Raw genomic sequence first — 237,173 nt, 5'->3', positions numbered from 1 at the left:
CTTCTGTATGTTTGTGCAAGCCGAGTTGTATTACTGCCTTTGAAACAACAACAGAAGAACGATGACTCGGCTCACGTATTTAACGTCCGACCTTTATTGCGTATACCTCATTTATGTAATCGCTATATTCAGGGCCGCTTGAAATTGTAAATACATGTACCACTTAAATTTCAGTATTGAAACAAATGTAATTAATCTGCGCCGTACAAATAAAGATCTTTAAGTCGTCTTTGTCTGCGGGTTGCCTTCCATTTCTTGAACAATAAACGCATTCCTGCAGAGGTAGCTGGTAGGAACGTTGGGTTGCTCGGTCAATGGCCAGGGTCAACGGCGGCGTGGTGTATTCCGCAAATATACCCGACTGTGAGGGCGGGCACAAGCTGGCGTGAGTAGCTTAAACGTTAGAGTTTTATAAGGGCACCACGGGGTGACCAGCCCCTCCCCACCCAGCCCCACCCCTCCCACCCCCCACTCAGCCCCATCCTCCCCACCCAGCCCCTCCCCACCCTCCCCTCCCTGCACAACGGACGGACACAATAATCCCCTGTGGGCTGGTGTAACCAGGAGGTTCCTACCAGTATTATTGGCTCCTGGATTCGAGAGAGAAGATTCAATCCCCCACCACCACCACCACCCCCTCCCGTGCGGCAGATTCACGTCGTGAAAATTGGCGATGGCCGCCCGCTGCGCTCATCCAGCAGTGAAACCGAGACATCGATGTCATGTTTGTCGCGCGACTCGGGGGACTGCCTTTAAGCGCGGACGGCAGTCACGGCTTGAATTCGATGCGCGGTTTTGCTTCACCGATATTTTGAACAAAAGTGCAGAGGCGCAGTGTCGTGTTTGTTGAGGAAAGTTTCGATCTGCGTGCTTTTTTCTTAACCCTGCTCATCGGACGGACCGGACGCACGGACGCGGGCGAAGGAAGCCGAGAGAGCGCAAATATCCATGCTCGAGTTGCAATGAAAAACAGAAGAACACGTGGCTCGCGATTGCCAAATTAGACGAATCATTGAACGTTAAAGGAAGTAAGTGGCACGTTGTTGAGTTGTTAACTACCTCGTCTGGTACACAAGAGGGTCGTGGGTTCGATCCCGTCCCTGACGTCTGCCGTATATATTTGGAGTTTGCATGTCTCTCTCCCCCTCCTCGTGTTCGCGTGGATTTTTCTCCAGGTCCTCTGGATTTTTTCCCATCCACATTTAGAATCAACGACACGCGCTCAGAGTATTTGGGTGCTATAAATTCCCACGTGATAATACAGCCACTTCGTTGAGCTATCATTAGTGGCCAGGTCGCCTCTGAGCATTACCTGGTAAAATATAAGTGGGGGCTTGGGAAAGCCAGATCCCGAGAGGGGTGGCTGGCCAATAATGGACGACGCTGAGACTGCTGACTGAATGACAAAGGATCGCACGTGACCACCGCAGGGACTGGGCACATTCGAGTTCGGCTCGCGTCAGAGTGTGGGGATGGATTGTGGCATCGCAGGGACCGTGAGAATGGTGGCGACGGCGTGGCGGAGACCTTGATCGGACGTTGGGGAGGGGGTCACAGGGTGAGGAGTCCTTCAGCAGTGGATAGACCATGGGCTCATCGTGAAGGTGGTCATGGTGGAACGTTGGGGCTGGGTTAATTCAATGGAAATTGCTTTTTTACAGGTAGGAACAACAGTTCCACAATGCCCACCAGGGATTATTTGTTTGTCTGTCTGTCGTGCATAGCCACGCCCTCGATTTGTATTTCATACAGAGCGCTTCGGGCGGGCTCAGCACCACGTGACACGCCGCCCCACGCGGCTTGCGCCGCGTGACACGGATCGCACGAATGCGCCGTCCAACCAAGTTCCTACCTGCCCACTCCGAAGGAACGTGTTTCACCAAAACCAAATTCTCGACACAAATCAGAGCCCCGCCCCCATGCAATGCCCAACTTCCTGAACACAGGAGCGGTTGGGGGTACGCGTGGGCAGCCGGGCAGCCGAGGGGTGCAGTGTCGGGGTAGGCGGCGTGCTTCCTGCGCGAGTCCACGTCGTCACTTGAGTCCACCGAAGAGCACGAGCTGGAGCAGCGGTACCACCTTGACGGTGGACAGATCGGCGAGCACGGCCTGCGGACGCGCGACGGGAGAGACCCCCGGCCACGTAAACAACTCCTGCCGTGGTCACGTTGCGAAACCCGCAACGGCATGGCCGACCGTTAACACGGGCGCAGGGCGGCACCGAATGACTCGAAAGAATTTTGAACAAGGTCGGGGTTGTGACTCGATTCGGGGGCGAGTTGTCTCGCCTGCGTGCAGTCCTCAATTGTGTCGGCGGTCAAGCATGTTACTGTCTCGCTGCTTTTGTTTCGTTGAGCCCATTACCCTGAACGCAATTTTTCTCCTAATTCCTGAAAAGATGGTCCGCAGACGAATTCACAGCGTGTATCATGAGCGTAGGAGTCTGTCGGAATTAAATCGTAACGTGTCCACTTCGTGACAAGATCCAAGAGCCATTTTTGTGTTCACGGTTGAGTCTTTCCTTCAAGGCTCCAGTCTACGACACACCCACTGCGGTCGATCGCCCGCCCCACAAACCACAAAGACCCACCCCCCACGTGTAGCCGTTTACAGGCTGTTGGGATGAGTGCTGTCAGAGAAGCACCTATGAAGGCTGTAATGGCGCACGAGAGGGTGGGTGTGGCCAGAAGCCACGCCTGCCCACCTTTGTCTCCCCATTGCTGATGTTTACACACCACACCAGGTACTTCTGTAAGGCTGAATCGACCTCAGGGAGGCCCAGGACCGGTTACAATATTCGCCACTGTTACTGGTCGTGAACGGGAATTGAACTTGGGTTGGCAGGGTTCATCGCGCGGGGGGCTGACCAGCAGCCAAGCACGCACCTCGGCGGACGCGAGAGAAGCAGCCTCCATGAGATTCTCCGCTCTGAGCACAAAGATGGCGACCGCCAGCACTGGGGGAGACACGCACAGCGCGAGCGGCGTGCGTCACAGCGCCGCAACGTCACAGAGACAGCTCATCGATCGGATTCCTCCTCTAAAAATAAATATTCTGAACGTCTTGATTTGAAGCTTTCGTGACTTGCAGGGATCCATACTCTTTGGTTCTTTCGGTAAAGTCATGTGGGTAGAAATATCAAATAAATCACGACGTTTCGGGCGCAACACAAGCATCCGTCGTCATCAGGTGGGAGAGCCTGCTGCTGAGGCAGACTGAGTCCCTTTTGGACCACCGCAGTTGATTCTCCTTTGCGGCGCATCACCACCACCACTGCAGTGGGCCCCACACAGCACGGCAACTCTACCCCCCCCCCCCCACCCCCTATCCGAGCGGAGCCGGCACGTACGCACACACGCAGGTCACGGACACGCAGGTCACGGACACGCAGGTCACGGACACGCAGGTCATGGACACGCAGGTGACGGACACGCCGCACGCTACACCACCACACGGAGGGGGGTGGGGGTCCCACCTGCCAGCAGCTCGAGCGAGTTGAAGCCGAGCAAGCGGTCCCAGAGCAGCAGCAGCTGGTCCGTGGCCAGGTAGCCGGAGAAGGCCCTCACGAGCCACTTGAAGGCGATGCGCAGCCTGCGCACAAACAACAGCGCGGGGCGCGGGTTGGCGGAAATGTCAAAATGGCGTCTCACGGGGCGTCCCGCTTGGATCCCGCGCACGGGAGCGGTCAGGGGAGCAGCTCGCGGAAGCGGGTATCACAGAGCTACCTCGGAGATCGCTTGAAGCGACCCCGTTTGCACGGTTGAGGGCGGTGCCGTTCCCACTCACCCCGGCCGCGGGCAGTCAAGCTGACGTTTTGAATTTAGGGTTTGGGATTCAGCCAAATGAAAACCAAAATGTACGGTTTGAGGACGCGGTTTAACAAAACGGGCGGCCGTCCGGATTTCAACTCGGCAGCGTCGGCGCAGCGCTCCCGGCATTTTGAGTCACCCGACCGCCTCGGGGAGGATTCTTTGAGGCAGGCGGTGAGGGATGGGAGATGGACGTGGCGCGCGGTGGGAGACCCTCAACGCAGTGCGTCATTCAAAAGGCGGAGAGAGACCGGCAGGGCCGGGAGTCTGGACCGTTATCAGGGTGAGTTGGCAATGCGGGTGGCCAGGGGGAAGGGAGTTCCAGACCAGGGTCAGAGGGCACGGTTCACAGCCATGTGACTCGGCAGGCCGACGCATTGCGAGTTGCGAACTCGACCGAAATGAGTTCGCCGAGATCCGGCGTAAGGCCACGTGGGTTTGGGCCGCACCCGTTTGTACCTGTCGTGTTGTTGTATTGGTTGTTGTTGTTGTAACGTTCAGACCACGTGATCTTACTTGGACATATGTGCAAAAAGAGCTTCATTGCTCATCGGATGCCTCCTGCAGTAGAAATTCAATATTCTGATTCTCATTCTGAACCTGATTCTCAAGTGCAGCGAGTTCATTGTCTCAGCCCAGGCACCAGTGAAAAACAAAAACATTATCATTAAATGTGGTTTATTACATAGTTCGGCGTATTTCAGCGCTGATGATTCAAAATATTGATTTCATGGCCAGGTGATGGACAATTGTTTCTCGAGGCGTATAAAGAACGCGGTCCCTTGTGTGCACGAAGCGGCCCACTCATGACATCGTCTTTCAGGGATGTTCACGTACCACGAGGAATCAGAGAATTGTTGTCCTTCCCCCGCACCTCCGATTCGCGCGGTTGGCTACGTATGGTGCAAAAGAAGTTCAACACACATACACACTATACACTACACTATACACACTATGCTATACACTACACTACTATACACTACTATAAAATACACTACTATACAATACACTACTATACACTCCACTACTATACACTGCACTATACACACTACGCTATACACTACACTACTATACAAAAATTGAAACTAATTTCCATTTAGAACTGCGTTTAGTGTTTCCTTTGTTGTCCTTCCCCCGCACCTCCGATTAGTGCAGTTGCCTACGTATGGTGCGAAAGAAGTTCGCTTCTGGTAACGGTGGTTGTGCTGAGACTGATTCTGGTAACGGTGGTTGTGGAAAGACTGACTCTGCTAACGGTGGTCGTGCAGCGACTTACGGTTGCGCGCCGATGTCCCGGAGATGGTGGAAGAGACGCGGCTGGAGCCTCTGCAGAGTCGTCTCAAAGAGCAGGCACAGCGCCACGATGCCCTGCACACAGAGCGCCAGTGAGCGAGGGGTCACGGCAACGACCTCAGCCTCACTTCTCCTGAATGCAAGGAAGCGTGGTTGCTGCATCACGCCAGGAGAGCATTCTCGGCTGTGATCTTAAAAGTCTCATTGTATTGTCAGAAGACGATCAGAATCAGAATATTGTATTCATGTTGGAGAAATACAACGAGCTGTGAAGCTCTTTTTTACAGATGTCCAGGAGGGGCACGGGGTATAAAGAGCGTCACAACAATAAACACAGAAACACGATAGCAGTGCGAAGTACAAGAAAGGCAACACAAATCACCCAAACAACTACAAACAAAACTAAACCATCCCCCATCCCATCAGTTTTGTTTAAATTAAATGCTGCTTCCGGGGCACCTGGCAATGCCCACGAGCATTATGTTGACGAATTCATTACCTCCGAGGACAAGCAGCTTCCTCGAAAGCACCACAGAATCCGTGCACGTGCACGGTCTTCCGTCCTTGTTCGCGACGTTGCGCAACGCGGAAAGGTCGAGCGAGCGAGCGAGCGGTCCGGTGCGAGCAACAACGAGCGGTGAGCAACTAGCGACGACGCTCACCGACGGGTGGGAGGAGACCGAGTGAAGCCGGAAGAAGTGGCGCACGTACATCTGGCGGAAGGCGTAGTAGAGGGTGTGCGGCTCGTGGTAGAGGAAGCACAGCGGAGCCACTGCCGAGGGGGAAAACACAAACCTCGCTCTCGCTCGCTCGCAAGGGCACGCGCTAGCCTCAGCGTCGCGCAACGCAGGCTGCGCCGCTGGCAAGTGCCGGTGCCGGCCGGCAATGTTTACGAGGTGGCGGCGGTCATCGCTTACCATACATCGTGAAGCCGTGGAAGGGAATTACACCTGCAAGGCAGCAGACACGCGTTAATGCCACTCCAGAGACCCCGAGTTCACTTGACTGAACTTGAATTGTGGCTGACTCCCCCCCTCCCATCCCCTCTTTCACCCCTTCCTTCCCCGAAGAACAGGAACCTGACGCACAACGCTACGGACCTACACGTTGGTTGTCTGTCCATGCCGCCTATCCCCGCTATGCACCGTTCACCTGGCCGCACATCATCTGAACGGAGAACACTCACTCGTGCCCAATCATATATCTCCGAATGCGGTAAATCGTTTACGTGGTTACACCTCGCAATGTTGGCTCACCGCTGGGCGGGTAGACGGTCGCAAACTCTTCCACGCCCATTTTCCCTGAAGCGCACGGCACACACAGACAATCGACATGAATACTCGGCAGGACATATTGATACATCCATTGGGGCCCAACACGTTGGGCCAGTGGTGCTGTGGACGGCACCGTACGCTAGAGGCCGACCGAAATTCGGTTTTGGCGCCGAAAGTTGGCAAATGGCCTCTTCCGGCAGAGTTTCGGTTTCGGCCGAAAGTCAATTTTGAACTTTCGGTTTGGTTTCGTTTTCAGCCGAAACCAGAAATTCAGTTTTGGTCGGCCTCTACAATACGCATCTTTTGTCTCTCTAGAGCTATGGATCTCAGGCTTCGTCAACTGGGGGGAGACCCCCGGAGAGGCTGACACACAACTTCGCACTGATGGTATATCCATGGCTGAGAAGTGAACCCATGTTCAGCTAGTATGTGGCGCAGCACATGGACAGTTGTGTTCATGCTATCCGCAAGAGGCTGACACACAACTTGGCACTGATGGTATATCCATGGCTGGTAACTGAACCCGTGTTCAGCGAGTATGTGGCGCATGCCTTGAGTTCCAGGCCATTGTTTTTTTCTCTAACGTGGGCTATGGCATTGACGATGACGTCACACTTGTGGAGTAATCCCCGCGTGCGACAGTCGTCCGCTCGATGTTGATAGCCAGTCAACAGCTGTGCGAGATGCGGAGTCGAAATGGGGGGGAGGTGTTTCCAGCGAGTGAGTGACCGTGGGCGCCGTTGTGAACTCGTGGGTCCCGTTGTTAGGTGAGAGGCATCGTCAGAGTTAAAAATGGCTGTGCACGTGCATCTATATATATTAAAAAGGGAAATTTGTGAATATGTGTGTCTGTTCGAAATGTTTAGCGTACTTCCCGAGATGCAACAAACTGGAAATTTGCCATGTGTGTACTTTCCAGACTGTACACCATGCAAATGTGGAAGTGTAACGCATTGTATGTGCGATGTTTATACATCGCACCAGGTACTCATTTGAGGCTGAGTCGACCTAGGGGAGGCCCAGGACTGGTTCAGATAATCATCACCGGTGTTGGCCGTGAGCGGGAATCGAACCCGGGTCGCCGGGTTTGTAGCACAACACGCTAACCACTACACTACCGCTCCCCAGTGAACAACAACAACCGCCATTCGCCACTAAGTGGCGGTGACGTCACTACGACTCTTGTGCCAGGCTATGTGCACCTTGAGGCCTCGTGAAGTGTTGAACGCCCGCTGGCAGGAGGTCACGGGGCAGACCCAGATGCCACAGGTCGACTGACTGAGACGACTGGCTGATGCACCACCTGTGCCCCCTACTGTGCCAACTTGCTGTGCTTTAGCCACCCGACGCTCCGCTCGTTGCTGTGAGCGTCGCTCCTCCACCCTCCGTTGTTGTTGGAGGGCGACTGCCTCCAACTGCCCAGCAGCGTCCTTCACGAGCCTCCTCCACAGAGGCCGATCTTGACACCGCTGGTACTGCTCATCGGCAAGTCCGCTAAGTTCCACGTCCTCCTGTACCACATTACTCCATCTCTTCTCTAGCCCGTGCCGCGCCCGCTTAGCCCCCTCGATCCGGCCAAACAAAAGCTGTTTAGGCATGCGGTGGCTGGGCATGCGGGCTACATGACCCAGCCAACGCAGCCTTGCCTGCCAGAGGAGCTCACCGATGAGACTTTGTCCACATCTTTCAAGGATTTGTGAGCTCCTCACACAATCCAGCCTGGTTAAACCCAGGATGGATCATAGGCAGGCCAGGCTAAATGTTTCTAACCGGCGAAGATGTTCCATTAGGGGAGTCCACGTTTCGCAAGCGTAGAGAAGGGATGGAATGACTGTGGCCGAGAAGACCTGAAGCTTCGTACAGAGAGATAGACCAGGTAGCTTCCACACAGCGTTACGCAACCGATGAAAAGATAATGCCGCTCGACTGATTCGGAGTGAGACCTCTGCTGTTAAACCGGAGCCAGTCATGAGCACACTGCCAAGGTATGGGAAACTCTCCACTCTCTCCATAACTGCCCTATCACCAATTGGGAGTTGTGGGGGTGGAGTGTCCGATGGTACAAAATACCTAGGCAGGTGCTTAGTTTTGGTGGGGCTGATTGTAAGGCCCCACCTCCTGGTGGCAAGCTCCAGGTTCAGCAGCAGCGCCTCCAACTCCTCCTCTGAGTGAGCAGCAATTACCAGGCCGTCGGCATACATAACGTGGTTGAGCAATAGGGAGCAATCCCTTGACCGCACCCGGGCATCGATCAGCCTCCCATTGTATCTGTACCAAATGAAAATGTATCTCTCATACCCGCACACATGCACACGCACACACATGTGCACACACACACGCACGCACCTGGGGAATACGTCTTGGGCGGAGTGGCGCTGTTGTGTTCAAAGTGGCTCAGCACTTTTGTGTCTCGAGAGAAACACAACAGCACCTAAGACGAGGCACGCGCAGGTTTCAGCAACGCGCATACAAATCGCCCGATTCCAACCTGATGGCTCTTTACCGAAAGCCGTGCCAGAGCTGCCTGCAGTGAAATCAAGGTAATGCCGTCGTTAAAAAATGCAAGGCTCTCGTTAACGCACACGCTTACCATGAAAGATCGCACGGTATTAATTGACATTGCTTGTAACTGCACGGTAATGTTGCATTTTATCATTGAAAATACATTTTACATCTCGGTGGTAAAATCGGAGGGTATATTACTCAAAGACCAAAAACATTATCTGGAGCGTTGATTACATCTTTAATTACCAGTTTCTGAGCTAGCTTCTCATCTCCAAGAGAGGATTAGCATTCACTTTGCAGAAGTGAGATGAAAATAAAAGTTTAATCTTATTCTGCTGGACGGCTGCTTATGCCACCCCTCACACTCAAATGAACATTTTAATCACACGTATGTATTATGTATGTTGAACTTCTTTCGCACCGTACATAGCCAGGGGAAGGACTACAAACTAAACACAACAAGCAGTTCTGAAGAAATTAGTTTTCAATTTAGACCTAAAAGTGCACAGCTCCAGTGGGCTTTCTAACGTCGGAAGGGAAGAGCATTCCAGACGGCCACAAAAGCGCATCTGAAAGCACCGCGCGATGATGTGGTGACCACCGTCCCTGTCCGACGGTTAGCCTAAAGCCGCTGTTCCGAGGATGACCGGAGTTCGCGTGATGACGATTGAAGCTTCTTGACGAGAACAGCTAAGGTATCGCGATTCATTTGCGGCAAACGCTTTGTGCGTATAACGAGCGCGACCTTCTGACGTATATTCGTTCGGCAACCACACACACACACACACCACACACACACACACCACACACACACACCACATACACACACCACACACACACACCACACACACACACACCACACACACAACACACACACGCACACGCAGAGGTGAGTAAACTCGCGTTACCTGGTAAAGGAAGTCTTCAAACACGAAGTAGTAGTCATCATTGCTGGCCGTCAGCTTCACATCCTGAAACAAGCAGATCGACAACAATGCCACCGACGCACAAAATGTCAAAATGCTGGCCCACACCAGGGAGCGTGGCGGTGCTCATCTCCATTGCTGATGGCAATTCCACATTCCAATGACGGGTGCCAGTCCATCCACAGGATAATCCACTTGTTGGCTTCCCAACCAATTGCTACTCAATTTATCGAGAACCCCCCCTCCCCGACCCCACCCCCCCCCCGAAGGGATGGGGGGTGCTAAGTGGACGGCCAAGGGCAACCACAATGCAGCAGCAGCAGCTCAGGTGATGATTCATGTGGTCTGCTTCTCCCGACAAGCACACTGGTCTCGGTTGCGTCGCAGCCGCCAACCTCCTCACCCCGAGTAAGCAGAGGGAAAGTGCTTAAAGGCAGCCGCGATGAAGAGACTGGCAGTTGAAGTTGGTTCGTCGTGGACTTTTCAAACCCAGCGGAATCTGGAAAGTGGAAGGAAGCGATAGCGGGCTGCGTGCTGGTCATCAACGGCATTTTTCCCGCGATGACCTATTAGGCCTTGACCTCTGGATTTGTCCGATCCTTTTCCCGAGCTGAAAGTGCTGAAGTCTCTGCGTGAACTCTATAAACTGAACTATTTTTTTTACCCGGTAAGTCCCACTCAGCGATATACAGTAATATTGCGAGTAACTTGGTCTGCGAGTGTTTTGTAAGACGAGCAAAATTTTTAAATAAATATTAATTTGATAAACGAGCGAGGTCTTGCAATACGAGTAGTACGTACAGTATACGCTTTGTCTGCCGAGCGTCACGTGATCACAACTGAACCAATGGTTCTTCTCTCTCTCTCTCGCTACGGGATTCTGGGTAATCGTCTCCCATGCTCGGCCTCAGTCGGTGTGCCTCACTCGTATAGTCAACATCCGTGCGAGCGTAAACTGTTTACTCTAGTGTTGTGACCACAAGTGTGTGCGTAAAGCATTTTTTTATTTTGTGTCCAAGTGTAGTGACTGTTCTTTAGTAACTACTGCAAGTGAAAGTCGTCCTACACAACAACCCTCCTCTCCTCTCTCTCGTTTCCCTCACACCAGCCACGATTAAATTTAATTAATAAATTTGATTACTTTATATTAAATTTAAATAATAAAAATATAAAAAGGTATTTTGTATTATGAATATTTCCAGAACGAATTATGCTCGCAATCCAAGGTTTTACTGTAGTTATTTTTCAGAAACGGCTTGGCGACAAACAGTAGCTCAACGAAGTGGCTTATCATCATCACGTGGAGATGTACGGCAGCCAAATACTCTAAAACGCGTAAATGTGGAGGGAAAAACCGGAGGATGCCGAGAAAAATACACGCGACCACGGGCAGAGAGACACAGACTCTAAATATACAGCAGCAGGCATCGTCAGGGTTGGGCTTGAACCCACGACCTCCTGTATACCAGGCGAGGTAGTTAACATCTCCTAGCCACCGTGATGATGATGAGAGAGAGAGAAACACGCAGACTCCAAAGATACAGCAGCAGGCATCGTCAGGGTCTGGATTGAACCCACGGCCTCCTGTATACCAGGCGAGGTAGTTAACATCTCCTAGCCACCGTGATAACGATGATGAGAGAGAGAAAGAGACACGCAGACTCCAAATACACAGCAGGCGCCAGAGCTGTGATCAAACCCACGACCTCCTGTATACCAGGCGAGGTAGTTAACATCTGGCCACCGTGACGCAGTTGGGCCCACCTTGTAGATGAGGTTGTCCACAAGCAGATCCTGCTGGACCACTGCGGACTTGAGCTGCTCATACTTTTGTATCTCCTGCGGCAACCAAGACAAAGAAGCGGGCTCAAGCTGGCAAAGCCAACACGTTTAGCAGGCCTGGGCAAAAACTTTTCATTCATACAGGGTGGACATTTTCCTGGAATGGAACACTAAACGAGTGTGTGTTGACACTCTTTATTTGTAAAAAGAAAAGAGGCAAAAATCCGACATTCCTATGACCGGGGCATGTATATTCATAATACAGCCACTGCTGCATTCCCACAGCGTGCTTCTAATTTTATTGAAACTAGAGGGATGAGAAGTTGAGTTGACCTTTGACTGGAATTCGAACTTGACCTTTGAGCCACCTGGTCACCTCATCACAAACCGAGTGAATGCCAATGTCAGCTTTTGTGCAATATGGTCTGTCCTCGTTATTCACGAACTCGCTATCCGCGATCTTGGCTCTCCGTGAATCGCATCTGGGACTTTACACGACTGCACTGAGAAAGAGAGAAAGAAAGTAACGGGAGATAAAGTGATGAGAGATAATGTGATGAGAGATAAAGTCGTGAGAAAGTCGTGAGAGAGAAAGTCGTGATAGATAAAGTGATGATAGATAAAGTGATGAGAGAGAAAGTCGTGAGAGATAAAGTGATGAGAGATAAAGTGATGAGAGATAAAGTGACGAGAGATAATGTGTTGAGAGATAATGTGATGAAAGATAAAGTCGTGAGAGAGGAAGTCGTGCGAGAGAAAGTGAGATGGAAAGAACTTCTATAAGTTTAAGAAACATCTGCAGCCGTTTTGCACGTACGATATTCGTAGGCCAATATCATTATCCGCTAAATCTGCTGTTCACGGGCATCTCCGGAACGTGTCCTTTTGCAAATAACGAGGGAATACCGTGCATATGTACTATTCCTTTGAAGGCACTGGTGTTATTGACGAAAGTGTCGAGTTTGTGCGCAATGATTTGGTGACCCCCGCTCATACCACAGTTGAGAGTCCGGATTAACCACGTGGCGCCTGAAGCCTGGAAAGGAAACGCTGGACCTCAGGCGGTGTCGTTGCGAGTGCTCCGACCCGCCACGATCCCCTTATACGTCCCTCGGCCATTCCGTGAGCACCTCCGAATCGGGGCCCCCACTCCCTCCTCCCGCTCCGAGCCAAACGCACGCGGCACCACGTTCACCTCGGCGCCCATGGAGACGTTGAGGATGAGGAGCCACAGGGCGGCGCGCTGGGCGTTGGGGCAGCCCTTCCGGGCAAAGTGCTGGGCCAGCAGACTCTCATCTGTCTCCAGCACTGGGGAAACATGGCCACCAATCGGTCAACAATTATCAATCATCCCCCAGTGAAGTCCCAATGAATGTCCCCCCACGCCAACCTTCCCCCCGGCTGCCCTTAGAGATCGTCATCATCGTTGCTGTGGTTGTGGTTGGTGCTGGGACCCATCGCTTCATCCTGGCCTTTGCTGTGGCCTTGCTCTATCTCGTGTTGCCCTGCCTTGACCCACTCCCGCCCACCAAACCTCCTTGTACCCAAATGTATTTTTATTATACGCTTTTATTGAACTCACTCCGTCTATTGTGGTATCCTTAAAAAATCTTGTAACTCTATTTTTACCCACTTCTCAATGTGCTATCGACTGCAAACTCGGTATACTTATGTCATACTGATGACAAGACTATATTCTATCATAAAAAATTAAGAAGATATATTTTTAAACATTTTACACGCTTTTATTTAACTCTGTCTGTTGTCGTATCCTCAAATCTTATAACTCAATTTCAACCGTCTTCCCAATGTCGTATCGACTGCAAACTTGGTATAGGAATATCATACTGATGACAATACTATATTCTATCATTAAAAATTAAAAATATATTTTTAAACAATCTTTTTTACGGGTCTAATTGTCCACGCTCAACTCACGTTGGCTGTAAATCACCAGTCCCTTACGTTGTGGCAAGCTTCGGGGCCACTTCCTAGAGTCGTGGAGTTCTGCCATTACGAGTACGGTACATTTCATTAAAGCGTGTTTTTAAAAAAGAAATATTTTTAAATATTTGTATTATTCTCCTTTTCATTTATTTGAAGCATCTTGCATTGAGAAAGTGCTTAGATACCATAATAATAGGGGTTTTCCCCTTTTTTCTGGCAACAAAACTGAAACCTTTTTACAAGTATTCATGTCTGCATTAACCACAATACCTGCAGTCAAAAGCAAACAAAAACACACTATGATAATATATGCATATATTATCATAGTGTGTTATATGCATATATTATCAGTGTGTTTTTAGTTTGTATTTGACTGCAGGTATTGTGGTTAATGCAGACATGAATCCTTGCAAAAAGGTGTCAGTTTTGTTGCCAGAAAAAAGGGGAAAAACCCTATTATTATATTTTAGTACTGGCAAAAGAGGTCCAATGATGCTTAGATACCATTTCAATTATTTGTGTTGTTGTTGTTGTTGTGACCACAGGTATGCAGGCAGTTAAAGTACTGTGTACATAAAACCCAGCCGAGCAAAATTACTGACAATAGTTTAAAACGCAGGGACGTGACCCACCTTTCTTTGCCAGCTTCTCTCTCTGCACTTCGAATGATTCTAAAAGGCAATTAAAACCACGCTAAATGTTACTCCACGCTGCTTGCATACAGAATCCACAGCGGTCATCGTTTTCCCGAAATACAAACAAAACACAGCCTCGCCATCCCTCAATAACCCAATTCTCCTTCACCCTCGTCAAATAAAAAAATGTTTAGCGCTCAAATTAGGCGAATTAAGAGATCGTTTGTTTTGCGCAGGCAATGGTGTCCAGGTTGAAATCGTCAACGCATTTGCCTTGAGAAGCCAGTTTAATGACAGGCAATTTAAACCTGAATTTAGGATCTCAGTAGTAATATTATACAACGGAATTTCGATTTTCAGTAGACTTTCGATTATCCGCGCTAATGACGGGGAGGACGGCCGTGGATAATTCAAAATCGCGGATAATCCAAAAATAGAACCATTTTCCGCGGATCTCTATGCCAATTACCACGAATATCAGGGTATGAATTAAAACCCACTAAATAAATGATCGGCTAAACCACTCAAAATGAAGCACATCTGACGATTTGGATTGTTACTCTTAGAACGAACATTAACGATCGTCCGATCGATGATGCGCGTGCTTCGTGATGACACTTTCCTGCTCACGTCCAGCAAAAGACTCGGCCCCACTAAGTGGATGACAGCAGCAGAGTAACAGCCTATCAACATCAATCAAACTCCACCCCAACTGTTGTAAAGATTTCGATTTAAAGCTTTCGTGACTGCAGGGATTCATCTTCTTGGTTCTTTCAGTAAAGTCACAAGCAGCTGCTTGCGTTGTGGCCGAAACGTCGTGAGAATTATTTTATTATGTTTTATTTTTATTATTTTATTACTTCCCTTCTACGTGACTTTACCGAAAGAACCAAGAAGATGTTGTAAAGATATTGCAACTACTGTACTGTAGAGGCGATCACGTGGATTTCGGATTAACCGGAGCAACAAACTTGTTTGTGTATCTTGGAATAAACATTTTCAAGAACAACAAATGTACAACTCTTTTTAGATTATGAATTTGGGCTTCAGGGAAAATCCACATGTTATTCATTTTCATGTTAAAATCTCAGGTTGTGCGGTTCATCTGCAAGTTGGATAAACCGCACGTGGATAATCGAGAGCCGATTGTACGAGTCGACCGATTTGGAAATATCATCCCAATGGAGCATTGAGCGGTCATGCAAATAAATCCGTACCACTTATTGTTATTACCCCTCAAACAGATCGGTGTGTCTGGGCTGCAGTAGGATTCTTCGACCGTATTTTCCGGTGGACATTAAAGGAATGTACTGGCACGACGCGTGACATCGTATGGGATGGCGTTACACGGTGCCGCGATGTCACGACGCCGCCCGTGCACGTGACCACCAATTTGCACGTCTCTCCTTCAGTTATCTCGCCAATCTCCACTTCGTAGCGTGCAGCTCTTTCAACTCCTTCGTCTCTCGCTGGTCTCCCGTTTCACCTCGCTAACATGCCTCTCCGCCAGCCCTACCTCTACGTAGGCCACAAATCTCAGTGGGGCCCACTTCAAGGGAACGTTTGCGGGCCAAGTGCGGCTGACGAACTGTGGATGAGCGCGGTGGCCAGGATTACTCGCCGGAGGTTAGTGGAGTGACGTCTTCCAAGCCAGTCTGCTGCTCGTGCAGGGCAAGCTCCTTAAAGTGCTGAGACTGAAAAGAAATTGCAGTTGATCGTCGATTATCTGCCACCGCGCGATTATCCGGCTTCCCAAACATTATCCGGCGGTCCCGGGCCGATCCGGCGAAACCATAAAAACCGTTCAAGAGGCTGTGACCCGGTCCGGCGATCGGCACCGTGTGCGTGACAAAAAAAAGTGTCTACGCTTGATTTCAGTATTAAATATTCTCTACGGTACACGATACACTACACACAACAACTTAAACAATGACAATACTGCACGTGTATACATCTTTCATGACTAATAAGTACGTTGATAAAAACAGAAAATATACACAGTGAGATGTGGAGAAAAGTGCGTTGTGTTGTTCGGCATTCACCGGAGAACCGGTCTAAAGGCTGCATCAGTCCGGCGATCGTCAAACTCATGGTTGTGTTGAAACAAGAGCGTAGTGCCGCTACAGTGGTAAATACGGTGCAGTAAATAGTAACTTTTTACATTTTTTGTTGTATATTTTTTATGTTAACCCATGCCAAATTAGAATAGTAAAACACATTAAAAACACCAAAAACTAACAACACAACACATAAAAACATGTCATATAAGAATGTGCAAAAATAAGCCATTAAAAAAAATTACGTCGTGATTATCCGGCGTTTTTGAAAATCCGGCCCCCACCCCCCAGAAGCCGCCGGATAATCTACGATCTCCCGTACTCAGATATCTCACTTGTTGTTAGCGTTGGACAGATGCTGTTACACTTTGGGGCCTGTTAGGATGAAGACGCTGCTAGCAACAAATCTGGGCGGTGTTGAGCATTTAGAACGACGCTGGCGCGAAAGTTCAGATTCTAAGTATCAACAGAAATGTCAAGAGTTTTCAGGCATCAGTGATTAACCAAGTGCAACGACTTAAGGTCAATCCCATTGCTTGAGGCGAGGCTTATTGTATAGGGTTTAGCGTAAGACCTGGGACAACTGCTGGCATTATGATTGAAGCGATCGGGGCTGCGAAGGATTTAAGGAAAAGGATTTGCTTTGATAGGGTGCTTAAACGCCTCGGCAACTTCAAAGCGCCTGACATCATTACCTCATCTCAACTATTCCAATGCCCTGCGGCACTCCGAGCCAAGAGGACCTCATCGCCAACAAACCTTGCGCAGCGCCACGGTGGCTAGATGTTGACTACCTCGCCTGGTATACAGGAGGTCGTGGATTCGATCTCGACCCTGACGATGGCTGCTGTATATTTGGAGTTTGCGTATCTCTCTCTCATCATCATCACGGTGTCTAGGAGATGTTAACTACCTCGCCTGGTATACAGGAGGTCGTGGGTTCGATCTCGACCCTGACGATGGCTGCTGCTGTATATTTGGAGTCTGTGTGCGTGTCTCTCTCTCTCATCATCACGGTGGCTAGGAGATGTTAACTACCTCGCCTGGTATACAGGAGGTCGTGGGTTTGATCTCGACCCTGGCGATGCCTGCTGCTGTATATTTGGAGTCTGCGTGTCTCTCTCATCATCATCACGGTGGCTAGAAGATCTTCACTGCCTCGCCTGGTATAAAGGAGGTCGTGGGTTCGATCTCGACCCTGACGATGCCTGCTGCTGTATCTTTGGAGTTTGCGTGTTCTCTCTCTCCCCGTGGTCACGTGGATTTTTATCCAAGTCCTCCGGTTTTTCCCTCCACATTCAGAATCAACGTCACACGTTTAGATTACTTGGCTGTTATAAATGTCCACGTGACAATAAGCCACTTCGTTGGGCTATCATATGTGATAGCCAGGTCACTTCTGAAAAATAGCTACATAGCTCAGTGGTCCTTGCCTGGTAAAATACAAATTACAAATTTTATACTCTTTGGTTCTTTCGGTAAAGTCATGTAGAGTATAAAATAAATCACGTTTCAGGCGCCACACAAGCATCCGTCATGAGGTGGGAAAGTGTGATCTGCTGCTGAGGCAGACTGTTTTAGCAGCAGGTCACGCTTTCCCACCTGATGGCGGTGTTGTGCCCGAAACGTCGTGATTTATTTTATTCTCTACCGACGTGACTTTACCGAAAGAACCAAAGAGTATGGATTCCTGCAGTCACGAAAGCTACAAATATCTATATTTTTGTTATCTATAGGGTGAACACAGCACCGACCTGCTAATGGGTACAGTCTGATCGTCCGGGGCGATCATCATTGCTCGATAGAGACCAGGTGATGTCGCCTGCTGCTTCAGGGCCATGCTACTCTACTGCTGGCTGCCCCACAAGGCGACGCCTGCCAACTCGAAGACGCACCGATACAAGTGATTCTGTCCCAGTGTCGTGCGTGTGCGTCATCGGAACAGGATGGGAATTAACTTGATTTGGAGTTTTCGTGACTACAGGAATTACTCTTTTGGTTCTTTCGGTAAAGTCACATAGAAAGAGAAAATAATAAATTAAATAATAGCATTCGACGTTTACGTCTCTCCGTGTGTGTGTTTTGTCTCTCACAAATTACCAATCTTTGGAAGAACGTAATCAACCAGGTAGGGTGTTGACTGTAATGTTAGCCGACTCTCTGTGTTGTATTGCATTCTATTTCTAAGTTTACTAGGTTTGTTTTCTCTTTCATTTGTACCTGATGATGATTACTTGTGTTGCAATCAAAACGTCGTATGCTATTATTTAATTCATCATTTTCTCTTTCTACGTGACATTACCGAAAGAACCAAAGAGGATGGGAATGATGACACGCGGCAGGAGTTTATCTCCGTCGTTACACTGGTCAACACACTTTTTCTGGCATTAGGTATTCCCACGGTTTTAAGGTAATTTTGGGGTGCTGATTCCAAATCAGGCATCAGTTTTTGTCTATCACATCAGGTTTTTGAGATATCAAATATTGCATTTTCAATAAAAACTGCAGAAGAAAAATATTAAATAAATGTGGATATCTACATAAAATTATATTATAAACACACTATCCTAAAAATACAGCACCATATTTTAACACTAAAGCAGTCACTGACTCGCAACAACTTGCAATCATAAGTGACAGAGTTAATTTCGGGTAAAATCAATTAAAATTAAAATGGGGTATGCCGATAGCATAAAAATGAGATGTGATAGAGCAAATCTGAGATCAGATTTGGAATCAGCACCCTGAAATTAGTCTAAAACAGCTGCAAAAGTCCAGGCCAGAAAAAAAAGGTTTTTTTTTGTTGACCAGTGTTATTGAGTCACCATCACGCCCTCCTACAAACCCTTCAACATTCTACTCAGAGAGGTCATCTTAGCCAACTGGGCAGGACCACGATCCACCTTGCACGTGCGGGCCTGCTGTGCGGGCCTGCTGTGAGGGTGGCCCGTGAGTGTGTGGCTCACCCCGGACCTCTGGCCGCTCGTGGGCGAGACATCCTTCCCGCCGGAGGACAACTTCTCCCGGCCGGGCTTCAAGACGGTGCTCACGCAAATCGCCAAGTAGGGCCTCTGTACTTTAGGGTTTTTTCGGTAAGGTCACGTAGGTAAAAAATAAATTTAAATTTATAAAAGTAATAATAGAAATAAAATAATATTTTATTATTTTAATAAAAGTAAATTAATAAAAGTAATAATAGAAATAAAATAAAATATTATACAATTTTACTATATTATTTTATTTATAATAAAATTATTTTATTTTATTTCCATTATTACTTTTATTAATTTTAATTTTTACCTACGTGACTTTACCGAAAAAACCTAAGAGTATGAATCCTTGCAGTCACGAAAGCTTCAAATCTAGGGCCTCTGTACTTTAACAACCACGGATTTGACTACTGCGGCCAGGAACCTAAACTCCACGTTTTGGCGTGGGATTGCTGTACCGTGAAGATGGTGTAAGGTGCTTTTTTTTGGAAGACTTTGCAGTTCTTACCTGGATTTTTCTGTTTGCGCATAGTCACTTTAAGATGTTTTCTTGTTCATGTTTCTGTTTTTTGTTTGTTGCGGTTGCACCCGATTCAAGAGCCGAATGGCTCACAGGGCTATACCAAATAAATGAAACTGAAAACTGAATCTGAGCCGTACACCCACGGGGAAAGAGGTTTGAGGCCAAGTGATATCCCCTCACGCAGAGCCACCTGATAGGTGCCGGCCCGGACGGACGCCTTGTGAGGCGGGCGTCGAGAAAGAGCGGCAAAACCCCCTCAAGAGATCGGTGGCAAGTTCCGGAGGCGCGGAGGGTAGTGTATAGTGTAGTGTATAGTGTAGTGTATAGTGTAGTGTATAGTGTTGTGTATAGTGTACTGTATAGTGTAGTGTATAGTGTAGTGTATAGTGTATAGTAGTGTAGAGTATAGTAGTGTATAGTGTAGTGTATAGTAGTGTATAGTGTAGTATACTAGTACAGCACCACACCGGTGTGTTGGAGAGCAAAGCCACAACATTTACAATCTGAATAACGACGTTTCGCCAGTAATTACAACTCAGCTTCATTAGGCGACAGCCAGATTTGTGGAGAAATCATGTGATGACGTCACTATGTGTGCCCTTCTTGTGTGAAGTGGGGGAGGGATTAATGAATGCATATATAAATGACTATGAGTATCCATTGCCATTCGGGTGATTTATACAGTAATCAACGTACATTATGCATGCGATCTAACCCAAAAAAACACGCATTACGGATATTGATCGCGAAAGCCGACGTGTTAAAACAAAAAAACACATATATGCATCAACTATGGCGTGCACGCCATCGGTACGGGAAAGGGTTTAAATCACCAGCTGCTCGGAGGTGCTGATCCCGAGAGGCACCTGCACCAGCCCCCATGGCCGACACGGGTGTCCCGGGTCAAAGTTCAACACTTCGGGGTCCTGAAGATGCACAAGCACCTAGGCAGCCAGGACAAGGCAGCGGTGACAGCAGCAACGATATTGGCATCAAGAAACAAACTGAAACTCGCGACGGAACTACGGGCAATCTATCGGGGTGGCGAGGTGGAAAGTTCAAAGTGGACATGCTGGCGTACAGTTCGTTCGCCTACAACGCGGCGGTGGTAGCTGCGTTCCGCAAGAACCCCGGGTTATGGAAAAGTGGCGTTATTATAAATATAATGTAACATCGGGGTATAAAGCACGGTCTGCGATAGCGCGTGAGACGCGTCACGCAGGCCGAACAAGGCCGGAGGCGCGTGGGTAGCGTCTAGAAGCATCCAGCAGCATCCCAGTTCCTTGTCGTGCGATGCTACACTGAGGCAGCCGTTACGACCGCTTATTCCAACTCGCGCTGCGACGTGGTTTCCGATCGCATCGTAATCAATTCGTATCCCGATGTGATGAGAAAATGTGTTCCCTGACAAATTCATCGTCGCGCTGTATCCTACCCGCGCTATGAGGCCCTGTCGGTAAATCTGGCCTCTCAAAAGGTAGTTTTATAACGACTGCGAAAAAACATTCCCATGCGATGCTTTTACATTAGGATTAACGGTTGGGGCGAGGATTCAAGTTTAGGGTTTATTTTGTTGATTCAGGCGAAAGCACAGGAGTTCAGCATGAGTCTCTTCAACACGTAGCAGGAGGCTTTCACGACCAATATTATCCACGAGGTGTTTTCTTTGGGGTTAGGCCTCGTAAATATTTACGGCTGTCGCCAAGACGACGCCGGTTGTTGCAATTGCTGGCGAAACGTCACGGTTACTAGAATAGTGAACGTTGCGATGGGTTTACTCTCCAACACACGAACCGGTGTGCGGCTGAACTAGTAACGAATTGCCACGTTTTGTTCACGTCACACAACCTTGCTAAATGGCTCTGTCATAGGGTGGTGGCGGCTTTAACGACACGTTGATAGTAATAGGTTTTTACCCTTTTATCTGGCAACAAAACTGACACCTTTTTACAAGGGATCGTGTTTGCATTAACCACAACACTTGCGGTCAAAATGCAAACGAAAGCTAAGATGTATAAATATCGTGGATAATTTTTATTTCGACGATAAAACATATTATATATTTTTTATTAAATGGCCTTGGCTAGCAGGACCTTCCACAGTGAGTCTCGGCGCAGAGTGGAGATTTTATGCACGGGTATATATAATTATTATTTTAATATCAGTCAACTCAATGCGGTTATTTCAGGCATGAGGCCAGGCTTCGATGTGGTGCCGACTTAGCAATCTGACGCACCCATCTGGACAAGTTTTTCAAGGCACCTCCCTGTTAACTGCGGTCACCAGTGATAAGCCAGCCAATCGGTCTGCACTGTCTCCGCTCCGAAGAAGGGCCACTCACGTAAACTTTCGCCTGCTCCGTAAATAAAAAAATATCCTGTCAAAAGGGTCGGTGTTCACGGTGAGTTGACACTGCCAATATGGCCTGTTGATTACGTGAATTTTCACCTTGCGTGCAACTGGGCGCGTGACCAAATCGCCAGAGATGCACTCGAAAGTGGCACACCTCGAAAGCTGAGCAGTGTGTGAGCCCGAGTCGTGCTCGGATGTGCGACCACCACCGTGCACAAACAGGTTGTCACAGGTCGGTGAACTTGGACAGATCGAGGGCCGTGCCGCAAAATCCACTCTTGTACTGTACACATGCGTGTATATACAGGGACTACCTCTGCTTACGAACGAGTTAGGGTCCAGAGGTCTTGTCGTAAGTCCAACTTTACTCCTGTCGATTCCAAACACGTTGTACAGCGTGTACACTGAACACGGGCGAATGGATTTCAAAGTTGTGTAATCTCCTGTAGACGTAGATGCCACTGGTTCTTCACGTTCTGCATATATAGGTGCCACTGGTTTCTTCACATTCTGCAAATGTAGGTGCCACTGGTTTCTTCAAATTCTGTAGATGTAGATGTCACTGGTTTCTTCACGTTCTGCAGATGTAGATGCCACTGGTTTCTTCACGTTCTGCAGATGTAGATGCCACTGGTTCTTCACGTTCTGCAGATATAGGTGCCACTGGTTTCTTCACGTTCTGCAGATATAGGTGCCACTGGTTTCTTCACATTCTGCAAATGGAGGTGCCACTGGTTTCTTAAAATTCTGTAGATGTAGATGCCACTGGTTTCTTCACGTTCTGCAGATGTAGATGCCACTGGTTTCTTCACGTTCTGCAGATGTAGATGCCACTGGTTCTTCACGTTCTGCAGGTGTAGATGCCACTGGTTCTTCACGTGCTGCAGATGTAGATGCCACTGGTTCTTCACGTTCTGCAGATATAGGTGCCACTGGTTTCTTCACATTCTGCAAATGTAGGTGCCACTGGTTTCTTAAAATTCTGTAGATGTAGATGCCACTGGTTTCTTCACGTTCTGTCGATTAGGTGCCACTGGTTTCTTCACGTTCTGCAGATGTAGATGCCACTGGTTCTTCATGTTCTGCAGGTGTAGATGCAACTGGTTCTTCATGTTCTGCAGATGTAGATGCCACTGGTTCTTCACGTTCTGCATATGCAGATGCCACTGGTTCTTCACGTTCGGTAGATGCCACTGGTTCTTCACGTTCTGTAGATGAAGATGCCACTGGTTCTTCACGTTCTGTAGATGAAGATGCCACTGGTTCTTCACGTTCTGTAGATGTAGATGCCACTGGTTCTTCACGTTCTGCAGATGTAGATGCCACTGGTTCTTAACGTGCTGTAAATGCAGATGCCACTGGTTCTTCACGTTCTGTAAATGTAGATGCCACCACCGCCATCTATTGCACGGCGGTTGAACTTACGACTCTTGAACGGGCAACTGAACACATGGACAGGTTTGTTCGTATCTCTGCAAATTCGTAAGTCGAATGTCCGTAAGCAGAGGAGTCCCTGCACTTCCACGCATATGCTATCCCCCTTCACCGGCCCGCACTGACCAGCGCGGTGACGCACAATTAAACAACCGTCTGACGACACAACCCGGAGAGACACGAGGTGAGGTGGGAGGGAGACCCCTCACCCAGCAGCAGATTGATAAAAGGTGGCCGCGCATGCCACACGAGCTACTGGGTAACAATTGAAACGTGCGTTTCCGTCAACTCTGATCTTACCTCGAGGAAGTCCTTGGGCGCGTAGACAGGCCGGAACCGACTCAGATCTACGAGAGAGAGACGCGTACACACACGCCCGTGAGGTCGTACAAAATTCACGGGCAGAGTAAATCCGTCGCTGAATTGTTGAGCTGCAGCGAGGGTGTCGCTTCTCGTCTCAGGTCGCTCTCCTTCCTACCTGGTTCGTCAGACCCCATCTCACTCCATTTGCTCAGTAGCCCTTTCTGCTCTTCGGGCGAACGCTGAAGGTCGCGTGGGAGTGGAAAGGGGGGGGGGCGCAAGCAAGCACAACGCGAATCAGTGCGCCAACAAAACACATGCAGTTGTTAAAAGTAGATGAACAATAAGGTACTGCCCTCTATCAATCCGCAGCTGGGTGAAGGCCGCCCCTCCCCCCGTCCCATGTCACGTCAAAGGTGCCCAAGTGTTGTTCAGTATGTGTGGCTTCTTGTCATGTCGTACCTTCGTAGAAATCCGAGACGTTTTTTTTTTTTTGGACCATCCCAAAGTGCATATCCAGGCGTGAATTTCGGATTTTTGGGATGAATTAGAAAATCATGCACTGACCCATGAAAAATTAAGGTGATGTTGATACCGCTGCGCTCAGTTTCCGGCTGTACCTACCCTTTAAAGGGCACCGCGGTGGCTAGGAGTATATTTGGAGTGTGCATGTTTCTCTCTCACAGTAGCGAGATGTTAACTACCTCGCCTGGTATAAAGGAGGTCGTGGGTTGGATCCTGACCTTGATGCTTGCTGGATATTTGCAGTTTGTGGTGTCTCTCCCCATGGTCACGTGGATTTTTCTCCGGGTCCTCCAGTTTTTCCCTCCGCATTTCGAATCAACGTCACGAGTTTAAAGTATTTGGCTGCTATACATTTCCACGTGAGGATTATAAGTCACTCCGTTGAGCTTTCATTTTTGACAGCCAGCTCGCTTATGAAAAAAAAAACGAGCGATATAGCCCAAGAGAGCCTTACTTGGTAAAATAAAAAAAGTAGTTCAGCTTAAGTTTTCCACCACGCCTCAACCTTGAGCTCGATCCCAACCCCCCCAAATACCTTCTGATAGAGAGTGACTCCGAGCTCCGTGCACATGCTGTTCAAACTTTTCATCACCCGCTTCTCCCACTGCGCCTGCCGATGGGGGAACAAACGGAGGAGCTGAAACCAACGACCATCGCGGCGGCCCAGTGGTGGGCACGCTCGCCGCGCCGTGCGTGCGTGCGTCGAACTTGTTTCGCACCGCCGTACGTAGCCGACCGTGCGAGGTGCGGGAAGAACGAACGATGGCAACGCAAAAAAGCAGCTTTAGAAAAACGAGTTCGTCGATCCAGGCGATGATTTTAAAGTGCGCAGCTCCCAGCGACGCGTGGCTGCGAGTGGTCGACGGGAACCACCTGTGCTCGCCGCATGTACGCCAGGGGCTCCTTCCTCAGCTCGGGCGACAGCGCAGCGCTCGGCAGCCTGGGCAGGATGGGGCGGCCCGCGCGACGTAGGTTTAGCGTGAACGAAGGGAACGTAAACAGAAACGAATCGCGCACGCGCATTGATTCTACAACGCTTTCCGGCAAGCGGTCGGAAGTTATTAATTCGTGAAAATAATGGCAGTGGCATGGCCATGTCCCCTGGAAGCAACATTTTATTTAAACTATAAACTATATATTTTAAACTATTACATCCCAATGATATTAAACAATTGTTTTTTTTCTACCACGTGAGGGCCACTGAGCTTTTTTTGCAGAAGCAACCTGGGCCACAAATGATAGCTCAATGAAGTGGCTTATCGGGTGGAAAATGTACAGCAGCCAAATAATCGAAACGCACGTTTCTATGTGGAGGGAAACACCGGAGGACCTTGAGAATAATCCACGCGACCACGGGGAAAGAGACACGCAAACTCCAAATATACAGCAGCAGGCGTCAGTGTCGGGATCGAACCCACGACCTCCTGCATACCAGGCGAGGGAGTTAACATCTCCTAGCCACCACGAGATGAGAAGAATCTTTGGTAAGAATGGAACAGCAACACAACTTAATTACCAACTTCTCGCACTCCGCTACTCCCGATGCAATCATCTGCACACAGCGTTGTAATACGTTTTTTTTCTGGAAGATTTGCTGGAATTGTAATGTAAAAACGAGATTGCAAAAATGAAGCCATCACTCACACGCTCATCTCTCTGTAAACAGCATTCTGGAGTTTCGCTTTCCAACCTGCAAACAGAATGCACACACAAACCGACCTCGCTCCACCGTCAAATAACGCGCACGGCCGACGCGCACTTAATACGCAGACGACAGAAATCCCCTGTGCAACCGCTGTGCGCAGGTACACGCACACGTGGAACCCTTGTGTCGATGCACTGCTGGACGAGGGGCCTTCGCGCACCGTGTGGGTCACGGGGGTTCAAGCCGGGGATCGCACGCGGCGGGAACGTGGCAATGGGGGGGGGGGGGGGAGGTATGGGGGTCGTCACACGCTTGCCGGTCACCACCACGACGGGGACCACGAGTTGTTCCAACACTTCAAATGTGGGACCAGAGTTGGGAGGGCAGGTGTGGTGAGGGCAGGTGTTGGGAGGGCAGGTGTGGTGAGGGCAGGTGTTGAGGGAGCAGGTGTTGGGAGGGCAGGTGTTGGGAGGGCAGGTGTGGTAAGGGCAGGTGTTGAGGGAGCAGGTGTTGGGAGGGCAGGTGTGGTGAGGGCAGGTGTTGAGGGAGCAGGTGTGGTGAGGGCAGGTGTGGTGAGGGCAGGTGTTGAGGGAGCAGGTGTGGTGAGGGCAGGTGTGGTGAGGGCAGGTGTTGAGGGAGCAGGTGTGGTGAGGGCAGGTGTGGTGAGGGCAGGTGTGGTGAGGGCAGGTGTTGAGGGAGCAGGTGTGGTGAGGGCAGGTGTGGTGAGGGCATGTGTTGGGAGGGCAGGTGTGGTGAGGGCAGGTGTGGTGAGGGCAGGTGTTGGGAGGGCAGGTGTAGTGAGGGCAGGTGTTGGGAGGGCAGGTGTTGGGAGGGCAGGTGTGGTGAGGGCAGGTGTTGGGAGGGCAGGTGTTGGGAGGGCAGGTGTTGAGAGGGCAGGTGTTGAGAGGGCAGGTGTTGGGAGGGCAGGTGTTGGGAGGGCAGGTGTTGGGAGGGCAGGTGTTGGGAGGGCAGGTGCTGGGAGGGCAGGGGTTGAGAGGGCAGGCGTTGAGAGGGCAGGTGTTGAGAGGGCAGGTGTTGAGAGGGCAGGTGTTGAGAGGGCAGGTGTTGAGAGGGCAGGTGTTGGGAGGGCAGGGGTTGAGAGGGCAGGTGTAGAGAGGGCAGGTGTTGAGAGGGCAGGTGTTGGGAGGGCAGGTGTTGGGAGGGCAGGTGTTGGGAGGGCAGGTGTTGAGAGGGCAGGTGTTGAGAGGGCAGGTGTTGAGAGGGCAGGTGTGGTGAAGGCAGGTGTGGTGAGGGCAGGTGTGGTGAGGGCAGGTGTTGAGAGGGCAGGTGTGGTGAGGGCAGGTGTTGGGAAGGCAGGTGTTGAGAGGGCAGGTGTGGTGAGGGCAGGTGTTGAGAGGGCAGGTGTTGAGAGGGCAGGTGTGGTGAGGGCAGGTGTTGAGAGGGCAGGTGTTGGGAGGGCAGGTGTTGGGAGGGCAGGTGTTGAGAGGGCAGGTGTGGTGAGGGCAGGTGTTGAGAGGGCAGGTGTGGTGAGGGCAAGTGTTGGGAGGGCAGGTGTTGGGAGGGCAGGTGTTGAGAGGGCAGGTGTGGTGAGGGCAGGTGTTGAGAGGGCAGGTGTTGAGAGGGCAGGTGTGGTGAGGGCAGGTGTGGTGAGGGCAGGTGTGGTGAGGGCAGGTGTTGGGAGGGCAGGTGTTGAGAGGGCAGGTGTGGTGAGGGCAGGTGTTGAGAGGGCAGGTGTGGTGAGGGCAGGTGTTGAGAGGGCAGGTGTTGGGAGGGCAGGTGTTGAGAGGGCAGGTGTGGTGAGGGCAGGTGTTGAGAGGGCAGGTGTTGAGAGGGCAGGTGTGGTGAGGGCAGGTGTGGTGAGGGCAGGTGTGGTGAGGGCAGGTGTTAGGAGGGCAGGTGTTGAGAGGGCAGGTGTGGTGAGGGCAGGTGTTGAGAGGGCAGGTGTTGGGAGGGCAGGTGTTGAGAGGGCAGGTGTGGTGAGGGCAGGTGTTGAGAGGGCAGGTGTTGAGAGGGCAGGTGTGGTGAGGGCAGGTGTTGAGAGGGCAGGTGTGTTGAGGACAGGTGTTGGGAGGGCAGGTGTTGAGAGGGCAGGTGTTGGGAGGGCAGGTGTTGAGAGGGCAGGTGTGGTGAGGGCAGGTGTTGAGAGGGCAGGTGTTGAGAGGGCAGGTGTGGTGAGGGCAGGTGTGGTGAGGGCAGGTTTTGAGAGGGCAGGTGTTGGGAGGGCAGGTGTTGAGAGGGCAGGTGTGGTGAGGGCAGGTGTTGGGAGGGCAGGTGTTGGGAGGGCAGGTGTGGTGAGGGCAAGTGTGGTGAGGGCAGGTGTTGGGAGGGCAGGTGTTGGGAGGGCAGGTGTTGAGAGGGCAGGTGTTGGGAGGGCAGGTGTTGAGAGGGCAGGTGTTGGGAGGGCAGGTGTTGAGAGGGCAGGTGTTGGGAGGGCAGGTGTTGGGAGGGCAGGTGTTGAGAGGGCAGGTGTTGGGAGGGCAGGTGTTGGGAGGGCAGGTGTTGGGAGGGCAGGTGTTGGGAGGGCAGGTGTTGAGAGGGCAGGTGTTGAGAGGGCAGGTGTGGTGAGGGCAGGTGTGGTGAGGGCAGGTGTTGGGAGGGCAGATGTTGGGAGGGCAGGTGTTGAGAGGGCAGGTGTGGTGAGGGCAGGTGTGGTGAGGGCAGGTGGAGAGAGGGCAGGTGTTGAGAGGGCAGGTGTGGTGAGGGCAGGTGTTGAGAGGGCAGGTGTTGAGAGGGCAGGTGTGGTGAGGGCAGGTGTGGTGAGGGCAGGTGTTGAGAGGGCAGGTGTTGGGAGGGCAGGTGTTGAGAGGGCAGGTGTGGTGAGGGCAGGTGTTGGGAGGGCAGGTGTTGGGAGGGCAGGTGTTGGGAGGGCAGGTGTGGTGAGGGCAAGTGTGGTGAGGGCAGGTGTTGGGAGGGCAGGTGTTGAGAGGGCAGGTGTTGAGAGGGCAGGTGTTGGGAGGGCAGGTGTTGAGAGGGCAGGTGTTGGGAGGGCAGGTGTTGGGAGGGCAGGTGTTGAGAGGGCAGGTGTTGGGAGGGCAGGTGTTGGGAGGGCAGGTGTTGGGAGGGCAGGTGTTGGGAGGGCAGGTGTTGAGAGGGCAGGTGTGGTGAGGGCAGGTGTGGTGAGGGCAGGTGTTGGGAGGGCAGGTGTTGGGAGGGCAGGTGTTGAAAGGGCAGGTGTGGTGAGGGCAGGTGTGGTGAGGGCAGGTGGAGAGAGGGCAGGTGTTGAGAGGGCAGGTGTGGTGAGGGCAGGTGTGGTGAGGGCAGGTGTTGGGAGGGCAGGTGTTGAGAGGGCAGGTGTTGGGAGGGCAGGTGTTGGGAGGGCAGGTGTTGAGAGGGCAGGTGTTGGGAGGGCAGGTGTTGGGAGGGCAGGTGTTGGGAGGGCAGGTGTTGGGAGGGCAGGTGTTGAGAGGGCAGGTGTTGAGAGGGCAGGTGTGGTGAGGGCAGGTGTGGTGAGGGCAGGTGTGGTGAGGGCAGGTGTTGGGAGGGCAGGTGATGGGAGGGCAGGTGTTGAGAGGGCAGGTGTGGTGAGGGCAGGTGTGGTGAGGGCAGGTGGAGAGAGGGCAGGTGTTGAGAGGGCAGGTGTGGTGAGGGCAGGTGTGGTGAGGGCAGGTGTTGGGAGGGCAGGTGTTGAGAGGGCAGGTGTTGAGAGGGCAGGTGTTGGGAGGGCAGGGGTGGTGAGGGCAGGTGTTGAGAGGGCAGGTGTTGGGAGGGCAGGTGTTGGGAGGGCAGGGGTGGTGAGGGCAGGTGTGAGGAGGGCAGGTGTTGAGAGGGCAGGTGTTGAGAGGGCAGGTGTTGGGAGGGCAGGTGTTGAGAGGGCAGGTGTGGTGAGGGCAGGTGTTGGGAGGGCAGGTGTTGAGAGGGCAGGTGTTGGGAGGGCAGGTGTGGTGAGGGCAGGTGTGGTGAGGGCAGGTGTTGGGAGGGCAGGTGTTGAGAGGGCAGATGTGGTGAGGGCAGGTGTTGGGAGGGCAGGTGTTGAGAGGGCAGGTGTGGTGAGGGCAGGTGTTGGGAGGGCAGGTGTGGAGAGGGCAGGTGTTGGGAGGGCAGGTATGGTGAGGGCAGGTGTGGTGAGGGCAGGTGTTGGGAGGGCAGGTGTTGGGAGGGCAGGTGTTGAGAGGGCAGGTGTTGAGGGGGCAGGTGTTGGGAGGGCAGGTGTTGGGAGGGCAGGTGTGGTGAGGGCAGGTGTTGGGAGGGCAGGTGTTGGGAGGGCAGGTGTTGGGAGGGCAGGTGTGGTGAGGGCAGGTGTTGGGAGGGCAGGTGTTGGGAGGGCAGGTGTGGTGAGGGCAGGTGTTGGGAGGGCAGGTGTTGGGAGGGCAGGTGTTGGGAGGGCAGGTGTGGTGAGGGCAGGTGTTGGGAGGGCAGGTGTTGAGGGGGCAGGTGTTGGGAGGGCAGGTGTGGTGAGGGCAGGTGTTGAGGGGGCAGGTGTTGGGAGGGCAAGTGTGGTGAGGGCAGGTGTGGTGAGGGCAGGTGTTGAGAGAGCAGGTTTTCCCTCGCTTCATTGTGGGTTCGGTTTGTGCGATTTTGCGTAGAAGCGACTAAACTATTTCGACTAAAAATTCGCGGTTCGGCAAGTCCTCGTTTAAACTAAAACTATTCAAACTAAACTTGTTATTTATTTTAATAGGTAAAGCCCACTGAACTGTGTAGCTCTTTTTCAGACGCAACCTGGCTATCACAAATGATAGCCCCACAAAGTGGCTTATCACGTGGAAATGTATCTTCTTGGTTCTTTCAGTAAAGTCATGTACAAGGGAAAAAAAACATAATAGAATACAATTCTCACGACGTTTCGGCCACAACACAAGCAGCCGTCCTCAGGTGAAGAACAGGTCTGTCGGAAAGACAGCGTCTGAATGAACACCACCAAGTTTGGCAGCGTATATTTAAGCTGGGTTAGGGGAGGAAGGGCGCCTTGACAAAGGAATTTGCATATCAACAGAGGAATCTAGCATATTTATGGAAAATGCAGATATGGGATTAGTCACTACTTGTGGAATGCGTAGGAGGTGGGAGGGGTCCCAAAGTCAAAAAATGTGGAAATTTATAGCAGCGAAATACTCTAAACGCATGATGTTGATGCTAAATGTGGAGCGAAAAACCGGAGGACCCGGAGATAAATCCACGCGATAACGGGGAGAGAGACACGCAAACTCAAAATATACAGCAAGCGTCAGGGTCGGGATGGAACCCACGACCTCCTGCATACCAGGCGAGGTAATTAACATCCCGTCACCGCGGTAGATGTGTTCATCACCATTTACAGATATGATCCCTCCCTCCTATGAGACACTATATAAATATGTGAATTATACAGCAATTGCAAATCATTGCAAGCCCACAGCGCAGAGAAACCTACTGACAATTCATGCACAGCCGGTATGCAAAGCTACGCCCCACGCAGGCGTGCATGTCACCTGACTTCTTCAAGGCGTTCCTGAGGTCTTCACTCAGAGTGGAGAGTCGGACTTCGTCACTCTGAACCTCTTTCTGAAATCAAGCAGAGACAAGATGCACCTCGTTCGTTTCTGGCCAACAACGCCGGCGACAATGCAGCACAAATAAACGCAGAGCTGTCAACCCACACGGTTTACCACGTATTCTTGTACAAGGAAATTGAGTTTCCATGTGAACATGGCGTACAGTCGTTGCAATACGGGCTCTGTAGGATGAACGTTGAGATTTATAAGGGGTACGGGGTGACCAATGAGGTCTGAATTGGTCTTCAATAAGGTAGGGCACTGATGAGGGGTTGACTGGTATGTCAACGTCTTCGGGAATACAGCAGAATTAAAGCAACTGCAGCAGCATGAGATGTACTGAATGCACGGGAGTCTGACTGCTGATCTCGTCAAGGAGCAGGAACCATCATCACGCCAACTCCGGTAATGCTCGCACCAGCGGGTTTTGGCTCGGCCATCGCTCGTACGACGACGGTGTCCACTGCATCGCGTGGCCCTTTCCAACGCGTTTCTGTGGCCGTCCGATACGAGGAAGCCACTCGAGCTTTGCACTTTTAAATCATCGTCGTCGAGATTGAAAACTCATTTATTTCAAACGTATTCATCTTCTTGGTTCTTTCGGTAAAGTCACGTAGAAGGGAGATAATAAAATAATAAAAATAAAGCATAATAAAATAATACAATTCTCACGACGTTTCGGCCACAACGCAAGCAGCCGTCCTCAGGTGAAGAACAGGTCTGTCGGAAAGACAGCGTCCGAATTCCGACAGCCCTGTTCTTCACCTGAGGACGGCTGCTTGCGTTGTGGCCGAAACGTCGTGAGAATTGTATTATTTTTTTATGTTTTATTTTTATTATTTTATTATCTCCCTTCTACGTGACTTTACCGAAAGAACCAAGAAGATGAATCCCTGCAGTCACGAAAGCTTTAAATCGAAATTTAAAACGCATTGTTTCGCTCAGTTCACCGTCCTTTGCCCGGCCCTTCGATTAGCACGGTTGGTCCAACGTGCGTGCACACACACGAGACATTGCAACTAGTACAGCGGTGTGAACTTCCCCACAAAGACGAAATGCCGAATTGCGAAATGCTAATCCCACGTGGCATGTCTGCAGACAGGCAGCCCGAATTAAGAGCTTGAGGCTAACCGTGCCAGGCTATGGCACTGAGATAAGACATCACGACGATTGCCAACCAAGTGGCATTAATGAGTGGACACTGTGGAGGTGTGGGACACGGTATTTTGCGACAACTATGTTCGAATCCAGCCTCGGCTAACATCAGTGGCAAATGCCACATGAGCCAGTCTTGCCCATCCTCCTCCTCTGCTCCCTCCCCCCCGCCTCACCAACCCACATTGACCAGGGTGGTGAAGTATGGTCAAACAAACGGCAACCACAACAAACGTCCATTTAGATATGGGGTTGGGGAACCTTTTTCTGCCAAGGGCCATTTGGGTATTTAGAACATCATTCGCGGGCCATACAAAATTATCAACTTAAAAATTAGCCTGTTATATTTGGTCAAACATTTAATTATCTCACCCCTAATGCTATGGCTGGAACTGCTTCTCTTTGGCGAGGCGTGTGGTGTTAGCTGGTATTGATGATGTTGCTGCTACTCGCAGCTGCTTTTCCAGGTTTGCTCCGAGATTTATTGAATTTCGAGTCCCGCCTGCGGTTGCCTTGGCAGGGACATACCAAATGATTTTGCGGACCTTGTATGGCCCGCGGGCCAAACGTTCCCCATCCCTCGTTTAATTATATTGGTAAGAACCTCCTGGTTTCACCAGCCCACAGGGGATTATTGTGTCCATCTGTAGTGCATCCAAAAATGGGAGGGGTGGGGCTGGGTGGAGAGGGGAGGGTGGGGAGGGGCTGGGTGGGGAGGGGAGGGTGGGGAGGGGCTGGGTGGGGAGGGAGGGGCTGGGTGGGGAGGGTGGGGCTGGGTGGGAAAGGGGAGGGGCTGGGTGCAGAGGGTGGGGCTGGGTGGGAAAGGGGAGGGGCTGGGTGGGGGGTGGGAGGGGTGGGGCTGGGTGGGGAGGGGCTGGTCACCCCGTGGTGCCCTTATAAAACTCAACGTTTAACCTACTCACGCCGGCTTGTGCCCGCCGTCACAGTCGGCCATATTTGCGGAATACACCACGCTGCCGTTGACCCTGGCCATTGACCGAGCAACCCAACGTTCCTACCAGCTCCCTCCGCAGGAATGTGTTTCCTCCAGCTGTGGATTGAATGTGGACGATGATGATGATGCTTCTCAATCTCCCTCTACACCCACAACATCCGTGACCCAACCCAACAATTAGAAGATTAACACAATGTTCATTAACGGCATGCCACGTACATTATGCATGTTGATTAACTGTGAATGACCCAACTAATAATAGATATCCATTGTCACTTACATGGCTACATTAACCACCACTCTGGTCTTCGCACCCTATTGGGGGCCGTCCATAAATGACGTCACGCACTCTGTGTGTCTCTGTCTCTGTGTCTCTGTGTGTGTCTCTCTCTGTGTATCTCTGTGTCTTGTCTCTCTCTGTGTCTCTGTGTTGTCTCTCTCTCTGTGTGTCTCTCTGTCTCTGTGTGTATCTGCGGTGTCTCCCTCTGCTTGTGTCTCTCTGACAGACACACACACAGAGAGGAGAGGGGGGAGAAGGCGACACAAGACGCGGGCCACCCTCTCTACTCTCACCGTGACGGCGCCGTGCAACCTCGAGTAGAAGTTGGAGTCGGCCAACTTGCAGACGATCTGAGCCGTGAGGAGCGCCGTTGCCTCCACGTCCATTTCTGTGATTTTTTAACAAGTTCAAGTTCATTTATTAGGTATAGCCCTGTGAGCCATTCGGCTCTTGAATCGGGTGCAACCGCAACAAACAAAAAGAACAAAAACATGAACAAAAAACATCTTAAAGTGAATATGTGACTAAGTGCAAACAGAAAATCCAAGAAAAGACAGCAAAATATTGCAGAAAAAACACCGTACACCAACGCTGTGTGCAAAAATCCCAGTGGGATGCAAGTCAAACAACAACAACCGTAAGACAACTTAGATTAAGGCCATCAGTCTAACTCTGTACTACAACATGGCTAGACCAATACACTTTTCGAAATCACCAAAATAAAGCCATGAAAGCAATGAAAAGGCAATCATAGGAACTGTGACGGAATTTTCACAATAAATGGCATAAACATGTACTACCAAAACCCTGCAGCCATAGCTGGCTGCATGAGTCACTCCACAACAGCAGGAGCATCAATCGGAGTATTTAATTTTTCAATGCACACCACCACCACCCACCGCGTCCTTTCTTCACACGAGAGATTGACAATCGTTGATGATTATATATATTCGCACGGGCAGCGCGTGTTTGTTTAAGTGGGTGAACGCGAGGTGGTAGCTGGCGATACAAACGAGGGCGAAATCGCGAGTGGCAACGTCGACACAAATTTTTTTTTGTCGATTTCGAGGCCGCGTCGCCACGGCAACGCCGTCGCCGCGGCCGCCATGTTGGTAAGGGAGGCTCGACGCCGATTGGCGCGTGGGCAGCGGCGGGTGACGTCACAAGGGGCAGGCAATGGAAGAATTGGGATTTTTCGATTTAAAGGTTTCGTGACTGAAGGGATTCATATTCTTGGTTCTTTCGGTGAAATCACGTAGAAGGGAAATAATTAAATAATACAAATTCTACAATTAAAGTCTCACGACGTTTCGATTGCAACACAAACAATCATCATCAGGTGTGAAAATCACAGCAAGAAATTTTTTAAAAAAAAACGACACTTTTAGATATTATTGTAAAAAAAAAAGTCCATCCTATGTGCTAGTGAATTTAGTTTTCAAATTGAGATTTTTTTTTTCTGGGGGGGGTACCCCCAGACCCCCTGGACGATTTGGTCCCCCCCAATGTTGACTCCGTGGCTACGGCCTTGACACAAATGTATTCAAGAATCCATTGCTGGGCCATTTGACCCATCTCTCACAGCCCGAACCATTACAGCACCCGGCATTCCCAAGGTGATTTCCCACCTACCTACGAGCCAAACTCAAACAATCCTGCCGAAACCCTCTTGGTCCATGCCAAGGGATAGGCAACCCGCGGCTCTTGAGCCACATACGGTGGGGCTCGTTAAGGGGCAGCATTGCGGCTCTTGAAATGTTGAGGGTTGGTTTTTGTGTTTTTTTGTTTTACTACAGAATAAAAAAATGGCACTCTTTGTTATTTTGGTTGCGGACCCCTCAACATAGGCATCAAGTTTACAAGGGAAATCCAGTTTACCATAGAAGTAAATTTTACCATGGGAGTCCAGTTTAGCATGGAAATATAGTTTAGCATGGAAATCCAGTTTACCATAGAAATCCAGTTATCCATGGGAGTCCAGTTTACCATAGAAGCAAATTTTACCATGGGAGTCCAGTTTACCATGGAAGTGCAGTTTACCATGGAAGTGCAGTTTACCATGGAAATATACTTTACCATGGAAGTCCAGTTTACCATGGGAGTCCAGTTTATCATGGATATCCAGCCGGCGATCTGCAGCTCAGACCGCTGGTCTAAGGGTGGTCCAGATGTCTTGTGACACCCCCCCCCCGCCCCATTTAATTCTATGAAACGAAGTATATATTTAAAGGTTTATTTAAAACAGAAATTAACATGCAAAGGGAGAAAAAAAAAACTTTGGGCGAATTAATTGGGGGGGGGGGTGTCACAAGACATCTGGACCACGCTGTACAGTGGTAGAGCATGAACAGACCTGAGTTCTGTGCGTGTCTCCACGTGTAAACAAAGCAATGTTAAATGTTACACTTTCTTTCCAGAGGCCAATATCACCAAGCAGCAATACTGCATGCGTTGGTTGCAGCCGCCAGACCAGAGACCGCTTTGGACTTTCTGATTTATTGGGTCCCACGGCCGTCTGAGACGGGAGGGAGTGCCTCTTGCCGGTAAGTAACACGTGGCAATTCGGCACGACCCTTACTGTGTGTGTTTGTTTAGCGAGCCCTGTTGCTGAGAGCCATAAAGTCAGAAGAGAGTTGGACTTTAGACATCCTGAAAGTGAGGCACACATATGTGTTGTGTGTGTGTGTTGTGTATTTGTTCCCACGTGTGCAGACACGCAGAAGGAATTGGCACGGTATATGGGAAGGCTTTGGGCAAATTGGAACGTGCAGTTTAAAATTAAGTTGCCGTCAATTACATTTTACGGTTTATATTGTGGTGAAAAAGCTAGCACTGTGTGTACGTATAAAGACAATCCCCCAAAAACTAGGATTTCATCTTATTGGTTCTTTCGGTAAAGTAACGTAAAAGGGAAATAATAAAAAAATGAAAATACAATTATAAAATCATAAAACATAATAAAAAATAATAAAGTAAAATGTTATGGTTTTATTTTTATTATTTTAATATTTCCCTTCTACGTGGCTTTACCGAAAGAACCAAGAAGATGAATCCCTGCAGTCACGAAAGCTTTAAATCGAAAAACTAGGAATTGTTAAAGCTTTCCACCTTGACAGGTTAAAAAAAAGCATTAACGTTTGAAGTTTATCTCCCTATGGTGAGAGCTGGCCAAAGTCGAACAATGAAACCGCTACGGTATTCTAATCGACTATTTAGTTTTTTTGCGTGTGGTTGTTTACCGGGGCCACTTTTATATAAAACAAACAGGGTGCTTCTACATTTTTTTTAACACTCATATGGGTCTATCGTTTTTAACGGAAAAAGAACGGACAATACACCGTAACGTGATAACAAATACTCTACTTTACTATCAGCTCTCTCGCTGGATCAGCAGTTCCACTGCTGGATGTTTTTTTTTCCACCTGAGGACGACCGCTTGTGTTGCGATCGAAACGTCGAGATTTATTTATTTATTTCTACCTACGTGAACCAAGGAGTCCGGAATCGTAGGTCCTTGTGCAACTTCTTATTCGGCACTTAATGATGTATTCATGCACCGATATCGTCCCTTTTTTATTTCACGCTTTCTATTAACTCACTCTGTCTGTTGTTGTATCCTCAAATCTTGTAACTCAATTTTAACCCACTTCCCAATGTGGTATCGACTGCAAACGTGGTATACTTATGTCTTACTGATGACAATACTATATTCTATCATACAAAATTTATCTTTTTAAACATTATTTTTATATGTTATGTTTCGGCTTGGGTCTAATTGTCCACGCTCAACTGACGTTGGCTGTAATTGGCCACGGTCCCTTAAGTTATGGCAAGCTTCGGGGCCACTTCCTGGAGTCGTGGAGTTCTGCCATTACTAGGGGCCGTCCATAAATGACGTCACGCGATTTTGGACGATTTTTGACCCCCCCCCCCCCCTCCTAGTCCCATCGCATCACAAAAAGTCAGACCCCCCCTAAAATATGACATCACAAAGCTCTCCCCCCCCAAAAAAAATGTAAAATGCTTCAAATCGCTTTAAACTATTGTCATTGTAGTGCGTATTTAATGTGGAGCTGCACTCTGATGTTGTAGAAAACATTTATTAAAAAGTCTATTTAATTAAGTATAACGTGTTGTCTATATTCATTAAAAGTTGCGCATTTTGATGTGACGTCACATTTCTCAAATCCCCCCCCCCCCCCCTTCGTCACACATCGTCACAAATGTTTGACCCCCCCCGTCCCCTAGGTGCGTGACGTCATTTATGGACAGCCCCTAGTACATTTAATAAAAGCATGTTTCTTTAAAGTTTATTTTATTTTTACTAATTCTCGTTTCGTTCGTTCGTCGTCGCTGTGCCGTTGCTGGCCACCTCCTCGTGCGGTCGACATATTGCTGATGCGATGACGTCACAAAGGCCCGGGCCCACGACGAACATCTCCGGTTCGGCGGCTCACGCGAGCACAGCTTTTTGCGAGACCTTTACTCAACAACAACAACAACAAAAACGACGTTCTTGCCCGATAAGTCGAGTTACTGAACCGATAATCGATAGGAGTTATCGATTACGTAATCGATACTCGGATATTTCAGCACTCATTAAAAAAAATTGCAATAAAACCCGCAGTAAAAACAATCCCTTATTTTGCTCACTAAATAAATGTTAACTAATCGCAATGTTAACTTACGTTTATTTAAACGCTTCAAAAGACCCGAGGCCTCATACAAAAGTCAAAGACCCCCCGTATAGCCTCAACAGACCGATGGGGCAAGTGCTGTAAACGAGTCGCACCTATAAAGTCCTGCACGGCACACGAGAGAGAGCGGGTGGATGGCCAGCACCGCCTTTGTCTCCCCTCGTGACGACGTTACCACGCCAGGTACAGTACTTCTAGAATTTGAAGCTTTCGTGACTGCAAGGATTCATACTCTTAGGTTTTTTCGGTAAAGTCACGTAGGTAAAAATTAATAATAAATAAAATAGTAGAAATAAAATAATAAATCACGACGTTTCGTTTCATTTATATTATTTATCTTTTAGTATTTATTTTTACCTACTTGACTTTACCGAAAAAACCTAAAAGTACAGTACTTTCGTCTCACCACTGTACATACAGTCCGCGTACAGTCAACGGCCTCGCTCCCTCACCCAACATGGCCGCCGTCCGAGAGATTAGAGAGCTGTGACGTCACTTCCGTCCACGTGACCTCGCTGTCGCCCCTCCCCCCTCCTCCCCTCGCCTCACAGTGAAGACGATGGCGGCCTCCGAGATACTCCAGGATCTGTTGACGAGCCCCCTGAACCTGGCCCTGCTCGCCCTGTGCGCCTACCTCCTCGTCAAGATCGTCAGAGGAAGCGGCGGCGGCGGTGGCGGCGGAGACGGAGCGGGAGGAGACGGCGGAGGGGAAGAGCCGCTGGCCCGACTCAAGAGGCGCGACTTCAACGTGGAGCAGCTCCGCGAGTTCGACGGCGTGCGGAGTCCGCGCATCCTCATGGCGGTCAACGGGAAGGTGTTCGACGTGACGGAGGGGAGGCGCTTCTACGGGCCAGGTGAGGAGGCGGTGAGGGGCGAGCGCGCCGGCGTCGATGTTGCACGGGTGTGGTGTGTGTGGGTGGTGTGGTGTGTGTGGGGGGGTTGTGTGTGTGGGGGTTGTGTGTCTGGGTTGTGTGTGTGGGGTGGGGTGTGTGTGGTGTGGGGGTTGTGTGTGTGTGTGGGGTGTGTGTGGGTTGTGTGGGGGGGTTGTGTGTGTGTGGGTTGTGTGTGTGTGTGGGTTGTGTGTGGGGGGGTTGTGTGTGGGGGGGTTGTGTGTGTGTGGGGTGTGTGTGTCGTGTGTGTGTGGGGAGTGTAGGGGTTGTGTGTGTGGTGGGTGTGTGTGTGGTGGGTGTGTGTGTGGGGATTGTGTGTGTGGGGGTTGTGTGTGTGGGGGTTGTGTGTGTGGGGGTTGTGTGTGTGGGGGTTGTGTGTGTGGGGGTTGTGTGTGTGGGGGTTGTGTGTGTGGGGGTTGTGTGTGTGGTGTGGGGGTTGTGTGTGTGGTGTGGGGGTTGTGTGTGTGGTGTGGGGGTTGTGTGTGTGGTGTGGGGGTTGTGTGTGTCTGGGTTGTGTGTGTCTGGGGTGTGTGTGTGTCTGGGGTGTGTGTGTGTGGGGGTTGTGTGTGTGTGTGGGGGTTGTGTGTGTGTGTGGGGGTTGTGTGTGTGTGTGGGGGTTGTGTGTGTGTGTGGGGGTTGTGTGTGTGTGTGTGAGTGTGGGGGTTGTGTGTGTGTGTGGGGGTTGTGTGTGTGTGTGAGTGTGGGGGTTGTGTGTGTGAGTGTGGGGGTTGTGTGTGGGGGTTGTGTGTGTGTGTGGGGGGGTTGTGTGTGTTGGGGTTGTGTGTGTGGGGGTTGTGTGTGTGGGGGTTGTGTGTGTGGGGGTTGTGTGTGGGGTGTTCCAACAGGTTGCAACAGACAAGCAGTGATACTGTGTCTGTTCGACTACAGCTGCACCGTCACACAACACCCTATATACTGCAAAACATATTGCATAGTATACACCACACACCACATAACCACACCACACTACCACACCGCACACTACACCACCACACACTACACTACACACCACATACCACAACCACACACCACACTACCACACTACACACCACACCGCACTACACACCACACTGCACACTACACACCACACACTACACTACACACCACATACCACAACCACACCACACACCACACTACCACACTACACACCACACCGCACTACACACCACACTGCACACTACACACCACACACTACACACCGCACTACACACTACACACCACACTACCACACTGCACACTACACACACACTACCACACCGCACACTGCACACACACTACACACCACACTACCACGCCGCACACTGCACACACACTACACACCACACTACCACACCGCACACTGCACACACACTACACACCACACTACCACACCACACACTGCACATTGCACACCACACACAGCCACACAGCACACCGTGAACACGGTGTTAAACTGTGACTTTGTGGACACTTGGTGTGGGCTGTTGCCTCCTTCCGCACCGGGCCACAAGACGCGTGCGTCCCTCCCACACCCCCATGCCACGGCACCAGCGTCACACAGCTGTGCTGGCAATCTATCAGTGGACCAGGCAAAGGCCTGTGTGCCCATCATCATCATCGTCCACGGCCATGCTCACTCCACTGCTGGACGAAGGCTCTTCCAAGCCGCCGCCATCTCCCGCGGCGGTGTAACAGTTCAGCCCGTCACCTCCCCCTCTGTTTCAGTTTTCAGTTTCACTCATTAGGTATAGCCATGTGAGCCATTCGGCTCTTGAATCGGGTTCCACCACAACAAACAACAAAAACATGAACAAGAAAACATCTTAAAGTGACTATGTGACTATGTGCAAACAGAAAATTCAAGCTAAGACGGCAAAATATTGCAGAAAAAAGCACCGTACACCAACGCTGTGTGCAAAAATCCCAGCGGGATGCAAGTCAAACAACAATAACCGCAAGACAACTTAGATTAAAGCCATCAGTCTAACTCCGTACTACAACAACACAAACATGGCCAAACCAAAAAACGTTTCGAAATCACCAAAATAATACGTGAGCCGGCCTGATTGGTCGGGGGGGGAGCGTTCCATTCCTCGGCCACTTACTCCCGTCACGATCCTCGGCCGCCGTCCCATCGTAACCCCGTCGTGTTCCGTGCACAAAAACAAAAACAGCAGCAGCCGCCGATCGGCACGCAATGGCGGGGACGTCACCAGAGGCGCCTGTGCCAGCCTAGGTGCACTTTGAGGCTGTCACGTGAAGTGTCGAATGGCTGACTGCTGGCAGGAGGTCACAGGACAGACCCAACAGGCGCCATGGGTTGACTGCTGCGCAAGGCTAGGTGCAGGAGGTCACAGGGCAGACCCAGCAGGCGCCATGGGTTGACTGCTGTGCCAGGCTAGGTGCAGGAGGTCACAGGACAGACCCAGCAGGCGCCATGGGTTGACTGCTGTGCCAGGCTAGGTGCAGGAGGTCACAGGACAGACCCAGCAGGCGCCATGGGTTGACTGCTGCGCAAGGCTAGGTGCAGGAGGTCACAGGACAGACCCAACAGGCGCCATGGGTTGACTGCTGTGCCAGGCTAGGTGCAGGAGGTCACAGGACAGACCCAACAGGCGCCATGGGTTGACTGCTGTGCCAGGCTAGGTGCAGGAGGTCACACAGGACAGACCCAGCAGGCGCCATGGGTTGACTGCTGTGCCAGGCTAGGTGCAGGAGGTCACAGGACAGACCCAACAGGCGCCATGGGTTGACTGCTGCGCCAGGCTAGGTGCAGGAGGTCACGGGACAGACCCAACAGGCGCCGTGGGTTGACTGCTGCGCAAGGCGAGGTGCAGTAGGTCACGGGACAAACCCAACAGGTGCCGTGGGTTGACTGCTGCGCCAGGCTAGGTGCAGGAGGTCACGGGACAGACCCAGCAGGTGCCTTGGGTTGACTGCTGCGTCAGGCTAGGTGCAGGAGGTCACGGGACAGACCCAGCAGGTGCCATGGGTTGTACTGCTGCACCAGGCTAGGTGCAGGAGGTCACGGGACAGACTCAGGTGCCATGGGTTGTACTGCGGCGCCAGGCTAGGTGCAGGAGGTCACGGGACAGACCCAGCAGGTGCCATGGGTTGTACTGCTGCGCCAGGCTAGGTGCAGGAGGTCACGGGACAGACCCAGGCACCATAGGTTGACTGCTGCGCCAGGCTAGGTGCAGGAGGTCACGGGACGGACCCAACAGGTGCCGTGGGTTGACTGACTCGGGTGACTGGCACCAGCTGTGCACACGCTCCTGTGCCCGCTCTCACTTTGTGTCGGTCGCCTGCGTGTGTTCTCGAATCCGCGTTGTCCTGTCTCTCCCTCGGTGTGTAATTGAAACCGAGCATCTCGCTCTCTGACCCCTCCGTTTTTTTCTTCTTGTTATTGACCCAAACCAGGCCACACATGGCAGAGGCAGCAGGCACTGATCACGCACTGATCACGTACACGCACGTGCGCGTGCATGTACGGTGAACTTCGTTTGCGCCGCACATAGACGACAAGCACTTCTCAATAAACGAGTTTTTCAATGGAAACGATTTTAAGAAGTGCAATTGCCCCAGTGGCTGCCTAATGTCGGAAGGAGGAGCGTTCCAGACGGCCGTCGTAGTACTTTGGACACTGCGCGTGTCCTGGTGTGCTTGGGGGGGGAGCGGTAGTGTAGCGGTTAGCGCGCTGCGCTATGAACCCGGCGACACGGGTTCAATTCCCGCTCATGGCCAACACCGGTGACGGTTATCTGAACCGGTCCCGAGCCTCCCCTAGGTCGACTCAGCCTCCAATGATTACCTGGTGCGGTGTGCAAACATCGCCACTGGGGAGACAAAGGTGGTCGGGCGTGGAGCTGGCCACCCGTTCCGGCCTTCATAGCTGCTTGCTAACATCACTTGCCCCTACAGTCTGTTAAGGCTATACGTGGGATCTTTGTCTTTTGTATTAATCCTCCTCCCCTCAACTCACGTGCAGCTAGGTCATCAATCCACTGCCGAATGAAGGGCTTCCCATGCCGTGTGGATCATGGGGGGGGAGTAGGGCAGTGTTTTTATTACTTCACGCTGGTAGTGCGGGTTTGTAAGGGGCCATCCGTTTAGTAGGTACGCAAAAATCTGTCAACTTGACCCCCCCCCCTCCCTGTACGCACGCGGACTTTTTACACCCCCCCCCCCCCACCTGCGTACGAACGCCTGACGCACCCCCCCCACCCCCCCCTGAATCCTATAGAACGGCCGATATTGAATCCACGCAGAAACGATTAAGGAATCATAACATTAACGTGTTTAAGCAAACAGATAGGCCACCACCGGACTATCCCATTTGAAGGCCAATGTCGATAAATTATTGTCGAGGCTTCACCCCCCCACCATAAGCAAGCGTACGCATTTGGGTTAACTTTCCCCCCTCCATGCGTACGTACTAAAGGGCGGGGAGTATAGATGGAGTGTACCACCCCACCACACCCACAGCCCTATGGCAACCTGTTAGTGTGCGTTGATTGCCCTTGCAAGAAATATCCAGGCTCAAGTCCCGCTTAGCTTGTGAGGTGTGCCGAGATTTGGGCGCATTCCGGATGATGTTGTGCCCATAGGGCTGCGTGTACAATTAATGTCACGCGTTGACTGCGCGTGTGAGCGTGCGTGTGCGCGTGTGTGTGTGCGCGCGCGTGTGCGTGTGTGCGTGTGTTTGCCCTCTGACCAACGACTAGTCATCTGTAAGATGCGCCTGCCATTCTTCCACTCCGGTGGTGGGTGTACACCCAGGACCCCATTCCGACCTAAGGTCTCAGTTAGCTGATGAAAGTTGCAAGCGAGAATTTCATTATCGCTTGCGGCTGGGGTTGGCATCATCCCCCACTCCTCCTGATGTCGAGGGTAAATGGGCGAGGTTTAGGACTGTGACTCATGCAGCTGCAATGGCTGTTTTGGGTATGCGGTCCAGACATCCCCAGAGACCCTGGCTGACAGAGGAGGTGTTCAGGTTAGTTGAGAAAAAGCGACAGGCCCACTCTCATCGGCTACAGCATCCCACGTCAGAGAATGAGGAGGCTTACCGCAGCCTTCGCTCGGAGGTTCGGAGAGCCGTGAGGCGCTGCAAGGATGGGTGGTGGTCGTGGGTTGCTGAGGAGATGGAGTCTGCCTCAGTGGCCCACGATCAGAAATCCCTATTTTACTCCATCAAAAAAGTAACCTGCAGTGCCACACATTACAATCAGGGGAAAAAACAGTGATCCAATCTCCGACCCCCAGGAACAGGTTTGCAGATTTGCTGAGCATTTCTGTGAGGTCCTGGGGGAGGGAAATCCCTCAGCCAGGAAAACATCATGGCATAAAGTGGGGGTGACCCTGCCGAGGCTGCGGTGCCTCAAATATTGGAAGAAATCACCCCTGTGAGTAGCTGGCTGAGGTGCCATCTGTTGAGGAAGTACTGAGGGCGATCCAGAGTCAGACCAGGAAAGGCACCGGGCAGAGATGATCTCCCAAGCGAAATGCTGAGGGAGGGTGGCGTTTGTGCACAGACTGCCCTATATGATATCATAACAACAGTCTGGACCACTGGATGGGTTCCGCAGGATTGGAAGGATGCCCTGGTGGTCCCCCTCTTTAAGAAGAGGGACCGCACAGACTATAACAACTACAGGGGCATCTCACTCCTCAGTGTGCCGGGAAAGGTCCTGACAAGGATTATTCAACATCGCCTTGCCAGGCACGCTGAGGAGAGGCTTGCGGAGCCCCAATGCAGTTTCAGGAAAGGGCGGTCTTGCACAGATTCCATATTTTCTGTCCGTCTGCTACAGCAGAGGTGAAGGGAGTTCCAACAAGACCTACATCTCTGCTTTATTGACCTCGTCAAGGCCTATGATACCATCAGTCGGCCTGGGCTGTTCTTCGTGCTTTCGGAGTCCCTGACCCTCTGCTCACGATCATTAAGGACCTTCATGATGGTGAGTGGGCCCAGGTAAAATTACGTGGCTGGGAGTCAGAGCAATTCCCTGTACACCTTGGGGTGCTATAGGGATGTCCTCTGGCTTCCACATTATTCGACATCTATTTTGATCATGTAGTTCATGAAGCCTTCAATAGGTGTACCGGGGGAATTTCCATTTGGTACAGATATAATGGGAGGCTGATCGATGCCCGGGTGCGGTCAAGGGATGGCTCCCTATTGGTCAACCACGTTATGTATGCCGATGATTTGGTAATTGCTGCTCATTCAGAGGAGGAGTTAGAGACGCTTCTGCTGAAACTGGAGTGTGCCACCATCGGGCCCACCAAAACTAAGCACCTGCCTGGGTATTTTCTACCATTGGACACTCCACCCCCACAACTCCCAATCGGTGAAGGGGCAGTTGTGGAGAGTGGAGAGTTTCCCATACCTGGGCATTGTGCTCATGACCGGCTCCGGTTTGGCAGCGGAGGTCTCACTCCGAATCAGTCGAGCGGCAATATCTTTTCATCGGTTGCGTAACGCTGTGTGGAAGCTGCCTGGTCTGTCGCTCCGCACGAAGCTTCAGGTCTTCTCGACCAAAGTCATTCCCTCCCTTCTCTACGCTTACGAACATGGACCCCCCCTAATGGAGCATCTTCACCGGTTAGAAACATTTAGGCTGGCCTGCCTACGATCCGTCCTGGGTTTAACCAGGCTGGATTGTGTGAGGAGCGCACAAATCCTTGAAAGTTCTGGGCAAAGTCCCATCGGTGAGCTCCTCCGGCAGGAAAGGCTGCGTTGGCTGGGTCATGTAGCCCGCATGCCCAGCCACCGTATGCCTAAACAGCTTTTGTTCAGCTGGATCGAGGGGGCTAAACGGGCGCAGCACGGGCTAGCGAAGAGATGGAGTGATGTGGTACAGGAGGACGTGGAGCTAGTGGACTTGCCGATGACTGGTACCAGCGGTGTCAAAATCGGCCTCAGTGGAGGAGGCTCGTGAAGGACACTACTGGGCAGTTGGAGGCAGTTGCCCTCCAACAACAACGGAGGGCGGAGGAGCGACGCTCACAACAACGAGCGGAGCGCCGTGTGGCTAAAGCACAGCAAGTTGGCACAGTAGGGGGCACAGGTGGTGCATCAGCCAGTCATCTCAGTCAGTCGACCCGTGGCCCCTGGGTCTGCTTGTGACCTCTTGCCAGCGGACGTTTGACACTTCACGTGGCCTCAAGGTGCACATAGCCTGGCACAAGCGTCGTGGTGACATCACCGCCACTTAGTGGCGGATGGTGGTTGTTGTTGTTGTGTGTGTGTGTGCGTGCATTGTGTGAATGTGGGGAGCGGTAGTGTAGTAGCGGTTTGTGCGCTGCGATACGAACCTGGAGATCTGGGTTCGATTCCCGCTCACTGCCGACACCGGTGGCGATTATCTGAACCGGTCCTGGGCCTCCCCTAGGTCGACTCGGCCTCAAATGTGTACCTGGTGCGGTGTCTAAAAACATCGCCACTGGGGAGACAAAGGCGGCCGGGCGTGGTGCTGGCCACCCACCCCCTCGTGTGCTGTGCCGGCCTTCTTATGTGCTCCCTAACAGCGCTTACCCCAACAGTCTGTTAAAGCTATACCGGGGATCTTTGTCTTTTTTTGTGAAGATTTAGCGATGGGTACCTTTATATTTAAAGGAATTCCATCTACTTTGCTGACACATTATTAGGGGGTCACGTGGACACCCAGGTTTACTAACCCCCCCCCCCCATGAGTGAGGAGCGTGGTTAGTTGAGGTTGGTTAGTTGAGGTTGGTCAGTTGAGTGTTGGTCAGTTGAGTGACCCGTACACACGTGCTCATTCCACCTTGTACTCACGCACCTGCACCACCACCACCTCCGCTCACTTTCTGAACACCCACTGGTTGATCCGGACATCCGCCGTGTAGCCGACACAGAGATTCTCCGGGGACCCCCCCCCCCCCCCCCCGTGTAGCCTACACAGAGATTATCCGGGAAAGTGCCATGTCGCCTTGCGTGCGCGCACACGTGCCCAGCAAGGCAAGGCCGGTGCCTTGAAGAGGGGACGATGACCTTCTACGCACGCAGGTGGCTGCGGGTGCCGACTTGGCCTACCAAGTGGTGTGACGCACTTGGGCTGGCCCATTGCTTGCGCGGCGCGTCCAGCCTGGCCGCCTCGCTACTGGACCCCACGGGCTCACGCTGCCACCACCGTTTCAGATGTTCGCCACTCCTGGCTCGCCAGTCCCGACACGCAGATAATACTCATTGCTGACCGACTCACCACCATACCAACTCCCCACACCATACCAACCCCCCCACACCATACCAACCCCCCACACCACACCAACTCCCCCACACCAACTCCCCCACACCAACTCCCCCACACCATACCAACCCCCCACACCACACCAACTCCCCCACACCAACTCCCCCACACCATACCAACTCCCCCCCCCGCACCATTACCAACTCCCCACCATACCAGAGATTAACGAGGTTTGTACTGTGGACACACCAGAGCCAATCGTGTGTTCTACTTTCGTGATCTCCGCCTGTTTCAGGGGAGGTGGTTAGGAGAGCAAACAAAAGTTTGGGGGTGGAGACTCTGAACCTTCAGCCGTTGAGGTCAAGGGTTCAAATTCCAGCCACTGCTTGAGATTAACAAGATTTGTTTTGGAGGTCACTGCCTGTTGGCCGATGGGCGCACAGCGGCTCTGCATAGCCCACCGTGTTCACCCGCTCGGTTCGTGCCAATCGAGCGCATGTGGCAGACGAGCAGTGAGCCTGTGCTTGCCGTTGGTTACGACGATGATGCACGGCCATTTTTATTTAGTTTTTTACCTACGTGACTTTACCATAAAAAACTAAAAGTATGGATCACGGGCATGTTACTGATGGCAGTGGTTAGTGGGGTTGATAGCCCAGCAGGGTTAGCGGCGGTGTAGTGGTTAGCGGCGGTGTAGCGGTGTAGTGATTAGTAGCGGTTAGCCCAGCAGGTTTAGCGGTGGTGTAGCGGTTAGCCGCTGTATAGTGGTTAGCGGCGGTGTAGCGGTTAGTAGCGGTGTAGTGGTTAGTGGCGGTGTAGTGGTTAGCAGCGGTGGTGTAGCGGTTAGTGGTGGTGTAGTGGTGGTGTAGTGGTGGTGTAGCGGTTAGCGCACTGCGCGACCCAACCCGGCAACCCGCGTCCGATTCCCACTCGCAACCAACATCGGTGACGAATATCTAAACCCTTCCCGGGCCTCCCCTACGTCGACTCGGCCTCAAATGACGACCTGCTGCGGCCTGTAAACATCAGGCAAAGTCAGCCAGGCGTGGCGCTGGTCACCCGCCTTAGCAAGTGCTTGCTAAAAGCAAGGGGCTGTTGACGGCTATGTGTGGGGGGGATCTTTGTGGAGGGTTGCTTGATGATAATGGTCGTGTTATCCACTCGGTTGTCTGTTCAGAAGGAAGAGTGTGTCTCGGTCCGTACCTCCACAAGTAGTGAGGACGGCGGAGCGTTTCGCGATGCCGGTGGACGGCTTTGGGATTCATGGCGGCGCCACTCGCAGGCCGCCGAATCTTCGACGCGCCGTTTGTGGCATCGGGCGGCCGCGATTCGGTTGATGGTCGACCGTCGGTGGCGTGGAAAGTTAAAACCGGTAGAGGTTCAACGGTGGGGGACGCTCCCGCACGAGAGACGTTTAGTTTTGTAAATGTTGTGGCTTGGCTCTCCAACACACCGTTGTGCTGTACTAGTATACTACACTATACACTACACTATACACTACACTATACACTACACTACTATACACTATACTATACACTACACTACTATACACCACACTACTATACACTACACTACTATACACTACACTACTATACACTACACTACTATACACTACACTATACACTACACACTAGTGATGTAATAGTGACGAATTGGCCACGTTCTGTTGACGTGACAACCCTTACTAGTTGGCCGTGTCGGGTGGTGGCGGGTTTAACGACACATTTATATATTTACGCGATCCAACCCAAAGAAACCTCGACTATGGACGTTTAGCTTTGTCGTGGGCCGCCGTCGAAACTCTCACGGTGGCGGCGACGGGGTCGTGTGTGCGTGCGGATTGCAGAGGGCCCCTATGGGGTGTTTGCGGGGCGCGACGCCTCGCGCGGCCTCGCCACGTTCTGCCTGGACCGCGACGCGCTCAAGGACGCCTACGACGACCTCTCAGACATGTCGCCCACCGAGATGGAGAGCGTCCACGAGTGGGAGATGCAGTTCACGGGTCAGTCTGGCGCCCCCCCCTCACACCCCCTCACCCCCACCGCACCCCCCCGTAACCCCCCTCCACACCCCCCCACCCCCACCGCACCCCCCCCACCCCACCTGTGGTTATCATTAACGTGACGTTATCGTTAACGCCGCTATCCGACTAGGGTCGCCTCAGCCCCCCTCATGCGCTCACGTCGCTGACGACATCGACGTCGTCATTGTCATCGTCGTCATCGTCGTCGTGTTCCATCCTTTCTCGTTACCCGTCGCCTCTCCGCCTTCGCCACCACCACTACTACTACCCTACGAATCACCTCGATTGACGTGAATTCGATATTCGTCGTCACACCCTTCAGACCCTTCAGGGACGCATCCCTCCCGCCCCTCCCCCGCCGATGTGAGCTTGCAGCGAGGGGGGTACACAACACAACAGGCACGGGGCTGGGGCACCACCGCCCTACGGACGCGGGGAGGCTCCCTCAATGGGGCCTGGCTTGTCGGCTTGCCGCGTGGCGTTGTGTCGTTGTAGTCGTGTGGTGGTGTTGTTGTCTTGTGTAGTGTCGTGGTATTGTGTCGTGGTGTTGTTGTATCGTGATGTTCCGCGCGCTCTGCTGCTGCTGCCGCCGCCTTACAGAGAAGTACCACCACGTGGGCCGGCTTCTCAAGCCTGGTGAGGAGCCCAACGAGTACTCGGACACGGAGTCTTCGAGCGAGCGCACAAAGGACGACTAGAGACAGAGAGAGAGAGGAGACGGAGAGAGACGCGACGCAGCCTCGCTCCACCCCGACTCGGCAAACCACGTACCCCCCGCCCCCCCCCCCCCACGGCGATTCAATACTCGGTTAAACGATTCGGCGTGCCGCGAATTGTTCCTTATTTTTTTGTTGTTTAAATGTCGTTCCTGCCCCGGGGCCGCCTTGGTCAGTCCGCCGCCGGGGTAGAGGCCTTCCCCCGCGCGGCGCGTTGGCTACGGGATGCGCGCTGCCTTCGCCGGAGCTCGCCGCCACGCCGGTCGCTGCGGGTCGGTCGCGTGGATCTATCAAACGATCCGTTATCGCGTGCCGGCGGGGGAGCCGATGTTGACGGGTTAACCGGTGCAACGTTCGACGCCCCCCCCCCCCCTTCCCTCTGCGGTAAAGGCGAGAGTCAACAGATTCGAGCGTCGACGGTGTCGACGTAGTCCTCGGTCAAATCATGCGTAGGTGATGGATGGACTCGCTCGCCGGTTCGTTTGACGCCTGCGGCCACTGGGCGCCCACTCTGTGCGCTACCGCAGCTCCCCGATTAGCACGGTCGGCCCACGTACGGGTGCTAAACAAGTTGGACACGCCGCGCGCATCGCTAGCAACTCAAGAGAAAAAAAATCGTCCATAGTTATTCAACCGAATCATGGCAATTAATCGAGCGATGGTGGATGGGGAGGCGATTTGACACGAAGCCTTCGGTTCCACAATGCCTCGGGCCTATCCCTCCACCCCAGACTGCCGCAATCGATCCGACCCAACCATGCCCGACCCAACCATAGCCCAGCATCTTCCTCTCCACCGCAGTCCCCCACCCCCCTCCCCCTACAACCCCCACACCACCAGGTCCTGCCTTCGAACCCTGCCCTTGTCACGCTGCGTCAACTGCATCACGCGCTCCCGGCCGTCACGGCCGCCCGGCTATCCCACATCACGCGCTCCCGACGCGGCCGACGCGGCCGCTACCCTTTTCCCCCGGGGACTCTGATCGCACTGGCGAGCGAGCAGCAGTTCCCTGGCTCGGAGCAGGGCACAAGCAGTTTGCTGCTGGCGCACCAATGTTGAGCCTTCTCTCCCTGGTGTGCATCGTTCGGCTTGTTGTTGGGGGGAAGGGGGGGGGTGTAATTGAAAGTGTCCGGAGAAAGCCACGCTCGCGTACGAGGGAAATACATCCAAGCTCACGGGATGCCACGGTAGCGAGATGTCAACTACCGCGCCTGGTGTACAGGAGGGCGTGGGTTCGATCCGGACCCTGACGACGCCTGCTGCGTATTTGGCGTTTGCGTGTCTCTCTCTCTCCCCGTGGTCGCGTGGATTTTTCTCCGTGTCCTCCGGTTTTTTGCCTCCGCGATTAGACTCGACATCGCTATGCGCTTAGAGTTAGTTGGCTGCTTGAAATTTCCATGCGACGATGAGAAGCTGCGTCGTTGACCTGTCATTTGCGTGGGGCCTTATCCGGTAAAATAAAAATAGTCTAGTTTAAACTCGGCTATACAGATCCATCAGAAACCCACTTGGTGTCCTGTCTCCCACGAGCACTCTGACGTTGGTGTCTCGCACACAGTGACAGTGACTTGCGCTTGCGCGATCCACCCGCTGGATTCCAGGCCGTAGTCGTAGTAACACGGGTCTGACGTGGCTTAATGGAACGGAGACTTTCCTGCTCTGGGAGGTCACCAAGGCGTTCCATTGTGTACTTATCGCCAGCCGACAGCGGACTTGAGGAGGAAGTGCTTTAAAATGACAACATCGGGGGGGGGCTCGTAACGGTTGTCGGGGCATTGTACCGGCATCGTAAGTTGCGAGTCCTGGGATTGAGTCTTCGGGATTAAGGTGTCCACGGTCAAAGCCGGTTCCAAAGCGCATGGGAGAGGGTTCTCAGCCGAGGTCACTCTTGTGAAAGACCCCAACGCAGAAGATCCCCCTGGCGTGTCGACCTTCCACGAAGCTGCTCGTGGTCACCACCCTCGGCCCGCATCCACCCCACAAACCACGGCAGCGGCAGATGCGGATGGAAAATTAACAACTCTCCGGTAGTGGTGGTGTGCGACTGTGGTCATACATACATCCAGAACAGACCGTACAATGACTCAATGCCCCCCGATCCACAAATACGACGTAGGAGACATCATCGCGGCGACAGTACCCTCCACCGCTCCTGCTCCTCCTGACGCGGTGATCTGTGCTTGACCACCTGTGCATGTTGTTGTCTCTGCATCGCCATCATTGGCCGCACGAAAGCAGAAGCCTGGTGACCGTGTAACGAAGCCACCCTGGCTGCTGCTACTGCGGCTGCTGCATCTTGCACTTCCCACCGCTTTGGCCGTGCCCCCAGTTGCCCCCAGTTGCCCCCAGTTGCCCCGACTGGCTCGCAACGGCCGTCGACCGCATGCCCCCGACGTGCAGCGAAACCGCTTTTGACAACGCGCGACAATAGATCGTCGGGCGACTGATCCGCGCAGGGGGGGGGGGGGTGCTTGGATCCTTTTTGATTTGATCAATTTGTGTCACGCAATGGGTTCGCGTCTAATCCCCGCAGCCCTCTGGGAGGTGCTGGGTGCTGCACCTGGATCCCAACAGCGGCGACGAATGTCCCTGAAATGTTCTCACCCCCCTACCCCCCCGTGCCCATTACTGGACTTCTGTGAGGCTGTGAGGGAGAGCTTCATCGGATTCCTCCTCCAGTCTGAAATAAACATTCTCATTTGCATTTTGGCCTCTTATGCCACCTGCTCATTGCCCAATAGAGAGTGGCTGTGGTTTCCCACCCCCCCAATACACGATTGCTATTGTGGCAATTTAAACAATTTTTATATTGGATACACCAGTTTTATATGGACACTGTATATATATACGATGATCGAATCGCTTTTCTGGGCGTCCCAAAGTCGCTTCTCTCGTGTCGGTCACTCGGCGCTCCTTGTGTGCTTGGCGAAGGTGCAGCCCCTGCAATGATTGCCCATGCCACTGCCGGCTGAATGTTCATGCCTGCTACCCCCCCCCACCGCCGCCAAAGGGAGACGTGGAGATCACTGACAGATAATCACGACAAACTCAACATGCCCGTCATTAACGCTGTGGCCTTAAAAGGTTACGGGGCGACTCTTCTACTTGTGAACGTTCGAATTAGAAACTTTCTGAGATACGAACAAACCTGTCCGTGTATCCAGTTGCCCGTTCGGATCGAGAGCCGTAAGTTCAACCGCCGCGCAATAGATGGCGGCGGTGGCATCTACATCTGCAGAACGTGAAGAACCGGTGGCATCTACGTCTACAGGAGATTATTCAACTTTTAAAGCAATCCCCCGTGTTTAGTCTTCATGCCGTAACAAAGTGTTTGGAATCGACGGGAGTAAAGTTGGACTTGCGAACAGACCTCTGGAATCTAGCTAATTCGTAAGTAAGGGGAGTCCCTGTACGTGTGTATGATGTAATATGCGACGTTTCAGGCGATGGGCCTTCTTCACAGCCCACGTGCGTCACAACGCGCAGAATAAAAACGTGCAACAGAGCATGACGTTGTGGGAGGCGGGCCTTGTTCATGGCGCTGTGAAGAACGTCAGCCACGATGTATTATTCCTCTCGAGGCCCCCCACCGTGTTATCTTACGAAGCGTTGAGTTTTTTTTTTATTATCCTCGTGTAGGGTACTTGGCCTACTCTTCCACGGTGGCCAGACGTCGTATAGGAGCTGCGACATTGCGAATATAAAAGTTCTACATTCGTATAAACGCGCATGACAATTATTTACTGCAACCCATTTAAAGAAACAAAAGCCGCCACCGTACAGCAGCGACGACAGCAGCAGAAGCGCAGCGTGGTGAGAGCAGTGGGGCCTTGAGGGCGGGGCATCGTGGAACATGACCACATCACGGAAGGGGTCACGGAAGGGGTTCCATGCCGCGTCACCGCTCTGCTCCACTGGTGCCCCGAGCCGTGCGTCCCTGCGGCCCCCCTTCCCTTCTGGGCGCTCCGACACCAAACGTGGCTCTGTTGTTTCGTTGTCTGCATGACGATAACGACGACGACCTCGGTTACGCTGGTCTGCTTTGTAATACGATGAGACCCGCACGGCGCGACGGGGAGTTCGAAAAACCTGTGCGCGTGCAACGTTTGCCGTATCAAGCGGCTTCGAAAACAAAAGAGACCGAAATATTTTGCCCGGTTTCAGATGAAGCCGAGTCGGTGGGTCGTGCGTTGACCCCCTGAGTAAGTCGATGAAGTGAGCGACGCACCACGGCGTATTTAACAGGCGTCGTAGCCCGCCGTTGACCAACGTCACCGTCAATGATAATATGTTTTTGGGTCGGATTGGCACGTGAGTGAATTACCAATGGTGGCTTGTACCACCACCACCCTCCTCCATCCAAAACAGCCGAGTAAAGTCGCGCGAAGAGAGACGTGCCAACGGCATTCGCCATCTATCGCTTCGACGCCACCGCTGTTTCCGCAGAGCGAGATCCATAACATTGTAGCAATCGGGTCCCTACGCGCCGTCAGCGCCGGGCGCTGGCGAACCGCGCCATCGGGGGCGATGGCCAGACTTGTGGCAGCCTTTGTTGTCTTGTGTGTCGCGTGGACTCGGGGCTGTACGACACGCGCATCGGCAATTGTGCTTGCGTGACGGGACCCCAGATTTCTGTTTAAAAACATCGAATGACGGATGCGATCCTGGTGCGTTGATGGTTTACGAATCGCCCCGGCAACGGCTGTGACATTTGCACCTTGTTGGGAGCAGCCTACGCGTCTGGATGCCGTATCCCATGAAGCGTCGATGCATACAAGTGCTGCGCCAGATGACATGCATTTATATAATCTCGCATTTTCTTTTGTCTTTTTTTTCCTTTCTTCCTGTGCTCCGTGATACAACTTTTGATGATTTTTGTAATCTTTGACTGTTGGAAATGTAACAGCAAAATAAAAATACATAAACGTATTAGAGGTAATTTGAATATGAAATGTGAAATAAATAAATAAACATTCTCGCTACGAACGTCAGTCGTGCCCTGAATTCTTCTTTTGGGAGATATCGACTGAGTGCTGGGCACAGCGTCGCTCCACAGCGCCGCCCCACCCTGGTCGATCCACTGCTGGATGAAGGCTCTCCGCAGGCCGACCCCACCGCCCACGACTCCGTGACGCAACTATCCGCCCCAGCACCTGCACACGAGTGGAGTTCACTGCTCCATTTCCGCGGTTGGAAGTTCCTAATTCGCGAGTGCGGAGCATTAATCCGGGCAAGTTGTGGTGTACGCACTTTGAACATCTTTCGCGCCCCGTACGTAGCCAACCGTGCGAATCGGAGGTGCGATGGATGAAAGCGATTCTGGTCTCGTTTCAGCTGACCTCGTGTGTGCCATATGTTGTCTTGTTCTGCGATTGTCTCTTCCCTTGACCAATTTCACACATCGTAAATAATCGGTTGTTCCAAGAGGAACGATTCGAAGTAGCGTAAAAGAATCGATTTGGAGCGGTGAGAGGCTGAAGAAATGAACTTGCAGGAGGAATTTTTCGATTTAAAGCTTTCGTGACTGCAGGGATTTATCTTGGTTCTTTCGGTAAAGTCACATAGAAGGCAAATAATAAAATAAAAAAACGTAATAAAATACAATTCTCACTAAGAATTTTATTTTATTATGTTTTATTATCACTGAGAATTGTATTTTATTATGTTTTATTATTTAATAAAATACAATTCACACTGAGAATGTTTATTGTGTCATGTTTTATTTATTTTATTATTTACCTTCTACATGACTTTACCAAAAGAACCAAGAAGTTGCAGGAGGAAGCCTACAGTCAGCAGAGCCTCGGATCATTAATTGTGGAGTGACTCCATCAGGCCTCCCTTGCCCAACGCTGGACGGAAATCTGTAAAACCGGGTCCCCCCACACCCACACCTGAGCCATTGGTTGCACGCAACCGAATCGCTTCCGTTTTGGACGTCTTCTGCAACCAGTTGCTCGCGGTAGAGACGGCCTCGGACTCGACTGCCGCGCATCGATCCGCTCGGAGATTTTGTCGGGCGGCCGCATTCCGTCGCGCGCGCACGGACTACGATCGGTCGCGACGGATCCTGAACGCGAGCCGATGGAATAAATCTCCCCTTTCGCCGCAACGGCTTCCTCGCGTGGAAGGACAAATCGACAATCGCCGGTGCGACGATTTATGCCGCGAGGTGTCGGGTGTGGGGGGGAGGAAGGGGCGGGGGGCGTGTGGGAGCGATCGCTCACAAGAAGCCGGAGTTCAAGCGCTTTGCCCAACGACTGCCAGGGTTGGCCTCGTCCCAGTTGCCACCGTTTCTCCTCGTTGGTGGGGGGGTGGAGGGGGGGGTCAATGACCGCACCAGCGGATGGAACGAGACTTTGTGGCTGGGAGCCGCGGTGTGAGAGATTGGTTGAACTCGGTAGAAGTTTGCTTTCACCACCGATATTATTCATGTAATTTGGGGGGGTTTTGATTGCTGGAGGGGGGGTAGGGGTGGGGGGCACTGAGCTTGTGGTGCGGGGTCTGTTGGGCGTATTGCTTCACCAGCCGTTACAAACCTTGCCAATTAGCCGTGTCGGGTGGTTGGTGGGTTAACGGCGCATTTATTTTTCCGCGATCTCTTACGCGAAAAAAGCCCCTTTATTATAGATGCGGGAGACGAAGTAAAAAAACATTTTCGCAGAGATCGATTTCACACGCTGTCCCGTCCGTGTAAGCGTGCACATGTGTGGGCACCAGAGGGCAGCGCAGCAAAACGCCATTGTTGTACAGTACTCCCGGCATATATGTTTCCCTCCGATTAGCATGGTTTGCTACATACGGTGCGAATTAAGTTCGACGTTTAAACATTCACCAAATCGCAATCACCAACCTGGTGAAGCATGGGTCAGACAGCCCGCATGGCATGCGTATGTCCCTCATGCAGCAGCAGAATGGCAGCAGGGCCGTCACGTGTACGCGGGCACACGTGCGCTGTATTATTGGTGTGGAGACGTTGGCGGAGTTGCTTAGCGCACCGCACTGTGAGCCCCAGAGACCCGAGTTTAACTCCTGGCGAAAGAAGAGCCCATCAAAGGAGCGAGCCATGGCTGAATCCCGGCCCTCGGTGGGCCTCCCTTCAAGTAACCTGCATTGGCCATCGTGGTGAAGAGTCTGTGGTTTCTTCGGTAAAGTCGCGTAGGTAAAAAATTTAATAAATGAAAACAACTAAATTAAATCACGACGTTTCGGGCGCAACACAAGCGTCCTTCAGGTGGTGACAACGTGGCGAAAGCACAACCGCTTAAGTGTGTCTAAGAGATGTCTGTCTTAGACACCGTGTCTTCAGCGGTTGTGCTTTCGCTACGGTGTCCCCACCTGAAGGACGCTTGTGTTGCGCCCGAAACGTGATTTAATTTAGTTGTTTTCATTTATTATTATTTTTACCTACGTGACTTTACCGAAAAACCAAAGAGTATGAAAGCTTCAAATCTAAATCTTGACATCGTGGTGAAGTATGGTCAAACAAACCTTACAACTGACAATGGGGTCTGGAGGACTTTATTCAAAAGTGGTTGTACATTAGTGAATTGTCTTCTTGGTTCTTTCGGTAAAGTCACGTAGAATGGAAATAATAAAATAATAAAAATGAAACAATAGTGAATTGTGTTTTCATTAAGAGCATGAAAGTGAATTGTGTTTTCATTGAGAGCATGAAAACGGTTGCGAGGTGTTTGCGACCTCTCGCCCGGTATTCAGAAGGTCGTGGGTTCGATCCCAACTCTGACGCCTCGATATCCGTTTTTTCCCCAGCACATTTGAGTCAACATACATTTAGAGTATTTGACTGCTTTACATTTGCACGTGATGAGCCATTTAATTGGGCTCTCATTTGTTGATCGCCAGGTGGCTTCTGACCAGGAGCTACAATAGTTTAGTGGGCCTTGCCTGGTAAAATGTAAAATAGTTAAAAGTTATAGTAGTAGGGTTTTACCCTTTTAAACTGGTACAAAACTGACACCTTTATTCAACTTCTTGGTTCTTTCGGTAAAGTCACGTAGAAGGGAAGTAATAAAATAATAAAAAATAAAACAGTCATCTGGCCACATGGCCGGCCTGCTCTGGACCAATTTCTCGACCACATCAATTCCATACACCCAGCCATCAGATTCACCATGGAAGTCGAAAAAGATGGCAAGCTACCCTTTTTGGATGTCCTAATTAAAAGGAGACCTGATGGTTCAATGAGCTACTCTGTCTACAGGAAAGCCACCCATACGGATGCTTACCTAAAACCGGATTCCCACCACCATCCATCCCAGAAGAATTACCTCATCAAGACTCTATACCATAGAGCCCAATGCATTTCCGACCAGGAACACATTGCCAGTGAACTCAAACACGTACGCCAAGCTCTTAAGGCTAATGGTTACTCCGACTACACAATCAGCAAAGCCATCACTCCAACCATCAATAAGGATCCTGTTGAGCCTCTCAAGACCATCACCTTACCCTACATTGCTGGGGTCACAAAAAAGATCTCCAAAATCCTGATTAAACACAAGATTAAGGTCCGATTCAACACAGTACATAAAATCCGTGATCTGGTCCCGTCTGTAAAAGACGTGGTTCCAGACATACAGTACCCTGGCGTCTACAAACTAAGTTGCCTCTGTGGTAGCAGTTACATTGGAGAAACCAAACGACATGTCTCGGACCGCATCCGTGAACATGAAGCAGACTTGAAACACGGTAGGACAAACACCTCAGCCGTGGCAGATCACTGTTACAATTCAGTGGGCTCACATGATATTGACTTCTCCAAGACAGAGGTTCTCTGCAAGCCATCTGGCTACCATGAGAGATTCGTTCATGAGGCGATCCACATATACAAACACAGAGACAATTTCAACCGAGAAGATGGATTCCGGCTTAGCAATCATTGGAACGACGTAATAAACCATTTCGGATCTTAACTGATTGTGTTCACGTTTACGGTGACTTTCAGACCGCGTTCCACTCACCGGCATTGTATTCTCCGCAGGGAATGGATTCTTTGCTCCGCTGCAAGTTTCCTCCCACTACTCTTCCTCTTAGTATCTTTCACACGACGGTCAATGGTATAGTGTATAATAACAAATAGTATAACATTTATATGCTTAATACAATGTACAAAGTAATATATAGTATCGTAATTGTATAGTGAATATACAGCAGTGTGATATACATTAAGGTGGGTAGAATAATACATAGTGTAATATTACAATGTATAGCAATACGGTATATAATTTAATGTTGGGTTTGTCTATGGCAGTATATAGTACGGTGTAGACTCGTGTGATGTAAGAGAATAAAGTTTAGATGGAAGCATATTATATAATTTTTACGACGTAGAATTGTAATGTATTACTTACTGTTAGTAACTCAGCTTATTGTAGAGTATATTTAGTATACTGATGATAATATGTAGTTGATACTTTAGTTGTTTACGTGGTGGTTTTAGTTACTGCAGCTACATACTATTAACACTCCTTCCCTTCATGAATGCTACCCCTATCCCCTCCCTTTGATGCTGCTAATCCTGCATAATGCCTTGGCATAAATATTACTATTCACATACCTGCATTTCCCATATCACATACCTGCATTTCCCTTATCCCCCCTCCCTTTGATGCTGCTAATCCTGCATAATGCACGGGCATATGCAGTACTAATCACATACCTGCATTTCCCATAAATATGCTAAATTCCTCTTGATATGCATATTCTTTTTTCAAGGCTCCCCCTTTCTTCCCCCCTTCCAACCCAGCTTATATACATGCTCCAATCGCGTGTGCTGTTTCATTCAGACGCTGTCGCCTCGACAGACCTGGTTTTCACCTGAGGACGGCTGCTTGCGTTGTGGCCGAAACGTCGTGAGAATAATTTTATTATGTTTTATTTTTATTATTTTATTACTTCCCTTCTACGTGACTTTACCGAAAGAACCAAGAAGATGAATCCCTGCAGTCACGAATGCTTTAAATCGACTTTTATTCAAGGCATCATGTTTGCAATAACCACAACACAAGTAGTCAAAAAAGCAAACAAAAAGAAGAAACTCTGATAATGATAATAATATGCACTGTCCTTGAAGTTGATTGGTCCACACCCGAGACGGCTTTCTTTAGAGCCTAGTCCCCATTGGTGTTGGACCAGATGACACCAGAAGGCGTACAACTCAAACACAGTGCAATATCAGAGTTGCTTCTTTTTGTTTGCTTTTTTGACTACTTGTGTTGTGGTTATTGCAAACATGATGCCTTGAATAAAGGTGTCAGTTTTGTACCAGTTTAAAAGGGTAAAAACCTACTACTATATTTTGCCACTGGTAAAATAGACCTCATAGTGTAGTTAAAAGTTTTTATAGTTGACGGTAAAACGAACGAGCGGTTCTTTCTTAGTGGAGAGTGGGTTGTGGATTAAACGTCGAGACACGGTGGTGATGTGCTCTTGCGAGTGGGCTTTTAATATTGCAACTGCGGTTTGATGGTACATGGAGTTCGAACGGGAGCCGGAACCCACGCGTCGGCAGAAAGTCTCCGTCCACCGATGTTTGGTGTGAAGCGGCTCGCTCAGCATGTAAAGCGGCTCACTGGTGGTACTAACCACAGCAAACCAGCCAGTGGTGCCACTCACAACAGACCCAGCCACCAGGCACACCCACAACAGACCCAGCCCGTGGTGCCACTCACAACAGACTCAGCCAATGGTGCCACTCACAACAGACCCAGCCACCAGGCACACCCACAGCAAACCAGCCACTGGTAGCACTCACTCACAACCTTGATACAGTAAATTCAGCTGTGACGGTCCCACCTGATGACGGAGACTTGTGTTGCCTCCGAAACGTCGTGATTTATTATTTTATTTCTATTTGTTTTTATTTTTTACCTACGTGACTTTACCGAAAAACCTAAGAGTATGAATCCTTGCAGTCACGAAAGCTTCAAATCTAGAACACACAACAGACCCAGCCAGTGGTGCCACTCACAACAGACCCAGCAGCCACCAGGCGCACCCACAGTAAACCATCCAGCAGCACCACACCCTCAGGTGGAAATTCGATTGTGGTACGAACTTTTATTCAAACGGCCAAGTCAATTCTGACATCGCGCCAAAACGGCCGCAGTACAATTCCGCCCTTCCCGTCCATTTCAAACGAATCAAATTGCCGCGTGTGGCTCCCAGACCGTGCGATGCCGGAGTATGCCAGCTCAGAGGCGATTGTCTGCGTGTCGTGGTCCCGATCTAGGCTCTTGACACGTGGGCCAGGCGACAACGGGAGGAGGCGCTTTTCTGCAAGCCCCGATGAGTCAAACAAACCCCAGGGGGGTGGGGGGGGGAGCTGAAAATTTTCGCAAGAGCGGAGCGGCCAGGAAAATCGGGCTGCGAGCGCGATCCGTCGGATCATTATTTGAAGTAGCTTATTTTTTTTTTTACATTTCGTGGATAACGTCATGTTAAAAGGTGTTGTGTTTGTTTTAGCGTTGTATATTCTGTGTACTCTATGAAATTGGCGTAATAAAACCACACGGAAAAATAATATCCTGTTAAAAGTGCCTATTTACTGTACCGTACTTACTACTCCGATCTCGAAGATTCTGCATCATGGGGTGATGTCCGTAGCACCACCATGCTCTTGTTTCAACACAACCACCACTCGTGTTTGATGATTGCCGCACTGATACAGCCTTTAGACCAGTGCTCTCTGAATTACACGCAACTTTTCGCCGGATTGCACGGTGAATATTTAATGTATCTATAGCCGTAGTTATTAGTCATGAAAGATGTGCACACACACGTACGTAGTGTATAATGTACCACATATATTTGACACTAAAATCAAGCATTAGCTACTTTTCTTGGCCACACGCCTGGTGCCGATCGCCGGACTGGGTCTGCAGCCTTAGGAGCGGTTTTTGGCGATTTCGCCGGATGGGCCCGGGACCACTGGAAAATCTCGATTTGAAGTTTTCGTGACTGCAGGGATCCATACTCTTTGGTTCTTTCGGTAAAGTCACGTAGGTAGAGAATTAAACAAATTAAATCACGACGTTTCGGGCGCAACACAAGCGTCCGTCATCAGGTATAGAGGCTATATATGGCCTCTTGTCACAGCAGCCCTTTTGCCCACTTCAGCAATTGTTTCTTGCTGTGGTTGTCCCACCTGATGACGGACGCTTGTGTTGCGCCCGAAACGTCGTGGTTTATTTTAATTTATACCCACGTGACTTTACCGAAAGAAGCAAAGCGTGTCCCTGGATAACATTGGAGGCAGCCAGACAGCCGCGCGCGCCGGATAATCGATGATTGACTGTATTCACCCAGGCGGGTGAAGGGTAATCGATGTTGGGGGGGGGGGTGGAGGCGTTGGCTTCCGTAGAATCGACTTGTTTGTGTGTGGCCCCCTCTCTGCAACAGAAGCCGACCGGAGCGTAATGAACGCTCCCAACGCGGGTCAGTTTAAGACGCAGGAGGCTCAAGAACCAATGTCATTCATAATAGGGGCTTTTTTTTTGGTTGGAACGCGTAAATATGTGTCGTTAAACCCGTCACCATCCGACACAGCCAATTAGTAAAGGTTTGTCACGTAAACAGAACGTGGCCAATTCGTTACTAGTACAGCACACCGGTGTGTTGGAGAGTATTTTACAATCAGAGTACGACGTTTCGCCGGTAATTACAACCGGCATCCTCAGGCGGCAGCCAGCCACACATCTGGCTGCAAGCGGCCAGATATGCGAGCAAAACAACATTTCGGCCAAAAATTTGACCTCGGCTGGGTTTCATCCCACGCGCGGAGTCAAACCCTCGCGCGTTGGAACTGTCCAAGCGATTTCCTAACAAGCGGCGTCCTCTTGAAGGGGGCAGCAAGCCAGCGAGTACGAACTTCGCGGGGAGGATGAAGGAGGGGGGTGGTGGTGGTGGTCTGCCTAATGTCTCCACGACAATCTCCAACTGTGCACGCCCGATGCGATAGCAAAGTGCAGTTCGTCAGATGCGACGGTGCATTGCTCCAAGTTCTCACGTAGGCAGGCAAATCGAAGGTAGCCACCTTAATCGCCACAGGAACGCGTCTTCTGTTGTACTGACCGTGAAAAAATAACGTGATTATTGAAACCGCTGCGCTCAGGTGTCAGTTCTACCTACCCATTAAAGGGCACCACCACGGTGGCGAGATTGTTTTTTGGGTTGGATCGCGTAAATGTGTCGTTAAACCCGGCACCACCCGACACAGCCAATTAGTGAGGTTTGTTTTCACGTACACAGAACGTGCTAATTCGTTACTAGTTCAGCACGCCCGTGTGCTTGGAGTAAATCCACGTTACAATCCGAGTACGTTTACAGTAAGTCTGTGTAGGGTGGTGGTGGGTTTAACGACACTTTAGGGGCCGTCCATAAATGACGTCACGCGATTTGACGATTTTTGACCCCCCCCCCTCGTCACACGGTGTCACAAAAAGTCAGACCCCCCCCCCTCAAATGACGTCACAAAGATTTGCGCCCCCCCCCAAAAAAATATATAAAAAATGCTTCAAATCGCTTCAAACTATTGTCATTGTAGTGCGTATTTAATGTGGAGATGCATTCTGATGTTGTAGAAAACATTTATTAAAAAGTCAATTTAATTAAGTAGAACGTGTTTATATTTATTTAAAGTTTCGCATTTTGACGTGACGTCACATTTCTCAACCCCCCCCCCCAGGTGCGTGACGTCATTTATGGACGGCCCCTTACATTTACGCGATCTAACCAAACAAAGACCTACATTATGGATATTGTCGCGAAAGCCTACGTGTTAAACTGTCCAGGAGATGTTAACTACCTCGCCTGGTATACAAGAGGTCGTGGGCTCAATCCCGATCCTGAGGCCTGCTGCTGTATATTTGGAGTTTGCGTGTCTCTCTCTCACCGTGTTCGCGTGGATTTTAAGTCCGGGTCCTCCGGTTTTTCCCCTCCACATTTAGAATCAACATCATGCATCTAAGAGTGTTTGGCTGCGATACATGTCCACGTTATGATGATGAGCCCACTTCGTTGAGCTCATAACTTGTGATGGCCAAGGTCGTTTCTGGAAAAAAAAAGCTTTACAGCTCAGTGGGGCATTACCTGCTAAAATAAAACAAAATTCGTTTGTAGTTTAGTTTTAAAGGCCCGAGGCGTGCAAACTCAAACCACAAACTGGCAGCAATAAACTTTCACCATTTTCAAAAGTGTTTATATATTTTTAGTTGTTTTTCTTCTCATAACTTTCAGGCAGTACGACGCAAATCTTGCTCAATGGAACCAACACACGTCCATCTGCACAATTCGGGAGGGGGGGGGGGCTTGCAGTCTGAAGCGCGTACACATCACTACCACCGCCGACTCCCATCCTGCCGCGATCCGCCTACCCCCCCACCACCACCCCCACCGTCACCCCCTTTTGGAGGCCCAAAAGCAGCGCCCCATTTTGAACAAACATCCCATTCGCGGGACAACAAACGCGACAAATTGAAAGTGGCGGCAGTGGCAGCGTTGGGCAGCAAGGCCGAGCCAGGAGCAGGGCCAGGACGTGACCAAGCATCAGAAGGCCCCCCCCTCCCCTCTGGCTGCGCCGTAAAGAGTCGGCCACAGGGGAGCGGATGAGCCCCCCCCCCCCCCCGACACTCTCGTGGTGAAACGCCAAGGGCCGGTGGAGGCCCTAGACGGTCCAACGCCACCGTTCACGATGGGGCGCATCAACAGCACCGCCGCAACAGGGATCCTGAGTTTAGAACTTTAGATGAACGTCGTGGGTCTCTTCTCGTGCCCACGGGACCGTCATGGCGAGTGCCCGCTCGTCGACAGGGCCAGGCCCTTGTCAAGGTTGATGTCGCACTTTTCGGTGGACTCGGCCATCGTAGTAATAATAATCCTCCTCCCGAGGTCGGATAAATACGAGCAGAAGACGAGCAGACCACTTTGTGGTTGGAGGCAAGGGAGTGGCCTCCGCCACAGGCAATTTGCGAGTTAAATCTAGAATTAATTTGCGAGTTGCCACCACCGGCTCCGAGGCCGCGCCGATGGCGCCGTGACCGGTCAGCCCGCGTGCGAGCACTGCCCCCCATCCGGCACTGCCCCCCATCCGGCACTGCCAAGCGCGGAAGACTTCAAAGGGCGCGGAGGACACCACCCACGCGGGGGTTGTATTTTTTGCGCACAGCTGAAGTCGCCAAGGTTTGTTTTTTCCTCGGTGGGGGGTGGTGGTGGGGGGCCCTAATCGGCTGGATCCTTGGAAGGACGTTGGAGGAGCGCCCGCCGGTCGCTTCCGTGCAATCCGACCGTGTGGGGGAGAGGCGATGGAGACGCGGTGGGTGGGGGTCCATACGACGAATGGGCGCTGGATGAACGCAGATCCTGAACGCGTTGGTGGGCGTTGTTTTTTTCTTCTTCCAAACCCTTCGTTCCATCCACCCCCCCCCCCCAAACAAAAATACGACCACAACGGCGGTACGCGATTGGTAGGCGAGAAAATCGAATATATGTGTGTGTGTGAAGTTAAAATCGTTCAAAATAAATAACCCGACCGTCCGATCACATCAGCACTGCGGCTCAGGTGGGCAACAGTGATCGTAAATGGGCTGCCACAAAAATAATAGATATACTGTTCTAAGGCAGGAATAATGTACACACAGGCGACACAGATCACCTGTATAGCCTTCAGACTTTTGGGGGCAAGTGCTGTTTAGCGAGCACAACGACCGCCACCACGACGCTTGTGCCAGGCTAGGTGCACGTTGAGTCCACGTGAAGTGTCGAACGTCCGCTGGCAGGTCACTGGGCAGACCCAGATGCCACAGGTCGACTGACAAAGATTACTGGCTGATGCACCACCTGTGCCCCCTACGGTGCCAACTTGCTGTGCTTTAGCCACCCGCGCTCCGCTCGTTGTTGTGAGCGTCGCTCCTCTGCCCTCCGTTGTTGTTGGAGGGCGACTGCCTCAAACTGCCCAGCAGCGTCCTTCACAAGCCTCCTCCACAGAGGCCGATCTTGACACCGCTGGTACCAGTCATCGGCAAGTCCACTCAGCTCCACGTCCTCCTGTACCACATCATTCCATCTCTTCTCTAGCCCGTGCCGCGCTCGTTTAGCCCCCTCGATCCGGCCAAACAAAAGCTGTTTCGGCATGCGGTAGCTGGGCATGCGGGCTACATGACCCAGCCAACGCAGCCTTGCCTGCCAGAGGAGCTCACCAACGGGACTTTGCCCAGATCTTTCAAGTATTTGTGAGCTCCTCACACAATGCAGCCTGGTTAAACCCAGGATGGATCGTAGGCAGGCCAGCCTAAATGTTTCTAACCGGCGAAGATGTTCCATTAGGGGGGTCTACGTTTCGCAAGCGTAGAGAAGGGAGGGAATGACTGTGGCTGAGAAGACCTGAAGCTTCGTGCGGAGCGACAGACCAGGAAGCTTCCACACAGCGTCACGCAACCGATGAAAAGATCATGCCACTCGACTGATTCGGAGTGAGACCTCTGCTGTTAAACCGGAGCCGATGATGAGCACACTGCCAAGGTATAGGAAACGCTCCACAACTGCCCTCCAAAATTTAATGGCGACACACACACAGTCACACGCACGTCAGTCACACGCTCGCACTAAACTACCGTGTCCTCTTTGTAAACAAGCCACAATGTACTGGGGCTTCACCAAGGCGCTGCGGTGAACAACCAAAAAACGAACGCATCCCAAGCGAAAGAGGAGCGACGAACCGACCGGTGGGCCCCCAATGGGCCCCGTGGCTCTCTCCTCCGTTCCTGGGGCAAAGCCAAAGCCGGGCTTGGGTAGTTCCCAGGACGAAGCGACCGCCACCGCGCGGGGCAGCAGATTGGCACTCCCCGAGGCTGCAAGGGTTACCGTGGGCGGCACCGACGCTGTCCGCTGTTGTGCTGTATTTCTACGGTCCCCCCCCCCTCTCGACGCGTGACCGACGTGGAGGGAAAAAAAACACGTGGTCGCGTAAAACCCTACGACCCGCACCGCGTCGATTTTCGGAAGGGGCCGTCGCGCGTAATATCCAAACGGAGGTCTGGAGGGGGTGTGAAGTCTCAAGAACATTTAAAGAAAGAAAAAAAATCACCTAACTGCTCGTACAAAAAAACTATTTTTGAGAGATGCGAGGTTTTTTTTTGTCAAGGAAGGATGCAACCTCAGAACAATTCTCTTATTTTCTAGAAGATGCATGCGTAGGGGTGACCCAGCATCGTCCATTGCCTGCCTTGCCGAGAGCTTCGTTCATTAGAGAAAGGTAATTTGAAGTCCCCCCCCCCCCCCCCAGGATTGCCGGACATGACCTGTCCCCAGTGACACCACTGTGGTTATGAATGTACTGTACATATTAAACATGTTAAACTATACTGTGACACAAGGTGCATTGCGGGAGACGGCACTTAAGCCGCGTCACGACACAAGGTGCATAGTGGGGACACGCCGGGGAATTTTAAAACATGAACAGCCGCGCTTGGTCCAGGAAACGCTTCTTATAACGACTTCAGAGGAAAATCGCTGCAAATTATAGATTTTTTTGTACAGAAGCCAGTTTCAAAACTGCCGCACTCGCCACGGAAAAATGTAAGCGGCGCTTGGGCACGACAACATCGCTCAGCAGGGACGGCGGGCAGTGGCCGAGACGAAGGAAAGGAGCGGGAGACGGCCACAGGTGCACGCGGCAGCAGGCAGCCAACCGGTCGCGTCGCACCGCAGGGCCCAGACAGAGCTGGCGACCGACTGAAGAGGCCCATCCTCAAAAGATGAGCGCTCACAAAGATGATGCAAATAAAATATCACAGATGTGCCCGAGCGAGTGCGTGCAGTTGCATCTTCCTGTCACCGCACTCGCCATCGGTGACCCGAGGGGGGGGGGGGGGGTTGAGAGCCGGTGGCCCACTTCTAGCGGTGGCCTCCACCCGTCGCGATCGCCAGAAACGCAAACTCTCGTGCCGCCAGCGAGCGGTAGAAACGAGTGTCGTCGGTGAGACGAACCCAGGTGCGATGGGTGGAGCTAAATGCCGACAAAAAAGGGGCCCTTTTTGTAACGGCCACGTGCAGATGGGGGGACGAGGTCTTCGAGTGGATCGCCTCAATGTCGCTGGCGCTCGCTCAACGGAGGAGGAATAGCAAAACGACACCAACTCTCTCTCATGAAGTCCTCTTGTCGCGGCCGGTGGCAGCAGACCTCGACAGTGGCATGGCGCTGATGAGCACACTGCTGCCGCTGCCGTCACGCGCAAGGGGATAGAACTGTTACACTTTTTTTTTATTTTACCAGGTCAGGCCCACTGAGCAATGTAGCGCTCTTTTTCCCAGACCAGACCTGGCCATCACAAATGATAGCTCAGCCAAGTGGCTTCACGTCGTGTGGACATTTATGGCAGCAGCCAGATACTCCAAACGCGTGACGTCGATTCTAAATGTGGAGGGGAAAAAAATCCACGCGACCACGGGGAGAGACACGCAAACTGCAAATATACAGCGGGCGTCAGGGTCGGGATCGAACTCACGAACCCCTGCATACCAGGCGGGGGAGTGAACATCTCCTAGCCACCGTGGCGATAATGTCAAACGGGGATAGATCGTATCGATCGTGTCAGATGATCGCCGGCGGAAGCAAGAGCACACGAGTTTACGTCCGTGCGTGGTTGGCTTGGTATCCACTCCCGGCTACTCTCGTAGAAAAGTCTCCTGCGGTCCCTCCCCTTTAGCCGTGGCTCAAAATTGTCGGCTTCGCTGAACCCCAGCAATCTGAGCCCTTTGGAGGCCCAGGTGGTTCTGCGACAACCACGTTGCGTTCGACAATCGCCAGTTTCCATTTGTCGTCGAACGTCAACATGTATTTCAAAAGAGGGTTTTCAGTCGTTATCTCTCCAAGAGGAAAACAGCGATATCATTACGATGCACAGATTAGGCAGAACAGAAGCACCCCCGGTATTGCTGTCTTACGGGTCGGCCGCAATGGCAGCGATGCAAACACCTTGTTGAGCAACGAGACGTAGATCAACGTGACGCACACGACGAGGGCGAGCGACCACCTGCCCGAGAAACTAAAAGTTCCGTTCCGTGTGTGCGTGTGTGTATGTGTGTGTGCGCGCGGTGGTCAGTCTAACGCGCGGGGTAAAATGACCACGTGGATCGAGGGAGACTGAGAGACAGGCTCGCACCACGGGCCGCGTGGCACCGCGGCATCGCAACCCTCACACACACAGCCCATCACAAGTCTCTCGGCGGTGGTCGAGTACGAAAAAAAAAATGATGAAGGGCTGCTGATGGATCTGTGGGAGGTCTCCGGGCGCTTGTATCGTGCGTGGCAGCACAGGGGGCAACTCTCCCCGCCATCGGAATGTGGACATTTTGCTCACTTAGGTGGGGACAGCTACCAGCGGGGGGTAAACACGCAGCTACGGCAGAGTGTTTAGGCGGTGGACACCGCACCAGGGTCCACGTGATGGGGGGCCCCAGGAGCTGGGCCGCAAAGAGAAGGCGGGGGGGGGGGGGGGGGGCGGGCGGCCGCCGCCAGTCCAACCAATGCCACGGTGGTCGCGTCCCCACATTGGGTCAGAGTTCCGTCCCTGCGTCCATCCGTGCATGCGTCCATCCATCCGTCCGTTCCGCGCCGTCGCCAGCAAAAAAAACAAGCGACAGAACGCGGGGGGGCGGTAAACGCGGGCGGGGGGGGGCGGGAAGGGATAATCGTCGTCGATGGGAAGCTGCAGCTTGGCGAGGTTCCCTTGGGAAACGCCGCGTCGACGTCTCTGCCGCCGCACCTTGGCGGAGGGGGCTCTCTGCTCGCAGGGAGGCGTCGAGCGGAGGCGCTATCGCGATGTCTCGAGTGCCCCTTAAACCGGCCTCACAACAACGCCGGCGGTGGCGGGGGAGGGCTGCTGCGTGTGTGGAAGCGTGTGCCCAGATTTATTTTTATTTTTCTTGCCAAAAAGAAACACACTGGGGGTGGGTTTTCAAATTCAGCCGTCTTTGTCGGGGCAGCGGCGGCAGCGGTGTCCCTCGTCATGTGGCCGCTCGTGGTCACGGTGGACCACGTTCTTCGGAGGCTGCGCCGTCTTGCCGTCGGCCAAGAGCGCTCCCGTGAGCAGCGCCAATTCGGCACCCCCCGCCGCCTCCTCCTCACCAGCCCGCGCAGCTCCCCCTCCCCCGCGTCTCGGGTCGGCCACGTGAACGTCACCCCCGCTCCGCTCCCACATCCCCGCGCTCCTGCGTGCGTGCGACGAACCTTCTTTCGCGCCGTACGTAGCCAACGGCGTGCGCTCTCGCTCGCGCGGCAGGGGAAGCTTGCTTCCGGCAGCAAAGCACGGCCCGATGTGCCGAGGCCTCGAGCGACCTCTGGAATCCGCGGTAAACGCGATGTCCAAATCGCCCGAGCCCTGGAAGCGATGCCCTTCACCTTGGTGGGGGGGGGTCCTTATCAGCCGCGGCCTTGGCATCGTCCCGACATCTGAACGGAATTATTGTTTTTACGTCTCGCTAAAAAAGCAAGCCTAACCTCGCAAATGTGTTTTTGTTTATCCTTGCCAGGGTTGGCATTGAAGTGAAGAGTGAACATTCCTTACAACCTTGGCTTATAAAAAAAATGCTTCATATAATCATCTCGACGTACATAGTCATTTGAAGATAATTTAAACGCATTTGCAGCAGTCGGGGAAGACTTGGATATATTAGTTAAGGTTTTTTTTAGAGTTTTCCCATCTCTATTTTGTTTTTAGGTAATATATTACTCCGCTTTTTAAACTTCTCTGCGCCCGAGGCATTTTCGTCGTCACCGGCAAGACTCCACCCCGAGTTAGCCGATGTCACCTGACATCAAGCGCACCACCCGCCACCGTGAGCACGGCGCCACCGGGTTTGCGCCACCCTCAACCGCAAGGCACGGAACGGTGCGTTTGCTCCACCGCCGAAAAGGAATCCCGGGCACGTGGATCTGTCGAGCGACGTTGAAACAAAACACGAAGCACTCGAGCGGGTCGCAAGCCAAATTTTCCTCGTCCCTCTGCGCGACGTTCCGACGTGACGCGGAACGAAGGGCCGCCCCCGTCGCCCGCCCGCCGTGGCCACTCCGTCGTGCGCCGGTCGAGCCGCTCGTCGTTGTAAAGCGGCGAGGGCGGGAAGGGCGCGAGGGGAGGACGGAATCCGGCGCTGACGTGCAGTCGGGGGGCGGCCGTTTGGCCCGCTCGCGTCGAAAACGAGCCGGGTGCCAAGCAAACGACTTCCTACAACGGAGGGGGAGGAGAAGCTCTTCTTGCCAGAATTGTTCCCTTTTTTTGTTGGTTGTCCCGTGTCTGTTTTTGTCCCCATTTCTTGAATTTAACAGCCGCATGCTTTCAGCTTCACAGTACGTCCGCTGGCGGGGGTGTTCCCCCCCGACGCTTGCAAGCGCGTCATCGCCATCGCGGTCGTCGCGGGACGCCGAGGGGCAGGACGCGTCCCCGACTTCTCCCGCTCCCGAGTCTCCCTTCCGCGCAGCGCAGCTACAGGGGGGTGCCAGCTGCGGCGTCGGCGGTGGCCGCGATGGCTCCAAGTGCATTCTGGGATCGCGGCTGCGCATCCCGTCCCGGGGCCCGGACGGTGACATCGGCGGCGGCGGCAGCGGAACTTTGTCGGGCGGCGGCGGCGGTGGCGGCGGTGGTGTCGGCGGAGGGACGATCGGCCGCTCGCTGCGACACCGCCGTCGTTCCCACCGAGCGGGGAGCGCGAGCGGCCCCGGCGCGGGCGCCGCCGCCGCCCCCACCAGGGCCCGGCCTGGCGCCAGACGCCGACGCCGATGACGCCCGCCTGGCGGGTGCCTCCTCCGCCGCCGCTCCGCTCGGCGCCGGCGGTCCAGGTGGTTTCCTTCGGCCGCCCTCCTCTCCGATGGGGGGCTGGCGGACGAAGAGATAAAAAGGTTTCCTTCGTTAGTTCGCTCGTTTGTTCGAAGACGCGGCCCAAAACACGATAACGGCTCGTGGGTTGTCGATTGCGCACCGCACGCCATTTTCTTACGGAACAAAAAGGTAATCGAAAGTTCTGGCCCCGCGCCCTGCAGAGACATCAATGCGTACAACTGCTGCACTTTCCGTACGCTCTAAAATAAACACCTATAACGTTCACAAGCAGATGAGAACCCCAACGAGACAAAGTAGACCGTGGTCAATCCGCTGTTGGATGAATCCATCCCAATGCTGTGTGCATCACACGGCGTTGCCTGAATGTGATATTACACCTCACCGGTCAGTGCGTGCCTGGTGATGGGAGGGGAAGGGTGATGGAAGGGAGGGGGTGATGGGAGGGGGGGGGAGAAAGGAGTGGAGGTGGAAGGGTTGCTCAGGACTGGTTCAAATGTCACGCTCATCGTTGATTCGAGCCGTGGCTGGGAATCCAACTTAGCAAAACTGACACGCGTGCAAAGGCCCCAACGTGTCCCAAACAAGACTGGGCCACAGAGCTTGGCCCGATGGTTGTTGTTGCCGCCGCTTCTCGCCGCCGTCCCGAATCTCAGCGAGGAGTGCATGCGCCATAAGGCCGGCGTGCTCCTTTTGACTCAGACGCTCCCGCCGGCGTGTCAGGGGGGAGGCTCTTACCACCACCCGGAAGTCCTCCAGCCTCTTGAAGCTGCGCAGGTACCCCTGCAGCCGCGCGTCCGTGTCCACGTGCTTGGCCTGGGAGTACTTGAGGTAGGCCCAGAACTTTTCCAGTCCGTACAGCTGGCCTGTACGCACGCGGGGTGTGTGTGTGCGTGTATTCGAACACACGCACGATACTTAATAAAGGTGTTCGGGGTTAGATCGCTGTGAGTATAAATGTGTCGTAACCCTCCGCCACCCAATACAACCGGTAAGGTTTGTCACCTAAACAACGCGTCAATCAGCTTAAATAGACGCTCCAAGCCTGGGGTGTGTCATTCAGACTCTGTCTTCTCGACAGACCTGTTCTCCACCTGAGGACGGCTGCTTGCGTTGTGGCCGAAACGTCGTGAGAATTATTTAACAATGTTGTATTTGTATTATTTTATTATTTTCATTCTACGTGACTTTACCGAAAGAACCAAGAAGATAGTGTATAGTAGTGTAGTATATAGTGGTGTAGTGTATAATATATAGTCGTGTAGTGTATAGTGTATCGTAGTGTAGTGTATAGTAATGCAGTGTATAGTGTATAGTAGTGTAGTGTATATTGTATAGTAGTATAGTGTATAGTGTAGTGTATAGTAGTGTAGTGCATAGTAGTGTAGTGTATAGTAGATAGTAGTGTATAGTAGTGTAACTACTTCAGCCCACCGGTGTGTTGGAGAATAAATCATCGAGCAAACCAGCATCATGGAGCAATTTGTGGATTTACTCCCCAACACGCCGGTGGGCTGAAGCAGTTATACTAAAATATACACTATACACTACTATACACTATACACTACACTACTATACACACTACACTATACACTACTATACACACTACACTATACACTACTATACACACTACACTATACACTACTATACACACTACACTATACACTACTATACACACTACACTATACACTACTATACACACTACACTATACACTACTATACACACTACACTATACACTACTATACACACTACTATACACTACACACTACTATACACTACACACTACTATACACTACACACTACTATACACTACACACTACTATACACTACACACTACTATACACTACACTACCAGTACCAATTCAGACAATCACTGGTGTTGTTGGCCATAAGCGGGAATCAAACTCGGGTCGCCGGGTTCGTAGTGCAGCGTGCTAACCGCTACACCACCGCACACACATACAAAGATCTCCCCTTCAGTCATACATACTGCTGGGGCAAGTGCTGTTAGCGAGCACCTATTAAGGCCGGCATGGTGCACTAGGGAGTGGTGTGGTAAGGACCACGCCCGGCCGCATTTGTCTCTCCGACACACTGCACCACGTACTCGTATACGGCCGAGTTGAACCATCGGCGGCCCAGCACCGGTTCATGTATTCCCCAATGATCTTACCCGCCGACCAGGAATCGAACACAGGTCACTGGGTTGATAGCGCAGTGTGCTAACCACGAAACTACCTCTCCAGCACACTGCCTGTCTTCACACACGTGCGCACATGCAGTCACCCCGTGCAAGCACGCACAATTATCTGGCCAACTCCTTGTGAGTGCCGTGAGCAGGCACTGGAGGAGCTGGGCGGTGGTGGGGAGAGGTAGCAGTTAGTGCGCTGCGCTACGAACCCGGCGACCCGAGTTTGAGTCCCGCTTACGGCCAACACCACCAGTGACGATTATCTGAATTGGTTCTGGGCTTCTCCTAATGGGAGCGGTAGTGTAACCGCTAGCGTGCCGAGCTATGAACCCGGCAACTGGAATTTGATTCCCATTCACGGCCAACACCGATGACAATTATCTGAATCGGTTCCCGGGCTTCCCCTAGGCCGACTGAAATGAGTACCAGGTGCGATGTGTAAACGTCGCCACTGGGGAGACAAAGGCGGCCGGGCATGGTGCTGGCCACCCACCCCCTCGTGTGCCGTGCCGGCCTTCACAGGCGGTGCTGCTCGCTAACAGCCCTTGCCGTTACAGTCTGTGAAGGCTACGCGGGGGATCTTTGTCCTTGGCGGCTACGCTGCCGCACGTGGCTGCACCATGGAGCCATGTGAGTCGACGGGTCGACAGATCGTCGACTCGATCCGTGGGCTGGACATGAGAGTAGACCTGGAGCAACAACCCCCACGCGCGCAAGAGGCGGCGGCGACGACGACACGCCGGGGAAACGTTTTCCCGCTCCCAAGGCGGAAACCACACACGGGTGCACACCTCTCGTCACGCCGCCCTCTCCATGCCAGGCCACATGCCTCTCAACCCCGCCGGCCATGCCCGGTGACCCGCGACCCGGTGACCCGCGACCCACAACCCGCGACCCGTGACCCACGACCCGCGACCCGCGACCCGCGACCCCGCCCCAGCAGCGCACCTGCTTCGTAGTCGCGAACCGTCTCCGCCTGGAAGTCTTGGAATATTTCCACCCGGAATTTCTTCTCCAGCCCGTAGCTGTAGAACCTGAAGAGGCACTCCAAGCCGTACCTGCGCAAGGAGCCACGGAGCGGGTGTGGGCGGCACACGGGGGACGGGGGTACGAGACAAGGCTTTGAATCGCGTAAATATTTACACGATCTCACCCAAAAAAACAGTATTATGGATATTTTTTTTAAGAGATCTAGCCCAAAAAAACCTGTATTATGGATATTTTTTAAACCATCTAACCCAAAAAACCTGTATTATGGATATTTTTTAAACCATCTAACCCAAAAAACCTTTATTAGGGATTGGTTTTAAGAGATCTAACCCAAAAAACCTGTATTATGGAACATTTTTTAAACCATCTAACCCAAAAAACCTTTATTATGGATATTTTTAAACCATCTAACCCCAAAAACCTGTATTTTGGAAAAAAAAAAATAAACCATTTAACCCAAAAAACCTTTATTATGGATATTGGTCGCGAAAGCCTCCTACGTGTTAACATTTTTTTAAAGAGTACCTGTATCCCTCCCTCGCCTCCTCCAGCGCCAGCTGCCGGAACTCCTCGTACATGCGGCGGTTGAAGTGGTCGCGCAGGAAGAACGACCAGAAGCGGAAGAGCGTGTTCATCTCCTGAGACTGGCCCACGCCCAGCCGCTTGCGCTCTGCAACCCACACACGGCCACCCCGTTTCTTTTCGACCTCTCCCCATCAAACTACGCACGGATGATGTAGATAGTTTTAGCCCCCGGTTCCGTGCACCGCTTCCCACGACAAAGTTGTCCACGTGCCACAAGCCAGGAACCACCGCTCGACGCTATCGGAATCGCCGGCACCGCCGCCGCCGTGCCCGGCATCATGTGCGTACGTACGCACAACTTCTTTCGCACCGTACGTAGTCAACCGCGCTCATCGGAGGTGCGGGGGAAGGACAACAAACTAAACACAACAACAACAAGCAGCAGTTCTAAAGCAATGAGCTTATCAATCTAGATAATTATTTAAAAGTGCGTAGCTCCAGTGGGCTTCCTAATATCGCAAGGAAGAGAGCGTTCCAGACGGCCGAAGAATTGCATCTGTTCGATGGGCAGCCAAAAGCTGCCGCGCCGTCGCCGCTGTGAGGATGGGAAGCCGCCAGCGTGCGGCTGCCCTGCTGCCCTGCTGCCCGGCTGCCATAGCAGGGTTGGGATCCGCCGGCGGTGCTCACCGTTGAGGCACTTGCGGTGGTACTTGTGGTAGACCTGCTGCGTGAAGCCGCTGTCTTTGAGCAGCTCGTGAGACGGGTGTTGGAACTTGGGCAGCGACTGCGGCGTGCCGCTCTGGCTGCTCGTGGCCGGCGTCCCGGCGCCGTCCGCGGGGCTGGCGCTCGCGCTGCGACAAAGACAATGATCCCCCGTGTAGGCTTAACGGACCGTCGGGGCAAGCGCTGTTAAGCGAGTAGCACCTATGAAGGCCGGCACGGCACACGAGGGGGATGGTGGCCAAAGCCACGCTCGGCCGCCTTTGTCTCCCCAGTGGCGATGTTTACAACACACCGCACCCGGTACTCATTTGAGGCTGAGGCGACCAAGGGGAGGCCCGGGATCGGTTCAGTTAATCCTCACCGCTGTCGTCAATGACCGGGAATCGAACTCGGGTCGCCAGGTTTGTAGTGCAACGCGCAACTCGAGCGGCACAGCCCTGGGCAATGACGTGACCTTGTGTCTATGGCCCTGCGACCCCGCTGCGACCCCGCTGCGACCCCGCAGTGATCCCGCTGTGACCCCACAGTGACCCCACAGTGACCCCGCTGTGACCCCACAGTGACCCCACAGTGACCCCACAGTGACCCCAGAGTGACCCCAGAGTGACCCCACTGCGACCTGGCTGTGACCCGGCAGTGACCCCAGTGACCCCCCTGGACGTACCCGGCGGCCGAGCCTCGTGGCAGGTGCTCGCGCGCGTCCATCACCCAGCCCACGTGGCTCTCCAGCGGTGGGTTCGTGCTGTGCCGCGTCTTCTTCTTGCGAGGGGTCTGCGGCGGGGAGGGAGGGAGTTTATTGTGAATGTCACCGTAGAGAGACGGCGACAGGCTGGGGGAAAGAGGGGGGAGGAGGCCTTCATCCGTCAGCGGATTGTCAAATGACGGCCGATGATGAAAGCTTGTCGTGCGCCTTCCTGCACCGCAGCCTCAAAACAATTGCAGCCTCACGGATATTTTGGGGAGCCACACACCGCTGGACGAAGGCATCCTCACGCCTCGCCGGTCGCGGGGAGGAACGCGGCCAGCGGAGCGTGCCGGCACGTCCGCACGTCGACACGGACAAAGCTCCCCCGTGGAGTCTTAACGGGCTGTCGGGGGCGATCGAGAATCTACGAAGGCCGGCACGGCACGCGAGGAGGGTGGGTGGCCAGCACCACGCACGTCCGCCTTCGTCTCCCCCAGTGGCGATGATCACTACATACCGCTCCAGGTACTCGTTTGAGACCGAGTAGAAATAGGGTGAGGCCCGAGACAGGTCCAGATATTCGTCACCGATGTTGGCCACGAGCGGGAATTGAACTCGGGTCGCCGGCCTCGGAGCGCAGCGCCAACAGCAGCGCCGCCGCTCCCCACCACGTCCGCGACGCGCTGGGCGCCGCTGCCCCACCTGGTTGTCGATGGCGCGGCCCTCCTTCACCACGGGGTAGAAGCGCGGCGTCTTGCTGGGGTCCATGAGGCGGGGGGTGCGCGGGGTGCGCGGTGTGCGCGGGGGCCTCCTGGCCGGCGACTCGGGCACGGCCGTGGGGAGGGAGCGAGCCAGGCCGGGAGATGGGGGCCCGGCGGCGCCGAACAGACGCGTCGCCAGCTCGTCTGTGGGCGCTGCGGACGCCAGCACACGTAATACTTTAGTATAAATACATGTTAATTTCGATTCATACTTTGTTTTTTCTGACTTTATGTGAAGGCAAAAACACAATTTTTTTCCGTTTTCTCATTGAAAATAGGTAAATTTCTAATTATCACTGCCCTGGTCAAAGTTTGTGGGGAATAATAGCCATTTTCTGTACTTTTGAAGCAGACGCAATTAGGAATAACACTTACTACCCAGGAACAAATAAAAAAGTGTTACAGTGTTATCAACATCACTGCCACCACGGCCTCCACTGTTATCACCGCTGCCACCACCACTACCACAAATAATCACCGACACGACCGCAATGCTACCACAGACGCCACAGACAGGCACGCATCAATTAACGCTCACGGTTTATCGTGATTGGGAGTTGCGTTTGCCTTTGTTTCTCTTTACCACCCCGTTTGTAGTCTTTCCTGCTTCTGAGGTCTCCTTTGTGCAGTTTTAATTCACTCCATTAGCTTAAATGCAGCGCAGAATTTTAAACGATTCCGCCTTCTCGCACGATTCGATACACGCACCGCTCACGTAAGTGTCGACTGCAATGGACGAACAAATGTCGCCACGTGTCTAATCACAACCGTCACCACCACCGCTAATACTGCAACTGGTACCATCAGCACCAGTGGCCACCATCGCCGTCACTCACCAGCACCACCATGACTACCATTACAACGGCCGCCATTCGCCACCGAGTGGCGGTGACATCACCACAGCGCTCGTGCCAGGCTACGTGCACTTTAAGGCCACGTGAAGTGTCGAACGCCCGTCGGCAGGATGTCACGATACAGACCCAGCAAGTGCCACGGGTTGACCGACTGAACAGACTGGCCGATGCACCACTTGTGCCCCCTACTGTGCGTTTTAGCCGTCCGGCACTCCGCTCGTTTTTGTGAGCGTCGCTCCTCTGCCTTCCGTTGTTGCTGGAGGGCGACTGCCCCCAATTGCCCAGTAGCAGCATCCTTCACGAGCCTCCTCCACAGCGAACGACCTTGACACCGCTGGTACCAGTCATCGGCAAACGACTACCATTGCCACCATTATCACTGCATCACCGCTGTCGCCATTAACACGACCATCTTTTTCGTCCTTTTTCAACCATTCTATCCTGGTTGTTGCAACCAGCGTGACGTCATGGGTTCATCCGCGGGGAAAAAAAAGAGGCTCAAACTCATTGTATTTCTGTGGTCTAAACCAAGAATCCGATTGTGAAGAATCCGTTTGGATCGCTCGCAGAGCAGAGCAGGGCAACCCCCTTGCTGTTGAAGAAGCGGACATCACAGAGCTACTACTTGCACCCAACAAAGTGCTGCCCCCCCCCTGCTGCGTGGAGGGTGACATTTCATCGCAGGAATCAAACCAATAAATGGTGGTACCCCGGAGATCGAACTTAATTTGTTCCAGAAGGCCATTCGAACACCGAATTAATTTTCCCCATAAGAATTAATGTTAATGACATTAATTGGTTCCACACACAAGAAATCTCTCATTATAAAGCATTTTTACACGAAGTTTACAGTAATTACATGCATACAAGCATAAAAAAAACAAGAAACACAATAAATAAATGGAATAAATATATGGGATAAATTAAATAAATGAACATTTAACTTCACTACCACTAACCTTCTTAGGAGACATTGTGTATAGATAAACACCAAAAAACACTAAAATAAAGGAAATTCACGAAAAAGTTCAGGAACGGTGTTTTGTGGGTAACTGCACTGGGTGAGAGCTACGTGTTAACCGAGCCTCTCATACGGTAAAACCTTTGCCTGTTCAAGCGTCGCGATTGCCCCTTCGACCTCTGAATTTCGTTCGGTTTCCGGGGAAAAAAATGTTCGGAAGTATCGTTCGAACACCGATGTGTTCGAGTTCTGGTGCGCTCGATCTCCTAGGTTCTACTGTGTACAGAGCAGACTCTCGAATATCCGCGCCAATGACGGGGAGGACGGCCGTGGGTAATCAAGAGTCGACTGCATCTTCTTCTTGAACTTAGCAAAATTAAGATGAGAACCGACATTAACGCAATGGGGGGTTGTTTTTGGTGCCCATCATTGGTGACCGTGCCGAGTCCGTGGGGGCTGCTCCCTGCGCTTGAGAACCCACCGGGTGGTGGCCTGCCTGGACTCGAACCTGGAATATCTCAGCTAGGGCCCTGCATCGGTTCAGGTAGCCACGGGTACCCAGGGGTGCCCGCACAGCGGGTCCGAACCGAGCGTGGTTTTTCAGGCTTGCTCTTCGTCAAGGAGCATAAACCAACATCACGGAAAATCCGGCAGCGGCTTCTGGCTGTCCAGAAAATAAAGACGGCGGTCACAGCATCATCGCGCGGCGCTTTCAGATGCGCTTCTGCGGCCGTCTGGAACGCTCTTCCCTTCCGATATTAGGAAGCCACTGGAGCTGTGCACTTTTAGATCATCATCTAAAATGACAAACTCATTTCTTACGACTGCTTTGTGTGTGCGGTTGGCTACGTACGGTGCGAAACAAGTTCAACAGGGCAGGCCGTGAAGCGAACACGACGGCACTCAAGCGGCGAGCGGGAAGAGCCGATGCCGTGACTCTCGACCTCGGCGGCGGCGGCGCCACCCCCCCACCACCCACCGCCGTTCCCCCACCTCCACTGTCACCACCACCATCACCACCGTTACACCACCGTCGCTACCGTCGCCACCTAACGCTGTCACCGCCACCACCGCCACTGTCACCACCGTGACCACTATCGCTGCCGTCGCTACCGCCACCACCGTCACCAACGTCTCCACCGCGCCTGCTCGCAATTCAACGGCCAGGATCGGCGCGAGCTCGCGACGGCGAGTCGCTGGCAATCGCCAGGAGCTATTCTCAATCCGCTGCTGGACGATGCCGGTACCTGGCTGCTGCTTTGGGGGCCCCGGGGGCACCTCCTGGTAAGGGTCCACGGGAGGCTCGGGAGCCAGGGTCTCGAACTCCTCCTGGCTGATCATCGTGAGCTTGCGGAAGTTTTCAATCTCTTGCTAGAACGGCAAAGATGAAGATGGCCCGTGTAAGCCCGCAACAGACTACAGGAGCACCGACGCCCTCCACTCACTCGCTCACTAGCGCATACGATCCACAACACGCACCCTTAAAACAACACTTGCCACACGCGACGCACTCGCTCACATTCCTCCACCAGCTAAATGTCACGGTGCTCAAATTGTAAATGTCGTGGGTGGTTTACTCCTCCAACACACGGCCGGTGTGTGTGTGTGCTGAACTAGCAACTCATCGGCATGTTCTGTTTTGCGTGACACAACCTTTGCTAAATTGGCCGTGTCGGGTGGTGGCGGGTTTAACGACGCGTTTACAGCACCGCTCGCCATCCTCACCACCACCAACCACCACTCACAACATCAACATCACGACAATCACCCAGCGCCACCCGTCCACACCTCGCTGGATATCGCCGAAAAATAGTTTCATAGCTCATCGGATTCCTCGCGTATAAAACAAATACAGTCGATTATCCGGCACGCGATTATCCGGCTCTCTTCAACGTTATCCGGCGGTCTGGGGGCGATCCGGTGAAACCGGAAAAACCGGTTCAAAGGCGGTAACCAATCTAGATTGATTTTAATTTATACCTACGTGACTTTACCGAAAGAACCAAGGAGTATAGGCGGTAACCAGTCCGGCAATCGGCACGCTTGATTTGAGTGTCAAATATTAGAACGGTACATGATACACTACATACACCTTGAACAATGACAATACTGCACGTGTCTACATCTTTCATGACTTATAACGACGGCGATAAAATCAATACAGACGGTGAGATCCGGCGAAAAGTGCGCCGTGTAATTCGGCATTCGCCGGGAGCATTGCTCTCAAGGCTGCATCAGTCCAGCGGTCGTCAAACACAAGTGGTTGTGTTGAAACAAGAGCGTAGCGGCGCTACAAGTGGTTGTGTTGAAACAAGAGCGTAGCGACGCTACGGACATCACACTGCATGATGTGGAGTCTTCGAGATCGGAGTGGTAAGCACGGTACGGTAAATAGTCACTTTTCACAAGAGGATATTTATTTTTGTCTATTTGTAAGTTGCTTTATGCCAATTTAATCGAGTAAAACACATTTAAAACAATTAAAAACAAAACATAACACTTAAAAACAATATTATAGAAGAATGTTAAAAAATAAGCTATTTTATTTCATGGAGCAGTAATCGTCCCGAGTCTCTGAAATTCTGGCGCTCACTCCCCCCCCAAAGCTGCCGGATAATAGGCAACACTGGTCACACTTTTTCTGGCATAAGGTATTCGAACGGTTGTAATGTAATTTTGGGGTGCTGATTCCAAATCTGGCATCAGTTTTTGGGTTTTTGAGATATCAAATATTGCATTTTCAATAAAAACTGCAGAAGAAAAATATTAAATAAATGTGGATATCTACATAAAATGATATTATAAACACACTATCCTAAAAATACAGCACCATATTTTAACACTAAAGCAGCCACTGACTCGCAACAACTTGCAATCATAAGTGACAGAGTTAATTTCGGGTAAAATCAATGAAAATAGGGTATGCCGATAGCATAAAAATGAGATGTGATAGAGCAAATCTGATTTGGAATCAGCACCCTGAAATTAGTCTAAAACAGCTGCAAAAGTCCAGGCCAGAAATTTTTTTTTTTTGACCAGTGCAATCCACCGGATTCCACCACCAACACCACCACCAAATCATCCACCAACTCCTCCACCAACTCCTCCACCACCACCATCGCCACCACCTCCACCACCACCACCACCACCTGCACCGCCGCCATCGCCACCACCAGAAGCCGCCGGATAATAGACAATCCATCATATTCCAATAACGATGCTCGCATCGCCACCGCCACCATCGCCACCTCCTCCACCACCATCGCTACCACCACCTCCGTCGCCACCTCCACCTCCGTCGCCACCTCCACCTCCGTCGCCACCTCCACCACCATCGCCACCACCACCTTCACCATCGCCAACATCTCCACCACCACCTCAACCGCCGCCACCACCTCCACCACCACCACCACCGCCGCCCCCCTCTCTGACCTTCATCTGCGCGTACTCGGGCTCCATCTCCTCCTTCCACATCTCCTGCTCGTAGTAGTAGAGGCCGTCGTTGATGGCCTTGGCGAGCTCCGACGAGATCTTGGCGCGCGACACGTGGTTGCCCGTGCGGTCGCCGCCGGGGTGGCGCCGCAGGTGGGGCGGCGTCTGCGTCACGATGAGGATCTTGTTGACGTCGCTGTCGTCGATCTCGTAGTCCGAGTCCCAGTCCGAGTCCGGGTCCGTGAAGTGGTTCCGCCGGCCGTCCATCGGCTGCTGCTCCAGGAGCTCCTCGTCGAAGAGGAAGTCGAGCTCCTCCTTGTCGTCGGGACGCTCGCCGTCGCGGTGCGAGCGTGCCTGGCTGGGCGTCTGGCTACGACTCTGATGATGATGGTCGTTCTGCTGCTGCTGCTTTCTGCTGTGCGAGCTCTGGTGTTCACGCGATCGGGGAGACGTCCCCTCCGGTGACGTTCGGGAGCCACTGCCGCCATCGCCATTCTGCAGGCAGAGAGAGAGAGAGAGTTGACGGCAGTGATTCATTGGCATTGAAGAGCCCCGGGGATTATCGCCACCCGTCGCCCGCAAGGGAAGGTTAGGGGGTTCGGGCAACAAGGGAGAGACCCAGAAAGCGTGGCCGGCCGATTCACTGAAACTATTTGTAACTATTTTTTATTCTACCAGGTTTTAAGACCCACTGGGCTACTGTGTATCTCTTTTTCAGACGTGACCTGGCAAGTGGTGTGGGTGGGGAGGGCGGCGTGGGAGGGGGGAGTGGAGTGGGTGGGGAGGGTGGAGTGGGTGGGGAGGGTGGGGGGAGCAGAGTGGGTGGGGTGGGTGGGGGGAGCAGAGTGGGTGGGGTGGGTGGGGGGAGCAGAGTGGGTGGGGGGAGTGGAGTGGGTGGGGAGGGCGGCGAGAGGGTGGAGTGGGTGGGGAGGGTGGAGTGAGTGGGGAGGGTGGAGTGGAGTGGGTGTGGAGGGTGGGGAGGGTGGGGGGAGTGGAGTGGGTGGGGAGGGTGGTGGGGGTGGCGCGCGTCTCACCGCCCGCTCGCGAGCTGGCGAGGGTCGGTGCTTCTTCTTGACCTCGATCCAGGGCTCCGAGTCGAGGTCTGGCAGGCTGGTGGAGAGGCCGCGGGAGAGGGGGCACAGCGGGCCCCCCACGTCGCCAGCGCCCGACGGGCCGCCGCGGACCGGGCTGGCGCGCGGGGAGCTGGGGGCCGACTCTGCGCACCACCACGTCACCGCCAGTGTCACCACCGTCATCGTCGTCGTCATCATCATCATCATCACCCACGTCATCGCCCAAGTCACCACCAGCGTCACCGTAACAACCATCATCATCATCGCCCACGTCATCATCATCATCACCATCAGGGTCACCATTATCACCCACATCACCACCATCATCATTAAAGACAAACGTCCCCCTCATAGCCTGTAACAGACTGTCGGGGCAAGTGCTGTTAGCGGCCACCTATGAAGGCTGGCACGGCACACAAAGGGGTGGGTGGCCAGCACCACGCCCGGTCGCCTTTGTCTCCCCGGTGGCGATGTTTACACATCACACCAGATACTCATTTGAGGCTGAGTCGGCCTAGGGGAAGCCCGGGACCAATTCAGATAATTGTCACCGGTGTTGGCTGTGAGTGGGAATCAAACTCATGTTGCCGGGTTCATAGCTCAGCACACTAACCACTACACTACCGCTCCCCATTTCACCACCACCACCATCATCATACCCATCAGCAGCAGCATCGGCAGCAGCAAATTTGTCCTCTCAATGTTGGCGCCCTCCTTCACGGCCCTACGATGCCACGTGGACCGAGCTTTTTTAAATGTATTTCACGTGTGCTTTTGGATATTCCCATAAAGTCATATTTTCTCCACAGGGGTCTCCAAGTTTTGGACAACCCTTCGACCACTTTGCCTGGATTGCTACAGGGCGAGTCCCGAATAGAGTGCACTTTTACATCTTCATTGAAAAGTCACGTCTTTAGAACTGCTTTTTGTGTTTAGTTTGTTGTCCATCCCCCGCACCTTCGCTACGTATAGTGCGACAGAAGTTCAACCACACATACATATGTAGAGGTGTAATTGTGTATGGGAGCGGATGGCCAACAAACACAAGGGGCGTGGTTAGGGCCGTACACATAGGAGGTGCTCGCACCGACGTCCGCACCTGCATCCCCCACGGGCCCCTCCCGGGGGGGCCGAGTACTATAAAAGGTGGTGAGCCGGAGGGCTCGAGGTCGAAGTATCAGCTTTAACCAGCGAAGACGGAAGACCAGCTAGAATAGGCCCCGGAGCTTCCCTGGCTCGCTGTCCTTGTAAGGGCTGACCAGGGCAAGCCGGTGGCGTGGGCCCGAGAGCCCAGACTGACGAGCAGGTCTGGGGACTCAGGGTGCCGAATCCCAGCTTGACCAGGGCTGGGACAGGTAGCCTCCCTTAGCTCCCTAGTGGAGGACTTGGGCTTAGGTTAGCGGGGCTTAGATGTTGTGTCTCCCTGTTAGCCGAGTAAGGGGACGTTACCCCTTAGGTCCTGTGTATACTCGCTAACTGTATACAAGTTGTGTTAATAAATAAGTGTGCCTCCGATCCCATCGTCAAGCCTCCTGAGTACTTACTACAGCTGGTGTCAGAAGTAAAACGTCCAAAGATCGACACACGAGAGACGACACGTACCAGGGAGTCGGAGAGGGAGGACACCGCGGCCGAATCACCACCAGAGATGGCCGAGGTCGGATCGGAGCAGCCGGGGCCGAGTACACCCGCGCCGCTACGACAGGAGGGGGGGGATGCGTCGGCCGAGGGACTTCGGCTGGCTCACTCCCGCCTGGCGGAGCTGCTCTACGCCGCGGCCGCCGTGTTGGAGGAGATCACGCGGCTGGGAGCTGGAGGGGCTGCGCGGGAAGACGACAGCAGCCGACGCACGCCGGCATTTCCCGCCACCCCGACGCGGCTCGCGGTTAAATTTCCCGCCATCACTACAGTGCGAGCAGAGGGCGGGGCCGGCCTGCGTCAGGTGACTGCTGAGGGCCAAGCACGAGCCGTGACATCATCAACGCCGGCCAGCGCGTCAACAACAGAGCGACCGGCGATGCCATGCTCACAGCCCGCCCACACTGTAACGTCGGCTGGGAACGAGGGAGCGAGATCCGCAGCCACGGACGTCGCCTTACAACAGCGACTGCCGCCTCTCAAGGAATTCGTGGGAGCGGATGGAGATTGGGGCGGCTTCAAAAGGCGGTTCATCGCTCATCAAGAGATGGCGAACTGGACGGACGCCGAGGCACTATGCACGCTGCCGGCGATGCTGGACAACGACGCCCTGGCTACCCTCACCTCGGCGCCTAAGGAAAAGCGCGCCACGCTGCACCTGGCGCTGCAGCTGCTGTCAGCCGTCTATGGGCCGCCTTCGGACTGCAGGCAGCTGTTCCACGATCGGCATCGGAGCGCCAACGAATCGCCCCTGGCCTTCCGGACGGCTCTCCTGGCCCTGGCAAAGGCAGCTTTTCCGCGGATGGACGAGGAGGGAGTGGACGCCATGGTGGCTGAAAAGCTGCTGCTACTCGCCGATGAGCTGGACATCGCCGTCTTGGCTCAAGACGACGGAGAGATGTCGTCCCTGCTGGTCGCGCGCCACATCCACGGGGGCTTGCGGTCCCTGCGTCGCAAGGCTGCCAAGGGGGTGGCCGGCCATGCCATGGCGGCCACCGCCCTCCCATCAGAGGAGGTCTGCGGGGTGGAGCGGCGGGGGGAATGGAGATCGGCGGCACCACAGGCTCGGAATGGACCGAGCCGCCAGGAGCAGCCCAGGCCATCTGGGGCGCTCACACGCTGCTACAACTGTGGCCTGCAAGGCCACGTTGCGTCAGGATGCCGGGCTCCCCGTCAGCGCGGGGCGACACCTCGTCAGGACGCCACGCCGTCTCCACCCAAGCTCCAGCAGAGAAATACGGCGAGTCGTGGCACCTCACACGTTTGGCCCATGCACACATCCGACACACACTCACGCGCTCAACTGAACAGGGCTCGAAAATCGCCGCCCATTGCGCGCGATTGTTCTGAAATGCGGCGAGCGCTCCAACCGGGTCAGTGGTCGGAGCTCGCCCATCGTGTCGTTGCTGCGTCGGCGGGATCATCGGTTGTGGTCGGTCATATTGATGGGGTAGAGGTGCGGATTTTAATTGACACAGGGGCATCGGCGACCATTATATCTGATTTGATTTATAACATCCTTCCCGTTCAAAGTCGTCCCTTGCTCCCTGTTGACGTGCCATGCTATGCTGCTAACGGGAGCTCGCTGGGCATTATTGGGCAAATCCGCGCCAAAATTTGCATTGGGGACATTCAATTATCCGGGCCTGTTTTGGTTTCCTCCTCACTCGCGGTTCCGTGCCTGTTGGGGACGAATTTCTTGGCCAAAATGCCCATCCGTATCTTGATTGACCAGGGGTGCATCGAGCTCCCATCGGGCCGACGTGTTACATTTTTGTCTTCCCCCACCACGGAGCGTCGGGTGTTTGCCACCGTGCAGGCGCTCGTGACAAAAACTGTGCGCGTACCCCCGGGAGCTCAGATGCTCGTCCCTCTTAGGTTGCGTCGGCCGTTTGCTGAAGGGGTTGCTGATCGGGGGGTCTTGTTGGGACCATCTCGAGCCGGGGTCAATGGACCCGATTTGATAGCGGCTCAGACCATGGTGAAAGGGGATGGGGACCCCTTCATTGCAGTCCTTAATGTAGGATCGCGAACGGCCGTGGTTCCTCAAGGGACCGTGCTTGCACACGCAACGCCGGTACCCTATGAGGAACCACTCGTGGGTCAGGTAACCACCGATCCTCCGTCGCGACCGCATTCGGACTGTGATGACGGATGGCTGGATGCGCTTTGCGCGGGATCAGTGGACCTGTCTGACTCGCAGCGTGCGCAGCTGCGAGTTCTCCTGAACGAATTTGCTGACGTTTTTAGTCAACACAAATTTGATATTGGTTGTACTAAATTGCTGCGACACCATATTGACACGGGTGACAGCGCGCCAATCCGCCAAAATCCCTTTCGGTTGAGTCCCGCCGAAAAGGATCATGTCAAATCGGCTGTTGATGACATGCTAGCCGCCGATATCATTTCCCCTTCCAACAGCCCGTGGGGCGCGCCGATCGTTTTGGTGAAAAAACACGACGGCTCACTGCGGTTTTGTGTCGACTTTCGGCGATTGAACAAAATTTCTGTGGCAGATGCATACCCGCTTCCTCGAATGGATGAGTCGCTCGATGCCTTGGCGGGGGCGCGATTCTTTTCCACCCTCGATTTATTATCTGGATTCTGGCAGCTTCCTCTGGATGACGATTCAAAACCTAAGACTGCTTTTCGTACACCGCAAGGTCTCTTCCAATTTAACCGCTTGCCGATGGGCTTACACTCTGCGCCGGCAACTTTTCAGCGGTTAATGGAACTGGTCTTGGCAGGCTTGCAATGGGATTCGTGTTTAATTTACTTGGACGATGTCATCGTCTTTAGCAAATCCTTCGAGGAACACCTCCAGAGGCTGCGTGCTGTTTTTCTCAAAATGCGGGCTGCCAATTTAAAATTTAAACCGCAGAAGTGCCATTTGCTCCGCGAATCGGTGCAGTATTTGGGTCACATTGTTGGGCGCTCGGGGATATCCACTGATCCCGCCAAAACGGAATGCGTCAGCTCCTGGCCGACTCCCACCTCGGTGGGAGAGGTCAGGAGTTTCATTGGGTTCGCGTCGTACTATCGACGGTTTGTGGCTGACTTCGCTACGATCGCGAAACCATTGCATGCCTTGACGTCCAAGGGAGTCAGGTTTCATTGGGGGCCGGAGGAGGAGGCTGCTTTTCGCGCCCTCCGGAAAGCCCTGGTGGGGGCTCCGCCGTTGAATTACCCCGATTTCTCACAACCCTTCTTGCTCGATACAGATGCAAGTAACACGGGCATCGGGGGCGTGCTGTCCCAGCTCATTGGGGGCGTAGAGCATGTGGTGGCTTACGGTAGTCGGGTACTGTCTCCAGCGGAACAACGGTACTGCGTTACCCGTCGGGAATTATTGCCAATTGTTTATTTCATTCAGCAGTACCGCCCGTATCTGTACGGTCGGCGTTTCACCGTCCGTACAGATCATGCGGCCCTACAGTACACTCTGCGGGTTCAACAACCATCGGGCCAGTTGTCTCGATGGTTGGAGATTCTCCAAGACTACGACTTTGTCACCACATATCGTAAGGGCGTCCGCCACATGAACGCTGACGCCCTGTCGCGGTTGCCACCCACTTCGGAGTGCGCTTGCCTCCTGGGTTCGGGGCGTTGTAGGCCCCCGAACGTCACCACCAATTCGGTCCTCGTGGCCGCCGCCGATGCGCCTTCGGCTTCGGGTCCTATCGAGCAAGAAGGGAGGGATTCGTTGCTGGGGTTGTCGGTCGCGGAATGGGGACGCCTCCAAATGGAGGACACCTCCCTCCTCGCTCTGCGCCGTCGCGCCGGGGGGTTTGGGCAGGGGGTGGCGAACGTTGACTCGTGGGGGTTGTTCCAGGGTCTTTTAATGCACTGGGACGGTAAAACCCGCCGCCAGCGGCTCGTGGTGCCTGCAGCATTGAGGGGTAAGGTGGTATGGGCTGTTCATGAGCGGCTTCTGCACTTGGGGGTTCACAAGACCTTTGCCACGCTCCAGCTCGATTTCTTCTGGCCGGGCATGGCAAAGGACGTGGGGGATCTCCTGGGGTCGTGCACGCAATGCGCGCAGCGGAAGCCACCAGCTAGGGGGTCCAACCCTCCGCTGCAGTCCATAAAGGTTTCCCGGGTTAACGAGCTCGTTGCTCTAGACATACTCGGGCCATTTCCCGCTACACCCAGGGGGAATAGGTATTTATTGACAGGGGTCGAATACTTCACGAGATGGCCTATGGCCTGGCCCCTGGCCAACCAGTCGGCAGCAGCCATCGCGGAGGCCTTTGTCCAGGGCTATGTCCTCGACAAAGGTGCTCCGGAACGGCTGCTTACTGACCAGGGTAAGAATTTTTCGGGAAAACTCCTCCGCGAGGTGTGCGACCTCTTGGGTACGGAGAAAATTCGGACCTCCCCGTATCACCCACAAACTGACGGGATGGTGGAACGGCTGCATCGGACCATCACGTCTATGCTGTCCCAGCAGGTGTCGGAATCCCAGACAGATTGGGACCTTCGCATAGCCGGTGTGTTGCAGGCCTACAGGATGGCTCCCCATGCGGCCACCGGATTTTCCCCTTTCTTTTTAATGTATGGCCGCGAGGCTAACCCCCCTGTGACGACCCAGCTGAAGCTCTCGGCGCCTCAGGCGAAGTCTACCTTGTCCGAACACGTTAAATTTAACATCAGCAAATTATCTGAGGCGCGGGAAGCGGCCGTGCAAAATTCTGAACTCCGCCAGAGGGCGAACGAGAGGCTTCGGCTGGGGCGGGTACATGTGTTCAAATGGAAACCAGGGGACAGGGCATGGTTGCACTGTCCCCAGGTGCCACTGGCAACCTCGTCAAAGTTGGTACGGCCGTGGCGGGGGCCAGTGGAGGTCGTACAGGTCTTACGGCCGCAATGTGTTCGCGTCAAATGGGGGAGGCGTCGGTGGTACGTGCACCCCTCGAGGTTGAAACCGTTCATTGCGCCGGCCCGTGGTTCACACACACACACACGCATGGCCAAACGTGTGAGGGGTCCGCCGACTCCCCGACGTCGCTGCTCTCGCCTAACCTGACATCAACTGTTCCATCTCCAGGTGCAACAGGAGTGACGGGTCCACGCCCGCCAACCCCTCCCGGAGGGGTCGGGGGTCACTCGGCAGCAACGCCAGACTCTCTTGCACCCGGACCGTCAAAAACCGCCACTGAGCGTGCCGGGACGGGCCCTTGTGACGGGCCCGCCGCGAGAACGCGCGCCAAAACGCGCAGACTATTGTGAGGTCGGCCGTTGGGGGGCCCTTGCGGACAGTGGGAGGGGGGCGTCCGGAGAGTGTGTATATATGTTGGGTTTGCGGAATGGGGTATTTATTCGGGAGGGTGCGCCGGGTTATTTTTTTTTCTCTTTCTTCTTCTACCTTGTTCCTGTTGTTGTTGTTGTTGTTGTTAGGGTTGTCATTGTTCTTGTTAAAATTACGCGAGGCACACACGGTTTTGGGGAGGGATGCACCTTTATTCTGTTTTTGTTGCAGCCGGGGACGGCTGCGAGCTGTACGAGGGGGGGTGATGTAGAGGTGTAATTGTGTATGGGAGCGGATGGCCAACAAACACAAGGGGCGTGGTTAGGGCCGTACACATAGGAGGTGCTCGCACCGACGTCCGCACCTGCATCCCCCACGGGCCCCTCCCGGGGGGGCCGAGTACTATAAAAGGTGGTGAGCCGGAGGGCTCGAGGTCGAAGTATCAGCTTTAACCAGCGAAGACGGAAGACCAGCTAGAATAGGCCCCGGAGCTTCCCTGGCTCGCTGTCCTTGTAAGGGCTGACCAGGGCAAGCCGGTGGCGTGGCCCCGAGAGCCCAGACTGACGAGCAGGTCTGGGGACTCAGGGTGCCGAATCCCAGCTTGACCAGGGCTGGGACAGGTAGCCTCCCTTAGCTCCCTAGTGGAGGACTTGGGCTTAGGTTAGCGGGGCTTAGATGTTGTGTCTCCCTGTTAGCCGAGTAAGGGGACGTTACCCCTTAGGTCCTGTGTATACTCGCTAACTGTATACAAGTTGTGTTAATAAATAAGTGTGCCTCCGATCCCGTCGTCAAGCCTCCTGAGTACTTACTACACATACATACAGAAGCATAACTTTATGCCAAAGCCTTTGGTTCTTTTGGAGAAAAATCAATATGACCACAGGGAGAACATGCAAACTCCAAATATAAAGGTGTCAGGGTCGGGATCGAACCCACGACCTCGTGTATACCGGGCTAGGTAGTTAACATCTCACCGCCGTGTGCGTAAGCTTGTGAATAAGTGAGCGGGTGCGTACGCAAGTGGATCGGTGCTTGTGTCATGGTAAGGGGGTGCGTGAGCGCGAGTGAGCGAGCAACGGATAACCCACGTGACCGAGCATGCGTCATGTCAGCGTGGGTGGGCCACCATGTGCCAGCGTGTGTGTGGGCCAGCGTGTGTGCGGGCCAGCGTGTGCTTCCCAGCGTGTGCGTGCCAGCGTGTACATGCCAGCGTGTGCCAGCGTGTGTGCCAGCGTGTCTATGTGTGCCAGCGTACGCATCCCAGCATGCGCTCGTGCCAGAGTGTGCGTGCCAGCGTGTGCCTGCCAGCACATGCCAGCATGAGCCAGTGTGCGTGTGCCAACGCGTGTGCCAGCACGTGTGCATGTGCCAGCGTGCGTAGGTGCGCACCTGTGATGACCCGTGCCGCCTGCTTGGGCACGAACTCGGGGCAGTGCAGTAGGAGGGTGAAGTCGGTGGGGCAGCCCTCGCTGGGGGGGAGGGGCCACACCTCGGGGGCCACGCGGCACCGCAGGCGCCCGTCCCGCATCTCCACCACCACGCTGTCCTCCAGCGCCTTCAAGCGGTAGAGAGAGGGAGAGAGAACGAGCGAGTGAGCGAGCGACTTGGCATCCAACCAACTAAATGGCCAAGCTTCTGCGTCCCTCCCACACCTCCGATTAGTGCGTTTGGCTACGAACGGTGAGGAAGACGTTCGATATAAAGACAAAGGTCTCCCGTGTAGCCTTAACAGAATTTTGGGGCAAGCGCTGTTAGCAAGTAGCACCTATGAAGGCCGGCACGGTACACGAGAGGGTGGGTGGCCAGCACCATGCCCGGCCACCTTTGTCTCCCCAGTGGCGATGTTTACACATCACACCAGGTAATCATTTGAGGCTGAGTTGGTTGGAGAACCAAGCCACAATATGTGGCTCTCCAACACACCGGTGTGCTGTACTAGTGACGAATTGGCCACATTCTGTGTACGTGACAACCCTTACTAGTTGGCTGTGTCGGGTGGTGGCAGGTTTTAACGACACATTCATATATTTACGCGATCTGACCAAAAAACCTCTATTATGGATGATTATTGCTCACGTGTTTAAACTGTTTATATGTATGCACGTTTCTTTCTGCCAATTTCAAATGGTAAACTAATCTAAAACATTAAAACATATACACAACATCTAAAAACACGATGCTACGCAAGAACAACGATGATGAGTAGTGATTATCCGGCCGCCGGATAACCGATGATCTCCTCTATTATTAATCATAACGAGACCCTTCCATCATGCGGTGTTCTTCAGGAACGCAAACTGCTACGCACCGCCGCGTTCTAGGAGAGAACGGACTCTGTAAAGGGCACCCCCTCCGAAAATATTAGACCCGACCGATGGCGCCGGCCGCTCCGGCCGCATCCGGCGCCGTCGCCCAGCGTCACCTCCAGGATGAGCTTCACGTCCGTGGTGAGCGTCTGCACGCGGTAGAAGTTGGAGACGAGCGACAGCGGCAGGAAGCCCTGGGGGTCCATCCTCCGGCGCAGGAAGAAGTCCCGCTCCAGGTTCTCCGGGCTGAAGTAGTACTCGCTGTCACGCACGGCACAGCACCGGTACAGTACAGCACCAGGACAGCAACAGGACAGCAACAGGACAGCACCAGGACAACAACAGCACACACAGCACACACACAACACGCACAGCACACACAGTACACATACAGCACACACAGCACAGCACACAGACAGTACACACACACAGCACGCACACACACAGTACACACACAGCACGCACATCACAGCACACACACACAGCACACACACAGCACACACACAGCACACAGGCAACTCTGGCGGTACGGGGTCACGATTCGATTCTAGTTCTCGCGTGTTTGACGCCTATTTTAACAGCACAGTAAACATCGCAAGCCTGCAATGGCCTATGGGTTAATTCGGACCCCTTGTATACAACACGTCAATTAATAATAATTCACGGCCCCCTTTGTCAAGCCACTGCTGGATGAAGGTCTCCCCAAGTTCCACGCTGATCGCGGCAGTGCTGTTTGACCACGATTAACCACATTGGTCAGATCGGGTTGGTGAGCGGGCAGACCCGGGAGCGGCTGAGATACCGCTCCGTGAGTGGCGTTGGCTGTGGCCGGGAATAAAACTCAGGCGGGAAGGTTCATCACGCAGCAACGCCGACCACTCCACCACTGCCCTTCCCCTGACAAGGGGCGCCGCTGTGGCGAGGAGATGTTAACTACCTCGCCTGGTATGCAGGAGGTCGTGGATTCAATCCCGACACTGACAATGCCTGTATATTTGAAGTTTGCGTGTCTTCCTCTCCCCGTGGTCTTGTGGACTTTTCTCCGGGTCCTCGGGTTTTTCCCGTCATCGTTTAGAATCAACATCACCATGCGTTTAGAGCAATTTAGATGCTGCTAGAAATGTCCACGCGATGATGATAATGATGATACGCCACCAGCTCAGCGGGTCCTATCTGGTTAAAAATAAAAAAAAACAGTTTCTAGTTTAAGTTTACGAGTGGAAAACCCTCGGCGTTCAACTCCCGCCCCGTGCCGTGAACCCCCCTCCCGGCCGCGTGCCACGGCCTCACATCTGCCGCTTGATGTACTCCTTGAGCAGCGTCTCGTCCACGGAGTAGAGGGCTCCTCCGTGCGGTGGGGGGTTGGCGCCATCCACGACGAACAGAGGCTTCGTGCCCGCGGCGGGGCGCCCATTCTTGCCGCCACCGACGCCGCCCAGGAAAGGGACGACCCCCCCATAGCGGTGGTCGTAGTGGACTGCACGCGAGAGAGAGAGAGAGCGAGAGATGGAGAGAGAGGGGGAGAGAGAGGGGTAGAGAGAGAGTGAGAGAGAGAGGGGGAGAGAGAAAGCGAGAGAGAGATGGAGAGAGAGAGGGGGAGAGAGAGAGCGAGAGAGAGACAGATGCGGCTCCGTTTATAGATTGTCAAGAGTTTTGGATAAACGGCAAAAAAAAAACCAGAAAAAACGCGACGGCACGAACAAAAATAAAACAAATTCGCGAAGATCAGGAGCGCATTAACGGACGACATGAGCCCCTGGCACGTGGAGCGAAACGTCGGACACCGCTCCCGAGCGTTTACCGCGTGGGTTCCCTCGGCCCCGGGCCCTCCCCCTGGCCCGGCTGCCCCTTCCCCGCCCGCGGTAGGCCCCTCCGGCACCGCCACCACCGCCTCCCCGCCCGGAGCCGGCATCCTCCAGCCCTTCGCTGCGGCGCCAGCCTGCGGCGGAGGTGGGGGCTTGAGAGAGACGTACGTACGTATGAGTGTATGTATGTGTGTATGTATGTGTGTATGTGGAGCGCCGGGTGGCTAAAGCACAGCAAGTTGGCACAGTAGGGGGCACAGGTGGTGCATCAGCCAGTCATCTCGGTCATCTCAGTCAGTCGACCCGTGGCACCTGGGTCTGCCCCGTGACCTCCTGCCAGCGGGCGTTCGACACTTCACGTGGCCTCAAGGTGCACATGGCCTGGCACAAGCGTCGTGGTGACGTCACCGCCACTTAGTGGCGAATAGCAGTTGTTGTTGTGTGTATGTATGTACACTCGATCATCGATTATCCGGCACCGCGCGATTGTCCGGCAGCTTCCAACATTATCCGGCAGTGCCGGTGCTAATCCGGCGAAACCGGCAACACCGCTCCAAAGGCGGTAACCAGTCCATCGGCACCGTGTGCGTGACATACAAAGTAGCTACGCTTGATTTCAGTGTTAAATATTCTCTACGGTACATGATACACTACATACAACAACTTAAATAATGACAATACTGCACGTGTATACATCTTTCATGGCTAATAACTACGGTGATAAAAACAATACACGGTGCGATCCGGCAAAAAAGTGCGTTGTGTTAATCGGCGTTCGCCGGAGCACCGCTCTGAAGGCTGCATCAGTCCAGCGATCGTCAAACTCGAGAGGTTGTGTTGAAACAAGAGCGTAGTGGCCATGATGCGGAGTCTTCGAGATCGGAGTGATAAGTGCGGTACAGTAAATACCAGAGGTGTGGACTCGAGTCATGTGACTTGGACTCGAGTCAGACTCGAGTCATGAATTTGATGACTTGCGACTCGACTTGGACTTGCATAACAATGACTTTGTCCCACCTATGAGATGTGGACTCGAGTCATGTGACTTGGACTCGAGTCAGACTCGAGTCATGAATTTGATGACTTGCGACTCGACTTGGACTTGCATAACAATGACTTTGTCCCACCTCTGGTAAATACAGTCACTCTTCACAGTAGGATATCTATTTTTCATAACCCAGGTTTTTTTTGGGGGGGGGGGGTTAGATCGCGTAAATATATAAATGTGTCGTTAAACCCGCCACCACATGGCTATGTCGGGTGGTGGCGGGTTTAATGACACATTTATAGATTTACGTGATCTAACAAAAAAACTGCATTATCGATATCGGTCGCGAAAGCCTACGTGATATTTATTTTTGCCTGAATGTACGTCTACTTAAGCCAATTTAATAGAGTAAACATAAATTAAAACACTCACAACACCTAAACACATTTCATCCAAGAAAATGCAAAAATAATCTTAATTAACGATGATGTCGTGATTATCTGGTGTCTTTGAAAATCCGACACACTCTTCTCCCCCCCACCCTCCCCCCGAAGCCGACGGATAATTATCGACGATCGACTGCGTAGCCAACCGCGCGAATCGGAGGTGCGGGGGAAGGACAACAAACACAACAACAAGCAGTTCTAAACAAATGAGTTTTCAATCTAGATGTGATTACTACTGTTTGCATTTAATTGTTTTGAGCTCATTGATATCAAGTGTTAATTAAATGTCTTTGTTGTGGATTACATATAACTGAAGCTATGTATATATCCTGTTAATTCTAGATTTGAAGTTTCCGTGACTGCAAGGATTCACACTCTTTGGTTCTTTCGGTAAAGTCACGTAGAGTATAAAATTAAAATAAATTAAATCACGACGTTTCGGAGGCAACACAAGCTTCCGTCTTCAGGTGGAACCGTCACAGCAAAATTACTTAGCGTGAAGAGAGCTTAGAGCTTAGAGCTCTCTTCACTTGATACAGTAATTTTTTTATAGTAATTTTTTACAGTAATTTTTTACTGTAATTTTGCTGTGACGGTTCCACCTGAAGAAGGAAGCTTGTGTTGCCTCCGAAACGTCGTGATTTAATTTATTGAAATTTTTTACCTACGTGACTTTACCGAAAAAACCAAAGAGTATGAATATCCTGTATATAGTGTATATATACGCACGAAAAAATGGTGTACATACACACATAGTGTAAATACACACATAGTGGAAAAAACATGCGTACATTTTTACTTAAAAATTTCGTGACTGCAGGCATTCATATTCTTTGGCTCTTTCGGTAAAGCCACGTAGGTAGAAAAAATAATAATTATTAAGATTATTAAAATAATTATTATTTCGTCTATCTACATGACATTACCGAAATACACGCACATATATATGTCGCTGTTGCATTGTTTTTATAGCTTTATTTTGGTGATTTTTTAAAACTTTTCGGTTTAGCCATGTTTGTTTGTTGTAGTATAGAGTTAGCCTGATAACTTTAATCGAAATTGTCTCATGGTTGTTAGTGTTTGACTTGCATCCCACTGGGATTTTTTGCACACACCGTTGAAATGCGGTGGGTTTTTTTCTGGAAGACTTTGCCGTTTTTTTCCTGGATTTTTCTGTTGCGTGTAGTCACTTTAAGATGTTTCTTGTTCATGTTTTTGTTTGTTGCGGTTGCACCCCGAGTCAAGAGCTGCATGACTCACAGGGTTATCCCCATATATATAAAAGGCAAAGTTGTGATTATGTGTGTCTGTTCAAAATGTTTAGCGTACTTCCCGACATGCAACAAACTGTACATTTGCCATGTGGGTACTTTCCAGACTGTACATCATGCAAAAATTATTAAAATACACTTTTTTTTTTTTGGGGGGGGGGGAGCTCAATAATGCATATTTTTTTTGCACGGCAAGTGAGCTGTGACGTCACATCTGTCACGTGACCCGCGCATGTGGAAGCTTAACGCATTGTAGTGTAGTGGTTAGCGCTACGCTGCGCTACGAACCCGGCGACCCAAGTTCGATTCCCGCTCACGGCCACCACCGCTGACGATTATTTGAACCGGTCCTGGGCCTCCCCTAGGTCCACTCAGCCTCAAACAATTAACTGGTGTGGTGTGTGAACATCGCTACTGGGGAGACAAAGGCGGCCGGGCGTGGTGAATTAAGTCCCGGGCGAAGCCGGGGAAGTAAAGCTAGTTAGTAATACATGAAACTGAAATGAAACTGAAATATACACACTATGTGTGTGCATATACACACACACTCTATAATGCTGCATATTTACACACGTAGCCCGGTTGAGCCCTTGCCACTGCCGCAGTCACCGTCTCTCTCTCCGGACATCCCCCAGAACCGTAATGCTCCCCCCCCCACATTCCCCTTGATAAACGTTTGCACTTTGTGCTTATAGACTTGATTCATGTTTACCTACTTGCATACCTTTCCTACACTTTGCACTATTTGTATTTAATTTTGGTACTGCTTGTTCTTTGTGACTTTAAGACACCCCCCCCCCCCCACGCAGCAATGAGCCCGGCTTGCAGGCGTTTCACCGCAAATAAAAAACGTCGTCTTGCGGCCTACTGCCTACACAATTAATCCATCCGCCGAGCGGCCACACTTGTAACTTCGCTCCGAACGTGAGCGTAACCGTGCCGCTCATTGAGAACATCGCCCCCCCCCCCTCCCCCCGCCCCCCCCCCTCCCCCCGCGTCGTACTCTTGGAGTCATCCGGTCTGCGAGGGGCGGCCGAGTCGGAGGCCGATCGTCCGGTGCCACCGCGCTGGCCTCCGCCGCCGCTCTGCGACCGCAAGGGCCCGTCCAGGCTCAGCGGAATCCACTTCTGCTTCCCTCCTGCGGGGGACAAACGGCGAGGGGATTGAGCGGTGGCGGGGGGGGCGACCATCGCTCGCTCGCTCAGCCACGGCACGCCAGTGGCCACGGTTCGCGAGTGAGCGCCGCGAGACCCGATAACAAGACGTTGATTTTCAGCTTCCATTTTGCTGTTCAAAACCATTATTCAACGGTTACAATTATTTTATTTTTGTTAGCAGGTAAAGCCCCCACCGAGCTACAAAGCTCTGTTTTAGAAGCCGACCCGGCCATAAATGGCAGCTCAATGGAAGTGGCTTATCACGTGGACATTTATAGCAGCCAAATTATATAAACACACGTTGATGCTAAATGCGTACCTGTCAACCCCTTATCAGTGCCCTACCTTATCACAGACCAATTCAGACCTCGTTGGTTACCCGGTGCCCCTTATAAATCTCAACGTTCATTCCACAAAGTCCCATCACAAGGGAGAAACACAAACAAAAATACATTTTTTTTTGTTCCTGTTGCACCATACCACGGCGCTGTCTTCTTACTGTCACCACCCTCACAGGCCGATAGGAGGCGGCCGGGAGAGTGAGCGGGAGGTGTGGTGGTTAGCCTGGGTAAACCCCCCCCCACCCCTGGGTACCCCGTTACCGGGGGTAGAGACCCCAGACCCCCAAGGGGTGAAGGCTGGGGGCCAACGGTTCATTCCAGACCCTTCCAGACCCTTCTGGAAGGTTCGGGGGAAGCTGTGGTTAGGGGCGGGGTAAGCCCCAACTTGTGTATACAAGCCGGCCCTCTCAACGGGACCGGCAGTGTTCATCCCCTCAAGACCCGAAGACGTCTGAAGACGCCTGAAGACGAGACCAGCACCCTGGGACCCTCAAGCGAGGCTCTTGTCAGAGCCGGGTTGCAGCGGACCGGTGGTGAGACCCCTGGCTAGGTCGGGTCAGCCGAGCCTCCCCTAGCGTCCGTAGCGGAAGACCCGTGAGAGCGTAGCACGGAGTGTGTAGGGCCCTAGATTTTAAGCTTTCGTGACTGCAAGGATTCATATTCTTAGGTTTTTTTCGGTAAAGTCAGGTAGGTAAAAAATTTTAATTAATAAATGTAAAATCAAAAATAAAATAAAAAGCTTGTGTTGCCTCCGAAACGTCGTGATTTTTTATTTTATTTTTATTTTACTATTATTAATTTATTTATTTTTTACCTACGTGACTTTACCGAAAAAAAACCTAAGAATATGTGTAGGGCCCGCTACAGGGGAGGCTGGTACCTCCCCCTAGGTTACCGGGTGACGGGGCCGTACCCCGTAATGTAACAGGGGCCATAGCCCTTAGCGTTACGGCTATTGCTATTGTTATTGTTTATCTCAAATAAACGCGTCGCCTCCAAGAGAGAAGTCTCCCTCCAAGTTTATACCCTCGTATTGAAATGACTGTACGCCGTATGGACCTGAAAACTGAATTTCCCTGTACGAGAATACGGGTAGACAGTATGGGGTTGACACGGTATGTAAATGTGGAGCGAAAAACCAGAGGACCTGGAGAAAAATCCACATCACCACGGGGAGAGACATGCAAACTCCATGACAGGTTTTTTTGCGTGTGTTAGATCGTGTAAATATAAACGTGGATAATATTGGTCGCGAAAGCCTACGTGTTGAAATGCAAACTCCAAATAAACAGCAGCAGGCGTCAGGGTCAGGAATCGAACCCACAACCTCCTGCGTACCCGGCGAGGGAGTTGACATCTCATGAATGTCAAAGGGGAGAGTTTTTTGTACGAGCAGTTTAGACTTCACACCCTCCTACTCGGGGTACACGTGGGGCAGCCCGCTTGACAATCCACTGTTGGATGAGGGCCTCCCAACAGCTTGTGTCACTCACGGGGGTTGTTTGGACGTTCTACAAGCTGGTCAGAACAGCAGAACCTCTGCCCCTATTAACGGCGGTAATTGGTTCCACGAAACCGCTCGTTTTTAGTCGTTAAGCAAGTATAGGAAATGCACTTTAAATGCTTAATTCGTTCCGATAGCATCTAAAATTACTCCTTTTTTCACCCAAAAAACTTACTTTCTAACATTTATACAATGGACATGAATACATAAAGATACCAACAACATTATAAACACATACTATTAAAAGAAAGGTGGCTAATAAATGCATTAATTAATATTTACTGGACCGAAAACAGCCAGTCGTTAACAAGGGAATGGTCGGCAAGTGAACACATTGGGTTCTATGGAGGCACTACACTGCTATACACTACACTGCTATACACTACACTAATATACACTACAATACACTACGCTACAATACACTACGCTACTATACACTACACTGCTATACACTACACTACAATATACACTAAAATATACACCACACTATACACTACACTACAATACACTACGCTACTATACACTACGCTACTATACACTACGCTACTATACACTGCTGCCCTACGAACCCGGACACCCGAGTTCGATTTCCGCTCACGGCCAACACCGGTGACGATAATCTGAACTGGTCCCTGGCCTCCCCTAGGTCGACTCAGCCTCAAATTAGTACCCGGTGTAACGGTGTGTAAACATCGCCACTGGGGAGACAAAGGCGGCCGGGCGTGGTGTTGGCCACCCAATTCCTCGTATGCCGTGCCTACCTTCATAGGCGCTCGCTAACAGCACTTGCCCCTACAGTCTGTTCAGCCTACACGAGGTATCTTTGTCGTTGTTACGAGTGTGTGGACTTCTGGGGTGGAGCGGTGCTATTGGTTTGCACGCCATGCTACAAACTTTGGCGGCCGTGCCGTTCCCAGTTATCCTGTAACGTGCACTGACGCCTTTCCCGAGGGCGATAATGGCACGTAAAATAAAGGTTCACCGACAATTCGATTCCCGCCCACAACCTCCCATTGGCAGCAAGTGACATCTGAAACCAGCCACGGGCTCTGCCCCCCTTCGCAAACCCACAACCCCCCCCCCGAACCACGAGGCAGGCGCACCGCGCAGTCCTCACGCCGCGAAACCTCGAAGCCCGTGCCATTTCAGATTCGGCCGTCATTTGGTTTCCGCGTTGTTCATTTCGCAATCGAGCCGTTTCTGTTTTCACTACGCGAAAACACAAAAATCCCTTTCGGCACGCTTTTTTTTTCTCCCCCACCTCCCGGCGAAGACGGCGAGCGCGCACACACACGCACAGAGAGCGCTGTGTTTGTGCGGTTTCCACGCAAACAGACCTTGCTTTGGGGACAGATCGACAGATTCTCACAGACGGGCGAGCGTGCACAGCAACACGTGCGCTATCAATTGATGAATAACCTATTACAACGTGGCTTTGTGGGGCTGGGTCATGTAGCTCGCATGCCCAGCCACCGCATGCCCAAACAGCTTCTGTTTGGCCGCATAAAGGGGGCTAAACGAGCGCGGCACGGGCTAGAGAAGAGATGGAGTGATGTGGTACAAGAGGATGTGGAGCTGAGTGGACTTGCCGATGACTGGTATCAGCGGTGTCAAGATCGGCCTCTGTGGAGGAGGCTCGTGAAGGACGCTACTGGGCAGTTGGAGGCAGTCGCCCTCCAACAACAACAACAAAGCGCAGAGGAACGATGCTCACAACAATGAGTGGAGTGCCGGGTGGCTAAAATGCAGCAAGTTGGCACAGTAGGGGGCACAGCTGGTGCATCGACCGGTCATCTCAGTCAGCCAACCTATGTCACCAGGGTCTGTCCCGTGACCTCCTGTCAGCGAGCCTTCGACACTTCATGTGGCCTCAAAGTGCACCTGGCCTGGCACAGGCACCGTGATGACGTCACCGCCACTTAGCGGCGAATGGCGTGTGTTGGTATTGGTCTGAGAGTGTGAGAAGCGGTGGTGTAGTGGTTAGCACGCTGCGCTACGAACCCGGCGACCTGAGTCCGATTCCCGCTCACGGCAAACGCCGGTCATGATTATTTGAACCGGTTCTGGGCCTTCCCTAGGTTGACTCAGTCTCAAATAAGTACCTGGTGTGTAAACATCGCCATTGGGGAGATAAATGTGGCCGGGGTGTGGTGCTGGCCACCCACCCCCTCGTGTACCGTGCTGGCCTTCATAGGTGCTCGCTAATAGCACTTTCCTTAACAGTCTGTTAAGGGTATATGGGGGATCTTTGTCTTTGTGGAGGTGTGCAAGCTTCTGGTCCTGCAGACATTAGTGAACACTGACAACACAGGTGGTCTTACTGAATTCAATCGTTCATTCATTCCGGCCCTTTTTATAAAACCAAGTGAGAGCCAAGCCGATACCACTCAGATCTCGAATTTCAATCCGAGTCTTCGTCCAACGCACGCGTGCCACGAAAACGGAATCTCAAGTCTACCGAGTTGCTGGCGTCACGCAGCCTGGTCTGCGAACATGTTTTGTTTTTCCAAACATCTGGCTAGTTTATCAGTTACTCCTGCAATGTACAGTATTTTGATCCTTTTAATTACTTGGGCAGTTTCAATGCTCGTGTTATTTGATTTGGTTTTGGCATTTAATGCCCTGTTAATTTGTGCATTATTGTAACTGTTCATTTGCAGCGTTTCTTTAACATGTTGAATTTCCCTTCTCAGACTGTCACCATCTGACACTTTCTTAGCTCGATGAATGAGCGTCTTGACAAGAGCCGATTTCTGTGCGGGGTGATGGTGTGACTGCATTCAGATAGGCGTCAGTTTGCGTTTTCTTTCGGTAAACACTTTGTGTTATTTTACCATTTCGACCCCTTCCGAGCAGAATATCCAGCTTTCACTTCCATGGTGAACTGGATGGATGGGTTTTGCGAGTTGAGATGATTTAGAAATGCGTTCAATGTATCTTTGCTGTGTGGCCAGACCACCAATGTGTCATCCACATATCTAAACCAAGCAGAGGGTTTTAGTGTGCTTGAAGCTATTGTTTTTGTTTCAAAATCTTCCACGTACAAATTCGCTATCGCAGGAGACAAATGAGAGCCCATTGCTGCTCCTTCCTTTTGTTTATAGGAGTCACCTTGCCGCAAGAAGTAGGTGTTCTTTAGAAAGTGTTCAGCTAGTCTTGAGATATCTTTGGCTAAATCTTTGTTCGTTACCCACTTTGCGCAAGAGCGCAGAAGTGTGCTCACCACATCTACGCCTCTATATAAGGAACGATACAATTAAGACTTCTCCACAAATCTGGCTGTCACCTGATGAAGCTAGTTGTAATTATTGGCGAAACGTCGTAGTCATCGCCACTGGGGAGACACAGCCACCTTTGTCTCCCCAGTGGCGATGTTAACACAGCGCACCAGGTACTCATTCGAGGCTGAGTCGACCTAGGCGAGTCCCAGGACTGGTTCAAATAATCATCATCGATGTTGGCCGTGAGCAGGTTTCGAAATTCGGCTCACCAGTTTCGGAGCGCAGCGCGCTAATCGCTGCGCCACCGTTCCCCACGGAAACAACACCGACACAACTATCTCCACCACCCACACAATCAAAACCACCACCACCAAATTCCCCTACACCATCAGAACCACCACCGTGGACCCCGACGATAATCGGCACCACTTCCATCACCACGACCATCAAAAACTGATCCTCTACACCCAGTGGTTCCCAACCTTTCTCAACCCACGAACTCTCAACAAACCCTCGACATCTTCTCACGGACCGCCACGCGCCGATGGCAGATATATATATTCTTTAAACGATCAAAACAACTCCCCCCATCGTAGTTTTGGCCCCAGTTCCACGCACCGATTCCCACGACAAAGTGGTCCACGTGGCACAGGCCGGGAACCACTCACTGCTCTACGCCATCAGAATCGCCGGCGTCACGTACACACGTATGTTGAGCTTCTTTCACACCGTACGTAGCCACCCGTGAATGGCTGGGGAAGCACAACAAACTAACCACAAAAAGCAGTTCTAAAGAAATGAGTTTGTTAATCAAGATGATGATTTCAAAGTGCGTAGCTCCAGCGGCTTCCTAATATCGGAAGCAAGAGCGTTCCAGACGGCCTCAGAAGCGCGTCTGAACGCGCCGCGCGATGCTGTGACCACCGCCTTCGTTCGACGGTTAGCCGAGAAGCCGCTGTTTCTGCGAGGATGACCGGATTTTGCGCGATGATGCTTTATGCTCCTTGACGTGATCAGCGAGGTCACCTCTCCTGCGTGCCACGGGCGAGCGGGGCTGCTTGGCGTCCTCGCGAACGTCCCGGACGTCGCGAGCGTCGCGAGCCTCCCGAGCGTCGGCTCCGTCAACGCGGGCTTCGTCGTCGCAGTCGGCGGCGACGGCGGCGGAGTCGGCCATGGCGGCGATGCTCTCGGGCTTCCGCTCCCTCCGCGTCGCCTTGTCCGGCGGAGCCTGCGGCAAATGAGGGCGGCGCGGCCGCTCACTCGGGCTCAACGGCGCGACGGGCCAAGCCGACGTCTGAACAAGTAACAGCATCACGCGGATCTCCGCAATCGGCAGAGCTCGTGGGGATGCCCTCGCCAGCCGCCGAGTGCCGGAAACGAGCCCATGGTGTTTTTTACGGATTCTCACGACTCAATGGGGCGAAACAGTGTGTGCCCCCCGCGATCGAACGCACAGTCCCAATTCAGGGTGGTGGATGTATTTTCTGTCTCATTTACCGATTTGCTCCATCAGGTGACAATAAATATTTATGTTTAATCACTAATTTGTCACGCCTACATTATGATCAGTTTACAGTTAGAGCTACGATTTGGCAATTTTGTTGTTGTTTTAAATGTACAGGGGAAAATATCAATAAGTTCCAGGGAAAGATCACGACGTTCCCTACAAGAAAGAAAGCACCGAGAGGATGACACAGCCTTCCTTCCTTACAAGTCTCACGCAGCGAGTGTAACGGTGCGCGCAGTGCCGCCAATTCTCACGGCGCACACCACCCCAAGACGGTTGGGTGGTTTATGAGTGGAGTAAAGAATGGATTTTTATGGGATGAAGCCATCTGTCTGCTTGCCTTGTCCTGGTATGAAACCCAGCCCCCCCCACCTCTGAGACGACGATCTCCCCGAGTGTGGGCCAGCTCGCGACGTCTTCCAGGTCACCGCCGCCCTGCAGCGACAGACGGCGCGCGCACAACGGGAACGGCGGGGGTGGAGGTGGGGGGGTGTAGGCAAAGCAGACGGGAGTTCGCCGGTTGTTGCGAGCGAACTCGCGTCGTCTCAAACGCCGGCCTGCGCCGACGGACTAAACGTTGGGCTGGCCAAAAATAAATCGCGAGTCCTTTTCCCGCAAGTTGTTTTCGCAGGGCCACTTGCCTATGACGCCGGACAAACCGCGTGGCATTCCTTCAATTGGGGCCTCACACACCCTGCCGAATGATTAAAGTTAACCTGCGTGGAAGGAGGTCGGCTGGCCCAGGCCGGCCCCAGAGGTCAGAGCGCTAAGCAGGCACCGCTGGGATCCGGGGTTTCAAATCTCAGGCTCCGGCCCCCTGTGATTGAACCGGGTTCTCGTGAGTGGCGAGCGGGATCGTCACGGCCCGGTGAACAATAACTGTGCATCTTCTTGGTTCTTTCGGTAAAGTCACGTAGAAGGGAAGTTATTTTTATTATTTTACTACTTCCCTTCTACGTGACTTTACCGAAAGAACCAAGAAGATGAATCCCTGCAGTCACGAAAGCTTTAAATCGAAATAACTGTGCACTTCATTTATCCGAGTTCAAGGTCTGACGATGAAAAATATCGCTTTGGCTGCCACGCGACGGGATGGGTGAGGAAGTCCAGCCCCCCCCCACACGGTGAACTAAAGGTCAATTGAAAGGAGCTGATAAGTAACTGTGTGGTATCATCTTCTGTGGGCCATTCTCTAACACGTATGTATTTATTATGTTGAACTCGTTTCGCAACCTACGTATCCAACCGCGCTAATCAGAGGTGCGGGCGAAGGACGACAAACTGCTTAGCGAAAGATCCGCACAGAAACTTCGTGTCATGACATTGATGCCGATAGTACAATCGAGGAAAGCCAAAATAAATCACAAGACTTTGTGGCTGCTGGAAAACATTTGTCCCATTGACCTTTGAGCCCCTGGATCCGGTCCCAGTGGAGGCAGCGGCAGTGGTGGCAGTAGCAGCGGCTGGCTCTTCCTGTTTTCTATCACCATCAGTGGTGTCACTCTTGTCAAGTTGAGAAAATGCGCAGAATGGTTCTTGCCACGAATCTGGTTTCACGGTTGTATTTGAGCCCCGTGCAAAATCCCCAGATGCAAAAACCTTTGTTGGCCTAGGTTAGTATGTATGTATGTATGTAACTTGGCACAGTAGGGGGTACAGCTGGTGCATTTGATAGTCATCTGAGTCAACCCATGGCACCTGGATCTGTCCCCTGATCTGTCGACACTTCACGTGGCTTCAAAGTGCACCTGGGGCCTGGCACGGGCACTGTGGTGACATCACTGCCATGTCGTGGCGAATAGCGGGTGAACTTTTTTCGCACACTACGTAGCCAACTGCGCTAGTCACAGGTGCGGGCGAAGGACAACAAACTAAACACAACAACAACAAATCGGTTTATAGAAATGAGTTTCCAATTTAGGCAAGAGGAACAACGATGCTAAATTCAATATTTTTGTTGTGGGTTTCATTGCAAGATTTTTTTTGTCAATGTTGTAAAATTTCGATTAAAGCTTTCGTGACTGCAGGGATTCATAGTCTTGGTTCTTTCGGTAAAGTCACGTAGAAGGGAAATAATAAAACAATAAAAATAAAACATAATAAAAAAATTCACGACGTTTCGATTGCAACACAAACAATCATCATCAGGTGTGAAAACTACACTTCAGCTAAAATGTTCTTGCTGTAGTTTTCACACCTGATGATGATTGCTTGTGTTGCAATCGAAACGTCGTGATAATTTTTATTATGTTTTATTTTTATTATTTTAATATTTCCCTTCTACGTGACTTTACCGAAAGAACCAAGAAAATGTTGTCAAAGTTACAGATTCGTTTCGATGCGAACAGGGCAGCGCCGTTGAAATTGCGAGCCGGCACCACGAGCTTGAGTGCATTTACCTTTCCCCCTCTCTTGGCCTTCGGTGTCTTCAGCGGCTTGGCCTGCGAGGAGAGCTCTGCACACGGGGGTGGGGCGGTGGTGGGGGGGGGAGAGACAAGGCTGAGTGATGCGTCACCCCAGTGAATTGTCACTCGTGGCCAATGCCAAGCAAGCGACTCGCGGGACGACGAAACACGGACGACAAAAAACAGCCGCAGCTTTTGCGCAGCCGTCTGTGGCAGCAGAACGAGTATCCCGAGCAGTGCGGCGGCGCGCTTACGGCTGGGCTGGCTCGGGTGGCGCGGCCGGTGAACAGCGCACGACCCAGAATTGGAAAGATTGCGAGGACGACTCGCAACTCGAATTGGAAGTTGAACTCGCAACCATTCCAATTCGAGTTGGGTGCTTCACGGAGACATTAAGAACGGTACAACAACAACAACGCGTGTGTGAATGTAATGGTGGATTCCCGCTCACAGCCAACGCCAGTGACGGCTATCTAAACCGGTCCTGGGCCTCCCCTAGGTCGACTCAGCCTCAAATGTGGTGTGTAAACATCGCCACAGAGGGAGACAAAGGTGGTCGGGCGTGGTGTTGCCCACCCACCCCCCTCGTGTGCCGTTCCGGCCTTCATAGGTGCTGCTCGCTCACAGCATTTGCCCCTACAGTCAGGCTACAGGAGGGGTCTTTGTGTGTCAAAGATGGCTTGGCAGAACAAGGTACGAACATCCATCGATCGAACAGTGCAAACTGGTCGCTTTGGCGAGACAATTCTAGCGTGCCAATCTAACCCCTGGGGGGGTGGTGGGGGGCGGAAGGACGCTTCCCCCCACTCCAACGAGTCGTGCTTGCAGCGACAGGTCACCACAACCGGTTTACAGTGAGTGGCTGGGAGAGGCGGCATCTGAAAGTACAAGTGGCTTGCTCGTCATGCAAAGCGGCAGCATTTATTCTTCCCTCCACCCACATGGAACTATTTGACCCCACTTGGAGCGAAAACAAACAGGCGTGCAACGATTCAAGTATTCCCTTCCCCATCCCGGGATCAGAATTCTATGAATCATTGAAGCCTGCCACCCCAACCCCTCTCCCTGACTCCTGGAGGGAGGGGGGAGAGATTTTAACAACCTCGCCTGGTATACAGGAGGCTGTAGGTTCTAACTCGAACCTGACGCCTGCTGTATATTTAGAGTTTGTGCGTCTCTCTCTCTCCTCGCGGTCACGTGAATTTTTCTCCGGTGCCTCCAGTTTTTCCCTGCACATTTAGAATCGACGTCACGCGTTTAGGAGCATTTGGCTGCTGCTATAAATTTACCGACACTGCGGCTCCATCGCGTACGCGGCATTGCATTGCCGGTCAAACGCTCGAGATTCTGGCCGGCGTGTCAGATGCCGATTGGCGCCTTCGCTGCCATACGCAGGGGGGGGGGGTGGGAGGAAAAAACCCCGATAGCACCGGCGGCGCTGGCAACGAGAGCCCACCGCTGTTATTGACGAGGCTGCCCTTGAGAACGACCAGGTGGGAAACAAACCAGGTGCCGGCAATGAGTGGGGGGGAGGCGGGGGTGGAGGTTTGCGGTTCGATCGCGGTGGCCGCCCTGGTTAATATAGCGCGGTCGCGTGGATTCACCGTAACAGCGGGCACGCCGCCGTCTGCATCGCTCGCTACTGGATGTCGGCGGATTGAATAAAGCGCAGAGATTCTGATTCGAAGCAGCAGCGGACGTTAAAATAACCCTGGGTGCACGTGGGGGATATCATCAGCCTGCCCGGTTTTCAACGTCGCTCTCAAACATCGGCCAACGACGTTTACACAAACGCACTTCGTCACGTCAACAATGGTGTCTCGGGGACGCTTTGGAATACAACGACGCTCGGGGTATCGGCAAAGCGGTAGACCTCCCCCTTTGAAATATCAACAAAGCAATTCACCCAAGGGAATATATTTCTTAAGTAAGCAAAAGCGTTCATTATAATTTAGGCCAGGTAATGGAAGATGGTCTCGGCCTGATGATTAATCACGACGCACGAATGATCCGATCCGACAAATTATTCCGTGACGCTGCTGCTGCGTTGGCGGCATTGGTGCGAACAGCACAAACCAACGACAAAACTCAACGCCTTATGAAGAAGAAGGGCACATAAATAGGTGACGTTTCAGGCAATGGCCCTCCATCGGCGTGCACACGGCAGAGGCAAAATCAACACGTCGAATTACTTTCGCTTCACTCGGCGGCTCCCTTCAAATGGGACAGAAACATTCCGGTCTTTGTGGATTGTGCGGCAGTCTTCTTAGGGCATGCGCAAAGGTGTGCCCCGAGTGTGTACAAAGAGACCCCGCCGGGAGTAACCTCGGCAGTAACGAAACAGATACAGACCACCGTGCTTCCACTTTGTACATCCGACTCTCTATCCACGTAAAAATGTAAATATATATAAATATATTTCAATATATATAAGAGTGGTCTTTACTCAACCCATCAGCCCCACGGCCTTCGGGGGAGTGCATCACATTTCAGGAGCGGCAGCGGCTCTGCTTAAACACAATTTTTCTCACGAGCAGCGTCACGCTTTGATTGAATCGATGCTGATCGCGTATGGATCGCATATGTGATCGGATATGTCGAATATTATTAAAACATTATAGAAACACGCACAAAGCCGATATCGCCATTCAAAATGTACGTGGTGAAAACAAAAACTCGAGTAGAAGTACACAAATAAAACAGAACCATGCCACTGTGTGCACGAGCGATGAAGTCCGACGCACGTAAAGATCCGTCCACCCCTCCCCAGCGATTCGGTGAACCGAACAAGATTCACGACTGTCCCTTGTCTCAATTTTTACCATCTCGTCCGTATCTTTTCATCGTGTTCATGGTCGTCTTCGCTCCCGTTAGCCTCAACGTAACAACAAATGTATCATTCTAGATTTGAAGTTTTCGTGACTGCAGGGATCCATACTCTGGTTCTTTCGGTAAAGTCACGTGGGTAGAAAATAAAATAAATCACGACGTTTCGATTGCAACACAAGCAATCATCATCAGGTGGGAAAAACCACAGCAAGGAAAAAGTGTATCATGTGCGCGCGTGTAATTTTCATATGCCGTAAATAGTGTTCGATTCTAACGCACGCGCGATGCGATGCGCGTGTCGCTAGAGAGCTCGCCCAACATGCCGGTTACGTTCCTGGAAAATGCCGCGTTGGGCAAAACCGCGCTCGACAAATACGGTGACCTCTTGGGAAACACAACGGGTCGCTTTCCTGGGTCCAAAATCACCGCCCCCTCCTCCCCTTGTTGAACTAATACTACACGAGCTCTGCCATTGTGCTAAAGGATGCCGGGTCGCTCTCCATTGCTCGTGTGTGTGTGGTGTGTGCCTTCGCTTTTCTTCACCTCAACACAAGACCCTATCTGCATCACTCTCCCCGCACCATGGCACCAATGCCCATCGCTTGCCCCTAACACTGAATTGCCAGCCTGCTGCTGGCCCCTAACACTGAATTGCCAGTCCGACGTTGGCCCCTAACACTGAATTGCCAGCCTGCTGCTGGCCCCTAACAATGAATTGCCAGCCTGCTGCTGGCCCCTAACACTGTCACTTGAACCATTCGCCATTGTGGGCGTCCGCATGACGAGCGTCCTCAACGAGTGGACGGCCGGACGCACGCGACAATGTGCGCGAATATTTTGCGTTGTCGTGCCGCTGCCGCGTGTGTCGGAGCAGCGTCTCGTTACAACGCCACGTCAAAACACACGCACGCACAAAAACACAAACGACAAACAAATCGTTCTCACAGTCGATTCGTTCACACATCTTCCGACAGATCCAGCGCTCTCACGGCACTACTTTCCAACGCGGAGATGAGAAGCGTCAAACAGCGTAGAGCCAGAACATCACCCTCCGTGTTCGGGGAAAACAGACATCACGAGGTACACCGTGTATAGTCGAAACACGTGGTCGATAAAGCTGCCGTTGGGCAAGGTTTTCCTGTCACAGATTACTCCAGGGACTATCAGTCCCATAACTCAACACAAAACCCCTGTCCCCGGTTATCCCCGCAGCAGCGGATTCTGGCTGACCATCGAACAAAGGCGGTCACTGCACCGCCGCAGTTACAAATGCGCCAATGCGGCCGTCTGGAACGCTCTTCCTTTTGACATTAGGAAGCCACTGGAGCTATGCACGATTAAATCCAGGTTGAAAATTAATTTCTTGGGAGCTTATTTTTCTATTTAGTTTGTTGTACTTCGCCTGCGATTAGCACGGTTGGCTACGTGCAGCACAAGGGGCTCCGAGTAATCGACCCACGGGCAAAATAAAACAGGTGATTACAAGTTGCCGCATTTTTTTTGGTCCTTAATTATATCATCGAATTGTCCCAGCTCGGAATGACTCGATGCATCGTCACAAAGGCTCGGCCGTGTCTACGATATCAGCGCCGCGATAAGCGCATCGTCCGCTTTGAAAATATCATCGCGCCGAGATTACCACTCCATATTCAACAGGTTTAAATATCTTAATTTCCTGACGAAATAATGATTGTAAAAGAAAACAATCATTTAAGTTGTAAATAAATATTTATAGTACCCATTAAATTACTGCTCTGCTAAACTTTGTTTCTCCATATTAATTGATCCCCATGGCAGTGAAAACATTATTGTCATTTGCTGACAGTGGTACATGCCAAAAACATCATAGTGTGCAAACTTGCAATGATAAAGACACGTGACAGGTTTGTGCCAAGCGAAATGCACTTCAAGAACTCCTGAGTAACCTTGATTCGTATGCGTGTCGAACTTCTTTCGCTCCATACGTCGCCAAAGTGCTGGAGGTACATGAGCGCGGCAAAGGAAATTCAAAGCAAATTAAATAACGACGTAACGTACAGTTACAGTAAAACTTCGTTATTTCGGTGTTTGATCATTCTTAACTGGGGATAATTCGGCACGGCTGTGCTTTTGGCAGAAACACGGTGTATTGGTAATTCGCCACGAGCCGAATCGCCGTACCGAATGGTCCAATTTTGGCATGGCGCGTGGAGCGATGCCACGCGCCACGACCAAAATGACGACTCGGTCTGATGGCGGCACGCGTGGCGAGCGTCAGTGGACCTCATCTCGTTTGTGCACTCCGTGCAAGCCAACCCTCTCAGAAATGTCGTCTACACCAACATCGAGAAGTAACAGAAAGGGACCGAAGTCTAAATCCCTTTGTCTGCGAGACAAATTCACAGTTTTGGATAAAATCGATGCAGGGTGTGTGGGTCAATGTGTATGGTGTGTGAAGAGTTTGACGTGAAATCAAACGCCGGGAGAAGATTAGGGAGCGTAGCCTTAACCTTTGGAGGATCCGAGCAGCTCGAAAAAGATACAGAAGATGATCAAGGCCGCAAAGTTTGTTGACTTGGACATTACAGTGTATAAGCGGTACAAACATGGAACGTGCAGCTGGCGTTACCATTGTACAGAATTCGGAATAATGAATAATTCGTCAAGGCCAGAGCTGCCTTTGTGTCTAATTAATAAGGGTTTATTGTAAACCATTCATGGGAAACGGACATTATGATAGTAGAATGCCAAAAACCCATATCGCATGGCATTGTTAAAAACAATATCATGGTCAACGCCAGCGGTCTGTACCAATAAGCCCTCCAGCTAGACGGACAACCAATGACATGTTAGTCTAACACGCAGAGCGTTCGCGACCAATATTATCCACGAGACGTTTTTTCTGGTCTGGCTGTCGCCTGATGATGCTGGCTGTTGTAATTACCGGCGAAACGTCACGGCACTTGAATCGTAAATGTTGCAGTGGGTTTAACTCTCCAACATACAACTGGTGTGTGCGTACTAGTAACGAATTGGCACGTTTTGTTTACGCGACAAGCCTTACCAATTGGCCGTGTCAGGTGGTGGCGGGTTTAATGACACACATTTATACTTACGCGATCCAACCCAAAAGGAGTAACCTCTATTATGGAAAATTAAATGTCGTTTGTTCCGACGTGCGACTGAACCTAAAAACTACACTCGCAAAACCTGATCCACACAGGTGGCGGGAGTTCAGGAATTGAACCGAGGGTCGCTGCGGTGGTCCGCAACTCGCAGTCGTTTGTCACAAAACTCTTTAAAAGCTTTGTCAGGGTTAAACTTGGCCACTTTAAAACGTCACCACTTTAATTCCTCCAGCCACAGTTGAGGACTCGAGTCTTCAAGACTGCCTCATCCACACTGTGTTTTAACCACCACGAAGTACGTACGTACATACGTAGAGAGTAAGATCGTCACGCTGTGTTTAACCACCACGATGTGCGTATGTAGAGTAAGATCATCACGCTGTGTTTAACCACCACGATGTGTGTATGTAGAGTAAGATCATCACGCTGTGTTTAACCACCACGATGTGTGAATGTATGTAGAGTAAGATCATCACGCTGTGTTTAACCACCACGATGTGTGTATGTATGTAGAGCAAGATCATCACACTGTGTTTAACCACCACGATGTGCGTATGTAGAGTAAGATCATCACGCTGTGTTTAACCACCACGATGTGCGTATGTAGAGTAAGATCATCACGCTGTGTTTAACCACCACGATGTGTGTATGTAGAGTAAAATCATCACGCTGTGTTTAACCACCACGATGTGTGTATGTATGTAGAGCAAGATCATCACGCTGTGTTTAACCACCACGATGTGCGAATGTAGAGTAAGATCATCACGCTGTGTTTAACCACCACGATGTGTGTATGTATGTAGAGTAAGATCATCACGCTGTGTTTAACCACCACGATGTGTGTATGTAGAGTAAGATCATCACGCTGTGTTTAACCACCACGATGTGTGAATGTATGTAGAGTAAGATCATCACGCTGTGTTTAACCACCACAATGTGCGTATGTAGAGTAAGATCATCACGCTGTGTTTAACCACCACGATGTGCGTATGTAGAGTAAGATCATCACGCTGTGTTTAACCACCACGATGTGTGAATGTAGAGTAAGATCATCACGCTGTGTTTAACCACCACGGTGTGCATATGTAGAGTAAGATCATCACGCTGTGTTTAATCACCACGATGTATTTAGAGTAAGATCATCACGCTGTGTTTAATCACCACGATGTGTGTATGTAGAGTAAGATCATCACGCTGTGTTTAACCACCACGATGTGTGTATGTATGTAGAGCAAGATCATCACGCTGTGTTTAACCACCACGATGTGTGCATGTAGAGTAAGATCATCACGCTGTGTTTAACCACCACGATGTGTGAATGTATGTAGAGTAAGATCATCACGCTGTGTTTAACCACCACAATGTGCGTATGTAGAGTAAGATCATCACGCTGTGTTTAACCACCACGATGTGCGTATGTAGAGTAAGATCATCACGCTGTGTTTAACCACCACGATGTGCGTATGTAGAGTAAGATCATCACGCTGTGTTTAACCACCACGATGTGTGTATGTAGAGTAAGATCATCACGCTGTGTTTAACCACCACGATGTGTGTATGTAGAGTAAGATCATCACGCTGTGTTTAACCACCACGATGTGTGAATGTATGTAGAGTAAGATCATCACGCTGTGTTTAACCACCACGATGTGTGTATGTATGTAGAGCAAGATCATCACACTGTGTTTAACCACCACGATGTGCGTATGTAGAGTAAGATCATCACGCTGTGTTTAACCACCACAATGTGCGTATGTAGAGTAAGATCATCACGCTGTGTTTAACCACCACGATGTGTGTATGTAGAGTAAGATCATCACGCTGTGTTTAACCACCACGATGTGTGAATGTATGTAGAGTAAGATCATCACGCTGTGTTTAACCACCACAATGTGCGTATGTAGAGTAAGATCATCACGCTGTGTTTAACCACCACGATGTGCGTATGTAGAGTAAGATCATCACGCTGTGTTTAACCACCACGATGTGTGAATGTAGAGTAAGATCATCACGCTGTGTTTAACCACCACGGTGTGCATATGTAGAGTAAGATCATCACGCTGTGTTTAATCACCACGATGTATTTAGAGTAAGATCATCACGCTGTGTTTAATCACCACGATGTGTGTATGTAGAGTAAGATCATCACGCTGTGTTTAACCACCACGATGTGTGTATGTATGTAGAGCAAGATCATCACGCTGTGTTTAACCACCACGATGTGTGCATGTAGAGTAAGATCATCACGCTGTGTTTAACCACCACGATGTGTGAATGTATGTAGAGTAAGATCATCACGCTGTGTTTAACCACCACAATGTGCGTATGTAGAGTAAGATCATCACGCTGTGTTTAACCACCACGATGTGCGTATGTAGAGTAAGATCATCACGCTGTGTTTAACCACCACGATGTGCGTATGTAGAGTAAGATCATCACGCTGTGTTTAACCACCACGATGTGTGTATGTAGAGTAAGTTCATCACGCTGTGTTTAACCACCACGATGTACGTAGAGTAAGATCATCACGCTGTGTTTAACCACCACGATCCACGTATGTAGAGTAAAGATTATCACACTGTGTTTAACCACCACAATTTATGTAGAACCGATCATCGAGTATCCGGTGGCTTCGGGGGGTGCCGGATTTTCAAAAACGCCGGATGATCGCAACATCATCATTATTTAAAATAGCTTATTTTTGCACATTCTTGCATAACAATATCTTTTTAGGTGCTGTGTATGCTTTTGTCAGTGTTTTAAATGTGTTTACGAGGCATGGGGTTATGTATGTTAGACTACTACGCTCTTGTTTCAACACAACAAGAGATATGTTTGACAATCGCCGGACTGGTTACAGCCTTTGGAGCGGTTTTGCCCGGAACCGCCGGATAATGTTGGAAGGCGCCGGATAACACTGTGTAACAATTTTTTTTATTATTTTTTAATTCCTGGGTAGTAAGTGTTAGTTCTAAATTGCTTATGCCTAAAATGTACAGAAAATGGCTATTATTTCCCACAAACTTTGCTTTTGTGACCAGGACAGTGATATTTTGAAATTTACCTATTTTAAATGAGAAAACGGGCGAATTTGTGCATTTTCGTTCACGTAAAGTCAGAAAAAAACAATATATGAATCAAAATTAACATGTATTTCTACTAAAGTAATACAAAAATGACTACAAAAGATCGAGAAGTGAGTAGTTTTTCAAGATTTAAGATGAAACTGTAAATCACTTTCACGAATCAGCCCCCAAATGTAGTCTCCCATCATGTTCTCGTTACACTGTCCTTGGTAGCGGCGTTCAAAGTCCAGTACATCCTGGTGGAATCGCTCGCTTTGCTCCTCCGAGTACGCTCCCATGTTCTCCTTGAATTTATCAGGAACAAAAATTGTGTTCCATAGTGTAATCGATGATCAACTGTGTGTTGAACTTCTTTTCGCACCGTACGTAGCCAACCGTGTGCTCATGCTGGTCAAAATACTTCCCCTCCATCCCTCCTTCCTCGCACCACTTGACTTTGGAATTGCCGCTCTCTTTACCCAAGTTTGCCTAACCTTCCTCAAATGCAGAAACGTTCCGACGCTCATCAATTGTACCTTCAAAAGTGCCGCTTGCTGCTCGCAATCGTCAAAACTTTTAGCAAGCCACGTGAAAAAATGGAACTGACGCTTAATATTTTATAGACGGTCCTCCATTAGCCAGTGCTCAATGAGCAGTCCCTCAGCTCCGACAGCCTTCGGACCCACAGATAACCCAACTTATCCGTGGAAGACAAGCATCCTCGATTGCGAGGGATAGCCTACGGAGATTGTTGCTCGCCCCGCTGGTGTTTTGGAGCCTTGGGTCTACGCTCGGGAGACCGTGACAGAAATACAAAGCGGTACCTAAAAGTAAACTAAAAACGATTTTTTTATCTTACCGGATAAGGCCCACTGAGCTATGTAGCTCTTTTTCAGAAGTGACCTGGTTATCACAAATAATAGCCCAACGAAGTGGCTTATTGTCACGTGGAAATGTATAGCAGCCAAATACGTGAAGCGCATGTTTCTAAAAGCGGAGGGAAAAACCGGAGGACCTGGAGAAAACACCACGCAACCACGGAGAGAGAGAGATGCAAACTCAAAATATACAGCAGGCGTCAGGGTCGGAATGAAACCCACGACCTCCTGCATACCAGGGGAGGGAGTTAATATCGTGCCATCACCTTGTCAGTCCAAGGTCACTTTAACGTATAGCCTGAAGTTTACAGCCTTAAAGCAAAGATGCATACCAACAAATAAAAAGTTTGGACCTAGTAGGCACAGAAATCAAATCCACCAGAGTACATGATCTCAGCAGCTACACTGGACAGTGCTTGGATGGGCGATCACCACACCACACAGAACAGGTTGCTGCAGTGCTACATTATGGGAGACAGAGGGTAGGATGCAGCGAAAACCACTGTTGTATGGTGCTTGTATGTTCCCGCATCTAAGCTCCCCGCCTTCACCAATCCACGCTGACAAGCAACAGCAAATTATGGTCTAAAAAGCCCCCACGGCACGCGTGTACTTAATTGCAAGGCCCGCGAGCCACTGGCAGGCCCCTGGGGGCCTTTAGCGCGGCCCCTGACCTGCGGCCCCTGACAATACACAAACGTGGAAACACTTCATCATCATCATCGTGCTGATGTCCAAACCCCCAATGGTTTAAAATGTATGGTGGCCCTCACACAGACTGATATGATGTCTTATCGGTGAAAGTGGACCACCCCCCCTCTGAAAAATGAGCGAAGAAACCAAAAGGGCTGCAACACGTACCGCGGGCGTAACGGCAAAGACAGGGAGAGCGACGAATTCCCTTCCGTGATTTACAGGTTCGAATGAATGCGGGGGGGGGTTAGAGGCATGTATAATAGGCGGGGGAGATGGCACAGACATTTAGAGGAAGTGTTGGCGGTTTGGCGGAGCTGGTTTGTCCAGCTACCGAGCAGGAAGTATCCAGAATCATCGATACGCCAGGCGAACGTGACCGGCGATTCGCGAAAGGGCAGATCGCGTGGCGAGAGGTTACGAATTGACCGACCTTGAAGAGGTTTGAATGGAGGCAGGGGGGTAAGCACACAGCTGACATCTTGAGAGAGAACAGAGAGCGCACGCTGCATTACTACGGTCGAGACGTCGGCGGACAACGTCACAAGATTGAGTACGGGACAGCTGCCACACGACTGGGGAGGGGAAACAAAATAACAAGTACAACGTTTACATTTTAGCAGCAGTTCTCTACCTCTCTGGTCTGGCAACCCCCCCCCCCACCAAATCGAACCAACAGTCGGCCATGTAGACCCCCACCACCCCTCCCCCTACAGACAGCCACATGTCCAATCGTCTAGTCACACGTGTACGAGCGTGACAGGGCACACGTGTACGAGAGTGACAGGTCACACGTGTACGAGAGTGACAGGTCACACGTGTACGAGAGTGACAGGTCACACGTGTACGAGCGTGTCAGCACACACGTGTACAAGCGTGTCAGCACACACGTGTACGAGCGTGTCAGGTCACACGTGTACGAGAGTGACAGGTCACACGTGTACGAGCGTGTCAGCACACACGTGTACGAGCGTGTCAGCACACACGTGTACGAGAGTGACAGGTCACACGTGTACGAGCGTGTCAGGTCACACGTGTACGAGTGTGTTTTGTCACCACAGAGGGGAGCGGTGGTGCCGCGGTTAGCGCGCCACGCTACGAATCTGGCTATGACCCGAGTGCGATTCCCGCTCACGGCCAACACCATCGGCGACGATTATCTGAACAGGTCCTGGTCCTCCCCTAGGTCGACTCGGCCTCAAATGAGAACCTGGTGCGGTGTGTAAACGTCGCTAGTGGGGAGAAAAAGTCGGCCGGGCGTGGTGCTGGCCACCCACCCCCTCGTGTGCCGTGCTGACCTTCATAGGTGCTAGATAACAGCATTAGCCCCTAAAGTCTGTTGAGGCTAAACGGGGGATCTTTGTTTTTTGTCATCACAAATGCTGACGTTCCCAGGATACATTCTAAATCTCTCCGGCATCATTTCCATGCTGCAGCCTGTACACCCCCATTTCCCAGAAGTACAGTGTGCTCCTATAGCCTGTGCATTGATACATATTAACACTTTCCCATTCCAATGACGTATGTGTGTACGTCATGATGATGTACGTAGGTACGTCATCAATTTTTCTTCTAATTCCGTTCTGATGACGTATCCGTATGTATGCGTCATCCAAACGAAATCGGAAGAAAAACTGTAGAAACTTTATCAGCACGTCGTCCAACCTGAAGACATACCGATAAAACATTTTTTATTTTAGTTTGGCTCCCCACGAGGCCACGCGGGAGGGCGTGTGGCACAGTTTGGCGCCAGCTGTCGTGGAGAGCGGTCGCGTCGCTATGGTTCTCTACGGCGAGTACGATTGTCTTTATAAGTAAAATTAACGCCGACCTGCTCGAGCGTTCCAAGATTCAGCGGTGAACGGGACACCCTGCAACTTGCAGACGTCTCGGAACGGGAAGGGGTTATCAATGATTGATTCCTAACAATTATGTACATTCAGAAGAGGTGCACACGAGTATGTGAAACCACCACGGTGGAGGTGACCTCGTGGCTCAAGAGTGCCGAGAAAGCACTGCTGAGAACCTGAGTTCAAACCCAGGCAAGCCGCTTGTCATTCAAATGGGCTCTTAAGTGTAGAGAGTTGATGCTCTTAGCCCAGTCACCAACGATTGCAAAACAACAACGCAAAATCACGTGACGTTTTATTCTCCACTGAACATGGCTACATTCCACCTCCACAAACCAAAGTATCAGTTTGACTGCCATGTCACGAACGTTACCCTCAGTGGCAGATTAGCACGGTTGGCTACATCCGGTGCGAAAGAAGTTCTGTGTGGAACCAAGCGCCCTTGAAGGCATCTGTTTACCACGAAGGGTCTCGCCCTGCTCTGCGAGACATGGATATCTGATCTGGTAATGGCGATGACGCAATGTGCCTAAGCACGGTTGGCTACGTACGGTGCGAAAGAAGTTCCGGAGACCTAACGGCCATGAGGCAATGTGCCACCGTTGGCTACGTACGGTGCGAAAAGTTCCGGAGACGTAGCGGCGATGGCGCAATGTGCCTAAGCACGGTTGGCTACGTATGGTGCGAAAGAAGTTCCGGCGATGTAACGGCCATGAGGCAATGTGCCACCGTTGGCTAAGTACAGTGCGAAAAGTTCCAGAGACCGAACGGCCATGAGGCAATGTGCCTAAGCACGGTTGGCTACGCACGATGCGAAATAATTTCCAGCAATGTAACGGCGATGACGCAATGTGCATAAGCACGGTTGGATATGTACGGCACGAAAGAAGTTCAACATACATGCGTACATACGAGGTAAAACATTTATTAAAATTGGGAAAGAAAAACACCAAAGCATCTACGTGCAAGATGCTGCCTCCTTCAGAAGAAGCCTGTCAGCTGAAACACTGAGACCTCTTGTTTCCTCTGCTACTGGATAATAACTTTCTTTTAAATTGGTTTCTATTAACCTGCCATTCATTGGACAGCTTTGATGGAACAGAAAATCGCGTAAATATAAATGTGTCTTTTAAACCCGCAACCACCCGACACAGCCAATTAGTAATGTTTGTCAAGTAAACAGAACATGCCAATTCGATACTAGTACAGCACACTGGTGTGTTGAAGAGCAAATCCACAACATTTACAATCTGAGAATGGTGAAATGTCGTACTCAGATTATAAATGTTGACTTAAAGCTTTCTTGACTGCAGGAATTCATATTCTTTGGGTCTTTCGGTAAAGCCACGTAGATAGAAGAAAAAAAAAATCACGACGTTTCGCCCAGCTCTCCGATCTTACATTTACATGCAAATTTCTTCACTAGCCCCGCCCACTTGGTTTATGACCCTTGGGCTACACCCATCTCAAACCTTTATAACATCCTGCCTCAGCAGCTCTCTCGCTATTTTTCAACCTGATGACGATTGATTGTGTTGCGATCGAAATGTCGTGATCTTTTTATTATTTGGCATGTTCTGTTTACGTACAAACCTTACTAATTGGCATGTCGGGTGGTGGTGGGTTTAACGACACATTTATATTTACGCGACCTAACCCAAAAAAAATTCTAGTAGTATGGACTTAATTTCACTGTTGGCTATTAACACGCATCGCACAAAGGCAAAATTGATGACTCTGGCAATCTGTGGACCGATCAACGGTGCTGGCGTGTGCACCAACCAGCGTGCCAGGGCCATGCCAGGGCACCTGATGCAGGAGGAGCATGGGAACGCACCCAACTTGCACAGTTTATATTTAACCCATTCATGGAATCACGCCGCTTTCACTGATAAGGGTGGGAACATTTGCTCACTGGCGAATGTTTTGGAGCGCATACACGCATTGTACACACACTGAAAAGCATTATAAAAATAGAAATGCAGCGGTATCACACATGCATCGGTTGACAGAAACACAGTTTTCAGTACTTGTGCATGTGAACATTCATCTTCACACGTAGGCTTTCGCGACAAATGTTATCCACAATGGAGTTTACTCCAACACACAATTAGTTACTGGAGTAACGAATTGGCAACTTTTGTTTACATGACAAACCTTACAAATTGGCTGTGTCGGGTGGTGGCGGGTATAACCACGCATTTAATGATCACTCGATCTAACCCATTTTGTCCAGTACACATACAGTACTCGTGTGAATCCGCTGCTGGAAAATGCCATCGCCATTCGACCATACTTCACCACGCTGCTCAATGCGGTGTGTGGTGAAGGTGGTGTGCGGGAGGGGGGGCATGAACCTAGGAACATATAAAGTACAGGACAACGATTGTGGGGGTTTTTTTTGTCCCATCTGTTGCATGCCACGTAGCCACCACCACCAACAGCAGCAGCCTACAACAACCTGACCCGTGCAGCAAGGACCTCCTTCGCTACCCGAGACCTAACGAGGCAGGGCGCAATCCGGCGCAGGCACAACAAATCAACAACGCTGCCGCACACTTTGTTTGCGGAAGCATCCCCTCCTTTTTGTGGCCTTATTATAGATTGCTGGAGAGAGAAGTGGAAACAAAGTGCTCTCTATAGAGCACTTATAATGTTATAACCAGCAGATGTTACTGTGCATGAGAATGATGGTGGTGGTGGTGGTGTGAATAAGCACTACACGACCACCTGATGATAGACACACACAACACGTCAGGCACTTCTCAGTCGGCCATCTCTCAAGGCTCTGCCGCGCATCATGACGACCCTTTCCTGGCACGCGTGTGCGGTGCACTTCTTTCGCACCGTACGTAGCCCCACCGTGCTAATCGGAGGTTCATTTTTCCTTTGTCATCGCGCCTCCCTAGACCACAGGTTCCCCCACCATCACACCTCGCCCCACTACTCTCGCCTTGTACTGAAGGCTCAGGGCATATAACCCCTACACAGCAGCAGCGTCACTCCAGCATCTGCTTTGGGACACCAAAAGGTTTTGAACTGTCAAAGCCTCACATCACTATACACTACACTATACACCATTACACACTGCACTACTATACACTATTATACACTACACACTACTATATACTGCACTTCTATACACTAGTATACACTACACACTATACCAATATACACTATTATACACTAGTATACTATAGATTACTATACACTACTACACCACTATATACTACTCTATACACTACAAACTACACAGTAAACTAGTATACTATACATTACTATACACTACACACTACACTACTACACTGCACCACTATACACTACACTATACACTATACCGTTTGCAGCTCGCTATCCGCAACATCAAATACAGTCGGACTTCTTTCAACAAGCGTCTGAAAGGCCTCTCTCTGTGCCTCTGGGCCAAGCTTCGCGAGCAGCCCTGAGGCTTGGCTCCACCGCCTCCCGAGGTGTGGACTCGTCCCAGTTGTTGACTTTGTCCGAGGTGTTGACTTGTCTGCAACATCTGGCGCGTTATAAATGTCATCGTTATTTTAACTATTATTGTTGTTGCGCTCACCGTCAAACACTTCTCGTGACACGCGGCCTATCACGGTGCGTGTGTGTGGCTAACATGCAGCAAGGTGGCACAGTAGGGGGGCACAGGCGGTGCATCGGCCAGTCGTCTCAGTCTACCCCATGGCACCTGCAGGGTCTGTCGCGTGACCTCCTGCACCTAGCCTGGCACAGTAGGAGGCACAGGTGGTGTATCAGCCAGTCGAGCCATGGCACCTGCAGGGTCTGTCACGTGACCTCCTGCACCTAGCCTGGCACAGTAGGAGGCACAGGTGGTGCATCAGCCAGTCGAGCCATGGCACCTGCAGGGTCTGTCACGTGACCTCCTGCACCTAGCCTGGCACAGTAGGGGGCACAGGTGGTGCATCTGCCAGTCGACCCCATGGCACCTGCTGGGTCTGTCACGTGACCTCCTGCACCTAGCCTGGCACAGTAGGGGGCACAGGTGGTGCATCAGCCAGTCGACCCATTGCACCTGCAGGGTCTGTCCCGTGACCTCCTGCACCCAGCCTGGCACAGTAGGGGGCACAGGTGGTGCACCAGCCAGTCAACCCATGGCACCTGCAGGGTCTGTCACGTGACCTCCTGCACCTAGCCTGGCACAGTAGGGGGCACAGGTGGTGCATCAGCCAGTCGACCCATTGCACCTGCAGGGTCTGTCCCGTGACCTCCTGCACCCAGCCTGGCACAGTAGGGGGCACAGGTGGTGCATCAGCCAGTCGACCCATGGCACCTGCAGGGTCTGTCACGTGACCTCTTTGCCAGCGGGCGTTCGACCCTTCAAGTGGCCTTAACGTGCACCTAGCCTGGCACGAGCGCCGTGGTAATGTCACCGCCACTTCGTGGCGAATGGCGGTTCTTGTACTCTCCAATCCACGTGTTCACATTGCACTGCCTCGTCAACAGATCGCAAGCCTTCCCACCTGTCCACGCTTGTGCTACAGCGCTGTAATATCTTACTTGCTAGAAGTCACGGGCTCAAAGTGGTTATCTCGGCGGTAAAACCAAAACAATTCGCACGCGCCACACTGAAAGTAACCGCCGTGTTTAACGTCAACGCCGTGAAGAAGGAGACGGTGGGAAGGAGACGGTGGGAGGAGGAGGGGAAGGGCAACAGGAACAAGCAGCAGCAACAGCAGCAAAGGACGTACGCGTCTCGCCCCACGGGTTTCCCGGGGCGCGGCCTGCGGCTCCTCCTGCAGCCTGCGGCCTCGCCTGAGCAGCCCTGCCCGGGGTCGCGCCTCCATCCCGGGTAGAGGCCGCAGCCGCCGCCGCCGGCTGCTCGCCGCTGTCGCCGGCGCAGCTCCTTCGCTCGTCTCCGTCGCCTCTCACCCGGCTGGGCGCCGTTGCGGGGGCAGCAGCAGCGGCAAGCATCGTGGCGACTTTAGTGGCCATTCGTGTGTGTGAAGAGAGGAGGGGGGGGGGATGAATTGAATCGGCAGACGGTGGCGATTGCTTCACTTGCTCAGCGCCATTCGAAAAAGAGGGGGGGGGGACCCGCACGACACTCACGTGACTCGAGGGGGGGGGGCCGCAAGGGGAGGGTCCGGGGGGGGGACGCGACGGTCACGTGACAGCGGTCGAAGGGGGCGGGGTGTCTGACAGGGGTTGTCACGTGATCTTAAACGGTGGGTCACGTGACACTCCATGAGGAGGGGGGTGGGGAGACGCAGCTCGAGCCCCGTAACCGGGAGCAGGAGGGGGGGGAAGTCACGTGACGCGGAGCGGCTTGGGTGGGGTGGGGGCAGGGTGAGGGGCGGCGAAGGAGGGGGGGCTCGCAGTCACGTGACGTGAGGCAGGGGTGGGGAACGAGTGGAGGAGGGCAGGGTATGAAGCCGCCGTGAAACCCATGTGACCTGGGATGCGGGGGGGGGTCCGGGGGGGTGGGTGCGGGGGGGACGTGGGTGGGGTCGTGGGTGGGAGGGTGTAAGAGGGGGGGGGGCGCTGGTGGGAATGGGGGAATAGGAGGTTGAATAGGAGAGAGGGGGGGGGCGAGAGGGGGGGGCGAGAGGGGGGGGCGAGAGGGGGGGGCGAGAGGGGGGGGGCGAGAGGGGGGGGCGAGAGGGGGGGGCGCGGGGTGGGAGGGGGGACGTGCGTCGGATGGGGGGGGGGGTCACGGTGCTGCCCTCGACGCGAGGGGAGGGGCACGGGGGACAGATGAGGTCACGTGGGCCGCCAGGTTCAATTCGTGGCCACGGCCAATGCGAGTTTGGCAGAGGCTGCTCGCTGCGCTGTGCACACCACCCATGCAATTTGTACTTACCGTATATACTTTACATGTGTAATAGAGTTCACGACTCTTGGACGCCGGAGTTGGAGGCACACGGGTTTTATTCACACAGTACGGTTCTGGCATACAACACTAGAGGGGGTGTCGGCCCCCTCACCCGGCTAGCTGGGGATACACGCGCTAGCTACTTCCTAGCCTGCCTCCTAGTCCTCCTCTAACGGGCTAGGTGAGGCTATCTGGCCCGACACTGGTAAGTCGGGCCCGGTACCCTGAGTCCCAGACCAGCGCTGACAAGAGCACCGGCTCTGGATCTCTGGACCACGCCGCTGGCTCGGTCCTGTTCGGCCCTGATAAGGACGGCGAACCAGGGGAGTCCAGGGCTCTAGCTAAGACGTCTTCAGTCTTCACTGGTTAGCTTCACAAGAACCCCGAGCCCTCCGATACATCCCCTTTTATACCCAACCCCCCGCTGAGGGGTGGGGCCCCCCCGGGGTGCCTGGCGCGGACGTCGTAGAGAGCACCTCCCCATGCACTCACGTAGCCCCGCCCACTGTGTTTGTTTGCCATAAGCTGCCATGCATAACGGGCTCTCTCTCTAACACCCCTACACATGCTTTAGTTACTTATTCGTTACTTACCTCTTCTCTTATTTTGCACTCCTATCGTTTTTAGTATTTGTTGTTCACAACTTGCTGACCTGCCCCAACTGAACATCTGGGAAAAAGAGCTACAACGCTCATCTGATTTCTCCAGTCTAAACATTCTGAAATGGGTCTCTAAGTTTGGGGGGAGGGTTCTCTGTGAGTCTGTGGGTGTTGTGGGTCTGGCTGTCTGGGCTGCTGTGTCAGTATATTTGGTCTCTGTAAGTCTGTGGAGCTAAGTCTATGGGTCTCCTGAGTGTATGGGGTTGCGAGTCAATACAATGTGGGGTTTTGTAGCATCTACGCTGCAGAGAGAGAGGCAGTCAGCGGAGAAGAGAGAGGTGGCAGGAGTTGACTGCACGGGCCGCTGGAGGAAGGGTGTTCTCGAGGCAGTGTTCTTACCATGGGACCCCCGCTCCCGGTCACGTGCCCTTAGCTCGTCCAATCGAGGCACCGCTTCCGGCCAATCTATATGCGGCCAGGACCCCTAGAACATGCAAGTCCCAGTCGGTCTGTTGTTGGTTAACCTGATGGCATAGCATGGATGTGAGCGTCCGATGTAGGCACTCCACCATGCCGTCGGTCTGCGGATGATAGGGCGAGGTGCGGATCTTTTTAGTGCCCAATAGGTCACACCTCCTTAAGCAGTTTTGCCGAAAAGTTTATGCCCTGGTCCGTAAGGAGGCATTTTGGGGCCCCCTTATCCAGAACGTACCCGTGGAGAAAGGCATCTGTAATGGTGGCTGCCGACTGGTCCGGCACCGACCAGGCCATTGGCCACTGAGAAAGATACTCTACCCCCACGAGCAGATACTTGTTACCCCGCGGGGTGGCGGGGAACGGACCCAGCATATCGAGCGCAACGAGCTCATTCATCCGCAATACACTAATGGATTGGAGAGGGGGGGCATACCAATTTCGGTGGAGGTTTCCGGCGGGCACATGCGGTGCACCCTCTAAGCACATTTTGGACGTCCGCCGCCACGCTGGGCCAGAAGTTCAGGCGGAGGGTGGACAGGGTTTTCGCGACCCCTAAATGTGTAAGACGTCCGTGCGTTGCCAAAACCAACCTACCCCGCAGGATGGTGGGAACCACGATATTATACTTCAGTAATTCTGCGTCCCAATGCATGAGGCCCCCTCTCAGAATGACCGTGGCTAACGGTCGTCGGCTGTCGCCCTCTGCGGAGTCGCAAACCCGGCGTCTGATGGCTAACAATGAGGCATCCAAAGCCTGGAGTTGCCCCCACTCGGAGTTGGAGAGACCAAGCGTGTGGTCACATGCGTCAGCTGCGTCTGTGTGCGCGACATTAGCCGCAGCGACGACCTCCCGGGGCGGAGCTGAATTGTTGGGCCTGCACCGTCCCGCACCCGATGTGTACGCACACTCGTCACTGGTTGGCAGACGTGACAACGCTTCAGCATTCGAGTGGCGGACGCTCTTTCTATACGAGACCTCGACCTCGAGCCAACGGAACAGCTGGCCAGACGGCTGCTCAACACGCAACGTGTACTGCAAGGCCGCGTGGTCTGATCGCACCTGGAATGTCCACCCATAGAGGTATGGCCGGTAGTGCTGAACGAAATAAACAATCGCCAGCAACTTACGAGCAATAGCGTTGCTTAGCCGTAGAAAGCACCCTACTGCCGTATGCGACCACGCACTCTACTCCGTCCACCATCTGTGAGAAAATGGCGCCAATACAAGTATTGCTAGCGTCAGTATCGAGGATAAAAGGCAAAGAAAAATCGGGGTACCGAAGGGGAGGCGCGTTCACTAGGCTGTCGCGCAGCGCGGCAAACGCAGCTTCCTCCTCCATCTCCTACTGACATTTCTGGCCCTTGGCCGTGAAGATCGTGGCGAACCCGGGGACGAAGCATCGATAATAAGAGGCGAACCCGACATAACTACTTGGGGGTTGGCCACGTGCACACGCATGCAGTTTTGTCAGGGTCCGTCGAAATCCCGGATTCGCCGACAATATGGCCTAGGTAATTGATCGATCTCTGCAGCAGATGGCACTTCTACGGCTTAAACTTCAAGTTAGCAGCCCGCATTTTGAGGAAAACAGCCCGCAACCTCTGCAGGTGCTCCTCGAACGTGCGTCCAAACACGATGACATCGTCGAGATAAATCAAACACGCATCCCATTGTAGGCCCGCTTGCACTAGCTCCATCAGCCGTTGAAATGTGGCCGGGGCTGAGTGCAATCCCATCAGGAGCCGGTTGGTGATGACAAGAAAGCCATGCGATGGCCCGACGGCAACTCAATGCAGCCCTGATCCACCAGGATTTTGAGCGGCATTCTACCTAGGAAATCGGTTCCTAACAGACAGGGTACGGCTACAGATTTGGAAATGAGTAACGGACCCGACAACTGAATGTCGCCAATGCTAATTGTGGCCGAAATCTGACCGACAATTCCTAGCGACTGGCCGTTCACGGTGAAACAGGGAATCGCGACTGGTAAAATGGCGCGCGACTTTGGCGGCAAGCTTTCAAAAACCATGTCCGAGATGATGGTCCGCGACGCACCGGTGTCAATAAGGATACGTACGTTAACGCCTTCGACCGTCCCTATGACCGCGGACAAACCCGCTGCTGCTGCCACAATACGGCGGCCCAGGGCCGTCAACTGCACGGGGCGTTTGGGCCACCCCTCGCCCCCCACCTCTTGAGCGTGCGGGAAACGGCCACAGTGCTCCGTGGCCGCGTCGCCGGCGTCTCGCAGTCGTCGCATGTTCGCCGGGCGACGGTGAAAGCAGTGCGGGCGTCAGGAGAATTGGTGGGCTCCCACACATCCCACGCCACACCTGTTTCCCACGCATCGTCCTCCTCCAGCAAGGCAGCTGCGAGAGCAGCAACGGCGTTCCTTCCTTGGCGGTGGCGGTGAGATGAATTCCGGTTCCTGCTGCCACGCCGGCCTCCACACTTCGCCACCCTCCATCACTGGGGCTTGCGGGATCAACTCGCCCTCTTCATCGTCATCCAAAGACGACTGGGTGAGCGCTCGTCGCCTAGTGAGCACAATTGCTAAGTCTTTACGTAAGCTAGCTACACCTAACTAACAAACCACTTCTGACGCCAGTTTAGTGCAGTATGTCGACTGAGGCGCACACACACTGCTGTAGGAGACAACGCGTTTATTAAACAATTCACTGTACACCGGATTCTGTTGCTATGTGTGGCTAACTTGTCCTAGGCTGCTCACTATGTGCGTGTGTGTTAGCTAGCTTGATCCCCGAAACGAGCCCCGAATCCCCCGGCGCTCCCCCTTTATCTCTTGGTCCCGGCCCCACCCCTTTCTGTATCAAGGCCAGCGCACCCCGCTTCCGGCCACGTGTCCTTAACTCCTCCAATCGAGGCACCGCTTCCGGCCACGTGTCCTTAACGCCTCCAATCGAGGCACCGCTTCCGGTCACGTGCCCTTAGCTCGTCCAATCGAGGCACCCGGCGCTCGGCGCTCCTCCAGCACTGTGGCTGGCGCGACCCACAGACAGTCCCTCCAGAAAAACGCGGAGTTTTTTGGTGATTGTTGCGGGCAAAAATCGTTGATTATGCGGCACGTTTTCTTAAAAAATGCGATGGAATATGCGGGATATTTATGCAATTTTATGCGATTAAATTGCGGGAACTTGCAAAAATTGCGGGAACTTGAAAAAACTGCGGTTTGATGAAAAAGAGAAAAAAAAGTGATTCCCCCAACACCCTATTCACTAGGCTACTACTTTAATGTAAAGAGTCATTTCTTATTACTTCCTATGATAAGCAAGCATACTACATCACAGAAAGTGCTGGGAATATTTAAGTTCTCATCTTGTTTTATTTCAGACCTTAACAAACAGATGGCTCAAACTTACAAAACATTGAGTCGAACAAGTTCTGTAGCTTTACAAAATGAATATGCTACAACTTCTGTAAAAATGAATAAATAAAATATTAAAAAATAAAATGTGTGCTTCCTGTTTTACAGAGCTAGCTATGCTAAATAATTTGCCCCCACTGTCATGTAACACACTGGGGAACTGCTTTGCGCGGTCTTTTGCGCTTATGTTTGTTGGCAAATGAGAAAGATTTGCGGGCTTCATCATGGTTTCATTGGCATCGCGGAGTTTGCAGCTTTTCAATGATGTCGCGTAATGAGTGACGTCACTTCATAACGTTCCCATGGCAACAGGGGAAATGGCTGCGCTTGTGTGAAGTAAACGCAACATTTTTCAACTTTCTGCTAAGATATATGTGACTTTTTGCAACGAAAATGCGGGGATTATGAAATCATGCAAGCCCGCATTTTTTGCGCGCGGAAATCTGCAATTTATGCGGCGAAAGTGCGGCGTATTTGAAAAAACGCGCCCCCCGCATAAATATGCGGACTTTGGCTGATTTTGCGTGAAATCTTGCGATCGCATAATCGCGTTTTTCTGGAGGGACTGCACAGAGACATCTAACTGTGTCTCTACAAAAGTATGAAAAATAATAGGGTTTACCCTTTCTGGCAATACAAAAGGCATTAAGATGGTTTAACACGTCGGCTTTCGCGACCAATATCCATAATAGTTTTTTGGGTTAGATCGTATAAATGTCGTTAAACCCGCCTTAGCTCTCCAACACACCGGTGTGCTGTACTAGTGACGAATTGCCACGCTCTGTTTACGTGACAAATTGGCTGTGTCGGATGGCGGCGGGTTTAATGACACATTTATATATTTACGCGATCTAACCCAAAAAACCTGTATTATGGAGGCGTACTTGTGGCAAAAACATTCAAATAAACATGCACTGATAATATTTGGCATCGTCTGTTAAACTGATTGGCCTATACCAGAGACAGCAGCCTTCTTTAGGGCCTAGTCACACCACCAGTGTCAGACCAGAGAACGCCAAAGACGAACAGTACAAAGCCAATGCACTATGAGGGCATTCATAGCTCGGGGTGAGCAGCTATATCATGGGACCTTTTTTTGCCAGTATCAAAGTATGAAAAATAAGAATAGGTTTTACCCTCTCTTTTTGGTGTTTGAACATCTTAACAGAAGTTCCTCATCGCAAGGCCCACAGGCCACTGGCGGCCCCTGGTGGCTTTTAGTGCGGCCCCTGACGTGCGCCACCCCCCCCCCCCTCCCATACACATAGTGGAAACACCCCCATCATCATCATCGTTCTGCTGTCACAAACCCCCAATGGTTTCAAATGTGGCGAACCCCTGACACTGCTGATGTCTTATCAGTGAAAGTCGCCACCCCTCCTCTGAAAATTAGTGAAGAACACTGGGCTAGACCATAGGTCATACCTTATTTCAGACCAATACAGACCTTGTTGGTCACCCTGTGCCCTTATAAATCTCAACGTTCATCCTACAAAGTCCCGTCACATGGGGGAAACACAAATACCTTTTTTTGCCTGTATTTAAACGGCTGTATGCCGTATGGACCTGAAAACTCAATTTCCCTGTACAAGAATACAGGTAAACAGTATGGGCTGACACGGTATGATAGGGGACAGGCAGAGTAGAATGAGCGACTTCCCACTGAACCACTCTTCCGTTCCGTGCAAAGATGCCTCTGAGAATAGATCAGACAGTGCATTTAAACACATACACGCACAAGATAAATGTCTTCATGTGCAACAATGCATCTTCATTCACAACACTAATGGCAAATGGAGAACTGAACATTGCAGCCCATTTCAAACGGTAAAACTGTGAACGTTAAACAGGAGCAATAACACAAACTCGGTTGACAATGAGCCCAACTAGCTGAGTGTGATTAATATATAGACATAAGATAATTTATTCATTTTCATTTATTTAAGGAGCGCCATGGTGGCATGATGTTATCCTCTCCTGGTATACCGCTGGCGAACAGAGTGGAACAACGCGGACGTCCAGAATAAACACCTCCTCATTCGAGACCCAAACATCACGCACCTCCTGGATTTGACATTCCTGGAAGACACCGATGGCAACATGAACCGCATCACGACATCAACAGGCCAATGCACACATCTCCTTCATGGATGGAGAATGAAAGACAAGCCACGGGAGTGCGGTCGTGGCTACAAGATAAACCATTGTATTCTGCGTTCCTTCAACGGAGGAGGAACAGCAAAACCACAAACCCCTCCTGAAAACCTCTCGTGGCGAACAGACCTCGACATCTGGCATCGAGCTCCTGAATATATTTGCTGCCATCGTGCGCATCGCGGACTGGTGAGAGATGGCGAGAGCTTGTGGGGGGGGGGGGGGGAGGCCTATCATCCAGCAGTGGATTGGTCGTGGCCAATGACGACGAGGATGACGATATTCACGGTGAGCTCGGTGTGGGTGACCGGGTCGCGTTGGCGGCGTGCCCCGCGTAGGAGGCACTTATCCGCGGTGCTGCGGGGGACTGCGCATCTCGAAGTGCAGCAAGGAGTTTGTATTTCAAACGCCTGCGCTCAGTGTCCGGCAGGGAGCGGAGCTCGTTGGCGACGAAGCGACCAAACACATCGTGTTCGTCGTCCTCCTTCATCAGCCGGGCGGAGTGCGCCTCCACGCATCTCATGGCCGATTCCATCAGCTGACTGCCTCCTGCTGCGACGGCGTTCCCTTTGTCTCTGCACCTCGGCTTTGGAAATTGTGGCCTCCGGGGTGTACATTCAGGGCTGTGCGTGGAGGTGTCCATGGAGTGTGTGATGTCCGTGATGTTTGCGGAAGGGGTTGGTGGGTCAGCTCCATCCCTGTCCCGTTTCTGCTCCCCCCCGTCATGACTGCTCTGGTCGTCGACGCGTTCCACCTGCGAGGGGAACATTGAATTCACCGCAGTGGCCAGCGATTGGGAAAAACATACACAGCAATAGCGTTCATGTGCCACTCTCCGACGTACGATTTGAGCTGTACCACATCGAGCAGATTTTGAGGTTTGACGTCTCGCTCCAAGGGCTGGGAGATTCTTTCAGTTACCACATGTATGGACATTGATTAATTGGCTGAAAACATCGTAATCTATAGAGGACCGCAGAGTTTGGGCAACTGTGGGTGCCAGCTCACTGCCTGGCTGCCTTATGGCTAGCCTCTGGTTCCTCAGCCATTGTGAGATGCAATTTTCATGCACGACACCGTGATATAAAACTCAACTGCAGCAGTCCCTCAATTAAGGTTTTTTTAACCCATTCCACGAAAAATGCCGTTTATCGGAATAACTGTTTATAGAATTCACTTATAATTTGAAAAGTAAGTAAAAGAATCACCGAGTCTGCGAGATGTTTTTCCACTACCACAAAGACATGAAACGTAATGTAAACAAAGCCAGTCGAAGTCTAAACTGCTCAGGGATGGGCGTCGCTGATTTGCTGAGGGTATGGTTTAGCCCCTTCTTACGAAATTGGTGCCCGCGTGCATAACGTAAACACGCTACTGTTAGTCAAAAATGTTAACGTCAGTCGAAACCACGGGGGTCCTCTATGGGAGGCAAAACGTTCACCGAAAAACCGTGAACCGATGTCGCTGTCAATCGAGGGACTACTGTATTCAACAACAGCACGTGGTACAACCCAAAAACACATGGAGAGCGTCACAGCAGAGCCGCGATAACCTACGCAGCAGTCACATGTAACTATTGTAAGTGACTGCTGTCCCCACAGATTCCTGTCCCGAGTGGAGATGATATTTTTCGTGCAATCACAATTCCTCCTGGGATGCCGCTTTTCATTTTGCATGGGGTTATAGGGTTTGGCGGGTTATCGTGGTTAGCATTTACGGGTTAAGGTTAATGGTTGGGGTTCTAAATTGAAGGAAGGGTAGGGCTAGCGTTTGGGATTACACGTTTGGATCATGATTTTAAGGTTTGTGATTGGGGTTAAGGTAAGGAGTAGTTGTACCTAAGCCTTACCTACGATGTCCATCTCGTTACAGGCGACTGGCACTGCCAATATGGCAATCACCGTGGAAGGTGATGTTAGCTCGTGTAGCAGGGTGCGCGATGAATCGTCACATCACACGTCGGTCGCACACAGGCGGATTATTACATCGCGCGACAGTGGCTTGGGAAGGCCGTCATCCAGCAGTGGAATTACAACGATGATAAGTGGCTACACATCGCCCAACCGGTTCACATGCAGTTACAACCACCCCTTTCGGCACGATGGAGAGAACGTGCGCGTGTCATACCTGCAAGCTGGAGGAGGAGGAGACATTGGAGATGGTCTTCTTGGGGCAGACAAAATCGTCAAGGAATTCCAGACGCGGCAGTAGCCACCAGGTCTGCCTGGACGCGTCGCAGCCGGCGTCTCCGCCGCGCCTGCTTTTTCCCTCTCTCTTCTTCTTAGAGTAGACTGTGCGGAGGTTTCTGATTTTTCTCGAGACTTCGTCCTCTGTCAAGACAAAAAAAGAGTAACAGGGAAAACATTGTCTATAGACTGGTCAAGAAAAATATTGTTGGAGGTTCTAGATTCGAAGCTTTCGTGACTGCAAGGATTCATACTCTTAGGTTTTTCGGTAAGGTCACGGAGGGGAAAAATAAATAATAAATAATTTAAATAATAATAATAATATAAATAATAATAATAAATCACGACGTTTCGGAGGCAACACAAGTCTCCGTCATCAGGTGGGACCGTCACAACTAGATTTACTGTCTCAAGGTCGTGATTTATCATTTTATTTCCATTATTATTTCTATTATATTTTTTACCTACGTGACTTTACCGAAAAACCTAAGAGTATTGTTGGAGGTTTTGTCGCTGAACGTTCCAGCCCTTTTTCAGCTGTAGAGAGTGGAACATTTAGGTGGCAAGAGGCCGTGGTAAAACTATTTTACTATAGTAGACTCTCGATTATCTGCGCTAATGACGGTGAGAACGGCCATGGATAATAAAAAAAAATTGCAGATAATCCAAAAATAGTAATTTGCAGCAGATCTCTATGCCAAAAACCACAAATATAAGGGTATAAATTGTGTTTAAGTGTCTCTGCCATCGTACAGTTTTGTAAATAAAAATTCACAAAATCACTGATCGCATAAATCACTTAAAATGAAGCACAACTGACGATTTCGATTGTTACTCTTTCAACTTAGAACGAAAACTAACGATCGTCCGATCGATGATAATTGCCCACGGCCCCTTACGTTATGGCGAGCTTCGGGGCCACTTCCTGGAGTCGTGGAGTTCTGCCATTACTAGTACATTTCATAAAAGCGTCTTTTTAAAAAAAGTATTTTAAAACATTACTTATTTTAAAGATATTAACATACATTTGTTATCACGTCACGGTGTATCATTTATCATCCGTTCTTCCCCCCCCCCTCCATTAAAAACGACAGTCCCGTATACGTGTTACACATTTGTTTTGAAGCACCCTGTATAACACACGTCTAAGGAGCCGTCCATAAATGACGTCACGCGATTTTGGACGATTTTTGACCCCCCCGCTCGTCACACGGCGTCACAAAAAGCAAGACCCCCCCCCCCCTCAAATATGATGTCACAGAGCTCTGCCCCCCCCCCCCCCCAAAATAAAACATGCATCAAATCGCTTTAAACTATTGTCATTGTAGTGGCTATATAATGTGGCGCTGCACTCTGATGTTGTAGGAGAAAACATTTATTAAAAAGTCTATTTAATTAAGTAGAACGTGTTGTCTATATTTATTCAAAGTTGCGCATTTTCATGTGACGTCACATTCCTCACCCCCCCCACCCCCCTCGTCACACATCGTCACAAATGTCTGACCCCACCCACCCCCCCCCCTAGGTGCGTGACGTCATTTATGGACGGGCACGTACCGGTGGTCCCGAGTCGTTGCGCCATTTCCCGCAGAGCCCGTTGCCTCTTCCACTTCACGTGGTAGTCGGGCAGCAGCGCGTCGTAGAGGCACGGGCTGCCCCGGTACAGCTCCACCATCTCCTCCAGCTTGCCCGTCGACCAACAGAAATCCTCGCACATTGGCGGTGGTGGCGGTGGTGCAAGGTTGTTGTTGTGGTGGACGCGTTGGCGATGGGGTGGTGGTGGTGTTTGCGAGCCCGTGGTGGTTCAATTGAACATCTGTGAGAGAGAGATGAAGAGCTTTAGAGCTCATCGGATTCATCCGGTGTGAGCGCGACAGGCCGTGTGGAGTTTGTTTCGCGTTTGCGCGGCGCTGTCTGCGCTGACGCAATCGATTGCCCTCGATGGGTGCGATTGCACGGAAATTGCACGAGGCTGTTTGGGTTGTTAAGCTGAGCCTTGAAGGTCGTGCCGGGGGGGGCAGGGCCGGTCCATGTGGTGTGAGTGTGTGGGGGGGTGGGTGGTGATCGTGACGGGCGAGTCCATTCAGCGTCGTGCGTGTGGGGTGGGCAGGGAAATGTGTAAAACAAAAACTTGATTTGACTGCAGGAATCCATACTCTTTAGTTCTTTCGGTTGTTTTATTTATTATTATTGTTGATTCATTATTATTATTTTACCTTCGTGACTTTACCGAAAGAACCAAAGAGTTTGTAAAAACCCATCTATTATTTATTTCACCAGGTAAGGCCCCCCACTGAGTTGCTATGCAGCAAGCCTTTTTTTCAGAACCGACCTGGCTATCACAAACGATGAGCTCAACGTAGTGGCTTGTCATTACCATCACGATCATCACCACCATCATCATCACGTGGAAATGTATAGCAGCAGGCAAACGCTCTAAACGCGTGACGTTGATTCTAAATATGGAGGGAAACAACGGAGGTCCCGGAGAGAAAATCCACGCGATCACGGGGAGCGAGACACGCAGACTCCGAATATAGAGCAGCAGGCATCGTCAGGGTCGGGATCGAACCCACGACCTCCCGTATACCAGGCGAGGTAGTTAACATCTCTGTAAACTTTTGATTTAAAGCTTTCGTGACTGCAGGGATTCATATTCTTGGTTCTTTCGTTAAAGTCACGTAGAAGGGAAATAATAAAATAATACAAATATAAAACAATAAAATTTCTCACGACGTTTCGACTGCAACACAAGCAATCATCATCAGGTGTGAAATCTACAGCAATAATTTTTTTTCTTCAAATTTTCTTGCTGTGGATTTCACATTTGATGATGATTGCTTGCGTTGCAGTCGAAACGTCGTGAAAATTGTAATTGTTTTATATTTGTATTATTTTATTATTTCCCTTCTACGTGACCGAAAGAACCAAGAATATATCTCTGTAAACTATTTGTATTTCACCAGATAAGGCTCTCTGAGCTACGAAGCTCTTTGTCAGAAGCGACATGGCCACAATTGATAGCCCAGTGAACTGGCTTATCATTATCACGTGGAAGTTGAGAGCAGACAAAACACTCTCAACTCGTGTCGTTGATTCTAAATGTGGAGGGAAAAGCCGGAGAACCCGGAGGACAAGTCCACGCGACCACGGGGAGAGAGAAACACAAACTCCAAATAGACAGCAGACATCATCAGGGTCGGGATCGAACCCACGACCTCCTGTATACCTGGCGAGGTAGTTAACATCGACAAGCCACTGTGATGATGAGAGAGATAGAGACACGCAGACTCCAAATATACAGCAGGCATCGTCAGGGTCTGGATCGAACCCACGACCTCCTGTATACCAGGCGAAGTAGTTAACATCTAGCCACCGTGATGATGATGAGAGAGATACATACACACTTAAAATATACAGCAGGCATCGTCAGGGTCGGGATCGAACCCACGATCCTCCTGTATACCAGGCGAGGTAGTTAACATCTCCAAGCCACCGTGATGATGAGAAAGAAACACAAACTCCAAATAGGCAGCATGCATCATCAGGGTTGGGATCGAACCCACGATCCTCCTGCATACCTGGCGAGGTAGTTAACGTCTCCGAGCCACCGTGATGATGATGAGAGAGAGACACGCAGACTCCAAATATACAACAGCAGGCGTCGTCAGGGTAGGGATCGAACCCACGACCTCCTGCATACCAGGCGAGGTAGTTAACGTCTCCGAGCCACCGTGATGATGATGAGAGAGAGACACACAGACTCCAAATATACAGCAGCAGGCGTCGTCAGGGTAGGGATCGAACCCACGACCTACTGCATACCAAGGGAGGTAGTTAACATCTCCTAGCCACCGTGGCGTCCCAAACAGAGTGGCATAATGCAGTGTTGAGCCCAGCAGGGTGGCGTCATCAATCCAACGTGGGACTTGATGAGAAATCTGACGACAGCAGTGCGAATATGAATGTGGCATTTCGTTAAATATTAATGTGGCATTGAGTTCAATGTTAATGTGGCATTTAGTTCAATATTAATGTGGCATTGAGTTCAGTGTTAATGTGGAATTTAGACTTGTGTTGCCTCCGAAACGTCGTGATTTTTGTTTTATTTTATTTTATTTTCATTAATTTTGATGTTTTACCTACGTGACTTTACCGAAAAAACCTAAGAATATGATTCCTTGCAGTCACGAAAGCTTCAAATCTAGAATTAGTTCAGCGTTAATGTGCCATTTAGGTCAATGTTAATGTGCCGTTTAGGTCAATGTTAATGTGGCATTTAGGTCAATGTTAACATGACATTAAGTTCAATGTTCACGTGGAATTAGGCCATTTTGGAGAGAGTCGTTTCCATGAAAGCCATAAGCACGTCTTGCCAGCAGATGGCACCACGATGCCGCCTATGATGCCGTTTTGAGTCGCTGCCACTGTGGAGGACTCGCTCTGATTGATTCTGTAGTGTGAGTTGATCACCCATTATCCGACACCGTGCGATTAAAAACACTTTGTTGTCTATTTGTTTGTGTTTCTCCCTTGCGATGGGACTTTGTAAGGATGAACGTTGAGATTTATAAGGGGCATGCGGTGACCAATAAGGTCTGATATAATCCATAATAGAGGTTTTTGGGTTAGGTCGCGTAAATATATAAATGCAATAAGGTAGGGCACTGATAAGGCGTTGACAGGTATGGTATAGAAGTGTAGTGTATAGTAATGCAGTGTGTAGTAGTGTAGTGTATAGTGAAGTGTATGTATAGTGTAGTGTATAGTAGTGTAGTGTGTAGTAGTGTAGTGTATAGTAACTTTGTAGGATGAACGTTGATAATTATAAGGGGCACGGGGTGACCAATACGGTCTAAATTGGTCCGTAATAAGGTAGGGCACTGATAAGGAGTTGACAGGTATGACAACACAACAACAGGCAGGGCCCAATCAACACAAAGTGTGTGGCTCGGTGACGCTCACGGCGCACTACTCCTCACCCCCTGTGGGACCTAATTCCACTGTCGTTTTCTGTAACATTTCATTTTTTCTTTTCTTACGGGGTGGTGTAGTTAGCGCGCCGCGTCCCGACCCCCCCAACGCTGGAGGGGGCCAGCGGCGGCGGTGGTGGCGGCCTTCCCGTCTGGCCAGTGCCGGATTAAGCTAGTGCGGGGCCTGTAGCATGTTTTAAAGGGGCTCTAAATAAAAAAACGCATAAATATGAAAACACAAATTTTAACTTGCATGGTAAAGTAATTGTATTTTTCATTTGCTATACAGCCAGATAATACGACAAATCGCTAACCTTAAACACCCAGTCGTTCGTACAAATCGAAGGCGGTATAGTACTACAGTAATAGAGCAAGTGCAGAATCACTGAACCGGAATTTATATCTTGAAAGCATTTAGCGCGGAGCACCTTGAAAGTGCGGGGCCCGTAGCTACTACTTATGCAGTTACTTTGGCTACTCGTGCTGGCTGCTGGCAAAAAATGGGAACTGCGATGTACGGCAGTATTGAAGTCAGCAGGCCATGATGGACACTAGAGGGGACATCTCGGGGAAAGTCCACAGAGGGGGGCCCATCGGGAACCCTCAGGAACCTGCTAATAGGTTCTAGAGAGGAGGCGTGGCCAGGGGGGAGCGAGGTCACGCTGAGAGTAAAAGAGGGGCCCCTGTGACGGACCTCGGGGCTGTTGTTGGAGTGGGATCCCCGTCGTGCTGTTCAAGATCGTCGCCATCGTCGCTGTCGTCTCGTCGCTGTCGACTTCACTTGATATTGCGCTGCGAGATAGTTGTTGGCTGTCTCGGTTCAGCGCTGTCAGTGCTATACGGTTAGTGTTATGTATAGGTTAGCAACAGTAACAGTGTGTACCCACGTAGGGTATTACACCGATGGTGCTCGTGAAATAAAAGAAGTGCCTCCAAGTCTTATCGTCTCCGAGTTAGTCACGACACTAGGATAATCCGGCACTGCCCCAACCCCCGTCGTCATCTATATATATAAAATCGCAAATCTGTCTGTCTGTCTGTGTGTCGCCGGACCATACGCAGTTTCATTGGACGAAATGTGAGGGATTTGCGAGACACGATTGGTCCGTTTGGTTTTCCACGGCGGTTGCCCCTGGCAACGGGTAGCGACGCATTCGCTGCGGGGTGGACGCCATTTTTAATTCCCGTTAAAAATATGCGCACGCATTAACACGCGACTCTGAGGTAAATTCATCAAAGTTTCACGTCCTCTTCACTCCCCCCCCCCACCCCAATGTGTGCAATTACTATTATAGGGTCGGTAGATAATAAAATTATAGCGATTAGACAGTATTATTGTAGCGCGGGGGGGGGGGGGTAACGGCCCCAGTACCCAGCCTCAGCTGGGTGGGCAATCTAGGCGAGGCCGGAGGCTCTGCACGGTACTAGGCCTCGACACCCCACCACACTATAGGCCGTACATATTACTGCACAGCGGCCGAGGAGATGGTGGCTGGGGGGGGGGGCAAGGGTAGCAGCCCATCTGTGTATATATGTAAGGTTATTAAGAAATATATTTTTCACCTGGGCAACGCCGGGTACTTCTGCTAGTTTCAATAGGAAGCTGCGCCTCTGGGCACAGCCAACAACACAACACGCGTGTCTATGACACCTGTGAGGGTGAATTTACAATCAAAACAAATATATAATCGGTGGCGTTTCGGGGCAATGGACCTTCATCACGTGTTATGAAATCACAGCAGTGGCGTGCAATGAAGAAGGGCTATTGCCAGAAACGTCACCAATTACACACGCATATATATTTCTTGTTGTAAGGCCCCAACAGTGTTACTGTGACAAAAAGAGCTTCACAGCTCATCGGATTCTTCCAGTATAAATCAAGATTCTGACTGTGTTGTCGACACGCCATCAGTGGCGTCTCCACGCTGAGCGAATGCCCCTGGACAGCCCCCCCTCCCTCCCCGTGCCGTCCTGGCTTAAGAAAGTGGGCAACAGCAACATCAGCAGCAGGAGTAGGAGCAGGAGCAGTCGGAACAGCTGGAGCAGCAGCAGCAGGAGCAGTAGAAGTAGGAGCAGGAGCAGTCGGAACAGCTGGAGCAGCAGCAGCAGGAGCAGCAGCAGCAGCAGGAGCAGTAGCAGGAGTAGGAGCAGGAGCAGTCGGAACAGCTGGAGCAGCAGCAGCAGGAGCGGTCGGAACAGCTGGAGCAGCAGCAGCAGCAGGAGCAGTCGGAACAGCTGGAGCAGCAGCAGCAGGAGCAGTCGGAACAGCTGGAGCAGCAGCAGCAGGAGCAGTCGGAACAGCTGGAGCAGCAGCAGCAGGAGCAGTCGGAACAGCTGGAGCAGCAGCAGCAGTAGGAGCAGTCGGAACAGCTGGAGCAGCAGCAGCAGGAGCAGCAGGAGCAGTCGGAACAGCTGGAGCAGCAGCAGCAGCAGTAGGAGCAGTCGGAACAGCTGGAGCAGCAGCAGTAGGAGCAGTCGGAACAGCTGGAGCAGCAGCAGCAGTAGGAGCAGTCGGAACAGCTGGAGCAGCAGCAGCAGGAGCAGCAGGAGCAGTCGGAACAGCTGGAGCAGCAGCAGCAGCAGGAGCGGTCGGAACAGCTGGAGCAGCAGCAGCAGCAGTAGGAGCAGCAGGAGCAGTCGGAACAGCTGGAGCAGCAGCAGCAGCAGCAGCAGGAGCGGTCGGAACAGCTGGAGCAGCAGCAGCAGCAGGAGCGGTCGGAACAGCTGGAGCAGCAGCAGCAGCAGCAGGAGCGGTCGGAACAGCTGGAGCAGCAGCAGCAGCAGCAGGAGCGGTCGGAACAGCTGGAGCAGCAGCAGCAGCAGCAGGAGCGGTCGGAACAGCTGGAGCAGCAGCAGCAGCAGCAGGAGCAGTCGGAACAGCTGGAGCAGCAGCAGCAGCAGCAGCAGGAGCGGTCGGAACAGCTGGAGCAGCAGCAGCAGCAGTAGGAGCAGCAGGAGCAGTCGGAACAGCTGGAGCAGCAGCAGCAGGAGCGGTGCTTTGAGGGCCATCCAGGAATCGCCTCGTGAACCCCTCCGAATTGAATTTAGATGTAAAGCTTTCGTGACTGCAGGGATTCATCTTCTTGGTTCTTTCGGTAAAGTCACGTAGAATTGATTTGAGAATTAACCGACCGCGAGCCGCGAATGGCACCAGCCCGGTCCTCACTGACAAACAACAACAACTACAACCCCCCCCCCCACAGATGCATCGCCGCCACTGAATCGGCCGAGCATGTTGAGGAGGCGAATCTCCCTACACTGGAGCGGTGCTCGTCATGGGCCAGGCCCCGTGGGCCACACGCGCACCCCTACAACAAAAACCACACACACGCACCATGGAAACACCCTCGCCGCAGTTTAACACGTGGGAGGCTTTGACGACCGATATCATCCATAATAGAGGGGGGGGGGTTTGGGGTCATATCGCGTAAATATATAAATGTGTCGTTAAAACCCACCACCACCCGACACAGCCAACTAGTAAGTGTTGTCACGTAAACAGAACGTGGACAATTCGTCACTAGTACAGCACACCGGTGTGTTGGAGAGCCAGGCCACAACATTCACAAACTGAGTACGACGTTTCGCCAGTAATTACAACTAACTTCATCAGGCGACAGCCAGATTTGTGGCAGCCAGATTTGTGGCTGATGAAGCGAGTTGTCATCCTCAAGATTGTAAAAATGTTGTGGCTTGGCAACCTCACCGCCATCGCCGCCGTCGTCGTAATCATCGTCGCGCTGCTGTCAAACCCCTCCCAATGGTTTCAAATGTGTGGCAGCCCCCTCACACGCACTGACGATGTCGTCTCGGCGAAAGTGCCCTCCCTGTGAAGATTAGCGAAGACACAACCGCCCTACGAACATTCACGCAGACGCTACCAAAGTGCACACCCGTCTGCTGTGATAATGGACGTTAAAGACCCCTCACTTCCCTCTGGTGACGCCGTTATCAGCAAGCATTCGCCCACCGTGTGTCAGGAGGCAGTCGCTGACGCTCAGAATCGCAATATTGCATTCTATACCGGAGGAATCCGATGAGCTATGAAGCTCTTTGTCGCAGATGTCCCGTAATGGGCGGCTGGCTGGAATCCACGCAAGCGTCAGTTGAATCATCAGCTCGCTCCGCACATCTCGAACCGATCAGAGCGCCTTTCAAGTTTCCCCGGCTCCTTATACGCTGGGCCATTTCCAAAGCCGATCTCCTTCATTGACATTCAATACGACGTCCCGATGTGTTGTTTTTAAAATATATATTGGGTGCAATTGTGAACAAGAGCCATCGTCAGGCATTAGTACATCTAAAGCGGCATGGCCCATTGGGTTCGCTGCAGCTCAAAGACTCGGCTCACCTACAAGGCATGGGGTGAAGTTAAGAGATGTCCCGTGTGTGAGCTCGGGGCATTTGAAGGCCTGGGCGACGTGAGTCGGTGATTTGGCCGACAATGCGTTCATCAGGGAGGCAGTTCAGTATCCGGACAGCAGAGTGGAGAAGAAGAAGATGGGAGATTCTGTCCAGGGAGCAATGTTCTGGCCACGGGGAGGGGGAGTGGGGGGGGGATGTGACTTGGCAGGGGTTGTGCATAATCGGTTGGCACGGCGTCTTTCATACGGGGGGGTGGAAGCGTGGCCTGAAGGTCTGGGGTGGTGGGGGGTGCAGTGGTCGGTGTACATTTTGTACTAAGGGATTGTGACAGCGACGCGTTGACGGCGACGCTTCTCTCCCATCAACCACGGCGCGCAACCACTCCGCTACCGCGTCAGCTGCAATTCAGGGGCACGCAGCGACCACCACCACAACCGTCATCATCATCACCACCACAACCATCATCACCACCACCACCACAACCATCATCATCACCACCACAACCATCATCACCACCTCTACCACCACCACCACCATAACCATCATCACCACCACCACAACCATCACCAAAACCATCATCATCAAAGACAAAGATCCCCCGTATAGCCTTAACAGACTGTAGGGGCAAGTGATTTTAGCGAGCACCTATAAAGGCCGGCACGGCACACGAGGGGGTGGATGACCAATACAACCCCCGGCCGCCTTTGTCTCTCTAGTGGCGATGTTTACACATCGCACCAGGTACTCATTTGAGGCTGAGTCGACCTAGGTGGGACCCAGGACCGGTTCAGATAATCGTCACCGGTGTTGGCCGTGAGCGGCAATCAAACCCGGGTCGCCAGGTTCATAGCGCAGCGTAGCGCTAACCGCTGCACCACCGCTCTCCATCGCCACCACCACCATTGCTAACTCCGCGAGCTCCGCGGCTCGTGCCCAGTCTCTTTCCGTTGTTCCTCGGTTCTTTTTAACAAATGCGCGTGTCACAGCCAGCAACATTGACCCAGACGGGCACCTTTTCTACTCGGGCACGTATAAGTTAGAATTACTGGGCGGTGTCTCTCGTTGACCTTCGGTGGCATCCCGCAGCGCTGTGCCGTCAAAGGTCATCCCCCTCCTCCTCCTACCCCCCGGGAGGAGGGGGGGGTGCGCCAACATCACCCGCGTGGGATTGATTTTGTGAAGCGACGAAACGAACAGGCGAGGTGGCGGGGGGATTGAGCTGCTGCTCGTGACAAGAGCGAGAACAAATGGGCACCACACACACACACAAAAGGAAAAAAAAAGATCCCCCGTGTAACCTACGTGACTTTACCGAAAGAACCAAAGAATATGGATTCCTGCAGTCACGAAAACTTCAAATCAAGATTCAAATCAAAACTGTAACAGACTGTTGAGGCAAGTGCTGTTAGCGAGCACCTATGAAGGCCGGAACGGCACACGAGGGGGTGGGTGGCCAGCACCACGCCCGGCCGCCTTTGTCTCCCCAGTGGCGATGTTTACTACACACCGCTACACCGGGTAGTCATTTGAGGCTGAGTCGACCTAGGGGTGGCCCAGGACCGGTTCAGATAATCGTTGCTGGTGTTGACCGGGTCGCCGTGTTCGTAGCGCAGCGTAGCGCTAACCGCTACACTTCGCGCACTTCGAGCGCGTCTCTCTCTCTCACTCTCCGCTCGACCTTGCGACGAGCCGGCGACGCGTGGCCCGGCGCCCGGCGACTCTCAAGAGCCGCATTTCTAGTCCGGTTTGCCGCATGGCGGTCAAACGGGCGTTTTACTTATTTCTCGTCAAAGTTGGCCATCATCCGAGTAATCGGTGTTCGCTTGCCGCTCTCGGAGGCAGAGTTTGGAGGACGACCCCCGAGGCACGAGCAGGAACCACAGGCCGGAGCGGCGAAGGTAGCCACGCGGTGAGCTGGCGCCAACCATCGCCCAAGCATCTGCGGTACTCAATGTGTGAAGGTGTTGTGGGCCAATCGATGGCTGGGAGGGGGAAACACTCTTATCCCCATACGGATGGAGCAGATTGAGTCCCTGTTTTTTTTGCTGTACCGGCTTCGAGGCGTGCCAGGGTAGCGGGCTCCTCCTCGATGCCCAAGGGAGGGGAGTTTCGCAATAATTCGGTGGGTTCATCCACCAAACCCTCGCCTCCGCAGTTCTGGGATTACCGGTGTGCATAGTCACACCGCCCGGCAAATAAAAAAAAAACGAAGTTCATGCGATAGATGTGTGTTTGTGTGCGCTTTCATCTCAGTCAATCAACCCATGGCATCTGGGTCTGTCCCTTGACCTCCTAGCGGCGGGCGTTTGAAACTTCACGTGGCCTTAAAGTGCACATAGCCTGGCACAAGCGCCGTGGTGACGTTACCGCCACTTCGTGGTAAATGCGGGTTGTTTGTTGTTTTGTGCACAAAACAACAAACAACCCGTGTGGTTTCCCAGATCATAGCGGTTCGGCCGAATGAACCATTGACGTCTGTGGCCATTTTCCCATAGCCCTCAATAGTGGACCTTCGGTGGTATCCTACGGCCCCTGCCAGTCAGGTGAATGGTCTTCCAGCGGGGGATCTTCCAGCGGTGGCCCATGGGGGCTCGCGGCCCTCCTCCTCCGAGATAGTGAATCAGATCAGCGAGACGAGAGAGGTGGGGACGAGGGAGAGAGAAACAATAGAAGAGATAATAGAGACGAGAGATATAGACGGGAGAGGTGGGGACGATAGATGGAGACGGGGGAGGTGGGGACGAGAAAGATGAGAGAACGATAGAGGTGTGAATGAGAGAGAGACGAGAGGTGGGAACGAAAGACAGAGAGGAGAGAGGTAGCAACGAGAGACAGAGAGGAGAGAGAGAAAGATGTACGCAAGAGATACAGCTGAGCGAGATGAAAAAGATAACCCCAGGGTAGAGAGATGACAAAGCTGGGGACAAGCTGTGACCATTTAGCGGTCGCACGCACAGATGTTGTGACGTCACGAGGCCACGCATGACGCCATCGCGTCTGTGCGTGTGACGCTCTCTGATATTCCGTGGCCCACCGGCGCAAGGCCGCTGCTTTCGTTTGCGCGGTCTGCCGGCCAACAAATTTGGACAACCCCTGTGCCACGTGGGCTCTTTGTAAACCCCGGGCACTGTGGGGTGGGCGATGTGGGGCGGACAATCGTGGCGCCGTTGAGGCGTCGTTACGACGGACGGCGCGCACGTGCGAGTCACGTGACGGGCAATGGTGCACGACAAGAAACAACTGAGTCGTTTTTGCTCAGGTCGCCACGATATCATTTTGGCAAGACAATGCAGATAGGGGATGTCAGGGTGCGCGGTTGGTTATCACGGAATCAGTTCGCCATGACTGCAATTGTGGCTACGGGACCCTTTTCGCACGTATCAAGATATTAAATTATTTAAAAAGAAAGGCCTTACCCCTCTCTGCCGTACGCTTTGGGGCTGTCCATAAATGACGTCACGCACCTAGGGGGCGGGGGGGGTCAGACATTTGTGACGATGTGTGACGAGGGGGGGGGGGGGATTTGAGAAATGTGACGTAAAAATGCGCAACTTTAAATAAATATAGACAACACGTTCTACTTAATTAAATAGACGTTTTAATAAATGTTTCTCCTACAACCTCAGAGTGCAGCGCCACATTAAATACGCACTACAATGGCAATAGTTTAAAGCGATTTGAAGAATGCTTTTGGGGGGGGGGGGGCAGAGCTTTGTGACGTCATATTTGAGGGGGGGTCTGACTTTTTTTAACGTCGTGTGACGAAGGGGGGGGGGTCAAAACTTGTCCAAAATCGCGTGACGTCATTTATGGATGGCCCCTTTGCGTTAAGATTGTTGTCCTTCCCCCGCACCTTTGATGAGCACAGTTGGTTACGTACGGTGCAAAATACGTTCAGCATACAGTACATACTACACAATGAAAAAACAAGATTCCTTGTAAAAGGTTTCTATTTGGTGTTTGAACATCTTAACACCTGTTTCATTACCAAAAAGGTTAAATCCTATTGTTCTGCCTCACGGCAAGTGTCTTGCCTAACGGCAGATGTGGGGCGTGTGTAAAACAGGAATTTCCTGTTTTTGGATGTTGGGGGTGGTCACGTGACCAGGAAGTTGCGATTTTAGATTTCCACTGAACCACGCGGGCGTCGGCATTAGACATAATTCAAGATGGCGGCACACATCCCGTTTCCATGAAGCCAGTCGCAGTTGTCCATCGTGGGACTTTGAGAAGCATTGTCTGTAAGTTTGTTTATGTTCTTATAATATTGGCAATGCTGTTGTAATGTTGGAATGACCGTTATAGTGATGTAAATGCCTTTATGGTGCTGTTAAGTTGTTGTGGTAAATACCAGGCCTAGTTAGCAACAAAGCCTGCAACTTTCCTTATTGTGGATGTTACTTGTGATTTAGTAGGTCGAGTCAGACTTGTACCCAGGTGGCTATGTTGCGATCCTGAGAGCAAAGATGACGAAGTATCTCATCAACAGATTAGTGTTATGTGTAATGCTGTACATTTGGGGTGCAGTGTGATGAATACACGATGTGCCTTTATGCAACGCAGCGGCTTGTGCTCTTGTGTAGTTGTTCAGTGGTAGTGTGGGGGCCTGGTCCATCCAGGGTCTATTGCTGGGAAACATGTTATCTGGGACAATGTTCTGGTGCTGTGGTGTTCATTGTGTTGGTGTTTCCGGGTTATAATAGATGCTGTATCTGTTTTCTCACCAGTTGTACCTCGTTAAACTCAACAAATGACGTTTGGAGTCAGACGTTCATCCTGGCTCCGAGGGTTTATTGAACGCGAGGTTAACTACTCAGCTAGGGGTGCAACGCAGCGCACAGCGAGGCCGAGACACCTATTCTTATTTTTTCATACTTCTGTAACGTTCTCGAAGGAGACGGAGACTTCTTAGAGGCCACACGCTTTTATTCACTAACAGTTAGACATCTTGACACACTGGGGAATGACCCCTTTACCACAACCTAGGGAGGTGCAGCCTCCGGGCTATTCTAACCACGCTCCCTACTTAAGCCCTCCGGCTCTTCAGCCTAGGGAAGGCTAACCCACCACTGGCACCCTACTCAGCCCCGGCCTGTCGACGGGCATCGGCGGCTTGGGGTCCAGGGTCTTCGGGCAGCTTCTTGCTTCAGCTTGAGATGGACTGACTCCCGCTCTCCGGGAGCCGTCTTATATATCCTCTCTCTCTGAGGGGCGGGGGTTCTGGGGGCCCCAGCTCCCGCCAGCCCCCTCCCCTCAGAGCGGTTCCAACCGCCTTTTGCCCGACCGGTTCGGACCGGTTCAGACCGGTACCTACCCCTCCCCTAGGTTGTGGCCCGTGTGTCAATCCTGACCACCACACTTCTATACTGTCAAAAAAGTCCCATTATTTCATACAACACTATACACTACACTATGCATTACCATACACTACACTATAAACTACACTTTGCACGACAATACACTAAGCTATACACCACAGTACTATACACTACACTACTATTAAATACACTACTATACACTACGATATGCTACACTATACACTACACTAATATACTAAAAAAATGTTTAGTTTGCTGTCCTTCCCGTGGCACCTCCGTCTCGCATGGTTGGCTACATACGGTGCGAAAGAAGTTCAATGTACGCTACACTAATGCCGGTGTTAAGATGTTCAAACGCCAATAAGAGACCAAATGAGGCAGGGTGATGTCTGCGCAGCCACGCGTACTTACGGTAAAAATGTTAATATGAATTTCCCAATGTTGCACACTTTCCCTGACTCTGAATGACCTACACCAGAGACAGCCTCCTTTCTCACAAAGTGCGAGACCCAAAGGCCACCAAAAGGCGCGCAGTACAAGGACAACGCAAAAACCGAAGCGTCAATAGCTCGGGCTGTGCAGTTACAGCTATGGGTGCCCTTTCACCAACATCAAGATATTGCAATGGCATTTGAAATATGTAACGTATTCAATTGCGTCTGCTGTACTTGTGTGAAAAGAGATCGTTTCGGAGTTCTTCGGACCGCGGCTCACTCAATGAGAGCCTACCAGGAGAGCGTCTCGCCGTTGCCGTGAGGCTCGTAACAACGACGATGTCGGAGAATTTCCGCGCCGTCAAATTTTATGCTGAATTAGTTTTTTTTTCTTTATTTTGTGCAAAGCGCAAATTTTATGGTTAAGAGATATTAATTGAAAGAAATAAACTTTACTTTGAGATTTCATATTTTTGTGAGGGGGGATAAAATTATTCAGAAAAGTACAATAATCACAATTTGTGAAATGGACGATGCAATTATCATGGATCTTGCGTCATATGGTACACACCGTTGTAGTACTGTACACACTATTGTTGTATAGTACACACCATCGTAATACGATACACTATCTTAGTATGGTAACACACGATCGTTGGGTGGCGCTCACGGCCATGATAAACCCCTTGCTGTCTGAGGCACGTGCCACACCACGTGGATGATGCGTTGGGGCGCGACGTGACCGTTACACTTTGCATGAAAGTGATATCTGCATTGTGTTTTTTTCGTAAAACAAAGGTTCACCAGTCAAAATCATTATATACATTTTTATTTAACAAACATTTATTGTACAATTGCTTGCCGTCTATTGCATTAGTGAATAACGAGTAACGTATTCAAAAATGTGCCTGCATATACTCAAACCAAAAACACAGAGTACACACACACAGACACACTGGGTCTACACACACACTGACACACACAGACACACTGAGTCTATACACATACAACAACAACAATCGCCATTCGCCACTAAGTGGCGGTGACGTCACCATGACGCTTGTGCCAGGCCATGTGCACCTTGAGGCCACGTGAAGTGTCGAACGCCCGCTGGCAGGAGGTCACGGGGCAGACCCAGATTCCATGGATTGATTGAGACGACTGGCTGATGCACCACCTGTGCCCACTACTGTGCCAACTTGCTGTGCTTTAGCCGCCCGGCGCTCCGCTCGTTGTTGTGAGCGTCGCTCTTCCACCCTCCGTTGTTGTTGGAGGACGACTGCCTCCAACTGCCTAGTAGTAGCGTCCTTCACGAGCCTCCTCCACAGTGGCCGATCTTGACACTGCTGGTACCAGTCATCGGCAAATCCACTCAGCTCCACGTCCTCCTGTACCACATCACTCCATCTCTTCTCTAGCCCGTGCCGTGCCCATTTAGCCCCCTCGATCCGGCCGAACAAAAGCTGGGAATGTGGGCTACATGACCCAGCCAACACAGCCTTGCCTGCCGGAGGAGCTCACCAATGTGACTTTGTCCACATCTTTCAAGGATTTGTGAGCTCCTCACACAATCCAGCCTGGTTGAACCCAGGATGGATCGTAGGCAGGCCAGCCTAAATGTTTCGAACCGGCGAAGATATTCCATTAGGGGGGTCCACGTTTCGCAAGCATAGAGAAGGGAGGGAATGACCGTGGCCGAGAAGACCTGAAGCTTCGTGTGGAGTGATAGACCAGGTAGCTTTCACACAGCGTTACGCAACCGATGAAAAGATAATGCCGCTCGACTGATTCGGAGTGAGACCTCTGCTGTTAAACCGGAGCCGGTCATGAGCACACTGCCAAGATATGGGAAACTCTCCACTCTCTCCACAACTGCCCTATCACCAATTGGGAGTTGTGGGGGGTGGAGTGTCTGATGGTACAAAATACTCAGGCAGGTGCTTAGTTTTGGTGGGGCTGATGGTTCAGCAGCAGAGCCTCCAAATCCTCCTCTGAGTGAGCAGCAATTACCAGATCATCGGCATACACACACAGACACACAAAGACAGACATACACACAGACACACTGGGTCTACACACAGACACACACATACAAAGACAGACAGGCTGGTTTGACACACACAAACTTACATACAAAAACACAGACAGACTGCATCTACACACAAAAACATACACACTGGGTCTACACACACAAAGACACACACGGACAGACATACTGGGTCTACACACACACACATGGACAGACACACTGGGTCTACAATCCAACACGACTCGTGTTTGGTTTCCATTGGGTGTCGTGCAACGACAACAACAACAACACTGTTTGTCATCAACCCTCCTCTCCCATCACACGGGGACCCTCACCGCAGTGTCGCGCCATCGCACACTGGCCGCCATAACAAGACACAAATGGTCAAAACGCACCGTTATCGTCGTCATCATCATTGTGTTGCTGTTACAAACCCCCCACCAACCCCCTTTGTGATTTCAAATGGTGTGGCGGGAACTCCACACACTGACTGGTGATGTTTTATCGGCTAAAGTTGACACCCCCCGTGCCGCGCAACCCTGCCTGCCAGCCCCCCTTCTGGTAACGAGTGAAGAAACGCCGCCTCTGACCCAAAGGGAAGTAATCGTGAATCACAACAACTTGTGTAGAAACGCCCCTTCTGACCGAAAGGAAAGAATCGCGAATCAGAACGAGTGAAGAAACGCCGCCGCTGACCCAAAGAAAAGCAATCGCGAATCACAATTGTGGCCGTTCGCGAAAAGCCCTCCGTGTGGAGTAACGAACCAAAAAAAACCAATAAAATCATCCAACGCGACTTTGGCAAAGCTAGGGGCCATCCGTTGAGTAGGTACACAAAAATCTGTCAAAACTTGACCCCTCCCCCCTCCCCGTACGCAGTGTACTTTTTACACTCCCCCCCCCTCCCTGAATCCTAGAGAAGGCCGGTATTTAATCCACGCAGACAGGATCAAGGATTAATAACATTAACGTGTTTAAGCAAACAGACAGTCCACCGCCGGACTATCTAACTCATTTGAAGGCCGATGTAGACAAATTATTATCGAGGCTTCACTCCCCCCCCCCCCCCCGTTTCCTATGCGTACATTGTCAGTAGACCCCCCATACGCAAGCATACGCCTTTGGGTTAACCCCCCGCCCTCCATGCGTACGTACTGAATGGATGGCCCCCTATGACGAGTACGGAACTCAGCGCTGGGCACGAGAGAGAAAGAGAGAGATGGAGCGATAAAAACATGCCCCGCCAAGCCTGAGTGACACGTTTATTAAAGTTTGCACTGACAATCGCATTCCTCGCTCTCTGCCCGTCTGTCTCCGTGTCTCTCCGTCTTTCTCTGTCTTTCTCCGTCTCGCTCCGTTCTCTCTCTCTCTCCGTCTGTCTCTCTACGTTTTTCTCCGTCTTCCTCCGTCTATCTCTAATCGGCCGTGTGGCTCAGCCGAATCTCGCCAGGGGTAACAGACTTGTGCATTTCCTGCGGTGCCAGGGAGGATCTGCCCCACCAGTACTTACACTGCCTGCGGCTCAAACCAATGTTCCGCCTTTTGGGGGACATCTTCAGGAAACTGGGGGTACCCTTCTACAACAGCAGCTTCGTATATGGGGTGCCTTACCTGGCTAACAAGCGCCATGACCTCGCCAACTTCGCCTGCGCGCAAGCGAAGATGGCGGTGTACAGAACGAGAAAAAAGATGCTGGAGGGTGACACTGACGGCTGCTCTGTGCTTCCAGTGTTCAGAGGCCTGCTTAAGGCGCGGCTCCGGCTGGAGCACGCCATGTACCACACACACGTTGGTGATGTGCACGTCTTCTTCGAACGCTGGGGAGCCGGAAAAGCCCTCTGCACCAGCGTGGATGGCACCCTCATGTTCACCTTCTGAAGCGCTCGCTCGTCACCGTGGCGTGCGCGATGACACCACAACCACGTGACTTTTCTTTTGTATTGTGCGCGGTGCTTTCAGCGCCATAGCGCGTCGATTTGTAACGTTTGTTTTATTTTGTTTGCTGGTGACTGTATTTCATATTGAAATCGCCTCCAGTGCTTTTGCTGCTGGCTGCAATAAAAGTTGTTTAAAAGTCAAAAGTCTCTCTCCATCTCTTCGTCTGTCTCTCTACGTCTTTCTCCGTCTTCCTCCGTCTATCTTTCATCGGCCGTGTGGCTCAGCCGAATCTCGCCAGGGGTAACAGACTTGTGCATTTCCTGCGGTGCCAGGGAGGATCTGCCCCACCAGTACTTACACTGCCAGCGGCTCAAACCAATGCTCCGCCTTTTGGGGGACATCTTCAGGAAACTGGGGGTACCCTTCTACAACAGCAGCTTCGTATATGGGGTGGTGCCTTACCTGGCTAACAAGCGCCATGACCTCGCCAACATCGCTTGTGCTCAGGCGGAGATGGCGGTGTACAGAACGAGAAAAAAGATGCTGGAAGGTGACACTGACGGCTGCTCTGTGCTTCCAGTGTTCAGAGGCCTGCTCAAGGCGCGGCTCTGGCTGGAGCACGTGTACCACACACATGTCGGTGATGTGCACGTCTTCTTCGAACGCTGGGGAGCCGGAAAAGCCCTCTGTACCAGCGTGGACGGCACCCTCATTTTCACCTTCTGAAGCGCGTGACTTTTCTTTCGTGTTGTGCGTGGTGCTTTTAGCGCCACAGCGCGTGGATTTGTAGCGTTTATTTTCATTTGTTTGCTGGTGACTTTGTGTATTTCATATCGAAATCGCCTCCAGTGCTTTTGCTGCTGGCGGCAATAAAAGTTGTTTCAAAGTCAAAAGTCTCTCCATCTGTCTTCACCTCTCTCGATCTCTCCTCGTCTCTTTCCGTCTCTATCTGTCTCTCCTTAAAGCCCTTCCCCCTGACATCCTCGTTCCGCGCGTACCTTTTGTGGCAGCGCTTAATTTCAGTCCGGAACGCCGCTTCCATGAACTGTTTCGGCACCCTGCTCTGGACATTAATGTGGTGTGTATCCATCTCACCGAATATTTCGTCCCCCGTAATTTAAAGGATCTCTGCGTGGGATAATATCGGATTGACATATGGTTGCAGTGACTTAGGACTTTAAATAATATGTATAGATAACATGAATGTGATCTACGCCCCTTTTCTGGCACAAACAGGGGAGGTGTTAAGGTGTTCAAACGCCAAATAGACGCGGATTACACACCTCTTGCAAGTCATGCTTGTAATATGTGTGGTTAATGCAGAATCTGATGCCTTCCAATAGGTGTGTCGATTTGGTCTTTGAACATCTTAACACCTACAGCATTTATGCCGGAAAGGGGGTATAAGGCCTATTGCTTTTACCATTCAACATCTTGATACTGGCAAAAGGGTCCCATAGATACGACGTAGGGTGGTTGTTATGGATAGGCGTGGCTTGTACTCTAGTGGTAGTGCCTTATACACCGACATTGCATACTTCGATCCAGCCCCATAGAGCGACATTCCACGATATACCGAGTGAGAAATTAAGCCCTGGGTATTGTTATTTATTTATTATTGCTATTTGTTCTTGAAGTTTACTAAGGCTCACGTGGCTGACTTTCCATAATCAATAATCAAAGCTATCAATCCGTCGAACTATTCACAGACATAATTCGGCCTCGACCGATTTTCCTCCCCACCCCTCACCTGCTCCGGGGGGAAATTGAATGAGAACACAAGATACAATTGAGAGGAGGGTGGGAGGGGTGGTTGTATGGGTGGGTTGGGTGGGTGGGGTGGGTGGGGTGGTTGGATACAGAGGTCGCAACCGGGTACCCGATACCCGTACCCTACCCGATACCCGGCTACCCGTACCCGGCCAGGTACGGGTACGGGTACCCGTTTGCGACCCTGGTGCGGCCGGGTACGGGTACGGGTAAGGAATCAAAACCCGTTGCGACCTCTGGTTGGATGGGGTGTGTGGATAGGATGGTTGGGTGGGTGGGTTGGGTGGGGTGGTTGGATGGGTAGGTGAGGTGGTTGGGTGGGTGGGGTGTAAGGAAACTGCAAACGCAATGTCCTGGTGGCACCGCCGGTGGCTGCCCCTATCCCGACTGCTGGCCACATGTTCGCTCTCTATCCGGGTGCCGTGGCACATTACCGGCCGATCCGAGTCGAGTCTTACTCGCCTAAAACTCAACTTAGATAAACAAGTTAGCTCGTGCAGGTTGTGGTATGCCGTGCACGTGCGTTTAACTTCTTTCGCACCCTACGTAGCCAGCCGTGCTAATTCGGAAGTGCGAAGGAACAACACTCAACGCAATAGCAACGAAGCAGTTTTAATGCGCCCCTGGCGCCAGGTTTGGTCGCTGAAATGTCCCCCGCCCTTTCCTTCTGGCAGCCGTGGAGGGCGTGAAAGCACGTGGGGAGGCCGGAGATAGACTGACCCCGAGACCCCCAGCACCTCCGCCCCGAGGGGGTTGTGCATCAGAGACGCCTCCTAGTCAATGCCTCCGCCTGTGCCGCTGCCACTCATTCGTTACTTTTGGCGTGAGTAGGGAGTCGGGAGCGGAGAATCCCTCAGCTCCACTCGGTTCGCGTTCGCAGGGCGCTCGAGATCCCCTCTGCCTGTTCTTACCCCGGCGAATGTGCCTCTACGCCATTGGCTTCGTATTCTTTGGGTCTTTTGGTAAAGCCACGTAGATAGAAAAATAATACAATTTAAAAAATATTAACAATATCATGACGTTTCGATCGCAACACAAGCCACCGTCATCAGGTGAAAAATAAAGCGTGAGAGCTGCTGAGGCAGGGCGTTATAAAGGTTTGAGATGGGTGTAGCCCAATGGTCAGTGGGTGGGGCTAGAGATCTTACATTTACAAGCAAATTTCTTACATTGACATGCTAATGTCTCACAATACAATGGCCACCCCCACAGCTTCGTTTGTCAAGATTTCTCCGATCTTACATTTATACGCAAATTTCACCTCTAGCCCCGCCCACTGACCCTTGGGCTACACCACTGGCTGTGATGTTCCCTTCCTACCTGCCTATGTTAGCAGTTATTTTCGACTCTGTGTTACATTCACTATATTTTTTCACCTGATGACGATTGCTTGTGTTGCGATCGAAACGTCGTGATATTGTTATTGTTTTATTAACTTTATTATTTTCCTATCTGCTTGGCTTTACCGAAAGACCCAAAGAATATGAATTCCTGCAGTCACGAAAGCTTTAAGTCATTGGCTTCGTGTTTACTGGCAGGTGACACACAGTTCAACTTGGGGTCGCATTTTCTTCGGAAAGAACCGCTTGTTGTTGTGTTTAGGTTGTTGTCTTTCTGCACCTACTGATTAGCACGGTATAGGCTACATACGGTGGTGCGAAAGAAGTTCAACGTGCGTATGTATTGCCCATAGACTAACACTGGCCACGGACTCAACACTGCACCTCTGATTAGTACGGTTGGCTAGGTACGGTGGTGTGAAATAAGTTCAACATACATACTGCCCAAAGACCAACACTGCCCATAGACTCAACACTGAACCTCCTATTCGTATGGTGGTGCAAAATAGATTCAACATACGCACGTACGCACGTACGTACGTACATCGTGCCCGGTAAATGTTCAGGGATTGTCTCTGAACTCGCCGTGGCTTCTGATGATCAGCAACCGAATGAGAGCAGGAGGAGGCGTGACGTTGAAAAGAACAAAACTGGGATGTTGATTAGCGGCCCCTTCCTGCCCTTGGCCTACACATGTGGAACGTCACGGTCATCGACACCGCCGCCATCGGGACATCTGTTGGCGCTCGCGTCGTCACAGCGGCTTAACGCCGCTGTTTGGGCGCTGTGGGATGAACACCGTGAAGGGGTCAGTGGACACGCGCGCTGTAAATGCATTAAACAAATCTGCGACAGAACAAATTATAAATTATGTTAATGCAGAAGGAAGCCAATCGGTGTCTAAGGGGTGGCCGAATGCTGAGTTTTTCTGATCCACAAATCGTTGGTTTCGATCCAGAAATCACGTGGCAGGAATCACTTTAAGGATAAAAAAAATTGGTATTCAAAATATCACAGCTCGATCCATGCTGGATCCATGCTCGATCGCATAGACTAACATATGCAACATGTCATAGCTTGAACACTGCTTGATCCGTGCTCACTCGGTACTGGATATTGTAAATGATTATTTCTTATATGGGAAAAGCCACGCTTAATCACTCCATATATAGGCCAAAAAACATTAATATAATTTTTAATTCATTGTCGTGGATTAATTTTATCCTGTTACAGCACACCCATCCGCCCACCCACTCAATTCCATTTGTATACTTGGGATTGCTGAACATCCGAACCCGTTTCACACTTGCGGCTGCTGCCGCTGGTGAGGGTTCATGTTTAGCGATCCCGTGAAGAACAACGCTCGGCCGAGCTGCGTTGGCCTCCATTTGCCGAGTGAATGCAGCGTTATAACAGTAGTGCTCATCACACACACACACAAAGCGCTTGCCACAAATGAACCACAATGCTTTGCTGATCTCGTCAAGGGTCATAAACTCCGGTCATCCTCGCAGCAGTGGAGGCATTTGGCTCAGTCATCAAACAAAGACGATGGTCACCGCATCTGCGGCCAACCGTGCTTCTGCGGCCATCTGGAACGCTCTTCCTTCCAAATTTAGGAAGCCACTGGAGCTTTGCACTTTAAAATCATCTAGATTGACGAACTCCTTTCTTTAAAGCTGTTGATTGTGGTTAGTTTGTAGTCCTTCCCCGCGCACCTTCCGATTAGCACAGTTGGCTACATAGGGTGCAAAATATGTTCAACATAAATACAACGCGTAACACAGAAGTGGCACTTGTGTCTGAGCAAGGCTTAGTTTACAGAGGATATCCTATCACACGGAGAGAATAGTAACACACACTATGCTATGTTATTTACCAGGCAAAGCCCACTGAGCTCTGAGCTTTTTTTTTAGAGGCGACCTGGCCACACACAATAGCTCATCACAGTGGCTGATATCATCATCATCGTCGTCATCATCATACGTGGGAATTGATAGCGGCGGCCAAATAATCCAAACGCGTGTTGATTCTAAATGGGCAAATAAACCGGAAGAACCCGGGGAACAATCCACGCGAGCATGGGGCGGAACAACGCGACCTCCAAATATACAATGGGCATCGTCAAGGCCCGAGGATCGAACCCATGTATCCCCTCCTGATGACGTCTCCTCATCACCACCGGTGCCTTGGAGCCTCGTCAAGTGGCGCCACGGGGGGGGGGGCACGATGCCAACTCGGAGGCGAACCTCACAGGGGGGGTTTCTTGTGCGTGAAGGGTCACCCAACAGCAGCCAGGGTGGCACACAGTGCAGCCGTGGTTTGGGATTTAAAACAAAAAAATCCATCTCACTCCCGTCAGTGACGACACGTATCCCTCGGGGGGTGGGGGGGGCTACGAGTGATTGTATGTTTACGATTGTACTTGTTTAGCCAGGACAGCCTCACCGAGTCTCAAGATGACGTTTCAGGAGAGTCCTGCCAGGTTGTCGCACTGCTAAGGCAGGCGGCGTTGCCGGCTGAGTGATGTGCAGGTAACCTTCATCGAGCGTTTGGGATGTTACGGTCAATATCGGTGATTTATTGCGCGTGTGTCCTTCTAGTTATGGGAGATCGGGTGGAGAACCCTCGAAGCACATGGGAGGGGGGGAACATACACACTGCACGCGGAGAGGTTTCCCGAGTGAGGAATCGAACCCAGGCCCTTGCGAGGCACGAGTGATACCACTGACGCCGACCTCACGCCCAATTTTTACGATCACCGTGCAAACTCAGCCCCCCGTCTCGCCCCGAAGGGTCTTACATGTCCGGGGTCTGGGGCAAACTCTGAAGTTGGAACCTCATCTTTTGATTTGGTTTGTACCGCCGCACCCGAAGATTACGAACAACGCACCGCCACTACGTTACAGCGACGGCTCCACGATGCAGGGCACCCCGCCCCCCCCCCCCTGACCTTAGGCCACCCCCTCCCCACCGCCCCCCTTGGCCTCACCGGGGCTACGGATATTATTGGGGCAGGCAGCCGGCGGTTTCCACCATGGCGACGGTCGTGCGAGGGGTGGTATTGGTGGCCTGTCTACGGGGGCCACAGCAAAATTCAACCACCACAGGTGGTTGGTGACCCCCCCCCCCCCCCAGTTCCTGCGTATGGCCGATTTAAAAATGAAAATCGGATTATGTTGATTTATTTCGACGACATCAACACGACTCGGGGCGGGCGCTGCTTTCGCCTCGGTTGGCGCCGACGAGCGGCGAAAAATTTGCTGTTGGCCCGGGCACGTGGAGCCGCGGTTTCTGCATTGAATCATGCTATGCCCCACCGCTACTGCTGCGAATTTGTCTGTGATGGCCGTTGTGCGCGTGTGTCCCCCCTCCATGCCCGCTGTCTCCACTCTGTCGTCCCTCCGCCCCCCCTCCATCTCCCCTCTGTCCCCTCACTGTCCCCGTGCTGTTCCCCCTCTGTCCCCCCTCCATCCCCCTTCTGTCCCCTCTCCGTCCCCTCACTCTCCCCGCGTTTTCTCACGTGGCGGCCCTGTCTGCTCCGTGGTCTCCCAAGGTCGCCATGAGCACCACGACGTCATCATCGCCGAGGTCATGAGGAATTCGCCTTCCCGCTTCCCGATCCGATTTCAGAGCTCGCTCCTCGAGCGACCCACGAACCTCTCGCCATCGGCCCAGTAGACTAATTGACATCTGGAGCTTCGGAAAAGCCTTACAGGGCTCCGGAACAACAACAACGACAATGATGACAACAAATGAAGGCACCCGCTGGACGTCTGCCTAAAAGCCGCTCCAACACCAACCAAGCCACCTGTGGAAGGCAAACCACAAAAGCTGTTCGCGACGCCACAGTTCGCCTGAGCGAATGCAAAGAAAAGAAAGTCGGGGTTGCGGCGACGGTGCCCCAAGCGGCTTCGTGTCGGCTGCCCGCTGCACCGCGCCAGCCCCCTGCACCCCCTACAACACCATCAACCCCCCCCCCCCCCCCGGTTGTACTCACGGATGGACAGACGGACGGACGGACAAACAGAATAATTATGCCTCTGTTTAAAAAAATACGCCTTCAAAAAACATTAAATGGAAAATACGGGACAAAGTGTTTCCATAGTTTACCAAAAACCTCAGCCTAGATCTGCCCATGGGGTTTAGGGTTGGGGGTGCCGATTGCATGGTTCACCTAGTGGGCGACAGTTGCTGGCAGCTGGTCTAGGGCCGCCCCTGCCTAGCCAGCAGACTCCGTGCAACTTAGGACCGGCCAGCTAGCCGGGCGGGGCCGAGCCGAACATCGTGACGATGCAATTTCGTTCTCTAATGAAATCCGCGCGTGGCCGCTGGTGACACAAGTTGAGGCCACCGAGTCGCCACGCTCGAGGCACCCCGGGGTTAAACCGCGGGTGGCTGCGGTTGAACTCAGGAGCTCAGCCGTGTCGGCTCAGCGGTCTCTCACACGGACGCTGGGAGCGGCTGAGGCCGCCCAACCTTCCCTTAATGCCATCGGCTGCGATTGAGTGAAGTTGTCACCTATAAAAAAAAAATGTATACACGGCTATCGTTACACTTATTTGTGGAATGATCCCCCACCATGACACCTTGCAAGTCCGATAGTAGGGCGTGTGCGCGCGTGCATGTGCTAGTTTTGCCAAGAAACATTGCTAAAAGTCGCTTAGGCTCTTGGTTGCGAGCTGCCATCACATGGCAAGGTGGCACGAGTCCGCCAGAGGCTGCCCAACTCCTCAGGCCAGCCAGCCGGCTGGGGCGGCCGTCACCGGTCAGGCCGCATGGTTCAGTTCTTCCTGCCGGTCGAAGGATAAGCCGGCCGAGCCGCTCCTCAGCATCGGCATCATCACTGAATGCTTCCCGTTTGTGGAGCCACTGGGTCTCGACCTGCCGAGGGACGAGAGGAGGGGGCGACTGTTAAATTGGGCGTGGTGGTCAGAGCCATAAACCCAGCGCCCCGAGTTAGGTTCCCGATTATGGCTAAAATTAGTGGTGAGCTAAACTAAACAACAAAAACATTTTTAGTATCTACGTGACTTGACCAAAAGACCCAAAGAATATGCCTGCAGTCACGAAAGCTTTAAGTCAAGATTTTAAAACATATTTACTAGATTTTTTATTTTATTGAGGCAAGACGCTGGCCTATTACATCACGTTGTGCCGTGTGTTCGAACCATCAACGTGAGCTAAGCCGTTTGTAAAAAGCATGGGGGTAAAGAGAAGGAGAGCAGGCCCCCACTAAAAAATGTTTTATTTTACCAGGTAAAGTCTCACTGAGCTACCATATAGCTCTTTTTCAGAAGTTAGCTGGCTATCACAAATGACAGCTCAATGAAGTGGCTTATCATCACGTGGAAATGTATAGCCAAATACTCTAAACACACAATGTTCATTCTAAATGTGTGGAAGGAAAAACTGGTGGACCCAGAGGAAAATCCACATGAGCACGGGCAGAGACTTTTGACTTTTATAATTTTATTTCACCAGCGCAAATTGCGCTGGAATATTCCAGTTCATTCAGTATACCTGCCTTTATGGCAACAATGATCGTACAACATCATTCCGCACCACATCGCCACCGCCCCGCAGCCAGTGTCCGGTGTGCTTTCCGAAGCATTCAGTGTACCTGCCTTTATGGCAACAAACACTCATCGTCATCACACACCACATTGCCACCGCTCAAATCCAGTGTCCGGTGTGCTCGTCATCCGGGCTCTCACACCCCTTTGCCTAGCAGAGTAGCTCTTCCGCTCCCACCTCCTCACCCTCCTCCCCGGCTGGCGGCGGCGGTAGTAGTGGTGTCCTCTTCAACGCCTCGGGGGAGAAGGGGGTGATGGGGGGGGGTGGTGGCTGTTTTCGGACCTTGCTCATCAAGGCTTTAACCCGGAAAATTTCCTGGCGACTGTACCCGAACGTACTCGGGTCCTGGACCACACGCGGGCCGTTCTCATAAAGTTTTGTCTATTGGGGAAGCTGTCCTGCACGTGGATGTTTCGCCTCCCGTACGACCACTTCAAGAAACCGAGGAGATACTCGGGAGAGCACTCCATCTTCGGCAACGGAGGCCAGTTCGTCGGCCTCTCCATCCGTCTCTTTGAATCGCCACCCTTGACGACGCTCACCCCGCTCCCCTGCGACGACGAAACAGGCGAGGCCGGGTCTGGCTGTTTCGCTCCCTCGGTCGCCGCCTTCACCTGCGCGTCGCCGCTGGCCATCATGGCCTCTCTCTCCTTGACCTCCCTCACCCAGGCCATCCTCTCTTCCTCTTTCCCCTCGTCATCGAAACTGGCGGGGAACAGCTCCGATTTGTCTATTAAATCCATTATCCGCTCGATCTCCCGCTCGCCGTACCCATACCTATATGGATCCCATCTTACGTCCAAAACTACATCCACAACGGAGCGCCTATCGGGGAAAGCTTTTGTTAGCTCTCTCGCCACATTCCCCTTTTTCCCCCTGTCCGCCTTCCTCCACCACAAGAGGAGGCCTCTGGGCGTGCACTCCCCCGGCCTAGCCTCATTCCTCCAACCTCTGAGCTTTTGGGAGTACTCTGCCTTGTCCCAATCCTCCTCAGAATCCTCACCCTCAAGCCTTGCGGCGGCGCCGGCCCACCTTGTCGCATCCACCGACCCTCCCGGAGCCGGAACCTCACCAGGCTCGGTTCCAAGTCTGTTTACCTTCCTCCAGCCCTTGGGTTTGTCGCCCCATCTCGTGACGGCCGGAAGGTCGCTCCTCAGAGCCACGACACAGCTCGGCACACCTTTGTCATCGTTGTCGGCCCACCCAGCGATGGCGCCGTCGGCAGTCGCCGTCTCCTCTCCCCGCTGTGTCGGGATGGGATCGCCGTCGGGCTCCGTGGCCTCCCCCTCCCCGGCCACCTCGGGCTCGGCGCTCCCCTCCCCGTCACCTGTCGGGGCGAGCGAGGGGGGGGCTACAGCGCTGCTCAGCACAGCGCCGGCGCTGGCGGTGGTCGGCGGTCCTTCTCCTCCCGTCGCCGGGGGGGGGGGGGTGAGGCCGGGTTCGGCAATCGCGTTCTCAGCTTGATCACGTCCGCCGGGTTCGCGTCGCCAGTGGCCTCCATCGCCTCCCCCTCCATCTCCACCGGGCAGCTGGCTGGCTGGTCGATGTCACCAGCTTTGGCTGCCCTCTTGAGCTGGCCGTTCCCGTTCCTGCTCGTCCTCCTCTTCCTCCTCGCGCTCCTGACGACGGCGAACCCTCCGCCATCGTCGTCGTCGGTTCCTTTCACAGGTGCCGACTCTCTGTGCTCCGGCACAGAGTCGGCACCACCTTGTTGCAGCTGCAGCTGCAGCTGCTGCGGCGCCTGCTGCTGTTGCGGCAGCTGCTGCTGTATCTCTTGCTGCGGCGGCAGCGGCGGTGGGGGTTGCTCCCTCTCCCGCTGCTGCTGCTGCTGCGGCTGCAGCAGGTGCTCCCGCTGCTGCTGCTGCTGTTTCTGCTGCAGCGTCAGCGTTGTCTCCCCCCTCACTGCTCCACCAGACCCCGCCACACCCTCCTTGGTCCTGGCCGAGCAGTTTCTCCTCAGGTGTCCCACGCCGCCACACCCGTAGCAGCGTGGCGCGATTGTCGCCAGGTACACCGTGTGGACGCGGCCTCCAGCGGTGCGCTTGATGGCCACGTCCAGCTCGGTGCGTCCACCTTTTAATGTTAGGAGGACCTGCCTTTGCCCCGACATGATGTGTCTCATGGCAGGGTTCCGCGACCGCATGGGCAGCAGAACGATGCTGGAGGCCACCGTGCCGTAGCGCTGCAGCTCTCCCACCAGCTCCTCGTTGGTCATGAACGGCGGGGCGCCCGTGATGGTGACTCGTACCGTCGGCGCTGTGAGAGGGGTGCACTGCACGAGCAGCCCCCCCTCCCCCCCGACGCTGAGCCCCCTCTCCACCACGCGCGCCGCCGCCTCCACCGTGGCCACGTACACCACGTAGCCACGGTTCTCTCGTTGCACCACACGGACAGCTGCCAGCCCGGTGTGCACTGCCACCGCGGCAGCGACGTCCTCAGGCGTCGTCCTCGACGGTGGGAAGCAACGGAAGCCATGCTTGTCTGTGAGGGCCTCCGTGCTGCTGGACTGAGCCATGGCACTCGCATGGCAGCAGCCACACAAATAATAACAGAAAGAAACCCGACAAACAGTAGTAAAAGTGATGTTATATATACTAAGAGCAGGGAGTAAACGCCACGATGACGGCGCGTTTCTCCCCCGTTCACCTCTCTCTAGGCCAGGCTCAGGCTCTCACCTGAGCCCAGGCCTCCATCCGCTCACCTGGCATAGCAGGAGCGACCACTAGGTGTGGTCGCTCGGCACGGAGAGAGAGAGAGACACGCAAACTCCAAATATACAACGGGCGTCATCAGGGTCGGGATCGAACCCACGACCTCCTGTATACCAGGCAAGGGAGTTAACATCTCCTAGCCAACGTGGCGACGTCTGAACCTACCCCGGTTGCTCCTGCTTCACCACCGTACGCAGCAGGCGTTTGTAGACAGCTGTGTGTGGGTTTGTGGTGGGCAGCAGAGGCATCGCAGCAAAATCCGTGGCTATACGTTACTTCTATGCTCCCTTCAACAACGCCCAACCTGACCGGCGTGGTAACGTGGCGTCAAACAACCCAGGTAAGTGAGGCATTCGTCCAGCAGCGGATTGACAAAGGGTGGGGGCTGTGCACGATGATTCAAAACATCCAAACGAACGCACGCGCACACACACACGTGGCTGGCAGCTGCCACCGATGGATACTGTGCATTCGAGATGTTTTTGTGATCTTCAGATTTATCTAGAACGATCTGAAAATCGAGCCTAGATACATAATTTCAGTTAATTAAAAAATGTTTTTTTAATCTAAATTCTGTCCGATTGATCCGAAAAGACTACGTCACCGGAAGTGTGACGTCACACTTCATGTGACGTCACACTTTCTGTGACGTCGCCACAGTACATGAAGTGTGACGTCACGTGGAGGCGATATCACTTTTTTTGTCCCCGCCAAAATTGGAACGTGACGCCACTGTTAAATGATAAAAAGGCTAATCAAACATTACGTGCAAGTAAGCGTGTCAGATGTGCACCGAGCGAGTTTTCCTGGCCCCTCCCCAGAAATTCCCCGGCGCCATACCTCAATAAAAGCATGATATGTAAAACATCATAATAACAACAACTGTGTTACTTGAGATAATTTTAGGAAAGAAACATGAATCAATGATTAATATTTGCAACTGTTACATTGCTTCCATCTCGTGCGTACAAATGGACTTATTACAGCGCGATACATTGATAGACACAAAACACGTGAAACTAAATCCGAAGTTGGGCTTAAAATTACAAAAGTCTGATGCAGGAATTGTTTTAATCCCTGGCGTATATATCAGGGACGATATCCTGAAATTCACGTTCGCCCGAGAACTCCACGAATCAAGCCTAGATGTGGAATTCTGGACGAAAGCGATATATTTGTCTCGTCTTTGCGATTGTTACAAAAACCCGGTCACTCCTGCCCTTTCCCCGCCAGCGCCGGTGCGACAAAAGGCATCCGGCCACTCGACTGCCGTTTAGCACATTCTCCGCACACACACAACGTGAAAATGATCGTGAAAGATGCACTGAATTCGTCTGCCAAATATATCCGAAATAGCCAAAATCAATGAAATCCCAGACTTGTACAATGGGCGTGCATTTTACGCATCCTCCGCTCAGCTTCGCGGTTAACGTGGAGCCGCTCATTTGCGGCGGCGCTCATTGCTGCGAAATGGGATGTCGTGTCTGGTGAGATTGGCTGACACAGAATAATTTTTTTGTGTTATGAAGCGCACCGCACTCCCCCCCCCACCAAACCCCTGCGCCCGCCACGTCGCACAGTAAATAACGCAGCCTGGGCTGCTGCATCGCACACGCACGCGCACGCACGTGCACGCGTGATGACTTCGGGTCATTATGGCAATGTCATTAAAGCGGGGTGCGTGCCGGTGGGGAAAGGCGGCTTCACCGCCATCGGCGTGGGTGTCACGGGCGCGCCTGACTAACAATGCATCTTATCCATTCATCTCTCTCCATCGGGGAGATACCGGGGGGTCGACCATTGCCCTGCTTATCTTTGCCTTTGGGAATTGAAGGAACTAAACTAAAACTATGTTTTTATTTTAACTGGTAAGGCCCACTGAGTTGTGTAGCCCAACGAAGTGGCGGCTTATCAGCGTCGTCACGCGGAACTGTAGAGCAGCAGCCAAATGCCCTAAATGCGGGATGTCGATTCTAAATGTGGAGGGAAAAACTGGAGGACCAGCAGAAAAAGAAACACACGGCCACGGGGGAGAGAGAGAGATGCGCAAACTCTTAATATATATCAGGAGGGAAAACCGGAGGACCCGGAGAAAAATCCACGTGACCACGGGGAGAACGTGCAAATTCCAAATATACAGCAGGCGTCAGAGTCATGATCGAACCCACGGCCTCCTGTATACCAGGCGAGGTAGTTAACACCTCGCCACCGCGGCGCCCATCCTGTATTGAACGTTTGGCCAATATAGGGGTGATGGCAAAGTCTAGTATTTTTAGACGAGGGTGTAATGACACAGGTTCGGTATCTGTTAGCGGATATTTTGCTTTATTGGTGAGGCCACGCAGCCGTCGCTTTGCACCACGGTTTTTTTAATTGAGCATAAATCTGCTGCATAGGTGAACCGACAAACAAATATGGTTCTAGTAATGTTTTCGAAAACCCATGTTACAGTATAAGTTCATTTAACCATGTCAGGAGGTGGAGGGTTGCAACACATTTATAAATAACGCGATCTAACCCAAAAACCTTTATTACGAGTATAAGTTAAGCGTACTTTATTTTTTATCTCTTAATACAGTAAATTGTGTTCTTAGTGTGCTCAGAATTACTTAAAATTTTAACAAAATAAAAACGTGCCACCGATTAGATTAGCCCCGGCTGAGCAATCCATATATCCTGTTGCCAGGTTCATAGCGCAGCGCATTAGCTGCTATACCGCCACTCTGGCCCATGTACGGAACGCAACCGGAGCAGAGGGGCTTTCTGTAACATATCCGTGGGTCAAGCCACGCGGAGGATCGTCATCACTCTCGCTGCGTTCGTGCCCCATTCCTCACCGACTTTCACTCGAACGTCCTCGTCTCGCGCCACGCTTCCGAGGGCCACGTGGCAATGCGTCACCGATCCATCGAGGAATGCAGTAAAACAACCCGTCTATTGAGGGACAAGTCGGAGTGGCTCTCCGTTCAAAAAACGTTTTCCCCGCCCGCCCTGCCCTCTGCTGTAGCCACGGCGGAGCCCAGCAGCGGCAGGCTCTCACGGCGCCAGTTGGACGGGGGGGGGGTTGGATCGCGTGAATATTAAACGTGTCGTTAAACCCGACACCACCACCCCGACAACAGCAATTAGTGAGGTTTGTGTCACGTAAAAAAACGCGGCAATTAGTAACTCGTTCGGCCACACAGCAGTTGTATGTTGCAGAGTAAACCGAAATCATTTACAATTCTAGTCACCGTGACGTTTCGCTGCAAACTACAATAACCACGAGCATCATCAGGCGACAGCCAGTTATCACTTGTGAACCAATCAGGTGCGAAGACCACGTTGGGGAGGGGGGGTTAACGTCGTCATATAAATTACGATGGACATCTATTTTTAGTTGGGATATTCACACTTATTCAACATACATATTGCATGTACATATGAATGCACATTATGTACACAATTTAGGCACATTATGTCTGCACATTATATACATAACTTATGTACGTACATCATATATGTGAATTGTACATAATATGTCTATATATCACGCATGCACATTGTGTGCATATTGCACGAGCCAGGCACGGTCGGGGTCAAACCGAGCGAACCACCCACGAACGTTGCTTCACGGCCGACGTTTCGGCCACCAGAACGTCCCCGGCGATTCCACCTCCAGCGGAGACGCCGGAGCCGCACTCAACCGTCGCAATCTCCTCTCGCATCGCGCACCGGGGCCGACCCTGGCGACGCCTGCCGCTCTATAATTGGAGTTTGCGACGTCTCTCTCCGTGGTCGCGTGGATTTTTCTCGGGATCTAGAATCAACATTGCCACGCGTTTGAAGAAGAATTTTGGCCAGCTGCTATAAATGTGCATGTGACGACGATACCAGCCACTTCGTTTGTGATTAGCGAGTGATACTTCTGAAGGGAGAGCTCTTCCAGCTCAGCGGGCGGGGCCTCATAAACATTTAGAGAATCAAGGTTTCGCCTATCTGCACGGTCCACGTGCCCAAACATTGCCCTCGGCAAACGTATCTCCCGGAGCGGCGGCGACGATCCACCCCACTTTGTATGTGTGTCAAACCTCTTTCACACCGCACGTAGCCAAACGTGCTAATTGCAATTAGCCAAATACTCCAAACGCCGTGATGTTGGTTCTACGGGAGACGTGCAAACTACAAATATACAGCAGCAGGCGTCAGGGTTGGGATCGAACCCGCGTGCTTCTGTACACCAGGCGAGGTAGTTAACATCTCCCAGCCACCGTGATGATGATGACAGAGAGAGACACGCAAACGATAAATATACAACAGCAGGCGTAAAGGGTTGGGATCGAACCCGCGTGCTTCTGTACACCAGGCGAGGTAGTTAACATCTCCCAGCCACCGTGATGATGATGACAGAGAGAGACACGCAAACGATAAACAACAGCAGGCGTCAGGGTTGGGATCGAACCCGCGTGCTTCCGTACACCAGGCGAGGAGGCTAACGTCTCACCACCGTGGCGCCCACCCTGTATTGAACATTCGGTAAGGGGTGTATATGATTATAATCATCGGCATGACCGAATGCCAATATAATTATAATGAATAATTATTCACGGCTGCCGGGATAGCACAGGCATCATGGAAGTGTGTCCATGTATGTATGTTGAACTTCTTTCGCACCGTACGCATCCAACCGTGCTGATCGGAGGTGCGGCGGAAGGACAACAAACTAAACATAACAACAACAGAGTTTGGTAGTTAGTGATGTGGCAATGTAAGTGGTGTATATGCAGTGAGGAAGAGGAGGTGATGACAGGTGGCAAGGGGTTGTGAGAAGCGGTCGATGCCGAGGACATCAGATGACGAGACGTGGAACAAAACGGAGTGGTGGCCAATGACGATGTTGGGAGGGAGGGAGGGAGATGGCGGGACGAGGTGACAAGATGTGGAGGAGAGCGCAGGACGGGGTCGGCAAGGGGTCGTGGAGGGGGGACGACGCGGCAGGAAGGACGCCTTTGGCCAGCCGGTGGGAGGCTGAGTGGGAGGCTGAGTGGAGACTGAGTGGGAGGCTGAGTGGGAGACTGAGTGGGAGGCTGAGTGGGAGGCTGAGTGGGAGACTGAGTGGAGGCTGAGTGGGAGACTGAGTGGAGGGTGAGTGGAGACTGAGTGGAGGCTGAGTGGGAGGCTGAGTGGGAGGCTGAGTGGGAGGCTGAGTGGGAGGCTGAGTGGGAGACTGAGTGGAGGCTGAGTGGGAGACTGAGTGGAGGGTGAGTGGAGACTGAGTGGAGACTGAGTGGGAGGCTGAGTGGAGGCTGAGTGGGAGGCTGAGTGGAGGCTGAGTGGGAGGCTGAGTGGAGGCTGAGTGGGAGACTGAGTGGAGGCTGAGTGGGAGGCTGAGTGGAGGCTAAGTGGAGGCTGAGTGGAGGCTGAGTGGAGGCTGAGTGGGAGGCTGAGTGGGAGACTGAGTGGAGGCTGAGTGGAGACTGAGTGGGAGGCTGAGTGGGAGACTGAGTGGAGGCTGAGTGGGACGCTGAGTGGGAGACTGAGTGGAGGCTGAGTGGAGACTGAGTGGGAGGCTGAGTGGGAGACTGAGTGGAGGCTGAGTGGGAGACTGAGTGGAGGCTGAGTGGGACGCTGAGTGGGAGGCTGAGTGGAGGCTGAGTGGGATGATGAGTGGGACGCTGAGTGGGAGGCTGAGTGGAGGCTGGGTGGAGGCTGAGTGGGAGGCTGAGTGGAGGCTGAGTGTAGGCTGAGTGGAGGCTGAGTGGGAAGCTGAGTGTGAGGCTGAGTGGAGGCTGAGTGTAGGCTGGGTGTGAGGCTGAGTGTAGGCTGGGTGGGAGGCTGGGTGGGAAGCTGAGTGGAGGCTGGGTGGAGGCTGAGTGGGAGGCTGAGTGGGAGGCTGAGTGGGAGGCTGAGTGGAGGCTGAGTGGGAGGCTGAGTGGAGGCTGAGTGGAGACTGAGTGAGAGGCTGAGTGGAGGCTGAGTGGGAGGCTGAGTGGAGGCTGAGTGGAGGCTGAGTTTGAGGCTGAGTGGGAGGCTGAGTGGGATGGGAGGTTGAGTGGGAGGCTGAGTGGAGGCTGAGTGGGAGGCTGAGTGGAGGCTGAGTGGGAGGCTGAGTGGGAGGTTGAGTGGGAGGCTGAGTGGAGGCTGAGTGGGAGGCTGAGTGGGAGGCTGAGTGGGAGGTTGAGTGGGAGGCTGAGTGGAGGCTGAGTGGGAGGCTGAGTGGAGGCTGAGTGGAGGCTGAGTTTGAGGCTGAGTGGGAGGCTGAGTGGGAGGCTGAGTGGAGGCTGAGTGGGAGGCTGAGTGGGATGATGAGTGGGAGGTTGAGTGGGATGGGAGGTTGAGTGGGAGGCTGAGTGGAGGCTGAGTGGGAGGCTGAGTGGAAGCTGAGTGGAGGCTGAGTTTGAGGCTGAGTGGGAGGCTGAGTGGGAGGCTGAGTGGGAGGCTGAGTGGGGGGCTGAGTGGGAGGCTGAGTGGGATGCTGAGTGGATGCTGAGTGGGAGGCTGAGTGGGAAGCTGAGTGTGAGGCTGAGTGAAGGCTGAGTGGGAGGCTGAGTGGAGGCTGAGTGGGAGGCTGAATGGAGGCTGAGTGGGAGGCTGAGTGGAGGCTGAGTGGAGACTGAGTGGGAGGCTGAGTGGAGGCTGAGTGGGAGGCTGAGTGGAGGCTGAGTGGAGGCTGAGTGGAGGCTGAGTTTGAGGCTGAGTGGGAGGCTGAGTGGGAGGCTGAGTGGGAGGCTGAGTGGGATGATGAGTGGGATGGGAGGTTGAGTGGGAGGCTGAGTGGAGGCTGAGTGGGAGGCTGAGTGGAGGCTGAGTGGGAGGCTGAGTGGGAGGTTGAGTGGGAGGCTGAGTGGAGGCTGAGTGGAGGCTGAGTGGGAGGCTGAGTGGAGGCTGAGTGGAGGCTGAGTCCGAGGCTGAGTGGGAGGCTGAGTGGGAGGCTGAGTGGGAGGTTGAGTGGAGGCTGAGTGGAGGCTGAGTGGGAGGCTGAGTGGAGGCTGAGTGGAGGCTGAGTTTGAGGCTGAGTGGGAGGCTGAGTGGGAGGCTGAGTGGGAGGCTGAGTGGAGGCTGAGTGGGAGGCTGAGTGGGATGATGAGTGGGAGGTTGAGTGGGATGGGAGGTTGAGTGGGAGGCTGAGTGGAGGCTGTGTGGGAGGCTGAGTGGAAGCTGAGTGGAGGCTGAGTTTGAGGCTGAGTGAGAGGCTGAGTGGAGGCTGAGTGGGAGGCTGAGTGGGAGGCTGAGTGGGGGGCTGAGTGGGAGGCTGAGTGGGATGCTGAGTAGATGCTGAGTGGGAGGCTGAGTGGAAGGCTGAGTGGATGCTGAGTGGAGGCTGAGTGGGAGGCTGGTTGTGCAGGCGGGGAGCGGGCAGGGTACACTGAGACGGACGGCCAAGGGCACGACCTGGAGCCAGATGGTGGTGATTGTGAGAGCAGACATTGGGGATAACAGCTGGGGTTTCATTATTTTGTTATTTGTTCTCGAAGCGCAGTGGTGGCATTTCACCCCATTAGCGGCAATGACCTCTTCATCTTGACCCTGTGAAACGCGGATCGCGGCCACGTCGCGAGCTCTGAAAGTTGCCAAACTGCTGCTGGACCAAGGGAGCTGTCGTCTGTGGCTTTGAGGCCATACTTCACCACGCCGTGGCCAGTGCAGTTTGGTGACAGTGTGGCAGGGAGGGCTAGGAGATGTTAACTACCTCGCCTGGTGTACAGGAGGTCGTGGGTTCGATCCCGACCCTGACGACGCCTGCTGCTGTATATTTAGAGTTTGCGTGCCTCTCTCTCTCATCATCATCACGGTGGCTTGGAGATGTTAACTACCTCGCCTAGTGTGCAGGAGGTCGTGGGTTCAATCCCGATCCCGACCTTGACGATGCCTGCTGTATAATTGGAGTTTGCGTCTCTCTCTCTCTCCCCGTGGTCGCGTGGATTTTTCTCCGGGTCCTCCGGTTTTCCCTCCACATTTAAAATCAACATTACACGCTTAGAGCATTTGACCGCAATACATTTCCACGCGATGATGATAATCTCGGTAGCTTCTGAAGCAAATCTACATAGCTCAGTGGGCCTTTACCTGATAAAACAACATTTGAAACTTTAGTTTGTACCAGTACTGGGGATCGAACTTTGGCGGGCTGGGTTCGAAGCGCAATGCGTTAACCGGCTGCACCACTGCGAGTTAACGGATGTCTGTGAAAAAAGAGCTTCATAGCTCATCGGATTCCTTCTGACAGGAACAACGATTTTGATTCTGAGTAACTTCAGTCGTGCGGTGGCCTCGCTCGAAATTCCCCTTTCTGTGAGTGGCTCCGCAGAGTGGCAAGAACGCCGCTCAGTCCACACCGGGGTGGTCTCGAACTAGCGGTGAGATTTCGATTTAAAGCTTTCGTGACTGCAGGGATTCATTCATTTTCTTGGTTCTTTCGGTAAAGTCACGTAGAAGGGAAATAATAAAATAATTAAATAAACTATAATAAAATTATTCTCACGACGTTTCGGCCACAACGCAAGCAGCCGTCCTCAGGTGAAGACCGGGTCTGTCGGGGAGACAGCGTCTGTTAACTACCTCGACAGACCTGGACTTCACCTGAGAACGGCTGCTTGCGTTGTGGCCGAAACGTCGTGAGAATTATTTTATTATTATTTTATTATGTTTTCATTTTTATTACTTTATTATTTCCCTTCTACGTGACTTTACCGAAAGAACCAAGAAGATGAATACCGGTGAGATGTTGTCTTTATTAGAGCCGCATTTTCTCTCTCTTCGTCTCTCTTTTTTTTCGTTTTATTCTTTAAAAAAACCGCACCAATGCGTAGATCGAGGCGACATTCACCTCAGAAACGCGTTCGAAACGCAACTTTAGCGGACGCAACGCGAGTTACAGATGGCGACGGGCAAAAGACAAATAATCTAACACCCCCACAACAATCCCCTCACAACAACAACACCACAACACAACAAACAATCCCCTCACTATTCTACTCTCTCCCCACTCTTCCAGCGATCTCTCCCCTCTCTTTCTTTTTGTTTACGATGCAGATGAAACAAGAAGATGCTCGGTGTAGTCGGCACTTTGCTTCGTTCATCATTTCTGTTTTTTTTTGCTTTTTTTTCAATGCTTTGCTTTATGTGCCCCCGCCTCCCCCCTTTTTAAATTAAAGATTTCACGAAAGATTTTACGCTCTGCTCTCCTCCTTCTTACCCCTTCCCTCTCTCTCTAACCCTCTCTCCCTCCTCTATGTCTATGTTTCCCCTGTTTTATATGTGTTTTCGTCTCTCCCCCTCTCTCGCTCTCTCTCGCTGCATTCCCGGGATCTGGCCGACCTACCGGACACAAAATGGAGAGACCATTTCTCTCCCCTCATTGCGGCCGCCCCTCAGTGGAAACAAATGTACAAGTCTCCCGTAGCCAAACGCTGCGGTGACCTCCAGTGGAGGTTGGCACACTGCACGTGGCCATCGGCCGTGTGGCGCAGCCGAATCTCCCCGGGGGTAACAGACTTTGTGCATTTCCTGCGGTGCCAGGGAGGATCTGCCCCACCAGTACTTACGCTGCCAGCGGCTCAAACTCAATGTTCCGCCTTTTGGGTGACATCTTCAAGTAACTGGGGGTGCCCTTCTACAACAGCAGCTTCGTATATGGGGGGTGCCTTACCTGGCTAACAAGCGCCATGATCTCGCCAACTTCGCCTGTGCTCAGGCGAAGATGGCGGTGTACAGAACGAGAAAAAATATGCTGCAAGGTGACACTGACGGCTGCTCTGTGCTTCCAGTGTTCAGAGGCCTGCTCAAGGCGCGGCTCCGGCTGGAGCACGCGTACCACACACATGTCGGTGATGTGCGCGTCTTCTTCGAATACTGGGGAGCCGGAAAAGCCCCTCTCTGTACCAGCGTGGACGGCACCCTCGTGGTGTTCACCTTCTGAAGCGCTCGCTCGTCACCGTGGCGTGCGCGATGACCACCACAACTACGTGACTTTTCTTTCGTGTTGTGCGTGGTGAATTTAGCGCCACAGCACGTGGTTTTAAAGCGTTTATTCGTTTGTTTGCTGGTGATTGTATTGCATATCGGAATCTCCTCCAGTGCTGTTGCTGCTGGCGGCAATAAAGGTTGTTTAAAAGTCAAAAGTGTCTCACTCTTCCTCCCTCTCTCTCTCGCTTTCTCTTTCGCTCTCTTTTTTTACGATCATAGGAACCAAGAAAATGCTCGGTTTAGTCGACAATTTGCTTCGTTCATCATTTCGTTTTATTATTTCCCTTCTGCGTGACTTTACCGAAAGAACCAAGAATATGAATCCCTGCAGTCACGAAAGCTTTAAATCGAAACATTTAGTTTTTGTTTTTTTCCCATTGCTTTGCTTTATGTGCTCCCTTTGTAAATTAAAGTTATTACGTATTTTCACTCTCTCCCTCTCTCCCTCCCCCTCTCTCCCTCGACCCCACCATCCCCCCTCCTCCCCTCTCCCTCCTCCCCCCTCCTCCGCCAGTCAAGGCAGGTACACAGCTGATTAGTGTGCAGCGCTCGCCGCCGCCGGCAGAGACGCCCTTCAGCGGCGTCCCGAGACTCCGGAGCGCGCCCGCTGGTGTTGGCGGCGCGCGTCACGGACACAAGAGGCAAAGATGCCCCACGTAGCCCACACGGACTGTCGAGGGCAAGTGCTTTGACCAGGTCAATAAATCAGAGATGTAGGTCTTGTTGGAATTCCCTACACCTCTGCTGTAGCAGACGGACAGAATATATGGCATCTGTGCAGGACCGCCCTTTCCTGAAACCGAATTGGGGCTCCGCAAGCCTCTTCTCAGCGTGCCTAGCAAGGCGATGTTGAATAATCCTTGCCAGGACCTTTCCCGGCACACTGAGGAGTGAGATGCCCCTGTAGTTGTTACAGTCTGTGCGGTCCCCCATCATGAAGAGGGGGGCCACCAGGGCATCCTTCCAATCCTGTGGAACCCGTCCAGTGGTCCAAACTGTTGTTATGATGTCATGTAGGGCAGTCTGTGCACAAACGCCACCCTCCCTCAGCATTTCACTTGGGAGATCATCTCTGCCCGGTGCCTTCCCTGAGCTCAGGCTCTGGATCTCCTTCAGTACTTCCTCAACAGATGGCACCTCAGCCAGCCACTTACAGAGGGTGACTTCTTTTTCCAATAATTGAGGCACCGCAGCCTCGGCAGGGTCATCCCCACTTTGTCCCACGTTGTTTTCCAGACTGACAGATTTTCCCTCCCCCAGGACCTCACAGAAATGCTCAGCAAATCTGCAAATTTGTTCATGGAGGTCGGAGATTGTATTACCGTTATTTCCCATAATGTGTTAATAGGTGTGGTGCTGCGGGTTACTTTTTTGATAAAATTAAAGAGCGATTTGTGATCGCGGGCCATTGAGGCAGACTCTATCTCCTCAGCAACCTGCGACCACCACCCATCCTTGCAGCGCCGCACGGCTCTCCGAACCTCCGAGCGAAGGCTGCGGTAAGCCTCCTCATTCTCCGACGTGGGATGCTGTAGCCGATGAAAGTGGGCCTGTCCCTTTTTCTCAGCCAGCTTGAACGCCTCCTCTGTCAGCCAGGGTCTCTGGGGAGGTCTGGACCGTGTACCCAAAGCAGCCATTGCAGTTGCATGAGCCATGGTCCTAAACCTCGCCCATTTCCCCTCGACATCAGGAAGAGTGGGGGAGGATGCCAGCCCCAGCAAGCGATGATGAAAGTATCGCTTGAAACAAACATCAACTGGCAAAAACCATGCCACTAAGGGTTTGAATGGGGTTCTGGGTGTACACCCACCACCGGAGTGGAAGAATGGCAGGAGCATCTTACAGATGACATGTCGATGGTCAGTGGGCAGACCAGCTCCACGGTAGATCCTGTTGTCAATGATATTGGCCCGCATCTACTGTTCTGTCACTATGTAGTCCAGCGGATGTTCTTGCTTGGACCCGGCATGCATCCATGATGTTGTGTGGATGCGCCGATGCCGAAACAGCGTGTTGGTAATTACAAGCCCAAAAATCTAGCAGCCTCCTGCTGTTGTTATTGAGCTGATCTGGCCCATGCCTTCCAATCACTCCAGACCAGGTGCCAGCATCATGACCAACTCGGGCATTGAAATCAACCACAGACACACACACACACAGTGACACACACAGACACACACAGACAAAGACAAAGATCCCCCTATAGCCTTAACAGACGGTTGGGGAAAGTGCTGTTAGCGAGCACCTATGAAGGCCACAAGGGCACTTGAGGGGGTGGGTGGACAACACCACACACATTAATACGCGCGCGCACGCAAGCTTGCCGTGACTCGCCCCGCGCGGGTCCGAGAGATGAATTGACGGAAAGATTTACGCACTGCTAGGTGCCTGTGCAATGTCCTCTGTTTAAACTTCCGAGGATCTGTTTCATGGCCTCCATTGGAACGTGCGAGGATATGTTTGATGTCCTCTAATTAAACTTGCAAGGATCTTAAATTTTTATTTAAAGCTTTCGTGACTACAGGGATTCATATTATTGGTTCTTTCGGTAAAGTCACGTAGAAGGGAAGTAATAAAATAATAAAAATAATAAACAATAAATGTATTGTTTTATATTCTACGTGACTTTACCGAAAGAACCAAGACTATGTTTTCTATTTAACCGTCCGGGGGTCTGTTTCATGTCCTCTATTTAAACATGCGAGGATCTGTTTAATGTCTTCTATTTAAATGTCATAAAATCTGTTTGATGCCCTCTATTTAAACGTGTGAGGTTCTGTTTAATGTCCTCTATTTAAACATCCGACGATCTGTTTAATGTCCTCCATTTATACTTACGACGATCTGTTTGATGTCCTCTATTTAAACGTGCGAGGAGCCTGCTGTTTCACGTCCACAGGAGCGCACAATGAACCAATCGTGGTTTCTCAAATCGGTTTGACTCTGTTCTTGCCTGAGGCGACGCATTCAGGAGGTAGACGCCAATGTCAAGGTCGGTTCATGACTAAGTTCACATTGGTGGAGTCAGTGTGCTTGGAATTTTATATTTTCACTTTGTGCTTTTAGATGTTCCTCGCGACTCGTATACCCATAGCACGAAGTTAACGTCCTCACCTGGAATACAGGAGGTCGTGGGTTTGATCCCGACCCTGTCTGCTGCTGTATATTTGGAGTCTGCATGTCTCTCTCTCTCTCATCATTGTCACGGTGGATAGGAGATTTTAACTACCTCACCTGGTACACAGGAGGTCGTGGGTTCCTGTTGTATATTTGAAGTTTGCGATGTCTCTCTCTCCCCGTGGTCACGTGGATGTTTCTCCGCATTTAGAATCGACGTCACGCGTTCAGATCATTTGGCTACTGCCATGAGTTTCCACGTGGTGACGATGATAAGCCGCCACTTCGTCGAGCTGCTGTCATTCGCGATGACCAGGTCGCTTACGACCAGAGAGCTACGTGGCTGCTCCGTTGGGCCTTACACCTGATAAAATAGAAAATAATAATAGTTAATACTCGTTGGTTCTTTCCGTAAAGTCACGTAGGTATAAACATTTTTTGTCGTGCCCGTGCCTTGCTCGCCCTGTAATCCCTCTAGCTTGTAGCACTCCACTCCCCCTACCCCACACCCCCCTCTCTATCTCTCCTCCCTGGCTCCTCCCCCCCCTCGCTTACCTACGTAGCCTCCTGTTACAGCAGCCATTTTGCCCACTTCACCAATTGTTTCTTGCTGTGGTTGTCCCACCTGATGACGGACGCTTGTGTTGCGCCCGAAACGTCGTGATTTAATTAATTTTATTTTCTACCCACGTGACTTTACCGAAAGAACCAAAGAGTATGGATCCCTGCAGTCACGAAAACTTCAAATGATAGTTAAGTTTCGTGCGGGAGAGTGCGGCCCTGCATCAAGACTAAAAAGTGGCCCCAACGCGAGAGTTACCACGCGGGAGAATGACTCATGCTGCGCAGACCTTTCCCGCCGCTCGTTACGCTGCTCCCTGAGATTTTACGATGGGATTCGTTCGCCCCTCGTCCTGTGATGCCGGGTCGAGCAATGGCACCGCGTTTTGGGCGCGAGAGGTTCCCAATCCCCCCCCCCCCCCCCCAATTTAACACGTAGGAGGCTTTCGCGACCAATATCATCCATAATCGAGTTTCTTGGGTTAAATCGCGTAAATATATAAATGTGTCGTTAAAACCCACCACCACCCGACACAGCCAACTAGTAAGGGTTGTCACGTAAACAGAACGTGGCCAATTCGTCACTAGTACAGCACTAGTGTATAGTGTAGTGTATAGTGTAGTAGTGTATAGTGTAGTAGTGTATAGTGTAGTGTATAGTAAATTTCGATTTAAAGCTTTCGTGACTGCAGGGATTCATCTTCTTGGTTCTTTCGGTAAAGTCACGTAGAAGGGAAATAATAAAAATAAAACATAATAAAATAATTCTCACGACGTTTCGGCCACAATGCAAGCAGCCATCCTCAGGTGAAGAACAGGTCTGTCGGAAAGACAGCATCTAAATGGGCACCACCAGGCTTGGCAGCGTATATTTATTCTGGGTTGGAGGGGGAAGGGGCGCCTTGACAGAGGAATTTGCATATCAAGAGGAATTTAGCATATTTATGGGAAATGCAGAGAAGATGGATTCTGGCTCCGCTTCCAATGATTGCTGAGCCAGAATCCATCTTGTCGGTTGAAATTGTCTCTGTGTTTGTATATATGGATTCGTTCATGAGGCGATCCACATATACAAACACAGAGACAATTTCAACCGACAAGATGGATTCTGGCTCAGCAATCATTGGAAGGACGTAATAAACCATTTCGGATCTTAACTGATTGTGTTCACGTTTACGGTGACTTTCAGACCGCAGTCCACTCACTAGCATTGACTATATATATTTTATTCTCCGCTGCAAGTCTCCTCTCACCACTCTCCCATTGACATATTTCGTTGCTTCCTCTCAGTACCTTTCACGCGATGGTCAATGGTAGAGTGTATATCAGATTGTATAATAAATAGTATAAAAGTGTAATGTTTAATAAAATGTATAAGGTAATATATAGTATTGTAATTGTATAGTGAATATACAGCAGTGTGGTATACAGTAGGGTGGGTAAAATAATACATAGTGTAATATTACAATGCATAGTCTAAGGTATAGGGTGGTGTATAGTAATGCAGTATATAATTTAATGTTGGGTTTGTCTATGGCAGTATATAGTACGGGGTAGACCCGTGTGATGTAAGAGAAAAAAGTTTAGCTGGAGGCATATTATATTTTTGCGACATAGAATTATAATGTATGACTTACTGTTAGTAGCTCAGATTATTGGATAATATATTTAGTATATTGATGATACTGATGTAGTTTATATTTTAGTTTTTTACGTGGTGGTTTAGCTGCTGCAGCCCCTTACTATTAAAATTCCTTCCCGCTATTACTGCTAACCCTACTCCCTCCCTTTGATGCTGCATGCTAATCCTGCATACTGCATAATGCACGGGCATAATATGACTTTGAAACCCCCCCCCCACCTCCTGCGCATTCCACAAGTAGTGACTAATCCCATATCTGCATTTCTCATATATATGCTAAATTCCTTTGTCAAGGCGCCCCTTCCCCCTCCAACCCAGCTTAAATATACGCTGCCAAGCATGGTGGTGCCCATTCAGACGCTGTCTTTTCGACAGCGTCACCTGAGGACGGCTGCTTGCGTTGTGGCCGAAACGTCGTGAGAATTATTTTATTATGTTTATTTTTATTATTTTATTATTTCCCTTCTACGTGACTTTACCGAAAGAACCAAGAAGATAGTGTATAGTAGTGTAGTGTATAGTAGTGTAGTGTATAGTGTAGTGTACAATAGTGTAGTAGTGTAGTGTATAGTGTAATAGTGTATAGTGTAGTGTATAGTGTAGTGTATAGTGTATTGTATAGTAGTGTATGTTGTAGTGTATAGTGTAGTAGTGTATAGTATAGTAGTGTATAGTGTATAGTGCAGTGTATAGTAGTGTATAGTGTAGTGTATAGTGTAGTGTATAGTAGTGTATAGTGTAGTATACTAGTACAGCACACCGGTGTGTTGGAGAGCCAAGCCACAACATTTACAATCTGAGTACGACGTTTCGCCAGTAATTACAACCAGCTTCATCAGGCGGACAGACAGATTTGTGGAGAAGTCCTCCTCCTGTTTCCTTCACCCCCCCACCCTGCACAAACCCCCACGCCGCCCCACGTCGCCCCCCCCCCCGCCGTCAAGGGCAGCGCTCATTGCAGACACCTCCTGTCCACCACGTGGCTTTGTAGGGCTGGCCAGTGGTGTTAGCGAGCACCTATTAATGACGGCACCGCACACGGGAGGGGGGCTAGCGGTGGCGGTGGTGGTGTTGCACACAGGTGGGAACGGTGGTGTAGTGGTCAGCGCGCTGCGCTGCCAACCTGACGACCCGAGTTCGACTTCCGCTCACGGCACAACACCAGTGACGATCGTCTGAACCGGTCGAGGGCTTCCCCTAGGTCGACTCAGCCTCAACTGTATGCCCCCCCCCCCACCTCCAAGTGTTTACACTTTAAATATATCGCAAAAAAATGTGCGACGAGACTTGCAATGAAAATCATGTTGTCGATACAGGTGGTCACAGTCCAGTAATTACCTGGGCATTTAAACATATCTCCTAGAAAGTGGAATTAACTTAAATAAAAAGTGTCTGGTGTTAAAAAAAAGAGAAGGGAAAGAGAGAGAAGGGAGAGAGAATAGAGAGGGGAGAGGGAACTTTACTCTAGCCCGATGTACAACCGAATCGGCGACCTCAGCTGGAGCATCGCCCACGGCACCGTCACCGCCAACGCCTCCCTGGCACGCTTCACCGACCCGTCCCCGGAGTGCCAGTTCTGCGGTAAAGTGGAGACGGTGGCGCACCAATACGTGGAGTGCAAGAGCCTGGACTTGTTGTTCAAGGTCCTTAGAAACATCCTCCTAAGGTGCAGCCTCTACTTCTCCCCGACGGTCCTCATCTTTGGACACCTGAAGGGCGACGGATCCCAACATCTTCAGGGGCTGGTCAACATGCTCGTCGGCTACGCCAAGCTCGCCATTTACAGGGCGGGGAAGGTGGCCGTGGAGGGGAAACGTCTGGCTAGCGGCCTGGGCATCTTCCACGCTCTGGTCAGTGCCAGGGTGTGGCTGGAGTTCCGGCATGCGCAGATGACCCACGCCGTGCCGGCCTTCATGGAGCGGTGGGCGCTGGAGGAGGCCGTGTGCTCGGTGGCAAAAGACGGAAAGCTCTGTGTGCAGTTGTGAGCTACCGTCGGAGGCCGTAGGACTGTGACGAGTGCTGGGTGCGGATGCAGCACTTGTTGTAATTTTAAAAAATACATAGAGAACAGGGGGATCATAGAGAGAGAGTGAGTAGGGCGAGGGGGTAGAGATAGAGAGGTGCTAGAGAGAGTGGTTAGAGAGAAAGGGGGTAGAGATAGAAAGAGGGGGGGTAGAGATAGAGAGAGAGAGGGTAGAGAGAGTGGGTAGAGAGAAAGGGGGTAGAGAGAAGGGGGGTCGAGAGATAGGAAAGGTGAAAGGAGGAGGAGCAGAGCGTGGTTCTTCGTGTTGATCTTTGCGTCTACGAAGAAAGTAGCACAGATTGATTTTGTTGCACCATGGTAAAACACGTAAAATATTTCATTTAAAAAGGGGGGGAGCACATGAAGCAAAGCAATGGAGAAAAACGAAATGATGAACGATGCATAGTGCCGACTAAACCGAGCATCTTCTTGTTTCCACTGATCGTAAAAAAAAGAGATCGAAGGGAGAGAGCCCCGACGGTCCTCATCTTTGGATACCAAAAGGGCGACGGATCCCAACATCTTCAGTGGCTGGTCAACGTGCTCGTCGGCTACGCCAAGCTCGCCATACACAGGGCGAAGAAGGTGGCCCTGGAGGGGAAACGTCCGGCCAGCAGCCTGGGCATCTTCCGCGCTCTGGTCGGAGCCAGGTTGTGGCTGGAGTTCCGCCATGCGCGGCTGACCCACGCCGTGCCGGCCTTCAAGGAGCAGTGGGCGCTGGAGGAGGCCGTGTGCTCGGTGGCAGATGACGGAGAGCTCTGCATGCAGTTATGAGCTACCCGTCGGAGGCCGTCGGACTGCGAGAAGGGCTGCGTGCAGAACGAGAGAGGGAGCGAGAGAGTGAGCGAGAGGTGGGGGTTTACATAAAGCAAAGTTAATATATTCTTAGGTTTTTTCGGTAAAGTCACGTAGGTAAAAAATGAAAATTAATAAAAGTAAAATAAAAAATAAAAATCACAACGTTTTGGAAGCAACACAAGCTTCCGTCTTCAGGTGGAACAGTCACAGCACGATAGCTGTATCAAGTGAGGGTAGAGATACAGCTATCGTGCTGTGACTGTTCCACCTGAAGACGGAAGCTTGTGTTGCTTCCGAAACGTCGTGATTTTTATTTTTATTTTATTTTGATTTTACTTTTATTAATTTTTATTTTTTACCTACGTGACTTTACGGAAAAAACCTAAGAATATGAATCCTTGCAGTCACGAACGCTTCAAATCTAGAATCAAAGTTATTATTTAAAAACAAAATTACGAAATGATGAACGAAGCAAAGTGCCAACTACACCGAGCATCTTCTTGTTTCCACTGATCGTAAAAAAAAGAGAGAAGGGAGAGAGAGCGAAGGGAGAGAGAGCACAGAGAGATATAACGGAGAGAGAGAGTACTAGAGAGAGAGATCAAATCACTCGGCTGCCCGTCGAGTGACGGCATCCTAAAGGCTCAAAGCAGCCAGAGCTGCTGCCGCTGCTGCTTCCGATGACGCAGAGACAAAGCAGCGACAGTTTGGGGGTCTTACGGTCAGCGGCGAGTGGGACAACGGAAGAATTTAATAAAAATGAAGAATAAATAAGAGGGGGGAATCAATCGTGAACATCCATTCTGAAAAACAATGTCGCAGCCCATTTAGTTAACGTGCGTGCTTGTCTTCCACTTTTTAGAAATAGTTTTTTAGAAAATTGTATTTTATGGGGTGCAGATTATGGTTTGTGGGGGTATATTTTGTGGTTATGGACGCAAATGCGATACCGAGCCCTGACTGGATGAGCCAACCCTAACCACACTAGCCCTAACACTAACCACACTAGCCCTAACCCTAACCACACTAGCTCTAACCCTAACCACAGTAGCCCTAACACTAACCACACTAGCCCTAACCCTAACCACAGTAGCCCTAACACTAACCACACTAGCCCTAACCCTAACCACAGTAGCCCTAACCCTAACCACACCAGCCCTAACCCTTACCACAGTAGCCCTAACACTAACCACACTAGCCCTAACCCTAAGCACAGTAGCCCTAACACTAACCACACTAGCCCTAACCCTAACCACACCAGCCCTGACCCTAACCACAGTAGCCCTAAAACTAACCACACTAGCCCTAACACTCACCACACTAGCCCTGACCCTCACCACACTAGCCCTAACCCTAACCACACTAACCCTAACACTAACCACACTAGCCCTAACACCAACCACACTAACACTCACCACACTAGCCCTAACACTAACCACACTAGCTCTAACACTAACCACACTAGCCCTAACACTAACCACACTAGCCCTAACACTAACCACACTAGCCCTAACACTAACCACACTAGCCCTCACACTAACCAAACTAGCCCTAACCGTAACCACACTAGCCCTGACACTAACCACACTAGCTCTAACACTAACCACACTAGCTCTAACACTAACCACACTAGCCCTAACACTAACCACACTAGCCCTAACACTAACCACAGTAGCCCTAACACTAACCACACTAGACCTGACCCCAACCACACTAGCCCTAACCCTGACCACACTAGCCCTAACACTCACCACCCTAGCCCTGACCCTAACTACACTAGCCCTAACCCTAACCACAATAACCCTAACACTAACCACACTAGCCCTAACACTAACCACACTAGCTCTAACACTAACCACACTAGCTCTAACACTAACCACACTAGCCCTAACCCTAACCACAATAGCCCTAACACTAAACACACTAGCCTCAAACCTAGCCACACTAGCCCTAACCACACTAACCCTAACACCAACCACACTAACCCGAACACTAACCACACTAGCCCTAACCTTAACTACACTAGCCCTAACACTAACCACACTAGCTCTAACACTAACCACACTAGCCCTAACACTAACCACAGTAGCCCTAACACTAACCACAGTAGCCCTAACACTAACCACACTAGACCTGACCCTAACCACACTAGCCCTAACCCTGACCACACTAGCCCTAACACTCACCACCCTAGCCCTGACCCTAACCACACTAGCCCTAACCCTAACCACAATAGCCCTAACACTAACCACACTAGCCTCAAACCTAGCCACACTAGCCCTAACCACACTAACCCTAACACCAACCACACTAACCCGAACACTAACCACACTAGCCCTAACCTTAACTACACTAGCCCTAACACTAACCACACTAGCTCTAACACTAACCACACTAGCCCTAACCCTAACTACACTAGCCCTAACACTAACCACATTAGCTCTAACACTAACCACACTAGCCATAACTACACTAGCCCTAACCACACTAGCCCTAACACTAACCACGCTAGGCCCGCGTCCCCGAGTTCTGGAGTCTCCAAGTCCCCGCGGAGGGAAATGGCCATCATATGTCGGCCCAAATTCTCGCGCGCCGATGACTTCATGCCGATTGAACAGCACTGGAGCGCGGTTGTTGACGCGGATCTACACCACCTGGGTGCTCTGGCCAAACGTGATGATGACCGCATCTGGCGAACGCGCTGATAACATTGTATTTGCTTAGTTTTTTGTTGGTGACTTTGTTTCGTATCGAAATTGGCTCCTGTGCTATTGCTGCTGGCAACAATAAAAGGGGTTTAAAGTATCTCTCCTCTCGAGAGAGCGAAAGAGGAGAGAGAGGATACACGGGGGTTTGACCGACTGCCAGAGGTCGCAAACGGGTTTTGATTCCTTACCCGTACCCGTACCCGGCCGCACCAGGGTCACAAACGGGTACCCGTACCCGTACCCGGCCGTATCCGTACCCGGCCGGGTACGGGTAGGGTACGGGTATCGGTTACCTGATTGCGACCTCTGGGATGAAGCCATGTTGCAGGCGCGGGTGGGTTGATTCTAGGAACTTGAATTGTGGAAGAGACAAGACGTTGGGAAATGAGTGACAAACGGTTACTCACCAGTGACTCACGGTCTACCCGTACCCGGCCGCACCAGGGTCGCAAACGGGTACCCGTACCTGTACCCGGCCGGGTACGGGTAGCCGGGTATCGGGTAGAGTACGGGTATCGGGTACCCGGTTGCGACCTCTGCCGACTGCTCCACGCCGGTCAGAAGCCTTGGAGGAAATGGCAGCACCCACACTTGACCCCAACCGCGTGCCACCTGCCGATCGACTCACTGCGGTGAACCGCATTCACATTCCCAGGTGGAGAGAGATGGGCCGGCGGGCGAGCGGGCGTGGACATGGATTTTAAGAAACATTTTCCTTCCCCCCCTGCCCTCGCCCGATGTTGTTTCAACGGCTGTGCCCCCGGAAGATGGAATTAAACTTCGCGAACCTCAGTATCCCAAATCCAGAACACCGCAAGCCCATACGCCCACCGTGGCAGCGTATCTGTTGAGTTTACTAGCCCCCCTTGGATGATTGTATGAATTCCATCAGAAGTGTAACTCTCGTATATTACCCCGAGCTGGCCAGCCGGTCCGTTAAGGGGAGCGTCTGGCCAGTTGGGTTGTGAAGCTTTGATCCCACGCGTGAGCCGTTAGAACGGCCACGACATTCGAGGCTGCACGCATCGTCACGCTCGCAAGATCGGCGGGTGGCGCGGAGTTCGGAGGTCAGAGTGCCGAGCCTGCGCCGCTGAGATTGTGGGTTTCGAGATTTGGGCAGCAGTCTGTGACGAAGCGTTCTGGAGCGCAGTGCTTCGATAGCCAGTCACCGAGGGTGAGCGCACAAAATAGAATACATCCATCGCGTGAACATATTTTACACGGTTAACTTCACTTATTCCCGACGCCGATGGTTTAGAATTAGTTGCTCTTGGTGGCGGGCGGGAAAGCGGCGCTCTCTGCTGTGTGCAACAGAGGTCACATATGTAGTTCTGTGATATACAATTCCGTGGGACATTTTATAACGTGAAGGGTATCACAGAGGAAGTTCTGTGACATCCACTACTGCGGGACCTTCTCTAACGTGAAGGGTACCACAGAAGTAGCTCTGTGACCTCCACTTCAGTGGGTCCTTCTCTAACGTGAAGGGTATCACAGAAGTAGCTCTGTGACATCCATTTCCGTGGGCCCTTCTCTAACGTGAAGGGTACCACAGAAGTAGCTCTGTGACATCCACTTTTGCGGGACCTTCTCTAACGTGAAGGGTATCCCAGAAGTAGCTTTGTGACATCCACTTCCGTGGGCCCTTCTCTAACGTGAAGGGTATCACAGAGGTAGCTCTGTGGCTACATTGGTGAGAGAGATCCAAATCCAGTAGACTCTCGATTATCCGCGGATAATGCAACATTTTATCATTTTTCGTGGATCTCTATGCCAAAAACCACTGAGATAGGGGTATAAATTATGTTTATGTTAAGAAAATGTATTTTTTTAAAGAACAAAACTAAAATGTGTGGTAAACAATAAGTCAATCGATGATGCGTGTGCTCAGTGATGACACTTTCCTGCTCCTGTCCAGCAGAAGACTCGGCCCAATAAGTGGATGACAACAGAGCCACGCCAATCAACATCAATCAAACTCCGCCCCACCATTGTAAAGATATTGCAACTACTGTACTGTAGTGGCGATAACGTGGAGTTCGGATTAACTGGAGCAACATATTTTTTCGGTTTAAGCACGTGTATAAATGGTTTTAGGTTATCCATTTGGGCTTAAAGGAAAATAATTGAGTTGTTCATTTGTGTAAAAATCACATCTCCTAGTCACCATGATGATGATGAGAGAGATGCAGTCGGTGCACAACCGCCACCCTCCCTCAGCATTTCACTTGGGAGATCACCTCTGCCTGGTGTTTTTTCTGGTCTCAAACTCCGGATCGCCTTATGTACTTCCTCAACAGATGGCACCTCAGCCAGCCACTCACAGGGGGTGACTAATTCTTCAAATATTTGAGGCACCGCAGCCTCAGCAGGGTCATCCCCACTTTGCCCCATGATGTTTTCCAGGCTGAGGGATTTCCCCTCCTCTATGACCTCACAGAAATGCTCAACAAATCTGTAAACCTGTTCCTGGGGGTTAGAGATTGGATCACCATTCTTTCCCCAATGATGGTGATAGGTGTGGCGCTGCAGGTTACTTTTTGAGGGAATTAAAGAGCGATTTGTGATCGCGGGCCACTGATGCAGACTCCATCTCCTCAGCAACCCGCGACCACCACCCATCCTTGCAGCGCCTCACGGTTCTCCGAACATCTAAGCGAAGGCTGCGGTAAGCCTCCTTATTCTCTGACGTGGCATGCTGTAGACAATAAGAGTGGGCTTGTCGCTTTTTCTCAGCCAGTCTGAACACCTCCTCTGTCAGCCAGGGTCTCTGAGGAGGTTTGGACCGTGTACGCACAACAGCCATTGCAGATGCATGAGCCACAGTCCTAAACCTCGCTCATTTCCCCTCGACATCAGGGGGAGTGGGGAGCGATGCCAACCCCAGCTGCAAGCAATGATTAAATTCTCACTTGCAACTTTCATCAGCTATCTGAGACCAGGCCACTGTGGGCTTGAATGGGGTCCTGGGTGTACACCCACCACCGGAGTGGAAGAATGGCAGGCGCATCTTCAGATGACAAGCCGATGGTCAGTGGGCAGATCAGCTCCACGGTAGGTCCTGGTGTCAAGGACATGGGCCCGCATCCGCTGTTCCCTTCACTATATAGTCCAGCATATATTCTTGCTTGGACCTGGCGTGCATCCATGATATTTTGTGGAAGCACCGATGCCGGAACAGCGTGTTGGTAATTAAACCCATGGGCCGCACAAAAGTCTTGCAGCCTCCTACCGTTGTTATTGAGCTGATCTGACCCATGCCTTCCAATTACACCAGACCAGGTGCCAGCATCATGACCAACTTGGGCATTAAAGTCACCCAACTCTATCCCAAGGCACCACTTGAGCTAGCACTTGTGACAGGATGTCATCGAAGGCATTTGACTCATCGGCCTTGCCTGCATCCCTCCAGTGATGTTCATCTTCGGTGGGAGCGTAAGTAACCACGACCACCACACCTCGCCTCTGGTTGATGGGAAGGCGAGCCCAAAGTAGCCTGGGGCTTACAGCTTCCCACACCTCACTGCCACGCTCCCATGCCCCCTTCATTCTTTCGTTCAGAAGAAGAACCACTCGCTGTTGTTTGGCAGTCTCCTGCCACGAGTAGAGGACTGTCCACCCCTCATGGTGGCAGAAGCCAGAGCCGGTCCACCGGACCTCCTGAATATCGCACAGATACAGGCGGTACCGGTCCAGCTCTTGACATAGGAGTGACAGCCTCCTTCACAGTGAGCATTCGAACATTTCACGTGGCCACCTGCAGTGGCTTTTCATGTTTCTGGAGGAACCATGAGGGTAAAGATTCAGTCTCCTGGCTCTGCCAAATGGGGTTTGGCCAGGAGACATCATAGACGCCTTTCACCCTGGGGCCTTCGGCACAAGTTTAGCTGGATATTTTGTTCATTGTTTAGTGGTAATTCATTGAAGGTGAAGGGGTTACCAGCCATTCGCACCCGTTCAGAGTCCCCTTTGGCCGCTGTGGTGGCTTTTAACACCATGAGGGGAATGGCCAATCGAAATTGGCTCTCTCCCCATGGTATTGCTCACAACAACGTTATCATCCGGCACCAACGAGGAGGTAGGGGGTTGTTTTTGCCGGACTACTAACACAGACACAAACTCACACACATGCAAATACAAAGAATCCCCGTGTAGCCTTGCATAGATTATTGAAACAAATGCTATTAGCGAGCACCGATGAAGGCCGGAACTGTGGCACACGAGGGGGTGGGTGGTCAACCCCACGCCCGGCCGCCTTTGTCTCCATCGTGGCGATGTTTACACATCGCACCAGGCACTCATTCGAGGCTAAGTCGACCTAGGGGAGGCCCAGGACCGGTTCAGATAATCGTCAGCAGTGTTGGTGGCCGTGAGTGGGAATCGTACTCGGGTCGCCGGGTTCGCAGAGCAGTGCGTTAATCGCTACCACACAACCGCGACACACACAGAGCTACGCGCGTAGCTCTACGCACACACGCACGCACACACACGCACACACACGCACGCACACACACGCACGCACACACACGCACACACACACGCACGCACACGCCGAATGTGATAAAAGGCTGGGAGAGCCTGTGAATTTTTCCCCGGGTAAAAGATTTCATGCTGTACTAAAATAAATAAATAAATAACGCAATTTTTTTTTCCCCGCTGAAATGAAATCACAATTTAATCCACGTGCGCGTCTTCACTATGGGACTCCTCGCGTTTCCCCTGCGGTATTTCGATTACGAAACAAGTCAAAACCCTCGTCCGGTTGCAACTTCGCTGTGTGCCATCAGCAGGGTGCGGCCACATGAACGGACCGCCACGGTGGCGAGGAGATGTTAACTACCTCGCCTGGTGTACAGGATGTCGCGGGTTCGATCCTCACCCTGACGATGCCTGCTGTATATTTGGAGTCTGCGTGTCTCTCTCATCATCATCTTTATCACGGTGGCTAGGAGATGTTAACTACCTCGCCTGATGTACAGGATGTCGCGGGTTCGATCCTCACCCTGACGACGCCTGCTGTATATTTGGAATTTGCGTGTCTCTCTCTCATCATCATCACGGTGGCTAGAAGATGTTAACTGCCTCGCCTGGTGTTCAGGAGGTCGCGGGTTCGATCCTGACCCTGACGATGCCTGCTGTATATTTGGAATTTGCGTGTCTCTCTCTCTCTCATCATCATCATTATCACGGTGGCTATGAGATGTTAACTACCTCGCCTGGTATTCAGGAGGTCGCGGGTTCGATCCTGACCCGGACGATGCCTGCTGTATATTTGGAATTTGCGTGTCTCTCTCTCTCTCATCATCATTATTATCACGGTGGCTAGGAGATGTTAACTACCTCGCCTGGTGTACAGGAGGTCGTGGGTTCGATCCCGACCCTGACGACGACTGTTGCTGTTTTTTGGAGTTTGTGTCTCTCCCGTAGATTTTCCCCTCCACATTTAGAATCAACTATCACCCAATCTTAAATTTGGAGCTTTCGTGACTGCATGAATTACTCTTTGGTTCTTTCGGTAAAGTCACGTATAAAAATAAAATAATAAATTAAATAATAGCATACGACGTTTCGATTGCAACACAAGCAATCATCATCAGGTATATCACCCGTTTAGAGTAATCTGGCTCCCGCTATCAAATTTCCACGCGAGGACGATGAATTGCTTGGCTGAGCTGCTACCATTTGTGATGCTCAGGTCGCTTCTGAAAAAGAGCTACACAGCTTTCCTGGCAAAAAAAGAGTTGAATCGTTTAATAGTTTATATATAAATCCACAACATTTGCAATTTGAGTAGCGTGACGTTTCGCTGGTAATTATATCAACCAGCATCATCGAGCAATGTGTGGATTTACTCCCCATCCACGCCGGTGGGCTGGAGCAGTTATACTACAATATACACTATACACTACACTATACACTACACTACTATACACTACTATACACTACACTACTATACACTACTATACACTACACTATACACTACACTATTAACTAATTGGCGCGTTGTTTAGGTGACAAACCTTACCGGCTGTGTCGGGTGGTGGAGGGTCACGACACATTTATACTCACAGCGATCTAACCCAAACACCTTTAGCATGAATATAATATCAGTCGCGAAAGCGTGTTAAACTAAGCGTGTTAAACTAAGCGTGTTAAACTAAGCGTGTTAAACTAAGCGTGTTAAACAAACCTTCTTCTTACTTCCACGTTGGTCAATCTTTGGGCCCAGCTTCGGTGCGATGTCCTTCTGTCGTTTTGCGCTGTGTCTCTCGCTCTCCTCCCGCGGTGGCGTGAATTATTATTTTTTTCTCTCCGGCTTTCCCCCCCCCATCCGCATTAGGAATCAACATCACTCGTTTGGAGTATTTGGATGAATTTGTCGCTCAACATTTCCACCACGCCATGAGCCACTTCGTTGAGCTTTCATTCGTGGCAGCCGGGTCGCTTCCCAAAACAAAGCTACGAACCTCAGTGGGGCCTCACGCGGTAAAATAACAAATAGTTTCGTTTCATTTATATATTTGTTTCAGCGATTCGCTTACCTTTCTTATACTTTGCACTCCTATCGTATTTTGCGTATTTCGTCGAAACCTTAGGGGGCCGTCCATAAATGACGCCACGCGATTTTGGACGATTTTTTACCCCCCCCCCCCACCGTCACACGGCGTCACAAAAAGTCAAACCCCTCCCCTCGAATATGACGTCACAAAGCTCTGCCCCCCCCCCCCCCCAAAATACAACATGCTTCAAATCGCTTTAAACTATTGTCATTGTAGTGCGTATTTAATGTGGCGCTGCACTCTGATGTTTTAGGAGATAATATTTATTAAAAAGTGCATTTAATAAAATAGAACGTGTTGTCTATATTTATTTAAAGTTGCGCATTTTGATGTGACGTCACATTTATCAACCCCCCCCCCCCTCGTCACACATCGTCACAAATGTCTGACCCCGCCTCCACCCTAGGTGCGTGACGTCATTTATGGACGGCCCCTTATGACCCCGTGCCCCTCCCGGACGTCTCTGATAAAGAGCTGTATGGCTCATCGGATTCCTCTGGTCTAAATACAATATTCTGATGCTGATCTTTAAATCAGTTTAAAGGGGGGGGGGAGCAGCGAGAGTCGGACCGGGTAACAGACATTAAGGGGGGTTTGACCGTCGTCCCAATGTGCAAACAGAACAGAGGACCAAGGCCGTAGCCATGGAGTCAACATTGGGGGGGGGGGGGTAAATCTTCCAGGGGTCCCCCCCAGAAAAAAAATCTCAATTTGAAAACGAATTTCCTGCCTAAAATATGACAAAATTCACTAACACATGGGATGGACTTTTTTATTTCTTTTTAACAATAATGTCTAATGGTGTATTGTATTACATTGTTCTGTTTTAAAAAAAATTACCCTTTCTTGTATCATTGTATGTAATGCCAGAGATTAGGGATTAATAATGTAAAACCATAACCACAATCATATAAACAGAAATCTATTTTATAGCAATGTATTGGGGGGGGGGGCATTTTAAGCATATTTGAATATTGGGGAGGGGGGATGTATATAATGACGGCCTTGCAGAGGACGCATGCCAAGCTCTGCTCAGCGTGATGCTGAGCTCCACCTTTGCCGAAGTCACCACAGCAAGGCGACACACACGTGTTCACGTGTCCACATGTCCACGTGTTCACGTACACAACAGATGCGTCTGGCGTGGCGCGTTCCATTGCTAGCCCGGGGGATGTAACCCTTTACGCATTAGCTCCGTCCGTCTCGATATCAGAATGCTGTATTTATACTGCAGGAGGAATCCGATGAGCTATGAAGCTATTTTTCCCACAGATGTCCGGTAGGCACACGGGGTGAGAACGCGACAACAACAAACACAATACACAAACACGACAGGTGTGCAAAGTAGAAGGAAGGTAAACCGATCACCGAAACGCAGACAAAAACAAACGAAACCATCCCCATCCTACCAGGCAAAGCCCACTGAGGGTATTGACTCGTTTTTCGGAAGCGACCCGGCCACAAATGGCAGCTCAACGAAGTGGCCCCCATCATTTGGACATTGACAGCAGCCAAATGCTCTAAATAATCACGATGCATGTTTCTAAATGTGGAGGGCGAAAACCGGGGAGATAAAGGCGGCCGGGCGTGGTGTTGGCCACCCACCCCCTCATGTGCCGTGCCAGCCTCCATAGGTGCTGCTTGCTAACAGCGCTTGCCCCAACAGTCCGTTGAGTCTATATGGGGGATATTTGTCTTTATCTTTGTGTGACTGTGCGAGTGTAACTGGGTTGCGGTGGTGTAAGTGGTTAGCGCGCTGGGCTATGAACCCGGCTACTCGGGTTCGATTCCCGCTCACGGCCAACACCAGTGACGATTATCTGAACCGGTCCTGGGCCTCCCCGAGGTCGACTTAGCCTCAAATGAGTACCTGGTGCGGCGTGCAGTAAATATCGCCACTGGGGAGACAAAGGTGGCCGGGCGTGGTGCTGCCAACCCACCCCTTCGTGTGTCATAGCGCCGGCCTTCATAGGTGCTGCTCGCTAGCAGCACTTGCTCCAACAGTCTGTTGAGGCTATACGGGGGATCTTTGCCTTTGAGCGAATAATGACGTACGGACCGAGTCTGTGAACTTGAGAACGCGGTTTAATCGCCGTGCGTGCGTGTGCATGAATGTGCATGAATGTGCATGAATGTGCATGAATGTTCAACTTCCTTCGCTTCGTACGTAGCCGACCGTGCCAGCCGTTGTGGTTGCGGCTAAAACCCGAGGTGGAACCCCCAGGATCTCAGCGGTGCGGCCACCACGTCTCCGACCCTCTGAACCACCCCGGTCACCTTATGTATTTGTAAAAATAAATTAATTATAGAATTTCGATTTAAAGCTTTCGTGACTGCAGGGATTCGTATTTTTGTTTTTTTCGGTAAAGTCGCGTAGAAGGGAAATAATAAAATAATAAAAATAAAACAATACAATTATTGCGTTGCAATGGAAACGTCGTGAGAATTTAATTGTTTTCTTTTAATCATTTTATTATTTTCCTTCTACGTGACTTTCCCGAAAGAACCAAGAATATCATTATAGAATGTCGGGGTTTATTTTTTTTTGCTATATCATGGGACCTTTCTGGCAGTGTCAAAAAAGGTCCTGTGATAGAGCCGCTCACCCCGAGCTGTAAATGCCACGCTACGTGCATTGCCCTTGCGCTGGTCGCCTTGTGGTGTTCTCTGCTCTGACACTGGCGGTGAGACGATGCCATGAAGAAGGCTGCCGTCTCTGGTGTCGGCCAATCAGTTTCAAAGACAATGCCCAAATATTATAATTATCAAAGCATGTTTGTTCGCATGTTCACCACAAGTATTGTGTGGTTAATGCAGTGCTTTATACCTTGCAACCCTAACCCTAATACGGTGTTCGAACATCTTAACACAACTCCCGTATAATTGCCAGAAAGGGTAAAACGTATTCTTGTTTTGTTCATACTGAGTTTGTTTTGCTGTTGTAGCAGTCATCGGTGACCAGGTTGAGACCGCCATCAACTCTACTACACTTTGAGGCCCTGAGTTTAATTGCAGGTGGCTGATGCCCAGAGTCAAACCCAGGATCTCAGCCTGTGGACACCAGGTTAAGACCACCATCAACTCAACTGCACATTGAAGAGCTGGGGTTTAACCACAGGTGATCGTGGTACAGAGTCAAACCCAGGATCAAAACAACTCGTATTTTCGTTTAATGTGTAGATATATATGTGCATGTTTAAGTTATTTGCTTATCTTTCCTATACTCGTGTGTTTTCGTTGCAATTGCGTTTGTTGTTAAAGTTCGGACCCCGTGTCCCTAACTGGACATCTGTGAACAACAAAAGAAGCTTCACAGCTCACGGGATTCCTCCTCCTCCTCCTGCTGCTGCAGCAGCAGCAGTCTAAAATTCACCATTCTCATTCCGATAACGCAACGACGGCGCCTTTCGCGGCGCTCGCAGCCATCGGTGATTGCGCCGAGACCCATCGGACTCGCTAAGCCCCAGCGACCCAGAATCCCATGAGCTGAAAAGTTGTTTTTATTACAGATGTCCAGTTGGGGACACGGGGGGGTGTGGGTCGGGGACATTGCAACAACAAACAGTTGCGGAAAACCGCGATCGTAAGTTCAACAAAGTACAAGAAATGTTAAAACAACAAAAAATCTCCCAAACGCGTTCAAAAAACAAACTAACCCGCCCCCCATCCTAGCAGGCAAAGCACACGGAGGTGGCGAACGACGGGCGGCTAGAAACCCCCCCCCCACCCCCGGCATCAAACTCGGCACTTCGAACCTCGGCGGTCTGGCCCCCCCCCTCCCCACGGAATTCCGACACCGTGGACTCGATCGTCCGCCTCCGCCGCCATGTGGCGCGACGTTGCGGGAGCGGTACCTGGAAGAGGAGGAGGAGGTGACAGAGGTGGTGGCAGCTGCCGCTGCTGCCGCTGGGCGGTCGCCGTCAGAGTCCGGGGTCGTAGTCGACATCGCGGCAGATGTACCACAGGATGACGTAGAGGATGAGCAGGATGGCGAAGAGGAAGAGAGCCACCAGGATGGCCTTGGTGAAGGGAGACGCCAGAGTCTGGTGCATGGCCAGGCGCTCGCTCGCTCGCTCCGATCGCTCGCACGGCACGGCCAGCAGTAGATTGGGGGGGGGGGGGACACGGCGAGTGAGAGAGAGAGAGGCGATAGGAGGGGGGGTAGAGAGTCGGGGAGGGTGCAGGGAGAGATACGTGTGGAGGAGAATGGAGGGAGAGGTGAGACAGGGGGGAGAGGAGATGGAGTGAGCGCGGGGATAAGAGCCGCAGGGGGGAGAGGGGAGGGGAGAGATTCGCGTGGAGAAACGAGAGAGGGGGGAGTGAGAGCGAGAAGAGGAGAAGGCGGCGAAGGGCAGATGGGGAGAGGTCGAGGACAGGAGATAGGCGCTGAGAGGAGAGATGGGGGAGTGGGAGTGGACGAGAGATAATGAGAGAGATGAGGGAGTGAGAGTGGACAAGAGATAATGAGAGAGATGAGGGAGTGAGAGTGGACGAGAGATAATGAGAGAGATGAGGGAGTGAGAGTGGACAAGAGATAATGAGAGAGATGAGGGAGTGAGAGTGGACGAGAGATAGTGAGAGAGATGGGGGAGTGAGAGTGGACCAGAGATAGTGAGAGAGATGGGGGAGTGAGAGTGGACAAGAGATAGTGAGAGAGATGGGGGAGTGAGAGTGGACGAGAGATAATGAGAGAGATGGGGGAGTGAGAGTGGACAAGAGATAATGAGAGAGATGGGGGAGTGAGAGTGGACGAGAGATAATGAGAGAGATGAGGGAGTGAGAGTGGACGAGAGATAATGAGAGAGATGGGGGAGTGAGAGTGGACAAGAGATAATGAGAGAGATGGGGGAGTGAGAGTGGACCAGAGATAATGAGAGAGATGGGGGAGTGAGAGTGGACCAGAGATAATGAGAGAGATATTAAAAAAAAGCTATTTCATGGGTAGAGACAGCGGGCAGAGAATGAGTGAGAAATGGGGAGAAAGGAGAGCGGGGGGGGGGGGTGGTGGAGAGAGAAAAGAGAGCCGAAGGGGAGACGGATGTGAGGCGAGAGAGAGAGGTAAGAAGTGAGGAGAGAGACTGGGAGGAGGTGTGCGAGGGTGAGTGAGTGAGAGAGATTAGGCGTTTAAAGGGGCCGGCGAAGGGAAGGATTGAGAGACGGGGGGGGGGGAGAGACGGAGGTCAGGGGAGCATGGGGGGAGGCAGAGAAGGACGCAGAGAGGTGATGGATTGGAGATGGATGCGAGATGTGTCGTCAATGATAAACAGACGAGGTGAGCAGAGAGAGAGAGAGATGGGGAGCTCTGCATGCAGATATGAGCTACCCGTCGGATGCCTTTGGACTGCGAGAAGGGTTGGGTGCAGATGCAGCACTTGTCGTAAAAAGAAGAATAATACAAAGATAATAATATTACAAATATTACATAACAAACATAGGGGAACATAGCCATGGAGTAGGGAGAGAGGGGGTAGATAGGGGGGGGGGGGTAGATAAGGGGGGGGGGGGGTAGAGAGAGGGGGTAGAGAGAGGGGGGGGGGGGTAGAGAGAGGGGGGTAGAGAAAGGGGGGGTAGATATGGGGGGGTAGGGAGAGGGGGGTAGAGAGAGGGGGGGTAGAGAGAGGGGGTAGAGAGAGAGGGGGTAGAGAGAGGGGGGGGTAGAGAGGGGGGGGTAAGGAGAGAAAAGCGTGACATCTTTTGTCAAATTTTTCATTAAAAAAGGGGGGGGGGGGGGTTACTTGAAGCAAAGCATTAAAAAAAATATAAATGATGAACGAAGCAAAGTGCCGACTACACCGAGCATCATCTTCTTGTTTCCTTTGATCGTAAAAAAAGGAGAGTGAGCGAGACAGAGAGTTCGGTGGGACAGGGAACGCGCACCACCACAGCAGAAGCTGAACATTTACCAGAAAGCGCTGAGAGAGAGAGGCAGAGAGAGAGACACGGGACATGTTGTAAGGGAGAAGACGCGCGTGACTGACAGCAAGAGAGAGAGGGACATGGACCAGAACCAAAGTGAGATAGGGAAGGAGATGCGGGCCGAGACACAGACAAAGGAACCCCACCCCCCATGTAGCCTTCACAGGCTGTAGGGGCAAGTGCTGTCAGCGAGTAGCAGCAGCAGCGCCGTTGACGGCCGGCGCTGTGGCACACGAGCGATGGGGAGGGGGGGGGGTGGCAAGCACCACCACAAACACGCGTGCACAGATAGAGACGAGGCTGATAGCGACAATGACAGACACGGAGCGTGAGTCGTGAGACGGGCCCGAGTGAGAGCCACGCGGGCTCTGAAGCTGCTGCCGCAGCGTCCTGGCGAGCGCGTGCCGCTGTTGCGATGGTAGCTGAATGGCTTCTGCGGGGGGGGGGGGGGGGAGACCCCTCCAACCACCCCTCCCCCCTATCACCCCCCCCCCCACTCATCCCAACAATCCCACCCCCACTCCTCCCCCCAAACCCTCCTCCTCACCCCTCCCCTCCTCCAGCCCCCCCCCCCCCGCTCCGCGCATCGCCCCTTCCACCTGGCCCGCGACCGGTCACCCAAAGGTGATGGAGGTAAAACAAAAAAACAACAAAATGTAAAAGAAACCACCACACACGTGACGATGCAAAACACTCGCTGATCTGCAATTCGCTCACAACGCCGACATAGCGCGCTGCACGTGCAGCTTATGTTGTGGAGCGAGAGACAGGGAGCGCGCACGCGTGTGTGTACGCGTGTGTGTACGCGTGTGTGTGTATGTATATGTAGGCGTGTGTGTGTGTACGCGTGTGTGTACGCGTGTGTGTACGCGTGTGTGTGTATGTATATGTAGGCGTGTGTGTGTGTACGCGTGTGTGTACGCGTGTGTGTGTGTACGTGTGTGTGTGTACGCGTGTGTGTACGCGTGTGTGTGTATGTAGGCGTGTGTGTGTGTACGCGTGTATGTGTCTAGTCCGGCAAAAACAACCCCCTAACTCCACGTGGTGCCCGACGGCAACGCTGTGGTGGGCAGTGCCGTGGCGTGAGGGCCAATTTAGATTGGCCCTTCCCCTCATGGCGTTTGTAACCACCACAGCGGACAAATGGGGGCTCTGGATGGGTGCAAGGGGCTGGTAACCCGTCCACCTTCAATTAACAACCACTAAGCTACGAGTTAAAAAATGTTTTAAGCTTGTGCCGGAGGCCCCGGGGGGACAGGCGCCTATGACGTCTCCTGGTCAAATCCCATTTGGCGGAGCCAGGAGATTGAATCCTTACCCTCGGGACTCCTCCAGAAACAACAAAAAACCACTACGTGTGGCCACGTGGAATGTTCGAAAACTCACTGCGGAGGAGAGGCTGCCACTCCTCTGTCGGGAGCTGGGACACATCCCGGCAGATGTTGCTAGATCTGAAATCGCTGCTATCCTCAAAAACGCTTAGAAACCCATTAGCAACATTAGCAAGGACGAGCGTTTTGAACTCTCTAAATAAATAAACAGAGATGACATAGTCATCCTCTCAGCCGACAAGGGCAATGCCACTGTCATCATGGATAAAACCACTTACAACAAAATTCAGGGCCTTCTTAATGATGGCAGCTGTACCAAAATCAACAGAGATCCCACCAACCGTCTAGCTACAAAAACAACAATATCATCACTAAATCGACTTCTCTAATCGATCAGACCAAGCAGAGCTCCCTTAAACCTTCGGCTGCTAGACCACCGAGATTATATGGGCTTCCAAAAATCCACAAAGTAGGTACCCCGCTCTATCCTATCGTCTCCACCATTAACTCACCTACCTACAAATTGGCTCGGTTTCTGTCTGAGACCCTGCTTCCTTTCACGGGCAAGTCCACTATCAGCTGTACTTAACTCAGCTGACTTGGTTTCTCTAATCAAGGACATCTCACTGTCTCCAGATGATTTGCTTGTCAATTTCGATGTACTGTAGTCTCTCTGTTCACCAATGTATCTGTACCTGACACCATTGCAATCATTGAAGACTTGATCCAACAGGGACTGAATCCAGATGTACCAACTTTGATAAGGCACTGCCTTACCAACACATACTTCCCCTGGAATGGCACATTAAAAAAACAAAATGAGGGTACCCCAATGGGTTCTCCCTTATCGCCAGTGGTAGCGAATGTTTTCATGGAGAAATTTGAGACAGATGCCATCCAGACATCCACCCTACGTCCTTCCTTGTGGAAGAGATACGTAGATGACACGTTCGTCATCTGGCCACATGGCCTGCCAGCACTGAACCAATTTCTCAACCACATCAATTCCATACACCCGTCTATCAAATTCACCATGGAAATGGAAAGGGATGGCAAGCTACCATTCCTGGATGTTTTGATCGAGAAGAGACCTGATGGCTCGTTGGGACATTCGGTCTACAGGAAAGCCACCCACACGGATTCCTATCTAAAGCCCGACTCCCACCACCATCCAGCCCAGAAGAATTCCCTCATCAAAACACTACACCATAGGGCCCGTTGCATCTCCGACCAGCACCACCTAGCCAGTGAGTTGGAGCACGTACACTAAGCCCTCAGGATGAACGGATACTCGGACCGTACATTCCGCAAAGCTGTCTCCCCAGCCATGGGGAGACAACCTTCTGAGGACCCAACCAATACCATCACTTTGCCATACATAGCAGGGGTTACCAAAAAGATTTCCAAAATCTTAAACAAACACAAGATCCAGGTTCGTTTCAACATAGTACACAAAATCCGTGATTTGATCCCATTTGCAAAGGATGTGATTTCTGACATGCAATACTCTGGTGTCTACAAACTGAGTTGTGGTTGCGGCAGCAGTTACATTGGGGAAACGAAACGACATGTCTCAGACCGCGTTCGTGAACACAAGGCAGATCCGAAACACGGTAGGACCAATACCTCAGCCGTGGCTGATCATTGTTTTAACGCCGTGGGCTCACACGAAATTGATTTTTCCAAGACGGAGGTACTCTGCAAACCTACTGGCTACCTTCAGAGATTTGTTCATGATGCCATCCAGATATATAAACAGACACAACTTCAACTGAGAAGATGGGTACAAACTGAACAATCATTTGAAGGACGTTATTAACCAGGTAAAGTCTTAAGTGACTGTGATGTTTCCTTCCTACCTGCCTATGTCAGCTGTTATTTCCAACTCGCTGTGTCTCTCACTCTCTATGCATCTCTCTTAGATCTTTCATGCTCACATGTCCTTTGGATTGCACTCTCATGCCTTTGGATTGCACCACTCTTCGATCTTACATTAACATGCTAATGTCTCACATTAACATAGCCACTTCCGAGCCCTCGTCGAGGAGGCCGCTCTTCGTTCTTACAGTTACATGCTCATTTCTCACATTAACATCACTAGCCCCACACACTTCTTTATGACCCTTGGGCTACACACATTTCAAACCTTTTAAAACAGTCTGCCTCAGCAGCAGATCACGCTTTCCCACCTGATGACTGACGCTTGTGTTGTGCCAGAAACGCCGTGATTTATTTTATACCTACGTGACTTTACCGAATGAACCAAAGAGTATAGTGATGAATTGGCACGTTCTGATTACGTGATGACCCTTACTAGTTGGCTGTAACGACACATATATTTACGCGATCAACCCAAACAAAACCCTCTATTATGGATGATATTGGTCACGAAAGGCTGCTACGTGTTAAACTACAAAATGTGTTTTTAAAAGATTTACGTGTTTTATTTATTTATGTAGGGCCCCTTTATAACATATGCCACAGTCCCCGCACTAGCTTCATCCGGCACCGTCGCGATGCATTGCGCGTTCGCGTCCATCTAGGTCCCCGGTCGGCAGGCGACCGGGGTTGACTCCGTGCACTCCTCCCGGCCACGCCAGCACAAGCACACATTGCCCGGGTCAAATAAAACCTCTCCGTTTTAGTCGTTTCTAAGTTGCGTCCAATTTCAACCTCGGCTCCCCTCTACCACCGGGCGCCAACAGAAGCCATCCAGAGGGATTTCAATTGACGGAAGCGCTCGCGATAGCGATCGTTCTCAGGGCGCGCGCCCGCCCGCCCACCTGCGCGTGTGGAAAGGCACAAAATAGTTTCGCGACAAACCCATTCACAGAAGGAGCGAGAGAGACGGTTTTGGTAAACGTGCAAAGGGAGCAGTGAAAGCCTTTTTTAAACAGAGACGCTCTTCGTTGAGTTTACACGACGTTGTAACCCCCCCCCCCCGATCTCGAAGCAGTTCCAGAATGTTAGGTGCCCGCAATTGCAAAGGCACCATCACCCCCCCCCCCCCGCCACCGCCCACGTGTGACGCCTGGAGACCGTGGGTGACAGCGAGCAAATGCACAATCTGAGGATCTCGATGGAACATAGCACGCGGTGGAAGGAGGTCATGAATGTAAGGGGGAGGAGAGCAATGTCCTTGTCCATACAGACAAGGGAGCCCGGTGAAGGGACAGGAGTACAGGTGCGTGATGTGACGCTCGAAGGGTGCCACTTGCTGCTGCTGCTGCCGCTGCCGCTGCGGATGCCTGACGACGCTGGATGTAAATCTGCAGCTGAAACGTCGGACAGCGTTGGATGTGCACACATTTTTGCACCCTTTTTAATATTCCTCCTCCGTTTAACACGTGGGAAGGAGGCTTTCGCGACCGATATCATCCATGATCGAGGTTATTTGGGTTAAATCGTGTAAATATGTAAATGTGTCGTTAAAACCCGCCACCACCCAACACAGTCAACTAGTAAGGGTTGTCACGTAAACAGAACATGCCAATTCGTCACTAGTACAGCACACCGGTGTGTTGGAGAGCCAAGCCACAACATTTACAATCTGAGTACGACGTTTCGCGAGTAATTACTGGCGAAACGTTAAAACCCGGGATCGAACTCACGACTTCCAGTATACCAGGCGAGGTAGTTAACATCACCTAGCCACCGTGATGATGATTAGAGAGAGAGACACGCATACTCCAAATATAAAGTGTGTGTGTCTGTGTGTGTGTCTTTGTGTGTGTGTCTGTGTGTGTGTCTGTGTGTGTGTCTGTGTGTATAGTGTAGTGTATAGTGTAGTGTATAGTGTAGTGTATGTTGAACTGCTTTCGCACCATACGTATAATGTACTTGGGGTTGTTGTTCGGGGGCGCCCCCGAACAACCATTTACGGCCTTCGGCCAGGGCAGTCACGAAAAAATTGCACACGAACGACGCATTCACGCAAGCACCCGATGCTCTGTTTTGAAGTTTAAAAATGAAACATCTTTGAATTGTATTATGTTTTGAATTAGATCATTTTATTTCTGCATTAAAAGCTTATCATTTTACATCTGGAATACTTCATTGAAAAGAACATTTGGTGTGAATTTTCTCTCGTCGTTAAGTAGATGGCCTTGCTGGGGGTTCGAATCGATGCGGACTTTCACCTCTTTGGGATTTCGGGATCGAGATAAGGCGACACGGAGCTGCTGGCCGTGCGAGAAGACCGCCGTCTGCAGATCGATTCCAACGTGATCGAACGTCTGTCCCTGCGCCTCTGTCGTTCATGCAGGGGGCGCGTAGGTTTGCAGCGCCCCCTGCATGAAAACGACGAAAAGTGCAGCGTTCATCACAGATAGATAAAGTTGCGCGCTTATATAAGAGTATAGTACGTATAGTATATAGTGTAGTGTATGTCGAACTTTTTTTGCACCGTATGTATAGTGTTTAGAAGTACCTATAGTATAGGATGAACTTCTTTCACACGGTACGTAGAGTCTAAAATGTTTAAGTCCTCTGCACTGTGACGATGCGTCGATTCAACACCGCCCCATTTCTCAGGGGGGGGGACCCTTACGCACCGCGGCCGATCGCACGGCACGTGCCGTGCGATCGACGTTCAAACGCAAACAAAAAAAAATAAGCCAGGTCAAAATTAAAACAAATATTTTCAATGCACACACTTTTATTTGCACTCTGAGGCACAGAATAAATTATTTTGACCAACCACAATGAATCACATTTGATGTGCTGGATAAAAGCGGGTAGCGTCCTCTCTGTATGTTTTAAGTGTATTTATGCAAACCATCCACTTTTATTCAGCACATCAAATGTGATTAATTCTGGGGTCAAAATAATTTATTTTGTGCTATTGCGGGACTTGGACCGTTTGGTTTTTTTTAATGAAATCTTCAATTTCCGTGTAGAAAATTTCAGTTCGCTCGGCTTCGTAGAGCCGACGAAAGTGTGTCAAAGATTCAAAAGAATAAGGCAACTTCAATAAAAGTGTAACAATAAATGACGCCGTTCATCGGCGAATGAGGGGCGAATGCCGACACGCATCCTAATGGAGGGTTAGCGAACGGTGTTTCGAGAGATAGAGTGAGGTAGAGGTAGAGAAGGAGAGAGAGAGGGAGAGGAGAAAGTGCCGACTACACCGAGCATCTTCTTGTTTCCTCTGATCGTAAAAAAGAAAAAAGCTGAGAGGAAGGGAGAGAAGCAGAGATAGAGGGACCGCGTGGAACGCAGCGAGCGACGGACGGGTCGGCGGACTGATTGACGCACTGACAGACAGACTCGCAAACGGACTGACAGACTCACACACGGACGGACTTGCAGATGGACTCACAGACGGACAGGCAGACAGATTGACTGACGAACTGGGTGGGTGAGTGGGGGGGGCGAGTGGATCACAACATGTCTTTGGAACAGCGACTACAAACTATGTGTATATTATAAATACGCCTGCCATGCGGTATTTATAGATCCCAGTGTACTGGGATAATAATACAAATATTATACAGCCATAAAAAAAAAGATAGAGGGAGAGAAGGCGAGAGATAGAAAGAGCGAGAGAGGGAGGGAGAGAAGGAGACTTTGGACTTTTAAATCCCTTTTATTGCTACCAGCAGCAACAGCACTGCAGCCGATTTCGATACAAACCACGTGGAAAAAATACAGCGTCAGGTGTGCACGTCACAAACAAAACTACGACTCGCGGGCACGTGACGCCACACGTGCCCATGCGCAACACACGCCACGCTCGACGTTCACGCTGGTGCAGAGGGCTTGGCAACCCACCCCCCTCCCGGCGTTCGAAGAGTACATGCGTGTCACCAGCATTTGAGTGGTTAAGCGTAATGCTCCAGACGGAGCCGCGTCCTTGAGCAGGCCGCTGAACACTGCACCGCAGAGCAGCCGTCAGTGTCGCCTTGCGGCATCTTTTTCCCCCGGTCTTGTCCACCGCCATCTTCGCTTGGGCACAGACGGAGTTGGCGAGATCGTGGCACTTGTTAGCCAGGTATGGCACCCCCATTCATGAAACTGCTCTTGTAGAAGGGCACCTCCAGTCTCCTTAAAATGGTCCCCAAGAGCCGGAACATTGGCGTTGAGCTGCTGGCAGCGCAGCTACTGGTGGGGCAGATCCTGCCGGGCCCCACAGAAGGCGCACAGGACTGGTACCCCCGGGGAGATTCGTGCCGAGCCGCACGGCCCATGGCAACGTGCAGTGTGCCAACCTCCACTGGAGGTCACCGCGGCGTTTGGTCACGGGAGACTTGTACATGTGTTTCCACTGAGGGGCGGCCACAGTGAGGATAGAGAAATGGTCTATCCATTGGGTGTCCGGTAGGTCGGGCCAGGTTCCGAGAATGCAGCGCCTTGATGCAGCACGTGCAGAGCGCTTCCCTTGGGGCGCTCTTCAGGGGCACGTCCCTGCAGACCCGAAGCTTCAGTAGTGTCTCAGAGTCGCTGTGGCCGGGAGACTGAGCGCAGGAGAAGCGCCACTCCGCGAAGGAGGAAGAGGAGGGGCTCACCACCGTCCTCCGGCGCCTCCAGCTTCAGGTGCAGCTCCTGCATGGCTCAGAGCAACGTCCCGCAGCAGCTTCTCCTCCCCAGCGAGTGTGGAGCGGAGTCCCGCGGTGCTGGCGATCTCAGCAGTGGTCGTCCACTTTCGCTGGTGGGCCTGCACGAGGTTGAAGACTGTCCGCAGCCCTTCCGAGGTGAAGCGTAGAGCCAGAGTACTCTCTCCTCTGATCCCCTGGAAGAGGCCGTTGCCGAACAAGAGGTTGGTTCAGGAAATGTTTGAGGTCGTAGTGCGCGAGCGCTCTGGTCCACTCGAAGTTCCGCCATGCATCAAAAATGCTCCGGTAATAACCTGGCAGCCTCGTGTAGTCGACCAGGCTCAGGTCCAACAGGAAGAGCTCATTTCTGTGACCCCAGGCGCCTCCCCCTGCATCTCTCAGCAGACTGAGCGCCGTTTGTACAGCAGCAGCCGCCTCACTGCCACGAACCTGAAGCTCGTGACCCTGGTGGCGACGTCCACCAGACCCTGACCACCCTCACCTACCGGCTCAGGCGGAGAACCCCCGGCCTGAGGCAGAGAGCGAAGGAGAGAGAGAGAGGGAGAGAGGCGAGTCAATGCATAGGGGGCGGTGAAGACGGCACGAGGGCGATGGGGAATCTCCGGATTGCATCGCGGCCCTCGGGCGCAGGGAGCCGTTGGAAGACCCCGTGACGTTGTCTGCAAGAGAAGGCCACAGTGTGCCGCACCTACGTGTGTATGTTGAACTTATTTCACGCCATACACACGTATGTGTGCTGCACTTATTTCACACCGTACGTATGTATGTTGAATTTATTTCAAACCGCACGTACGTATGTTGAACCTCTTTCACACCGTACGTATGTTGAACTTCTTTCACACCGTACGTACGTTGATCTTATTTCGTACCGTGCGTCGCCAACCATGCTAATCAGAGGTGCGGGGTGGGGGGGACACATGAAGGACAACAACAACACGAAACACACACATAGGCAGCGCCCCTCAACCAACGAGTGTGCAATGTCGGTCCGAAAATCTCTTCCCGAGTTCGAGAAGTGACCCCGCGAACGACTCGCCTGGGGATGGTGGAACAGCTGTGACGTCATCATCGTCGTCATCGTCGTCATCATCGTGTCAGCCCTCGTGCGAAAGACCTCGGAAGGTAACCCCCCCTCCCCTTCCTGAAACGATGGGGTCTTGAGACTCGCGAAGTCACTGAGGCTTTTGCTGGGTAAACAGGCATAATGATACACTACTAGCAATAATAATAACATATATAAAAGGCTGATGATGATCATTAAGAGTGATAACCTCACGGCACAATACGCAACGCTATACGAGAGAAAGAAAAAAATCCAACCAAGGTCATACAAACATCTTGCTGAGGTAGAAATGCCTTCAACATCTCAGCGGAACTTTGCATTAATATGCAACATTAGCTTACTGGAATTGCAATTTGTAAATTACCGTACAATTACAGCGATGCATTATTAGATGAGGTACCGAGTATGCTGCACAAGCAATCGGATTGCTATTGACCAGACAACACGAGACAATGCGGAGATGCTGTGCACAACAAACGTGGGCACATTGAATTTATTTGACAGGGATAGAGGCAGTCATAGGTCTGTGTTCAACGACGGGTTTCAGGGAAAGGTTAAAGGGGTCTCTGCGTGAGTCTATGGGTCTCAGTGTGAGTCTATAATTCACTGTGTGAATTTATGTGTCTATGATTCTCTGTGTGAGTCGATGTGTCTCTGTGTGAGTCTATGACTCTCTGTGTGAGTATATGGGTCTCTGTGTAAGTCTATGTGTCTCTTTGTGATTTTATGGGTCTATGTGTGAGTATCTGTGTCTCTGTGTGAGTCTCTGTGTCTCTGTGTAAGTCTATGGATCTCTGTGGGAGTCTATGGTTCTCTATGTGAGTTTATGTGTATCTGCGTGAGTCTATGGGTCTCTGTGTGAGTCTATGGGTATCTGTGTGAGTCTATGGTTCTCTGTGTGAGTCTATGGGTCTCTGTGAGAGTTTATGTGTCTCCATGTGAGTCTATGTATCTCTGTGTGAGTTTATGTGTCTCTGTGTGAGTCTATGTGTCTCTGTGTGAGTTTATGTATCTCCGTGTGAGTCTATGTATCTGTGTTAGTCTATGTGTCTCCGTGTGAGTCTATGGGTCTCTGTGTGAGTCTGTGTTTCTGTGTGAGTATATGGGTCTCTGTGTGAGTCTGTGTCTCTGTGTGAGTTTATGTGTCTCCATGTGAGTCTCTGTGTCTCTGTGTAAGTCTTTTTATCTGTGTGAGTCTCTGAGTCTCTGTGTGAGTCTATGTATCTCCGTGTGAGTCTATGTATCTGTGTTAGTCTATGTGTCTCCGTGTAAGTCTATGGGTCTCTGTGTGAGTCTGTGTTTCTGTGTGAGTATATGGGTCTCTGTGTGAGTCTGTGTCTCTGTGTGAGTCTATGATTCTCTATGTGAGTCGATGTGTCTCTGTGTGAGTCTATGGCTCTCTGTGTGAGTATATGGGTCTTTGTGTAAGTTTATGTGTCTCTTTGTGATTATATGGGTCTCTGTGTGAGTCTCTGTGTCTCTGTGTGAGTCTCTGTGTCTCTGTGTGTCTCTGTGTCTGTGTGTGAGTCTATGTATCTGTGTGAGTCTATGTGTCTCTGTGTGAGTCTATGTGTCTCTGTGTAAGTCTATGTATCTGTGTGAGTCTATGTATCTCCGTGTGAGTCTCTGTGTCTCTGTGTGAGTCTATGTGTCTCTGTGTGAGTATATGTATATGTGTGAGTTTATGTGTCTCTGTGTGAGTCTATGATTCTCCGTGTGAGTTTATGGGTGAAATCGTAGCATCTGCGGTGGTTCCCAGGGGGCCCGCGGAACCACCGCTCCTACCCCCTGCGCCCGCGGAGCCGTCGGCAGCTACTCGACGATACGTGCGTTGCGGCTCCCACGTCTCCCCCCTCCCCCCGTGCGCGCTCGGCTGCGCTAGGCGGGCGAGCGCGGACGTGCGCTGCCTGAGCAAAGCGACGATGGGAGGGAGGTGGAAGCACCTCGTGAATTCTCAACAACAAAACGCGACGGGAAGACTCCCCGCGCCTGGAGACTCCCTTACCCCGGAGGGAAGCCGGGATGGCGATGCTGCAGATGATGAAGATGATGATGAGGATGATTATGAGGATGATGGTGTGGCGTTGGCGAGATGTCAACTACTACCCCTGCGTGTCTCTCTCTCTCATCATCACCACGGTGGCTCAGAGATGTTAACTACCTCGCCTGGAATACAGCGTGGGTTCGATCCCGACCATGACGACGCCTGCTGTATATTTGGAGTCTGCGTGTCTCTCTCTCTCATCATCACCACGGTGGCTAGGAGATGTCAACTACCTCGCCTGGTATACAGCGTGGGTTCGATCCCGACCCTGACGACGCCTGCTGTGTATTTGGAGTTTGCGTGTCTCTCTCTCTCCCCGTGGTCGCGTGGATTTTTTCTCCGGTTTGTTTACCTCCACGTTTAAAATCAACGTCACGCGTTCAGAGTTTTTGGCTGCTGCGATAAATGTCCACGTGGTGATGATGATGATAAGCCGCCACTACTTCGTCGAGATGTAATTTGCGACAGCCGGGTCACTTCTGAAAAACAGCACTAAAACGCGGCTGAGTGGGGCCTTACCTGGTAAAAAGAAAAATGATGCATTTTTTAAATTTCGATTTAAAGCTTTCGTGACTGCAGGGATTCATCTTCTTGGTTCTTTCAGTAAAGTCACGTAGAAGGGAAATAATAAAATAAATAAAATATAAAAAACATTTATTGTATTTTATTTTTATTATTTTATTATTTCCCTTCTACGTGACTTTACCGAAAGAACCAAGAAGAATTTTTTTTTTGTAATTTCATAAATGTTGGTTGAAAGCATGGCAATGAATAAGAAGTGCGCCCAGGAGACAAAAGGGGGGGGGGCACATAAAGCAAAGCACTGAAAAAAACCCACAAAAAGAACGAAATGATGAACGAAGCAAAGTACCGACTACACCGAGCATCTTCTTGTTTCCTCTGATCGTTTAAAAAAAGGAGACAAGACAGCGCTGACGCCTAGAGGCCCCCAGTGGGACCCAGCGGGACCCAGCGGTTACCCCACCCGCCCTAGGCTGACGGTCCCCAGAGGTTGACCCGACAGGTGGATGATGGGCTGAGAGACTGAGAGATGTTTAATGCACTGGCCTCGAGCGCGTGGAGGGCGAGATGAGGGCGAGGGGGGGGCGAGGGGACTGTGCCCCACCAAATTGGGGTTCGAATTCGCCGGTGCTCACGTGGGCGAATTCACCCGCGATTGTTAAATGTATTGCTGCACGTGTTTATGTAGGTTGTATGTTGTGTGTATTTTGTGTTAGTGCGGGGCCTGTAGCATATGTTATAAAGGGGCCCTTTATAAATATTAAAAACAAAAAATTGGTACTTGCACAGGAAAGTAATTCCATTTTTTTCATTTGCTATACAGCGAGATAATACGACAAATTGCTAACCTTCAACACCCAGTCGCTCGTAAAAGTTGAAGGCGGTAGAGTACTATAGTAATAGAGCAAGTGCAGAATCACTGAACCGGCAATTGATAGCTTGAAAGAATTTAGCGCGGGGCCCTTGAAAGTGCGGGGCCTGTAGCTACTACATGTGTAGTAGCTACATGTGTAGTAGCTACTACTTATGTAGCTACTACACGTGTAGTAGCAGTATAGTAGCTACTACTATACTGCTTTCAACTTTTATGAACGACTGGGTGTAGCTACTACACGTGCAGCTACTACACGTGTAGCTACTACTACATATGTAGCTACTACACGTGTAGCTACTACACGTGTAGCTCCTACTTATGTAGCTACTACATATGTAGCTACTTTTGCTACGAGGATAATCCGGCACTGGGTACCAATACTCAACAGTTACCGTGCCTCTTGCCTTCATGGGTCTAGAATTGCGTGAAAGTGGGGTGGTGGTGGTGGATCGTGCTACTTGATGATGATGCTGCTGCTCGATTGATGGCGACAGCACCAGATGCCTTCATCGTCGGGCTTGGCACAGTGGTTGGAAGACCCGCAGATATTTTTTTATGATGCATAATACAACTTTTTTTGGGTTAGATCGCGTCAATGAATAAATATGTCTTTAAACTCGCCACCACCCGACACAGCCAATTAGTAAGGTTCGTCACGTAAACAGAACGTGCCAATTCGTCACCAGTACAGCACTAACCGATGTGTTTGAGAGAAAATCCACAACATTTACAATCGGAGCACGACGTTTCGCCAGTAATTACAAATCAGCTTCATCAGGCGACAGGCGGATTTGTAATCACTGCATCGCAAACTTGGGAGACAAAGGCGGCCGGGCGTGGGGCTGCTGGCCACCCACCCACCCAGCCCACCAGCCACCCACCCAGCCCACCAACCACCCACCCACCCAGCCCACCTGACACCCACCCAGCCCACCTGCCACCCACCCACCCAGCCCACCACCCACCCACCAAGCCACCTGCCACCCACCCACCCAGCCCACCTGCCACCCACCCAGCCCACCAGCCACCAACCCACCACCCACCCACCCAGCCCACCAGCCACCCACCCACCCAGCCCACCAGCCCCCCATCCACCCAGCCCACCAGCCCCCCATCCACCCAGCCCACCAGCCACCCACCCATCTCCCTGGCGCGCAGTGGCGGCACTCCGCAGGTGGTGGCCGCTTGCTCACGGCCCTTTCAGTTTCATTTCATGTATTTGGTATATAACCCTGCGAGCCATGGGGCTCTTGACTCGGGTGTAACCGCAACAAAGAAAAACATGAACAAGAAACATCTTAAAGTGACTACACGCAACAGAAAAATCCAGGAAAAAAACAGCAAAAGCCTTCCAGAAAAAAATACCGCATTTCCACGCTGTGTGCAAAAAAATCCCAGTGGGATGCAAGTCAAACACTAACAACCATAAAGACAATGTAGAGTAAAGTTATCAGGCTATCTCTGTACTACAACAAACATGGCTAAACCAAAAACGTTTCCAAAATCACCCAAATAAAGCGATAAAAACAATGTAACAGTGATCATAGGAACTGTGATTCAAATGTAACAACAGCCCACGAAGGCTGCACGGGGGATATTTGCCTCGCTTGAACTTTGCACGCGCGAGGCATCAGCCGGGGCCGCCTCGGCGACTCGAGCCGGGCACGCGGAGCTACTGAATAAATAAAAATCTCATCTCTTCCCCATGAAATATTCACTGGTGCCGCTCACGAAAACGTGTTCACACCCCCCTCCCCCCCGCCTCTCAACCCAAAACCTTGGCGTGAGATTACGCGGAGGGGAGGTTGGGGGAATTATTTTGTCGTACCATCTAGGAAATGTGTGGGGGGGGGGGGGGGGAGCTGTCACAGCGGTGTCACGGTTGAACAGCAGCAGCAGGGGCAGCAGGAGCAAGAGAAGCAGGAGCAGCAGGGGCAGCAACAGGAGCAGCAGAAAGAACAGCAAGAGCAGGAGAAGCAGCAGGAGCAAGAGCAGCAGCAGCAGGGCAGTCGCATAACCGCAGGGCGGCACTGCCCCGCACGATGTTCCATTTTGATGTTCGACTCGGAGTTTTTGACATTTTTAGGGGCCACCACCACCACCAACCTCGCCACCCTCCCCCCCAAAGGAGCTCCCGTTAAACATGTGACACGGTGCCGTGTACAGCCACCTCCGATGAGCACGCTTCGCTTCGTGCGCTTCGCTTCGTGCGCTTGCGAAACAAGTTCAACGTGAAATTTCGATTTAAAGCTTTCGTGACTGCAGGGAGATTCATATTCTTGGTTCTTTCGGTAAAGTCACGTAGAAGGGAAATAATAAAATAATAAAAATAAAACATAATAAAATTCTCACGAGGTTTCGATCGCAACACAAGCAATCATCATCAGATGTGAAAATCACGTTGCGTGTGCGCGCGCGCCCGTCGATCCTTTCCGCGCGTGATATCGAGAAGCCCGCTGGCATTGCCGCGGCAGCGGTCTGGCTCGAAACGTCGGACCCCACGCCGATGGTGACTCCGCGCATCTCTGGAGCCCGCCCAAACCTTCGCCCAGAACCCCCCCCCCCTCCCCCCCCACTGCGGTGCAATTCTCGCTCCAGGCGCCCGTCGGCTTTGAGGTTGCGAAGACGAGAGGCGCGCTGACAACTCTGGGCGCCTCTCTCGTGTGGTGGGTGACTTCCTTCTCTTCGTGTTCGTCTTTACTCCGACTCGAGATCTTTACTCAGACACTGCAGGAGGAATCCGGTGAGCTCACGGACGTCCAGCAGCGGTGGGGGGGAAGGGTCGCGGATGTCCGGTGAGCGGGTCACGGATGTCCTGTATTGGTCATATATTTCCAGTTAGGGTAACATCTACTCTTAGGTTGTTTCGGTAAAGTCACGTAGGTAAAAAATTAAAATTAATAAAAGTAATAATAGAAATAAAATAATAAATCACGACGTTTCGGAGGCAACACAAGTCTCCGTCATCAGGTGGGACCGTCACAGCTAAAATCCCTGCCTCACTTGATACAGTAAATCTGGCTGTGACGGTCCCACCTGATGACGGAGACTTGTGTTGCCTCCGAAACGTCGTGATTTATTATTTTATTTTATTTCTATTATTACTTTTATTAATTTTAATTTTATTTTTTACCTACGTGACTTTACCGAAAAAACCTAAGAGTATGATTCCTTGCAGTCACGAAAGCTTAAAATCTAGGGTAACATCTGTTCAGCAGAGGTCAGAGATGTCCAATAGGGGTCACAGATCTCCAGCAGAGGTCACAGATGTGCAGCAGGCGTCACAGATTTCGTACAGGGGTCACAGATCTCCAGTAGGGTGGTGGCCACGCTGCTGTGATTGTGTCTGATGCTCCGGTTCGGGCCTCGCTGTTCGGCCACTGCGGTTCGCTATCCCAATAGAGTTGCTGACGCCCAGAACAACCGCAGCAAAAACTGTGACGGGATGAAATAAAAAGAGCTTCTTTTTTTTTATCAAAGTGGCTTTGCGCGTTTACCGTGTTCGTGTTTTTTGTGTTTTTCGTCCGACGCCTTCCGAGTGTAAGGTTAGGGTTAGCCTGCTGCTGCTGCTACTACTGCTGCTGCTACTGCTGCTACTGCTGCTGTTACTGCTGCCACTGCTGCGGCTACTACTGCTGCTACTACTGCTGCTGCTACTGCTGCTACTGCTGCTGCTACTACTGCTGCTGCGACTACTACTGCTGCTACTGCTGCTGCTACTGCTGCTACTGCTGCTAGTACTGCTGCTACTGCTGCTTCTACTGCTGCTACTGCTGCTGCTCCTGCTGCTGCTGTCGTTCCACGCGCCAGCGTTTCGACACGTGCCGTGTTCACCTCCACCCCCTCCTACCGCACACAGCCTGGCAGGAGCTGCCTGAAAAAGAGTCGTACGTACGTAAGTGTATGTACGCGTGTGTGTGTATGTGTTGAACTTCTTCCGCACCGTACGCAGCAAGCCGTGCCCTTCGAGAAAAGGGAGCAGTGGCGTTTCAACGCCCACAATGCAACGCTCAGCCTGTGCACAAGGGATGACAGCATGCAGAGTGTGGATGTGGGCCTTCTGGTACAACCGACAGACACAACGCCCAGATAAGAGTTTTGTACCTCTGAGGTCCACACTCACCTACCTACTCATTCACCCACTCACTCACCATTCCACTCACCCACCTACTCATTCCCCCACTCACTCACCATTCCACTCCCCCACCTACTCATTCACCCACTCGCCATTCCACTCACCCACCTACTTATTCACCATTTCACGCACTCACCATTTCACTCACCCACCTACTCGTTCACCCACTCATTCACCCACCACATCACTCACCCAATTACTCAGAACCAGAATGTTGTATGTATACAGCAGGTGGAATCTGATTAGCTGTAAAGCTCTTTTTCACAGATGTCCAGTCGGGCCACGGGGTCGCGACGTGACCCCATTCACTCACCGTCTCATGCACCCACTCTTTCGCTCACCCACTCACTCACTCACCATTTCACTCACCCACTCATTCATTCACCCACCACGTCACTCACCCAATTAATCAGAATCAGAATACTGTATTCATAGAGCAGGTGAAATCTGATGATCTGTTAAGCTCTTTATAGCTCATCAGTAGGGGCACGGGGTCAGGACGTTACACCACTCACTCACCCGCTCTTTCACCCACCCACTCACCATTTCACTCACCCACTCACTCCCTCCTACGGATGAGAACTCTCTCTCCCCCACGGCCTCTTGTCACCTGGTGCCAGGAGGCACGCTCGAGTCCTCGCTCTTTTGTGCTCTGCAAGGCGTTGGCGCCCTCCTGTGGTTATCAATTGAAATGGTTATACACTATGCTACTATACTATACAATACACTACTATACACTACACTACCATACACTACACTACTATACACTACACTACCATACACTACACTACTATACACTACACTACTAGTCTACTATACACTACACTACTATACACTACACTACTATACATTACACTACTATACACTACACTACTATACACTACACTACACACTACTAAACAATACACTACACTATACACTACTATGATGTGCCACTACTTGAGCCATATTGGCACTGCAAAACGGAGAAAAGTGAAAACAATAAATGACTAAATGTGCAATGGTGGCCTACTGGGGGCTATCTTGCCCACCACAGATCGTGATGATGGTGATGATGATGGTGATGATGATGGTGATGATGATAGTGATTCACATGGTGATGATTCATGATGGTGATGATTCACACTTTATTCGTGATGATGGTGATGATGATTCGTGATGATGATTCACACTTTATTGGTGATGATGGTGATGATGATTCACACTTTATTGGTGATGATGGTGATGATGATTCACACTTTATTGGTGATGATGGTTTACACGTTATTTGTGATGATGGTGATGATGATGGTGATAATGATGGTGATGATGGTGATGATGATGATGATCAGTGATTCACATGGTGATGATTCATGATGGTGATGATTCACACTTTATTTGTGATGACGGTGATGATGATGATGATTCACACTTTATTGGTGATGATGGTCATGATGATTCACACTTTATTGGTGATGATGGTGATGATGGTTTACACGTTATTTGTGATGATGGTGATGATGATGGTGATGATGATGGTGATGATGATGATAGTGATTCACATGGTGATGATTCATGATGGTGATGATTCACACTTTATTTGTGATGATGGTGATGATGATTCGTGATGATGATTCACACTTTATTTGTGATGACGGTGACGATGATGATGATTCACACTTTATTGGTGATGATGGTGATGATGATTCACACTTTATTGGTGATGATGGTTTACACGTTATTTGTGATGATGGTGATGATTATGGTGATGATGATGGTGATGATGATAGTGATTCACATGGTGATGATTCATGATGGTGATGATTCACACTTTATTCGTGATGATGGTGATGATGATTCGTGATGATGATTCACACTTTATTTGTGATGACGGTGATGATGATTCACACTTTATTGGTGATGATGGTGATGATGGTTTACACGTTATTTGTGATGATAGTGATGATGATGGTGATGATGATGATGATTCACACTTTATTGGTGATGATGGTGATGATTCACACTTTATTTGTGACGATGGTGATGATGATTCACACTTTATTTGTGATGATGGTGATGATGATTCACACTTTATTCGTGATGATGGTGATGATGATGATGATGATTCACACTTTATTTGTGATGATGGTGATGATGATCACACTTTATTGGTGATGATGGTGATGATGATGGTGATGATGATTCACACTTTATTGGTGATGATGGTGATGATGATTCACCTGAAATCCACCGGACCGAGGCTTGACTCAAATTCTGAAGATTGTCGTTGACGAAGACTTGAATAAAAAAATATACATATCATCATAACATCTAAATTCCAACTTTAAAACCAACACTGGATCTGACGAGACCGGCCACGTCTAAAATAAAACGACTGGGTGTTTCATGTTAAACCAGGTAAGGCCCACTGAGCTGTACGATCTGGCTAGCGCGTGATTGCTCTCCCGAGCGGCTTATCATAATCACCACGTGGAAACTACACAGCAGCCAAATACTCTAAACGCATCTTTCGAAGCGGAGCGGATAACAGGAGCTGTGTGCGGTGCGTTACTCGCTGGGTCCGCATACCTTTCAACCAAGGCCGTCATTATATTGCTATAAAATAGATTTATGTTCATATGATTGTGGTTATGGTTGTACTTTTATAAATCCCTAATCTCTGCCATTACATACAATGAAACAAGAAAAGGTAGAAAAGAAAAAAACAGAGCAATGTAATACAATACACTATTAGACATTATTGTAAAAAAAATAGTCCATCCTATGTGTTAGTGATTTTTTTTTATGTTTTAGGCAGAAAATGGCAGGAAATTTGTTTTCAAATTTAGATTTTTTTTCTGGGGGGGGGGACCCCCAGACCCCCTGAAAGATTTGGTCCCCCCCAATGTTGACTCCATGGCTACGGCCTTGTTGTCAACCCCTTATCAGTGCTCCTACCTTACTACAAACCAATTCAGACCTTATTGGTCACCCCGTTCCCCTTGTAAATCTCGACGTTTATCCTACAAAGTGCCAGGGAGAAACACAAACAAATAGAAACAACTTGTTTTGTGCCCGTATTGAAACGGCTGAAAACTCAATTTTCCCGTACAAGAATACGGGGTAACCCGTGTGGGTTGACACGATATGAGCCCTGGGGATTATCGGGAGGGAGATCAGCTCCCCTATTACGCTTAGCCCCCCCACCCACCGCCTTTCTCCCAACTACACCGGATGGTTTATTTAACCCTGTATAACAATGATATGCTATCCATAATAGAGTTGTTTTAGTTAGATCGCGTAAATATATAAATGTGTCGTTAAAACCCGCCACCACCCGACACAGACAACTAGTGAGGGTTGTCACGTAAACAGAACGTGACCAATTCGTCACTAGTACAGCACTAGTGTATAGTGTAGTGTATAGTAGTGTATAGTGTAGTGTATAGTGTAGTAGTGTATAGTCTAGTAGTGTATAGTGTAGTGTAGAGTGTAGTGTATAGTGTAGTGTATAGTAGTGTATAGTGTAGTGTATAGTGTAGTAGTGTATAGTGTAGTAGTGTATAGTGTAGTGTAGAGTGTAGTGTATAGTAGTGTAGTGTATAGTGTAGTGTATAGTGTAGTGGTGTATAGTGTAGTAGTGTATAGTGTAGTATATAGTATAGTGTATGGTAGTGTAGTGTATAGTGTAGTATACTAGTACAGCAACACCCGGTGTGTGTTGGAGAGCCATGCCACGACATTTACAATCTGAGTTTCGACGTTTCGCCAGTAATTACAACCAGCTTCATCAGGCGACAGTCAGATTTGAGGAGAAGTCCTCCTGTTTAGTTCCTTATATAGAGGCGTAGATATTAGGCTATATAACTCTATATTATATTAATTGCACCGCGTATTGGGTCTTAGCGGAAGACAGCTCTCACGGTGGCAGTGTTAATAATAATGATGATAAACAAGATTTAAACTTTAAATCTTGTTTATCATCATTATTAACTGACATGCACATGTTACCTTTACATTTTAAAGGTAACATGCGCATGTCAGTTAGCAAAGCAGGCCACTTGGGGCCAGTCACAAACACCAGCGTGTATTTTTTCAGATGGGTAATCGTTTCATTCCTAACAATGTTGTTTTTCGTTTGTCGTTGCCATGCAGTGGTTTCATTTTTGGAATATTTTTTTCTGTTAAAAAATAAATCTCGCGTGATGCTTTCCGCAAATCGGAGCCAAGCACTTGACCATCAACAAGCGGGCAACACAATTCTCGTCCACGGCTGATGGCAAAGCAGACACAATAAATCGCCCGACTGTCACCCACTCACAGAATAACAACTAAATTTCGATTGAAAGCTTTCGTGACTGCAGGGATTCATATTCTTGGATCTTTCGGTAAAGTCACGTAGAAGGGAAATAATAAAATAATAAAAAATATAACATCATAAAATTCTCACGACGTTTCGGCCACAACACAAGCAGCTGTGTTGTGGCCGAACGTCGTGAGAATGTTATTGTTTTATTTTTATTATTTTATTATTTCTCTTCTACGTTACTTTACAGAATAACAACCACCACCGCTAGATGGAGCCAGCACACCGGCTAAAGCGTAGACATCGCAGGGCTAAACAAAAAAACATTTAAAAAATTTGCCCGAGTAATTGTTGTTGGTCGCGGCTTTTCTTGGGATCGCAGGGCTTGGTGTACTGGCCACATCAGATGATGTGACTGTGTGTCTCGGTCAGCACGAGCCTCCCGTCAGCCACGTGGCGTCCACACTCAGGGTCCCTCCCCTCTCCGCCCGCCCCCTGTGAAAACAGACTCCGTGCACCAGCGGCGTGACAGCCTCCTCCCTCTCCTCGCTTCTCCTCGTCCACGATTTTATGAAGCGCTTTTGTGAAAGGGCTTTACACGGATTATAAAGGGTACATCAGTTCTTGGCTGATGGGGGGACGGGATGTGAGTGTTGGGGGAGGGGAAGGGATGGCAAGGGAGGGTGATGGTAGTGAGAGGGAGGGGTGAGGTTAGGGGAGGGAAGGGTGAGGATGGTGAGGGAGGGTGATGGTAGGGAGAGGGAGGGGTGAGGTTAGGGGAAGAAAGGGTGAGGATGGCGAGGGAGAGTGATGGTAGGGAGAGGGAGAGGTGAGGATGGTGAGGGAGGGTAATGGTAGGGAGAGGGGGGGTGAGGTTAGGGGAGGGAAGGGAGAGGATGGTGAGGGAGGGTGATGGTAGGGAGAGGGAGGGGTGAGGATGGTGAGGGAGGGTGATGGTAGGGAGATGGAGAGTGGTGAGGTTAGGAAAGGGAATGGAGGAGGGATGTTTAAGGTTTTAAGGACGAGAACAGGAGGTAATAGAGGGATACGCTTTTTAAAAAAGATTAATCTTAAGGGAGGAACGAAGCACGCTTAGTGACCCTTTAACTCCCTTTTCTCTGTTCCTTTCCCATCCTTTCCCCTCTCATTTCCCATTCTCCCTCTTCTGCCATCCCATTCTCTTTCTTCCGAACATGAAATCATTGACTCTACGTCGCTTGGCGTGGTGCACCACGGGGTAAAAAACACAATTTACTCGTAACGTTGACATCAATTGCAATTATTTTATCTAAACAACAAATATACATATGTTTAATACTCTACGGTAATCTATTTGCAGAACCTACTCCGTCCACATTTGGATCCAGACATTCAGCAGCCTGGCTGGTCAGCCTCCACAGGGCCATTATGAACCCACTGAAGTGCAAATACATCATAGACCCTTCCTGTAACGTCACTGAAGAATGCAGCGCATTGTATCATCATCTAAGAATAGGGTTTACCCTTTCTGGCAATAAAACAGTTGTGTTAAGATGTTAAAACACCAAAATGAAACCTTTTGAAAGGAATCGTGTCTGCATTATTCGTATATTTTGATATTGGCAAGGGAGGTCCCATGATGTAGCTGCTAACCCCGAGCTCTCAATGTCCTGATCGTGGCGTTGTCTTTGTGCTGTTCGCCTTGTGGCGTCCACTGGTCTAACACGGTTTGAGTCTAGGCTCTAAAGAAAGCTGTCTCTGGTGTGGACCAATCCGTTTCAAAGACAATGAATATCCTACCAGAGCATGTTTTTTTTACATGTTGACCACAAGTATATGTGGTTAATACAGTACAGGATTCCTTGCAAAAGGTTTCAGTTTGGTGTTTTAACATCTTAACACAACAGTTTTTTTCTTCTTATTTTATTATTTCCCTTCTACGCGACTTTACCGAAAGAACCAAGAAGATGAATCCCTGCAGTCACGAAAGCTTTAAATCGAAACAGTGTTTTTGCCAGAAAGGGTACAAACAATTATTATATTATGATACTGGCAATGGAGGTCCCATGCTATTGTATCATTATCTTAGCCGAATTAAGAACGTTCAAACATTGCACCTGCGATCACGCGTTGCTTGACTTCTAATGGGCTCTCGGATGGTTAAACAAAGTACCGTGACGCTCTGAACGTAGGCGTGGAGGGTTGGGAAAACTGTTACGTTGTTTATATAGAATTGTTTTAGCAAGTTTTAGAGGAGCTTTGTTTGGCCCGATTTTTTTTATTTAGTATAGATTTATACTTAAAATTTTGATCTGTATTGTATTATGATTGTTATTGGGATCAAACATCGAAATTGATTTTTTGGCACTTTTTGTACGCAGGGTTGTGCTTTTTCTGTAGGATTTAATTGTTTACGTAATGTGATGTACAGATTTGTGTACAATGAATTTTAGGTGTATCTTGTAATTTTACTGTTTGTTGCGGTTGAACCCAAATCAAGAGCCGAATGACTCACTGGGTAAATCCTAATAAATGAAACTGAAACTAGCGATGATTGGCCAGCATCAGTGGCGAGCAATATCAGAACCCTGGTTGTCCTGCCTCCCCACACCTCACTCAACCGCACCGACCGGCGCGGTGAAGTATGGGCCAGAGAAAGCAGTATGGACTGGCACGGCATGCGCGGGGCCTGTTACCTTCTGATGGAATGAGGATGGATGGAATTGTTCGTCGCTTGTTTGCGTCCCTATTGAATTGTACTGAAAAAAACCTCCGCGGCAATTCTTGAGGCTTTTGGGAGAGCCAAGAGGCGAAATCGTTGGCTCAGCCGAGGAGCCGCCCTGTCCGCTCGTCCACCCGAGTCTGTACTTTTATACTGGTAGGAACATCCTGGTTACACCAGCCCACAGGGGATTATTGTGTCCGTCCGTCGTGCAGGGAGGGGCTGGGTGGGGAGGGAGGAGCTGGGTGGGGAGGGGAGGGTGGGGAGGGGCTGGGTGGGGAGGGGCTGGTCACTGTATTACATTGCTCTTTTTTTCTTTTTTTACCTTTTCTTGTTTCATTGTATGTAATGGCAGAGATTAGGGATTAATAAAGTACAACCAAAACCACAATCATATAATCAAAAATCTATTTCATAGCAAAATATTGGAGGGGACATTTTGAGCATATTTGAATATATATTATAATTACGGCCTTGATGTATATTTTTGAAAAAACTAACATCTTTACATGTGTGCTCATCAGTGAGAGCGAGTTTGCCTGCTATATCGTGCTCATTTCTTGAAACAGTTGATTCCCTAAGTAGAATACGGAGGCTCTCTCAATGTTCATAATAAAGGTTTTTGGGTTAGATCGCGTAAGTATAAATGCGTCGAAACCCTCCAGCGAAACGTCGTACTCAGATTGTAAATATTGTGGATTCACTCTCCAACACACTGGTGGGCTGAAGTAACTATTTGGCGTTTTGTTTACGTTACAAATCCCTTACTGATTGGCCGTGTTGGGTGGTGGAGGGTTTCGACACATTTATACTTACGCGATCTAACCTAAAAACCATTATGAATAACATTGGTCGCGAAAGCCTTACGTGTTAAAGCTCCCTTCATGTATTGGCTTGGCGGCTTGTTTTTTATTTATCACAGTGGCCCATCATAATAAACTTCATACTCGGCGGAGTTTTTGTGGATGTTCTCAATTTCGCCTATCACTCGGCCTATCACTTAACAGTGTATATTGCTTTATATGAACACACGTATGTACGAAGACAAAGGATCCCCCGTATAGCCTGTAACAGACTGTTGGGGCAAGTGCTGTGAGGGAGCACCTATGAAGGCCGGCACGGTACAACGAGAGTTTGGGTGGGCAACACCACGCCCGGCCGCCTTCGTCTCCCCAGTGGCGATGTTTACAACCCCGCACCGGGTACTCATTTGCAGCTAAGTCTACCTAGGGGGAGGCTCAGAACCAGTTCGGAGATTATCGTCACCGCTGTTGACCGTGAGCGGGAATCGAACTCGGGTCGCCGTGTTCGTAGCGCAGCGTAGCACTAACCGCTACTACACTGCCGCTCCCCATGTATGTACACGCATGTATATGTAGTGTGGCACAAGTCGGAGACGAGGTAGTTGCAGGAGGCACCTTCTTTATTGACACTCCTTAGGTTCAATAGTCTCGCCTCCTTCCTTCTCGATGTCGTACAGCCCGGCCTAGACACAACCCTCACCGTGTTGCACCGACGGCGTCGACCGAGATCAGCCAACAACTGTCCGGCCGCGCAATGATCGGGCGAAGGGCGGCAGCGACGACGAGACGAGTGCACTCCCCAGAACCGGCAGCCCGGAGCACTCGCTCTCCGCTGCTTTTATTCTACTCGGCGCGGCTTGGCTCCACCATAGCCGCGCCTCCCTTCTCGAACCCACTAGAGGGTTCCAAGGGGCTTTCCCGATGAGGTCTTCCTTGACCCTTGCCCCAGCTCCTCTGCCCTGCCGGCACACACACAGCAGAGTATATGCTTGACGGCGTGAGTGCGCTAACTGTCCACCGCAGTCGGCGCTGTGTCACTGCACATGCATAGACACAGCCCTTTGTCAATCCACGGCTGGTTGAGGGCTCCCCCATACCGTGCGGGTGATGGGGATTAATTGACCATACTTCACTATCCTGGTCAGTGCGTGCTGGTGGGAGGGTGGAGAGCATCAGCGTGGGGTGGCATAGAAATACCGTACAACCCATGTTTTTTTTTCGCTTGCGTGTTTATAAGCCTCGCAGGAGCCTATAAGAAACTGGCTGTGGACGGTGACCACCCGTGCAAAAAGTCACGATCCATGCTCAACTCGTAGCTAGCTCAGTCGCACTGCGGGTGATAATCTGGCAACAGGCTGTAGACACACAGACAACAACAACCGCCATTCGCCACTAAGTGGCGGTGACTACACCACGACGCTTCTGCCAGGCCATGTGCACCTTGAGGCCATGTGAAGTGTCGAACGCCCGCTGGCAGGAGGTCACGGGGCAGACCCAGCAGGTGCCACGAGTCGACTGACCGAGATGACCGAGATGACTGGCTGATGCTCCACCTGTGCCCCCTACTGTGCCAACTTGCTGTGCTTTAGCCACCCGGCGCTCCGCTCGTTGTTGTGAGCGTCGCTCCTCCGCCCTCAGTTGTTGTTGGAGGGCGACTTGCCACACACACACAGACACACACGTGACACTTAATCACACGTGACCTCACGCTCTGTGACGCCTGCTCCTGCCGGCAGGGTTGATGCCACAATGGCGGCTTATTTGTGTGGCACTCAAATGGAAGAGAGATTATGAAATAGAGGAGGAGCAGGAGAGCGGGGAGAATGATGCGGGCAGGGGGTGGGCGGCTGAACCGTGTGTGTGTGTGTTACTATGTGTGTGTGTTACTATGTGTGTGTGTCTGTGTGAATGTATATGTTACTATGTGTGTGTGTCTGTGTATATGTATGTGTGTGTGTTTGTTACTACAGTATTTGTGTGTCTGTGTGTGTGTTTGTGACTATATGTGTGTGTCTGTGTGTGTGTTTCTGTTACTGTGTGTGTGTTTGTTACTGTGTGTATGTCTGTGTTTGTTACTGTGTGTGTATGTGTGTGTCTGTTTGTATGTGTGTATGTTACTGTGTGTGTCTGTGTGTGTGTATGTTACTGTGTGTGTCTGTGTGTATGTGTTTGTTACTGTGTGTGTGTTTGTTACTGTGTGTGTGTCTGTGTGTGTATGCGTGTACCTGTTTGTTTGTGTCTCTGTGTATGTGTATGTTACTGTGTGTGTCTGTGTGTATGTGTTTGTTACTGTGTGTGTCTTTGTTACTGTGCGTCTGTGTGTGTTTGTTACTGTGTGTCTGTGTGTATTTGTTACTGTGTGTGTCTGTTTGTTACTGTGTGTCTGTGTGTGTATGTGTGTGTGTATGTATGTGTGTGTATGTGTTTGTTACTGTGTGTATCTGTGTGTATGTGTTTGTTACTGTGTGTGTGTCTGTGTGTGTGTGTTTGTTACTGTGTGTCTGTGTGTGTCTGTGTGTGTGTGTTACTGTGTGTGTATGTGTGTTTGTTACTGTGTGTGTCTGTGTGTGTCTGTTTGTGTGTGTGTTTGTTACTGTGTGTGTCTGTGTGTATTTGTTACTGTGTGTGTCTGTTTGTTACTGTGTGTCTGTGTGTGTATGTGTGTGTCTGTGTGTGTGTATGTGTGTGTTTGTGTTTGTTACTGTGTGTGTCTGTGTGTATGTGTTTGTTACTGTGTGTGTCTGTGTGTGTGTGTTTGTTACTGTGTGTCTGTGTGTGTGTGTTTGCTACTGTGCGTGTGTGTGTATGCCTGTGTGTGTCTGTTGGTGTGTGTGTTTGTTACTGTGTGTGTCTGTGTGTGTCTGTTTGTGTGTGTGTTTGTTACTGTGTGTGTGTATGTGTGTTTGTTACTGTGTGTGTCTGTGTGTGTATTTGTTACTGTGTGTGTCTGTGTGTGTGTGTTTGTTACTGTGTGTGTCTGTGTGTGTCTGTTTGTGTGTGTGTATGTTACTGTGTGTGTCTGTGTGTGTGTATGTTACTGTGTGTGTCTGTTTGTTACTGTGTGTATGTGTGTGTCTGTGTGTGTGTATGTGTGTGTTTGTGTTTGTTACTGTGTGTGTCTGTGTGTATGTGTTTGTTACTGTGTGTGTGTCTGTGTGTGTGTGTTTGTTACTGTGTGTCTGTGTGTGTGTGTTTTCTACTGTGCGTGTGTGTGTATGCCTGTGTGTGTCTGTTGGTGTGTGTGTTTGTTACTGTGTGTGTCTGTGTGTGTCTGTTTGTGTGTGTGTTTGTTACTGTGTGTGTCTGTGTGTGTATTTGTTACTGTGTGTGTCTGTGTGTGTGTTTGTTACTGTGTGTGTCTGTGTGTGTCTGTTTGTGTGTGTGTATGTTACTGTGTGTGTCTGTGTGTACGTGTTTGTTACTGTGTGTGTCTGTGTGTGTGTTTGTTACTGTGTGTGTCTGTGTGTGTCTGTTTGTGTGTGTGTATGTTACTGTGTGTGTTTGTTACTGTGCGTGTGTGTGATGCGGGGGGGGGCTGAACGGGATGTGTGTTTTTCCAAGGCCAAACTTTCTATTCATTATGGGAATCGGTATTGTAGCGACCCCAGTTCGATTCCCGCTCACGGCCAACACCGGTGACGATTATCTGAACCGGGCATGGGCCTCCCCTAGATCGACTCAGCCTCAAATGAGTACCCGGTGCGGTGTGTAAACATCGCCTCTGGGGAGACAAAGGCGGCCGGGCGTGGTGCTGGCCACCACCCACTCTAAGGCCACACTGTGTAGATGCACACGTCTATTTGTGTGTGAGTACTGTGAGTAGTTTACTGTGTGAGTACTGTGAGTGAGTATTGTGTGTAGCGGGAGTGTGGGAATTATACCAAAAAAATACCACGCGTCAAAAGTGATGGTTCGCTCACAATCTCACACACACACACGACATCTCTTTCATACGCACACTTGCACTCTACACGGAAAAAAAGACAAAGATCCCCCCTATAGCCTGTAACAGACTGTTGGGGCAAGTGCTGTTAGCGAGTAGCACCTATGAAGGTCGGCACGGCACACGAGGGAGTGGATGGCCAGCACCACGCCCGACCGCCTTTGTCTCCCCAGTGGCGATGTTTACACACCACACCAGGTACTCATTTGAGGCTGAGTTGACCTAGGGGAGGCCCAGGACCGGCTCAGATAATCGTCACTGGTGATGGCCGTGAGCGGGAATTGAACTCGGGTCGCCGGGTTCGTAGCAGAGCGTGCGAACCACTACACTACCGCTCCCCACTCCACAACAACAACCGCCATTCGCCACTAAGTGGCAGTGACGTCACCACGACGCTTGTGCCAGGCCATATGCACCTTGAGGCCACGTGAAGTGTCGAACGCCCGCCGGCAGGAGGTCACGGGGCAGACCCAGGTGCCACGGGTCGACTGACTGAGATGACCGAGATGACTGGCTGATGCATCACCTGTGCCCCCTACTGTGCCAACTTGCTGTGCTTTAGCCACCCGGCGCTTCGCTCGTTGTTGTGAGCGTCGCTCCTCCGCCCTCCGTTGTTGTTGGAGGGCGACTGCCTCCAACTGCCCAGTAGCGTCCTTCACGAGCCTCCTCCACAGAGGCCGATCTTGACACCGCTGGTACCAGTCATCGGCAAGTCCACTCAGCTCCACATCCTCTTGTACCACACCACTCCATCTCTTCTCTAGCCCGTGCCGCGCCTGTTTAGTCCCCTCCATCCGGCCGAACATAAGCTGTTTAGGCATGCGGTGACTTGGCATGTGGGCTACATGGCCCAGCCAACGCAGCCTTGGAGGAGCTCACCGATGGGACTTTTTCCAGATCTTTCAAGGATTTGTGAGTTCCTCACACAATCCAGCCTGGTTAAACCCAGGATGGATCGTAGGCAGGTCAGCCTAAATGTTTCTAACCGGCGAAGATGTTCTATTAGGGAGTCGTACGTTTCGCAAGCGTAGAAAAGGGAGGGAATGATTGTGGCCAAGAAGACCTGAAGCTTCGTGCGGGGCGACAGACCAGGTAGCTTCCACACAGCGTTACGCAACCAATGAAAAGATACAGTAATCCCTCGCCACTTCGCGGTTCAAGTTTTGCGGCCTCAGTGCATCGCGGATTTTTCAAAAATATTCATCGAAAAATAAAAATTCAAAAATACCGCCATATCGGCAGCCACATTGCGGAAAGCAGCGTTGTTTCATCGTGATGCGCGAGAAAACGGTTTCCCAAGATGCCAGACAAAGAGAGAAACTCTCTCAGAGGCTTTGTACATACTGTACCCACGGGCACTCAGACAAGGCACGTGATTGGTTCCCGGCGCGAGATCGACGAATGAGAGCACGAGTGGATGTACAGTATCCCGTGAGCTGATTGGCTGCGCATCATAATACGTATCGTATGAGAGAGAGAGTGAATGTATAATATTAAGGTTTTATAATTAAATATATTTAAGTAAAATATATGTGAGTGAGTGAATGTATAATATTAAGGTTTTATAATTAAATAGATTTAAGTAAAATATATATATAAAGTATAAATATACATATTTTAAACATTCTGGTACCCACACACACATATACGGAAATTCCTAGGGGGGCCAATCCTACTTCGCGGATTTTCACCTATCGCGAGGGGTTCCGGTCCCCATTAACCGCGATAAACGAGGGATCACTGTAATGCCGCTCGACAGATTCGGAGTGAGACCTCTGCTGTTAAACCTGAGCCGGTCATAAGCACACTGCCCAGATATGGGAAACTCTCCACTCTCTCCACAACTGCCCCATCACCAATTGGCACACTGCCCAGATATGGGAAACTCTCCACTCTCTCCACAACTGCCCTATCACCAATTGGGAGTTGTAGGGGTGGAGTGTCTGATGGTACGAAATACCCTGGCAAGTGCTTAGTTTTGGTGGGGCTGATGGTAAGGCCCCACCTCCAGGTTTAGCAGCAGCGATTAACAGATCATCAGCATACATAACATGGTTGAGCAATAGGGAGCCATCCCTTGACCTTACCCGGGCATCAATCAGCCTCCCATTATATCTGTACCAGATGGAAATTCCTCCGGTACAGCCATTGAAGGCCTCACGAGCTACGTGGTCACTTAAATAATGTGGGAGCCAGAGGGCATCCCTGTCGCACCCCAAGGTGTAGAGAGAATGGCTCCGACTCCCGGCCACGTAGTTTTACCCGGGCCCACTCACCATCATGAAGGTCCTTAATGATCGTGAGCAGAGGGTCAGGGACTCCGAAAGCAAGAAGAACAACCCAGAGCCCAGGCCTACTGATGGTATCATAGGCCTTGACCAGGTCAATAAAGCAGAGATGTATGCAGGTCTTGTTGGAATTCCCTACACCTCTTCTGTAGCAGATGGACAGAAAATATGGTATTCGTGCAGGACTGCCCTTTCCTGAAACCGCATTGGGGCTCCGCAAGCCTCTCCTCAGCATGCCTAGCAAGGCGATGTTGAATAATCCTTTCCCAGCACACTGAGGAGTGAGATGCCCCTGTAGTTGTTACAGTCTGTGCGGTCCCCTTTCTTAAAGAGGGGGACCACCAGGGCATCCTTCCAATCCTGCGGAACCCGTCCAGTGGTCCACACTGTTGTTATGAAGTCATGTAGGGCAGTCTGTGCACAAACGCCACCCTCCCTCAGCAATACGTTTGTGAGATCATCTCTGCTCGGTGCCTTTCCTGGTCTCAGACTCTGGATTGCCCTCAGTACTTCCTCCACAGATGGCACCTCAGCCAGCCACTCACAAGCGGTGACTTCTTCTTCCAATATTTGAGGCACCACAGCCTAGGCAGGGTCATCTCCACTTTGTCCCACGTTGTTTTCCTGGGTGAGGGATTTTCCCTCCCCTAGGACCTCACAGAAATGCTCAGCAAATCTGAAAACCTGTTCCTGGTGGTCAGAGATTGGATCACCGTTCTTTCCCCTAATGATGGTACTGTAATAGGTGTGGTGCTGCAGGTTACTTTTTTGATGGAGTTAAAGAGCGATTTGTGATCCCGGGCCACTGAGGCAGACTCCATCTTCTCAGCAACCCGCGACCACCACCCATCCTTGCAGCGCCTCGTGGCTCTCCAGACCTCCGAGCGAAGGCTGCGGTAAGCCTCCTCATTTTCTGCCGTGGGATGCTGTAGCCGATGAGAGTGGGCCTGGTGGCTTTTTCTCAGCCAGCTTGAACACCTCCTCTGTCAGCCAGGGTCTCTGGGGAGGTCTGGACCGTGTACCCAAAGCAGTCATTGCAACTGCATGAGCCACAGTCCTAAACCCATTTCCCCTCGACATCAGGAGGAGTGGGGGACGATGCCAACCCCAGCCGCAAGCGATGTTGAAATTCTCACTTGCAACTTTCATCAGCTAGCTTAGACCATGTCACTAAGGGTTTAAATCGGGTTCTGGGTGTACACCCACCACCGGAGAGGAAGAAGATGCGCCGATGCCGGAAGAGCGTGTTGGTAATTACAAGGCCATGGGCTGCACAAAAATCGAGCAGCCTCCTGCCGTATGTTATTGAGCTGATCTGGCCTATGCCTTCCAATAACTCCAGAACAGGTGCCAGCATCATGACCAACTCGGGCATTGAAGTCACCCAACAAGATGACTCTATACCGAGGGGCCACTTTAGCTAGCACCTGTGACAGGAGGTCATAGAAGGCATCTGACTCATTGACCTTGCCTGCATCCCTCCACGGATGTTCGTCTTCAGTGGGGGCATAAGTAGCCACGACCACCACTCCTCGCCTCTGGTTGATGGGAAGGTGAGCTCAAAGTAGCCTGGAGCTACTTTGAGCTTCCAGCTTCCCAGACCTCACCGCCACGAGTCTCACACAGTCACACACACAGTAACACGCACACAGTCACACACGTACAGTCACACACATACGTTATCTCTTTCCCACGCACACTTGCACTCCACACTCTACACACACATTCACTCGCGAAGACACAAGAACAACAACACTCACAAAGACTTATTTTATACATATACATTGCCATGCAAAGATTGTTTTACAACAAAATTTGGAATCAATTTTGGAGATTGAATACCTATCGGGCCAAACACTGTTAGCAGGTATCTCTTGAAGCTGGAATGGCACAAGAAGAGTTGTTTTTTTCAATAAATGATGGTTTCTGAGCACAGGCCCAATAACGCTAAGCGGCCAGTAACAAACGTCGCGTTCAAAGGCATAATAGATGAGAGTAAATCCGCGTCTGGAATTGAGCAAGGTATTACCAATTTGGGAGGGGGGGGGAAGGTGACAAGGGCAGGGAATTCCAACATGGAGCAGTGCGAGGGAAGATGTGGGGGCCGACGTCCACCCACCGCCCTCGCTGGGCAGGTGGGGCGCGACGTCTGCCCCTTCCGCTCCCTCCTCCACCGCATTGATCGGCTCCTGCCAGGCCCCTGCCGACCAGGTGATTGCCCCCCCCCCCCCCGCAGTAGTGCCCTCTGTGAGGGACACAGTTAAACTGTTGGCTCACCGCCGCACGGAGTTAACCCACACTCGTCCGTGTACACCACAGCCAACGCTAATGCAGGGCCGCAACCACGCTCGCACTTGCGGGCGATTATCTCCTAGCATGCGCGCACACGCTGCGGCTCCGCGTTCACTCTCCCGTGCACACCACCACTCACGCTAACGCGGCGCACAGCGGTACGGCCGCACCCTCACCCGCAAGCGATTTCCTCTTAACGCGCGCACACGCTGCGGCTCCGCGTTCCCTCTTCTCGCAAAGCGTTTCCCCACACAGTCGCTCCACACGTAAATCGCAGACACCACACCGATGTTCTGTGCTAGATTTTATACACACTACCTGGAGGGAATATTTCACGAGAAGGGCCTAACTCTGCCTAAGTGCCCAGTCACTCAAACGTCCTACCACGTACCTCGAAGGAGGTACGAAGGACAATAAGCTAAACACAACAACAACTCGCTGGCGTCACACGGATGCTGCGAGCGGCTCAAGAAGGCAGGGAGTGGACCTTGGCGGCCCAGAGGTTGAAGACAAGAGAGTGAGATTCGTCCCGGAATCCCCTTTTTATGCCCCTAACTTCAAAGGCCCGGGGTGATGTCGTACCGCGTGGCCAATCGGGCGCCAACCTCTGATCACTGCTCACTTGGACCTTGTGCCACGAGGAGTGCTGCTGCTCCGCCCACCCATTGTTCTCCCGTGCTCGTTAATTCTGACCTCCTGGTCTGCCCTTCTTGCCTAATATTCCACCCTCAGCCTCTCCCAATGTCGTGAATGACTCATTGCGGCTGGCCCAGTGAACCTTTTTGCGCCCATACAATTTTAAGCCAACTCAGGGGCACCGTAATGTGATCTGTCCTGTGAGGGTCGGCCAATTTCCTGGCACCGGGAAACCGTGGGACTTTCCTCCTAGGGGCCCTTTGGATTAAAATCCCCACCAGGACACTACGTGTGTGCGCTGCATGTGGGTGCTCAGGGTGTGTGCTCAGCGTGGGGGCCAGGGGGGAGTCGCGGCGCTGCCGAGGTGGTACCACAAAGACGCAGAGGTGGTCGCCTTTGTGATCTGGAGCGTGGTGGGTGAGTGGGCGAGCGAGTGAGTGTGTGGCTGAGTATCTTGGCCTCGCTGTGCGCTGCGTTGCACCGCTAGTCGAGTAGATAACCTTGCGTTCAATAAACCCTCGGAGCCAGGATGAACATCCGACTCCAATCGTCATTTATTGATTTTAACAAGGTAAAACTGGTGAGAAAACACAGATACAGCATCTGTTATAACCCGGAAACACCAACACAATGAACACCACAGCATCAGAACATTGTCTTAGATAACAATAGATCCTGGACGGACCAGGCCCCTACATTACCACTGAACAACTACACAAGAGCACAAGCCGGTGCGTTGCATAAAGGCACATCGTGTATTCATCCCACTGCACCCAAAATGTACAGCATTACACATAACACTAAACTGTGGATGAGATACTTCGTCATCTTTACTCTCAGGATCGCAACATAGCCACCTGGGCACAAGTCTGACTCGACCTACTAAATCACAAGTAACATCCACAATAAGGAAAGTTGCAGGCTTCGTTGCTAACTAGGCCTCGTATTTACTACAACAACAACTATAATGGTCATTCCAACATTACAACAGCATTGCCAATATTATAATAATATAAACAAACTTACAGACAATGATTCTCAAAGTCCCACGATGGACAACTGCGTCTGGCTTCACTGAGACGCGATGTGTGCCGCCATCTTGACTTATCTGTGTAATGGCCGACGCCCGCGTGGTTCAGTGGAAATCTAAAATCGTAACTTCCTGGTCACGTGACCAAAATTAGCATCAAAAACAGGAAATTCCTGTAAACATACGCCCCCCCCCCATCTGCCGTGCGGCAAAACTTCTGCCGTGAAACAGAACACTGAGTGAGTGTGTGGCTGAGTGGGTAAGTGAGTGGGCGAGCGAGTGAGTGTGTGGCTGAGTGAGTGGGTAAGCATGTGAGCGTGTGGCTGAGTGAGTGGGTAAGTGGGCGAGCAAGTGAGTGTGTGGCTGAGTGAGTGGGTGAGCGATTGGGTAAGCTAGTGAGTGAGTGGCCGAGTGAGTGGCTGAGTGAGTGGTTGAGTGGGTGAGCGAGTGGGTGAGCGATTGGGTGAGCTAGTGAGTGAGTGGCCGAGTGAGTGGGTGAGTGGTCGAGCGAGTGAGTGAGTGGCTGAATGAGTGTGTGGCTGAGTGAGTGGCTGAGTGAGTGGGCAAGCAAGTGAGTGTGTGGCTGAGTGAGTGGGTGAGTGGGCGAGCGAGTGGGTGAGCGATTGGGTGAGCTAGTGAGTGAGTGGGTGAGTGGGCGAGCGAGTGTGTGGCTGAGTGAATGGGTGAGCGTGTGAGCGTGTGACTGAGTGAGTTGGTAAGTGGGCGAGCGAGTGAGTGAGTGGCTGAGTAGGGAGCAGTAGTTCAGTGGTTAGCATGCTTCGGCGACCCAAGTTCGATTGCCGTTCACGGCCGACACCGGTGACGATTATCTGAACCGGTCCTGGGCATCCCTAGATTGATTTAGCCTCAAATTAGTACCTGGTGCGGTGTGTAAAAAAATAATCGCCGCTAGGGAGACAAAGGCGACCAGGCGTGGTGCTGGCCACCCACCGCCTCGCGTGCCGTGCCGGCCTTCATAGGTGCTGCTCGCTAACAGCACTTGCCCCAACAGTCTGTGAAGGCTACAAGGGGGATCTTTGTCTTTTATTTTGGCTGCGTGCGTGAGTGAGCGGATGGGGCGCTTGGTGTGGCCGAGTGAATGGGTGAGGGTTGTTGATGAGACGAAACCGTCAGGTAGCTCCGAGTCCCCAACGTGAATGGAGGAATCAATGAGTGAAGTCGACGGGAAGGGTGGCCAATTAATGAGAGGGGCTGCACACGCTGCAATAGCCACCACTCATGGTCCAGCGATGCCTCTATTTCACTCCCTGCGCAGGATCTCATTCTCTGTGTATGTTGAACTTCTTTCGCACCGTACGTAGCCAACCGTTTTGATCGGAGGTGCGAAGGACAATAAGCTAAACACAACAACAAGCAGTTCTCAAGGGATGAGTTTTCAATTTCGTATAGTGGTGTAGTGTTTAGCGTAGTGTATAGTGTAGTGTATAGTGTAGTATATGTTGAACTTCTTTGGCACCGTATGTAGCCAGCCACGCTAATCGGAGGTGCAGGGGAATAACACAAAACTAAACACAACAAGCAGTTGTAAAGAAATCAACTTTCAATTTAGTAAATGGTAGTGGTGTAGTGTATAGTGTACTGTATAGTGTAGTGTACTGATTAGTAGCGTATGTATGTTGAACTTCTTTCGCGCCCTACGAAGCCAACCGTGCTAAACGGAGATGTGCGGGGGGGGGGGGGGTCAACAACACGTATCAAAACACACAACACTCATTTCTAAATAAATGAGTATTCAATGAAGACGACATCAAAGTGCGCGGCTCCCCGTAGGCTTCCTAAACTAACATCGGCAAAGGAGCGTTCCAGATGGCCGCGGAAGCAGCGCATCCGAAAAGCGCCGTGCGGACGACGACGACGACGATGATTGTGGTGGTTTTAAATGCTCCTTGATGATCCATCACCACGGTGGTCGAGTTCCTGCCTCGCCAGTGAAGTTCCATCGCCAGGCCTGTTCACCGCCACGTGCATCCACTCCCAAGTCCATTTGCTTTTCTCAACTGTCGAGATGATACGAACAAAAAAACGATGTGTTGTTTGTTCTTGTTGTGTAATATTGTTGTTGTTCACATATTATTGTTAGTACAATCGCATTGCTTGTTGATGACATTGTTGATGATACTTAAAATTGTCGTTGGTGTTATATATATATTTCTTAAGTTGTTGATGTCAATATCTTATTATTGTTGCTGTTGAAGTATCGGAAATGACGGCAGGAAACTTCTTGACGGGTAACACACCTTTTATTAAATCTTGACTTGTCACAATACAACGTGTGGTCTCTATTCTTCCGACGACACACTTTACTTAACTCGTGTAGACTCTCTGCCTCTGGCTACGCTCTTTACTTAACTCGTGTAGACTCTAGGCCTCTGGCTACACACATCACTCGTCTCGTGTAGACCCTATGCCTCTGGCTACACACTCCACTCGTCTCGTGTAGACTCTAGCTCTCTGGCTACACACATCACTCGTCTCGTGTAGACTCTAGCTCTCTGGCTACACACATCACTCGTCTCGTGTAGACTCTAGCTCTCTGGCTACACACATCACTCGTCTCGTGTAGACTCTAGCTCTCTGGCTACACACTCCGCATGCTGACACTGCATGCTCACCCTACACTCCGGCTCTGGGTTACACAGAGTCCGGGTCCTCACAGGACAGCGGGACTGGGTACCGCAGGGCCCTGTCTCTTCCTCTCCGTCTTCAGTCTTCGCTGGTTACACTCTCCCCGTGCGCCTCTGCGCATCACCTTATATAGTCCCTCCTCCCGGGAGACGGAGCGGATGCGGACCTCGATGTGAGCATCGCTCCTTAGTGAACCAATCACGACGCGCTATCTCTACGATCCGCTTTCCCCCAGCGCGTGTTTCCACTCATCACCCAATCACGTCGCGCTGCCACCCGATCACTCCCACACCAGCGCGTCACCGGCACCCAGCCAATCAGCACCACACAACACACGATCCCGCGCTGACCCCTGATCCCTCACCGTCAGCGCGTCACCACACACACATCCAATCCCGACGCGCTGGCACCTGATCGCTACCCCAGCGCGTATCGCCACTACACTGTTATTGCAATCTTATTGTTTGTTGATGTCATTATTGCTCGTGACATTGTTGATATTTCAAGTCGTCGTTGGTGATTATATTGGTTCACGTTGTTAATGTTATCATCATGTTGCTGTTGTTGTTGATGACTGTGGGGGATTATTCGGAAGAAAAAAAACGAACAGCAAGGAATCCATTCCGCGTGCGATCGACGTTTCCACCAACGTGTGATTCCGAGCACCATGCCTTGCACTTTTTAGTTCTTGGTTCAAATTTTTTTTCTTTCGTCGCTTTGGCCCACACATTCACGGCCCATGTGGTCATGGCCGACTGTACGGCGTTACGCACCGCGGATTATGTGTATACTCTCTTCGTTCAAATATTTCCAAAGACACTCCAGCCTGCCGTTGTTCTCTGATTTAACTGTCCACGGGTAAACATTCTGCTGCGTTTTATTGTTAGTTGTCGTGGTGGTGGTTGTTGTAGTGATCGTATGAATATGTAGCTGGTAACACGAGTAAGCTTCGATAACACAGGGTTTTTTTGGGTTAAATCACGTAAATATAAATGTTTCGTTAAACCTGACACAGCCAATTAGTAAGGTTTGTCACGTAAGCAGAACGTGCCAATTCGTCACTAG

At 51.4% G+C, this 237,173-nt stretch overlaps 4 protein-coding genes across 7 annotated transcripts; 1 reads left to right on the top strand and 3 right to left on the bottom strand.

Moving 5' to 3' along the window:
* Window positions 1-511: 511 nt before the first annotated feature.
* TBC1D19 (TBC1 domain family member 19) lies at window positions 512-39,846 on the bottom strand. Of its 4 annotated transcripts, none has more exons than XM_078618883.1 (22): window positions 38,969-39,844; window positions 34,113-34,207; window positions 31,367-31,439; window positions 25,997-26,042; window positions 25,226-25,292; window positions 24,888-24,962; window positions 24,006-24,069; window positions 23,828-23,874; window positions 20,575-20,685; window positions 15,793-15,865; window positions 14,169-14,207; window positions 12,785-12,897; window positions 11,572-11,646; window positions 9,790-9,852; window positions 8,723-8,807; window positions 6,359-6,403; window positions 6,020-6,052; window positions 5,765-5,874; window positions 5,086-5,177; window positions 3,476-3,591; window positions 2,886-2,956; window positions 512-2,109 (listed from the first exon to the last, which is right to left on the bottom strand). In XM_078618883.1, the coding sequence occupies exons 1-22, from the start codon at window positions 38,973-38,975 to the stop codon at window positions 2,035-2,037; spliced, it is 1,575 nt and encodes a 524-aa protein (XP_078475009.1). In that variant the 5' UTR covers window positions 38,976-39,844; the 3' UTR covers window positions 512-2,034. The 4 variants fall into 4 exon arrangements, 3 of the variants coding, with proteins under 3 accessions (XP_078475009.1, XP_078475010.1, XP_078475011.1); XM_078618884.1 differs by lacking the exon at window positions 38,969-39,844 and adding an exon at window positions 34,719-35,124; XM_078618885.1 differs by lacking the exon at window positions 6,020-6,052 and having other exon boundaries at window positions 38,969-39,845.
* LOC144736262 (membrane-associated progesterone receptor component 1-like) lies at window positions 39,021-55,323 on the top strand. Its single transcript, XM_078618887.1, has 3 exons — window positions 39,021-39,370; window positions 49,445-49,600; window positions 50,222-55,323. The coding sequence occupies exons 1-3, from the start codon at window positions 39,076-39,078 to the stop codon at window positions 50,317-50,319; spliced, it is 549 nt and encodes a 182-aa protein (XP_078475013.1). The 5' UTR covers window positions 39,021-39,075; the 3' UTR covers window positions 50,320-55,323.
* An 11,571-nt stretch (window positions 55,324-66,894) lies between these two features.
* Window positions 66,895-125,736, bottom strand: LOC144736259 (la-related protein 1B-like). Its single transcript, XM_078618882.1, has 19 exons — window positions 125,371-125,736; window positions 108,216-108,271; window positions 106,189-106,251; window positions 105,336-105,537; window positions 99,090-99,224; window positions 95,378-95,515; window positions 94,867-95,053; window positions 93,693-93,837; window positions 92,660-92,825; window positions 84,346-84,527; window positions 83,312-83,806; window positions 81,127-81,250; window positions 78,006-78,217; window positions 77,283-77,389; window positions 76,583-76,746; window positions 75,896-76,040; window positions 75,329-75,438; window positions 72,927-73,054; window positions 66,895-72,227 (listed from the first exon to the last, which is right to left on the bottom strand). The coding sequence occupies exons 1-19, from the start codon at window positions 125,612-125,614 to the stop codon at window positions 71,838-71,840; spliced, it is 3,393 nt and encodes a 1,130-aa protein (XP_078475008.1). The 5' UTR covers window positions 125,615-125,736; the 3' UTR covers window positions 66,895-71,837.
* A 4,483-nt stretch (window positions 125,737-130,219) lies between these two features.
* LOC144736261 (uncharacterized) lies at window positions 130,220-137,297 on the bottom strand. The gene is made up of 3 exons (XM_078618886.1): window positions 136,854-137,297; window positions 135,238-135,440; window positions 130,220-133,864 (listed from the first exon to the last, which is right to left on the bottom strand). Exons 1-3 carry the CDS (start codon window positions 137,011-137,013, stop codon window positions 133,394-133,396), a joined length of 834 nt encoding a protein of 277 aa, XP_078475012.1. The 5' UTR covers window positions 137,014-137,297; the 3' UTR covers window positions 130,220-133,393.
* Between the last annotated feature and the right edge of the window lie 99,876 nt (window positions 137,298-237,173).

This window comes from Lampetra planeri, chromosome 60 (genome assembly GCF_965212315.1).
Source record: "Lampetra planeri chromosome 60, kcLamPlan1.2.h2, whole genome shotgun sequence".
Classification (NCBI taxonomy): Eukaryota; Metazoa; Chordata; class Hyperoartia; order Petromyzontiformes; family Petromyzontidae; genus Lampetra; species Lampetra planeri.
The sequence above is the reverse complement of the archived record's forward strand: the minus strand, read 5'-3'. Positions and strand labels throughout refer to the sequence as shown.

Excerpts from the sequence above, each read along its gene's own strand:
- TBC1D19 (XM_078618883.1), bottom strand. Across the intron at positions 9,853-11,571 it reads TGGACAACCTCATCTACAAG|GATGTGAAGCTGACGGCCAG; the intron begins GTGGGCCCAACT and ends TGCTTGTTTCAG. Across the intron at positions 6,404-8,722 it reads GCCCAAGACGTATTCCCCAG|GGAAAATGGGCGTGGAAGAG; the intron begins GTGCGTGCGTGT and ends CGTGCGCTTCAG.
- LOC144736262 (XM_078618887.1), top strand. The coding sequence starts at position 39,076 with ATGGCGGCCTCCGAGATACTCCAGGATCTGTTGACGAGCCCCCTGAAC. Across the intron at positions 39,371-49,444 it reads GAGGCGCTTCTACGGGCCAG|AGGGCCCCTATGGGGTGTTT; the intron begins GTGAGGAGGCGG and ends TGCGGATTGCAG. Across the intron at positions 49,601-50,221 it reads GTGGGAGATGCAGTTCACGG|AGAAGTACCACCACGTGGGC; the intron begins GTCAGTCTGGCG and ends GCCGCCTTACAG.
- LOC144736259 (XM_078618882.1), bottom strand. The coding sequence starts at position 125,614 with ATGGCCACTAAAGTCGCCACGATGCTTGCCGCTGCTGCTGCCCCCGCA. Across the intron at positions 108,272-125,370 it reads AAACCCGTGGGGCGAGACGC|AGCTCTCCTCGCAGGCCAAG; the intron begins GTACGTCCTTTG and ends CCCCGTGTGCAG. Across the intron at positions 76,747-77,282 it reads CCACGAGGCTCGGCCGCCGG|CGCGAGCGCCAGCCCCGCGG; the intron begins GTACGTCCAGGG and ends TCTTTGTCGCAG.
- LOC144736261 (XM_078618886.1), bottom strand. The coding sequence starts at position 137,013 with ATGTGCGAGGATTTCTGTTGGTCGACGGGCAAGCTGGAGGAGATGGTG. Across the intron at positions 135,441-136,853 it reads GCAACGACTCGGGACCACCG|AGGACGAAGTCTCGAGAAAA; the intron begins GTACGTGCCCGT and ends TTGTCTTGACAG. Across the intron at positions 133,865-135,237 it reads CCTCCTCCTCCAGCTTGCAG|GTGGAACGCGTCGACGACCA; the intron begins GTATGACACGCG and ends TTCCCCTCGCAG.